At 41.6% G+C, this 249,853-nt stretch overlaps 3 protein-coding genes, 2 long non-coding RNA genes and 1 pseudogene across 11 annotated transcripts; 2 read left to right on the top strand and 4 right to left on the bottom strand.

Annotated features, from left to right (window-relative positions):
• Positions 1-17,022: 17,022 nt before the first annotated feature.
• Positions 17,023-69,104, top strand: B4GALT4 (beta-1,4-galactosyltransferase 4). 3 transcript variants are annotated; one of them, XM_020783835.3, is made up of 8 exons: positions 17,023-26,097; positions 40,181-40,366; positions 43,165-43,631; positions 46,164-46,396; positions 49,563-49,750; positions 51,930-52,052; positions 65,211-65,315; positions 68,359-69,104. In XM_020783835.3, exons 3-8 carry the CDS (start codon positions 43,361-43,363, stop codon positions 68,510-68,512), a joined length of 1,074 nt encoding a protein of 357 aa, XP_020639494.3. In that variant the 5' UTR covers positions 17,023-26,097; positions 40,181-40,366; positions 43,165-43,360; the 3' UTR covers positions 68,513-69,104. The 3 variants fall into 3 exon arrangements, with proteins under 3 accessions (XP_020639494.3, XP_020639495.3, XP_078246101.1); XM_020783836.3 differs by lacking the exon at positions 40,181-40,366; XM_078389975.1 differs by lacking the exons at positions 17,023-26,097; positions 40,181-40,366 and adding an exon at positions 40,620-40,738.
• Positions 55,976-65,211, bottom strand: LOC144588037 (uncharacterized). Its single transcript, XR_013543345.1, has 2 exons — positions 61,957-65,211; positions 55,976-56,073 (listed from the first exon to the last, which is right to left on the bottom strand). It is a non-coding gene; the product is annotated as an uncharacterized LOC144588037 (long non-coding RNA).
• A 1,277-nt stretch (positions 69,105-70,381) lies between the features above and the next one.
• Positions 70,382-89,781, bottom strand: LOC110074017 (beta-1,4-galactosyltransferase 3). Of its 3 annotated transcripts, XM_072993795.2 has the most exons (8): positions 89,610-89,753; positions 89,153-89,320; positions 86,908-87,384; positions 77,518-77,753; positions 75,934-76,124; positions 74,237-74,359; positions 73,058-73,159; positions 70,382-71,895 (listed from the first exon to the last, which is right to left on the bottom strand). In XM_072993795.2, exons 3-8 carry the CDS (start codon positions 87,161-87,163, stop codon positions 71,727-71,729), a joined length of 1,077 nt encoding a protein of 358 aa, XP_072849896.2. In that variant the 5' UTR covers positions 87,164-87,384; positions 89,153-89,320; positions 89,610-89,753; the 3' UTR covers positions 70,382-71,726. The 3 variants fall into 3 exon arrangements, with proteins under 3 accessions (XP_072849896.2, XP_020639489.3, XP_078246100.1); XM_020783830.3 differs by lacking the exon at positions 89,153-89,320 and having other exon boundaries at positions 89,610-89,781; XM_078389974.1 differs by lacking the exon at positions 89,610-89,753 and having other exon boundaries at positions 89,153-89,586.
• Positions 89,782-104,582: 14,801 nt separating this feature from the next.
• On the bottom strand, positions 104,583-167,616 carry LOC110074027 (galactosylgalactosylxylosylprotein 3-beta-glucuronosyltransferase 1). Of its 2 annotated transcripts, none has more exons than XM_020783843.3 (8): positions 167,477-167,616; positions 130,497-130,601; positions 124,860-125,069; positions 119,778-119,929; positions 115,735-116,270; positions 114,080-114,376; positions 112,534-112,637; positions 104,583-107,801 (listed from the first exon to the last, which is right to left on the bottom strand). In XM_020783843.3, exons 4-7 carry the CDS (start codon positions 119,887-119,889, stop codon positions 112,551-112,553), a joined length of 1,032 nt encoding a protein of 343 aa, XP_020639502.3. In that variant the 5' UTR covers positions 119,890-119,929; positions 124,860-125,069; positions 130,497-130,601; positions 167,477-167,616; the 3' UTR covers positions 104,583-107,801; positions 112,534-112,550. The 2 variants fall into 2 exon arrangements, with proteins under 2 accessions (XP_020639502.3, XP_020639504.3); XM_020783845.3 differs by having other exon boundaries at positions 119,778-119,926.
• On the bottom strand, positions 145,581-146,007 carry LOC110074028 (large ribosomal subunit protein eL31 pseudogene; annotated as a pseudogene). The gene has a single exon (XR_013543341.1). The product of XR_013543341.1 is annotated as a large ribosomal subunit protein eL31 pseudogene (transcript).
• A 294-nt stretch (positions 167,617-167,910) lies between the features above and the next one.
• Positions 167,911-188,988, top strand: LOC144588036 (uncharacterized). The gene is made up of 2 exons (XR_013543343.1): positions 167,911-169,244; positions 174,783-188,988. It is a non-coding gene; the product is annotated as an uncharacterized LOC144588036 (long non-coding RNA).
• The last annotated feature ends 60,865 nt before the right edge of the window (positions 188,989-249,853 follow it).

The raw sequence follows: 249,853 nt of genomic DNA, 5'->3' as shown, positions 1-249,853 counted from the left end.
TCTTCTGCTCTCCACAAGCTTGAAAGGCAAGGTAAGCTGAAAAAACACAAGCTGAGTCTAGAACCAGGGCAAGGCAGAGGTTTAGTAAACAGAATCATACTAGAGATCCAGAGGCGAAATCCAAGACAATCCAGATCAGTTGTATCAAAAAGAAAGAAAGAAAAGAGAAAGAAAGAAAGAAAAAGAAAAGAAATAAAAAAGGAGTGTCCAAGAACCATAGTCAAGCAATCCAAAAGCCACAAAGAGTCAGCTTCAGGGTTAGGCCACATAACAGGTAGCATCTGGAACAACAAGAAACATTATGGCTAGCAAAACTCCCAGTCCAAGACTGAGCTACTGGAGCCCCCCCCCCCCACTAGTGTTCAGCTGCAGGCATGTGGCCAGCGGGGAAAGAAACTCAGCTGCAAGATTTGGCCCACTAGTCTCCCTACAAAGATGGCCTTTCCTTCTGTTTTCCAGGAGGCCTCTGCTCCTGAGGAGTCTTTACCACAAGCTGAGCACTTTGCCTGTGGCTTCTGTCTTTATCCTGCAGTATTCTCGTGAGTGGGATGGCAGCTCACCCCTCTCCCTCTGACTCGAGTAATCAAGTTATCTTCTTTTGGGAGTTTAGCCTTCTGGACTGCCACAGGCACAATATCCAGCAGTTCTCCCCTTCTTATTTTACTACGCTTGGGTGGGTGGGTGCTGGCTCATCCTCAGTGGAGAATGCATATGGTAGATCCATGGCACTTAAATGTGAAAGGTGTTTTGAGTTTACTGGGATCTGCATCTCTTTTTTAAAAATACTTTTCTTTGAAAACTTTCACTGTAGGAAATCTTCAAAAAGAAAGAAAGAAATCCACCTCTCTGCTGAGGAATCTCTGTTGGACATTTTTTTCCCTAAAGGGGAATTACTAATCAAAAGCTTCCAAATAAGAGGGTCTCACCATGGACATCTACTGGAAATGAGGAGCACCATAATCCTACATTCTGCTCACAGTACCAAGTAATGCTAAAAATAAACCATACTTTCAGGATTAATAAAGTGGAGTGGAAAGCCACAGCTGTTGTTAGACAATTGGTAGTTTGGAACCATTTTATTTATTTATTTATTTATTTATTTATTTGATTTGATTTGATTTGATTTGATTTGATTTGATTTGATTTGATTTGATTTGATTTGTATACTGTCTTGTTAGTATGAAGCCCTATTCTGGATGGTTTTCAACAAAATAATAAAACAAAAATGAAATTAAAATAAATCCAATACGTAGATAAACCATTGTTAATCTACTACAAACCATCTAGAGGGGTATGCCTACCTTCTGCTCACCCATCTCCAAAATATTTCCAAAAGGATAGCTGTGTTCTATTTTTTTTTTTAAGGAAAAAAAATTATTCAGGCAACTTAACAGAATGACGATTTGTTATGCCACAAACCTTTGTGAAGTAGAGTCCACTTGAAAGGTTTAAATGAAAAGCTGGTATGAAAGATTGTCAACAATAAGAATTGGAGGTACAAGAGTGGTAAGCAGTGAGGACAGAGGGAAATTAAAGGCAAAGAAAGGATAGTTGATGATAATCATTATATTAAAGCTGCAGTTATCTTTAAACACTGTTACAGTGGCTATTATTCACAAAGCAGTACTGATAATAACACAACCATTTTGCAACTGCTGTACATGCCTGTGACCTGAGTTAGCACATTATTATACATACAATTGCCTAGGAGAGAGCAAACTAAAATGTCAAAAGTGTAGTGATTGTCACCTTTACATTTGTCATTATCAAGAGTAGTTGCGTAGTACTGTTTAGATAAGCTAAACAACTCCTGTAGTGAGATAGAAATCTTCACCACAATTCAAGCCACTGGAGATAGATAGGAACCTCTTGATTAATTCTTGCTGAGCTGTTTCCCCTTGGCAACTCTCTTTGAAGTTCTTTTGTACAGGAATGCCATATTGATGTCAAAGACAAAGTATTTCAATTTCTTCTCCCTCCTCACTTATTATTTCTCCCATTTATGGATGGATGGAAGGAACTCCAAGCCTTGGAAACTTTTTTTTTAAAGTTTCCAAGAGCCTTCTTGGTTATTCTTGGAAATCCATGTATCTTTCAAAACTAGGTAAATGAAACTAGTACTGTGCAATTTACAATCTACAGAAAGATGATATTTAAGTGTTTACAGATATCGCACTAAAACAACAGTGGAAAGTATGGGCCTCTAGTTGTTGTGGGACTGCAGAATTATATAAGGTAGCCTTTAAGAAGGTTGTACTGTACTGTATACTCAAATTATGTTAATGTTATTGTTATATATAGTTTTTCTGTAGACTATTGCACTGAAGTTGGTTATAGCACCATTTTGATTATGTGATTATGGAAAAGAAGTGAGTGGCTGTAGGGTTTTGCTTGTTTGTGCACTGCCCAGAGCAGTGTGGATTTATTAATTAGGCAGTATATACATTAAAATAAACAAACAAACTCACTCCCAGCAGCCTTGGTTAAAGAGACTGTCAATATGGAATGCTGGGAGTTGCAATCCAACAACATCCTATGCTGAAACATCTTTGAAGTCAAACACAATTTCTGTGCAAGCTTTAAACGGCTCCCTGTAGCAAACAATACCAATGATGTATATTCTAATTTTTTATTTGCACTTTCAGCATCTTTGTCACTGGTATTTCTTTTTTTGGCAGGGGGCAAGGGGTTAACTAATTACTTTTCCAACATAGCTAAAAGTAGACATTTTGGTAGACCTTTCAAAGTTCTGCAGAATAACTCCTGCCAAAGTAGCATTGGCTCCACCTTTAGTGTTGTGCTGCCTGTTGAATACAAAGGCTTCTCCACATAATCCAGAACCCATGAGTGATAGTACTCACTCTTGGGTATGTCTCACTCTCTTGCCAAATTCTATCCAATTTTGTTTGCAGTATGTCCAACTAGTTATGCAAGTCCTTTTGTAGTATTGTATTAGAGGGAAATGAATGTGGGTGGCCAGGTCTTTGAATCAACAAGTGGTCAATATACAAAAGTTTGTGTCAGGTAAAACGTAATAGAAGTTAAAATGCTACAGATTTCATTGCAAGAGACATTTTAACTAACCTGGAGACTCAGTACCTTATGGCTCAGGAGCCCTACTCCCTCCCTTTGTAGGAAAATTAAGTAAATGGAGAAATATCCTAGTAACCTCTCTTGTTTGAGCATGATCAAAATAAATGAATACTGTATAAGGCCACAGTAGTGCCTCTGCAAGGGTCTGCTTTTTTTAAAAAAAGATGGATATTGCATAGGAGAACTTGGGTTGGGTTTATCTAATTAAACCGGGTAATATATAAAAATGCTGAATCATTATGATTTGTTAATGAAGGAATCAAAAATAATAAGATAATTCACACTAAATTATTCTGAAAATGAACAGAAGTCAATTTATATACTGTAATTAGTCCTTACAGTATTTGCAGATTTTGGTATTGCAGCTTGGTGTTTTGTTAAGTGCTGTTAAATTAAATCCTATGATGATCCTACTAGGGTTTTCAAGGTATGTGACATACTTCAGGAATGGTTTTACCAGTGCCACCCACTACCTCCTTTGAGTTTGAATGGTCGAGCAGTATCTGAACCCAGGCCTATTGAGCCCTAATCCAGTACGTACTGTAACCACTACATCACATTGGCTTTGTGCTGACCTCTTATAAAACATATCTTGCATATACTGAATGAAATGTACATTGTACATGGATCTTTTAAATGTCACCTTATTTATTTTTCCCCAGCAGCTCAGTTCTTACAAGCTTCTCTTGCTTATTTTATGTGCTAACAACACTGTTTAGCTTTTTTTCAACCCTTGCTTCTTGACGAGATGCCAAACAAAACCCAGAGCAAACTGTTAATTTCTAGATAAGATTCAGATGTAATGGGGTACTGACCCTAACTCTGCTAGTTAATGAAACAAAAGAGAATGATTGTCAAGCCTACAAAGTCAACTTTCAGATATCACAAAACCAACCCAACAATACTTCCACACCATCACATTTGGTCCCATATCAGCTTGACAAAGAACTGACAAAAACTGATTTCAGGCTGTGTTCAATCAGTAACCATACTGCAAACTCATGACATTGTGTGCTGATTGGCTGCGAGATTGCTGTTGACCACGTGCAGAAATAAAAAGATGCATTTCCAACTATGCTCAACACAAGGCGTTTCTGTGTTAATGTTGTATTGCGCCTTAATAAGAATGATCTGGATTGACGTTTAGACAACAAGCTCCTATTGATTTAAATCAGCCTTGGGCAACTCTATGTTTAGCCAAAACCATCTAATTTTAGTAGACTATTTGTAATGTCTGTAATAAAGGCTGAAAACTTTAAGAAGACTGCTTTCTAGACAGTGAATGTCCCGATTCATCCATGTATACATTATATAATGTGCAATGGAAGCAGGTATTTGAAGATCTGTTGGTGACAAACAAACCAGTGAGAGAGGAGAGATTTCACTCATTCACAAGAGCCTTCTCATATAAGGCTAAATGGCTGCAGTGCAGATACTATTGCTAGAAACATAATACCTAATTTATATTACAGGCTGTTCCGAAAAACAAGTAAACACACTTCTGTTTCAGCCAGTGTTACTTCACAGCAGACTGTGATGTAATTGATGTAAGACTGATTGCATTGTCTAGTCTTTAATTAGAACAATGATCAGCAGTGAGAGCTGGACTGGGACTTTTAGCTCTTCTAGATGAATAACAAGATGAGGTCCCTTTCCATTCTGTGCAAAAAAAGTTGACTAGCTTAGGGGGTCATAGGAGAAGTCATTTAGCGTCTGCCACTACAGTATTGGCTACCTGGAGTGACAACCCTACTCTGCCTAGTGGGCAAGCTGTCAGTGGTCTCTGTTTACACTCACTGAGTGAAACAGAAAGGTTGCAGGAGTCGCTCTAGGGCCACATTTCTGCAGGGTGCTGAGCCTTTTTACCAAATACTAGTTAATTTATTTGAAACTGAAAAATTGCATCTATGCACAATCTAGTGTTTGCATGTGGGAAAACTGTATTACAGAAATGGCAGAAATTTGACTGGAAAGTAAAATATACCTTTTATCTTCTTTAGTGGAAGAGAACAATCAGCCACATTTTTAAAGCTTTGAATCTAGAACTCTTTTGGTTCCTGAAGCCATATTCAAAATCAAGAGAATAACAGAACACCATCCTGTTCTGTTCTGTTTCCAAATTTGGCTGGTTTAGGGAGTATGGCTGCATAGAACCTGGAGAATGCTACAAAATGAGCACATTTGAAACAGTGAATAATGTATGACTGAGTCTTAAGACATACTTTGCCTAAGCTTGTTCACCTAAGAATAATTCTGGAATCTGGTTCTTAGAAATCGTAGTGTTAAGCAACCTTTTGTCAAATGCAAGTTTAATGTTACCTGTAATAATAATGTCCAGATACAGTGGACCCTTGACTTACAGACGGCTCGACTTACAGACTTTTCGAGTTACAGACTTCTCTGGCCGCAATATTTAGGTTCGACTTGCAGCTGGAGAATCAACTTACAGACCAGAAAAAAAGCCAAAATGGAACAAAAACAGCCGGTTATGGATTAATTGGTTTTCAATGCATTGTAGGTCAATGGAGACTCGACCTACAGACTTTTCGACCTGCAGCCACCATTCCAATACGGATTAATTCCACTGTATCCTGTTTAATCTTGTCCTATTTCCCCCTTAATCATGTCAAGACATAGTAGGGGAATGTGTTGCTCTCCAGATCTTGTTGGACTACAATTTACATTAGAGAAGTGACGCATTGTTTTTAGGCCCATTTGGGGCAAGGAAAGGAAATTTAGAAACATTAGGCCCTTTGTATTTTAAAAAAATCTAATAATAAAATAAACAATATATGGCTGCAACTACATTGTCAAATACTACAGGAGTTGCTGCAGGTGTAAAATGAAATATATTTGGGTTTTTTGTTTTGTTTTTTACTGATCACTTGACACAAAGGCTAGTCCAAATCAATCTGGCCCTTTTTTTTTTTGCTCCCAATGTGGAGTTTGTTTCTCTGCTGCCGGGGGCTTCTACATTTTTCAACTTGGAATGATTCAAACAGACATTTTCCTGTATGATCAGTTCTTTCGCTCTCCAAGAGGACATGAGAGTGGCTGTTGGCAGTATTCTGGTGATGTACTAAACGGGTGTGGTGTTTTGCACAGCAGGAACACCTATCCCCTTCAGTCATTCCCCCTGGTTACCCCAAAGTATTTTGAAAAAATTTTGAAAAACAAATTACTGAGTTTAGCGCTAGATTACCGTATCACTATTTTGATATACTAGTTTTGGTGCTAGATAATCTCTGCGTGAAAAAAGAAAGATAAAAATTGATATGAAAAGAAATAACAAACTACAGCTGACTGCTTTGTTTCATCGATATGTGTGTATGTGTTTGTACATTATGGAGAACTTTGAAGAACTGTACCTTTTCACTCGTGCCATGCAACACTTTAAACAGCCACAGATGTTGACAACCTGGAATGTGTCCAGAGGAGGGAGACCAAAATGGTCAAAGGTCTAGAAACCATGTCTTATGAGGAGCAGCTTGGGGAACTTGGAATGTTTTGCCTTACAAAAAGAAGGTTAAGAGGGGACATGATAACCATGTTTAAATATTTGAAGGGATGTCATGTCAAGGAAGGGACAGGTTTGTTTTCCGTTGCTCCAGACACTATGACAAGGAGCAATGGTTTCAAACTACAGGAAAAGAGATTCCACTTGAATCTCAGGAAGAACTTCCTGACAGTCAGAGCTGGTCAGCAGTGGAATAGGCTGCCTCAGAGTGTGGTGGAGTCTCCTTCTTTGGAGGTTTTTAAGCAGAGGCTGGATGGCCATCTGTCGGGAGTACTTTGATGGTGTTTCTGCATGGCAGGGGGTTGGACTCGATGGCCCTGAGGTGTCTTCCAACTCTGTGATTCACTGATTCTATGATAAGACTTGTTCTTTTGTCTATTGCATTGCTTCCCCATCATGCCTTGGAACAACATATACTGTAGACAAGAGGGCCTTAAAGTTAGCTTTCATCCCAGCTACCAGCCTGCCTCCCGTTCACTCTCACGCCTGCTGTTTGTTTTTAAAATTTCACCTGATGAAGGGTGAAAAGTAAGTGTTCTTGACTGCTTGCGTGTTTTTATATAGTTCTGAATATGTTTTGCATAATGTTGGTTAATCTATAAACCTGAATGTGCAATTTGGAATGTATAAAACATGTTGCTTTGTAATATTCTGTATAAAACACAGATCAGGGGGAAAAACTGGTAAAGGTTATTTTGTAAACTAACAGAACCGGGACCTACATATCTCCCTTTGGGTCCATTACAGAAATAGCCATGTTTCTAGTTCCTGCCAGCATGATGGATCTTGATGGTGGACCTCTACTCTGCATGAGTAGAGGCACTGCTCCACATAACCTGGTTCTGAAATTTAGGTCCGTAAAGATGAGCAGCAACACTTTGAATTGAGCAGGAAAAACATAGGAACAATCCTTGCAAACAATGTGACAACTTTTATAATTAGTGGTGTTTATTGCTGTTTATATTATTTTATATTGTAATCTAGAGCAGCAAGAAGGCAGTGGCCAGATCCAATTGGCAATTTACACTTGCATAAATTGTGGCAGCACATTGGCACTAATTATTTAAGCACTGTTTGCAACCCTGGATTTGTGCCCAATTGCACAATAAGGCACTTGTGGAGGAATGCAACTATGCCTTGTTATTTAGCAATTTGCCACTGTGACACAAACATAAATCAATAAGTGAATTCTGGCCAATATATGCTATGGACAAGTTGGGCTTGTGAAGTGAGTTTCACTGCCTGTTTCTGATCTACTTATACATAAATACAGCAAATATGTTTACTATATGGAAATGTGGAGAAGCCTTTCCTTTTGTGAAGATCTGGTCAAAAGAATGCATGGCAGAAAACAAATTACACTATACTTTTGATAAAACAGATGATTAAATGGCCAAATAATTTTTGTTGTTCTTAAAGCTACTATACATTAAGCTAGTAATCTGAATTGACTCCTGATGTTTAGATTAACAATCAAGGAAGTATAAAAGTATTATGAAAAGGTAAGATTTTATGGTGATGATGCACAGTGAATTTTATTGGATTTCCCTGCCCTTATTAGCATTTTTGGGAGTGAAACTCAGAGCATGTCATTATTGGACTAAATCTAATTATTAGTCTCAACTAGAGCAGACCCAGTGAATCAGTGGAATTAATGAATGCAATGACTGTGGCTGAGACTAACCATTGGATCTAATCTGTTTTTACTATTATTATTACTAGTTTCCTATGTGTAAGCAAGTTTTTCTGAAACATCGGTACAGTTTTTTTAAACATACAAAGAAGAAGAATAATTTCAGATACATTTAACTGTTTGGTTCTTTCAATAAAAATTTCCAAGTAACCCTTAACTATAAGAAATTAGCATACATGGTAAAAGAAACACAGAGAATTGATTTTGACAGTGAAAATGGTTACAGCTTCTGGTGTAGAATGCTCTGGGAACATCCAGCTTAAGTGAATTCTCATTCCTTTTTGAACTGAGAGGCGCTTGAAAAACTGGTATACAATTTTAAAAACCTGATGGATACCTTTCATGCATTTTAGTATTATTTATTTATTTATTTATTTATTTATTTATTTATTTATTTATTTATTTATTTATTTATTTATTGCACTTATATGCTGCCCATCTAGACATTGTCTACTCTGGGCGGCTCACAACAGACAAGCTAAAAAAGTTAATATATAGTAACAGCTTTACAGCATTATACGATGAAAACAATAGTTCAAGATGGGAAGAAGAAAATTAAGTACTGAAGTGCCTGGAGGGTAGACCTGTCTGAATAACCAGGTCTTAAGTTGGTTTTTAAAAATGCCCAGTGAGGGGGCCAAACGGATCTCGGAAAGGAGTTTGTTCCAAAGAGAAGGAGCCACTGCCGAGAAGGCCCAGTGTCTTGTTTTTTCTTTCCAGACCTCCCTCGGCGTTAGGCTCCTCAGTCACCCCTCCTGACTGGATTAAGTGGTACGGGTACATCTAGGTGGGAGGAGGCGTTCCGCCAAGTATCAAGGTCCTAAACCATTTAGGGCTTTGTATGTAATCATTAAAATTTTGAAATCAACGCAGAAGCGTATGGGCAACCAATGCAAGGCGGCCAGGGTGGGAGTGATATGTTGGGATTTCCTCACTCCACTGAAAAGTCTGGCCACTGCATTCTGCCCCATTTGGAGCTTCCGCATTAATTTCAAAGTGTATTTCAAAGTGTAGAGTGTATTACAGTGGTGCCTCACTTAGCGATGTTAATTCATTCTGAAAAAATCGCTGCTAAGCGATAACATCACTAAGCGAAAATAAAAAGCCCATAGAAACGCATTAAAACGTGATTAATGCGTTCCTATGGGCTTAAAACTCACCTTTAAGCGAAGATCCTCCATAGCACTGCCATTTTCGGTGCCTCTAAAGTGAGGAATCCGTGCCTGAAAACAGCGGGTGGCCATTTTGTTTACCTGGTGGCCATTTTGAAACCGCCGATCAGCTGGCCGAAAATGGGGGCTTTGCGATTATCGCTTCCCTGCGATCATCGCAAAGCAAAATTCACCCATAGGGACCATCGCAAAGCGATCGCTCTTGCAATCGCAAAAACAATGTCGCTAAGCAATTTCGGCGTAAAACGGAGCGAATGCTATGCGAGGCACCACTGTACAGTGGTCTAATCTTGAGATTATGATCACGTGGACCAGAGTGGTGAGCGCCCCAACATCAAGATAGGGACGCAGCTGGGCAATCCGCCAAAGATGGAAATATGCAGAACGGACCACTGATGCTACCTGAGTTTCCATGGTGAGTGCTGGGTCCAGATGTATTCCCAAGCTGCGAACCTCACTCTTCGCAGTAAGAGTCACCTCCCCAAAAGAGGGAGTTTCCCAAACCACCGATGGTGGGTATTTGTAATACATCCGATCGTTATTCGTTGGGATTGCTGATCACATGCACCAGCCTTAGTAAGATGAAGAAGGAGGTCATAGCTGAGTGGCAAAACAGATGTTTTATATGCAGAAGTTCTCAAATTTAATTCCTGGCTTCTCTATTGTAAAGGAACAAGATAATAGAGGATGGTAACAATTATTTCGGAGTCTGGAAAAGGGCTTTTAAGATGAATGGAAATAGTGGCATGCTGGAACCATCCATAATGAACAGTAGCATCATCCCGCCACTGCTCACTTATCTATGACTTCAATGTGTTATTATAGTCATTTCTCTTAAAAGTAAAATTTTAGCTCTGTCCTGCATGAGACACAATTTGCAGAGCTTGGGGAAGTTAAATTTCTGGATAGTCGCTCTCAGAATCCTGCGGTCACTAGTTATACTGAGTGCAGCATTCTGGAAGTTGCTGCCCCCCCAAAAAAGTAACTTTTCCAGACCAAACAGATAATATTAGATTAAATGAACAAATATGCTAATCTGTCCTCCCAAATGACTTAATTTTCATTGTTTTTGTGTGTGTGTTTAACTTGTACCTTTCTTTAAAATAAATCAAATTTTAAGATCAGTTCATTTATACTGTGAAAATGTTTCACAACTGTAGCAGCATAGCCAGAAAGAGTCTGCTTCTGCTGGTTTATTTCTTTTCTTTGAAAAGACCATGGGTCCTATGGTTTGATCCTAGAACCTCATTAATTGTAGGTGAAAGAACATCTTTAGATGCTTACAGTCCAAACTATTAGGCTTAAGAAGTCAAAATAAGGACATTGGAGCTGAAATCCTATACACACTATCTGCTAGAAAGACCTACTAAGTTAATGGAACTTACTTTTCAGTAGATACTATACCTGGTGCTTAACTAGTCTCACTGGCTGCAATTAATGGATCAACCAAACTGAAGAAAGGCACCAAAGACCACAATCTATGCATGAAAATTCTGCACCTGGGATTAACCCTAGCAATGGATCTACTCTTTGGAAGCATGTGATCCCATGCATTTGTCCAATTGAGCAGTCCACTGATCCAACCACTGTCAGCATTATATGTTTATGGACGTAATTGCTCTGGATACAGTACACCAAATCTCTTCTGATCTTGGAAACTAAGCAAGATCAGAATGTCTAAAGTATTGAGCATGTTTACTAGGAAATACCAGGGATCTCCAGGTAAACTGTGTGAAAACCTGGATAGCTGCTGCCAATTATAGTTGATGGTACTAACTGGTATTGCATTGGATCAACTGATGATTTGACTGAGAAGACAGAACTGGGAAGACATAGGAAGGCAAATGTCTATGTTCTTATGTTGTGTGGCTAGAACTTCAAAGCTTGGGATGGTGGGGAGTGGGCGGAATATTTGCTTTATAATTTCAATCTGCCTGACTCAGCATGGTAAATGGTAAAGTGTTGTGTGAGTTTCAGTCCAAAATATGGAAGTTGAAAACCTCTCAGTTCATACTTGCAAGGAAAGAGCCGAGAGCCTCAGAGAATATGGTTTCAGTTAGTCTTGAATGGAAACAAATATTTTTTAAAAAATCAAATGCTTCCCTATTTTTGTCACGGGACTTAAAGAAACTGTAATCTACTGAAAAACTCTCTCCCCTAGATAACAGAAACCCTAGGTAAGTATGCACTAATGCAATAGAGAAAGATTTGATTAAAATAAGTACTATAATAACATCTTATCGGAATGCAGAATGAAGACAAATTTGGTTAATGCAGAGACAGGTTTAAAGCACTGGAAATACAGATAATGCTGATGAACTTTTCAGCCTTCAACCACAACCTTTTAGCTGAGTAGAGTTCTTGTTTTGAGGTGGAGAAAGAAATATCCCATTTTCCCATTACTGTTGAAACAGGCAATACTTTAAAAAAAAATCTGGCACCAAAGAGAAAAGCAAGGTTGGGTTCCCTCTAAAAATACTGCCAGAGAAATGTCTCAAAATGTAGTTTATTTTTAAATATTTAGAACACATAAACATTAAATAAATACCTTGCTTAGCAAGGGCATGCGAATGTTGACATGTTGTATGAAAGAAATTAAAACGAGCAAAGGAATAATAAACCACAGAAGTAAAAGCTATGTGAACTGTATACAGAAATATCCATAACAGTGCAAAACACAGTGCCTTAACAATAGGCAAGAAATAAACGGGACACAGCTATTCATAATTTTGCATAATTACTGAATGAATAGATATGTTTAAGTGGGGCCAAACAGCAGAATGCCAACCTATTTCTGCGCTTTCTGATTAAAGAACCTCTTGTCCCAGGCAAAATGCAGCCCTGAGGCCACATATGGCCTCGCCGAGACTGTTCCTGTGGCCAGGTTTTCCCACCAAAAAGGTGAAATGTAGCTGCTAGAAACTGCCAACAGTGGCAATTCATTTTTTGAATAGGGCATAGGCTCTGTGCAGCAGTTAACATCCCAAAGTAACAATTTTTCATAACTGGAAGTAGACACCAGCTTCAGCCTCTGTTTCTGCAGTTTTGATGATCTGTGCATCCCTGGGGGAGAATTAGGATAAACTGTGGGAGAAAATTGGTGCTTGGACTGGTGCAAGTTGCTCTAGTGCTTGTGAAAATGAGGTTTGTGACGCCCCTAATTTCTGTGCAGATAATTTGAATCCTTATATTGTGATCCTGCATTAGTCTACTCAGAATTTGGTAAATGTAAAGGTTCCCCTTAATATTTAATCCAGTCATGTCCGACTCTAGGGGGCGGTGCTCATCCCCGTCTCCAAACCATAGAGTCAGCGTTTTGTCCATAGACAGTTTCCATGGTAACGTGGTCAGCGTGACTAGACACAGAACACTGTTACCTTCGCACCATGGTGGTACCTATTTATCTACTTGCATTTTTACATGCTTTCGAACTGCTAGGTTGGTAGGGGCTAAACTCAAATTTTAGCCCCACAAAATTCAGAGGGATCCGCCACTCAAGAAAGTAAGTGTAAGGATCAAGTATAAATGTCTTTTTACTAGGGCCTATGTTATACAGTGTTTCACAGCAGAGGATTTACAGCCTTGTTCTTTTTATTTGTTTTACTGCAATTAGGAAAAAAACAGGTGTGATCCAACTAACCACTGTATTAGTGCATACGAATGAATGCATATGAATATGAACTGTTAGACATTAGAAAGATCAGACAAAGGCCTCCTTATCACAATCTGTAAAAATTGCTTTGAAAAAGAGTGGGAAATACGAAGCTTTCCTTATGTTGTTGGACTGGAATTCCCATCATCCCTCATCGTTGCCTGGGCTACCTGGGATTGATGGAACTTGTCGTCCAGAAACATCTAGAGACCCACACATTCCCCATCCTCAATTGAGAGTATACCTTTGAATCAAATCTTCATCAGTGTCCTATATGGAGATTTATTAATATGGTACCCTCCAGATGTGTTGGACTATAGCTTCCAACATCCTCACCTACCTTCCTGCACCAGCACTGGCTGTGAGTTTGGATGTTGGGAATTGCTATCTCAACATGTTCTGAAGGCATTAGGTGAGAGAAGATGGCCACCCAAGTGTTGAGGAATGTTCTACCCTTTGAAGCAGTTTCCAACAGAAAAGTGAAGTCCACCTTCACGTTAAGACTTCATAAACATATTGGGGGCATTGAATCAATGCATATGTGTCGACTTTAGTGAACGTCTCCTATTCTGGTTGACATGGATTGCCTCAGCTGCTTATACTTTTATTAATTGATGCCAGGAGGATCTATCTACTATTCTTGGCATGAATGGTCAATTGTATATCATTCAAGTTCTTTTACTAGGTTTACACACTATGCTTTTGTGTTGCTCGGCTCTCCTTTACGTTTATTTGTGCATCAGGGTTATAAGTCATTGACTTGCTCCTGCCTGGTCTACAGAAACATAGCTTCCAAATTTGCTAAAATTTTCTTCAGATGATGATGATGATAAACCATGGTTATCACTCATGGTGAATTAAGCAGAGAAAAATGAGTTCAAGTGACATGAGCTTGTCTAATTCTGTAAGCTTTATTCATCACCATTAATTTTATGCACAGAAGTAGTTATTGTATATAAATATTTTTTTCTGCATAAAATTAGCATATACAATTTTATGCAAGCTAGGGCTTTTGACCTCTTTTTTGGGAGAGGCACATCCTGATGGCCACTTCCAGCAGATATGTTAGAGTGTGACAAGTTGCTGAATAGGAAATTTCTTAGGGAACCTCACTTTTGACAAACTGTGGGAATCTCTCAGCCAGAGCATTCACAGGCTCTGGAAAAAGGTTTAACTGGCATGGACTTTTGGAACTGAATTTTAAATTTAACTGGTAAGATGGACTCTCTCCAGCCGTTTCCAAAAGAGCCTCAAGGAAACCAAAGAAAACTGAGAAAGAGAGTGATCGTCATTCCTTAAAAGGGTAGCCAAAATCAGAGCCAATAGTTGGCATTCAAAGAGTTTAGCTGAAATACTTCAACACATTTGAGATGGCTCCATGTTTGCTAAGTCCACATGGAAATGAGTCACCAAGCATATTATTTTATTACACTTCCTTGGCAAGCACTCTCAAACTTGTGATCCTGTTCTGTAAGATCTCTCTGTGCAACACATTGTCTTGCACTTCCAAAATCCAACATTATGTGAATATAGAAAAGAAGCTAGAGCAGAAATTACTGCTTTATAATTACTACAGTAGCCTAAGGAGGTTCTATACCACATTATTCTAGGACCGGATTTCAGTGCAGAACCACAGTACTCAAAGAATGCTCACCAGTGGTACCTTCCCAGCCTAGAACAAGGTGGTAAGCAGTGTGCAGTAAAAGTCTATCTGGGGCTAGTGTTGTCATTTAACATCTTTATAAATAACTTGAGTGAGGAAATAGAGAAAGGTGCTTATAAATCCAAAGATGTGATGAACCTGTGGTTTTTTTCATCCCCCTTTGCCCATTAGACCCCCATCAAGAATGGGGATGTGGACTGAGTCCCCCCCCAACACTGCAAGAAGAAAGTCTCTGTCTGCAAAGGACATATGTTTACAGCAAAGCCAAACCCGGACCTCAAAACCACAGCCAAGCCAGCCTGATATGCTGATGAGAACACCCAGGGTGGTCCAATATCAGGTGTGATTGTGGACATGACATAAACCTACATTTTCAGAAGTAATCTGAAGGAACTGTGAAATCTACAGAGGATGTGGACAGTCCTGCAGTTGTGAAACCAGCCCGCAGTAATCATGAGAAAATGGAACAAAGAACCACAGACACCTCAACATCTATGATCCCTGAGGATCTGATGGTGGAAGAGCCAGATGAAGGCTATGAGAGTAGTGCAGAGGATGAAAGCTGACTGGTAAGAGCATCTTCTAAAGATACAGTTATGGGGTATGTTTGGGATGGTGCTGTCTAAAAAATCCTTACTAAAGTGTTGCTTAATTCTCACCCCACAGGAGGATGCTCCAGATGATGATGATAACCCCCCCTGCAGGAATATACAGACTGTAAATGCTTCATGCATTTCATGTATTTTGGCCAATCCTGAGGATTAGACTGATGTTTCCCTGCTCCTGGCCCGTTAATAGAGATTATTTATTGCACTATGCTGTGTTCATATTTGTGTTAACCACTAAGATGGCTACACGGGGAAATTCTACATGATATATATTATACACCGGTAGTTTTGGTGGCATAACACCTCTATTTAGGGAGGCCGAAAAGCAGATCAAAACACTGAGGACAGGGGATGTTTCTCAATTCTATTTTTAACAAGATGGTAGAAAACCTGACAAATTACAGATAGGAGTGCTGAATTTCTAAACAAACAAATCCAGTGTTTATACATTCTGAAACTTTTCACGGTGCATTGTCTTATTATTAAATCTTCTAAGATTAGCAGATCTGTTGTCTATGCTTATGTATGAGGGTCACCTGAAACTGGTTAGTTTCCTGTGAAAGAAGTAGTGATAGGAAGGCTATATGACCTCACCCAGCTTTTATGGATATCAGGAAAAGGAATAAACAGATGATGAGCCAAGCTCTCTTATTGTAGGAAACAGCATGGAAAATAATGATGCAAAGAACGATAGCTTTGAGAAAAGGCATTTATTGACCAGAGCCTGTTTTCCCTGCCTATAACATTCAAGTCCCCTGAAGCATCTGTGACAATGATAACACAAAAAGAACCACTTAAAAAATTCATAATTTTACAGTGGGCAGTAAAAGAAATGTAGTGTAAGGTCTGTTATTGATTACCTTTGACACATGTTTTTAAAAGAGTTCATCAGATTTTCTTAGCACTTGTTTCAACAGTCTGTATGCCCTGTGAGATCTGCCTATTTTGGTGATGATTATTAAGGTCTGATCAGTATCTCTCCGTGTCAGAAAAAGTGTATTACAGCTATAACCTCTTAGAATAACAAAGTGAAGCATAAAAACAGATTTTTCCACATGGTGTTTGCAGCATTCTTGAAAGGTTATGTTCATCCCAGGAAAAACTGGTATGTACTTTTTAGCCTGGTGCTTAGCCTGGTGCTTGTATGTGGCAACTCTCACACTCATCTTTCAGATATTCAGCCAGACAGGGCTTCAGGACTCCATAAATGCCAGCCCTCACAATGCAGGAGTGTCGCTTACTTCTAGTTGAAGAATATTGCTTAAAACTCTATACGGTGATTCCTGAAAAATCAAAACGGATTTTAACAAACAAACACAATTATCAAATATAGCATGCCACTGACACCACCCTTTCACAAATAATTACATACCTTTACCATAAAAAAAGCTGACCACCGAAGAATTGATGCTTTTGAATTGTGGTGCTGGAGGAGGCTCTTGAGAGTCCCCTGGACTGCAAAGAGAACAAACCTATCAATTTTGAAAGAAATCAACCCTGAGTGCTCACTGGAAGGACAGGTCCTGAAGCTGAGGCTCCAACACTTTGGCCATTTCATGAGAAGAGAAGACTCCCTGCAAAATACCCTGATGTTGGGAAAGTGTGAAGGCAAGAGGAAAAGGGGACGACAGAGGACAAGATGTTTGGACAGTATCATTGAACCTACCAACATGAATTTGACCAAACTCCGGAAGGCAGTGGAAGACAGGTGGGCCTGGCGTGCTCTGGTCCATGAGGTCACAAAGTGTTGGACACGACTTAACAACTAAACAACAATTTCAGAATTTCCTGCTGAGACAGTCTTCCACAAAATTTATTCCAGTGTCCACCTGTTTTTTGGGACAGATGGATTTTGAGTATCTGTGCTACACATCTCTGTCTCTTGTAACAGCATAAAGTATTCTGTATTGTTTTGTAATCTTTGAAACCATCCCACACACCCACACAAAACCAGCAATATATGGGAAAAGAACAAATCAAAGGCTTTTTTAACCGGTGTTACAGGATTCCTTATATTATGCCACCTTCCAGAGCTTTCAGGCTCTTTCAGAAGTTCTCATGATATTGGTGGAATATTCTCAATGTCAGAATCTGTGCTCATTTCAGCCATCCACACTCTCCCAAAGAGCCACAGGCCTCCCCTGGAGGATGGGTTGTGGGGTGGGCCTTCCACCTGGGATTGGGGTCAAGGTGGTGAGGATGGGGAACAAGGTTGGGTGGGGGTTGAGTTTTGGGGTGGGGGTAAACTTTGGGGGGGTCAAAGTGGGTTGGGGTTCAGGGTAGCTGCTCTACTACTCACTCGTATGTGTTCAGGAAAGTTAAATGCTTCACTTTTCAAATTTGTCTGGCTCAGGAATAGACTTTATTGTACCATGAAAAATATCACAGTATAGTAAGAATCAGGATTGTACCTTATAAGTATTATCTCTCTCACACTAGGAACTGCTTTAAAGATATATAGGACATATGTTTCTAGGAGTGTGGGATAGTTAGCCATGTTACCCTATTGGCACAAAGACAATGAATAATCTTGTAGTGCCTTAAACACTAACAAACTTTATTTGGCATAGGTCTTGTAGATTGCTGTACACTTCCTCGAATGCCGGGGGCTACACTTAAGGAATGCTTTTACCCAATAAATCTTCTTAGTGTTTGAAACGCTAGGAGACTCTTTACAGGTTTTCATGCAAAGAGATTAATATGGCTAACTCCACCCGCCTGGCCATCAGATGTATGTGGCTAACCTTGAAGGCTGTTGCTAATGAAAGAAGAGTGTATAGGAGAACTAGAGAAGCATAGCAATTCCTTGGAACATCAGGTCTGTGACTTGCCTGCTTGTGTGTACATAGAAAAGGGCTGCTGGTCATGAAGAGTCAGACACGACTAAATGACTAAACAACAACAAAAATAACCAAGTATTATAGGTGAGATATTTAATTGCCATTAAACTGAATGCAATTTATGATGACCCTACTAGGTATTAATCTGATTTGATTTAATCATTGTGAGCTGCCTTGGGTCCTCTCACCAGGAGAAAGTCAGCCTAGTAATGAAAGAAACAAACAAAATAAATAGCCCTTCAGAATTTCAGGCCAGGAATTTTAGAGATGCTAAAGATTGGACCTTGGATCGTACTGTGTTTCCTCCCAAAAAAGACAGGGTCTTATATATATTTTTACTCCAAAAATGCATTAGGGCTTTTTTTCAGATTTTTTTTTCATGTACAACAATCTGCATTTATTCAAATACAGTCATGTCATCTTCTGATTGCTGCACAATGGTGCAAAAACAAAAACAATCCTGTTTTTGGGAAAACGGTATATCCAAGAGTTTTCTATCAAGTAGATGTCATCTGTATCATCATTCTTTCTCAGAAACTGATCTGCCAAGTTATCAGACAGCTGTATATGTCATATTATGAAGAACTCCCAAAGAGAAAATACATAACTATCTGAATACTTGGCAGTACATTCCTACACATTCCTTATTAGAAGTCAAACACCATCAAGTTGACTGTGGTTTATTACTCACAGATAAGTGGACGTGGGGTTGCACCAATATCAGATTATGCCTGAAGTCAATGAAATGTAAGAAAGATTCAGATAATGAAGTGGGTAAAACTGGGGTGGGATGGGGTGGGCATAGTAGCTCATAAGCAAGATACATGCTTTGCATACATACCCTGTTTCCCCGAAAACAAGACCTAACCTGAAAATAAGCCCTAGTATGATTTTTCAGGATGCTCGTAATATAAGCCCTACCCCCAAAATAAGCCCCAGTTAAGTGAAACCCCGCCCTCCACCATTGTGCAGCAACCAGAAGAAGATGGCATGAATGTATTTGAATAAATGTAGATTGTTGTACATTAAAAAAATTAGAATATCTCCTGAAAATAAGTGCTAATGCGTTTTTTGGGGAGCAAAAATTAATATAAGACCAGGTCTTATTTTCAGGGAAACAGGGTATTTTCTAATGTTTAAAGTATCATAGACAGTGCTGGCCCTGCCATTGGATGAGGTTGGGTGAGGCAGTCATCAGAGGCAACAGGCTGCTGCAACAGCAAATTTACCACTGCCACCACTACCTATCTTGCCTACCTGCTTATCTAGATGAGAGCTGTGAGCAGCTCCAGAGCTGTCTCTCTTTCTTCAATTAATTCTATGTTTCTTTTATTTATTTTTTTCTTGGGCTGCCTTCTTTTGCTTTGGAAAGACTGCTGCCATCACTTCTATAGCATGTGCAAGGCAGGATTCTTTCTATCCAGCAGAGCATGGGGACTGGCTGTTTTCACACAACAGTAGGGTGGGCACAAGCATAAGAACTGTAGCAAGAGAGTTTGGGCTGCAGAAAGGAAACATAATTTGGTAATGCCAACCTTACCAGAGCATTTGATGGCAAGAAGGGGGGTGGGGGAAGGAGCCTTGAAATGTGTTTGGAAGAATATAAATTCCACATCTGTATAATGTCAACCATTGTCTGCCAAGGCAGTGGTACAACAAATGCCAGGAAAATTATGAAATGGTGTTACATTGTTTACTGTACAAAATAGTCACACACTTCACTAATTCATCTGTTGTTTAAAAATGTCCTACTAAATTTATAGAAGCCCAGAACAATTTACAACACTTACAAAAAGAAAAATACACACATATAATAAAACAACAACTCTTTTAGACAACACTGGGCTACATCCAACATCACAAGAACTGACATCTGTCATGCTATGGATCTCTTGCCCTCCTTCCTCTTGCATTCACCTATTCACCCATGAAGGTATTCTGTGTAGTTTGTCAGTCTCCCATGGAAATTCTGTGTGTGCGTGCTTGCATGTGCATGAATGCATGTTTGCACATGAAACTTGGGGAAGGAATTCGTCAGCAATGTCTGTTTCACACGTGAAGAGACACCTCAGATACCACCACCAATGCCCATCATGTCCATACAATGCGTTATTTGATACCTGCAGGTGCCTTTAGCCAGCCACCTTTTATTTTCCATGGACTTGTATGGTCCCTTCTTTATTTCTTCTTTCTGAACCATGGGCAACTAAAAGTATTAAAGGTACTCCCACATCCCATACCAAAGGACAGAATTTTGTGTGTTTACTGATTCTCAAAGGCATAGAGTGGATTCCATATGGATTCCACTAACTTTCCCTACCCACATTCTTGTTTAACTACTGCTTGAATCTAAGCAGTAGCTAAACAGGAATCAGAAGTCTTTACTTACAAGGCTGGAAAACAATCATAATGTCTAACTAACCTGGTAGCATTTTGTTTTTTGTTACTCTTTTATCTTCTTTAACCTTTCCCTGAACTCTCATCAATATATTCTCTCTACATCACTCTTTCCCCTCAAAAGCTAAGCATCCCCTCCCTAACTCTGTACTCTCTCCATCTGTCTGTCCTCTCCCTTTTTTTAACCCACCTTCATCATCATCATTCAGTCGTGTCTGACTCTTCATGACCCCATGGACCAGAGCATGCCAGGCTCTCCTATCCTCCACTGCCTCCCGGAGTTGGGTCAAATTCATGTTGGTTGCTTCGATGATACTGTCCAACCATCTCATCCTCTGTCGTCCCCTTCTCCTCTTGCCTTCACACTTTCCCAACATCAGGGTGTTTTCCAAGAAGTCTTCTCTTCTCATGAGATGGCTAAAGTATTGGAGCCTCAGCTTCAGGATCTGTCCTTCCAGGGTTGGTTTCCTTAGAATGGATAGGTTTGTTCTCCATGCAGTCCAGGGGACTCTCAAGAACCTCCTCCAGCACCACAGTTCAAAAGCATCAATTCTTCGGTGGTCAGCTTTCTTTATGGTCCAGCTCTCACTTCCATACATCATGACAGGAAAAACCATAGCTTTGACTATGCGGACTTTTGTTGGCAAAGTGATGTCTCTGCTTTTTAAAATGTTGTCAAAGTTTGTCATCACTTTCCTCCCAAGAAGCAGGCATCTTTTAATTTCGGGGCTGCTGTCTCCATCTGCAGTGATCATGGAGCCCAAGAAAGTAAAATCTGTCACTGCCCCCATATCTTCCCCTTCTATTTGCCAGGAGGTGATGGGACTAGTGGCCATGATCTTTGTTTTTTTTTTATGTTGAGCTTCAGACCGTTTTTTGCACTCTCCTCTTTCACTCTCATTACAAGGTTCCTTAAATCCTCTTCACTTTCTGCCATCAGAGTGGTATCATCTGCATATCGGAGGTTGTTGATATTTCTTCCGGCAATCTTAATTCCGGCTTGGGATTCCTCCAGTCCAGCCTTTCGCATGATGTATTCTGCATATAAGTTAAATAAGCAGGGGGACAATATACATCCTTGTCGTACTCCTTTCCCAATTTTGAACCAATCAGTTGTTCCGTATCCAGTTCTAACTGTTGCTTCCTGTCCGACGTATAGGTTTCTCAGGAAATAAATAAGGTGGTGAGGCACTCCCATTTCTTTAAGGACTTGCCATAGTTTGCTGTGGTCCACACAGTCAAAGGCTTTTGCATTGTCAATGAAGCAGAAGTAGATTTTTTTCTGGAACTCTCTGGCTTTCTCTATAATCCAGCGGATGTTAGCAATTTGGTCTCTAGTTCCTCTGCCCCTTTGGAATCCAGCTTGTACTTCTGGGAGTTCTCAGTCCACATACTCCTGAAGCATACCTTGGAGGATTTTGAGCATAACCCACCTTCACAGCATTTCAAAAGCTCTGACAGAGAAAGCTAGAGATAGGGAAGACACTAGTGTGGTTCATCACATTTTATCCTCCTCCCCCTTTAATATCCTAGCTTCAACCTCTTCTCATCATGGAAGTGTTATCACATAAAATCTGTGATGGTCATCCCAATCTGTATTACATGCCAACTGTTGAAGCAGTGATAACTTCCAGCATTTATCATTATTCTTAACGATGACGAAACAAATAAAGGCTTACATGCATTTGAAGCAGTTGAACTTATTTTCAAATATACGGGTGAGCTATAGCATTCAAAAAACTCTTCTTGGATAAGTTCATATCTGACACATACAAGATAACATCTATATAAGAAATGCTATCACATACTTCCTAAAACAAATTTATCAATATGTGAGTTTTGACATGAAATAAAACTGGATTTTTCAGTGGGTATATGTAAATGTGTAAACATCCCCTGAGAAATTTCACTGATGCAGATTTTTTTTGTATTTTCGCTCGTATTTTTTTCTGATTATTTATTTAAGTATATCTATCCATTCTCCTCAAATCACATTTTAGTATATATTAGAAAAATATGTCCATTCCAATACTGCTTTTGCAACTCCAGCCTTCTCTGGGCACTCCCAGATTCATGAAGGGGGGGTGGCTGGATATTTTTTGTTAGTCTTTGTGGCCCCCAAGTAATCTTTGAGGCAGAAAACTGGTCCCCATGACCAGCAAAGCGATCCACCTATTTTAAAGCATCTGTTTTAGAAACTGTAGTTGTATGGAAAATTATTGGATATTGGATAAATCAGTTAGTTAGCACCACCTAGTGTTTGATATTAAACACAATGCCTGTAGCTTTGGAAAAGATCCAAATACTGTAGGTCTAAACTAGAGCATTCTGTGTTGGGGGTCTAAAATATCCTCATATCAACCTGCATGAAATGGTTTTTATATGGAAACAAACGTGTACTTGTATTAAATCACCTTAAAGTGAGGAATACAAAGTATTATTTTTTGGATAGTGAAAAACAGATTCCTCGGTATAAAGCATGGATTAACTGTTTTCAAAGATAGAAAAAGGTAGTTCTTTGGATTACACCTTCCACGACATCCCAGAAAGCATAATTTAGTGGCCATCCTAGTTGGGGTGCTCTGGGACTTGCACTTCAAAAAGTAACTTCCCAACTTTGACTATTTTTGTCAAATGTTTAGACATGACGTTTACTTTAGTATGTGCAATATGTATAAAACAAAACATTAGCTAAGCATTATGTTCAGTTCCCTTCTATTGTTTTTCATTAGTAAATTTCAAATGTAGCAAAACAGACATTAGCTAAAAATTGCATTTGCTAGAAATCAGGAGTAACTCTGTGCTATGTCCTTCTAATTACGTATAAGAACATAGTGGCAGAAACCCTATAGAAAGTAGAGCAGGCCCATTGAAGCCATGGAATTTACAAAGTCACTGACTGAGCAAATCACTAATTCAGTGGGCCTACTCCAATTGTGATTTACTATTGGATTTCAGTCAATATATGTACAAACATTCAAGTGCTCTGGCAACTAGAAAGTCCCAGTGGAAGTAACAAAACTATTCCAGATACTGTTTCATGAAAATCTAGGAAAGTCTACAAATATGACAGCTGCTTTTTGTCACATATCTTGACTTTCAATTCATCACATAAAATTGTTATATAAACGAAAACCAAATTTCTTTTCTCTGGGTAATCTACAACCTGTCTTTTACAGAATCTCACCTTTAATCAGACTTGTAACTAGGACAAAGTGAGGGGAGCTTTACCCAGAGTAGCAAAATGTACTGCTGAAAGGTTGCAAACCTGCTTATTGGTACCCGCTGGTAGAAGGATACAAACCAACTCACCACAAGGATATGTACCACTTCCAGCTATTCTTCCTCAAGCAGAAGAAAAGACAAAAACAGGTAGGCTAAAATAGGAACCAATCTTGCCATTATGCATGGGACTTTTGAATTTTTCACCACAACCCCCAGAATTCACCAGGAAGTCCTCCAGTTGCCCTGTTCCACACCGGAAGAGGAAAATGAAGCCATTTGACTAGGAAAGTCCCAGTCCATGGAAAGGGTAAAGCGAGAACTGTAGCAGACACCCAGACAGGGCAATCCAAGTTCATAACCTAAGAAGCAGTCCGAATAGTCAAAGAAAGTCCAGGTAATCCAGAGCAAGGGATTTAAGTATACAGGAGGAAGGCAGATATACTGTGTCCAGCAAATTAAAGAGATCAATGAAGGCTGTTTTCTAGTTGTGCTTCTGAAGCCTCACATAGCTGCAGGTGTTCAACTGGCAAGGGAAGAACCCACCCACTTTGAACACTTGGAAGGAAGAGCCCACTTGTGAAATGACCACTTACTCACAAGAAGATCTCCCCTACAGCTGAGCACTCCACTTGGGGCCCTCAAACTGGACTTGTACCTTTAGCTTTCCTCACTCCTAAGGGCTGGGAGGTTATTCCATCACACCCTCAGACTCAGCTCCTGAGCTCCCATCATCCATAGACTGAAGCTCATGCCCTAGGTTTTCAAGGGTCAGGAATTGGTGGATTCAGGCTTCTAGTTCCTGGATGTCCCAGGATCTCCAGGGTCAAGTATGTTTTCCAACTCCATCAGGCTTTGGAGTCTGCAGTTCTTGAAGCTCTTCATTGGAAGACTACTCTATTGAGGCCATGACACCAGTTATTAGCAAGAAATCAAAGTCCTCCAAAGTATTTTCAACCACTCACAAATGTCAGCCTTGGAAAGACTCTTTATTGACCTCAGTTTTGGCTGTGAAGAAGGTGGTAGTGGCTAGGAGTTGTTGAAGCTGCAGGGTAACCACTAATAAGTTTTTCTCCCCTGAGATGCACCCTGAACAGAACCTAATCAGCAGAGAAATTACCCACAATGACAAGATTTTCAGCCCCATAATTTGGCAGAAACACTCAAGCCAAATTGTGAGATTGGGAGCCCTCAAATTGGCAGGAGGCAGAGCAGTGCTTTCACTTCCATGCCATTCCAGTGCCACTTTTTCAGACCATTAGAAAAGTGTCCCACCGTGGGAAGTCATGAGGAATCACTGCAACTTGCAGATGTACATGAGGGAACATGTTCCAACAGAGGTGGTCTCCATATTGAGTGCATACAGTAAAAGTGACAGCGCTTTATTTAGTAAATACTGTACAACATAATCCTGCTTTTGTTGTATTTAGTCAATTTGCTTTTGGCAACCGTAATAAGGTTTTTGCAGTATGTGACCTGTTCAAGGGATACTATTGCCACTTGGAGTAAGATTCCATGGCCAAGCAAAGATTTGAAATCAAGTCTTCAGCCTCCAGTGGGGTGTCACGGATAGAGTGATGCAGTAAGACTCAGGAGATCTAAAGTGATGGAGTAAGACTCAGGAGATCTGGATTCAAACCCCTGCTCAGTCGTTAGCTGTCTCTCACACTGCCTGGGCTGTAACACTTGCTGCATGGGAAGAATTTTAGCGAGTAAAGCTTTACTGCCTCTCTCCGCAAGGAAAGGGTATTTATCATGCTACTGTTAAGAATACAAAAACCCTGTAAGAAACAATGGCAACACTACATATTGCTGAAACACTATATGTATGTGTAAAATATGTAAACATTTATAATTTAATGGGTGCTGGAGAGGGGTTCTAATTCAAAGTAGCAGTTTTGAATAAAGAATCAAGGGAAAGAGATGAGAAAACGATTGTGTGCAGGAGGTATAACACGAGCGCTTTCGTGGAAAACTACACGTAACAGACACGTCGAAACCGAAATTAGGTTAGTAAGTAGAACGCCTTTTATCTGTTCCTGGGTCTCGTTACTAGGCAACCGGAGCTAGGCCAAGACTGGTGACGCTCTAGCTGCCGGGAAGAATCTTTATGGTGGTCACAAGCGGCCGCTCCGTCCTTGTCTCTCTGATTGGCGGGGGATTCAGGCTGATTATCGACTCCCGAGCCGAAGGGGAAATAACGGGAAGAGGAACTTGGTTCGGGCAACGCCTATGTGCAGGTAAAAAGCGGAATAATGTGGAAGGGGGTTGGAAAACTGGAGCAGTTAAGCAGCCGCTATGTTTATGTCTCCAAGGAGGAGCGGTGTGGCTTCTTTGGGAACGGGACGATGATGTCCTGGAGCAGTAGCTGCAAATTGTAAATGTTTACTCAAGAGGAAGTCCTTCTGTACCCCCGTGCACGGCACGCTTGCATGAGTCTGAGCCCCACTGAGGACGGAGAGACTTGAGATCCGGACTGACAAACATGGGTGGCATCTCACTGTTGAGACGATTGAGGCTGCAGTCGTTTGCCAGCGTCCCTGGGGCAATACTGTACGTTCCATTGAACTAAATGGGACTTACTTTTGAGTAGACGCGTGCAGGAGTGTCCTGTGAAGCTCTGTTCTGTGCACATACAAGCGGGAATGAAATCTGCCAAGCATGGAAAAAATTACCGGTGGTTATACATGCAAATAAGTGTGTTATATATAAACAATTCTATGCACATTTACCTGAAAGTTCGGTGAGAAAAATGGGGCATGATTTTGAGTAACTAGACACAGTAATTAATAATGTGCCATCAAGTCGTTTGTGAGTTACGGTGATCTGTATAGGTTTTTCTAGGTCAGAAGTAGTCAAAGAGGCTTACCACTTCCTCCTTCTACTGATATTCTGAGACCTTGCAGTTTGCCCAAGACTGCATAGGTGGGAGCGCAGGTAACCCCATCAGTCTCCCTCCCTGGGTGATATTGAGTGGTACCTCTCCTGGGAAGCCTAGTGAAGATTTTAGTGTTTGGTTTGATGTAAATAGTGTGGTCTGATATTTTCAGTTTGAGGTATTTAAATGCATATTGTCCAGTACAGTAGTTCTTAACCTTTTCTTTACCACCGAGCTCCTTTAAATGTCTTTTGTTGATGTGGGCCACCAAGAACTGCCTCAAGATTTAAGATCCTAAAATGCATCAAATATTTATTCAAAGTTTCTCATGAAGCATCTCATTGACAGATATTTCTTGCTCTAGTGGCAACACCTTTTAAGATTATTGGAAGAAGATTCATTTTGCTTTGAACGGGATGCATCCTCATCAACAGAGTCAGTTCTTTCACGTTTAGAATTCAGCCAGTGATCTACTCTGAGGCTCAGCCAATATATATCATTACAAAACTCACTGCAATAATATGGAAAAGTCACTTTACTCGACAATAACCAAATGGTTTTATTAGTAGAAATTGAAGAAAAAAACATGATAATGAAGTCTCTCTAAACACTCACTCACACTGACACTGACTGACTCAGACTCTCTCTTCCTGTGGCTGCTAATTGTCTATACAGTGGCAAGAAATGTCATCTGCTCTCAGCCACTTGGTGTCATTCACATGCATGTTCCCACTGTATTCAGAAATATCAGTTATCTGCTATCAATTATTTTCAGAGCTGATTTTTAATTTTGTTTGTTTTAATGGAGGCGATAGGTTAGAAAAGCCAAATTTTACACAAGCAAGGGAAATTAATATTTTGTTCTGTGCTTCCTTTTCTTTCATGCATGCATGCAGGCATTCTGTTTTAACTGCAAGAGATCATAACATTTCTTCAAGCCTTTGAGGACCACCTGTGAGGACATCATGGCCCCTGGGGGTCCGTGGACTAGAGGTTAAGAACCTATGGTCTAGTATACCAGTGTGACACTAAGTACTGTATTGCCATTCAGAATTATAAAGAGGAACAAGGCAGGGACCCCAATTGCAGAGAGAACATTCTCCCAAGAAAATCTATTGACTGGAGTGGCAGTGAAATTGCTTCTAAAATACCTGGTTAATAAGTGCATATTTCAGGTGTTCAGTCTTGCTGAATGCAAGGTTCCCCAACCATTGTATTACTGTTGTTCCATAAAACGCATTATTCTGCATAGCTTGGTGGCTTAGGCATCTGGCTGTGGAGCCAGAGGTTGGGAATTCAGTTCTCCAGTGTGCCTCCTTGACAGGGGCTGGACTCATTGATCCATAGAGTCCCTTCCAGCTCTCCATTTCTAAGGTGGTTATTGCATAGATTATTTCTGCATCTTCTCTTTTTTCTAGTAAGCCTGATTGACTTAACCCTGATTGACTTAATATTCCAGCACATGATAGTTTGGAGTTTTGTTTTGTTTTTGTAATGAACACGGCTGGTTAAATGTACACGTTTAAGATTAAAGAGAAACTATGAAACAATGATGTTTTGGAACAGTGAAGATTCTTTTGTAAAATGAGTAATCTATAAAAATAAGGAAGTGATTGGCAACTTATGAAGTTAAACACTCTGGTCTTGTTTATATAATATAACACACACACACACACACACACACATTCTGACTAGACAAAACAGTTTTCGATCTGTGGTAGAACACAGTGTGTGCTGTTTTCTTGAGAAAGTTCAGAAAAATAGAATGATCTCATTTGTATGAAGAGTGGCAGACAAAGTCCAGATCTTGCTGAACTGTAATTCTGATTAGTTATAGCCGGTGTAACCAATAGCAAGGCACAAAGGTATGTCAGCATGTGGAAGGTTGCAGTTTCTCCTGCTCGCCCCCATATATGCCTGTTTACTTTGCCTGGGTAGTCATACTTTTGATTATTGTCATTATAGTGTATCCCTATTCTGCGTGCACATCCAAAGAAATGACAGACAGACAGATGGGTTAATCTATACAACTACGTACAGTACTCATTCCCATTTGGCTCCTACCACCTGGATAACCACCTAAACCAGGGATGGGCAACTTCCTAGGCTTGTTACCTCTGCCAAAACATTGCTGTTTTTTCTCACATCAAAATCTCAGCAGCACACGGGGAGCCTGTACTGTTTCCCAGCAGAATCACACTCATAACAACTCTAACAGTACAATGTTTCAGGGAAGCAAAGTCCATGCCTCTCCACATGTTATGATACTTGACAATAGAATAGTAAGATTTAACAGAGGCAAGGATCCAGGGACCATGTGTGGTCTTCTGAAACTTATGGTGCCCATCTAGGCTAAACAAATAAATTATGCTATTTTTAGTACGGGAGGAGGCGAAGTGCAGCCCTACGGTCAGAGGTGCCACCAAGGCCATTTTTGGTGGCTCAGTCTTATTCTGGCAAAAGGAGTTACAGCTCCTGAAACTTGGTGACACACCTTTTAAATTGATTAAAGCAGCTCCCTGTATCATTTAGCATCCCAAAATATCAATGCCAGAGTCATCCACACTTGATTTAGTGTGTCACCCATACCCAGGATCTTTGGCTTGTTGCTGCCAAACAAGCCAGAATTTGTAAACAAAGATCCAGTCCTGGCTTATGGTCCTGGCTTTTAAAGGAGGCAAGAATTAGTTGAAACAGATTTGTTTCAGTACCTGTTAATTTATGTGGAAATGTATGTGATACTTGACCCTAATTCTTACAAAATCTAATGGTTTGTATTAGTAAATGAAAGTTTCTAACTCATGATAGTTTGGAAGTCTCTGTTCTAGAAAAGCAACTTAAATCATTAAAAACAATAAACGGAAATGTTTATTACTGTTTAATTCATAGAAGTAGCTTGCATATTTGTACTGGCTAGTTCTATAGTCGCTAATTCACAGAGCTGCCATAAAAAGTCAGAATTTACTCGCTGGCACATAACAGCAACAAAGTCCTCTATTTTCTCTCTCTCTTTTACATTGTCCTATTGTTTCCTTTCACCATTTGTTTTTATTTCATTTTCAAGCATCGAAATCCTTAGATAAATTTAGAATCCTGACATGGATAGTTAATTTACGGATTGATGTGTTATGGAAGGACCACTGTTCTGGATTTTAGAAGAATACTGCAGCTGAACACTTTACAGTATTTAGTGCCTGAAATGAGGACTTTGAGAAGTATAACACTCGAATAATAAAGAGATAGAAGAATGAAGTTAACTGATGCATTTGTGGGAATGTATTTTTCACAAGTGAAAAAAAAAAGAATTTCAAACAAGCAGTTGCTATTATTATGGTCCTCTTTCAGGAAGCTATCTGGAACTAAGCCCCATCCCTGTCCTTTAGTAATCCCCATAATCAAAGTCACTCACTGATGGGTGGCCAAAAATGGATAGCTTTTAAATGGAAGAGCAGGTGAAACTCTGAGGAGTAACATCTAACTTGTTTTAAAACTGTCGGTGAAGAAGAGTTCACCAACCATTGTGGCAGTTGTTCCATTTTCAAATGGTTCTTACTCTCAAGAAGTTCTTAATGTTCAGACAGAATCTCGTTTCTCATTATTTAAATCTGTTTTCGGGGGTCCTACATTTTAGAGCTACAGAAAGACCAGCTTGTTCTATCTGCCACATAAAGCCATTCAACTATTTGAAGCTGGCTGTTGTATTGCCTTGCAGTCTTCTCTTCTTCAGGCTAAACATAGCCAGATCCCCTCAACTGTTTATTTCTAGATGCTTTACTATCCTGGTTACCCTCCTTTGGACAGCTTGTCAATATAATTCCTAATGATTTCTGACTAAAGCAGAATGGTGCTATTGCTTCACTCTATCTGAACATTATACAAATTCTCCCTTATAGGCCAGTTCTTTACGTTACGTGGAACTGCCCCAGAATGAAGCATTCTCAAATTGGTTTGTCATATCTAATAACAAGACAGACCACTGAGAACTGTTATTTTCTTGAGAAACTGAAATACAGATAATAAAATTAGAGTCTATCGGTTCTTCTTGTAGTAAACTTCTGAAGTGATAGTTGGCCAGAATATTGAGCAAAAAAACCCTTTTCTTAGACGTAAGGGGAAATATTAATAATACTAGATTTTGAATGACAATGGAACTCTTTTACTATAGTGCAGAAGCAGGTGAAACCTTTATTAGACCACTAAAAATCATACAGTCTGCTAGCTTTACTGGATCAAAGTCCAGTTCCTCCAATACGTACCAGTGTCTTGTTGATAATACAGAGAATTTAAGAGCCTGAGACCCCCTGCATTGTATTGTGTGAACACGGCTCTCTTCATTTTTTGGAAGTATTTAATTACACTATATATTAAAGAGAAGAAAGAAAAACAAAGAATCTACCAGCACTTAAAAGGCTAGGGAAAAAAATCCATACCACAGACTTTTGTAAACTACAGTCTATTTAATCTGATGCAAGAAGGCATTATCCCACTTGGTGTTACTACACTTTATTATATATTTGTGGTTGATAAATTGTAATCGGTGGGTTCAGATGGAACTGAAATGTGACAAGTGCAAGCACTGATAATTATTCATTGCTTAACAGAGCATAGTAACAAACATGGGTAGTAACACCAACATCCTTGTATTAATCAGCTGTTTAACATACACAGTGTGATCTTTGTTTCTGTTGAGGGCACAGGACACATAATTGAACTACTTCATGAGTTCTTACTCACCTGTTTCAGCTGTAATTGGTTTTTGAAGTCCGTTGTTGAAGAATGTTGTTGTTATATATTGTTAGTTTGCCTCAGACTTATGCTGACCCGATGAATCTCCAAAATGCCCTGTCCTCAACAGCCCTGCTCAATTCTTGTAAAGCAAAGGTTGCAGCCTCCTTTAGGGAGTCAATGCATCTCATATTTTGTCTTCCGCTTTCTGGTGCCTTCTACCCTTCCCAGCATTATTATCTTTGCCAGCTCTACCTCTTCCTTTTTGGAATCAAGCTTGAACATCAGGTATTTCTCACTTCATATAAGACAAAAGGCTTTCTTGCAACACCTTGGGCATCACTTTGCTTGCATGGGAAATTAGAGAAATTGTCCTATAGTTATTGAATTCCTTGGCATCTCCTTTCTTGGAGATTGGAATGCATATTGAACATTTCCCATCTGTGCGCCTTTGTCTTGTTTTCCATATTTGTTGCCATATTCTTGTTAGTATTTGGATAGATTCAGTCTCTGTGGATTGAAATAGTTCTACAGTATTGATATTCCACCTACTCCTGTTCTCAGTGATTTTACAGTAGCGTTCACTTCACTTCCTATAACTGCAGGTTATTCATCATAGTATTCCTCTTCAAAGGCTACCTTACATTCAAAAAGCTACTAAGAGCCTGGCTATTTAGACAGGCCTTCCCAGAATAAACTACACTCTGATACAATAGTGTCCAATAATATAACTTCAATTATACTGCCATGCTCCATGTTTTTATTTTCTTCAGTGCTTTTAATTTATTGTACAGTGGTGCCTTGCAGAACGAGCGCCCCGTAGAGCGATGAATTCGCTCTACGGTGACGCTTTTGCGATCGCTAATGCGATCGCAGAGTGATGCCCCCAATGGGCGAAAATCGCACAGCGAAGGGCGGTAAGCGGTTCGCTTACCGACCTTCACTTTGTGACCCGCCAATCAGCTGTTCCGCGGCTTCAAAATGGCCACCGGAACAGCCGAAATGGCTGTGCGCAGCGTTTTCGCGCCCTCCCCTCACTTACCAAGGGTGCGAAAACGCTGCAGCTGGCCATTTCGGCTGTTCCGGCGGCCATTTTGGACCCGCCGGACAGCTGATCGCAGCCATTTTCGCGCCCTCGTTCAGCGAGGGGAGGGCGCGAAAATGGCTGCCAGCCATAGGGAAGCATAGCTGAACGGTGAGTATTCGGCCCAATTGGAACGCATTAAACCATGTTTAATGCGTTCCAATGGGTTTTTTCTTAACGCTCAGCGATGTTTCACACAGCGAGGGTTAATCCGGGATGGATTCACCTCGCTGTGCGAGGCACCACTGTATTATAATTTTATCCTCACTTCACTTTATGATTTTTGATTTTTACCCCATGTATTAATGTCACTATTTGCTATTTTGTTACCCTGTTGTTTTTTTGTTACTTGTTGTAAACTGCCCAGAGTGGCTTTGGCTGCCAGATGGGCAGTATATCAATCAGTCAATCAATCAATCAATCAATCAATCAGTCAGTCAGTCAGTCAGTCAATCAGTCAATCAGTGAATCAATCAATCAATCAATCAATCAAACAAACAAACAAACAAACAAACAAACAAATGTTAAAAGTCATAAACAGAATGCTCTGGGAGAATGAAGTTTTTTTCCTCAGTGGCTTTTCAGTTTTGTCATTTCTGATGTCAGGTTTGTGTCCATTTATTCTTTTGTGCAAAGTCTTTCATGTTTGTTCTGTGTTGTAGGCAATTGTACATAAATGGAAATGAGGGCATATATCAGATTAGGAAGATATGAACTCCAGATGCTGTAGATAACACTGGATTATAGTTCATTTGTATATCATAAAATGTTGAAACATTCATGGCAGATGTCTGGAATGTAGTTGAAGTGTGGGCAAATGACTGCACATAACCTCAAAATAAGTAGGATATAGTAGGATGTGAAAATGTTAGTTTCTGGACTGTGAGTTCCACAATGTCTCAGCCAGCATGGCCACTGGAGGTGGCGGCACAGACACACTGGGAGATGTAGTGCAATTGCACTTGTACAAAAATATATGTCCGGGTTTGTACACACTTGTGCATGCACCAAGTTGGATAGGAAAAAGGTACATGTTCGAAATTCTAGTTGTATGCATCCTGTTGTAACCCAGTTGTTCCAATTCAGACTAGATTATACAATCTGTTAAATCTGTTGATTGGTTTTGGTGGAAAACTGTGCCTGTGCCACAGAGTGTTTTTTGTACTGTTTTCTTTTTTTAAAAAAATATTTTTATTTATTTATTTATAACTATAACAAAAAAATCATATACATAAAACATATACACTTACAACACAATAACAGTGTTCCCCACCACCATATACGGGACCTCTTGCCATATTCTTCTTTTTCTTCTTCTTCTCATTCTTCTTCTTCTATTGTCCTCCTCTCCAGAACTGCATAGATTGTAATTTAAAGATGAAGAAAGGAGAGTTGAAAAAGAATAATTTTTATGTAATATGGGGCAAATTTTTGGAATATGTGTTAATAAGGGGAAAAGGGAGAGCTCCAAATCAAGAATCTATGTACTGTTTTCTTTTTAAATGCTTGCAGTTGGAATTCTTTCGGAAATGCTGAAACACTTGAAATACTTTCAATAAGAGAAGTTTAAGAGGGATAACTCTGTTAGACTGTAGCAAAAACAATGAAAAACTTCATGGTGCTTTATAGATTAGTCAGTTTTATTTAGCATAAGCGTTTGTCGACTTCAGATGACTTCTTCAGGTGCAGGTAGTAGATAAGCCTTATCTCTAGATCCTTCTCTGTCACCCGAGAGCCATTATCTTCAACAACATGGAGTTTGTTTTTTGCACATTTATTTCATGATCAAATTTGACCTCGCAAGACTGGTTTGCTTCTATCTTTTGGTCAATTATGTATAATTGTTTGTGATGTTAGTTAAATTAGTTTAATATTAACTGAGAACACTATGTGCAGTACTTTCTTAAGATTACATACCTTTAGTTTTAATGCAATCTGTAATTATAAACATATTGGCTTCTAATCTATTGCTGATCTCACCCTCCTTATTCAGTACGAAGTTGTTCCTTGTTGTGACTTATGTGTTTCCTCAAAAATAAGACAGGGTCTTTATATTAATTTTTGTTCCAAAAACGCATTCGGACTTATTTTCAGGGTATGTTTTATGTTTTTCATGTATAAGAATCTACATTTGTTCAGATACAGTCATGTCATCTTCTTCTGGTGGCTGCACAATGGTTGGAGGGCGGGGTTTCACTTAACTGGGGCTTATTTTTGGGGTAGGGCTTATATTAAGAGCACCCTGAAAAATCATACTAGGGCTTATTTTCAGGTTAGGTGTTATTTTAGGGGAAACAGGCTAATATCCTGTAGAAAGAATACCAGTGTGTCAAGTCAGCTAGCTGGTATGACTCAGGTGCAATATGCAAATGAGCCAAGTATAAAATGTGATATAAATAGAGGGATAATATTGAATGTTGAGGGGATGGATATGTGGAATTGAAAAATGGCACAGATGTGATACTATGTAATTAGTTGGTTTATTTCAGTGTGTGTCTATATACAGTACCAACATATCCATCCAGCCACTGTTATTGTATGCTTATGAAAAACATTTTTAAAAATGAAGGGAAAAAACCTCCAGAGTTAAAGAGAAATAGAGCATAATAACCATCCACATTTTAGACTAAGATGGGCCACATGTGGCTCTCCAGATGTTGAATCCAGCTCCTGCAAATCCCAGCCATCATAGTCAATAATGACGAATACTGGGTGTTGTAATCAATCAGCATCTGGAGGGCTGCAGTTTGCACAACTGGGTTCTGGACATACAAAGTGGAAATTATGCATGTTTTGAATCCTCCAGATTAACACAACTCTGTCAATGGGAACACAACACAGGACTGATGTTTTAGATGAGGCTTTTCTGTAAGAAGAATTCTGGATTGCCATAAAATGTGAGTTAAAGCCTACCAAGTAAAGCTGAAGGTCCATACAATTACTGTATACTGGAAGACCAGATGTATCCAGGACAGTTGGAAGTTGGGTGTGGAAACAATAGCCTGCTTTCTAAATAATCCTGAACTGATGTTCAGTGATATACTGTCTCTGACGGTTCCTTTTAGCTATGATGATTCAGTTACTGATAGATGAATTTGTGGATGATGGGTCTGATCCTCATAGCCATTAAATGTCATCATATTTTGTGGTAACAAATTCCACAATTTAATAATATATATCTCTAAGAAGTTTGTTTACTGGTTTCGCCTCAGTCTATTGCCAGTGAGTTTCAACTGGTGATCCTGATTTCTAGGATTACAGCAGAAGGTTGCTTTTCCCTTTTCCCTTATAATTTTTAAAACCTCTATCATGACATAGTAATTGCCTTTTTCAAAGCTCCAAAGTGCTATAGCTTTTCCTTGTAGAGACTCCAGCTCATTTTGTTTTACAAAATAATGTTATTGCTTTCTGAAATAGTTTTCTGAGGTTTTGTCTGCCACATCTAACAGAAGTGAGGAACTTCTGATGCACTGATTCCTGGTTGCTCATGTTCCTCAGGTCTGTTATGCAAGGGCTTTTAGTTTTTTAGCACCCTCACAAGTTCAACACGTGTCTACAGTTTTTTTAACTTTAGGCACATATTTAAACATACCAGTTTATGTAGACCTTCGCTGAATAGTCCAACCAAATATCTGTTTCATGGGATGCAAAAATATTGTATATTTATGTGTGTATAGTGTATTTGTGTGTTGTGTATACTGCACTGTTATTGTATACTGCTCTGAAATGTTTGAATCGAAGTGGTCTATACATATTCATTAATAAGTCATTGTAGCTCTTCTCGATATTCCCCTAAATCTTGCTTTAGAGGATTAAAATACCTTTTATTTATTATTTCAAATATTTACACAGCCTTTTCTAAGGTTGTAGGGAATCAAGAGGAGGCTAGACTTTGGTTACACAACTTGACTAAGAGTTCCTTCGTCTGTGGCAATAGTGAATTTATTGTTAGTTCCTTTCATCCAAGTTTAATAAACCTTTGTTCTGCAAGAAGCTCTCGTGTCTCTTCTATGGAGTCCGTTATGGAAGAAATATTTCTTTTGGACCCCAGGGGAACAAGAAGAGACCACAGTCTTCCTAGTGCTTTCCTAAATTTCATTCTAGAGAATTAGGGGACCCTTTAGATTACAGTGGGAAGTTCCAGGGCTGCAAGAGGAAGCAAAATCTTTTTATTTATTACAGTATTTCAAATATTTACATTGTGCCTTTTCTGATACTGTTAAGGTGCTAGGATGATATGTAGTGTACAGAACAAGCAAAAATCTGCAGTAGGCCAATTCTATAATGATTGTGTTTTTATCATGTAATACTGTACACTTCTCCCTTCAGCAGTGTGTTAGGGGTGCAACACCCCCATGTAATTCAAAATCTGTGTATAACTCTTATGCCTCCCCCAAATGTAAGTACTGTCCAAGGCATAAACAGATGATTCACACACACACATACATAGAGAAAAATTCTCTCTTTTGGGGTTCTCTTTCATAACATTGACAATCCTTTCCATACAGTAATGAGCATTAAAGAGGTCCTTAAGGCTCCCTGGAGGCTGAATTAGAGATGTTGTGTTTGGGAGAAAGTAGACCACTTCAATACCTTTGGTGTTGAACACATGGGGTTCTGGGTAGCCAGGGGTACAGTGTGTGTGTGTGTGTGTGTGTGTGTGTGTGTGTGTGTGTGTGTGTGTGTGTGTGTGTGTGTGTGTGTGTGTGTGTGTTTGTTTATTTATTTATTTATTTATTTATTTATTTATTTATTTATTTATTTATTTATTTATTTATTTATTTATTTATTTACTAACTATCCCGTCTATCTGGTCAGTTAAGATCACTCTAGGCGGCTTACAGCAAAAAACACACAGAAATATATATATAAAAACAGTTTCTACATAGCAAAACACATTTCACAAAGATGGGAGCAGACAATGGGAAAAGGAAGGAAAGAAAGCATCAGGAATTGACTGAAGGGAAGGCCTGCCGAAACATTCATGTTTTTAATTGATTTTTAAAAATACCCAGTGAGGGAGCCACGTGAATCTCTGGAGGTAGGTTGTTCCAGAGGTGAGGAGCCACTGCTGAGAAGGCCGGATTTCTTGTCTTTTCCTTCCGGGCCTCCCTCGGCGTTAGGCTGCTCAGCCTCACCTCCTGGCTCACACGAGTGACACAGGTAGATCTTGGTGGGAGTAGGCGTTCCGCCAGATATCGAGGCCCTAAGCCGTTTAGGGCTTTGTACGTAAGCATCAACACTTTGAAGTCAATGCGGATCCGAATGGGCAGCCAATGCAGTGTGGCCAGAGTGGGCAAAATGTGTTGGTATTTTTTCACTCCACTAAGTAATCTGGCCACTGCATTCTGCACCACCTGGAGTTTCCGCAACAGCCTCAAAGGCAGCCCCACGTAGAGCGCATTACAGTGGTCTAATCTTGAGATTACGAGCGCATGCACCAAGGTAGTGAGCGTCCCAACATTGAGATAGGACCACAGCTGGGCTATCCGCTGAAGATGAAAAAAGGCGGTACGGACCACCTACGCCACCTGAGTTTCCATAGTGAGCACCAGGTCCAGATGGATCCCCAAGCTGCAGACCCCATCCTTGGTGGGAAGAGTCACCCCCCCCAAAAGAGAGGGAGTTTCCCAAGCCCCCAACTGTGGGGGCACCCACCCTCAGTACCTCCGTCTTGTCCGGGTTCAGCCTCAGCCCGTTCTCCTGCATACATTGCAGTACAGTCCCCAGGCAGCGCTGGAGGGACAGAACAGCATCTTCTGCGGTTGGTGAAAAGGAGATGTAGAGCTGAGTGTCATCAGCGTACTGATGACACAACGCTCCACACCCCCTAATGACCCCACCCAGCGGCCTCATGTAGATGTTAAACAGCATTGGGGAGATGATCGACCCCTGTGGAACCCCGCAATTGGAACTCCATGGGGCCGAAACACTCTCCCCAAGCTGTACTCTCTGGGACCGGTCCTCCAAGAAGGAACAAAGCCAGGCAAGCGCCGAGCCACCAATTCCCAACTCGGAGAGCCTCCCCAGGAGGATACCGTGGTCGACGGTATCAAAGGCCACCGAGATGTTGAGGAGGACCAACAGAGACGTTTTGCCCCTGTCAGCCTCACTCAATAGGTCATCACACAGGGCGACCAATGCCGTTTCTGTACCATGGCGCGGCCTGAAGCCCGACTGAAATGGATCCAGGGCATCTGTTTCTTCCAAGTGCGCCTGGAGCTGGTCGGCAACTACCCTCTCGACCACCTTGCTTAAGAAAGAAACATTGGCGACGGGCCTATAGTTCCCAGTTTCGTCCGCTGCCAAACTGGGTTTCTTCCTAATGGGCCGAATGAGTGTCTCCTTGAGGGCAGATGGAAATCTGCCCTCAAGGAAAGACCCACTAATTATTACAGTGGCCCATTCCGTTGTTGTAGGCCTGGCTGCTTTGATTAGCCAGGCCGGGCAAGGGTCGAGAGAGGAGGTGGTGGCACAGCAGTGATCAAGTGCCTTGGACACAGAGTCAGGCATGACAGGCAGAAAGGAGTCAAAGGTTACCGGGTAAGATGGAGCGCTGGACATCTCTGCCCAACTCACTGTGTTCAAAAAAGGAGAGAGGTACCGGCGGATGGCCTCCACTTTAGATTTAAAAATGCTGCAAATTTGTCTGGTGAAAAACTAGTATGCAATAAGTATTCATTGAATATTTATTTATTGGAATGTTGATTGAAAAAAAACTGTTTATAACTAAAGCCATGCTGCCCACACCTATGCAGTTCAAGGGGAAGTGTAGTTCAACTGCTTCCTTGGCTATTTTTTTGTCTAGGATGTGTTTATAGAAATGTGTATTACTTGGCATGTGTTTCTGGCAAATTCTATTTTTTCTTTTCCTTTCTTTATTTTCAACTAGTTTGCCTTGCCCAAGTTCTGGTCTTTCATCTTCTCATTTTTTTTGTTGAAAGAAAGCCTTACTTGCCTTTTATGACATGTTCCCTGGCTTTTCTCTTTAAGCACACTCGTGTTTGCCTCTTTCCGGATCTGTGACTTGAATTCTGAGCTTTTGCTGCCATGATTTTCAGCAATAAGCATTTACTCAAGAGTCTTGGAGAGATTAGACCTCACCCCGATTCCCATGTTCAGATCCCTTCCCTTTTAGATAATCTCCTCATTTTTAGAACTTTTCATGAAAGTTAAATGCAACAGTTTTGGTCTTGTGGGGAGCTTTTTGCTTACATAGAGGATGAAATTGATAGAACTGTGGTTGTTGAACATTTTTACTTTGGGAAGTAAAGCAGGATGTTGAAGGTCAATTGTGTACCTTTAGAAGAATCCCCACAAAGATGGAAAGCTGAAGGACAAGAAAGAGATGGATATAATGGCCAGAGTATTCTGAGAGTGACAGTCCAAAAAAGTTGTATTTTCTTTATCTGTATATTTGGGTAAGTTTTAGGTTAGGAAATGATTCTGTTGGACAATGTTTGCATATACATCTGTTAAGTATTCCTCTGCTTTAACTGTACAGCTTTGCTTTGTCCATGTGGGTTCTTCCTTACTAGAAAAGAAGGAAGGGGGTAGGGGGAAATGCCATGCATAGAAAGCCGAGAGGGAGTGGCTTTTAATAGGAAAAGGCTGAAAGTGTTGACTTTTCTTTTAGTGGTTCCTGCAGTTCTGAGCAAACTCCTCCTCCTCCTCCTGAATCTCTGAGAGGCAACAGAGGGCTCTTTATGGTGTGGGATTTCACAACTGAAAAGTGTCCCTCCCACCTGGAAGCGGAGCTGTCTTAGCTGTGATAAGAGCAAAATAGCTTTTACTGCAGGAAGGAGAGCCACGGCAGGATCAAGTAAGTCAAATAGATTCACTTTCTCTTGTATTGAAGAGTTCAGAAAACATGAGCAAGTTGCATCTTTAATTTGGGTGCCTCTTCTTTCATAGAGGTGCTTAAAGAAATGTTCAACAGGCAGCAGAAGGATTTTCAGTATAGAGTATAAGGATCACAGTTGAAACTGTACCGTAAATTCTTGAAAAAACGAGAGGAATTGTTTTCAAAGCGTTAATAGAACTGTGATTTTACTTATTGTTTTGTTCCAGGCTTAGACTATTGGTGTTCCATGTTTTCAGCTGACCTGGCTCTACACGGAGCAGCAGGATTGCTGGGAGGAGCTGGGTTGAGAGATGGTTGAGAATCAGTTCAGTCTGATCCTCCTAGTTGCAGGTGTAAATATTTTATTACCGCTAAGAAGCTGCAAATGCTAAACATACTGGGTTTTCTTTCCTGTTTCCTGAGATAACATAGTGACTCATCACTATTTAATGTGGGGTCAGCCCTTAATACTTAACCTGTGCCTGCCCCCATGTCCTGACCTAACAGAAGGAGGGAGGACTCCCATTTAACATTCTGTTTGGAATTCCCAATATGTGGTCCCATTACATACTATTACTGGGGTTAACTGAACAGGAAATGACTGTTTCACTACGTGATAGTAGAGAATTTCTTTCTTTGCTGCACACTCTGTCTTATGTGTTGCTATGGCTTTCCTGCTAGGCATTATTTACTGACTTCTAAATGCTTAACTGTGCCATCATTCAATTGGTCATTAGTTTTCAGTGGAGCAAAACTCAAGCCATTTCTATTAAATGAATCATTATCTGGCCAAGCCAGTAAAGGCACTTGAAGTCTTATGCTGTAAATGTTTTTCAATACGTACATAAATATGAACAATCTGTACAACTGGGAATACATGATTGCTGTTGTAATAATTGCACTCCAGCAGTGAAAGTGTGTGTGTGTGTGTGTGTCTGTGTCTGTGTGTGTAAGCAACACTTCAAAATACCCTATATTTAAATTATAGCCGCTGCTTGCTTTGTGGTCTCATTATTGTAATTGTAACACTGATCTGGCAATATTACAGAACCTTATCACCGTAAGATTGATTTTTCTTGATGTCATGTGTACTATTTCATTATAAGCACTAGAAAGATAACACAGGTTACAGCTGCAAAGCAACTCAGCATTAATACATGCCTCACCCTACTTAATACTGTCATGTTTACAGTACTTTAGTCTTGAACTTTGGATAGCTTGCAGTTTTCCTGTAACACCATGCATTCAAGTGCCTGTCTACACTTGTGCACATTGATCAGTGTGCAAAAATAAATACTGAGTTGGTTCTCATGTAACATGAAACTATGATTTGGCACTAACAAGCTCTTTAGGCTCTTCTTCAGTCTTGCACTCTGCTTGTTTGTTTTGTTATAGACTTACGGAGGACTGCATTTTGCTATTGCAACCAAACTTACAGATATCAAATAACGATTTCCTTTTATAATGATAGCATGACAATGTTGTTTGGCTCTACTGCCTGGTTTGTACGGAACCCCAGGGGGCTGCAGTGTCCTCACAGAGGGTCTGCAAACCTTGAAGAAATTTTGTGAACTTTTGCTGGAAAGAAAGAGAGGGGGGGGGAAGAAAGAATAGGAAATGTAGAGCAAAATCTTAATTTGAAGACTTTTCATGAGAAGCTTTAAATAAATATTTGATGCACTTTAGGATTTTGAATCTTGCATTAAGTCTTGGTGGACCACAGTAACTAAAGATATTTTAAAGGTGGGCTGTGATAAAGTAAAAGTTAAGAACTGCTGCTCTACTGCAACACAGTAACTTAACTAAACAAGTGAAAGGTCTGAGGGGAGGAGGAGGAAACTTTTGTGACACATTATGATCAAAATGTGAGCCTCTATCAAAGCAATAAAGTAATTATTATGTTTTACTGAATGTTTCAAACCCTACTACATATTTGATGATGTATTTTTTTTACTTGTGATGTCTATTTCCACTTTTTCACATGTTTTATTTTTCTTACTTGCTGCTAGATTATATATTCAAGTACACTTTGTTTGGACTCTTTAGATCAGTGGTCTCCACAGTTTGGCCCATGGGCCACATCCAGCCCTACTGGCCTTTTTTATCTGGCCCGTGTGTGCAGGCGGGTGGCCAGCCAGGAGTGCATCTGTGCATGCATGTGTGGGAGTGGGTGGGAGTGTATGTGGGTATAAGCACGTTTGTGCAGGCAGGCGGAAATGCGTGGGAGTGCAGGCGGGCGGGAGTACGCTTGCGTATTCCTTCAGCCCTTGAAAATATCAAGAACATATTATGTGGCCATCCATGTGAAAAGTTTGGAGACCCCTGCTTTAGATCAGTGGTTCTTAACCTTTGTTACTCGGATGCTTTTGAACTGCAACTCCCAGAAACCCCAGTCAGCACAGCTAGTGGTGAAGGCTTCTGGGAGTTGCAGTCCAAACCTCCTGAGTAACTCAAGGTTAAGAACCAGTGCTTTAGATGATCAAAAATGAGGCTTTTAAATGGAGATGCCAGGGATGTAACCCAGGACCCTCTAAGCTATCACTTAGCTGTGGGTCCTCCTAATGTTAGAGAAGCAACTGTGAAATTAAGGTTATTTCTATACAAATCTGAGAGTTTTGTTTCTTTTTTTATGGACCAAAGAGGAGGATCTTTTCCTCCAGCAGTTCATTTTTCTGTCAAATGCACACTCTTTACTCAATACCTGTTCTTAGTGAATATTGTGTGTGGATTGGTTTGAATGGAAGAGAAATGACTTATTTTTGCCTTATTCTGAACAGGTCATCCCTTGTAATGTCTGTCTTTCAACTCTTGCTGAGCTAGAAGGACATGAATTCGGAAGTTGGAGATTCGTCAGAATGCAGCAGCCCAGAACTCTTCCTTTCAGTGTGATGTCCTTGCTCTCCTTGAAGGGTGCTACAACAGGGATACATTGGAGACACTATCGAGGGAAAAACTTATAAACGCGACAGGGCCATGGGCATGGGCTATGCCAGCCTTCATGTCTCCTACAAGCTCAAGCTCTTGATGCTCTTCACCTTGTGTGTCTTATTGGTGGGTTGGGCCACCTCAACTTACTTAGTGGATGCTGTGCATGAAGCCCCCAAAACAAAAAGCATAGTGGAGAGCGTCAGGAAACCAACCACTGCTGCAGAGGAACAAAGGGAAAACCCAAAGAGGAATGCTGTGCCTACTCTGAAGCTGCCTGTTGTGAAGCCTCCATGCCCCTCGCTGTCTCCCTATCTGCGTAAGTCAGTTTAGGCTTTCCAGTTCCTTAAGAAAAATCACGTTCTCAGCAGCTCAAACTGAGAAACTCAAGGAGTAAGAAAAAGGCCTCTTTTAAGTGGAGTTTATTTTCTGCACATGAGTGAGATTTCGTCTATCTTGTGAAAGTCAACCTGCTGCTTCCTTATTCTTTCTCTGCTTGTGGTTTAATGTTCCTGTGTCTGACATAAGTTATTTTGGCTCCATTCATAAATCTGATTCATTTGTTGCAAAGCTGGTGGGAAGAGCTTGTGCTGTTCTTATGAATGGCAATGGTGGCATGAAAAGATCAGATCACTTGGAAAGTTGCCATGTCTGTGTTGCACCCTGTGGGGTAGAAGCCAACAGCATTGGCACAAACCTCCTGGTTTGACGTTTGTGGCTGTCTCCCATCGTTTTGTTAACAGATGTTGCCATAGTTAGATTCAGCCACCAGAAAGTTACTCCAATAGTGATATACAAATATGGGCTGGAATCCTGCTAGCATTCGCATCAGGTTTGGGTAAGTTGCTGTGCCTAATAGCAGAAAATCGACAAGGCACCAGGACATGTCACTTGCACAGTCAGGTGGGGGCGGGGCAAGGGGTCAATGTGTAGCCAGCATGATTAACTTGTAAACTGCCAAGAGAGTGCTTGAAGCACTATCGGGTGGTATATAAGCAGCACACTTTTTTTTAAAGAATGTGAACACCAGTATGATTTTGCCTCTGATTGCAACACATTGTTTTAAACTTCGTATGCTCTCTTTGGTCTTTTGCCTTTGCAGCTGTCAACAGTTATGAGTTTTGGAGTTAGCTTATTTCTTTGTTACACTTGTATCCCACTTTACTTTCAGTCAGCTTGAAGCCCACTGATAACCAAGGAAAATTTACAGATGCATAAGTGAATCTGTTTTAGGTGGTATGTACGTAATGTGGTTTATTAGTAAATGCCAATGTTCATGACTGTCCTCTTTTTTTTCTTGCTGTATCCTCACAACAGACTGATAGATGGTGATTGGCCCAAGGTCCTCAAGTCTTAAGACTAACTGTCTAAGCACTACATACCCCACTAATGTTCATGTTGTTAATCTTAAAACCAGCTTGTAAGTTAAATTTGACTGTGGATCTGGGAGCTACTTTGCACACAGACTAAATAAACAGACAATTCCCAGTTATATAGCTTGCAACCCAAAATAAACTTGCTTAGTAATAACCATGGAAAAAATATACATATGTAAATGCTTCGCTTTTAAATGGTGTCAGGACTTGGGAGTCGTCACATACACAACATGGTTTATTAATAAATTACATACACTGTACAGCATCCAAAATATAATGTGTGCATTATCCAAAAGAATGATACAAAAATATTGAGGGTATATCATGAACAAGATTGTGTTGTGCCCAATGCTACATAGGCTGGCTGTTCTCTGAGGCATGGTGAGGAATTAAACTCTCAATCTGTAGCTCTGCAACCAGATGTTAACTCACTTAGCAGCTACATATTAAGAGTCAGCCCTTTTTATTTTTATTTTTGTGTAAATCATTGTAACTGTAGAGTGGCAGAGCTGCAAGGGACCCTATGGGATCACAAAGCCAGCCCCTGCCAAAGAGGCACAGTGCAGAATTGGAACTTCTAACCTCTGGCTCTGCAGCCAGATAGCTAAGCCACTGAGCTATCCAGCAGTTCTAAGTACTTTACACATAGAAAACCATGAAAAGGATCAACTTGATGGCATGTAATTATATCACAATATTTTTAAACTTAAGAATTATTATTGCTGTTACAGCAACAGTAAGTACATGGCTTTAGGACTATGATTCTTCTCCATCTTACCTATGGCTGGTGAATTATTTTGTATTTACAAAAGGAATGTGTGCTTTTAGGGGAGGATATGATTTAAGTAAAAATTTGGCACCTCAGGAGAATTTCTGAAACAAGATACTTAATCTTGTTGCTGGTATACCTTCACTAGTTTTGTATGTTGTATGTGTATATATATTCCTTGTCATTAATTTATATACGTACTGTTGTATACAGTATTATAGGATGGCTTTGCAAAATACTTATGGATATGTGTATTTCCTGTGACTTTTACTTTCGGTTAGAAACTGTAGAACTGCTCTGTGTTTTCTCAGAGGAGGAAAACAGTGTTGATGGCTGGCTATGCTGGGCTGCAGAAGGAAGACATGGAATTAAGGATACCATGTATCTGGCTGGAGAGCCAGATGTTGGGAGTTTGATTTCCCACTGTGCCTCTCTGGCAGGGGGTGGACTCGATGATCTATAGGGTTCCTTCCAACTCTACAGTTCTAAGATGATGATGATTAATCTGTCATCCCCAACCCTTTGCCATTTGATAATGGCTTGATAGCAAATCGAGTTACAGTATTTACAAGGAAGTTTAATCTGCAGTGCTAAATTTAAATAATGAGCATCAGATGAAATTCATTTTCGCCAGTTATGATCTCCAAGATATTTAAGTAACCTGGCTCTTAAAAGCTTGCAGTGACACCATTCCTTTTTTCCTTAGGAGGCCCCAGCAAGCTTACCTTTAAAGGATCTCTCACCCTGGAAGAGGTAAAGAAAGAGAATCCTCAGATAACGAAGGGACGCTTTCACCCAACAGACTGTTTAACTCAGCAACGTGTGGCAATATTGATTCCCCACCGGAATCGTGAGAAGCACCTGCTATACCTGCTTGAACACCTTCACCCCTTCTTGCAGCGGCAGCAACTGGACTATGGCATTTATGTCATCCACCAGGTGAGTCCACATAGTACAAAGGCTTCTCTTACAATGGATGGATGGGAGCTGAATCCAAATCTTGCTGCTTTGTGGGTGTATCTCCAGGCCTCTCAAGACTGCTGTTGTATTTGTTCATTCAGCTATCAGGCACTGTCACACGTACGTCCCTGATCTCCTCCTCTATCTCTAATAGAAATCTATCTCAGTGGGTTACCAGCAGTTAGGAGCTCCTGTGTGTACCAGTGCTGATGAGTTTCTTATTCCTTTTCACGCAAGAGCTCAGAGCAGATTGAATGAATTAAATAGCTTGGATGGCAGATTACTTCATGCACTGTTGGCGGAGCATTGTTATTTTCACAACTGCCAGGCTTGAAAAATATATCTTGCTCAAATAATTGCCTGTTCAGATCTTGGGGCTTGGCTCATATTTTTTCATCTGACTTCTCTGTTGGGTGAATTTACATCTTTCACTCACTTCTCTGGAGGTGATAGACTTTGTCAAGAATGAAATAAGAGTTTTTCAGCATATATTTTTATCTCAGTAAAAAACAGCATTTAGTCCTTAATTTCTTGTCCCTTTTAAAAACTCATTAACTTTTGTTACTGTGCCAAAACATTGCTTTTTAGTGTTGTCATATTGACTCAACTGACTTGCTTGTTTTGGTTTAGAATTTGTTTGCCTTGTATTCTTATGTTTGTAAAGAGCCTTATAGGGGTTTGGTACATGTGTGGTATATTGAGTGAATTAAAAAGTAAATACTGTAAAAAAATAAGTGAAGTAGAAAAATCAACTTTTTCCAGCCCTGCCCAATGTGTCTAAGCTCAATAGCCTGGGTTGTGATCTGAAATTTCTGAAACATCCACCTTGCTGAACCTGAGTCAGTCAGGATTGATTGGCGGTTGAATAGTTGGGATATGAGAGTCTTGTTTGTGCTGTGTGTTCATTGTATGGCTTTCTGAAAAGCTGTTTCTTGTGATACGGAGTGCAGGAAGTAAATTTCTTGCACTGTGTTCCTGCTATCAAAATTAACCCAGTGGTAAATGCAGTGGCTTCCATTTCTTCCACTTTCATATTCGGCCAGCTGACTTTGACCAAAATTCGGTAGGTGGTTACAACTCTGAAGTGGCATTCATTTGATAGTGTGCATATTTGTATGTTTGGACTACAGTGTCCAGAATTTCTTAGCATGGTGTAGTAGAGAGCAAGCATCAGTCTCTTACAATTCCCAGGTAGGGCTAGGAAAGGCTCCTGCACATAATTAGGTTTCTGTTCTATGTAGTATACAGCTAGATAGACCAGTTCTGCCTATGGCAGATGGCTGTATTCCCAAGACAACATGTGTAATTGCATGAACTTGCCTGAAACCTCAGTCTGTTTTTGAAGTGACAATTCCCCCTCTTATTCACATCTGCTGTTCTGGTTACAGTATATGCACAACGTGCCTAATTTAAAACAAAAGCAAAAACTAGTATGGCATTAATATTAATCTGTTAGTACTTGGCTTATAAAGGTACTTTCATTTTTTAAAAATAATGTAAGCTAATTTTAAAGTCAACTTTTCATCTTTTATTCATTTCCTGTTTGTATGGTAACTGCTGTTCTGGAAGGGGTTTGAATGCTTTTGTGAGCATCTGTGTTCTCTAGAGAAAAAACAACAACTTGTGTTTCTACCAGAGTTATAAGCTGGTAGTTGAGTTTCTCAGAACTGAAAAAAAGAGGAATATAAATATATATATAGTAGCAGAAGAGCAAAAGTGATAAAACAAACTAGTATTAATCATATACCTCTAATGTCTGCATTTAATCATAAAAGTTTCTAATAAGTAACTAATAAACACAGATTGCAAGGTTTTTTTGCAATCCTAATGCTTACTGATAATTAAATCTCACCGAAAACTGTACAATGAAGAAAACTGACAGAAGGAAAAAAACTCATTTGAAATGTTGGGTTGGAAAAAAGCTTTATGAATACCATGGACTATCAGAAAGACAAATAAATGGGTTCTAGAGTAAAAGCTGAAAACTGAAAGCTGAAGTAACTAAACTGACACTGTCATACTTTGGGCACATCATGAACAGACAAGACTTACTAGTAAAGATATTAATGTTGGGAAAAGCTGAAGGTAGCTGGAAGAGGAAAACCAAATATGAGATTGTGGACTCAGTAAAGGAAGCCACATTCTTGTATTTCCAGGACTTTAACATGGTTGTTAATGATAATTTGGAGGTCATTTATTCAGAGGATTGCCACATTGGGATTTACTTCTGGATAAACAGGAATAGTTTGTACTGTTAATTATTATCATTCATGAAAGAGTTCAGTATCTGTATTTTTAAACTTTTAATTCAGGAAATGAATAATATTTAAATTATTATGCTGCATATTATCTCTGCTGTAGTCAGGCATTCATGGGATATAGAGACTTTCCAACTGAGCTGATATTGTAACATTAGGTGGTCATCTCTAAGCTATTAGTACTAAGTGTTATGTCTGTAAAATTATGTTTCATATATGCTCAGGATGTGTGACTTTGGATGTAAGTTAACATCTGATGGACAAGCATCAGAAGTTTAGCTGCCAATTGCCCCATCTGGCAAAGAAGACCTGTGCATACAGTCTGTATCCTGTACATTTGGCTGATATGCAACTGTATGATCATTATAATACAGTACTCGTATGACATCACTGCCTCATCCGGAACCACCACATGGCTATCCATTTTATTTAGTATGTTTTTAAAATAATGGTTTACAATCTAAAGAGACATAGTACAAAATGAAGAGGTGTGTACCTCCAGGCACCATCTCGTTTGTGCTGTTACTTTAATGCTTAGATGGAGTGACTGCTGTTGCAGGCACTCCATCTGAGCATTCCTTCCTAGGAGGGAAGGAAGTGGTGTGTGTGTATGTGTATGTGTTTTAGTACACACACGATTGTGTAAAACAGAATTATTAGTGGTCTGCAAGTGGAGCTGCATTTGGCTTGAAACTGCACAAAACATTAGTGAGCTCTAACATTTTTGTCTTGCCTTTTTTTTTTTACAACCCCATCAGTTTTATTGCTTTTTTGGAGCAATTGCTGTGCTTTAGGAAGGATTATGTAAATGAACTTAATAAGGATAGAATCCTGGAGAGAAAAAATCGCACAGTTCAGTGGATCTGATGTGAATATCTTGTTTACAGGCTGGTAATGCCAAGTTTAACAGAGCAAAACTGCTGAATGTAGGCTACCTGGAAGCCCTGAAGGAAGAGGATTGGAATTGTTTCATATTCCATGATGTGGACCTGGTGCCAGAGAATGATTTCAACATTTACATGTGTGGCAGTCAGCCAAAGCACTTGGTAGTGGGCAGAAACAGCACAGGCTACAGGTAAGGATTAAAAAAAACCTGCTGGGAAAGACACCTAGTATCTTTAGAAACAGAGTTGATCTAGGTGCAGTTTCCAGACCAGTGAATGATATTTTCCTTCCCATTTGGTGATCTTTGATACTGACAGGTGTCTCTACAAAAGCCTGTTGCTGTTTCTCTGATGAGGTCCCATCAGGGTCCTTTTAGTATGGATGGTGCTGACAGTGCAGGCATAGTCCTCCCAAGTCAGTACAGTGGTACCTCGCTAGACGACGACCCCACTGTATGACGAAACTGCATGATGATGACTTTTTGCAATCACTATAGCGATTCGCAAAACAGTCATTCCTATGGGGGAATTCCGCTGGATGTTAATTTTTTATTTGCAAGACGATTTTTTCTGACGATCGTCAGCTTCCTAAAATGGCTGCCCTGTGTTTTCCGGACCCATGCTTCGCAGGGCAGCCATTTTAACAGCTGATCGGGGCTTGCAAAATGGCTTCCCTATGGGCGATCTTTGCTGGACGACCAGGTATTTTCCCCATTGGAACGCATTAAACACAGTTTCAATGCATTCCAGTGGGGAAAGGCTTTTCGCATGATGACGATTTTGCTTAACAGCGATTTTCCCGGAACGGATTATTGTTGTCACGCGGGGCACCCCTGTAATTAAAATGGGTTAAAACAAGATACAAGCATATAAAGTTTAATCTAGCCATTGAAATCACTGAGACGTAAATGAATCATTATGAATGTTGATTTTGATGAGTTAGTTCAAGGTATGGCTGAGTCTGGATTCAACTCGTTGATTGAACCAGTTCCAGTACCTATGTGATCCAGTGCTAAAGTTGATCAGTTTATAAAATAAAATTAAAAACAGAAACAGTTTGGAGAGCAGGCATAATTGCTGATTTACTGATGGGACAGCATCTCTCACCAACCCAAACACATCACTGAGACATTAGCACAGGGAATGCCCTTGCACACAGAATTCAGTGACATGGCCATTCACACAAATTGGGTCAAAGAAACAACAGTGTAGAGTGCTTTACAATAATCTTCCAATGGGTGTTTAAAAAGAAATGATTCCTCAAAGAAAAGTGTGAGTTTCCCCTGCATTCACTGTGTAGTTGGGAAATTTTGAATGGATTTGCGTCATGCTAAACCCAGAGTAATTGAGGCAGTATTTTGCAATGTAGTCATACCCTCAGTGAGATATCCAGCCAGCTCAACCCAATAAGTTCACAAAGACTTAAAACTAAGCAGATAGTTCTATTGCCCCCCCGCCCAATATTAACAGTGAGCGCTACATGGCACACAAAGATAAGGTTGCTTATGTAGGCAAATTGTTCTCCCTGTCAACCATCTGCTTTGATGTTCATGTCCACTGTCTTGCAAGGTGCACCAGCCTGATCCCTGTGTAGGAGAAATGCTTACTGTGACAGGCAACACACCTAATTTTCTGCCCTGCTGGCCGGGGCTCTGCCTCTCTCTCTCTCTCTCTCCCACCTTTGCCCCTTTGTGTGTGTGCAACTCCATCCCCTTGCATGTGGGGTTCCATTGCATCTGGAACCAAGGGTGTATGTGAAAACAATTGCTACACTGAGGAGGAGGAAAGCTGAGTGAAGGGAGGTGCCTTAGGGCAGTGGTCTCCAACCTTGGGCCTCCAGATGTTCTTGAACTGCAACTCCCAAAAGCCTTCAACACCACCTCTGCTGGCCAGGATTTCTGGGAGTTGAAATCCAATAACATCTGGAGGCCCAAGGTTGGGGACCACTGCCTTAGGGAACCTTGGTGACAGGCAACAATGATACAACAGGCATCAGTGGCTTCTTGAAAGATGGGAGAGGCTCAACAAATTTAATTTCTTTCATTTGCTCTTATTTTTGAATGCAGGATAGTGGTGTTAACTTAGTAATAGCTGTAGCAGCCTTTTCCATGGCTGGGGTTGTGGGGGTTGATATATAATGTGCAAAACCCTGGTTGAATATACCATCGTTACTACAGTGGCAACATGCTCTTCAGTTTCAAAGCAAGCATGGAAGAAATACCTGGGATCTTCCACATGTTGACATACACTGTCCTCTCTTGGGCATTCATCCTTCTTGCTTTTGCTAGTGGAGAATTGTTTGAACTTTTTTTTAAAAGAAGTGTAATTTTTCTTCCCTCTAAAAACTTCATCTCTTACGTACATTTCTAGGTTGCGTTACCAAGGTTACTTTGGGGGCGTAACAGCTCTAACAAAGGAGCAATTTGCAAAGGTGAATGGATTTTCTAACAACTACTGGGGCTGGGGAGGAGAGGACGATGACCTCCGGATCAGGTAATTGCATGTCGAAGTCCAGGTGGGTGGTGTTGACTGTGGATGAGAAGGGTTCCTTGGAAGTGAATCATAAGTTACTTAAGAAAAATGCAGGAGTTCTACAGGTGATATGACATGAAGTTTCCAGAGTACAATTAGCTTAAATTGGGATATGAAGTTTTTGCAATTTGTAAACTCTGGGGATACAGTGGCGCCCTGCTAGATGCTTACCCCGCATGACGTTGAAATCGCTTGACGATGACATTTTTGCGATCGCTATTGCGATTGCAAAAGGATGGTTCCAATGGGGGAATCCGCTTTACGTTGATTAGGAGCCTGTTTTTTCCAGCTCTGCAAAATGGCTTCCCTCCCTTCTCAAAATGACTGCTTTCTGGTTCTGCAAAATGGCTTCCCTCCCATCTCAAAATGGCTGCTTTCCAGCTCTGCAAAATGGCTTCCCTCAGCAAAATGGCTTCCCTCCCTTCTCAAAATGGCTGCTTTCCGGTTCCAAAAAATGGCTTGCCTCTGCAAAATGGCTTCCCTCCCTTCTCAAAATGGCTGCTTTCTGGACGGAAACTTCGCATTACAGCGATTTTTAACAGCTGATTGGTGGTTCTCTTCGCTGGACGATGAGGTATTTCCCCTATTGGAATGCATTGACCAGTTTTCAGTGCATTTCACTGGGGATTTTTTTCGCTTGACGACAATTTCGTTGGAATACATTATCGTTGTTAAGCAGGGCACCACTGTATATTAATTGGAAACACTCCACTTAGATGAGAGGGTTATCTTAAAACTATTATTTGTCTCTACAACTATAAGTGGCCTAAGAATATTTTTGGAGTGCTTCCCATGAGGGCAATGCTACTTTCTTGCAGCAAGCATTTGCTTCAGTGCTGGAGTTGATGAACACAAGCCACCAAATAATTTTTTTAATGGGTGAGGATAGAAAAGACTCTAAAATTGATAGGGTTTTTGTATCAGTGCAGTAGATAATTTATGACCCCTTGGTACTAGTATTTCTTGGGACGTGGTGGCGCTGCGGGCTAAACCGCAGAAGCCTGTGCTGCAGGGTCAGAAGACCAAGCAGTCATAAGATCGAATCCACGCGACGGAGTGAGCTCCCGTCGCTTGTCCCAGCTCCCGCCAACCTAGCGGTTCGAAAGCATGCAAATGCAAGTAGATAAATAGGGACCACCTCGGTGGGAAGGTAACAGCGTTCCGTGTCTAAGTAGCACTGGCCATGTGACCACGGAAGATTGTCTTCGGACAAAACGCTGGCTCTATGGCTTGGAAACAGGGATGAGCAACGCCCCCTAGAGTCGAACACGACTGGACAACAATTGTCAAGGGGAACCTTTACCTTTACCTTACTAGTATTATTGCCTTCCATAAAACACAGCACCTACAATGATTAGGGGGAAAGTGCATATTGAGGAACTAGGCATATAATTGCCTTTTTAAAAAAAAAAACAATTGTGTATCTTTAAGAATATTGGAGTTTAGCTGATGTTGAATGGTTGAATGAATGAATTTATTTATTACGGTCAGGTGATCAGCTCATAAAACATATTTATGGATAAAATATACAAAATGCAGTTTGAAAATATACAGTTTATAAAACACATTGTGTGGATGTTGAAAATAACAAATTGGAAAGATACCTGCAAAAGAAAAGTCGTAATGTAAGCTCCAAAATGTTGTCTGATCTTCATAGGCTCAAGTATAGCAAAACAGCCCTTTGTGTTGCTACATATACAGAGACCATTAGATGGTGTGTCACAGAAAGGGCTGCTGAGAAGCAGGAGAACTGCTGATGGATCTCTCAGGCAGGCAAGCACATTTACAGCTATCTCTAGGCAAAGAGGAAGTTTTATTTTCAACACACCATTTTCACCAAGTGCTTTGGCATTTGCAGCAAACTGTATTTGTAGCTTCTTGAATAGTTTTTCAAAGTCTTAATTCCCGTTTGAGTAATTTGCTAATTCTGAAACTTGTAGCTTTGAACTAAACAAGGTGCCAAGTGTTAAGGTGACAATTTTGAAGCACTTGCGTCTCTCTTACTTGTTAGACCACATTCTGCCTATTATTAAAAAACAGTAATTCTGAGCTGTGGAGATGAAGACTATGGAGCTTTGGAGGATAGAAATATCTGAAAAGACTAACCAAGTAAAAAAAGGTTTGGCAACCTGAGAAAGTTTGTATTAAAAATGGTATTTTGTCATTGAAGACTCTTGTATGCCAGGCACATTTTCACTGGCTTTTGTTTACAGGATCTGTTCCTTATTACCTTCCAGACGTTGTGTAGTCATTTTGCCTTTCTCCCTGAAAGTCAACAGAACTGCAGTTTACAAGAAGACAAACATCATCAACTGATAATAAGATAGAATCATTGTTCATTTTTACTGAATGCTGACGAGGGGCAGGCAAACTCTAGAAAGGAGTGGATTGTGAAACCAGAAAGGAACTGTAGCACAGTGGTCAAGTACCTGCTTATTATCATGCAGAACTTCTCAAGGTCAATACTGACATTTCCAAGTAGAGCTGGGGAGAAATCCTGCCTGAATCTCTGAAGAAATGTTGCCGGGCAGTGCCGACAATACTTGTAACAGTGGGCGAAGAACGTACAGTAATCCAGTATAAGGCGTGTTTAGTCGTTTAGTCGTGTCCGACTCTTCGTGACCCCATGGACCAGAGCACACCAGGCCCTCCTGTCTTCTACTGCCTCCCGGAGTTGTGTCAGGTTCATGTTGGTTGCTTCGCAGACACTGTCCAGCCATCTCATCCTCGGTCGTCCCCTTCTCCTCTTGCCATCACACCTTCCTAACATCAAGGTTTTTTCCAAGGACTCTTTTCTTCTCATGAGATGGCCAAAGTACTGGAGCCTCAGCTTCAGGATCTGTCCTTCAAGTGAGCATTCAGGGTTGATTTCCTTTAGAACTGATAGGTTTGTTCTCCTTGCAGTCCAGGGGACTCTCAAGAGTATAAGGCAGTTTCCTATAATTCCTTCACCACTCCATGCAGCATAACTCAGGACTTATTTAATTAGCATGGTGGCGCAACATGCTTCAAGCATCAGATTGATACATAACATTTGTTTCTTAAAGTCAGCTTTAGTTGTTCGAGGAAGTTTATTGTCTGTTGGATCCCAATTAGAAATTGGGGTACTGTAATTTGTATACAAATATGAATACCCCCACACAGCTGGACTTAACAAGAGCCCACTCACATCCTCTGGCGGGGGCCTCGCTCGTCCTTCCAGTCACTTCCAGAGCCCCACTCGGCTAGTGCTCCCCCCCATTTCCAGGAGAGGCTAGCCAAGCGGGGCTCCAGGAATGATTGGACAGAAGAGAGAGGCTGCCCCCCCCCGCTGCCTGACACATGAGTGGACAGAGGGTTGGGCCCTCGTTAAGTCCAGCTGTGCGGGGGTATTCGTATTCAAATACTGTACCCCCATCTCTTCTGTTCTCTGCTTTCCTTACAACACCCCCCCCCACTGCATTAAGGTGTCTTCTTGGATATGTCCAGCTCTTCAACAATTAAAAAACCCAGCTGTTACATTTTCTCTTTATTGCACAGCAATGAAATGTTGGAATCTATCTAGATTTCTATTTTCACTTTCTCCCTCTGCTATTCACTAAATTCTGTTCATTTGCACATGTGAGTTAATGCAGGCACACACACATTTCCAGCATTATCAAGTGTCGTCGTCATCATCTAGCAGATTAAATGGGTTCATGAAATAAAATAAACATTGACTGTAAAACTGATCCTACCACTAGGCAGAGTAGGGCTGTAGATGCAAGCAGCCAATTTGAGTTAGCATTAAGGGATAACAAAGTATTTATTGTTTAATTTTCCTGTTACTGTATTTTTACTCTCACAGAGGGAGAGAAGGACCTGTGTTTTTTTTCCAAGCCACAATATCTTGGCTGCATCTTGAATTTATATATGTTTATATATGAGGATGGTGCTGTTCCACCTTAGACAAAATGTACATTGGGACAGGCCTGAGGATTGCTCTATTCACATTCCTGTATACCTATACCGCTTCATTTCCTTAGGAGGTTTAGGCCTGGATGAAACTCAGGTGCGTTCTCTTTGGATGTCTTGCTGAAGCCTTTTGTTCTGTTGGGGGGGGGGCTGCTTGTTCTCTCTCTTATCACATGGGCCAAGAGGGAGGGCCTACTTTTTTTAACTGGGAAGTTTCTGGACCTTGCCTTCATTTCCTTAGGAGGCTTAGGCCTGGATGAAACTCAGGTGCGTTCTCTTTGGATGTCTTGCTGAAGCCTTTTGTTCTGTTGGGGGGGGCTGCTTGTTCTCTCTCTTATCACATGGGCCAAGAGGGAGGGCCTACTTTTTTTAACTGGGAAGTTTCTGGACCTTGCCTTCATTTCCTTAGGAGGTTTAGGCCTGGATGAAACTCAGGTGCGTTCTCTTTGGATGTCTTGCTGAAGCCTTTTGTTCTGTTGGGGGGGGCTGCTTGTTCTCTCTCTTATAACATGGGCCAAGAGGGAGGGCCTACTTTTTTTAACTGGGAAGTTTCTGGACCTTGCCTTCATTTCCTTAGGAGGTTTAGGCCTGGATGAAACTCAGGTGCGTTCTCTTTGGATGTCTTGCTGAAGCCTTTTGTTCTGTTGGGGGGGGGGCTGCTTGTTCTCTCTCTTATCACATGGGCCAAGAGGGAGGGCCTACTTTTTTTAACTGGGAAGTTTCTGGACCTTGCCTTCATTTCCTTAGGAGGTTTAGGCCTGGATGAAACTCAGGTGCGTTCTCTTTGGATGTCTTGCTGAAGCCTTTTGTTCTGTTGGGGGGGGCTGCTTGTTCTCTCTCTTATCACATGGGCCAAGAGGGAGGGCCTACTTTTTTTAACTGGGAAGTTTCTGGACCTTGCCTTCATTTCCTTAGGAGGTTTAGGCCTGGATGAAACTCAGGTGCGTTCTCTTTGGATGTCTTGCTGAAGCCTTTTGTTCTGTTGGGGGGGGGGGCTGCTTGTTCTCTCTCTTATCACATGGGCCAAGAGGGAGGGCCTACTTTTTTTAACTGGGAAGTTTCTGGACCTTGCCTTCATTTCCTTAGGAGGTTTAGGCCTGGATGAAACTCAGGTGCGTTCTCTTTGGATGTCTTGCTGAAGCCTTTTGTTCTGTTGGGGGGGGGCTGCTTGTTCTCTCTCTTATCACATGGGCCAAGAGGGAGGGCCTACTTTTTTTAACTGGGAAGTTTCTGGACCTTGCCTTCATTTCCTTAGGAGGCTTAGGCCTGGATGAAACTCAGGTGCGTTCTCTTTGGATGTCTTGCTGAAGCCTTTTGTTCTGTTGGGGGGGGGCTGCTTGTTCTCTCTCTTATCACATGGGCCAAGAGGGAGGGCCTACTTTTTTTAACTGGGAAGTTTCTGGACCTTGCCTTCATTTCCTTAGGAGGTTTAGGCCTGGATGAAACTCAGGTGCGTTCTCTTTGGATGTCTTGCTGAAGCCTTTTGTTCTGTTGGGGGGGGGGCTGCTTGTTCTCTCTCTTATCACATGGGCCAAGAGGGAGGGCCTACTTTTTTTAACTGGGAAGTTTCTGGACCTTGCCTTCATTTCCTTAGGAGGTTTAGGCCTGGATGAAACTCAGGTGCGTTCTCTTTGGATGTCTTGCTGAAGCCTTTTGTTCTGTTGGGGGGGGCTGCTTGTTCTCTCTCTTATCACATGGGCCAAGAGGGAGGGCCTACTTTTTTTAACTGGGAAGTTTCTGGACCTTGCCTTCATTTCCTTAGGAGGTTTAGGCCTGGATGAAACTCAGGTGCGTTCTCTTTGGATGTCTTGCTGAAGCCTTTGTTTCCTGGACCGCACGCCGTTAGGCGCGCGAAATTCTCAAATACTCTCTCTATCTCCAATCCTAATATGGTAAATAGAAATCACCTGAGCAAAGGCAGAGTCTCAGCTGTAAAGGAGGATGAGCAGGAGAGTGTGTCTAACGGCATGTGAAACTCTCTAATCCTACTTTTTACCCAAATTTGGTAAATAGGAAAACCAACTAACATCTCGTACACCGGGGGGAGTATACTTTTAAAGGTCAGATCATACTTCCATACTATTAGAGACCAGGCCGGGTAGGTGGGGCTCGTCAGCCCTGGAAGGCAGCCCATCTAGGAGAAGGACCACTCCGAATTTAAACCTCCACTGCCTTGTGGCTATATCCACTTATGGAAAGGGCTTCAGGAGATAACCTCGAGGCAAAATCCGGAGCCGGAGTCCCGGAGGCATTTTCTTTCATTCTGCCAACTCCTGCGACGTTGCTGGAACCAGTTGTATTGGCTCTTGCCTTTCCACTGGACCATTTCAGCGATGTGGAGAGGGGGGATTTGCTGCTTGGGTAACAGCCTATCCTCCATACTATTTTACCCAGGCTTCGTGCACTGGAGAGGACACTCCAGCTTCGCATACAGCGTCGAAACAACACGGGAAGTAGCAGTTACCGGTTATAAGTCTCTGCTCAATTGGCGTAGAGCAGGACGCCAGGGGCTACTTCTGACGGTGGGAGAGGTCATTGCACCTCACTAGGTAGATACCGCCCGCCTTAAGCTGGGCAGCCCCCAGCCAGTAAGGTGCTACCTCGCCACGGTCTGTTAACCTCACGGGGTGCGTGGGGTTTAGGGTGAAACCCGACAAGCAGATCGACAACCGTGCACCATGCAACAATCATAAGAAAACTTCTGCCCTAAAGCTGGGCACCTGGAATGTACGGACAATGACCCCTGGCTTTCCTGACTACGGCTTTCCTAACGACCTGCAAGAAATAGACGATGTGCGCAAGACAGCTGTCATTGACATGGAACTGAGTAGACTGCAGATGGACATTGTTGCCCTGCAAGAGACAAGACTGCCAGACTCGGGATCTGTCAAAGAAAAAAACTTCTCATTCTTCTGGCAGGGAAAACCATCGAATGAGACCAGGGAATATGGTGTTGGCTTTGCAGTCAGAAACACTCTCCTGAGATGCATTGTTCCACCCACTGTGGGGAGTGAAAGAATCCTGTCTCTGCAGCTCCACTCATCAGCAGGACCAGTAACCCTCATTAGTGCATATGCACCAACACTGTCATCCACTCCAGAAGTGAAAGACAAATTCTACGACGACCTGGCAGCTACTATCAAAAAAGTCCCTGAAAGAGAGTCACTGTTCATTCTTGGAGACTTTAATGCTAGAGTTGGTGCTGATCACAATTCTTGGCCCACTTGTCTAGGCCGTTTTGGCATTGGAAAGATGAACGAAAATGGCCAACGCTTACTGGAGTTTTGCTGTTACTATGGTCTCTGTGTCAGCAACACATTCTTTAATACGAAGCTGCAACACAGAGTTTCCTGGAGACATCCAAGATCCAAGCATTGGCATCAGCTCGATCTGATCCTCACTAGACGTTCTAGCCTTGCTAGTGTTACGATCACACGCAGCTACCAGAGTGCTGATTGCGATACTGATCACTCCCTGGTGTGTAGTAGAGTAAAACTGCGAACAAAGAAATTGTATCACATGAAAAAGGAAGGAAGACCACGTATTGACATCAACAAGACTCGCGATCAAAGAAAAGTGAAGGAATTTGCCCAAGCACTCGAGGAAACCCTTCCAGGTCCAGCTAATGTAAATGCACCTGAACGATGGGAACACTTCAAGAACACTGTCTACAACACCGCCTTGTCCACCTTCGGCAAGAAGACCAGAAAGATGGCTGACTGGTTCGAAGCCCACTCGGAGGAGTTAATGCCAGCCATTGAGGATAAGAGAAGAGCTCTAGCAGCATACAAAGCCTGTCCTAGCGAGCACAACCTGCAAGCTCTTCGAGCCGCTCGTAGCCAAGTCCAACAGGCTGCCAGGAGATGCTCCAATGACTACTGGCTTCAGCTTTGCTCTCAGATACAGATAGCAGCGGACACAGGTAACATCAAAGGAATGTATGATGGTATCAAGCAGGCCTTAGGTCCATTACAGAAGAAATCTGCTCCCTTGAAGTCTACTACAGGTGTGATCATCCAGGACCGAGCACAGCAGATGGAACGCTGGGTGCAGCACTACTCCGAGCTATATTCCAGAAAGAATGTAGTAACCGAAGAAGCATTAAATAACATTGAGTGCCTGCCTGTCTTGGAAGAGCTGGACAGCGAACCAACCCTAGCAGAAATAAATGCGGCCTTGGACTCCCTCACCTCTGGCAAGGCACCTGGAAGGGACAACATCCCTGTTGAAGTGCTGAAATGCGGTAAGGAGATCATCATCACCGAACTGTATGAAATCTTTTGTCTCTGCTGGAGGGAAGGTGGAGTACCACAGGACATGAAGGATGCAAACATTGTCACGTTGTACAAGAACAAAGGTGACAGGGGTGACTGCAATAACTACCGTGGTATCTCTCTTCTTAGTGTTGTAGGGAAGCTGCTTGCCCGTGTTGTGCTGAAGAGGCTCCAGGTGCTTGCAGACAGAGTCTATCCGGAATCACAGTGTGGATTTCGAGCAAATAGATCCACCACTGACATGGTATTCTCCCTCCGACAGTTGCAGGAGAAATGCAGGGAACAACAACAGCCACTCTTAGTGGCCTTCATAGACCTTACAAAAGCATTTGACTTGGTTAGCAGGGATGGCCTTTTCAAAATACTTCCCAAGATTGGATGTCCACCTCGTCTCCTTAACATCATCAGGTCCTTCCACGATGGAATGAAAGGCACTGTAGTTTTTGACGGCTCAACATCAGATCCCTTTGACATCCGAAGCGGAGTGAAACAGGGCTGTGTCCTCGCACCAACACTTTTTGGGATCTTTTTTGCTGTCATGCTGAAGCATGCCTTTGGAACTGCAACAGAAGGTGTCTATCTCCGGACTAGATCAGATGGAAAGCTCTTTAATCTCTCTAGATTGAGAGCAAAGACCAAAGTCCAGCTGAAATGCATGAGGGACTTCCTCTTTGCAGACAATGCAGCCATTGTTGCCCACTCTGCTGAAGACCTCCAACAACTCATGAACCGTTTCAGCAAGGCCTGCCAAGACTTTGGACTAACAATCAGCCTGAAGAAAACACAAGTCATGGGCCAGGGTGTGGACTCACCTCCCTCTATTACCATCTCCACAAAAGAATTGAAGGTTGTTCACGACTTTGTGTACCTTGGCTCAACCATCTCTGACACCCTCTCTCTAGATGTCGAGCTGGATAAACGCATTGGGAAAGCAGCCACCATGTTCTCTAGACTCACAAAGAGAGTATGGCTCAATAAGAAACTGACAACACATACCAAGATCCAGGTCTATAGAGCCTGTGTCCTGAGCACACTCCTGTACTGCAGCGAGTCCTGGACCCTTTGTGCCCGGCAGGAGAGGAAGCTGAACACCTTCCATATGCGTTGCCTACGACGGATTTTTGGTATCACCTGGCAGGACAGAGTTCCAAATAGAGTAGTCCTAGAACGAGCTGGAATTTTCAGCATGCATACATTACTGAAACAGCGACGTCTACGCTGGCTTGGGCACGTTGTGAGAATGGCTGATGGTCGGATTCCAAAGGATCTCCTATATGGAGAATTAGTGCAGGGAAATCGCCCCAGAGGGAGACCACAGCTGCGATACAAGGATATCTGCAAGCGGGATCTGAAGGCCTTAGGAATAGACCTCAACAGATGGGAAACTCTGACATCTGATCGTTCAGCCTGGAGGCAGGCAGTGCATCACGGCCTCTCCCAATTTGAAGAGACCCTTGTCCAGCAGGCTGAGGCAAAGAGGAAGTCACAAAGGAAGCAAAACCAGGGAGCTGGACAGGGGACAGATTGGATTTGTCTCCAGTGTGGAAGGGATTGTCACTCTCGAATTGGCCTCCTCAGCCACACTAGACGCTGTTCCAAGTCCTCCATACAGAGCACGATACCATAGTCTTTCGAGACTGAAGGATGCCTACACATACCTATACCCTTCTCAAGAGAGGTACATTAGAGCCTGAGGAAAATTGATTCCAGTTCTGCCAGCTCCACTGAATTAAAAATACAATGTCTTTCCAAGCTCCTAGGTCAACATATATGGTGATATTTAGTGAAACCAAGTTCAGGAGTTACCTATAAACCTGTGTTTGAACAGCGTTATATATTTTGTACTTCACTACGAGCAGAACATTACAAAGTAATATACAGTATGTGCAACAAACTCCAGGTTGCTGTTACATTTTGGGAAAAGTAACAGTTCTTGTTGCTATTCACTCCCCTCCAATGCTCTGGGCTTTGACTGCATTTTTAAAGGATAATACCTCTTTTAGATTTCTGCAAAATGAAGAAGTAGCATTGGGTAGAGAAGTTACAGGGGAAATTGGGGGAAAGAATTCTCTGTCAAATCTTTTGCTCACATAACTTTTTTCCTTAAACACAGCTGCAGCTAGGGACCTGTTACATATATTTGGCTTGCATATCTGTGATCCTTTTCGGCCTCTGTTTCTCCAAATGGGACATCTCGATGCAAAGATGAATCTGCCGTTTCAGTATTTTCTAATAAAACGTCTTTAGTGTTTAACAAGGTTTCGTGGGCTTTTTCAACAATAACATCTGTCTCTGATTTCACCGAAACAGCGCCATATTTATCTTCCTTAAGCAACAATAAGTTCTTCCTATCGAAGGGTGAAGAATTCAAAACCGGTTTATAACTGTCAAACACCAATAACAAGTCCCCTGGAGATACAGCCTTTTGCTTCAGGGTGAGGGGTGAAAGATCCAGCCCACCTGTGGCTCCCAAACCTTGCCTGGCGTAGGTCTCAAATTGGGACAAAATGGACTGGCCCCACGGGGTCTCCCACCTCTCTCTATACTTTGTTTTCTTTCCACTGAGCTTCCCTCTGTATCCATGCTTTATATCTCGTTCTCTCTTCTCTTCCATCTCGCCCCGGTAGGGTGGCTTCCTATATATCTGCCACTCCTTCTCCGCATACTCTTGAGGAACTCTAAATTCCACCCATTCCCCTGTCCAGGGTTCTCCTTCAGTCAAATCCACTAAATCCTCCTCCTCTTCTACCTTCTCCATCCAGCATGCTTCCCCTTCCCCTTCCTCCTCCAACTGACCCCTCTGCCTCCCTACTCCTCTTTTTTCCTCTCTTTTCCCACTGAAATGGCGCCCCCTATTGTTTCTGTCCTTACGCCTAGCCCTTGTAAGTCTTTCATTATGTCTGCCAGCTGTTCCTCGTGGTTTCCTCTTGAAGAGACTGGCAGCAGACCTCTCAGGCCACCTCTGAGGTTGGTCTCAGCCTTACAATATCCAAAGATCCTGCTTTTTTTTGGATCCAGGAGAGGGCAGCAGTTCTCCCTTGACATTCTTTTGGGAAAGCTTGGAAACAATATTGTGAGATTCTGCGAATTTAAAAAAGCCCCAGAAAACAACTATTTCAGGTTGTGCTCTGAACATGATGGCGGAAGTGATGGAAAATTAATAAATTTCATGCCTGATTCTGCTGATACAGCCATTGCCTGTTTCTGTAGCTATGGTGATAGTGCTTTATGCTCCCTCTGCTGCTGTTGCTGCTGACTCTCAGTGCGGTTTTCTTACTCCTTGTTTAGAGCAGTCATGTAGTGGGAAAGCAGGAACAACAGGGAAATCGTTATGACATTCCTTATTACTAGTCACTCCCAAGGAGAATACAAAAATGCAGCCACATCAACAAAGAGCATATCTTTTGTAACTTTAGTAGCTTTTAATTGCTTAGTCATAATCAAACTACTCTGAAACAACTTGCACTAGGAAGAAAACTATATATGTTCTACCTCCTATGACAATTACAGTGATCACACAAGCCTAGCTCTGTTATACTGTTTGGAAGATACAGGGTTCACCAGGGCTGTCCAAAGGCATTTTGCTATCAAGGAACACATAAAGCCAGCCAAATTACTTGGGCCTAAAGGAAGGCAGGAGGGCCTAGTGTGCTCTGGTCCACAGGGTCACAAAAAGTCGGACACGACTAAACGATTAAACAACAACAACAAAAAGGAAGAAAATCCCGTATGTGTTTCTCATGTAGCTCCTGATATAGAGAATACTTAGCCCTTGAGAATACTTCTCCAAAATAGCGGATCCATTCCTGAGTTTTACAACACATGAAGTAAATGGTTGTGAACTGTTCACAGGGTGTAGTTATTCCTGTGCTGGGCACTTCATTTACATCTTTTGCCTTTGTAGTTTTATTAATCGCTTCTAAATACCAGCCATTTTGAGAAGCACACCATATAGTGTGTATTTCATTTCTTCAATAAGCATTCCCTAGGATCCTAATTTAAAAAGAAGTTTCTAAACTTTTATTATTTGTTCTTTCATTGACTCTTTGGTGTTTCTGGAATTTTGTTTTGGCATATTCTTTGTTGGTGTGTTCAAGTTGTATTAACTACATTATACGGTTATGACTATCTTTTATAACAGTATAATAGTTCTTCCTTAACCTCACTACTTTAATAACAGTAAGTGGATCTTCGCATCTTTACTGTAATCATCCAAAAAGCACTATAAGAGAAGTAAAATATGCAGTTCAGGAAACCAAGTGGAATCATACCGTAAGAAAGTGGAGGCTATTTAACAATGACCTTGAAATTATTTCCTTATTTTCCACATATTAGTAACTCCTACTCGACTGAAACATTTGTGTACAGTATTAGATCATCTTTTAAACAGTTCCACAATAGTCATTGTTAAGGTGAATTAAAGTAGAGATGTGCTGCGGTGTTTTCTTATGCATCCTTTCAGTCTATTCTTATAGATGACATGACGGTTACGGCTGAAGCTGGATGTGGTTCTTCATGTCACTGCATGGAACAGTGAATATGCACCAGGAAATCTGAATAGAAAGAAAAAGAAACAGGCAGCTGTTTCTTTTGTTTGTATTAATGTGCTGGGGATGTAGCTGAAATGGTAGTGATAAATTAAAAAGGACCATTGGATAGCAGACACTTTTACAGATGGACCACAAGGTGGCAATTAAGGCCTCCTGTTCAAACCAGCTTGTACAAAAATGCAACGTGTGGTTGCATTTTTCTTGGAAAATTATGGGAAACTGCCCTCTTTCTGTTGGAGGTGCAGGTGAATCTGACACCTGTGTTTCCCATAGTTTAAGCTGGGTGGAGGTTCATAGTTCACACAAACACCTTGGCTTGTTTGCAAATCTTTGTTTTCTAATTTCTGTGTTCTTCTGTTCAGGGTTGAAATACAGAAGATGAAGATCATTAGACCTTCCCCCAGCATAGCCAAATACACAATGATCTTCCACACAAGAGATGAAGGAAATGAGGCAAATGGACAGAGGTGAGTTATGGAAGTGGCTCTCTGACTTGGTGAGAACTGTCAACTGGTAGATGGAAAAGGAATATGGCATAAAGTGGAAGTTAGCCATTCGTAACTTGGTATTCTGTAGGTTTTGGATGATGAACTTGTAGTCCAACATGTCTACGCGGGACCATGTTGACAAAGATTGGATATGAACAGAGCATGTCCACTGCTTTTGTGTATATGACCCAATGTAAAACTGTGAGGCCAAGATTACTAGCATGAAACCATGCACAGAGCTATTCATTGTTTTGACACACATTGTCTCTCTGCTACAATTTAATGCCTATTAACACTTACGATTTCTTTGCTTCAAAAAGGTTAATACTGTTTGTAAGTCTCAAATAGGAACATACCTGATTTTATTTATTTATTTATTTATTTATTTATTTATTTATTTATTTATTTGATTTATATCCTGCCCATCTGGTATATTCTACCACTCTGGGTGGCTACCAACAGACATATACTCATTAAATACAAAGCCATTAACACAATCAATAATAAAAACAGTGCAAAATATAAGAAATGATAGATAGCAAAGGAAAAAGAGTTAAGTGCTGGCAGGAGAGAAGGCCTGGATGTACATCCATGTTTTTAGTTGGGTTTTAAATGTACCCAGTGTAGGGGCCTGGTTGTTCGAAAGTCGAGGAGCCACCGCCGAGAAGGCCCAGTTTCGTGTCTTTTCCTTCCGGGCCTCCCTCAGCGTTAGGCTCCTCAACCTCACCTCCTGGCTCACACGGGTGATCCGGGTAGATCTTGGTGGGAGCAGGCATTCCGGCAGATATTGAGGTCCCAAACCGTTTAGGACCTTATAGGTAAGCATTAAAACTTTGAAGTCAATGCGGAAACGAATGGGCAGCCAGTGGAGCATGGCCAGAATAGGAGAAATGTGGTGGTGTTTTCTCACTCCAGTAAGGAGTCTGGCCGCTGCATTCTGCACCACTTGAAGTTTCCGCATCAACCTCAAAGGCAGCCCCACGTAGAGCATGTTACAGTAGTCTAATCTTGAGATTACGAGCGCATGCACCAAGGTAGTGAGCGCCCTCGTGTCAAGGTAGGGCCGCAGTCGGGCTATCCGCCAAAGGTGGAAAAAGGCGGTGCGGACTACTGACGCCACCTGTGTTTCCATGGTGAGCGTCGGGTCCAAATGCATCCCCAAGCTGTGGACCCCGCTCTTCGCAGCCAGTTTCACCCCCCCAAATGAGTCACCCAGGCCACCAGCCACGGGGGCCCCCACCCTCAGAACATCCGTCTTGTCCGAGTTCAGCCTCAGCCCATTTTCCTGCATCCATTACAGTACGGTCCCCAGGCAGTGTTGAAGGGACAGGACAGCATCAACTGCAGTTGGTGAAAAGGAGATGTAGAGCTGAGTGTCATCCGCATACTGATGACACAATGCTCCACACCCCCTGATGACCCCACCCAGCGGCCTCATGTAGATGTTAAACAGCATTGGGGAGATAATCGACCCCTGTGGAACCCCGCAATTTTAACTCCTTGGGGCCGAAACACTCTCCCCAAGCTGTACTCTCTGGGACCAGTCCTCCAAGAAGGAACAAAGCCAGGCAAGCGCCGAGCCACCAATTTCCAACTCGGAGAGCCTCCCCAGGAGGATACCGTGGTCGACGGTATCAAAGGCCACCGAGATGTTGAGGAGGACCAACAGAGACGTTTTGCCCCTGTCAGCCTCCCTCAACAGGTCATCATACAGGGCGACCAATGCCGTCTCTGTACTGTGGCGCAGCCTGAAGCCCGACTGAAACAGATCTAGGGCATCTGTTTCATCCAAGTGCGCCTGAAGTTGGTCTGCCACCACCCTCTCCACCACTTTGCTCATGAAAGAAACATTGGCGACGGGCCTATAATTGCCAATTTCGTCCACCGCCAAACTAGGTTTCTTTCTGATGGGCCTAATGAATGTCTCCTTGAGGGCAGGTGGAAACCTAATGATGGGCCTAATGAATGTCTCCTTGAGGGCAGGTGGAAACCTAATGATGGGCCTAATGAATGTCTCCCTGAGGGCAGGTGGAAACCTGCCCTGAAGGAAAGACCCATTTATTATTGCTGTGGCCCATTCTGCTGTTTTCAGCCTGGCTGCTTTGATTAGCCAGGCCGGGCAAGGGTCAAGGGAGGAGGTGGTAGCTCGACAGCGATCAAGCACCTTGTTCACAGTGTCGGGCGTGACAGGCTGAAAGGAGTAAAAATTTACCGGGCAAGACGGAGCACTGGACATCTCTGCTCGACTCACTGTATTCAAAAAAGGAGAGCGCTCCCGGCGGATGGCCTCCACTTTAGACTTTAAAAATGCTGCAAGTTGGTCCGGTGAGAAACTAAGGGGAGGCCCATCTCCTGGACCAATTCCGGATAGGTCGCACACTATATGGAATAGCTCCGCCTGCTGGTTGGACGCTTCACTTATCCGGTTAGCCAAGAATGATCGACACACAGCCTTTACCTTATTCAGGTAAAGGTTAGTTGCGACCTTAACAGTTACCCAATTACGATCCGTCGGGTTCTTTCTCCATCTACGCTCTAGCCTTCTCCTTATTCGCTTCATCGCTCGAAGCTCCTGGTTAAACCAGGGCACCGGGCGAGTTCTGTGCTGGAGAGGGCATTTGGGTGCGATCGTGTCTATGGCCCTGGTGGCAGCGGCGGACCAGTTGTCAACCAGAGCGTCGACAGGAGCGCTAGCCAGGTCAGCCGTAACACCTCTCATGGCATTCTGGAATCCAACCGGATCCAGTAGCTTTCAAGGGCGGACCATAGAAATAGGTCCCTGCTCCCTGCGAGGGGGGAGTGCCACTGTGAGGTTAATTTTATTAGGTGGTGATCTGACCATGATAAGGGGACTGACACAAGGTCCGTCACCACCAGATCACTCTCGCTCCAACTGGAGGAAAAAAACAGGTCCAGCGTGTGACCACCCACATGGGTGGGGCCGTTGACATGACATGTTTTATAATTTTGTTGCTGTTGTTCCTTTCTCACCTGAACCCCAATTTTTAAAAATTCCATGCAGGATGAATCTCCTACGTCAGGTATCTCGAGTGTGGAAAACAGATGGCTTAAACTCCTGCTCCTATAAGTTGCTCTCCGTGGAATACAACCCTTTGTACACAAATATCACAGTGGATTTTGGCAGGCCAATGAAGACTTCCTTGCCAACTCTTTAGTACCTAATGAATTGTATCACAATGAGGGGGGAAAAGAGAACTTCCAGCGTCAAGAGCTGCAGCAGTTGAATATCCAGCCTTCTGTCGATGGCTTCCTAGCAGCCAAGTACATGATGAGAATGATAGGGTTGGTGTTTTTTCTTCTCTAGTAGTTTTGCTAGATATTTCTTTGTGGACCAGACAGCACCAGTCATTTGGTGATTGGGGTTTACTTGAGAGAGGCCTCTTTAAACCAGTCTTTTTTGGGGGGGAAATCCCCTTTCTGAGAAGGGATCCAAGTTCCACTGTCCAAAACCTATCAGTTTTGATAGCTTGTGTTGAATCTCCACTCTTCTGAAGTGGAAAGAGGGATATAAGGACAATACTGCCATACTTTTTCAGAGGTGCAAAATCAAGGGCTTTTTCATTCAATGTGTTTTTAAACAGGACAACCATATTTAAAGTAACTGGTTTTTCTCCAGCCAATCAGCCAAGTGCTTTGGCAACATCTACTTCTGAGGGAAAGGTGCATAATACTGTCTTGTAAGAACAGGCACAGAAAGAGTAAGGAAAATGCAAAATTTTTCAATAAAAATTAACATTTCACTGAAAACATTCCCTTGTCTTAGTTTAGCTTTCTAGTCATTGTGTTGGCTTAAGAATGTGTGAGAATCACATTTAATTCTACAACTAGTTTCTAATAATAATTATGGCTTTCATTATATTGATTTAAGGAGGACAGCAGGAGAATGGAAAATGAACCACTATTCAAAGAGGCATTGTAACTGCTATAACCTTGGGTGGTGAGCACGCTGCTCATATGTGGAATGGTCTAGAAATTGTATTGTTAACAGTTCATTGGATAGCTGTTAAAAACAAGAAGTTGAAGCATTTAACCCCTGCACATTAATTCTGGTCTTTATTAAACAAATAACCTAACGTAGTTACTTCTTATCAAGATTTTGGTGGGGATGTTAAAAAGGAAACAATAAAAACTGTGTCAAGAGTAATACTGTTTGTGCCTCACAATAGATGTATATTTCAAACAGTTTAAATACAGGATGAAATATTTTACAAACTGCATATAAAAAGGGTAAGGTAAAGGTTCCCCTTGACATTTAGTCCAGTCGTGTCCGACTGTAGGGCGCGGTGCTCATCTCCTTTTCCAAGCCATAGAGCCAGCGTTTGTCCGAAGAGTTTCCGTGGTCACGTGGCCAGCGTGACTAGACACGGAACGCCGTTACCTTCCCACCGAGGTGGTACCTATTTATCTCCTCGCCTTTTACATGCTTTCGAACTGGGTTGGCAGTGCTGGGAATTTAATATCTGTTTATGTTACAGTAACCAAACGGTGTTTATTATAGTCCTCAGAACCTAAATTATAATGAAGTAAAGAAATCAAGGCTTCTGTTGGGTGCTCTGAAGAGAATATTGCTGTTTCTAATTCTATTTTATTGAGGCCTATCAGAAAAATATGCATGAGTATTTGAATAGGATTTCCAATTCTCATTCCTATCGTGTTTCCCCGAAAATAAGACAGGGTCTTATATGATTTTTTGCTCCAAAAAAACACATTAGGGCTTATTTTCAGTATGTTTTGTTTTTCATGTATTCAAATACAGTCATGTCATCTTCTGATTGCTGCACAATGGTGAAGGGCAGGGTTTCACTTAACTGGGGCTTATTTTTGGGGTAGGGCTTATATTACAAGCATCCTGAAAAATACTAGGGCTTATTTTCAGGTTGGGGCTTATTTTCAGGGAAACGGTAGTAGCCGCTCTTTAAGAAATCCATGTCAAGTTGTCCATACAACATGCTGCTGATTTAACATTTTAATCTCTTGTATTAGTAATTCTGGATGAAGGTGAAATGAACACATTTGCACAAAGATGCAAAAAATAACAGTTTATACGTATATGAGCAAAACAGTAATGATATTTAAAACAAGCAATGCACAATACAGTAGGATTTAATGGTTGGATTCCAGCTTTCCATCCATGAAGGGAAGAGTTCACGTTCTCTGAGTGGGATACAGATATAGAATTACATTTGCTACCAGCTACCTTTACAATAAGGTAGATGCATAAAAATACGGCTACCCTGTTATATCTGGTTTGGCTGTGTTGTATATATTTGTATATCAAAAACATCATCACCAATTAAAGCTTCATAGAAAATAAGTTCCACAAGTATTACCCACTGTTATAGAAAGAGAAGTTTCTTTTAAAAAGATAACCATTCATCTGAACTGTTACACAAGGCAAAAGAGTTTAGTTACGTTCATGGAAAATATACTTTTACAAAAGCAATACCTGTACTTTGAAACATGTAACACTTAACACTGTAATATTAAAGCTTTAATACCACTCAGGATAACTGGATTTCCAATGAAAAATACTCTATAGTGAGATGCCTGAAACAGGTCAAATATCAAAATCTGCTTAGAGAATACAGCAGTGGCAAAATACATCAGTTTAACAAGAAATATCATGAGATAGCTTTCCTCAATCTGGATTCTGATGTTTTCACCAGCACCACTGTTGCTGATGGTTGGCCATTTTGGTAAAACATCTGCTGGGACCAAGACTTGTTTGTAAAGAAATACCAGTGTGGAGAGAATGCAGGATTCAGTAGACATTGCACTTTATGACACTTACAACACAATCCAAGTGGAGCATGGCAGGAGAGAAGCTCTGTGCCAAAACTACTGAAACTTACCAAGCTCTACTAGCTTGTCAAAGCCAATGATAGAAAATTGTGTCAGGCCTGGGTCTGGTTGACATAGCTTGGATATCCTTTCCAGGAATTCACTGGGACAACAAAGAAACTGCAAAACACGATTTCAGCTACCGGTCAGCAGGATAGATACACATATATTAGAGGTGTGCAGTCCAAAAACTCATCACACCTCTAATATATATACTAGTTTCCATGAGTACAGTGGTCACTTGATATTATGCTCCTTCTCTGTGACAAAGTGTCACTTCCTGCAGCCCCCAGCTAGCCCAGTGCTTGCTGGAGGACTGTAACCACTAAGTACGGCCTTTTTTTTTTTAAAGCAGCCTAGCACTAAGGTTTTCATTTTCGGTAGTTTTATTTCTTTTATGGCTTAAATAGCTCACATAAGAAAAATTACATCTTCAAGTAGATGCTCACCTATGTTTTGCCGCCACCCTAGCAATATTTTGTCATCAAATGATACTAGTATGTCAAACGATTCAAATACTGTCAACACTCAAGTTTTGTTCCCTTCTCTTTTATCCTGAGAAGACTGCACTGGTGGAGCCCCAACATCCACAGTAATGTTCATATACAGAGTATGTTTCTCCTTTGCCAAGAGTTTGAAGTCAAGAGAATTCATTCCATCATCTTTCCACGTTTTCCTAGTGTGCACTTCAGCAGGCCTAAAGGAAAGGGATAAGAACGGGGATTAGGAATGGAAGAGATACACAACTGCAACCCAAACACTGGTCAAAATCCTCTTGCTCCTCACAAGCTAGCATGACAAGTCACAGTTAAGAGTAGCCCCAACTGAATCAATGAAACTTGAGGAGTTGACTCACTGAATGAATCTCCACTGTTTCAGTGGGTCTACATCAAGTGCAATTTAATACATCAAGTAACAGGATTCTGGACACAGAATTTGTTTCCCTCTTTCAAAAGGCATGAGACACTTGTAAAAATGAGACTGAGACAAATTTCTGAGTCAGATGAGGTAGCTAGCAAACACCACTGTACTTCATTTTTAGCATCTGTGTAGAGCTAAAAACTATGTTTTTGGAGCTGCTAGGCCTTGATGATTTAATGGTTTTTGCTCAGTTTGGTTATTTAATTAGACACACAATGGGTAAATACCTGCTCATGTAACTTTGCAGCAGCACAGGAAACATTTATTGTATATTAAATAGTTCAGTCGTTTAGATATCTGGCTGTGGAGCCAGAGGTTGAGAGTTCCCATTTCCCACATTGTTTCCTATGAGGAGAGCCAGCCTGTGTGGCCTTGGGCGAGCTATACAGTCCCAGGGCACCTCCAGAAAAAGAGAATGGCAAACCAATTCTCTGTATTTTCTATCTAGAAAGGGTCACTGTAAGTCAGAACTGACTTGATGGCATGCAATTATTATTACTTAAAACCTCCCTATCTCCCTGTTTTAGGTCCTGATCTTCCCTAGGGCTCCCTTCTTCCCTAAAGTGAGCCTTGGGATGGGGTGGTGGCTTTATGTTTTAAAAAATGGCTGACAGCAGTCCTGACCCCAACAGCAGTGATCTGGTGGTGAATTTTTTACTTTTAAAGGCTCCCATCCTCAGGGCAATAGAAAGCCTAAAACCTAAAATAGGGGAATAGGAAGTTTTTAATTAGTATACATTAAATGTTCCCAGTGCAAACTTGCACAACAGGATTTTGCCCATTATTTTAAAGTGCAAAGGATGCAAATTTTGATTCAAAGTTAATTATACTGGATGAATCTTGCACTACTGCCACATGACTGAATTAGTTCAGTCAATAAGGATGAAGAATACACGCAAATTAGCATGCAAACAAGCAATGAAAAATGCTTTCCTTACTTTATATCCTTCCTAGGGCCAGAAACTTGTTTACCATCTGCTGATTTATATCGTCCAAGACTAAAAGGGGTCCTCTGTATTTTCATTCCTGCGATTTGAATTCTTTTGAAATGAAAGATATAATGGAAAAGAAAAGCAAAAGTATAGGGCATTTCAGAACAGAGTATTTAAACAGGAAAACATAGTAAGAAATTTGCAGTGCAGTAAAACAATCAAGAACATCACATTGTAAGGAAGACCATTCAATTGCCTTTCTGTCCCACTGTGATCAAATATTTTCTGCAACACAGTGCCCCTGCAGACTAGCATTTTCAGGTTTGAATTATTTGCTCATTCTGGGTAGTTAATCAGGTCGAGTCATCCATGTACTGTACTTCCTGGTGCTACCATGGGAGACAGCTGAAAATAAAACTTTTCCTTGCCTACTCAAAAGTATTCACAGACTATGTATGAAACCTTAAGTGGTCAATGTTAGTACTGGCTTACATCACTGTAAGAACAATTTGTGCTTCTTAGATTCAGAAAGTATCTGCATCTTGAGTTTCTTCACACCTTTCAGAAGGTGGCCAAGTATGATTATGGTACTTATGATGTTCTTATCTCATAATGACTCCTACCATGTTATATCTGCCCAAAACTGTCAGTGGTTTTATATTATTAATAGTTAACTTTTGGGCTCATTAGGAAATAAAGAGTTGAAATTTTCTTAATTTGAACACAGTGTTTCAAACATTGTTTGTAGCAGGGGTGGGCAAAATGTGGACCTCCAGATGTTGCTGAAATGCAACTCCCATAATTCCTAGCGCATACAGCCAATAGTGAGGAGATTTGGGCCTAGCCCACACAGCCAATAGTGTAAGGAGAGTTGGGCCTAGCCCACACAGTGAGGAATGTTGGGATTTGCAATTCAGGAACATCTGGAGGGCCGCACTTTGCCCAGGTCTGGTAGAGTCTTCCAGTTAAACTTTCATAATTTATCAACAGTGCTGAATGATAAGAACAAAATATGAAGCTTTTATATTCAATGTGTAAGGATTCATAAAATGCTATAGCACAAAAGGTCTATAATAGTTTTTATACTTTTTATTGTGCATGAGTTTGCACAAGCAGAACATAAGAATATTTGTCTTGCTTAGCTTGACAGTTGCATTTGATTTAATCCCATCTGTTCAAGTGTACCTTTCTGCAATGTCATCATCTTCACCATTACGGGCCCAGTAGGTGTTTGGAAACCCATTTATCTTCAAGTAATGTTCTGGGCTAAAAGCAGTTACACCACCAAAAAAAGACCTATAGGGCACACTAGAGATAAAAAATAACAATAGGGTAGATTGTAAACAATCTTGCATTTTATTGATTAAAGCAAAGAACACATGGATTCACTATACAAATGGAATTAGAAGTCTTGTAACACCTTTAAGAATTGGCACATTTGTTTTGTACATGCTCTTGTCGACTGCAGGCTACTTCATCAGTAGGCTGCAGTCTACAAAAGTTTGAGAAATAAAACTTAATAGTCTTAAAGAAGCCAGAAGACTGCTGGTTGGTTTTTTTGGTGGAGTAGACACAACTATCCCCTTAGAAATCATACAAATGCCTATAATTATAACTTGACTGCAATCTTTTTCTTCTGTAGCACAAACAATGGCATTTGCTCTATGCAAATTTGGTGCTTGCTATTGTATTGGGATAGAAACGATTATCATATGCCATAGCAGAAATGATGAGAATACTGGTTACATAAAAGGTAACCTTAAGACTTAAGCGTGCATAAAAACTTACTTTTCAAGTTTCAGTATTGTTCTCTTTTCTATCCCACAGCTAGTGCTATGACCCCAACTACATTTAGTCCTATTCAAATAAACATGAATGATTTCTGAATAATTACTTTAATTTCAAGCTGAAATACTGCAATGCATTGTCCAAATAAATACCTTGCCAGTGGAATATTGTTGTTGCTTCCAACTTACGACAACCCTATGAATTAGTGACTTCCAAAGGCCCTACTGTTCTGCACAGCTCTTGTAATCCTTATACATTAAATGAAGAAACGTTTAATTCTCAGCAACTAAAAGTAATATAAATAGAAATAAAAATATAATACTTAGTGCTTTGTTACTCTACTATTCATCCCTACTTCAACACAGGTGAGTTTGAACACACTGGCTGAAATCCTATTGCTTAGCATAAGAAAATGTATAACTTTCAATCTGTTCATAACTGGCAATAAAAAATCCCTGCCATTATTCTTGGGAGTATACACACACACTCACATCAAGCCAGCATGCATGCCCCTGTGAATCATGCTGAGGACTCCTTATACATCAGCTAGAACACACTGATAGTTAACAATTTTTCTTATGCTAACCAATAGGATTTCAGCCATTACACAGAAGCAGGAAATGGAAATCTAAAAATGATGCTAGGAGTTCCAGATACCAATTAAAATATAAATTGTGTATAAAATAATATGAAGCCCAGTATGATGTGTACTGGATAGAATAATGGACTAGGAGGCCTGGGTTTGAATCCCTACTCAGCTAGGGAACCTTACTGGAGGTGTGGAACTGGTAAGACCACTCCTTAAATAATTCACTTACTCTGAAAGCACTGTTAGGGTCACTATGTTAGTTCTGACCTGATGGCTCATATCAACAACAATCTATAATACAATACCCATTCCTTCCAATTTATAACTACTGATTTAGGGGGGGAAATGAGACAAAAAGCTCTTTGTAGCCAATGTTGGGTCAATTTTTCTCTCCCAAGAAGCACTCGTTCACATGGACAAGTTTCTTTAATGAATCTCAAGAGACTTTTTAAATGAGAATATTTACTCTTCCTTTATTGAAGACAATGTAATCATATGACATTACCTGTAAAGAAACTTGTCAATGGCAGAGGCCATGAGTTTGGGGTATTTTCCATCACAGATGTAGAAATTATAGTCATTCTCTGGAATGAGATTCACATTGTGCAGAAGCAAGCAATCCCAGTCTTCATCTTTCAGAGCCTCACGTACTCCAATATTAAGGAGTTTTGCTCGGTTAAATGGACCATTGCCAGCCTGGAAAGAGAACATGTAATTCAGTCATAAAACAGACTAATGAAGTAATCAGAGGGTAGTGTCTGGCCATAACATCTGCAATGTCATGCTATTGTGACAGAGGTTTCTGACCCAAACTGATAGTGTTGGTACAGTTAAGGACCAAACCAGACAGTTTAGAAACCAGCATCTGTGAGAGAAGAGAAATTATTAATTTGATGGGTTAACAACTTGCACAAGCATGCTGAACACCAGGAAGATCTCCAGAGATTGATTAACAAGGCTGAAGAAAGTGTAGAATAGCTGATCACCAAGCAGCAAGACACTGATGTTAGACAGATAAAGAATGCAATGTGAGGAAAGGTACAAGGGAAACAATCAAGTTCTCAGCCAAGGTTCCAAGTATCTTCAATACTGGTACTACACCAAATTCATTATAGTTCAAAAGTGAAGATTCAGTGGTCAGAATCTGAAATGGGATTACTTACTCTGCAGAAAGTAAAATAACATAAGTGGTAGCCGCATATAGCAGCTAGTTTAAAAGATGGTGGTTGTATATGTGTTGCACTTCGCTGGTACAAATTAACATGCTTTCACTTGCTCCGGGGAGCAAAAACAGAGATTCCGGCCAATGAAATCAGGAATCTAGAGGCACCTTAGTGAAGGGCGTAAGTTCAATATGTAAAATGTAGAAGCCACTATTTCAATATTATGCAGGTGCATGTGTGCACTCACACATAGATGAAATAAAATTTAAAAAAAACTTCCCTGTCTCTAAGTGACTGGTATTGTTATGTGCCATCAAAAATTGTTAATTTATGGCAACCCTATGAATTATGTCCAAAATATCCTATTATTAACAGACCTGCTCAGATCTTATAAATTAAATATATGGCTTCTTTATCAAGTTAATCCATCTCATGTTAGCTCTCTTTTCCTGCTGCCTTTAACTTTTCCTAGAACTATCTTCCTTACTAATGATATTTTCAAAGTACAATAGCTTGTTTAGTCAACAATTCAAACAAACCAACCAACCACACACCAAACAATCATATGAATGGAGCACTAGTTTCATGAAAGGAACCATAAAGCAACAGGCTGAAAAAGGCTTCACTAACAGCATACTCCATGCCTGGCAAGAAGGAATGTCTGACATGGAATTTGGAAAGCTGCATTATCTTTGACATTTCCCTCCACAGAATATTTCAAACAAAACAGCTTTTAATTTTATGATGGACTTTTCAGACAATCAGGTATCACAGAATCATTAAGTTAGAAGGGGCCTAATATAAGGCTATTGAGTTGAACCCCCTGTAATACATTCCTATATTCAGTACTTAGTAGACAGATGTGTTACTGTGACTTACTCCCATCAGTGGGACCTGCTTTGTAATATGCTTTTGGTTTGACCTACCTGATGAATCAAGTAGATACAGTAGTGCAGCTGCTGACGTTGGAGGAAGGGGTGAAGATAATAGAGAAAGTGGCGCAACTGTTTCTCACGATTCCTGTATGGTACGATGACAGCCGTACCATAGCGAGCCACACAGTGTTGAGGGCGATAGCAGCCACCTAGCTGGACATATGGATTTTTGTCAATTATGTTTTTTTCACTGGGTAGCATGTCAAAGGTGATGGTTAAGGGTCCAACTGTATGGGAAAACAAAACAGCAAGTTAAGGAGAGAGCAGACCACTATGAAATACTAGTTTCATAATCGGCGTTTAACTTCATTGGAATAAACCCTTCTGGTAAAATGACTGGTGGCATTTAGGATTGGAAATTAACAAAATGCCTTTTTTTCTGGGGGAGAGTACCTCTCCAAAAATGCATGTAGAAACATTGGCTATGTTGGACATAAACTTTAAAACATAATTTAGCATTACAACTATAAGGTTTTAGCTTATGACTCCCCATTCTTCTCCTCCTTCTGTGATTTACTAAACAGGCCACTTTATACAGTAGTTATGGTTTCTAGGAGACCTGGTCTGCTTAAGGGAAGGATGGTTAAGACAAACCATAGTTTGTCCAGATACAGACATCACAGCAAGTTGCAGTTCGTCTAACTGAGAAACACATGATTTCGAAGCACTTCCTCACAGTTACATCAGAGGAGGAATGGAAAGGAGAAAGGACATAACTCTGAAGCTCCTGTGATTTTTATATCTGAACAAGACCATTATATCAGACTTGGAAAAGTATCAAAAAAAAGCTCATCAATTACTTTCTTGCAAGATCTGTATGAACGTCCAGTTCCATATAGCGATTTCTTCAATATTTATAGAAGAAATGTAATGGTAGAATCAGTTCTTAAGTTGGCTGTCAAACTACAATTTCCATTATGTATACAATGCAGCTTCTCGGGGTCAGTAGAGTCACAGTTTTAATTAACATTTTTAAATTAAGTGTTCTGTTTTCATGATCAATAGAAGCCTTGATACCAGAGGCTGTTACAGAGTTATACACTGACCAACTATTTACTATTCTCATGGGCTGATCTTGCATATGCCAGGGGTATACCAATTGCTATAACAGCACATAGTTGAAGATGACATTGCACCAGCACAGCAAGGACATTACAGATGCAGATGTAAGCTGATTTACAGCCAAGGGGACAGTGTTATAGATGTGCTGTGAACTAGAATATCCCCTGAAGATTAGAGTAGCCCTATGTGAAGCAAACCAGTGGTTCCTGTAGCTCAAGGAAGCTGTTATTGCCATTGTACAAGGAAGAAACAGAAACCAGAAGAACATCTTTCTTGACTTCCTAAATAGCTGGAAGCGAAACCACAATGTGTTGTCACATGTGAGGAATAACACTTGGCTGTATAGTCAAGTGATCTATTTCAGTTTTATACATCAGATAAATATAATGACCTAGGATTAATGATGTTACCAATAAAGGCAAGTTGTAATTGGGGAAAATTAATGGGGAAATATTCAGAATAAAGGAAAAGTGGGGAAAATTCAAAGATCTTTAAGAAATATGAAATTCAAAGAGAATTTGCTAACAATTTCAATTAAGAGTTTCAGGGCTTCAGTATTATTTCAGATAAAAATAATGCCATGGCATGTGCCTAAAAATTGCAAAGTATTTTGGACTTGTGTTCCAATCTCACTCATTTCTATAGAAGGTTCTGTAAGGTATCACTTTATAAACAGACATTTATTTTACAATTCAGCACACAACTTGTATAGAAATGCAATTCTGTTCAAACACTAGACAGCAGCATACCTCAATAACTGGCCAGAGAATCTTTCATTTTCAAAAAAAAGCTAATGTGTAACTTTTTTGTGTATATAGATTTGTATTTTGCTATATTGCTTGAATTTAAACATTATATATTAACCTTTGTGAGCCAACCTTGAAGCCTTTGTGGCCAGACACAGGATAAAAATAAATCAATCTAAGCAGAACAATATAACCTTTAAAAAATCAGGATGATGCCTGACAGTATCTCCGAAGCCAAAATGGGAGAAAAGAAACAAAATTTCCAAAAGCATATAAAAACCCAAACTATATAAAAATTACTATGTTGATTATGAAATGGAAGATGGTATCCTATAAGTTAATTCCATGTGTATACCAGACTTCAAAAAGGATACAAATAGTGTTTCAAACTAGTGGCAAATCAATACATGAACATGCAATGTCAATTCACATGAAATGCCAGACCCTATGGTTGGTCTTCTCAGAAATGGGCCTTGTACTCATGAGCTCCTAGTGACGATTACTTTTTCTTGTCTTCCTTCAATAAATTAATATAATTTGCAGTCAGACTACATTAAGTCCATGTGGCGACTGGTCTTGAGAACAGTTCCAAACTGTAATAACTGAACTTACTTGGTTCTGTACATTTCCTTGAAAAGAAGAGAAAAAGTTAGATGAATGCAGGACAGCTCCTCAAGGCTTCCTGGAATCATGATCATTTTTCATGATTTTAATGTTAAAAAGCACTATGTACAATTGTTGAAATTACAATTACTTCAAGCACCAGGGGCCCTGGGGTATATATACATCTAGGAGTCTGTCCTTGCCATGGCACACTCTTAAATCTAGGAACTTTTTCTCACACATATATACTATTTCATACAGCAACATCAAATGGTACTAGCAGACGTACCGTAGGCTTCTATTTACTGGGATTTCCAAAGGCCAAGAATATGATTTGATACAAACAAATCAATGTGGTAAAAATTCAAGAAATTATTTCTGTAAAAACTCACTAAATGAGTTGATGCTAAAATTCCTCTTAGCATCAGAAAAAAAACCAAGGCACAAAGAGAAAGGTTTAACGATAGATAATGAAAGAGGATGTAGAAGCTTTAATGGATTATACAGTTTATAACTTATGCCCAGGATAAAAATTAGTCAAGCAAACTGGTCAGCAAGTTTCAGTATCTGACCTGAAACTGAATCTGGCTTGCATTTAAACCCTAGAAAAGGGGCAAGATAGCTGGTCAAATTTATCACAAATTACAATCAATTTTCCATTTTGAGAAAAATTCATTAGTGATTATGCTGTTCACCTCTCAGCAGTAGTTTTAGCCTACCCACAGATTTCAGTTGTTCAGTGTAAATAAAATATGGCTGAGAAACAATATCATTTGGAAAATGAAATTCTCACTGGTGAATGAATTGGCAAATGAAATTTAAAGGCTACACAATTCCAGATAGACTGTTGTGAACAGTGTAATCCAATCCTATTACAGCTTGTGTACTGTATATAGCAGGGCAGGATTTGATTTAAATCATGATTTTTAAATGTAAAGACTCATTCTTGCTGTTAATAATAATCTGGTACTGTATTTGCAACCAGATGAAGATTTCACATTTGGGATAATAACCTGTCAGATTAGTAAAATAGCTGTCAGAATTGATGTTAGTTTAATAGGTTAATCACTCATATTTAGAGAATTATTTAAATAGTTTTATTTAACTTAAAATGACATTATATAGCATACATATTCTTGTATTTGCTTAAATATCAAGGTTTTTAAACTGAAGTGGTTAGAGAACATATCTTTTAAAAAACATTCTTCCAACAATATTCAAACATAACATTTAAGGTACAGTAGGAAATCCCCTATCCACGGGATCAGAATCTGCTGATTTGCTTATCCGCTGCCAGAAAATACTAAAAAACTCCCTTCCCCTGAAATACTGTACATATTTATATGTATTTTCAAGGTGTATTTACTAGAACTGGCCACTAGAGGGACCCAGAGACCATGCAATGTACATATAGTGTTCACTACATTCATGGTTTTCGGCATCTGCTGGCAGGTTTGAAACCAATCCCCTGCGGACACCATGGTCCTATGTTCGTGTTTGTACAAAGATTTGCATAACAATGGGATTAAGGTATTTTCCTGAACTTTGTTTATTTTACACAATTTTTACTGTGAAAAGGTGCATGATAGCTTGGATAACTTCGATTAATTGAATTACTTTAACAAAATTATAAATATCGCATGTACAACCTCATGTTACATAGATAAACTCTATTTCATGCTAAATAACTTTGAACTACAAGTATCTTAAATAGAAAAGTATACTTGGATAAGATTTTTCCTCCAAAAGCATTTCATTGAAATAAATCTGATTTAAATAAAACATAATTTAAATTTTAAAAATCCATTTTTAAAAAATCATCAATTTTAATCCATCCTGGTATATAGAAATATCATTATCAACTCTGAAAAGAGAAACAAACTGAAACATTGCTTTCTTTTGGCACTGGTGTATTTATTACCTTGGAGTTCAAATTTCAACAGCTTATATATGTTATGTACATGATGTTATGTTTGGCGCTTCAAATATCAAGAGTGGTGCTAAAATGTGAAAGGTCAAAGCTCTGAAAATGATATGCTACATAGGGAGCAGAGAACAACTGAATTAAAACGGATTAATCAAGGGATAAAAATGTTACATTTTAGATGATGTATATGTTTTTCTATATCATTTGAAACAACTTCACATGAACTTCATTATCAATATTAATTCTGAAAAACTGATGACAAGGGGGAGCCTGTGTTACTCTAAAAACCACACCAACTAGGAGTGGAACCCTTAAAAATAGATCTTACTAATAGTAATTTCCCTTATGAGCACAGAAGAGTTCTAACCACATTTGAATAATCAGTATAAATAGTAAGTACAATAATCTTCTAAAAAGCAGCAGGTAGCATCTTACAGATCTTAACCTTCAATAATATAGAAATTTAAGTTATTTCTTCTCATTAATGAGATGCTCATACATAGAGTGCATACAGAAACAGAATAGAATCTATTCCATGACATGCCGTATTTTTCGCTCCATAAGACGCACCTTTCCATAAGACGCACCAAATTTTTAGGAGAAGAAAACAGGAAAAAAATTATCTGCTTATGGAGAGGTCCATCTTATGGAACACACCCTAGGGTCCTAGGGTGTGTTCCAGGACCCTTTGGAGCCTCCCCCTGCCTCCCTCGGGGGCCAGAGGGGGTGAAATCGCCACCTTCTGGGGCTCTTCTGAAGTTTCCCAAGCCTCAGAAGAGCCCCCAAAGGTGGTGATTTCATCCCCTCTGGCCCCCAGGGGAGGCAGGGCCAGCCTCCAAAGAGTCCTAGGGTGTGTTCCAGGACCCTTTGGAGACTCACCCTGCCTCCCTCGGGGGCCAGAGGGGGCAAAATCACCACCTTCTGGGGCTCTTCTGAGGCTTCCCAAGCCTCAAAAGAGCCCCAGAGGGTGGCGATTTTGCCCCTTCTGGCCCCCGGGGGAGGCAGGGTGAGTCTCCAAAGGGTCCTAGAACACACTCTAGGACCCTTTGGAGACTCACCCTGCCTCCCCCGGGCGACAGAGGGGGCAAAATAGGCAGCTTCCAGTACCTTTTCTGAGCCTTTCCAGGCTCAGAAAAGGTCCTGGAAGCTCCCGATTTTGCCCCCGCTGTCCCCGTGGGTGGGGGTGGGGGGAGCCTGGCAAGGGTCCTGGGAGGCTCCCTTGGACCCTTGCCACGCTCCCCCACCCCCCCATGGGGCCAGGGGGGGTAAAATCGCCAGCTTCTGGGAGTGTTTGGAGGCTCCCCAAGCCTCCAAACACTCCCAGAAGCTGGCGATTTTACCCCCCCTGGCCCCGTGGGGGGGTGGGGGGAGGGTGGCAAGGGTCCAAGGGAGGCTCCCAGGACCCTTGCCACCCTCCCCCACCCCCCACGGAGCCGGGGGGGTAAAATCGCCAGCTTCTGAGAGTGTTTGGAGGCTTATCAAGCTTCCAAACACTCCCAGAACCTGGCGATTTCGCCAGGGCTGGCCCCGTGGGGGGGTGGGGGGAGGGTGGCAAGGGTCATGGGAGGCTCCCTTGGACCCTTGCCACCCTCCCCCCCATGGGGCCGGGGGGGGTAAAATCGCCAGCTTCTGGGAGTGTTTTGAGGCTTGGGAAGCCTCAAAACACTCCCAGAACCTGGCGATTTTGCCAGTGCTGGCCCGTGCGTGGGTGGGAGGAGCGTTGCAAGGATCTGAGTGAGCTTCCAGGACCCTTGCGACGTTTCACCCACGTGGAAGCTGGCGATTTCGTGCTGGCCCCTTGGGGGGGGAGCCTCGCAAGGGTCCTGGAAGGCTCACCCGGACCCTTGCGACGCTCCCCCCCACGGGGCCAGCAGCGACGAAATTGCTGCATTCACACCATTAGACGCACTGACTTCCCCACCCACATTTTGGAGGGGAAAAAGTGCGTCTTATGGTGCAAAAAATACGGTAAATAAATCACCTGGACATATACTTGTTTTCCAAGGACTGAATATTTTTGAACAATGTAAATCTCACTGCAAACTTGACAGCTTAACCAGCATTGAATCAAGACTCAAACGGGCAAAAACTATATATTTCTTGGCTAACACATGCTTGCAGTAGTAGATTAACAACACAACTCCATATCTTTCCCTCCCCACTCTACCTTGGCAATGTGATTGTCTTCAGACACAGGCCCTCTCCCTGGCTTGCACACTTCTACCCTTCTCTTGCCTTCAACAGTCACAAGGAAATCATGCAGTTGTACTTTAGTTTTGGGTTTACTGCAGCTTAGTGTGTTTCTATAATTTCATTACTGCAGGCAACATATGAGTTAATAACCTCTAATATATCCTAGCATTAACAGCTCTGCCCAGATTCTGCAAACCAATAGACCATTTACAAAGTGACCCCAAGTAAGGGAAAATCCCAGAAGCTCCTTTCCCTCCCTCAGTTAACCAACCACATCTCACCCAAACACAATGCAATTGTCATGGCTGTTTTTCAACAAACATGAATGGATTGAGCATAAGAGGATACCATCTTGATGTGTAGACCATCTCAACTACTGTTCCTGGTGTCAACGTTCAGGTTGCCCTTTGAAATGTAGTGCCTGGCATCCTTTTTCTTGCTGGCAATGCAGGCACAATACTTGTGCATCAATATCAGGTCATTTTCTGGCATTTTAAATCATGAATGCAGAAGCACAACATCCCACATTCATAAACCAGAAGTTTTTTTTAAATTGAATGTATAATCTGGGGGGGGGGGAAGAGACAATAATCAATAAAATTTAGCCAAATGAAGAAAAATTATCACCTTCCTCCTCTTTCTTACTCTTTTTTAAAGATAAGAACTATCTTTTTCTGCTTACTAATTTTTATGGAAGCCTACAGATCTATTTCAAACCAAAAACAAAAATGCAGAGTACAGTACAGGTATTCAACCATAACAACTATCCTTATCTTCAGAATACTATGCAGAGCATTATATTGGCTCCCCCCCCCCCTTATATATCCACAACTTTGAAAGCTTTCTTGGTTCTGGCACACACCACTTTAATAAAAATGGAGATGGAAATAAATCTGCTATCATTTTTACAAACCTAGTTGACTCAACTGTGCTGATTTACCATGTAGTAGCAGGGAAATCAACCACTAATGTATCCTACCAGCCATCTCTATGGCAACAAGCCTTTTCTACAGACAGTTCCAGCTGATGGCTAGCAGAGTGATCACAGTTGTTGCCACACTGCTTTGTCTTGGAACACTGTTCAGCTCAGGGGCCCTAGACCACCACCAGCAGTTGCTGCCATTTGTGTTTGGCTCATGAAGTCCAATTCTGGATTTAAAAACCAGACTACCAATGACCCAACTTGTAACCAGCAAAATAGGTGTCTTCAGACCTCCTTCACAGATCTGAAAAATTTATGAAAGAAAGAAAAACAACCAATCCAACCAACAACAACCAACTTACCAGCCAAACTCAGTATGATTCTATACATAAATGACACAAATGAGTAACTTCAGAAAACAGTCAAAATATTAGACTAACATAGAATGAGTCCTAAATGCCTTCCACATAAAGTCTCAAATGCTGATCACATATTGTACCACATTTGACAAACAGAATAAAAACTACAATTAAGCTTTGCTCAGAACGTACGTTTCAGGAGGAAAGGAAAACAAATCTTGTCACCAAACTACATCAGAATATTCTCCGATCACTACAGAAACCACAATGAATTCTTTACAAGGACTGAGTTATGCAGAAACACCCAAGTGTTGCAGTGCATTATGTGGGGGAAATCACATGAGTAAAATTGAATACTTACCTAAACTATGATTCAAATCAAATCCATCCTGATACCTACCTAAATTATGATTTTAATCAAATCCATCCTGTACCCTAGCTGGGTTCTACGACAATAGATTTGGCGCTATATTTTTGTACATAATAGCTGCAAAATGACAAGAGCTAGATTTGCCATTCAAGGGAACAGCTGAAAGTAACCCTGGCATTAGGTTCTGGCACCAAGTCAAGACATATTTATTAGAGCCTTTGGGACTGAGGATCATGGCCTACGCAGATTTTAGGGCAATGTTTTTAGTGCAATGTTCCATGTATGAATTTTTGGAGAAAGAAACTTAAGTCTGAGAATTTCAAGTTTTTTACAGGTTTATCCAATATGAATATGAGTTTTGATAATTTCTATGCTATTCCATTATGGTTGACAATACAAATCTCTATTTACACTATTATCTCTACCTCTATTTACAATATAATCACTTATTACTTCTTCACCTTGAAGCCTTTCAAGTAGCTCAAAACAGCAACTACTGAGTCCCAATGAGACATAATCCTATTTTAATACAACTTTTATGCAATAATGTGTCTTCTGGCACACATCACAATATTTGTACATTAAATTAGTGGGGGGGGATATCTATTCTCTGATCAAAGCCAAAGCAAGTGCGGTTGACAAAGAGGGAAAGAATTTTAATATGAGAAAAGAAAGAGAAATATTGTTCAGTTTTGTTTTAGTAGTATTTTTTGTTTACAATGGCAGTATTGGAAAAGCATCAGAGAATGTATTTTTGTTATTTTTTTAAAAAAGTCTAGAAGCTCTCAATTTCCATATTTTTAAATACTAAATAACTAATATAAAATTAACATTAAAAAGACTGCTTTTGCAAATCTAAATTGACTAAGTAAATCAAATGGTAGGCTTCTAGTAGTGTTTGGATATTATTTCCTCTCCTTTGAATACCTTAATGGCATTCAAAGCCTGCTTTAGAGGGTTTCCCAACTCTACAGATCAGATATTTGGGGTAAATGAGAGTGCAGGAGAAAAGGCAGCTTCTACCAGCAGAGGCACCCTTCGCTGTATGCTGGCTAGAATCCTCACATATAACCTACATGTGTTGATCAAATCATTAAGCTGCAATGACCTAAATCAGGTTATGACAATGAAACAGAGACAGAAAAAGGATTCTTATCAAATAATAATCAAATAATCATGCATCTTTCCCCCATACATACCATTTATCAATGTCTGTGATGTGCAGTCTTGCATAGAGGTGTTATCTGTGCCACGAATGTACAAACTGAGATTCGTATAGACATCCTCTGTTTTTGAATAGTCCAGTGGCCTAGGTATATCTAAATGATCCTGAGGCACAACTGAAGTGCTGCCTCGGTACAATATTAAGATAAATATTGCTTGAAAGATTATCAAGAAAACCAGGAACCAGCGATTTTCAACTTGAGAACGAGTCATTTTCCTTCCAAATACCATGTCAGCGCTGCCAAATATTTAATTCTTCAGGACACACCAAAGTTTTTATTTCATGAATACAGCAACTTAATGCAGAAGTATGCTCTTGTTGCACAGCTCAGTAAGAAAGGCAGCATCTTTGGTAAGTACTTTACATTTTCAGCATGCTATTATGAAACTCACATATTATTCTAAATCTTAACCATCTTCTGTGCATCTTTGTCCATTCTTCCATTCTAAATCTGCAATATGAGAAAAGAAATTATATGTGCTAACAATATACAACCTCATAACAATTGACTCTTCCAATGGAATGCCATGACATTTAAACAATGCCTAGGAATATTATGGTCTAGATGGGTTTACAGTCCCCTATGAAGGATCAGGTTCACAATTTGGGTGTGCTCCTGGACCTGACAGTAGTATATAGTTTTCTTATATGTTTACATTATATTACTGTAAGCCACCCAGAGTCATTAGATGGCTGGGATAAAAATTTTAAAACATAAATAAATGAAAAATGCATCCTTTCCTATAACAAGAGGTGGGCAAAGAGGAATTCTAGGTGTTGTGGCATTAAAACACTCAGCATTCCTCACCAATGGCTATGCTGGCTAGAGCCAGAGTCCGTCCAATAACATCTAAAGATCCTCACTTTGCCTTAAAGGGATTGCTTGACAGCATTTTCATTTCAATTTTTCAAATTTCATATGCAGGTGCACTGACAAGAAGCCTGTCTCATATTTGCCTATACGCTGGAAAGTGATTGAAACATTATTTTTTGCTCAGAATCCTATTACTGATTTATTTCATAAAAAGTGTCATGACACAAATTGCAATGACCCTAATTAATCTCAGTTTATACTCCTTGTTGTGCACTAAGTCATGTAACTGATGCACAATGAGGAAAAAAAGTGGTGACTCGTTAACAACAGTTCATTGCTGCAATTTATACCACTGCACTTGAGCCTGTGTAAATAAGAAAACAGGATTCTGGCCACTGAAAGCAAATATAAAAAAGGAGTGTGGTTACAATATATTACGATAAGAGACCAGCTTCTTGTTTCCACCCACAATGCATAATCCTACAGGTATTTTTTTCAGCAGTAACTGTTATCAATTTTTGTGTCTTAAAGAGATGCCATACTGTAGCATTTTAAAAGATGTCAAAACAGGTGACTCTCTCCTGCCCTTCAACTATACTGTGGAATTAAAGAAAAAGCATTAAAAACTAACAGCTATTCATTGATAGTGTGAATTTACAATGGATGCTAATTTTTTTGTCTTTTCTATACCTTTGGATTTTTGAAATGCATATGAATGAAAATCAGCATGTTCCCCCATCCCCCAGTACAGAAAAAAAGTTTTATTCAAACACCACAATTTTTACAGCTCAAGTTTATCCTGTGTGGAAATCTGAGTCCCTACACGTTTTTTTAAAAAAGGCTCCCTTTGCAAGTCCAGTTCAGTTCATCATTCCTATATACAGTAGATGGAGTAGGGCTAGGATTGTAGGAGTGTAGTTTACAACTGTCTTGCAATGCTGCACAGCATTAGAAAGCCCATTTCGTAAAGTACAAATAATTCTAGAATGAAGCACATTTTTGAGTGTGTGGTATATATAGTTCACTACCCTGGCAATTTCCCCCCTCTATTCCTCAGCAAAACCAGATAACGTGAGGGGTGGAGAATTGCTAAATTACCACCAAAAACAAAAAAACTGGAAGGAAATTTATTTTGTACAGAACAAAATCCTTCCAAAACAAGTTAAACTACAGCAAAACCGCATTTCCCTAACCATGTATTAATTTATTTTTATCGTGTTTTTAATATTCTTTCTTACAATGTTGTTAGCCGCCCAGTGTGGCCTGGTTGCCAGATAGTGCGGGACAGAAATTCAAATAATAAACAAATCGCGTTACAATCCCCACCTCAAATCTTGCATCGAGGAGACTAGTGCTCCTAGGCGTTGCAGCCAAAAGGCCCTGTGTGTATGTGAAACGTGCTTACCTTTTTTAAATTAAAATTTCCACACCATGGCATAAAAACCCGAGGTATTAAGTACTGCTCCTGTTACGCAGGAGGACGAGAGGAATACACACGGTTGCCCAATCCACCCCGGCGCTAAAACCTCTTCTTTAACTGAAAAGTCTCTATGGCTCGCTCGCTCCCTCCCTCCTGCCAAAAAATAAAAATAAAAATGAAGTTTTGCGTGCCTTTCCTGGGAAGTCCAGAGGAACCTCGAACAGGACAGGGCGAGTGGAGCAATTCAAGAGTACGACAGAAAGGTCGAAAAGGTCCACTTTGGGTGCCCAGCCCAGCCCTTCTTGGAAGGGTGAGAAGGGGCTCGCCCTGAACCCAAATTCCCTCTCAGGCGGCCCAACCACCTGCGCGCCCGCCGACCTCTGGCCAGGGACGAACAGGTGTGCCCCGGGAGGGGGGGGCGAGAAAAGGTGGGACCGCTCACCTGAATTCCCGAGGGGGGGCACGCGAACCCCACTTCTGCTCAAGGGCGGCCGCGGAACACGCCCCTTTCCCCCCTTATTAGCGCCGTCGTGTTTTGCATTAAAAGGGTTGCTCGGACTACAATTCCTAGGGTAGCGCAAGATGTCTACAACGCTCCGCCCCGAACATTGCATGCTGGGGGTTGAAGTCCAAGCGGGCGTGCCCTCTTCATTTGGGAGGGGAATGATTGCACAAGCGCGTGTCAGGCACAGCTTTGCTGGCAGAGGAGTACAGTGGTCCTGGAAGTCTCACCTCTTGTATTTTTCTCTAATAGGATATGTTTTATCCTGCTTTTGTTTATTTTACGCTGGTTCTTTAGGTTTGTCCATTAAGAGCGGATGGAATTTTTTTTAAAAAAGAACCCTTTATTCTTTGTCGTCAATTGAGAAATATATAATTTTTTTTTTTTAAATACAGAGGAACAAGCAAAATATCAAAGGAAGGGAGACCCGTATGTTTGGTAACACTTGATAACTATAGCGAAATAGAAGAGAGGCATACAAATGGGATACCAAACTGATTTTTTAAAAAAGAAAATACTAATGCATTTTATTATGACATAAAGCAGCTCTCCTACCTATAAATGCAGTTGTTAGGAAGCTGAAGCTGATTACTAAATCCCAGCTTGCTATACAATATGTGCAGAAGTCCAGAACAGCTGAAGCAATAAGCAGAATTTATTAATTTTTAATGTATATGCTGATTTTCTCCCAGAATGGGGGCTCAAAGTGACTTACAAAATAATTTAAAACAGCAGATTAAAATGCAATTAAACCACAAGCATTATAATATGTATTTATTTTATTTATTTATTTTATTAGCATTATACCCCGCCCATCTAGACTAAAGGTCTACTCTGGGCGGCAATTTAATTGAGTTAAATTCAATTATAGTGCTAAAGTACAATCAAAATTTAAAATCACTTGATTCACAAAGAATGAAGAGGTAATTTTTTAATGTCTCAGAGCTCACAAACTAAGCTTTGGAAACTGTCCCTGCATGATACAAAGTTATAAATGTTACTTTTTGTACTACAGATCCCAGAATCCACAGCCAGAATGGCCACAGTATGTGCTGCTAGGGAATTCTATGAATTGTACAGAAAAGCAGTATTTCCAAGCTCTGTATAAGATAAACAATAACTGATAACTGTTGTTTCTGTACAAAGCAATTAAATGCATGATATAAGGTATTCATAAACTTAGGGTGCAAGTGGAATTACTTTATATAATTTAGGTTCTTATTCAGCTTATTAAATGACTTCTGTTTTGACACACAAATGACGTACTGGAAACTACTAACAAGTATCAGCATATTTGTGTTGCTCTTGTGGTCATTGTCTCGTGAACTTTGGTCTTCCTGATTTAAAAGGTGACAATAGAGCTTTTAAAAATTAACTGTCTCAACTGAAGCGTGCCAAGGTATGTCCCATGCATCATCTGACCTCATCTGCAGCAGCACTGGAGAAAGGGGAGGGAGGAAAAATTCAGCGTTGGGTTGAATTTTAAAGAACCAAGCAGCAGGCTGTTTTCACAGCCAAAATTCTGTCTTTCTCCTTTTTATGTGTCTGCCTCTGAAATTAAACTGATGCGTTTTTATTTTATTTTATTTTTTTAAAATGCAGCTAAGCACAGTCTTCAACAGAGCTTGAAATTAAGTTTGGGCAAAGAATCGTGGATATCTGGAGGAGGTGTTAGCTTCTCTCCCCCATGAGTAACCATGAAATATAATTTCTCTTCGAATCAGCCTTGAACTTGATGAAAGAAAGGACAAAAAGTCATTAGATCACTTGCTGCACAATCCTGCCTCTTCTTATCCATGTCCTCCCACCAGGTTGATAACAAGTTGGTGACTCCATGCCAGACTTGGAACACCTTAGTGGCCTGTCAAGCTGCTGATGGTGACTGCCCCAGAGAGGGGAGGGGGAGAGCTGACGCTGTTGGTTTTCTCTAGGATGGACACTTGCACATTATTCAGAAAGAGGGCGTGTTTCTCAAAGAAAGAAATAATGTATAGTTATAAAATAAGTCACTAATATGCATAATTTTGCATATGGTAATTTATATGTGTATGTGCAAATACATATATCCCAAAATATCAAAAACGATGCTGCTTGGACCTGTGCAATTCAAGGCAGAAATGTCATTGATCTTCCTCCTTTAGTATAAAATCAGATTGGGCAAACCTTCAAATACATGATACCTTCAAAGGAGATTGTAAAAGAGGACATTTAGTCACCCTAGTAGCCAGGAGAAAGGCTCCAAAAGGGCTATTCTAGGGATGGAGAATAGGTGGCTTTGAATCTTCCACGCCAGATAGATCCCGTTCCTCCAGATGAGACCTGATCTGTGTGCTGCTTGGCTGTGCCAGCCCCAAAGCCTGGCAGGTGACAAGAGATCCACTACTCTTGATTCTTTCAGCACGATTTAGGAATGCTTTGCCCAGGGGTGTTGGCTGTGTCATGGGGGAGCAGATGAAAAGCTTTAAAAGATTCACTGGCATCTCTGCCAGGTAACAAGGGCAGACTCGGCTCCTTCATGAATGTAAGTACAAGGGGCATCCACTGCAATAGAATGTTGTGGAGTATGCTCATTCTGTTCTAAAAGTGCTCCTTTGCAAGATGACAGCAAGGCAGCTGTAAGGAATTCTGGCAACCCCTTTTATTCTTCTTTGTCCTGGTTTTCCATTTCAGCGGGCAATCACCATTTCATGGCTAAGCAGCTTCAGTCCACGTTGCTCTGCTTTGGTCAGACCTCACTTGGAGTATTGTGTCCAGTTCTGGGCACCTCAATTCAAAAAGGATGTTGACAACCTGGAATGTGTCCAGAGGAGGGTGACAAAAATGGTTAAAGTTCTGGAAGCCATGTCCTACAAGGAGCAGCTTAGGGAGTTGGGAATGTTTAGCCTTACAAAAAAGAAGGTTGAAAAGGGACATAATAGCCATGTTTAAATATTTGAAAGGATGTCATGTTGAAGAGGGTTTGTTTTCCGGGGCTCCAGAGACTAGGAGAAGGAGCAATGGTTTCAAACTACAGGGAAAGAGATTCCATCTGATCATTAGGAAGAACTTCCTGATGGTCAGAGCTGTCCGGCAGTGGAATAGGCTGCCTTGAAGGGTGGTGGAGTCTCCTCCTTTGGAGGTTTTTAAGCAGAGGCTGGATGGCCATCTGTTGGGAGTACAGTACTTTGATGGATGTTCCCGCATGGCGGGGGGTTAGACTGGATGGCCTCAGTGGTCTCTTCCCTGACTCTAGTTTTGGGTGAGGCTATTCCCAGCTTTTCTATGAAAAAAAAAGGTTTAAACGTTTAGTATTTTGCATACTACACACGTAATAGTACTTGCACTTTTTTTTTCCAATGGCTCTTTTTTGTGGTTTCAGTTTTGATGTTTGTCAGTCATCTGATTTCACTAAGATGAGTATTTGCTTGTTTGTTTCTTTGTTTGCATACTGCCCCACTAGTGCTGAAGCACTATTCTGAGCTGTTAAAACAAACCAGCCAGAGCAATAAACATAAAATATAGCATAAATATCAAAATCAAAGTTTTAAAAACTTAGCAATCAATGTTGTTAAACCAGTCTTCGAAATGAGGCCAAGCTGGAGGAAAGACACTCAGCTGGGGTTGATGTGAAAAGCCTGCCTGCAAGGTAGTGCTTTCTACTACCTCATGAATTAGTACAGGGAATGGGCCTGGCCCAGCTCCTCTGGAAGTTGATTCCACAACCTCTGTGCCACCGTCAGGAAGGCCCTACCTCTAATAGATGACTTTTAGGCCTATCTCAGGGTGGCTACACAGAGGTGCCTGGCCTGAGAAGATGTGGTGGGTCGAACAGATGACATTGGGGAAAGACACGCTGACAGGAAACGTGGTCCCAAATCATGGAGAGCTTTAAATGTCAGTGTCACAACCTTGAACCTGATCTGGGACATAACGATTAACCAGTGAAGGGTGGCCAGCACTGGGGTGATGTGATCAAATTTGCTCACACCAACCAATCAGTCTGGCTGCTCTGTTCTGGACCTGCTGTAGTCTCCGGGACAGTCTCAAGGGAGGCCCCATGTGGTGAGCACCGCAGTAGTTAATCCAGGCGATGACCAGTGCCTGCACCAAAGTTCCAAGGGAGTCCTCATTTAGGCAGGGGTGGAGTTGGGCGATAAACCTAAGCTGTAACGTTTCTATTCTGCCTTTTCTATAGCAGGCTCAAGAAGGAGTATGTTGCTCTCCAGCTCCCCACATTTCCCCACAATAACCCTTTCAGGCAGGTCAAGCTGAGAGGGTGTGATTGGACCAAGGAAGCCCAGTGTTCCTTTAATCATTGAGGAGTAGCACCAGGTCGCCAAAATCCCACTCCACCACTGGAACCACTGTACAGCACTACATTTGCTCTTGAGGATGCTAAGAGTATGTTTCCCTAATCTGTTCTCACAGTGACATTCTCTGTAATGTAGAAAGATCATTTCTATTTATTTGGCTTCTAGATTTCATGATGTAAAACTCCTGTATAAATCTATCCTGGTTGCTTCTTTCATCAAGATCTATTTCCAGCCATCAAAACACACACATTCACAGGGAAATCTGTCCCACCAAGCAAAACATAGGAAACATATTCCATTAAGCAAAGAGCAATGCACCGAAGAGACGCTATGCTCGGGAGGATTTAATTTCTACTTGAATAGGAACTAGCATTGCTGCCTAGGAGGAGCTTTGACAACTCATCCTGGCATAATATATATAATAAATGTTAGCAGTGATAATGTCCCTGATTGTAACGTGTAACGCAAGAACCAAGCTGATTTTCCATCTTCAACATTTCCTGACAATTTGCAAATAAGGGTGTTGAAGTATTGTGAATTATTTGGATATATTGCAGATGTTTAAAACAAACAGAAAGAAAATACTTATGGCCATCAGCAATGTAATCCACATCTTGAGGGGAACAAATCCAATAAAGGATGTATGAACAATGATTTAAAAAGGATCTTATTTTAGCACTTATTAGCATTAGTTGCTGATCAGCGCAGTGATGTAACTAATATCCTGCCCTTATGTAATGTTTCAGCTTAGGGGCATAATATTTTCGCAGTAGAATGAATTCCACAAGGAACAATGCCTTGATAGCTGAATAACATCTGTGCCCAGTGAAACAAACAGCTGGAAAGGCCCTCTGTCTTCCATATAGAAAACAGTGCTTGGGTAAAAATGAGTTCTGTATAAGCAGTATTCACAGCTACCTACATACCCACCTCTTTGCATGATTGACCTAACGTGACAGCTCAATCATGATTGGAAAAAAATGACTGTCTCTCAGCCAACATAGTCAGATTCTCAAGGACACCTGGAATTGTAGTCTAAACCAGTAACTTTACAAACTCTGCAAGGATCAGATGGTGGTGGGGAAAAGGGAGAATGAAAGAACCGTGGGACCTTTGCAGTGTGGGCCATCCCCCTTCAGGCTCAAAATATATAGTAAAGCAAAGCAAAGCAAAGTGTGCTGCTTATACACCGCCCCATAGTGCTTCAAGCACTCTCTGGACGGTTTACAAGTTAATTATGTTATAAAATAAAGCCTATTTTACACAGTTTAGTTATTAGAAGCAAAAATGACAAAATGAAGGTTGTTGCACTTTGGTCATATTGTGAGAAGAGAAGATTTACTGGGAAAAACAATAATGTTAGTAAAAGTTGAAGACAACAAGAAAAGAGAAAACCTAATTATGAGGTGGACAGATTCCATCAAGGAAGGCAGAGCCTTGAGTTTTCAAGAGTTAAGCAGCGCTGTTAATGCCAGGACATTTTTGGGGGGGTCACAGTAATTTATGCTGTACCACCTATACAAAAGAATATCTAGCGTCAAATGGTCGAGATAACACTTTTGAACAGAAGCCTACTTCTATTCAAAAATAGTTGAATTATCTTAGCATTTTAATGCGTTTTAAATTTCACCTCTTTCATACACATCTATAATTTTAATTGTCCAATGCTCTGATACAAGTAAAGAGAGATAGTAATTGGGCATGGGTCATGTACACTGTTACAGATGCTCATTTTATTATTTTTACTTCGAAAACCATGGAAAATAATTGCTTCTTCAACAGAACAGCTTTTTCCTGATTATGATATTATATATGAACTAACTGTAAGTGTGAAATGCACATAATCAATAGTATTTTTTTAGATCAGGATTAGCAGACTTTTTTGTTTCTTTGCTGTCAACATGTCAGGAACATAGCAGCGTTAGTAAAGCATGGAAAGACGTACTGATAGAAGGAAGAGAAATGTGTACACCACTGTTGAAATAATTAGTGTCTAAAGGGAATCCTATTAAGAACATGAAGACTGAACCTTCATGTTCTTACAATGATGTCCAAGATGACTTTGTAAAATATGTTGGGCAGTGGTATCTTTGTTGTTCATTGTGGTTAAGTGCCATCACCGCCTTACTGTATAGCAACCCAATAGGGCTTTCAAGGTACGGTAAGTGGGATATTTAAGTTCCCCTCCCCCAGTAAGTTTCCAGTTCTAAGACCCCAATGAGTTTCTCTTTTTAAAATATGCAGTTCTCTCATCATCAAGCATTCATGGACCCTCAGCTGTAGATGACTTTCCTTCCAAGAGAATGGTCCTTTTGAGAGAAGGTATCCAGAATCCAGGTGGATTTTCCACTTACATCAAAGATGCCTCCACATCTCCGTGCCCTCTTCACTGGTAGCAACTAGGACTCTATGAACACATGAACACTTTGAAATAGTTTTCTTAAACTATCTTTCATCTTTGTGATTATGTGAGAATGTTTGCTGAAATGAGTTTCCTGAAAAAAAATTTCTGGCTCCAGAGGTATCTGCAAACACTGAGTATACAAAGCCATTGTCACCGTAGCGTTGCCTATTTCAGTTTGCATGTTTCAGGGATAAGATGGAGCAAGAATTGAATTGGTTATACATGAATAGACTTTGCATCTAGGAATATGTGCATGATCAGAATTGGATTGCTTTTTTTGCTTTACAAGACAACTGCACATCTATTTTGCAATATGGAAGTTATTTCTTTTTATTTTTCTTTACATTTCTTTATGTTGTATCTCAGCATTTTCAGCCAGGCTCTGACTGTGTTTCTGATTTTGCAGCACCGGGAATCTATTGTTATATCATTCTCATATTTTGTTTTTACGCTTCTTTAGGTGCAGTCACCCTGGGGCCATGTGGTAGGTTGTAAAGACAAAACATTTTAGAAAGAAATGTTAACGACCATGAGTGAATCCAGTGAATCAATCTTCAACTTGAATTTTTCCAAAGAAGGTACAACTTCTGTAAACATTAAACTAGTGAACTGGTCTGTGCAAAAGAGGCTATGTAAGTAACATGGGTATGTGTGAAAGACCATACAGGGAACCATTTTTCTTTTTGTTTTGCCTGGAATATATTCCCTGTTCAGGCACTCACAGCCTTCTTCACATGCACACACATAACATATATTTGATGAAAATGAGAGACTGAAGTGGTTAACATATTTTGTTAATTGTGTGTGCTACTGTAATGTGAAACAAAAAAAAAAACAAGTTTTACAACTGATCATTCAAGCTCTGTATCCAATAAATTCCCAGCTTATACAAGACCTTATTCTGGAGGAGGATTCAGACCTGGCATGCATAACTGAGACCTGGATGGGTGGGGAAAGAGGGGTTACTCTGACCCTTTCCTGTCCCCCGGGTTATGCAGTCCAGCACCAGACTGGAGGGGCGGGGGGGGGAGTTGCCAATGTCTATAGAAAATCTCTAGAGGTTACCAGGCACTCCTCGGTTGTGAAGCCAGGTTTGGAGGCCCTTCATGTGCGGATTGGGGCCAGAGATGGTATTGGGATCTTGCTGGGTTACCGCGCTCCCCGTGACCCAGTCACCTCCCTACTGGAGCTGGCGGACTTCATCTCTGTGGCACTGTTGGAGTCCCCGAGACTTTTGGTCCTGGGTGACTTCAATATCCATGTGGAGGTGGAGGTATCCAGTCCAGCTCTTGAATTCCTGGAAACCATGGCTTCCTTGAATTTATCCCAACATGTCAGCAGTCCCCCACACATGGGCGGCCATATGCTTGACCTGGTTTTTTCCACCGAGTGTAGTGAGCGTGGTCTGATGGTGACTGACCTTGTGTCAGTCCCCTTGTCATGGTCAGACCACCACCTAATAAAATGTAACCTTGCAATGGCGCTTCCTCCCTGCAGGGAGCATGGACCTATTTTGATGGTCCGCCCTCGAAGGTTATTGGATCCAATGAGATTCCAGGATACCATGAGAGAGATTCCAGCGGTATTGTTTGGTGCTTCTGTTGAAGCTCTGGTTGATGGCTGGTTCTCCGCCGCTACTAGGGCCGAAGACATGATCGCTCCCAAATGCCCTCTCAGAAGCAGAGCTTGGCTGGTACAATTAGGCTTCTAGAGCTGGTACAATTAGGATCTACGAGCAATGAAGCGAATAAGGAGATGGCTAGAGTGCGCTTGGAGAAAGAAACCGACGGATTATAATAAGATAGCTGTCAGGATCACAACTAACCATTACCTAGCCAAGGTAAAGGCTGCTAGAAGATCTTACATTGCTGACCGGATAAGCGAAGCTTCCAACCAGCAGGCGGAACTTTTCCGTATAGTTCGCAATCTATCCGGAATTGGTCTGGGTGAAGGGCCTCCCACTAGCATCTCACCTGACCAATTTGCAGCATTTTTAAAATCTAAAGTGGAGGCCATCCACTATGACCTTTCTTCTTCTTTTAAATACAATGGATTGAGCAGAGATGTCCAGCGCTCCGTCCTGCCTGGTAATTCTTGACTCCTTTCAGCCTGTGACACCAGATTTGGTGGACAAGGCACTTGATCGCTGTCGGGCCTCCACCTCTTCTCTTGACCCTTGCCCAGCCTGGCTAATCAAAGCAGCCAGTCCTGTAACAACTGAATGGGCCACCGCAATAATTAATGGGTCTCTTCAGGAGGGCAAGGTTCCCATTGCCCTCAAGGAGACACTCATTAGGCCCATTAGGAAGAAACTAAATTTGCCGGCGAATGACATTGGAAATTATAGGCCCGTCGCCAATATTTCTTTCCTCAGCAAAGTGGTTGAGAGGGTGGTGGCAGATCAGCTTCAGGCGCTTTTGGCTGAAACCAACGCCCTGGAGCCATTCCAGTCGGGCTTCAGGCTGCGCTATGGTATGGAGACGGCACTGGTCGCACTGTTGGACGATCTGTTGAGGGAGGCCGATGGGGGCAATATGTCCTTATTGTTCCTCCTCAATATCTCAGCTGCCTTTGATACCATCGACCACGGTATCCTTCTGGAGCGGCTCTCCGAGTTGGGAATTGGTGGCCTTGCGCTTGCCTGGCTCCGTTCCTTCTTGGAGGACCATCCCCAGAGAGTGCAGCTTGGGGAGAGGGTTTCAGCCCCGTGGAGCCTCAATTGTGGAGTCCCGCAGGGGTCGATAATCTCTCCAATGCTGTTTAACATCTATATGAGTCCCCTGGGTGGGGGTCATCGGGGGGGTGTGGGGCATCGTGTCACCAGTATGCTGATGGGACACAGCTCTACATCTCCTTTTCACCTACCTCAGTGGATGCCATCCTGTCCCTCCAGCGCTGCTTGGAGACTGTACTGGAATGGATGCAGTCGAATGGGTTGAGGCTGAACCTGGACAAGACAGGTCTTGAGGGTGGGTGCCCCTTCCATCAGCGGCATAGGTGACTCCCTGTCTTTTGGGGGGTCGATCCTTGCCGCAAAGAATGAGGTCCGCAGCTTGGGGATACACCTGAACCCAGCGCTTTCTATAGAAACCCAGGTGGCGTCTGTGGTCTGTTCCGCCTACTTCCATCTATGGCGGATTGTCCAGCTGTGACCATATCTTCATGGGGGGGGGCTCACTACTCTAGTCCATGTGCTCGTAATCTCGTGATTAGACCATTGTAATGCACTCTACGTGGGGCTGCCTTTAAGGTTGACGCGGAAACTCCAAGGGGTCCAGAATGCGGCAGCCAGGCTTCTAAATGGGGTGAGAAAATATCAGCATATCTCCCCCACTCTGGCTGCCTTGCACTGGTTGCCCATTCGTTTCCGCGTTGACTTTAAAGTGCTTATGATTACTTATAAAGCCCTAAACGGTTTGGGACCTCAATATTTGGCAGATTGCCTTCTCCCACCTAGATCTACCCGAATCACCCATCATAGCCAGCAGGGATGGGTGAGGGGCCTGACGCCGAGGGAGGCCGGAAGGAAAAAACAAGGAACTGGGCCTTCTCGGTGGTGGCCCCTCAGCTATGGAACACCCTTCCAACCGAAATTCGGCTGGCACCCTCGCTGGGTGTTTTCAAAAGCCAGCTAAAAACTCGGCTATTTAAACAGGCCTTCCCTCCAGTCAATTAAGTGATTTCTATTCCTAACTTCTTTTTTCTTTTTCTTCATGCTATGCCATCTTGGCAACGTCTTGGTCGGAAATCCACTGCTTAAATTGTAAATGTAATTATAATTGTAAATACTGAAAAATGTTATGATTTTATATGTATATATTAATGTCTTTTAATTGTAAGCCGCCCCAAGTAGACATTGTCTAGAGGGGCGGGGTAAAAATTCAAATGAATGAATGAATGAATGAATGAATGAATGAATGAATGAATGAATGAGAGGGAGAAAAATCTCCTGGATGAAAAGCTTTGGAGATTGGTAAAGATGCGTGGCATTGTTAAAGTTGCTATTTCCAAAGTTCACATTGTCATTATGATGCTCGGTCTTCAGTAGGAGAGAAAGAAGAAGAGAGCTCTAAAAATCTGAGGCCAGAAACAGATCTTAAAGATGGATGTAATTAGACTCCAAAGTATATTTTGGTTGTTGTTTTTATACCGTCTAGTCGTCTCTGACTCACGGCAACCCCATGAATGAGCAATCTCTAAAATGTCCTATCCTCAATGAGCCAATCCATCTTGTATTTGGTCTCCCTCTTTTTATTTATTTATTTTATTAGATTTATACCCCGCACATCTAGATGAATAGTCTACTCCTGATAACCGTCCACCTTTCCTAGCAGCATTGTCTTTTCCACAGAATCCTGTTTTCTCACAATGTTCCCGAAGTAGGACAACCTGTTTCAACATTTTTGCCTCCAAAGACAGTACAGACTTGATTTGATCTGGGACCCTCTTGTCCATCTTCCTGGCAGTCCAGGGTATTTGCAAAGCTCTCCTCCAGCACCACATTTCCAATGAATTAATTTCCCCCCCTGTCTTTACTATCCAGTTTTTACACTCATACATGGTGATCAGAAATAGAAGAGTGTGGATGATCTTACACTTGATGATCTTTTCTAATTTCTTCATTGTTGCCTGTTCCTCGTTATGTTATGGTATGGAGAGGTAATTGAAACATTCTTTCACATTTGTGGAATCAGACTCCAAGGGAATCTCATGCTTAAGTCCTGAAGATCAATCACCAAGGAAAGCAGACTAACATGTACTTCCAGAAGTAAGGGAAACACACACTACGACACTCAGATGCTTTCATTAGTTAAGGATTTCCCTTCTCCAATCACGTTATTTCTCATATCTGTTTCTTGCCTAATCCATGTACATTTGCTTAGGATGGGAGAAAATTCTTGATGTGCATAACTCCTTGAAATTTCAGTTATCAATGTTATTACTGGAAAATGGCACATCATATTTTGGCTGGCATGGTTGCCAGAAAGTGGCGTATTTTGTTGTTGGCTCCTTCATAAGGGCTGTTAGTGGAATTTTATGTTGCCTTTCCTGACCTGACACTTTCCAGGTGCATTCAGATCCTACAGTCCAGTTGCTGTCTAGGGACCGTAGGATTTGTAACCCTTCAGCCTGGAAAGTTGCAGGCCCCAGAAGACTATCCTAGAGCATAGCACCTAATGCAACTAAGTTTTTCCACTGGTGTGCAGCATCCCTCCACCCTCACTCACCCCAGCATTATGCGTGCTGTTCATTTGCCGTTTGAAAACCATGGAAGGTTTAATACAGAAACATGAAACATTCCTGACAAAATGCCTTAAACTGCTCTTAAAATAATATATTACATCAAAACAGCCAATGTTGTTTCCACTTACTGCTTTTGAAATGAAACTGTCAAGCTCTTGTTATTAAACAAACTACCAAAAATTCATTGCGTATGACTGGCATATTTACTCTATCTCCAGTCTCTGGGGGGAAAAAATCACAGACCAAAGGCCCTTTTAGATCCGTTTTCACAGCAGCTTGCCAAGTGCTTCTGAATTTTGCAAGTGGGTAAGTATGGTGTGAAAACAATTGACCTCCCTTATTGTTTCATCTTCATTATCTGGAAATAGAGGGGCTACAGAGGATGCAGCCACAGTATCTCTTACAGTCTCTCATTTAAGCTCCCCAGCATCTTCCTCCTGAGACAACGTGTTTCATTCACAACATTAGGAAGTTCAGCAGATAACTGTTTACAAGTGTGCTCTGTTGTCCCCACAACAGCTTTTCAGGTATTTGAAGTTGAACCTATCAAACTCTTTTGAACTTTTCTTGTGCATTTTTTAATTAACCTGTGGATACGTCCCATCCAAGTTTTGGAAGTCGTAGACACTCTATGTTGAGTTTTTACATACGTTGAGACTTTAGCACTCATTATACCAGGAAGGTAGGTTTAAGGAAACTGTGCATTTGAAAAGACTGTTTCAGAACTGGAAAAAGAAGGATGGCCTTTTGAACAATTTTTTCTTAATGCTCCCCATTCCTCCCTTCCCTTTTTTATTTTTTATTTTGAGGGGGTGATTGCTGTACCAGGATAATTCTTTATACTGAATGTCTTGCTCCTGATTTGGAAATGCAGGATCTATCAAAGCCTAAAGAATGCAACACGCCTACAGCTAACTGATAGGGTAAGAGACATAGCTAATGAAATGAACTAGAAATTGGAATTTTGTTAATGGAATTAACAAAGACTGGAGAAATTCTAGAGATGAGACAGAACTAAAAGCATGCACCTAGTGATGTGGCTGGAATTAGAAGTGCAGATAAGTTCAGGCATTGGATCTTTGGGGACCTAATTAGTCTCCGGGCAAATTGCTACACAAATTGTCTATAAGAAATCTTCTGCTCTCCAAAGGTGTTCTTATTTGTTCCCAATATGCTTTGCTTGCAGGAGATATGTTTGTAAAATAAATCATTAATCAATGATTACATGCTGTCAAATTGCTCTAGTCTTTCAGCCTTTTCTAGGTACAAAGAACTAAGAAGTAATTTACTATTTCTTCCCTCTGGTGTTGTTTTGGAACCAAGTAGCTTGGCCAAAGGTCACATAGGGTGGCTCTTCTCCTGGCAGATGCAATGGAGAATAGGATTCACAATCTCTGGTGCTCCAACCCAGCCAACTTGAGATTTCCAGTATACTGTACCACTAAGATTATTCTTCATTTAGAAAAGCAACTACGTTTTTCCCAGAGGAGAGCAGCTGTGCTGTTTTCATACCATGTTTAATAATAGCCAAGAACCCCCCACCATAAATAAACATCAAAAATGCTTCATTGACATTCTGTTGCTCTTATTAACAATGCATATTTTCCCCCTGCCTTACAATACAGAAAGTTAATAGTATTCATGAAATTCAAGGACTGAAGCACTGGCCCCAAGGAGATGTCAGAGAGCTTCTCTGCACAAGTCTTTTGAAGCCACTCCTTTCTCGAACAGGAAACTCCTCTGTCAATTCTTCCGCCATCCTTCCAATGACCTCTGTTACGGTTCTGAGTCTTTCTCCATAGAGGTCAGTTGGCTAATACTTCTCCTGCCCACTGTCTTCAGTCGCACAGTTCATGCGTCTTTCTATTTTGCAGAACAAGAATGCACAGTCTGGGGCTATGGGGATGCATGTTGCTCTCAGTGCCCTCCCCCCCCCAAAAAAATTCAGACATGCTTTCCCAACAGCCCAGCTGGTTAGTAGAAATAAAATCCAAGATCCCATTTGCCTACCACTGGTAGGCAGAAGTGGATAGAGTCTCAGTAGAGATTGCCATGGGTTAAGACTGCACTAAGACCTGTGAGCGTTGTAAGGGAAGGGAAGACTGTGTATGCACTGCCATTGTTCCTCAGGCTATACCAGGTGCAACCCTGCAGGCCACAAAGGTTAGAGTTGAATCTCCCTTCTATTAGAAACTGGATTGTGCATCAGCCAGCATAAAGAAGGAACAGGATGCTCCATCTCCTGACTGGTGTCCCTTCCCAGATTCACAAACCTTGCTTTCTCACAATTCTTCCTGGGAGCATCACCTCTTTTTCTTCATAGACAGTCCTGCTAACATTCTAGACTCTTATTTATTTATTTTATTTATTTATTTATTTGATTTGTATCCCGCCCATCTGGTAGGTCAATACCACTCTGAGCGGCTAACATAAAAATATACAATTATAACAGCATAAATCCAAAAATATCAAATGTCTTGCCTTCCTCAGAGTTTTGCGGAAGTTAGGTTCTTTTTTGCTACAGCTCCCAGAGTTGCCCAGACAAGATGATCACTGTCCAGGGGGTGGGGTGGGCTGCAATATTCTGGGAACTCTAATCCAAAGTGGCAGCTGTCCAAGTTCTGATCTTCGAGTTTTCCATATCTCCAGATAGGGCTAAAAAAAGAAATTGAACCCTATTTGTGGGGACCCTGTGGACTACAAATATCAATGGTGCACTTCTACTTTCTGAAGACTAGTTTCTTAACCAGAGGTCTAAGGAACAGAAACCTTCCAGGGGGGGGGGAACCCAGAGCAGTTGCATGCAACATGTAAGCTCCATCACTAACCTGCAACAGGGCCAGTGATGTCCTGCTAGTTCCTTAAGGCAGCAACAATCCTATCCTTAGTAAAGTGGAAGTAATTGCCATTGAATTACTTCTGAGTAAGCATTTCAGGATCACATTATAAGGCACATGAATATAAGATGCAGAGTTACCAGATTTTAAAGTTTTATTTTGATTTTTCCACGGAATAGCTATCCAATATAGAGAAAGAATGCACATAATACCTTCTCTTGTATCATCTTAAAGTGATAAGGCTCAATTTTTATATGCTGAATTGCTTTTAAAAGCATAGAAGCAGGCTAGTAAGAAAAAAAACCTCACCACTTGACAACTGTGGTGAAAAAACTGCTCACGTAAAGAAAGGCAGCAGGGACATAGCTTGCACCTTTATTGGACTACATTTCCCAGAAGCTCCAGCAAGCCCCGCTTTCCCTCAGCCATATAGAGATCCGTGTCTCTCCAGAGGATACCCATTCTGGTATGTATCATTGTGCTATACAATGGCAGTTTCAGACATTGCTTTAAACATGTCTATGAGAAGTTAAATTTAGCAAATGACTGCAGTTTTGTTACACAATCAATTATGTGCATCTTTAATCACAAGAAACAATTCTGGGCAGGCACCATCAAGGATCTTGTCGCAGTCTCTGGGTACTACCAACTTGCCTTAGCAAGGGAAATCTGCCTGATTACTCCTCCTGCAGATGCTCCTTGTAGCAGAAAAAGTTTACTCCAAACCCTTTACAGCTAAAGCAGTGAGCATGGGTTGAATAAAACATGGACTCAGTCCTCCCAAACTTAACATCAGCCTTGTGTGGGGTGGAGAAGGTACAGCATTTCTATTTCAAGTACTTCTTTTTAGCATCTGATCTTCAATCTATTCACTGGAAAATGATAAAAATGATGCTTATTAACAATGCAGGGTGGACATTGGACTACAATTCCCATCAGCCATATCCAGAAAAGCCAATCTTGAGAGATCCATAATTTCCCAACTGGATATTAGTTGTTACAGAATGGCCTTTATAAACATTTCCTTTAAAAAAAAGTTTGTAGAAAATTTCCAGGTGCTCATCCTATTATGAGGTGACTGTTGTAGTCACAGCTGGTGTAATAACTGAAAACCTTAACAATCCTTGTCTGCCAGTCTCAAGTCCCATACACATTCTTTCTTTTTTAAAATTACATACTTTCCTCATTACTGTGCTTCTAATTATTTTGCTAATTTAAGACACCAGGTCCCCCCCCCCGGTGCACTCTTTAATAGGTAAGGTAAAGGTTCCCCTTGACAATTTTTGTCCAGTCGTGTTCGACTCTAGGGGGCGGTGCTCATCCCCGTTTCCCAGCCATAGAGCCAGCGTTTTGTCCGAAGACAATCTTCCGTGGTCACATGGCCAGTGCGACTTAGACACGGAACGCTGTTACCTTCCCACTGAGGTGGTCCCTATTTATCTACTTGCATTTGCATGCTTTCGAACCACTAGGTTGGCAGGAGCTGGGCTAAGCGACGGGCGCTCACTCCGTCGCGTGGATTCGATCTTACGACTGCTTGGTCTTCTGACCCTGCAGCACAGGCTTCTGCGGTTTAGCCCGCAGCGCCACCACGTCCCTTAATAGAGTGAGCATGAAATATATAGTATGACATTTCAGCTGTGAGTAGAAAATTTGTTATTCCCTACTGAGATTTGGATGAGGATTGGGGGTGGGGTTGATGGATGGGAGTCCTCACAAACATGCCAGATCATCCAGGTTAATACAAAGGAAATAGGCAGAAAAGACCCATGTTATAAATAAGTTACGAAACAAATCAGTGTCCTGTTCACATCGAAGAATCCTTTTCAAGGTTGATTAGAAAAATGTCCCCCTTCAAATTCCTCAATTCTGAGAACTTCCAGCACATACGGAACTCCAGAGGTGTGCTTTTTTTGTTACATGAGCAGAGCCCACTATAGGAACAAAGCAGTTGTGCTGTCTTCAATCCATTAAACCTTTTGACGCCATGGCCTAGTAATCCATTTGTTTTTAATTTTCCTCTGGTCCCAAGGTTTGTGGATGTCCTGACAATAATTCTTCAACTACAAGTGTGACTGTTGGTTTTCAGCAGTTACTTCTGTTTTCCATTTATGGTTTACACTGGATGGCTATTTCTGTTTTGCCAACCAGGATGTGTAGCAGCCATTTCCCTCTACCATTCTCCTAGTTCTGTTCCTGGATAATACTGTTGTCATTGTTTGCCATCATCACCTGTGATATACTTGGTGTTTATGACGCAGCATGGCTCTGCTCACTCCAAACACGTTGTTCATTTGGAGATCATAGCAGTCTAGCCAGGCAGTGAGCTGAAATTGATCATGCAGGTATGGCAGCCATTCCAGAATGCGATCTGCAAGTGATCTGCAATGCTGCAAGAACACAGGAGTACCTCTGCTGGATCAGGCGAAAGATGCCTCAGAATGCCACATCCTCTTTCCAACGATGGTCAGCCATGTGATCCTGCATCTGGAAAGCCATGATATAGCTGTTGCCCGATGTCTCACCCCATCAATTGAGAAAGGTGAAGAAACACTGGACTGGAAGTAGTTGCCTCTGTCTCCCAGGGAAAACAACCTTGCACATGAAGATCTGAGCCTGGTGAGCTGCTGAAACTCTTGAACGGAATGGCCCTTGCTTTCTAGTTCGGTTTGTTATTCACACACAAGAACAGTTGGACCCTTGTACTGCATTTTGGATGTGAAGAAGGGGATGGATGTAGGAAAATGAACTTTGTGTATTTCTGAACAAGAAATGCCCATTATTTTTCTCTCTGTGTGATTAACGAGGGTAGGAGGAATCCTCAGATTGATTGAGGGTTCAAGCTATTCTGAGAGCATCTTTTACTGCAAAGGATGCTAGTGTCGTCCAGTGTTAATGATGCAAGGATGCCCTCCTTTTGAACTGCCAGGCATTGGAACAGCTTTGCAGAAGTTAGTGTCACAGCACTTCACAAAACAGGGCTTCAAATGTTTATTTAGAGATGTGGGGTTAGCAAAAAGAATCCTGTTCTCCATGCAAAGCTGGCTCTTCTTACATTGTCCCAGATGGTTTTGTTACTGGTGGGTTATTTCTTTCCCCAGATAACTGCTTATATTCCTTAAAACATCTTCCAGCAAATAAATGTAAATGCAGAAATGTGTTTTCCTTGTAGTGTAGTGATTGGCAATAGTACAAAGGAAACGGACTTGGGCATGACTTTCATTTTTGTTGGTTTGTTAGTTTCTTTCATGGCTTTAGGGAAGCTGGAAGCTGCTAGATATGAAGATAAGTAGGGTGTTATTCTTGATTGTTGCGTCTGTATGCTGCTGAACAAGTGCAGAGACATGAGAAGCGACTGCAAAAGAAAAAAACACACACAAAGAGATTTTAAAGGAACAAATGTAGGAATGCAATATATGTCGTGAGACTCCATCAGCTAAGCAATAGCAGGGATCCAAAGAAACCTACACAGACTCATACACTGAACTACCAGTTATACAGTGCAATTACTGCATTTTCTCTTTGAACAGTGGAGTGCTCCCAAAACCATATGGCAAACTTCCTTTGAAACCTGCTCTGCTCCAAAAGCTGTTCTCTCACAAACAACAGAAAGCTGCTGTTTAGGAAAGGCAACTTCAAAGCCCCCAAGGAACTGATTTCATGGTGATCATCATCACCGTTTGTATTAATTCTCCCTGCAAAGAGTTCAGGGCTGTATACACTGTTCTCTCCTCCCTATTTTGTAATCATCACAGCTCTGTGAAGCTGACTAGATCCAGTAAGAATGAGAAATCAGAAATTGAGTAAAAATTCAGGGGTAGGAACACGGGTGTCGACAGGGGAGGGTGCTTGCCCCATGGAATTCCAAACTTGGCATTCTTAAAAATGTACATAGGTAAAAACTACCACCAGGTCAACAATCCATAGGTATCATTAAAACACTCTGCCACTTGTGGATGCCCTTGCATGGGAATAATTAGTCTTATACATGGCTTGGCATAGATTCCCACAATCTCTTCCTGGTATCTACGCTGAGTGCAGCTAATGGTAGTCGTAGACCAAAGCATAAGTTTTATACTTGTGGTGCAGTAATTAAACTGGTGTACTGCAGTGATGACTCTGCTCACAACCTAAGTTTGAACCTGAGTTTATTTCCACCCATAAACCTGATGACTAAAAGGGCGATTTGGTCTCTCCGGTTCTCCTCTGACATTCTAATTCTCTTTGGATAATCTTGGTCAGTATCAGCTGAATCATTTAACGAAGAGCCACCCTGTAGTTTACCAATATTTCTTTCTTTCTCAGAATTCAGAAACAATTGTAATATCTTCCCCAGATTTCAAAGATATGGATAACCCAGGTGTATCGTTTCCATTATGTATAATTATAATTCAATTATTGTTTTTTTTTCTAATAATTTGTTCAAGATTTATAGAGTTAGCTCTGGTGATATCTTGTCTTAAAAAACTAACGCTGATTTCATTGGTTACACAGCAGAGCCTTGTGGCACAGTAGTTAAACTGCAGTACTGCAGACATGACTCTGCTCACAAGCTGAGTTCGATCCCAATGGATTCAGGTAGTTGGCTCAAGGTTGACTCAGCCTTCCACCATTCTAAAGTCGGTAAATTGAACATACAGCTCTCGGGGTGGGGGGGGCAATGTGTGGCCTGCATAACTAAATTGTAAACTGCCCCAAAAGTGCTCTAAGCATTATGGGGCAGTATATATAAGCAGCAGACTTTTGCTTTTGCTTCAGAGAAGGATTGCTAAAGCATGGAGGAAAAATGGATTACTTTCTTGGATTTAGGTCCCAGACCACAAAACTGGTCTCAATTCTGTGGGAATATTTATTAAATTGTTACACAGCTCAGAAATTACACCATAAAAAGAATGGGAAACTACCATGTTTCACTCCCACAGTTAAGGATATTTATTTATGCAGTACGTCCAATCAATAAATCCTCCCAGAAGAGAGACAAAAGATATTTATGGGGAACTCAAAGGCAGTTCTCAGATTTGCATGCGCGTGGCAGGCATAAGCAAGCATTTTGCTTCAGTGATGTAGAATGGAGCCAAAACTCTTGCATACAATACGACAAAAGGGTGGAGGTAGAGAGAAGCATTTCTCCCTCCTTTTGGGGGGTGTGTGCTTATTATGTACTCATAAAACAGCAACCCATTTGTCTTTTGATTCTTCTGGAAGGCATTTTGAGGATTGGGGAAGCAAACACAAAAAACCTCTCCACAAATGAATATTTTCAATCCTGTAGTTGAAGAACATCTTGCAAATGGCCCATTTAGCCCCGGGGTTCTCAAAATATGAGACAGATCTCCTTAGAGAGAATGCAGATAGTAGCTAAGCTAAATCAAACTTCTCTATGACACACTGCATTCTGTGTGATGGGGTTGGGTAGCGGTTAGAGAGAACCCAAAAAGGCTTTCTCATGCACCACCACGAGCACCATGTGACTATAAAAAAGTGCAAAATAAAAGCCTTTGACTCGATACAAAACTTCTCTGGAAGTGCTACATCTTGAACCAGAGAGTTTCTGCCTGCGAAGCATGTGTTCTGCCCCTGAGCAACGAGCTTATATCCTGAGCACGGGAAATTTTAATTTCCTTTGTTGGCCCCCATTTCCTTCCCACCATGATCAACAACCAATCATGTGGAGCAAGAGAGGGGTTCAAAATGGAATGTCATGGCACGGACATACAGGAAAGTCCTCCTTCTTATCAGCCTGCCAACACATTAAAGCAAAAGAGGAGACTCTCCTTTTACAGGGCCCCAAGCTCATTTTTGCAGGCCTGGGATGCTCCCACAAGCCCCTTCTACCCCTTCCCAAATGTTTGAATTAATCATACCGCTTTGGCTTCTGTTTTGTTTCATTACTCATAACCTCTACAGGCTACAAGACTGACGGTAACAAATCAGGCAATGTCCAGGCAATAGGTCTTTAGCATTTCAGTTCTCAAAGACAATTTAATTCAATCCCACCCACCCTGCAGCATAAACCATTTATCTTCTTTTCATTTTCTTATTTCTTATTTCTTATTTCTTGTATTATTATTATTATTATTATTATTATTATTATTATTATTATTATTATTATTATTATTATTATTATGGATGACAAAGAACCAGTTATTCTGTACTTGTACACATACTGTAGGTAGTTTCAGATTATTGCCTTTGGGAAAGTTTAACTATTAAAAGGAAATCAAACATTCTCTGCCTTTGTCTTCAGGGTTCCTCTCACTGGATTACTAAATGCTCTCTCTCTGCATCAACTGTGTTTATGTGAGAGAGGCAGCTACAAGAAGCCCTGTGGGTAGCAAGTATGTAAGAAGAGTTTGATTATTATATATTGTCCTGGGAATTGCTCTGACTCTATATACATCCAGCCAAATCTGGTGTGTGTGTGTTTTAGCACTTGCTGTTGAAGACTGACTTCTAATACAGGATTACCTTTAAACAAAGTTGAATCAAGCTGTAAATTGAAATTGAAATCCAAAAGGATACGCTTAAAGGATTATTTAGTTATCTTCAATTTATTCTAGTGAATTCTAAACACAATAATGAAACTGAGAGGTAAATGCATCTAAACTGGTTTTAATGACCACTGCACAAGCACCATAAAGGAGGCCCTATTATATTGGCATAGTTTTTGTTTTTATTTTACATTTCCTGTGCTTTTAATGTAAACTGTTCTGAGGCTTTATTATATCAATGAGTGCATTATTGCTGTTCTTGAGTTAAAATTTAAGTGATACTTTTCTTCCTACTCACTTTATCTTCATAACAAGATAGCTCAGATTGAGAGCATGTCTAGCTCAAAGTCACATACTGCACTTCACCATGGCTCTGGAACCTCTATTTCCCCAAGTCCCAGTTCAACATTCTGAGATTTAACAGCAGACAAATAAATCAACAAATAAAATAATCAAGACTTTCCCTCTAAAAACACCAAAATAATGGAACACCCTTCTGTAGATGTTGAAATTGCTTGACTTCATACGGACACTCTTTAACTGTTCCATCAAGCTTTTAATCTTGTACAGTGTAATTAATCAATTTTAAAATTGGGGGGGGGAGGGAATGGAAAACTTTCCCTCTGTCAGTTCCTTCACGTTAGACAGGATTTTGGGATCTAAACTATAATGGGATTTGATCAGCTAACATTATAGACACATTGCTTCACCATATAGATTGTTCCCATTGAATTGTGAGCTTCCATATCAACATAACACCAAACTGCAGGAGACACTCAGCTTACTGTTAGAAGCTTTTTCACACCAGAGATGTCATCGGGGAATGTCATTGGAGCTTTGTGCTTGACCAATCAGATTACTAAACAAAGGCTTCCAGATGATCAATCATAAAATAAAGCAAGCCAGTCTGCAAGATGCAGAAGTCAGAAAAGCTTGTAGTAGAACAACGACCCCTCTTACAATTTAAGGGAGCTGTACTTAGCATGGTGCTGCCAGATAGAATACATGATACTGGGGCTGGGAAGCAAAGAGTCTGATTTCTTACAAACTATGAAGTACCTTATACCAAAGAGACTTTTACTTTACTTTACTTTTTTACTTTTACTGAATTTATACCCCGCCCCTCTAGACAAAGTCTAATCTTAGTATCATCTACTCTGTGTGTCCACAAAATTATGGATTGATTTTGGGATTTATGTGTGCTAAGCACATACTCTACAGCTGACCTATGGCCTCTTCATTTGGCTTTCTACATCTAGGTAAAGGTCAACACTTTGGGCTTCTTTAATCACTACTATGTTGTTTATCAGTATAACTCAAGATCATCAACACTGTTCCTCAAGCTGACACTCAGGCAGGCAAGTAGTACTAAAGACAGGGGAAAAATTAATATAGGATCAGCAATCTCAATCCTTGTATTACTAAGAAAATTCTAGTGCCAAGAAAAACAAAGCCTTTTATGGTGTGCATCAAAAACAGAGTGATCAGGATACTCAATATTGCAGAACTGAAATGCTGAAAGCTGAATATTTTGCTTGAAAATGTTTGAAGTGTCATTCCTTCAATCACAAAAAGCATCAAGAGAAACATACTTACATCATCAGATGATTTCTTTATACCTCCACCCTTGGATCAGTGAATCCACGCTTGCCTTCATTCACTAGTGTTGGCCTTTCAGTTCTTGTGTGCCAGACCAAGATCTACAAAGGGAATATTCATTTTATTAGAATCACACAACTGAGTCTGAAAACATCTGCAAATGTATTTGATTGCCATCTGAAAAGTCTCTAGAATAGACTAAGTGCTTAAATGAAAGGACCCTTGGATCAGAGCTGAAAAATGTGTGGCACTCTATAACATCTTCTTGACATAAAGCAGGGAATGAACTATGCAGATGATGAGACTGTAATTTTGGGGAGCCCTTTTAGAAACAAAGGCCTGAACTATACATCATAAATAATGTATTATTCTGTCTGAAACCACATATGTGTTCAAGAAATGTGTTTGCAGGAGACTCTGTGGAGTCAGATTTGAAAACAAAGTCCACATTTCCATCCCAATTGCCAATTACAAAACAAATCAAGGTAATCTGCAAATTATGCAAGATGTGAAAAGCTCCCAGCTATAGCACTTTAAGCCTAAGGAATGTTCTCTTCTAATGACACACTTTCCATAGCATAGTTTGACCCTAATTATCTCCTTCTCTGTCCTATTTTGCTTATTTTGCAGAGTCTAATTAAACAAGATGTGATGTGGGTCATTTGAATCAACAGCAGTGTTGCTTTTATATTAAACATTTTACAACCAAGTTCAGTGGTACAATCCAGACCAGTATCACCATGTCCAGAAAGCAAAGGGGGCAATTTCTGGACATGGTGATACTGGTCTCTTGCCCTTATCCATGCTCACCCAACAAATAATAACAGAAAAAGTGCTGGCCACAATGGCTGGTTTTCAGGGAGGATGGATGCTGTAGTTCAACAATGCCTGGAAAAACTGAGTTAGGGATTATTGTTCAGATTACCTGGCAGCTCTCTGTTATTCAGATTTGACATGTGGCTGGACTTTATAAATGAAACAGGAAACAATTTGTTCAAATAAAGTTACATGTCAATTGATTCACTCAAATCATCTGGAGGGGTATGTTTTGCATTTATTTATTTTAAATATTTTACCATACCTTTCTTATTTGTAGATCACCTGCTCTCTTGTTCTATGAACTATATAGTCTAATTATTGAAGGCTTGGTACAAAGGTAATCATCTCCCTTTCTTTGAAAGCTGGATAGGATACATTTTTTTCCTTCTCTTTTTACATTTCTGTTCTGGTAAGTCAAAAATCATCCACAAATATTCCAAAGAGATAAACTGGAGGGAAAAGAAGGGCATTTCTCCTAATCTTCAGGACTTTTTAAACTAGCAGATTTCTTGGCACCCAAAGAGATGACTCATCCAATGGCTGCCCTTGGCTGGTGTATGTGTGTGTGCGCGCATGCGTGTGCATGCATGCTCATGCTCATTATGTAAGAAGAGTAGTGACTGGAAATTAAAAAAAACACACAACAAAAACTATAGAGTATGGAAAAGTTACTTTTTTGGACTACAGTTCCCAGAATCGCCCGGACCACAATGGCCATGCTGACCTTTGTGCAGTTGGCAGCTTTAGGCTCCAGTCCATCCATTGTCACCAGGTCCTTCAATAAACTTGTTTCTTGATAACCTCCTTTCACTCCATCCAGCTTGAAACTGGCCTGGGGCTTCTCTAGGATCAATCTGATGTTGATGGCAAAGCCAGCCATATCAATGGCAAAGGGCCGGTTTGGATCGAATACGGTCTTCCAGCCCACCACTTTGCCTGCCGGGCTCACTTTTGGAGACTCATACCTGAGACCACCAACAAAGGCAACTGGCCATACCGATACCTTCTTTGTGTAGCGCATCTGCTTGTCAGAAAGAAAACACAATGGTGACTGAAGTATTTCTAATCCTGTGGGCCTCCTCTAATGATTTCTCCAACCTTTCCCAACCTTCCATGCACACACAAACTTGTTTTCTCAAGGTCTGGCAGAACTTGGAAAAGCTACCTTTTTTTATTACAACTGCCAAAATGCCCCACCAATGTTACCTCCACACTGGGGATTCTGGGAGTTATAGTCCAAAAAGTAACTTTTCCATGCTCTTAAGATTTAGCTTCTTTTTCCCTCTTGAACATCCTTTTCTTCTCTTCCTCTGTTTCCATTTTCTCTCTTCTGAGTCTACCAAGCCCTGTGTCTTGCTTTTTACTTTACCTTTCCACTCTATCCTATGGGGCCAACCTCTCTGTATATTAATCCATGTGTTGTACCTTTTGGCCCAGTCCAGTTTTTCATTGGCAGAAGCCAAGGAGAAACTCTGAACTAGCTACAAAAATATATGTGACTGGCAAGGAAAGGTTGCACCACTGTTTTGAAACTAGAGCTGTATTCCCAATGAGCACACCATCCCTCTCACATGTCTTTTCTACCATCCAACTTACCTGCAAGGACTGGTACCCTACCCATTTGAGATCTCATTTGTACAGAATTGCACTATAGGGCCAGTATTGCCTAGAGCAGTGGTCCCCAACCTTGGGCCTCCAGGTGTTTTTGGACTTCATCTCCCAGAAATCCTGGCCACCAGAGGTGGTGATGAAGGCTTCTGGGAGTTGTAGTCCAAGAACATCTGGAGGCCCAAGGTTGGAGACCACTGGTCTAGAGCACTGATTCCCAACCTTGGGTCATCCAGGTATTTTTGGATTAAAATTCCCATAATCCTTAATCACTCCGGTGCTGGCTGGGGTTTCTGGGGAGTTGTAGTCCAAGAACACCTGGGCTACCTAAGGTTGGGAATCACTCATCTAGAGCAGGGTAGTCAACTTCAGTTCTAGCAGATGGTGTTAGGCAGCACCTCTTCTCGGCACTAGCCTGAGAAGCCAGTGGTGAAGAATCCTATGTATTGCAATCCAGCAATATCTGGAGGGCCAAATATCAACCAACCCAGTCTACACTGGTTAATAGTAGCTCTCTTGGGTTTCAGGTTTGAGTCTTCCCTAGACCCAGCTGGAACTGCAGAGACTAAACCTATGGTCCTCTAAACACAAAGCACACACCCTGCCATTGACCTATAATCTATTTCATCTATGGCTGGCTCAAATTTCTATCTAATCAATCACAAATCTCAGTGTGCACTAAAACTAGCTATGGACTGAAGCATACAAATGTTGAAGGATCCCGAATCTTGCACCAGAAATAGGATGTCGCCACAACCTTGGTTCTCATACCTCTTCAAACAGCTCCAGGCTATAGGTGTTATCATCATCAGCAAAGTACACTACACCCTCTGGTGGTGGTATGGTGCTGAAGCTTTCTCTCAACCAATGTAATCCAAGATTCCTCTGGAATGTGCCTCTGGGAGTATGAGATGGGATCCAGGACAAGCCCACTTTCAGGCTCTTAGGAGTCTCAATGTTCAAGTGAGTAAAATTTATCCCGGCCTTCTCCAGCAGATTAGACACTAGGTTGGTCCTTCTGGGTGAGTCCTCCACCACTACCCAGTGGAGGTTCTGCACATGGAGGAATGTGTTGGCCAGCCGGGTCAGCTCAGCCTTCTGCACTGGCCGGGTATAGGTGGGCGTGATCACAAATATGGTGGGCAAAGCGTCTGACCAGGGGGGAGGCCTGGAATACACATAACTCCGGATTATTTTTGGAGCAGTCCCAACGGCTGGTTGCCGAGCGCATGATGAGAGCCCATCTTCTCTTGCTAGGGATGTGCTATTGAAGAGGGATTTGGCTGTCACATTTTCATCTGTTTCCTCTAAAGCATAAGGAAGAAAGAGAACAAGGAATCAAAATATCCATCCACTGCAACATCCCTCTGCAATTTTTTATTCAGGATTTTCCCCACTCCACTTTGCATTCTAATTTTTCTTCCTCTGGGCATTTAAAATCTGATAAACTGTTAAAAAAAAACAACCACAAGGAAACAGCATGATAATTAGAACTGAAAATGCCAAGGAGATTGAAGTTATGACTGCATCGAACAAAAACATCATTTGTAAAAGAAAATCCTTCCTAAGAGTTTGCAGATGTCAACTCAGAGAGATGCAAGCCCACCATAGTGGTTTGTATTAATGTATTTGTATTTGCGTATTGGGTATCAGTTTGCCTTTAGTGGGTGCATTGTGTAATCCTTTGAGATTACTTTGCACATGAGAAGGATACTTTGATAGAAGATCCGTTAGGAAAATTTAGTGTTGCCAGGTGGCAACTCAGAGAATATTTTTCCTTTCAACTCTTCTCACTATAAGATGTTGCCAAGTCTGCATCTCCCACCTAGGTTTTTTTGTATTCACGAAGGATTTCATGGCCGGGATCTAATGGTTGTTGTGGGTGTTTCTGGCTCTTTGGCCGTGTTCTAAATACTCCACTCCCAAGCCAACTACACCAGAGCACGGAGTGCTATCCTCTGAAGATGCCGGCTGCAGAGACTGGCGAAACGTTAGGAAAAACAACCTTCAGAACACGGCCAAAGAGCCCGAAAAACCCACAACAACCACTAGCTTTTTTCCTTAGATTCTAGGATTCATCCCACTTCCACCTTTGAATGGCAATAGAGTTTCCATCTTCTCTTACAGCAGGAGTGTGGCTTCCTAGATGTAACTGGACTGTAGTTTCATGTATTCTACACCATTGGCTATATAGGGTAAAACTGATGGGAATTGTACTCTGACAAAGGACTACACTTTGCCCACTTTGTCCTACATTACTGTGCTATGTTTTCTGGGAACAGAATCTAGTTAAAAAAAAACACATGCAAATAAAATTCCTGGGCTTTAGTTCTGGTTACATTTCTGTCTGCAATGTGAATGAAAAGTAAAAGAAAGCTCAGACTTCCGGCTTGACGCCGCAACGAGACAGCAGCAGGAGGACAGAGCTCTGTCCCCTGGGCTGAATTCTGACCTGTTTGGGACACCCCAGGGTGTCGAAACCACCCTGAAGAGGTGGTGAACTGGGGGGGGGAAGCCTGTTGATCACAGGGGGGACGGTGGTCACCCCTGTTTGATCCAGAAAACTCCCTAATCAGCCAACGGGCAGAAACAAGCAGCTTGGGCTTGCTTGCAAGTTGTCGGCAGCCAGCTAAGAGAAGCAAGAATCAGCTATCTGGCATCAGTGTTACTATCGGGTGAGATATATTTTTACAACTAATTGCTTATGATTACCCCTGGAGAAGACAATTCCTATATACAGAAAAAAGAACCTGCTATCAATCTCAGCAATCATAAAGCGGCAGAAAATCTGGAAAGAGGGATAGCTGATGCAAAGAAAATAATTTAAAGATTAATGGGACATTAACTACTCATTCAAATACATTTAAATTATACTTCAAGAATATTATAATTTGGCGTTATAAATCTTAAGAAATTTTCTCATAAATTATACTTGATAAGTCTGGACTTTGTTTTGTCTACCTGAAGTCTTTTGGCATAAAGCCCAGGACAGTGACCTTGAGTACTCTACTGCTGCTTAAAGCTTGGAAACCTGTTTATTTCTTTTTTATTTTTTTATGCCTGGCTGGATAAATTAACTCTAAAGTGGACTTTTAAAAAACTGTGCCTTGGGAATTAGTAAACCTGTGGGAATTAGGCCATCAGGCCACGGATACAACCATTGCATTCTACCCTGGTACTTTGGGGGTTTAAATTTGGTTCAGGCCTATTTAGCCAAAGCGGACTTTTTGAAATGACTCTGGAAACTTGGAATATCTGTTTAGCTGGCATCAATTTGCCAGGGATTAGGAATTAGGACACAGATACAATCATCAATCTGGACTGTGAGACTTGGGGACTTCGAATCTTGGCTTAAGCACTTGGGTAGCTGGAACAGAATGGCACGACAAGGACAATTTTGGGATGAAACAAAATCTACCCTTCAAACAATACTAGAAATAGTGAGATCCCATTACCAAGAGGCAAAATTATTCAATCAACATCTGAAGAACTATAGTCCACAAACGACAGGGAACAACGAAGCAGGAAATGAGAGTGTGTTGGATGATGTATGCCAATCAAAAGAGGAGCTGGAGGAAATTAATGGGGAAAACCTAAGAGAAACAATGTCAATCTTGGATCCGAAGAGAGTATTAAGGGAAGACAAGGGGAGAAAATCAGCAAAATTAACAAAAAAAGCCTGGAAGATCTATTGAAGATAGACCAAGTGAACATAAATAACATCCACAAAATGGTTTCAGAGGGCATGAAAGATGGTAGAATGCTTAGAGACACAGAAACACAAAGTGAAAAAAGAGAAATGAGAGAGGGAATTACTTAGAAAGATGAAAAAGGGGAAAACAAGAAGGGGCCCCTTAATGTTGAAAAACATGTATATATTTAACATCGGAAATTGTAAAGGGGTATATCCTTTATATTAAAAAGAAGAATTAAATTGAAATAAGGGAGCCCTGATCAGGGTAAAGATGTAATATGTCAGGTTTTCATTTTAGGTAAACTAAACTAGATATAAAGCTGGGGCATTGATCTGGAACCACTTTCAATAAGAATGTTATTAGAAGACCTTGAAAATATTGTACACTATGAGAGTAATATTATGATAGTAGTCATATTATATACTAAAATCTGTACATGAATTGTTTGAATGTCTGAAAGATGTCTGGAATTTGGGGGGACAACCGGGAAGACACTGAGATGTAAAAAACAAATAATTGTAAGCAAAGCATGTAACACGATGTTTGGCAAGCACAAACCAATGTAGATAGATTGAAAAACTAATAAAATGTTTTTTTTAAAAAGAAAAGTAAAAGAAAGCTCTGGACTGCAATCTGGTAATATTAAATAGCAGGCAGAGGCAGGAGAGGGGTACCTTCAGGCCTGGGAGTAGATGTTGCATTACTTTCATGTTAAGTGATCGGGCTAGACTAAACCACCCTTCAGCACCTCACTTACAGGAAAAAGAGAGAGACAGCAGTTAGCTGTCAGAAAAAAGAAGAAGACTAAAATGGCAGTGGTTAGTCACCCTCTGGTGGTCTTGTTTTCATTCTCTTCATAGCAACTTTTTAATGCAAATAGTTGCTGTACATCCTTTGGTAAAGCCTGGATTTGACAAAGTTTGGAAAGTTAACTTTAATTAGTGCAATGCTATATTAAAGCCATCCGTAACTGAGCAGTGGTAAGATAATGCTCTGGAAGCAGGAAGATCACTCTACCAGTGCTCGGTTATTAATTGCTCAGTTATGGATGGCTTCAGCATGTCATTATGCTTGTTAGATTAAAACAGAGCTGTTCTAGCCCTGGAGCTGTGTACTTACTTCTCAGAAGGCTGAGGTAGCGGGTGGTTGGGTATTGGTGCCACAAAGTTAGCAGAAGACCCCATGGCAGAGCAATGAGAAGTGTGGTGAGAAGGTTGCGTCTCCTCAGCATGCTGCAGAGAAGTTCCCGTGCCCGGGCATCTCCCTACCTTCTGAAACAAAGTAGAAAGTGAGTAACAGATGTGAAATGGAATGGATGAAGCAGAGTTCCTAATGACTGGTCAAGTAGGATCTAACATGAGATTCACAAATCTAGCTTTAACTCCAATTGCTGGTCTCAACTAGAGTAGGCAATGACTGAAGCAATGGGATTTATATTACTAGTCTTGAGATACTCTTCAGCAATTAATAGAATAGGTCTCGGTTGGGACTGGCAAATGGAATGAGACCTTAGTTGTGTTTGATTCTGCCATGTGATGATTGCTCTTATCTTGATTGAGCACATTACAAGCTCTTCATTCCCCCTGAAGCTCTAAGTGGCTCTTATAGACTGTGTTGACAGAGGTATCTTCACTTTATTCCATTTTTAATTATCAATCATTTCCACTTGACTTTGGCTCATCCTGCTAAGCCTAAGAAGCTTCAGCAAAATGCAACAAAGTATGTTTTGGGGAGAAACTATAGCACAGGGCTTAGAAATGTTACTTTTTCTGTTACAGATTCCCAATTAGCATGATTAGTAACATTTCTAAATTCTGCAAAGATGTATGTTTGCTGCAAAATCAATGCTGAAGTTGCTTCTGTGTTCTACAGGAAATGTGAGACAGCCACTTCTGTAGAGAGACCAACAGTCTCGCTGGACTCCATTCATTTCCTCATGAAATATTTGCAAATTATTTCAAGAGTCAACTATGGCTACAAGTCCTAGGCACACTGGCCTGAGATTCATTCATTCACTCATTCATTCAATTGATTTCTCACCCATCTAGCAAACTGCCACTCTGGGCGGTGTACAACAAATTAAATATGCATTGTACAGTAATATCGGGTTTTTATTAATTGTTTTTATGCTGTCTTTTTAGTGTAATTTGATTTTCTGCATTGTTAAGTTTCTGTGGTTATTATTTAATGTATTATTGTTGTCTATTATGTTGTGAACCACAGAGTGGCCTAGGTAGTCAGATGGGTGGTATATAAATTGAATAAATAATATAATAATCATACAGATAACAGACTATCCCAGACAGAAACCATAAGCTGCACGAAGCCCAAAAGAACCTGAGCAAATGTGGGGCTTGTTTATGAAACATACCCTCATTGGTTTGGTTATAAAAATGAAGTGTATGGCCAGTTGTTTTTAGATTAGGAGCTACTGAGGAGAAGGAAAGAAAAGCCACCTCCACATTTCCCCGTGCTTCAACCTCTGCCCTCATAGGCTTCTCAAAGTTCTGTATTAAAGATACTTAAGGAGTGGTTATACTAGTGCCACACACACACTCACATGGTGAATTTATGTGGCTGAGGAAAGATTTGAACCAGCATCTCCTAGTTCTAGTGGCAACAAGGCTATGGCTGAGCTTGAAAACAATGGAGCAGTATGGAGAGGCTACCAAGTTGGATACTTTTATTAACTCCATGCCCAGAGTGTACCCCGATAAGACGCTATGATCACATTATATGCTGCAGGATGAAGAGATGATTCACTTTCTGGGAGTAAAGAAAGGTGATGCCAGACACTTTTTCTCCCAGCTTGCCATCTTCCAATACTGGACGGAATTGTGAGGGTGAAGGCAAAGAAGCCAATCAGAATGCAGGAAAATTAGAGGTGTGAATGGAACTAAAAGCTATTGCTGGTATAGGGTGCACATTAGAATTTAGTTTATAATAAGCACTATTACTTGTATTTTTTTGTAATTTTTGTTGTTATGTATGTGTTCTTTTGTGTATTTTTTGTATAAAATATATTTTTTAAAAAAGGAACTAAAAGCTATTGCTGAGAGAAGGGACAGACTGAATCTCACTTGCATTCATTGGGCGCACACAGATGCTTTTCAGATCACTTTTTCTCATGAGTTTTTACTTATCCAGGTCTGGGCTTCTCTAGAACTTTTGTGCCTCAGTTTTCCTTAATTCTGAGAGAAGCATCTGTTTTTACAATAGGTGAGATTACTTTTCCTGAGAGAGTATACAGCTGCCTTTCCCTTGTGCTTCTTTTTTTTAACAAAGAGTTGGTTTTCCTGGGCTACATTTGTGGCCCATAGACCACTCTGAGTAAACTCTGATTCATTTCCTTCTTTTATTTATTCCTTCACTATATACACACCAGTGGCTTCATTATTTTATTTTATATAATCTTTTCTGATTATCCTATCTGAATTCTTCTGGACCAATTCCTACAGTCTTCATGAACCTGTTCCTTGGAATAGGTATGTATGTAACTTACTTACCGTACTTCATTTTATCTTTACGTTACATACTGCTTAACAGTTGGGAACATACTGAACTTTAACAAGAGGCCTGGTTTAAATACAGTGGTGCCTCGCATAACGAGCGCACCGTTTAACGACGAATCCACATAGCGATGCATTTTTTGCGATTGCTAGTGCGATCGCTTGCGATGTTTAGATAGGCTAAACATCGCATTGCGATGATTGGTAAGCGTTTCGCTTACTGATCTTCGCATTGCGATGTTTAGAAAACAGCTGATCGGCAGTTCCAAAATGGCCGCCGGATCAGCAAAATGGCCGCCCGCAGCGTTTTCGCGCCGTGCCCTCGCTTAACGGGCAGTGAAAATGGCGGCCTGAAGGGGGAATCTTTGCTTACAGGTGAGTTTTCCCCCCATTAAACAGAGTTTAATGTGTTCCTATGGGGTTTCCCCCCCGCATAGCGACGAATCTGGATAGCGACGTTAATCCTGGAACGGATTAACGTCACTATGCGGGGCACCACTGTACATTGTTTTATAAAGGGCTAAGTAGCTGTGTGGGTTAAACCGCAGAAGCCTCTGGGCTGCAAGGTCAAAAGATCAGCAGTTCGAATCCACACACATTGGAGTGAGCTCCCGTCACTCAGCTCCTCCAACCTAGCAGTTCAAAAGCACATTAAAATGTGAGTAGATAAATAGGTACCACCATGGTGGAAAAATAATGGCATTCCGTGTCTAGTCACACTGAGCACGGAAGATTGTCTATGGACAAAACACTGGCTCTATGGCTTGGAAACGGGCATGAGCACTGCTCCCTAGAGTCAGACACAACTTGACTAATTGGCAAGGGGAATCTTTACCTTTACCTTAACTGTAGCTGATTTTGCATAACTTGAATTTCATCTGATATTCTAACTGAGATTGTTCTGCATTCGTCGTCGTCGTTTAGTTGTGTCTGACTCTTCGTGACCCCATGGACCAGAGCAGGCCAGGCCCTCCTATCTTCCACTGCCTCCCGGAGTTGTGCCAAATTCATGTTGGTTGCTTCGATGACACTGTCCAACCATCTCATCGTCTGTCGTCCCCTTCTCCTCTTGCCTTCACACTTTCCCAACTTCAAGGTCTTTTCCAAGGAGTCTTCTCTTCTCATGAGATGGCCAAAGTATTGGAGCCTCAGCTTCAGGATCTGTCCTTCCAGTGAGCACTCAGGTTTGATTTCCTTTAGAATCGATAGGTTTGTTCTCCTTGCAGTCCAGGGGACTCTCAAGAGACTCCTCAAGCACCACAATTCAAAGGCATCAATTCTTCAGAGTGGTCAGCTTTCTTTATGGTCCAGCTCTCACTTCCATACATCAGTGGTCCAGCAGAAGGGTGCAGTGGTCCAGCAGAGGGGTGCAATGGTGACCATTACTGGTCTGGCCCAATGGGGGATTGGAGGACCAGTATTTCTTTGTTAATACCGCCCATAGAAAAAGAAGAAGCAGCATTTAACCCTTGCAGTGCAGGAGCAGTTGTTTTTTTCTAAACTAAAACCTCATCATTCATAATTGCAGTATTGGCACTTTGAAATAAATAAGTTGATTTTGTGTTGCAGTTTGGGCACTTGGACTCAACAAGGTTAATCATCACTGGTCTAGCCTTAGCTCTGAGCAAGCATACCTAGGATGGCAGTGTTAATTGACTAAATTAATTTTTGAGGGATCCAATATTTGTGATTGATCACAATCTGATTATCCAACCAGTCTCTCACTAATCTGATTACTGTATCTCAGTTTATTTTCATACACTGAGGGGCAGCAGGGTTCTTATTCCACTTTAACTGTCATGGCTTTACCCCAATGGATCCATGGGATTTGTAATCTTGTGAAGTTGTTGTTCAGGGGAGTTATGTAGCAGAGAATTCTCAGGACTTCATGAAATGATACATCCCAGAATTAGTTTGAAGAGTCATCAATCTGCTATAATTGATTCGTGTAGTGTAGCGTTAAATCCTTCTCTAGCAAAAAGATCCACTCTACCATTTTGGCCTGTTCGGGAGATTGTTAGGGTAAAGTTCACCTACACTATGGTATCCCTTGTTACTATGTATAGAAGGGAGAGCTGAAGAAAGCTAACAAAATTCATTTTGGGATGCAGAGTAGCAGTAGAGCTTTGCAGATATCATCGACCACCAAAAAAAGGCAAAAAAGTGGGTACTAGATCAATTCAAGCTTTAATTCTCTCTGGAAGCAAATAAGAATAAACTGAAGCTATTGTACTTTGGGTGCTTCATGAGAGTCAAGACTCCTTGGAAAAGACACTAAGCTGAAGACAGCAGGAAAAGAAGAAGAACAAATAAGGGATGGATTGACCCAAATATGGGAAACTGCAGGCTTCAGTTTGCAAGAGTTGAGCAGGGCTTCTGAGGACAGGACATTTTGGAGATTGGTCATTCATAGGGTCACCTTGGGTCAGAAGTGACTTGAGAGCACATATCAACAGGGAGATTTTGAAATAGAGGTGGGGAACTATGGGCTCTCCAGAGCTTTTGGACTACAGCTTCCACAGTCTCTTACCACTAGGCATACTGACAGGAGTTATTAAGAGTGGCAAAGTACTACCCTAAAAATAAAAAAGGAACTTAGTAGTTCTATTGTTAAAGCAGACCATTTGTGATCAAAGCACCGTTTCCCTTGCTTGTCAAAGAAGCCTCATTAGCCCTGTCGCAAAGGACTCACCAGTTTTCTGTCACAGCCAGGAACATGCCTTGACACCAACAGCAGGGGCTGGCAGGCAGACTTTTAGCCTCCAGGCAGTCCTGGGCTCTGATGGAGACTGGTGTCTCTGAAATTCTCCTCAGATGCTGAGTGCCCACAATTGGCAACTTCTTTGCAGGCCTCCTTCCACATTCCTTTCTGTCAAGCTGTGGCGGTGCTTCCTCTGGAGTCCTAAATTAGGGAGACACATAGCATAAACTCTTGAAAGTAAATCTCAATGCACTGGGTCCCCAGATGTTCTTGAACTACAACTCCCAGAAACCTTTGCCAGTTAGGGGGTGAAGGCTTCTGGGAGTTTTCATCCAAGAACACCTGACGGCCAAAGGTTGGGAACCACTGTCCTAATGCATTCAAGAGCACTTCCTCACAGGTAAATATGTGTAGGATGGTGGCCTTTATTACTTTTGTTACTTTTGATCAGCAACATTAATACACAGGTGGATCACACTTCAATTGGGTAGAGTGGGGCTCAGTCCCAAATGAGGCACACACACCCTTTGCTCAGAAGCCACCAGTATATTTCTATCCCAACACACTTGTAGGAGAATATCCTGTTTCTGATCTAATATTATTTCTCACAGACATCTTTTCGTCTTTCAGTATTCAGTGCATGCAATAATGGGGTTTAGAAATTAGTACATTTTAATTAATTGAAATCTGCCTATGGATCTTTCTATTGTCAATGTTATTATTGTATTTCTAATTCATTTGACTGTTGTGATTATGAATTGAAGGACTTTCTGAAGAAAAAGTTGTTTTTTCTCTTTACCTTTGTAACACTATTCAAAACCCCACCCCACCCATTCTTGTTGTAGTCTTTAAAAAAAATCTGCTACTAAAGTATTTTCTACATCCTTATCCTTCCCTTAGGCTAACCACATACAGGTCCTTCAAACCACTCTTCACATGACAGCTTTCTCTTGAACTCTGAGAGTGCCTCTAGATAGTCAGTTCCTAGTGGTAATAAATCATTGCTCTTCTGCCACGTGCTACCAGTTGGACTGTAATGGACTCTTCACATTATCAAGGGATATTTGTGCTTTCTGCATCATCCCACTATGTCCTGCCCACATTAGTGCCCTTAATATTACTCATTTACCCATTTTCGGGGCTCTGGTATTTATATGGGTTTTGGGATGTAGAATTCAGCACAGCTCAGTAAAACATCCACTAAATCCTTTGCAGTGACTGCCATTTTGATAACACATCCATTTTTCCCGTAATTAGTGCTAAAACATGCTTTTAAGTAAGCCTAACAATACTCCAGCTATATATTTCATTAAAAGTACATTGAGATCTTAGCAAAATACCACTTAAAGTGTGTTATAGCACTATACCCCTATAGTATGAGTACTTATACCCAGCATGGTGTAGTGGATAGAGTAATAGACTAATGCTTAGGAAACCTGTCTTAGAATCCCTGCTGAGCCGTGGAAACTCACTGGTGGTGTGGAACAGGTAAAACCACTCCTTAAATAACTCACTTACCTTAAAAAAATATTAGAATCCCTATAAATCAGTTCTGACTTGACAGCACATAACAACAATAACTGTGGCTTGGTTTTGTCCCCTTAGAATGTGAGTTTTACCTTTTGTTTTGCTTTATTCTTTTTTAATTATGTTTAATTGCCTAAAACTTTTTTCAAGCAGCTGTTACTGTTCATTTCTTTCTGAGATCTCTGGTTATGAGGCAATATATAAATATTATAATATATAACTAACAGAAGAAATCCAGTTTGTTCTTCCCTATCAGTTCCTGTCATTATTTACGATTCCAATCTTCTTTGTCTTCTTACATTTCTGCCGTTAGTTGTTCAACTTTCTGCTTCTCTCTCAACTTCACCATGACATTATTGAAAAAAGTAACTCTTTTCCCTTGGCTTTGCCCTTGCAGTCCTTCAGTAAAGAGCAAGTTCATGGGGCAAACCACCACAGCTCACCTACCTCCTCCCCATAAGCTCTAAGTAATGGTATACAACTCCTCACATTCCTTTAAAAACAGCCACTGCCACCGCATAAACAAGCTAGGAGTGGACGTGCCAGGAGATTTTAGTGGCAAAAATAAGTCTTCTGTGCAATTTAGGGGTTTGGAAGGCAGCAAGACACAATACAAAAGGAGATAAATGGGAAACTATTGATGCAAATGAGATGTTGGAAAATATAGACAATCACTAAAGAACTCAGTACAAGAGGGAAGGATCCACAGCTGTCGGGAGAAAGGCTCTGGCATCTGTGCCTTTTAATGTATCCGGAACAAAAGAATTTCTGAACAATGATCTAATATGTCTAGTTACTGAAAGGAGAGGGCAAAACCGTTAATAACAAAGCAGGAAAAGTAGATGTGTTCTAGATTCATTGTCGGAAAAAGTGGGGATGATGCATTTGTGCTACACAATGATAATGAACTACTTCCTGTTCCAAGTGTTTCGAAGGATTGTTGTTATAGGTAAAGGTAAAGGTTCCCCTTGAAAAATTGTCCAGTCATGTCCGACTCTAGGGGGCAGTGCTCATCCCTGTTTCCAAGCCGTAGAGCCAGTGATTGTCCGTAGACAGTTTCCGTTGTCACGTGGCCAGCGCGACTAGACATGGAACACCGTTACCTTCTCACCATGGTACCTATTTATCTACTTCTAATTATTACATGTGTTCAAACTGCTAAGCTGGCAGGAGCTGGGACAAGTGACGGGAGCACACTCCGTTGCGTGGATTTGAACTGCTGGCCTTTCGACCTTGCAGCCTAGAGGCTTTGCAGTTTAACCCACAGCACCACCACGTCCCTATTACAGTGGTGCCTCGCTAGACGATTGCTTTGCATAATGACAAATTCGCTTTACGATGTTTTCGGAGCCATCTTGCGCTTCGTTTAACAATGTTTCCTATGGGCAATTTTCACTTTACGATGTTAGGGACCTTGCCTTGCAAGACAGTTAAATTTTAGGTCCCTGTTTTCGCTTTACAATGTTTTTGACAGCTTGGTCTTGCTTCGCTATACAAGTCTTTTAATGGTCTCTGTTTCGTTAGACAGCTGTCTTCGTTTGGGAACTGCGTTTCGCTTATCGATGTTTCCTATGGCAATTTTCGCTTTACGATGACAATCCATTCCCATTGGAACGGATTATTAGGTTTTCAATGCATTTCAATGGGAAAACATGTTTCGCAAGACGAGGTTTTCGCTTAACAGCGATTTTCGCGGAATTAACATCGTCTTGCGAGGTACCACTGTACTGTTGTTATATCTAGGGCCAAAGAGATCTAAATGAGCAGGCCCTGAAATGTTCCCAAGCTATTTTCTGTATGGATAGAACTGCTCACAGAAAATAGCAGTATGGGATTGAGTCTTGATTCAGCTTCTAGTCCTCAAGGAGCATGAAACTCACCGACTGACCTTGAGCCAAGCATCCCCTTTCAGCCTAATATACAGTACCTCGCAGGTTTGTTGTGAGAAAAGTGAGAAGGACTATTTCCTCCTACCTTGTGCTCACTGAAGGAAAGGTGAAAGCTGAGGTAGGAAAAGTTATATTTTTAGATTATTGAAGCCTCACCTAGTAGAGCCAATGGCTGAAGAATATGGGGATCAAAATTCATAAAAGTAACTTCTGCAGGCTCTGGTTTGTGGCAGAGGGCATGCCATTGATTGTGAAGAATGGCAGGGATTCTGAAACTTTTAACAGCCAGGACTTACTCTCCTTTCCTGCTGCCTATCATGAATTCCTTTTCTAAGCCTTCATCTCCCCTGTTTGGCTAATACTTGTAAGAACATCCACCAGCTTCATGATGGATGCCTTCAATATGCTGCCTGTAAGATTCCTGAGCTGATTTCCAATTACACACGTCTCTGTATAATTTCAGCCATCCATCTTGTGTTTTCCTTTTATACACAGCTCTCTAAACCAGAACTTCATAATTAAAAGTTTGACTTCAGCCTTACAACGTAACTCTCATTTTAACTTAAACATTCTTGCAGCCATCAAAACTGGGCAATCTTTATGCATGTGAATTACAGATCAAGGCCCCATCACTGGTATTAGCAAATAAGAGAAGCTCCAGTTTTCAACCACTAAAAACCTTCATTCCATTGCAGGCAACACATATCGGCAACCCATTCTCGATTGGGACTGTTGTGGCAGGCACAAGGTTAAAGCAGCGGATGTGAAGAAGTTTCACTAATGTCATGTTGTTTCTGGTTTCAGTCCCTGAAGTACTCCAAGCTTTCTATTTACCACATTATGCACAATAATGTGTCAGTGCAAAACTATTGCCTTTTCATAGAATCACAGAACTGGACGGGCCATCGCCCTCAGTGCCCTGCTGATGAAGGAATGCCCGCTGAAGCATTTCATTTACATTTATATTTATATAACACGAAGTATTGCACATATATGCACATATACACATGTCCATATACCAGAACTACAAAGAGAAAAGATGAATGATCAAAAAGACACAAATAATCCATCGAGTATAACCACATTCGCTAACTCATGCAAAAATATTTACTGCACATTTCAGTTATGACCATATCTTGCTTTATCAGTCTAGCCAGGTATTAAGATGATCAGGGGAGGCCTTTCTCTCAGTCCCACCACCCTCACAGGTGTGCTTGGTGGGGAGACAGGAGAGGGCCTTCTCTGTCCTCGCTCCCGGTCTCTGGAAGTCCCTCCCATGGGAGGCCAGGCTGGCTCCATCTTTGATGTCTGTCTGCAAGCAGATAAAGACCTTTCTCTTCAGGCAGGCTTTTCTTTAAATGACTGGTTGACCAAGGGGATTTCCCCCCTCCCCCGAGAGCACTTTATTCTGGGTTTTATTTGTGTTCTTAGTATTCTTTTTAGTTTGGATTTGAATGTGATATTTGTACCAACCTTTTAAAAAATATCTTAGTAATTTATTATTTGATTTTAACTCAGTTTCTTTTAATACAGTAAGCCGCCCTGGATTCTTTAGGAGAAAGGCAACACATGAATATTTTAAACAAAGAAATAAAATAAATAATGCTCATTGTACAGAAATGCACAAACATCAGTCTTGCAAATATATGAAATCTCCCCCAAACTGCCCCCACCAAATTCTTATCATTATGCAGTGTTTTGTTTTGTTTTGGGTTTTGTTTTTTTTTGCACATCTCCTTTTCCATAGAAAACAAATCAAGTCAGGGTTTGCATTCCTTGATTAAAGGAGCTTGCTGTTCCTTTTATCTGAATCCTAATCTGGACTAATCTCTGGCACCTGCTTTTTACTTACAGACAATGATTAAACTAGTTGATAAATGTGTGACTGCTGTTACATCTAGTACATCTTGTCTGACCCTTAAAAATCATCCCTGCACTGTTCTATCCCACAATATCAATTGACAAACATGTCACCATTTTTTGCATGCTGATAACTAAAAGGATAATGTGATGCTAAGAAAGAGAGACAAACATAAATAACAGAGTGGAAATATTTTTCTCCATCCATTAGCCTCATTGCTGGTATGTACACTTATCCAGGAAGGCTCTCTGTGTGGCAGAGTCCGGGGTGTGTAGAAAATCAAAGTACTCACTTGATGAGACTGACACAAACAACAGATTATGAGCTGTATATAATACATTTTTGGATTACCTTTAATGCAAATAGCTGGGCAGGTACTACAGTCCAGGAATACATTGGCGGGGGGGTTGTCAGGCTTTTTTACATCCCTGTCAAGGGATCAAAATCTTCAACAAGCTGGAGGAAAAAGGGAGAGAGAGAGAGAGAGAGAGAGAGAGAGGGTTTAAAAATACAATTCTTTTTAAATCTCCAATATCAATCTTAGGCCAACCGTTTATCTACACAATTTGTTCTTGGGTGAGGGATGTGTTGCTTTTTATTATACTGCAGAATATTGTTTTTATTGTTTTTCACTTATATACATTTAATCTGTATGTATCCTAGCCTACTATCCTGTTGAGAAGCTGCTGAGTACTGTATAATACTCTTCCCACGGGTCTCCCATTGTAATCTTTGGTTTGTAAGAGTGCAAGCAGAGGTGACCCAATTCAAAGCAATGGGACTTCTGCTTGTACAAAAGGGTAATGAATATTCCCTTGTAGAGGTGGGCTCTTTCATATTTTTGAACTTCAACTCCCAGATTTTCCCACAAACCCAATTTAGCATGCCTGTAGGTTTTGCCCTTCAGCCATAAAGAGCTTTCAAGTGAGTCCACCATCAGCTTCCTCACCCTTCCAGTGTCCTATTGGTTCCTGTTGTTGGTTTGTTAAAAAGAAAGGAAGAAAGAAAATTACAGTGGTAGTTCCTGGGAGTTGTAATTCTTTGGGAGGCACCTTCTATAGAACTTAATACAACGATGACTCACAGGAAGCACGTGGCAGCTTCCTTTAAGAAAGCAAAGCAAAGCAAAGCAACAACAACAGTACACAGTGGGAGAGAGGAAAGACAAGGAAACCAATGCTGGAAAGTTAAATCACTCAAAAGCCCTTCTCTGTGGGAGGAGGGAACCTGCAGGAGTGCTGATCTGGATTTGTGGGCTGCAATTGAATTGAAGTTGAAAACATGAAAGAGCACACCCTTTTCTCTTGTGCAGGCTCTGAAAAAGTCTAACCATTCAGGTAAAAATCTTTTTAAAAAATAAAGTTTTCCCAGAAATATCAACAAAAAATACAAAATACAAGTTTTGTCACTGTCATCAAAGAAAACATCAAATGCAATGCAAACTCCAGTATCAAGTAGTGCCTTGAGAAAATAGACTTGCTCTCTTCCATTAATGGCATGTCTAACTTTGACATCTTGCTATCCTGGATGAGAACAGCTTCCATTCAAGGCAGCAGGCAGAAAGTAGCCTCACGTACGAATGTTTGCATTGCAGAAAGAGCCACATGCAAGGCTGAAAGGATTTTCATACAAGTCTTAAATGTACTGCATCAAATCTGTTTGCAAAAGCAGGGCATTTGTTTACAAATGTCCTGTAGTTTCTTCCTCACATTCATGCTGATCAGATGTTCACACAACAGAACTCAAAGATGACTTCAAGTCTCATGCACAAAAATGTTCTGAGATACTAGAATCCCAAAAGTGTGTTGTCATATACGGTAAGTTTCCTGTTCATGTGGCCTATGCTTGTTTTCACATTCAAAGATGGGGTTAGCAGGTCTTACAGAATGGGCTGAAGTCTCAGGGAATGGCTATGATTTTGTGAGTCTCTTGTAAGAGAGACACATCCCAGAGCAGGTAGTGCAAGAGAATGAAAAGGCTGGAGTTATGTACGTGGGGTGATTTTAAAGTCCAAGCAACCCATCTTCACTTGTTCCCGGACAGCACCAGGGCCGATCTGTATTGTGCTTGTTCCTAGCCCTACTCTTTCCTCTGTGACATTTCAAGGCCCAATTCCCTAGACCCAGATTTTGGCATTCAAATCCCAGGGAATAGGGAGGTGCTGACCTGGTAACTCTTCTCAAACATGCACATCGGTTGAGAAACAAACTATCCATTAAGGAAAATGTGTATCACCTGCTTTTACGGTGTTTGCCTCTAGGCACACAGCCCCTTCAAAGCAAAATTAGACTTGTAAATTAAGCCCTTGTTCACCTTCCAACAACCAATCCTAACACAAAAAAGCTAGCTGCACTGTAATCTATGCTGATGCCTTCTTGCTTATTCTTACTTCATGCAACAATCCAACCTGTCTCACAGATTGCTCCATATGATCATGCATTTACAGTGGTGCCTCACAAGATGAATTTAATTTGTTCCGCTGTTAACGTTGTCTTGCGAAAAATTCATCTTGCGAAACACATTTTCCCATAGGAATGCATTGAAATCTAATTAATGTGTTCCTATGGGCTAAAAAAGTCAGAACAAAGTCAAAATTGGTTTACAAAGGGTTTATTAAGTGCTCTTTAAAGCCATATATATTGTGCAGATGATTTCAAAAATTTCAGTAAAAAAACTTTAACTTTTTAAACATCATAGAAAAACATTTAAAAATCAGCAAACATGAGGCAGAAACAAAAAAATGGAAGACATTCGTCTTGCAAAGCACGGTGACAGGAACATTCGTCTTGCGAATCATCAACCCCATTGCCAAAACCATTCGTCTTGCTAGGTTTTTTTTGTCCTGCAAGTCATTTGTCTTGCAAGGCACCACTGTATTAGGTAAGCTCATTTTCCATTTAGTTGAAAAGAACACCCCCCCAACACACTTCTCCTTCTCTCTGTACAATTCAACAAACCCATAGCACAAGTTGGTGAAATTTGTGCTGCTTTAGCAGGATGGAAGTTTCCCACTATATGAGGTATTACAGGACCAAATAGGGATGCAGTAGCTGATCAAGCACAATGTATCATAGTCCCCAGAAGGGATAGCATGTCTGCTTGAGCTGCAGCAGTGAGATCCGTTACAGGCAAGCCTGTGTGCCTGAGTTTCTGTGCCCGACGGTATCTAATCAGATGTGTGCAAACTAAGCTGGCATTCCGTCAGCACGCCTGGTTACGATACATGCTGGAATCTGCTGCAGTTCGGCTTGCTCAGCAATGGTTCTGCAGCTTCTCTCCAGCGCTTCAGGCACCTTGAAGGAAGTCCATGCAGATTTCATGAGTCGCTGCTGGTGTTGAAGACTTTGGCAGGAGGCAGAGCAGGGAGCCTTCTCTCCATTATTGATGAGGCTGACCTCTCTTTAAACAAGCGATGCATAATTCATGCCAATGCTGGTGGTGTCTGTGGTGTTCATCAGCCACTCTTGCTGCTCCCTGAAATCGGTAAGAACGTCCTGCTGCCTGCACCTCCCCTCGCTTCCTCTCATCCCATTTCTTCAGAACTGCCAACAGACTCTGTGATGTGGTGTCAAGTCCTGGGCTCACTGGCAATGTTCAGCCACCTGTCTTTTTAAAAAGAGTTATAAACCCTCCCTGTTTGAAACACCCAAGTAAAAGAAAAGGTACTTTCTTTGTGCAATATAAGGCACTGACCTTAATAGTTACTAGCAGTTCCTTTCAGTCCAGGTATTTCTTTTGCAGGGCATCACTCCTGCTGTGGAGATACGAGTGTGCTTATTTAAAGCCACATAATCACAGGTCTATCCTTGGTCTCAAGCCAGTCACTGCCTCAGCCACAATTCCCCATATATGCAGTGGAATACATAAATATAGAGATATCCTGCTGTAGTCACTGACTAGCCTTGGAAAAACTGTCCAATCTCTGTTCTTCACCTTAGAATTTAAGGCACTGGAGATAATTTCTTGGGCTCTGAATTGCATGGGATCCAAATATCTAAAATTTCATTTTGTCCAAAGGAGGCCTGTATCTTGCAGTAGTGAATTCCACAACTTAGTTATGTATTTTGTGAAACATTACTTCCTTTTCTCTCTCCCGAAACCCCATCTTTCAGCTCCAGTGTGTACTCGCTTATACTGAACTGTTTTAATGCCCATTTAATTTTAATGTTCATTCTTTTAAGTGTGAAAAGATCCTTTGGGGACTCTTCACAATTTTGCTGGGGATTATGTTTCAGGCTGTTTGCCTTCATTCCAAAACTGACTCAGGAAACCTGCCCTGCTAGTGTATCTTTCTTCACATGAGCAAGAACTCTGATATTCTAAGGAGCTGGTTTGTGTGTAGAGCTTGCACTTAACTAATAACATCTCCTCTGCAGGCTTGCTATTACTCAAGGGTAGAAAGTGGCCATAGTGGGGAAGGGCTAGATGCTACCCTTGAAGTGTGGTCAGCATCTGTGGGTAGGACTTGGATACTCTCAGATGGAGATGAAAGACTGAACTATTGGCGTGCTTTAATTCAAATCTCTAGATGAGTTAACCATTAATCAATGGTTTCATGCAGATGTTAAAATGCATACAGGACCCTGTGGAGCACCAAAGACCATGAGATGAAAGCAAAGTCTTTCAGCATTCCTAAGTAAGTTTACAACACCAGATTAGAACAGAGCCACAGTGACATCATGCTTCCAGCAGAGTTAGGACCACAGACGCCCAGAATCTCTCAGTCAACTTGGCCAGTGAGAGATTCGCGACTGTGCAGTCCAGAAAATGGCCATTCTAACCAGTACCTCCTAACCTCAATCCAGCTTGATGAGGATACGGTAACTAATGCTACGGAAGGAGATCCTGATTGGACTAACATGGAGGTTTCATATAGCCATTGCTAGATTTATACCAAATTAATCCCATGGAAATTAATGGCTATCACCTGACAAAAACATCAGTACATTCTGTAATTCTACGATTAAGTTAGCCCAGCTAGACACAATCTGTTAACTGCAGTTGACAAGAGATGTGAAGTGAATAGGAGGCCACACTTGGAACAGAGTATGACTAACAGGGCTTTTTAGAGTTAAGACAAAGGAGATGCTGGTAGAGCTATTAGGGTCACAGTTTCCATGCTGCATTGCCTGGTCCTCTTCTCTATTAGTGGAATTGCTAACTTGACTTTCTTCCAGTGAACTCAAGATGGTGCATGTGGATTTCCTCTCTTTTCTTTATATTCACAACAACCCTGTGAGGTAGGGTCAGACTGTAAAAGGCTATAATGGCTTTGTAAAGCTACTGGCTATGTTGCCTAGGACAGTGGTCCACAGAATTCCCAGAAGCCTTCACCACCACCTCTGCTGGACAGGATTTCTGGAAGTTGAAGTCCAAGAACATCTGGAGACCCAAGGTTGGGGACCACTGGCCTAGAAGATTCTGGGAACTGCAGTCCATAAAAGTAATTTCACAAACTCTGAATTCAACATATCTGAATAGTAGACAATTATGCTGTAGAAACTAATGCTGCTTTCAGATCCTAATGAATAAATTAAACTCAGAGTACTGTAGTTTATAAATACAAACTTTCTGAAAAGTTCAGGATTGCTGAAATGCAGCAGAGTAAATGACACTAAAAGCATCTATTTTGACACAGGCAGTGGAACAACAGACAAAAAACCAACATAAAAATCTGCAAGATATTTTTCTGTCAACATTCTGCAAGGAGGGAAGTAATGCATGCAAAAATCTTTGCCCTCAGGAATGTAGAGAGGAGATGAGCCACTGTTAACAAGGGGAATCAAACCAGCTACATGAGATTTACCAGAGCAGGTGAACATAATGTTCAGGATTATGATTTATCCCTATCATCCTATTGGCTATGGAAACAGCTCCCAGCTGAAGGAGGCTGCTGCAGGAACTTGCCATCACGCTCATATTACTCTGAGAATCAAAACAGGATTGAACTAGGACAGCCACTAAATAAGAGTTTACAAATCATGGCTTAGCTATTACATTGTTAAGTGAAGTTAATAGGATAACTCTTGATGACAATCTCTCTCTCTCTCTCTCTCTTTCTGACTACCAGTTTTAGCAGTTTACCTTCGGGTGCATTAGAAACAAGTTGAGGCACAGCTCTGCACAGCTACATACTTCATATGTACTGGAACACAGCCCTGCTATACATTATTAGACTGCTGAGAGCTACAACAGAAATGACATATTGGAAATGGGGAAGGGAAGGGAAGCAGTTGTCATAGCCTTGGGAATTCAACAGAATTGGGATGAATGGGATGGCTTGCAAAGCAAAAAAGCAAAAGCAAAGCGTGCTGCTTATAACCCTTGGGCGGTTTACAAGTTAATTATGCAGGCTACGCACTGCCCCCCCTCAGCAAGCTTGGTACTCATTTTACTGACCTCGGAAGGATAGAAGGCTGAGTCAACCTTGAGCCGGCTACCTGGGATTTGAACCCCAGGTCGTGAGCACAGTTTTGGCTGCAGTACAGCGGTTTAACCACTGCGCCATGAGGCTTGGTCACTGAATGCCATGCCAATCCTATTTCTTTATTTTGTTTAATGTAATACATTTATCACTTCTCCAGGGGACCCAAAATGCCTTGCATTCAAAACATTACATGTTGAAATGAAAAACCCACATGCATTAGACATCTCTAGAACAAACAGACAACAGACTATTTATTTTCATTTTCACAGACTTATATACTACCTAAAGTTCTGGCAGTATAATTCAAAATACTATACATGTCCATAAAGGCTTCTTCAAACAGCCTAGTTTTTAGCACCTTCTTAAAGGCAGGGAAAGAAAGAGTCAGGTGCAACTCTACCAGGAACCCATTCCAAAGGGATAGTGCCAGAACAGAGAAGGACTGATTTCTTGTGGATGTCTTCCTGGGCTTTATTGGGCTGGCAACCCATAGGAGCACAGCCTGAATGGACTGGGTGGTGCAGGCTGATGTTCTTATGGAAAGGCACAAAGCTGTTTGTAACAGCTGTGGAGAGAATGTATTCTCCAAAATGACAACAATTATTAGGGTTTTCAAAAAGCTTTCTAAGTAAATAAACCTTAAACCCTGAAAACACCACTCCATGATGAGGAGCCAAGGTTGTAGAAGAACTGACGAAAATGCAGCGTTCTGGTCATTTTCATGTAGGATTCTGCGACTCCATCTTGCACTTAAAAAAACGACAGAAATCACCTAAATCTCACTCATGGGGGTTTGCTTCTGGCAATTAGTTTCTGTATTGTACTCCCCCTCTCTCCTATTGCACATAATTCCAAAGGGCTTTCCTTTGGAAACACAATTGCATATCCTGATACAGTGGCATTAGCCTGCCATCCTTGTACGCGCTGCCCCATATCACTGCAGCTCCACTCCATAGGGAAAACCAGAAGGCAGCCTTCCAGAGTCATCTCAGGTTTATTCTGAACACAACTGTCTTGCTGTCTGGTTTGCAAAATTGGTTTCTGGAGCTTTTTCAGTGAAGAGGCTACATGGAGCTTTCAGAGCAGCAAAAAAGCAATAACCATTGCCATTTCTTGAAACACTTCACTAAGATTTCTTTCCTGGTTTACAGTGTGGCACCTACGGGGCCTCAGTAGCCGACTTTGTGTATTTCTGAGATCTGGGAGAGACAGATTTTCTATCTTTCTTGCTTTCTTTTTTTAAAAGCACATATAGTTCACCAAGTCCCAGTACTGGGCAGTAATATAAAGGTTAGCCATTAATATAAAGACTGTTGCCATGACAACATATAATCCTTCCATATATTCACCCTGGGTTGTGCAGATAGTCTTATCTCTCTCACTTCTATCATCCTTGCCTTAACACTTTTAATCAAGGATCCATTCTCCGATCTTGCTTTCAGTGTCTGCTGGGGCTCCTGCATCATGTGAATACATTCCAGTCCCAAAGAAGGGAGACATCAAAGGGTAGGCGAACTATAGGAGCATTGTGCTAATTTTGCATGCAAGCAAAGTGATACTCAAGATTTTACAGAGCAAGAATTGCTAGACGTACACTATGCATTCAGAAAAGGGAGAGGCATTAGAGATTGCATTCCTACCATAGCATCATCCACTAAAGCATATAAAAGACCCTGGAATAAAATCAATTTGTACTTTATAGATTACAATAAAGGCTTTGATCTCCATGGATCATGAAAGGTATGGATCACTATAAAAGAAATGACTGTGCCTAACATTTGGTTGCCTTGACATGTAATCTCTACATAGACAAGGACCTATTGTTAAAACAGAATACAGTATAGAGAAACAGAATTGGCTAAATGCCAGATATGGATGCATTTTATCTTTCTACCTGTTTCATCCATGCATATCATAAGAAATCCAACATAACATATATGGAAAGCCAGATTAGATTCAGAAGAAGGAGTGAAGATTGGTGGAAGAAATATGTATAATTTAATGTCTACAGATCATACCATATTATTGGCAAAAAAATTAGCAATTACTTGAAATAACTATTGATCAAGGCTAAAGAAGAAATGGTAAAGGCAGGATGGCTATTGAACATTAAGACAAAAATCATGACCACAAATGAATTATATGACTTCAATGTTGACAATGAAGAAATAAAAATTGTTAAAGATTTTCCATGCCTCACCTTTATTATTAATCAAACTGGAGACTTCAATCAGAAGAAGACTGAGGCTTTCAGAGGGTGCTATGAAGGAACTAGAAAATATCATTAAGCATAATGTTGTGATGCTGGAGATCACAGCTGAGATCATCCATACCATGATAGTCTTGGTTATTTGTGAAAGCTGGAGTAAAGAAAGCTGACAGGAAAAATATAGAGCCACTCAAAATGTGCTGTTGTGTGAAAACATTATGGATACCATGGACTGCCAGACAGAAAAATAAGTGGGTGCTAAGCTAAATCAATCCCAAACTCTCTGTTGAAGCTAAAAAGGTCTAATTAAAGGCTACTGTAAATTGGACGTATCATGAGAAGACAAGACTACTGGAAAAGAAGATAACTATAAGAAAAGCTGAAAGCGATAAGAAAAGAGGAAGACTTCATTTCAGATAAACTGGCTCAGTAAGGAACCATGGGTTTTAGTTTCTAAGGCCTGAGCAGGGTTATTAACGATAGAAGATTTTGAAAGTCATCAATTTATAGGGTTAATATAAATCAGAAATGACTTAACAGTACATAACGATAACAATACCCTGATGCTGTAATTCTATTCACACATTTATCCAGGGGAAGGTTGCCTTAATTTCAGTGGGCCTTATTTCCAAATAAATATCCATAGCCTGTTTATGTGGAACACTTCAATCCATGTTCTCTCTCATGCCACTTGGTAACCTCAGGCTGTTTTAGATATAGGTCCGTATAAAATGTAGTCCGAGGCAGCCATCTAGTGGAAAGGCTATCTTTACTTATACTGTGAAAGGTCATTTAGGTTGCATTCAAAATGCCACTGCAAAACAGGTATTGTGTAGTATCATCCTCTTTCACCTCATGGCCTGTAGATACTACAGATTCAAAACAGTTTAAGTTACTCTCACAGCTAGGGCAGGGTGGGACGAACATACCTTTCATTTTCTGTGTGTACTGGACTGAATCTGTTTTCAATTCAAAGCCAGTCATATTGCACAAGGGGGCAACTTATGTATCGCCAAAAAAGGAGTCCATGCATCATTGAAAAGGAAGAGCTGATCTGCTGAAAAATGCTTGTGCTACTTTATATATCCATACAGATCCAAAATCAAGCATGGTTGTTATAATTTTGAACAGAATTACAATGTCAGCAGTGAAAGGTTAAGACTAGATTACCTGTGTGATTGCTGTACTCCGCAGTCTCCTGTGGATGGGCAACATCAAGCCCCTTAATTTATCTCCTTACAGATGAGGACTGAATAGCCCTTCAAATGGAGGACACCTTCACAAGGGCAACTGTTCTGCGGCAGGACTGCAAATGGAGGACTGCGTTACCTAAATGAAGGACTGCCTTCTCTTGAATACCAGTGTGCACCTCAAATATAATCTAACCAAATACTTCATTGGCACAAGAAATCTATTGTTATACCTTGATTGTGGCATGGGTGGCCACTCCTAGAGAGGTCCAAAGGATGTCAGGAATCGTACCTTTTTGGTAGTGACCCCATCAATGTGGAATAAACATCCACTGGAGGTGTGTCAGTTCTTGTCTCTGAGTTTTCAGAAAACTAGCAAAGGCAGAACTCAAGAACATAAGACCATTGGTAGGAATTTAGTAATCTTGTAACACTTTGTACTTCCAATCTTGTTCTTTTTTTTGGTTGTCGCCTTGTGGTTTTTCATTGTTATTGCAGTTATTTTTAATCTTATTGTTGACTTTAATTGGTACGAAGGGAGGGGAGGAAGGAGTTTCATTGTCTTATTATCTACACTGCCTCGAGTAGTGTCCACTAAGCAGCCAGTATAGACATTAAATAAATAAATAAATAAATAAATAAATAAATAAATAAATAAATAAATAAATAAATAAATAAATAAATAAAGTCTCTTTTAAAACCTCTAAGAAAGACAGGCAAAGCAGCTTACTACGGCTGGACGCCTTTTCTAATGCTTCACCAAAATTTCCTCCCCAATTTGAACCTGCTGGCACAGTAGATATCTTTTGGAGCAACAAATTTGTCCTGTCATCTATGCTCAAATCCTACAAATATTTGAAGATGGCTATCATATCACCATCTCTTCTTTATTCTAAAGACATTCAGCTCTCTAAGCCCTTTCTCATGGGACTCTAAAGGGGGTGGAGAACTTATTCAGATAGGACATGATTTACAGAGCTCTAGCAACATACCCTTTTAGTATAAGGATACTGTATTCCCTTGCACCTCTTTCACTTTTGCGTGCCCAGGTAAATATATCCCTTGCTTCACCCTTGTTGCAGTGTTGCTATACAGCACTCTTTGCCAAACGGCTGCTATCTAAAAAATTGGTACTATAAAACCCTCTCCCCTGGTCATGATGGTTAGGGATGATGGGATATGTAGTCCAAAACATGGAGTGCGAAAACCTGCCCATGACTTTTTAAAAGCTTTGTATCTTAACATACAAAACTACAGTACTAGAAATATTTTTGTTTTGATAAAATCCACATGAGCTTAAGAGAAAGCTTGGTAGATTTCTGGTGATTTCATGGGTTAGGACCTCTGAACGTTTGGGAACTGGGTTCACAGAATCCTATTCTGCTCATGGGAATACATAAAAATGGCATGTACTGGAAACTTGATAGATAATATGTTCTGTGTTTTTCTACTTCAAAACAGTGATTTACTAAACTGCTCTGCTGCATCTAAAAGCTCCAACTATTCCACACCAAAGGATAATATAAGATTTGTGGCTTGGGAAACTGAGCAGCATACAGATGGCTGTCCATTGAAAAGGTTCATATTTATTATTTATTCATTTAAAATATTTTTACACCGCCTTTCTCCTTGAAAGAACCTAAGACGGCTCAAATCGTTAAAGGACAATATACAAAAGCCAGACACAGTAAGTGTACAAATATTTTTTTAAAAAATTAAACAAGTAACATACTAAAAATGGTAAATAAAACCAATACTAAAAACACATTTGAAAACAACAGAGCACAAAATCTCTCAGACTGCCAGTCACTAAGGAAAAATCTGTCTGAAGAGAAAGGTCTTTGCCTCCTTGTAGAAAGACAGCAAAGATGGTGCCAGCCTGGCTTCCTGTGGGAGGGAGTTCCAGCGTCTGGGAGCAGCAACAGAGAAGGCCCTCTCCCATATCCCCACCAAATGCACCTGTGAAGGTGGTGGAACTGAGAGAAAGACCTCCCCTGAGGATCTTAGTGCCCAGGCAGGCTCATAGAGGCAGATGTGATCTAAGCTGTTTAGGGCTTTATATGATAAAACCAGCACTTTGAATAGTACCCAGAAACAGACTGGCAGCCAGTGGAGCTGTTGTAGCAGGGATGTTACATGTTCCTTGTAACCAGCTCCAGTTAACAATCTGGCTGAGGAATTTTGGACCCTCTGAAGTTTCTGAACACTTTCCAGAGATAGCCCTACACAGAGTGCATTGCAGTAATCCAACTGACATGTAACAAGGACATGTATCACCATGGCCAAATCAGAGTGCTCTAGGAACAGGTGCAGCTGCCACACTAGTTTTAACTGTGCATAGATGCTCCTGGCCATCACCAAAACCTGGGCATCCAGTCTTAATGACGGATTCAGGACTACACCCAGCCTGTGCACTTGTGTTTCCAGAGGGAATGTAATCCCATCCAGCACAGGCTAAATCCCTATTTCTTGATCTGCTTTTTGACTGACCAGGAGCACCTCTGTCTTCTCTGGATTCAGTTTCAGTTTATTCACCCACATCCAATCTATTACTGACAACAGCTTCCTTGGATTTAGATGGAAAGGAGAGCGAGCGAGCTGAGTGTCATCCGTATATTGGTGACACCAAACTCCAACATTCCAGACAACCTCTTCCAGCATTTTCATTTACAGTGTTTGTTACATAGCATAGGAAACAAACCAGAACCCTGAGAGACACCACAAGCCATTGGGCCAGGGTGTCGAACAGGAGTCCTTGAGCACCACCCTCTGGCTTCTCCCCTCCAGGAAGGACTGGAGTCACTGTAAAACAGTGCCTCCCAGTCCCATCCCAGAGAGACAACCCAGAAGGATACAATGCTTGATATAGTATTGAAAGCCGCTGAGAGGCCCAGCAGGACCAACAGGGGCACACTCCCCCTGTCCAGTTCCCGGTGTAGGTCATTCACCAAGTTGACCAAAGCAGTCTCTGTCCCATAACCAGGCCTGAAACCCTATTGAAAAGGATCTAGATAATCTGTCTTATCCAGGAACCCCTGGAGCTGATTAGCCACAATCCACTCCAGCATCTTGCCCAGGAATGGAATATCAGAGACTGGCCAATAATGATCTCAATCGCAGTTTTCCTTCAATAAAATAGGAATAATAATGTCCTATGTACCTTTCAAAGTTGCTGAGACTGATTTAGTTATGCTCTCCCTCCCAGTACACTTGTTTCAATACCATAACACCAGCACATATGCTTCTATAAATTTCAAAGAAAAAATAAACACAAATTATATTATAATTAGCACAGTGTAGATCTTATTAAAAAGCCCACAATTTTCACTGTTCATCTGTTTTAGGGATTTACACTCCATCCTTCAGCATGTTCCCAGGATAGCTTACAAAAAATTAAAACCACAGTGAAGAAATTAAAACACAACATGATTAAATAATTAAAACAATACCATACAAATACATTTTTAAAACAACAACAACAACAACAACAACACAGCATAAAAATAGTCCACAGGAATTAAAAACAGCTATGGAGGAAGCATAGAAACAATCTGCATGGGCTTAAAGAGATTTTTGGGGAATAAAACAAATCTTTGTCTGGTACTGAAACAACACTGTCAGGTACTGTTATTTTGTTGACAGGACCAGAGATTTAAAATGTCTGTTTATTCATTTGTTTGTCTGTTGGAATACACCCCTGACCCGCCACAACTCCACAACTCAGACTGGTCAGTGGCTAAACAGAGAACAGGATCTCTGAAGCTACAATTCTACCTCAAAGTAAGACCATTTGAAATAAAAAAATACGGCATGTCATAGATAGTAAGTAAAGATTCCCCTGGACATTTAGTCCAGTTGTGTCCGACTCTAGGGTGGGGTGCTCATCCACGTTTCCAAGCCGCAGAGCCAGCGTTTGTCCAAAGACAGTTTCTGTGGTCACGTGGCCAGCGTGACTAGACATGGAACACCGTTACCTTCTCACCGAGGTGGCACCTATTTATCTACTTGCATTTTCACATGCTTTCGAATGGCTAGGTTGGCAGGAGCTGGGACAAGCGACAAGAGCTCACTCCGTTGTGTGGATTCGATCTTACGATGGCTGGTCTTCTGACCTTGCAGCACAGAGGCTTCTGCAGTTTAACCCGCAGCGTCACCACATCCCTATCTCCTCCTAATTAATAATTAATATTAGCATGCTGTCAAGTCAGTTCTGACTTAGGGTGACCCTTTCCATGGCTTTCTATGTAACAAATTCTCCGAAGTGGTTTACAACCCCTTTTTTCTGAGGGTGTTCTGTGGTTGTGCAGCTTGCCCAAGGCTTCACAGGCTGGCCCAGTGGGGAATCAAATTCCCACCACATGGCTCCCCAGCCAGATATCTAAACTACTGAGCTATCCAGTCAGCTCTATGGAAGCAGCATCATTGATATCAAGCATAGAGCATGGAAGCATTACTCTTTTGGACTACAACCTCCAGAAACGTGGGGAATTCTGGGAGGCATAATCCAAAAAGTAACATTTCCCACCTCTGGCGAGAAGATATGAACACATTTCCTTTCTTTCATATAGCTGTGCCTGTTTTCCTTGCATTTAACTGATCTACTGGAATACAGAAAGCCATTCCCTTCCATCAGCTCCAGGTTTTCTTGCTACTATTAGTGGTCCACCTGTAGATTGCCTTGCCTTGATGTACTGTCTGGATGCTAATGAGCAAGAATGAAGGGAGGTCGAAAGAGAGGGGAAGACCTGTTTGAAGAGAAAGATGGAAATGGATGGGAGAAGACTGGTGGAGCAACATGGCAAACCTGTATAAGGGAGACAAAGCAGGAAAGCACGAATGAATAATATCAGAAAGGTGAAATACACGAAAACCAAGTATACTTGGAAGCTTGTCTTCAGATGTGCAGTTTCTCTACTGATGAATTAACTGGATCCAGACTCCCACCCTGCCCCACTTTCCTTCCTTGATCTTGCCTTAAGATTGCAAGAATGCAGCAGCACAACACCAGCTCTCTGATTTATTAATTCTACCCTATCCTGCAGGTTTCACAAACAAAAGCATCTGTGTTTCCTTCTAGAGGAGCATATGAAGGGCCTTATTCATGGCTGAGGTGGGGAGAGCATCAGCAGATACAGGACAGCCATCTGTGTCTCACTCCTCACCCCCCCTTTTTTTGTTACCTTTGTGCAGATCGGAAAGGAGAAGCGAGGGGGGGGGAAGAGATTGCATTTTTAAAATAAAAAGCTGAGAGAGATGAAAGGAAACAAAAACAGAGTGTGATGTAACAGAACAGAAGAAAACAAGATTGACTGGAGCAGTGAAAGTCAATACCAGCTGCTCAGCATCTCAATCTTGTCCTATGTCAAGCCTGCAAGGCTGTGTGTGAGGGAGGCATCTTGGGAAGAAAATATAGGTGGTACCATGGATTATCCTTTAGATCTCAGAGTCATTTTACAGCTCCTTGTAATCTGTTTTAACAACATGTTCCCCTTGTTTGTAGCAATGAAATCCCAGGCCACTGTTTCCTAAACACAGCCATACAGTGAATAAGAAGAACGGGGAATAGACATTCCCAGTGTTACGGAATTTGGAATTATTTTTAAAAAAAATAGTTTCATTATAATTTTTATTGTAATGAAAATTTAGTTTTCATCCAAATTGACAGTCTGTAGACTTTTGAAAGTAGTAACTGGCACTTAAGTAACCAGTATGTACTGTTTATTGGGTGAATCTTCATCTTCATTGCGTTTTCTAGATAAACGCACACAAATACGATAGGGAACATTCCTTATTCCCTTCTCCCAGACTACTTTGTTCAAACACGTGTGAATTTGTACATCAGGCGTCCCCATCTCCTTCATTGCAAACTTGCGTATCTCCTTCAGAGCATGGGACGCCCATTTCTTGAAGCCCACGTCAGGTATCCGCTTGTGAATGTTTATAGTATATTCATGAGTAACCACCTCATTGATTGATGATTGTCCTTTCTTCTTTTCACCACCTTTCTTTGCAGGGACCATCCTGCTCAGGAGGAGACTGAAAAGGAATTTGGAATTTTCATATTATTTCTGGACTACTCACATCCTTGTGGTACCTAGCATGATGAAGGCCTGTACTCCTGAATCAATGTGACATTTTCTGCTCTACTGAACACTGCAGGAAACAGGGAGAGGACTACTGTTTTCCATCCCACATGAGATGACTGCATTGCATTGTAATATGTTACCATATGATAATGAAACTCTAATCAGAGTTTCAAAAAGTTATATTTTGGAGTATATCCAAAATCCGCTAGCTGCAGTACAAAAAAGGAACTTCTCAAAACTCTTGCTAGTTATATTTGGACCACTGCATACATTACATCTTCTGAGTGTATCCAACAGTGGTCCCAAACACACAAGAAACATAAAACTCTGCCCATTTTTTTGTAAACAAAACTGAACATTCATCTCGAGATCTTTCCAAGATGCTAAAATCTTCAAACAAGTCCTCTTGAAAACAGCATCAATTATGTAGGTTTACTTCATGGGCATGCAGAAGAGGGTGCTCCTCTCTATTGTTCCCAAATTGCAGAATGCCCCTCCTTAAGTTGCAAACAGTCCCTGCTCTTGTTGCTTTCAGAACAGATGTATCTTTTCAATTCAACGTTTTAAAATGCTTCAGTTGTGCTGAATGTTAAAATTGTTTTTGATTGTCTGTTAGTCATCCTGAGCAATTGGTTTTTTTCTTGAAATATGGCACCAAAATGTTACAAATTAATGCATAAATAAGACTACGGTCTTTGAAGGGAAATCTGCTTGAGTCTTTCCCCTTGTATTGTCTTCTATTCTTAAAAACAAACAAACAAACAAACAGAAAACACCTCTCAACTACTTTTTCCCTTGGTGGGGAAGAAATCTATTAATTAATTAATTAATTAATTAATCAATCAATCAGTTAATTAATTCAATTTATACCCCGCCTATCTAGTCAATTACGACCACTCTAGGTGGCTATAGTGACCCATACTATTAACTATGGTCTCCTATGGTTAATCTGAAGGAAAGGGTGAGTGATACTGTTATTAAACCACTTAAACTTACAAATCGAAAGCTTTTGACCTTGAATAGGCCTTCATGAAGCAGGCTACCACAAGGCTGTGGACAGTGCAGAAAAAAACATTAAAGCTCCAAAAATCACGACTAGGTATTATTTAAAAGAGTAGGCATGCCAGCCTCCTCTTTTAAAGTGAGTTTCAAAATGGAGGCTGAAAACTCCAATCAGAAGTGCAGCCCTTAAATTCTAGCCCTGCTAGTGTTGATTGAATACTCTCTCCCAATCCTGTGAGACAAAGTGCTGCTGATCATTCAGCATTCCTCCCATCCATTGGGAGAGTAGGAGACAATTCAATCAATGCCACCAGGGGTGGAATTAAAGGGCTGCACTTCTGACTTGGTTTTGAAACAAAATCAACACTACAGACTCAATTTGGAACTAAAAGTACCACCCACTCTTGCTTTTGGATTGTTTACAATAACCACATGGCTTCCCTGCCCCCTTTCCTCTCCTGTAGTTGTTACTGAACCTTCCTAGAAAGAATCAAGAATTGCCTCAATAATTCATCCTTTACCCACATCCACACTGGATTACAATAACTGAATTTGAATGGGGCTGCTTTTGAAGGGTTGTCAGAAATAAATCTGACTGCTGATTTGAAGCAGACCTGGGAACATGCACGGCACCAGTTTTAAAACAACTTCTTTGTCTCACACATATTTCTGGATCTAATTCAAAGTGCTAATGTTGACTTTTAGAGTCTAGGTCTGAGCTACCTAGAGAAAGGCAACAGATGGTGTCTCCAATTTGGGGGGGTGCCATGAATCCATTCTGATCTTTAGATTGCTCTTTTAAAATGAGTTATACATGGTGTTGTATCTTGTCCCACAAATAACTTCAGCACCTTGGACAACTCCTGTAATAGTGCAGACTAAAATGCAGAGTGGATTGAGAGCTGAAACCCATAAATTGCAGTCTAGCTGTCACTGCTTTGGAAATCCAAAATGTAATGCTTTTTAAAAAAAAATCTCTTAGTACAGTATTTATTTTGTAACCTCAGGCAATTTAAATGTACACAAAGATTTATATAAAATAGTTGTACATATGAAGGACTTGCTGCTGGCTATAACTCCGTATTAAGTCTATACTTGATCTTCCAAGTTACCAGAATAAAAGAAATTTTCCTACATTAAACTAGTGACAGGTCTAGACCAAACTGTCTCTTCCTTCACTCCTTCCTTCCTTCCTTCCTTCCTTCCTTCCTTCCTTCCTTCCTTCCTTCCTTCCTTCCTTCCTTCCTTCCTTCCTTCCTTCCTTCCCTCCCTCCCTCCCTCCCTCCCTCCCTCCCTCCCTCCCTCCTTCCTTCCTTCCTTCCTTCCTTCCTTCCTTCCTTCCTTCCTTCCTTCCTTCCTTCCTTCCTTCCTTCCTTCCTTCCTTACTTACTTACTTACTTACTTACTTACTTACTACAAAGATTATTTCTAAAAAATAAAAAATACATAGCAAAGACTTCTAGCAGAACAACAGAAAGTCTGGCCCAAGGCAAAGGGCAAAACAGTGCTTCCCCTTCACTTAGTTCTGCACAGAGAAGTCAATTTGACTGGCAACTGAACCCTCCTTCAACACTAGCAATGGTAGAAGGTGTTCCAGGACACCTGAAGATAACAGACTAGTTTAGGGAGTGTAGGAAGACACAGTAGCACATGCAGCTGTGTCTTCCCAGGGTATAACTAGATAAGATACTTAACATTCACAATTAGGAGATGAAATTATTTCACACCAAAGACACAATCCTTCAAATCTGCCACACTGATACCACCAACTAGCAAATGAAGCCTGTGCTTATCTCCTGATTGCCTTGTTCTGCCTAACAGTGAAGCCGGTCCTGGAGAAGAAGGTCCTGTAAAACTGTGAGGTGCTCCAGGGATGAGTGAGGCTTCTTACATCAAAGAAGCAGAGGATCGAGCATATTCTCAGAAGACTCAACAGTATCCTTCCTTCTGGGTTTTCTTCTGCTTTAAGTGTGCTTCTTCCCCAGTCCCTGTGCAGCCCCCAAACCCATCACACTGCTGCCTTGAAGTCTGTTAGAAACAGGCTACTGATTCTCTGAGTGCCAGACAGAAGGAATTTCCTGGATGATTGATTTCTGGCTTGAAGTAACCAGCCATTGTGAAGTCTCATCCTAGGATGACTGCCAGACTGGGGGAGTCTATAATTGGGATAGCATCCAAAGTGTGGGAGGGTGCAGGAGAGGAGGACATTCAAAGCATCATACCATGAGCTAGAGTTCTTTTTTTTTGCCTTATGCTTTGTAAGAATAAAAATGGAGAAAGCATCTCTAGCAAGAAACTAGTGCCTGCCATTAGAGTAGGGAGAACACTTTGATTTAAGCAGAACATTTTGCTGACTCTTCAGATTTTGCACACTCCTATGGTGACAGGTTCTTGCACATGTTGTGCATTGACCTCAAAATCCTCCACAGAAGATCGGCTATGCAGAGAATATAAAAAAGAATATTGCCTTGAATTTCACCATGGAAAAAAGACAATATATACATTTTTATATTTCAAGGCCAATGTGGTGTAATGATTACAGAGCGTGTTAGACCAGGATTGTGGAGATGTTGGTTCAAGTCCTCACCTAGCCAAGAAACTCCCTGTGTGACTTCTGAGTAGGCACCATCTCAGTCTGAGTTAGCTCACATGGTTGTTGTACCATACGTTTGGAAACAATTACTGCCTTGATTGCATGACAGGAAAGGCAGGACGAAAATATAACTAATACATAAATGACAGTAAATATTTTTAAAAAGGGAATGGGACTGGATTCAAAGCCTATATTTGTAAACATTGTGGAATCATCATCATCATTATCATGTGCCATCAATTCAACTTTCATGGTTTTCCAGGTAAAGAATACTCAGAAGTGGTTCACCTCTCCTTTCTTCTCGGGGCATCCTGGCACTGTGCAGATTGCCCAAGGCTAGACAAGCTGCCTCTACTCACAAGACTCACAGTGGGAAATCAAACTCCCAACCTCTGGCCCTTTGGTCTTTGTCCTTCTGCAAGGTTATAACACAGTGTTAACTGGTCCAGTAAGGCAAATGCAGTATTACCCCAACTTCAGCCATATGCTACCCCTAGCCAGTCCATTCTTGAATACTTCCTTTCAACAAGTAGCATCAGAGATCTGCCTGTATATGATTGTTTGTTTGCCTGCCTCCCTTTTTCGTCTCAATGTATATGAATGCCCAGTTTTGCCCATGCCTGAATCTCATCTCTGATTCCACCCACCATTTTTTGTCCTCCCACCACCTTCAACTGCAATGGACACTTATCTTCACTACATTCACCCTTTCACTTCCATCCTCAAAACTAATGTGAAAACAGAAGTGTCGTAACTAGCCATTTGGGCATCCAGGGCAAGCATCACTGATTCCTATCCACTTTGCCTATGAGGCCTGGGAACAAGTGTCTCATCAAAAGGCAAGAGCAGAATGTGGTGATCTCCCAGAAAAAAGCAGAAAGTTTATGCCTGAAGAAGAAGGAGAAGGAGAAGAAGAAGAAGAAGAAAAGAGTAAATAAAGTAGTAGGTGTTACCATTTTTCTTCCTAATAGTCATCAACAGATTCACCTCTATATTTTGTTGCCTTCCAAATGTTGGTGCCCTGGGGCAAAACCCCAGTTGTAAACTAAGTTACAGCCTTGGAAAAGAAATAGGTTGACTGTTCCTTTCACCCTAGTGGTTTAGGACTGCTGTGGACAACTTCACAGGGTTTGGGGGCTATTCTCCATCACTCCCTTTACCTGTCCCATCCTACATCACATCAGAAATGACCAGTTCTTTCAAAAAAAAAATTTTTTTAAGCTAAAACACAATTCTACTGGGGGGGGCAGTTGGCTAGAAAAACAATCAAACAAATGAACTGGCAATTGGGTTGGGCTCCAGAAGAGGTTCTGGAGGCTATAAAAATGCCTGGAAGGCACATATGTAGCTGGGAGCTGAATGATCTCCATTTCCAGTTTAGGAACACAAGAAGCAGCTTCACACACACCCTTAATCCATCTAGCCCAGTATTGTCAACTCTGATTGGCAGTACCTTTCCAGGTCATCATGCAGGATTCTGCCCTGGCAGCACTTGGAGATGGCAGGGATCAACATGGAACCTTCTGACCGCAAAACCCATGGTTTGTTGCTGAGAGCCAGATATGCACATGACCGTCATTAAGCCACTTTCTATAGTTGCACCATAGTGGGTCCATGCAAATGAAGTTTGCACTAAACTTACAGCACTCGTTCCTTCACATCCAAATTTAAGTCTTTTTTTTTTTGTTTCTGTATGCTCTAATATGTATCTAAGTAGTTCTATACCATTATGATTAGTCTTTCTAGGTATGCAGCAAATGTTTGAATGTTATGTATGCTCCCGCACCCCCCCTTCCATTAAATTCCCTAGCTAATATCATGGGGAGTATTCAAAACATCCATGGAACAAACACCAGCATAATGTTTTCTTTAAAAATTCAGTGCAAAAAATATATATATAGTTGGCATTTGTACTCCAGTGTGCTTTCATGGAACAATGCATCAGTGGGCTTTACATTTGATTGCAGTCTCCTTTCAAACAAGCAATGGAAATCGCACAGTGAATACTGAGGTCCAGCTGAATCAAAACATTTTTGCTCCCAAGCTATAAGAAACCCGTTGTCTCTGCTGGTGTTCAGGACCTAGAGTTTTAATGAACTCTGCTTCCTTTCTGCAAGAAATTGACAAGCAGCCACACAAAATGGTTAAACCTGCGTTATGTTCACGGCTACACTGATTTTTCATTTCCATTCAATGCCACGAGGTAGTTTGCCTTCATGAATAAATTGCATTCAATTGCAAAACACCCGTTTTTGAGATAAATAGCTTAAAATCTCCAGGAGAATGATTTTAAAAAAAAAAAAATCAAAAAACTGTTCAGCTTTGTGAAACATCATTTTCCAACTAACTTCCACTGGTTTTTCACCAATTAAATCAGCAGATCTAATCAATATAACTTATTAGATTGAAAAAGGTATCTTATGAATCATTACAATGGACAGTTTCAGGACTTCATTTGCTTCATTGTATTCCCTGTTCTTACATGCCCCCAATTTAGTGGGACATTGAAGTCAATAGGATTTACTGGTGTGTAGACATCCAGAGGACTGCATTGCTAAGGGAAATCCTTCTCACAACCTGATTTGTGTGCCACATGTATTTTGGAAAAAAAGAGAACTGTTTATAGAACAAGTCCTCAAAGATTCCTGGCCGTTTGTGCAAATACGAAGATAAAATGCAGGACTTGAACATCTATATATTGCAGCCCTGATGCATAAATCTTTTCCTCCTGCCATTTTTCTACTTGCAACTGCATTACAAACAGCTTTTTCTCTTGCTGAACTTCAAAGGTAAGAAATCACTTGTAAATGCACCCTTTGGGCCTTGTAGGAGGAAAGAGACATTGCAAAGGTCAAACTTTGTTGTTATGTGACATTGCTTCCAACTTATGGCAGCTCTACGAATCAGTGACCTCCACTAAATCCTGTCACCAGCAATGTTCTTTGCAAATCTATGGCTGTGGCTTCCTTTACTGAATCAATCCATCTCTTCTTTGGTCTTCCTCTTTTGGTGATGCCTTTAACTTTTCCAAGCATTATTGCCACTTCTAATGAGTCCTGTCTTCTTGTAATCCCTATAAACTATTTGCTTCAGCTCAGTGGGTGGGGAAATGTTAGGAAGGGCTTGTGATTAAAAAGAGAAAGGGATTGCTGGAAAGGGCTGGAGTTGCTGTTCCCCTTAGAGGATGGCTTTAGGCCCTTGTCCCTTTGGTTTAGATAACAGAATGTCATTCTTTGAGCAGGACGGGCACTGAAAAAGCAAATCCCTGTAGTGACATTACTTATATTTATCTGAATGTATATTTTATTTTATGACTTTAAAGAATAAATACCCAGAGCTGTTTTTCTTTGTACTGTATTGCAGATCTTCAGCCTTGGGCAATAACTATACCTAAAACTTTTTTTGTTTGCTTGTTTATTTTCCAAAAAAATGGGTATTTTTAGAGATTCTACATCTCTATTCCTGACCTATTTTTATTTATTTGTTTGTTTGTTTGTTTGTTTGTTTGATTTATATCCCACCCATCTGGTATATTCTACCACTCTGGGCGGCTTGCTTTAAAGAGACAAAATTACACTAGTGCATTTTTCTTTTTACAAGCAACTCCTACTCTGGCACACTAATGGAACTCAAGGGCGCATGTTTTATAGCATCCACATTTGGCTGTGCTTCTACTACCGTTACTGTTATGGTTTGTTATTTGAAAAAAAAAAATGCATTCACATTTTTGTACAGTTCTTCTGCTTCCCACAACAATAATAATTGCATGCCATCAAGTCGATTTCAAGTAATGGTGACCTTTTCCAGAGTTTTCTAGGTAGAGAACACACAGAAGTGGTTTACCATTCCGGTTTTCTGGTGGCATCTCGGGACTGTGCAGCTTGCCCAAGGTCACACAGGTTGGCTTTTCTCCCAGCTGGCATAGTCCAGAATCAAACTCCCAACCTCTGGCTCAGCAGACAAATACCTAAACCACTATGTTATTTAGCCCTAACAGAAGCTGGAGAGTTGTCTCATGATGTGCCCAAAGTAGGGTAACCTCAGCTTATTCATTTCTGCTTCTAGGGAGAGTTCAAGTTTGATTTGATCTAGAGCCCACTCATTTGTCAGCATACACTTAAGAAGAGGGAACATTTCCAATAGAAGAATTTAGACATTTGGAGGAAAAGTGTAATTTAAATTGAGGGAAATAATAATAGGTGAAGGGAAAAGGTTAAGCACTGCACCTGCCTTTCCACTCTCAGCCATCCTCTAGCAAAGCAGTTTTTTTCTTTCAAAAAAAGCTGGAATCAGAAATTTAAGATACTGTACAAACATTTTTGCTAGGTATATGAATATTCTCACTCTTATAAACCAGGCAAACGTCTCTTCACAAAATACACTACAAACAACCCCCATCTCCTATGCATGGAGAGTATGTATCTTCATCTATGAACAAATGAATTGGAGAAAACTGCTTATGTGTATCTTTAGAATTTATAGGGTATTTTTCTCATATAGTGAATGCTGAAGCCCGCATGTTTTTGTATAATGTGGGGATAGCCACTGAGATATGTCCAAGATGAATCCAGAATAAGATTTTAAAATGAGCTGAAATACATAAATATTCTGTCTCAAGGCTGCTTAGGGGGGGGGGGTTCAATGACTGATGAGATGCCCTGATGCAGCATGTCTTATCTTCCAGACTAAGAAAGACACAATTATTTTTGTGGAGTGACACAGTACTGTATTAGGAATGCTGCAGATATGGGTCCGGAACAAACATTTAAGGGAGTTGATGAGAAAAGAGCAGGGCATGTAGTTAATGGCTGTGTTGTATCAGAAGAAAGCTGGAACTATTTTTTATTTTATTTTACAAATGGATAGAGATATTCAGTATAAACCAGTCAACAAACCTGAAAGGAAACCACTTCTCCACATTTGCAAAATGAGACAGGACTTCAGTGAAATTATATCCAGGAGAAAACAAAAATAGCCATTGGGCATAAACATGAGAACACCATGTATATGATGAATCCATTCTATGGAATGTGGTTGTGAATAAGAGTCTGGAAAGACTATCTATCTATCTATCTATCTATCTATCTATCTATCTATCTATCTATCTATCTATCTATCTATCTATCTATCTATCTATCTATCTATCTATCTATCTATCTATCTATCTATGGATAGAAATAGTACAAATGGTAAAAGTGTCAATTAAGACCCCGTCAGGTTGAATAAGCAAGAAAGAAGAAGGGGATGGATTCCATTTTTCCCCCAGTCCTTCCCTCTAATGCACTGAAAGCCTTCTGCTCACCAGTAAATCCTATTGAATTCAATGTCCCACTGAGTGCAGGGCACAGGATATAAGATTGCATCCTAAACAGGGAACACAGTGAATCAAATGAAGTTCTGAAATTGTCCATTGTCATGTTTCATAATACCGTATATATTTTTCATTCTAATAAGTTATATTGATTAGATCTGATGATTTACTTCATTAAAAATCAATAGAAATTAATTGCACTCACTGCCACCAACACCTCCACTCACTATTTTGACTCTTTAAGTAGATAAAAGCTGGTTTGACTCCATCATCCACACCACTGTATTTCTTAAGCACTGCTCTTGTGTGTGTGTGTGTGTGTGTGTGTGTGTGTACACACGTATAGCTAGCTACAGCTACCTGCCTGCCTGCCTGCCTGCCTGCCTGCCTGCCTGCCTACCTACCTACCTACCTACATACATACATACATACACACTCAGAGAGAGAGAGAGAGAGAGAGAGAGAGAGAGAGAGAGAGAGAGAGAGAGAGAGAGAGAGAATTCAATTTAGTTCCATGATCAGTGAATCAGAGATTCTGGGAGATGAGGTTCAAAGCATCTGCAAGGCCAAAGGTTGAAAGACACAGTCATTGCTGGAGCACATTGTTGCACTGAAACCAGTAAAGGTCTAATCAAAATCCTTGCAACTCCATGAAGGTCATTGGATGATCTTGGCCTATTCGCCATCTGTCTAATATACCTCTCAGAGCTGTTTTGAAAATGCAAGCGGGAAACTTAATACACTGCTCTAATTTCCTCGGAAGATTAAAAAAATGAGGTGAATAAATAAACACATAGACAATTGTGGTCATTGCTACTCAGAGAAGAGAACAGGGCCACCATGATGGTGCAAATCAATCCAAATTGACATTCCCTGAATGAGGTTATGCCTAATCTTGCATCAGGTTCTCCTCGAACAGGTGGAGCACTACACACAAGAATAACCTCTTTTCTGTGCACTCTACAAGGACTCTTGGTTCCAATTCACAGTTCCAGTTGTACACAACCAAAAGCCTTACTCTCTCATAGGTTTTAGTGATTCAGCAATCATTTCATTTATTATTATTTTTTACAAAAAATTATTTTAAAAATTAAAAACAGAAAGAAATAAACACCCAATAAACGTCTACACATTGAATAAAGAAATATGGAAATACACAGTATTGCCTCCCTCCATTTGCAAGTAGCCACCTATAATGTATTCTCGAAGGCTTTCACAGCCAGGATCCAATGGTTGTTGTACAATAGGTTTTTCGGGCTGTCTGGCCATATTCTTGAGGTTTTTCTTCCTAACGTTTTGCCAGTCTCTCTGGCCACCATCTTCAGAGGACAGGAGTTAGAACTCTGTCACAGACGGATCACATGGTACCCACCTTCAGTTCACAATAAACAGCTCTTTCTTTACACCCACTCCATATCCATCTGTGACAAGAAAAGAGGGATCTTAAAAATCTGCCCTCTGGAAGTGACCAGCAACCTGAAGAAATTTCTAGGGCTCAAATTGACACAACGTTAATTGCATGAATGCAAAAACTGTGTATGCATTTAGAAATGAAAATATCAACTGCAGCAGGATGTGAACAGCTCTGAGGCTTCAGACGGTATGGAAGAAGAGAATAGCTTGTATCTCCTGTCCCAGCCCCTCCAGCACCTGAATCCTGATGAAAACCACTCACTTGCACGCAGCTATTGGCACAAATGTAGGTTCCCCTCAGAAACCTACAGATTTCCCCCATAAAATGTCTCTCAGGTTCCCCCAGGGCTGTTCTCTGCATTTGCAAAAATATAGTATTATTTTTAAATACTCTTTTTTTTGAAAAAAATATGTTTTTAAAAAAATGCAACTTGCAATTAACATCCCAACGTTTCTGCTCATACTCTTTGCTTAAAACACAGCACCTCCTTTCTATAACATTCCAGAAGCAATACCGTGCAGTCTGAAAGGTTTGGGGCAAAACAAATGAAAATGAAACATATTTGATGTGTTTTTTAAAATAGGGAGCGAAGACATCTACCAGTGAACATATACAAAAGGAACTGGTCTCTGAAATCCTGGGAATGTTTGCTTCCATGTTGAAACAAAAGGAAAATGAACAAAATCAATAATACGTACTGAAAGACTATGCTTTTCCATAAAATCTGTGGTGTAATTGCTGTCATTGTGCCACAGCTGGGTGGAATCCCCTGAGAGAATCTCCCACGCAAACCAAGGGAAACTAAGGCATGTTGGATAAAAGCACAGTGGTGTTCTTGTAATTCCCATTTATTTTAGGGGCAGCTGCATGGGAGACGCACATTGTGGATTGTACCCATTACACATTTCATTCCATCAAGAAAAGGTACAATTTAAAAGGCTGCCTGCAGTGAAGCCGTGCTTACAACTGTGTTTCAGTCATAAATAGTTATGGTGCTTGAATTCAGAACTGAGGCTGTTGCAGTGGCGAACCGAAGGAGTTCATCTCCTGCCTGACACATTACAAGTCAAGTCCAAACTCCCCAAAAGGTTTGAACCCAGCATTGTTAAACCACAGCATTTGTCTCTCAGTTCCCCACTTTCTGGGGAGGTCTCAGAAAAAGCTTTTTTGGGCGGTGGTGGGGTGAGGGTCATATTCCCTAATTTTAATTATTTTATTATATGCTGAATATATAATAATGACAGCTGGGTTAGATTCAAATGAAGCAGTACAGGAGTGATAACTGAGGGGGAAAAAAACATCAATAATTTATCATATCCGGATGACATTGTTATTACTGGCACAAAACAGCAATGGCATGAACATCCAGAAGACAAAAAAATCATGACTACAAATGAATTACATAATTTTAATGTAGACAACGATGAAACTAATATTGTTAAATATTTTCTGTACATTCTATACTTTAGTTCAGTCATCAGTTCAAATGGAGATTGCAGCCAAGAAAATAGAGGAAGTAGAAAGGATTGAGAAAGACCATTAATGAGTAAGGATGTGTCCCTGGAAACCAAGGGCAAGCTCATCCAAGACCATGGTACTCTTGGTTGCTATGTACAGATGTGGAACCTAGATAGTGAAGAAAACTGATGGGGGTAGGGTGGGGTAGGGGGAGAGAGAGAGAGACCGATTTGAAATGTGCTGTCAGACTTAAGTCGCACCAGTGACTCAGCTCGGAATGGACTCAGCCCCCCCCCCCAAAATGACTCAGACTTGACTTGCAACTCAGAACCCATCCACCCTCCCTTTTTTCTGGGGAGAAAAAAAGCTTGTTTTTAATCGGAACTCAGAACTGGGGTTTGGGACTCAGGACTTGGTACTAAAGAGCCAGATTTGGGACATGATACCAAAGACCCAGACTCAGATTTAGGACTCGGACTCAAAGACCAACCAACATCCCTGCTTTCATTCTTTGGACAAATCACGAGAAAACAAGCCTTGCCATAAAAAGGATAATAACTCTATGGAAAGCTGAAGGTAAGAGGGAACATCAAATATGTAACAGATTCACTCAAGAAAGGAAGTCATGGCCTTGAGTCTGTAAGATCTAAGCAGGACTGTTAACAACAGGACCTCCTAGAGGTCACTAATTCATGGGTCACTATAAGTCTGAAGTTATATGATGCACAAAACCGCAAAATATTCCCCTCTGCCTCCCTTGAACAAGTGAAATGTCAGCATTTGAGGTCCAAAACCTGTTTCAATCCCCTTACAAAAGTAGCTTGTCTCAGAGAGGATTAAGCCCAAAATTTCAGGCCGAGACACTCTCTGTGCCTGAACCATGGATAATTTAAGCAAGTACTGTATTTTTCGCACCATAAGACACATTTTTCCCCACAAAACAGGGGGGGTGGAAAGTCTGTGTGTCTTATGGAGCGAAGAAAACAGATTATATTTTCCTGTTTTCTTCTCCTAAAAAATTGGTGCGTCTTATGGAAAGGTGCGTCTTATGGAGCGAAAAATACGGTACTGTATGTAACTAGTATTGGCACTGTGTGCCCTGGAAATGACATGACTAGGGGTCTCTCTTTCTCTCTCTCTCTCTCTTCCCCAGGGAAGCTGTTGCAACAACGGTCTTTTCCAGAGTCTCTAATGCCTAGAGATCATCATGACTGCTTCCACGTTCGGGGTTCAGTAAGAGAGGGACAAAAGGTGGCTTCACATATGAACTCCCAGGGAGGCTTCCCTATTGTTGTCATCACTGCTGCTCTACTAGGTAATCTGGGGCAGAGACTAGGAAAAATTACTTTTCTACACTATAGCTCTGGGAATTCATTACTTTTTTAAAAAGTTCTTTAACTTTTATGAGTTTTTGTTTAAAAAAATTCTTAAAATCTCTCATCTTGAAACCAGAGATGGAAAAATGGCTAGAAAAGGTTCAGAAGCTTAGCCTTGCAGAGGTGTACGGTGCCTGCATGGGCTACAAAAGAAAGAATTTTCCATTTGAAGGGGTGTCTCGTCTGAGTCTCATTTAAGGGAAAGCAGCCAAAAAGAGGGGAGGATCAGGGCCTTGAAGCTGTCCGCCCACAGTTAGCAGCACTTAGCCAGCAAGCGCACCACTCAAGGAAGAGGCAGTATAATTCTGCTTAAATTACAATAAATTACAAATCTAATATTGTATCTATACATCCACACCCACAATTTTAGGCAAATAATTATTTTCTTTTGCCTTCTATATTAGTGATGCACGTCTTCCTTTCAAAGACCCACGAGTGGCCACCCTACAGAGATGCACTTGTAGGGTCATCAGGGGCATCACAGGGTCTAAATTTGAGAATAACAATGACTGCTGGTCTGTGGGAGGAGAAAAGGGGGAAGAATCTGACTTAATGGGACAGAAGGCAATGCACCTGTCACTAATGACAAGATGGAATTTACAGGCCATCAGTGTTTCAAAACAAAATGACAACAACCATAAAAATCAGTATCATTGCATGCTTGCCCTCTTTTAGTGTTGAATATACCCACTCCCTTTGCATTTCTGCTGGTATCCTTTAGTGGCTGCCTTATGACCCATACATGTGCAAACCATGGTGGATAAAGTCATTTTAAAAAATGTTGAATTAAATCATGATTTGAATCACAATTTAAAACAAAAAAAATTAAATCATAACTTAAATGACAATTTAAATTTAAAAAGCATTTTTCTAAATTTTAATAATAAAAAAACCCAATCTTTAAATTTCAATCATAATTTAAATCATGATTTTAATCAATTCCACCCATACTGCATGGGCAGTTCCTTTCCTTCATTACAGAGTCCATTGCACTTGTTTCAGCAGTGCACACTTTCTCTCTCCCTCCCTCCCTCCCTCTCTCTGTGTAAGTGATTTGAAACAAATTCTCAGGGCAAGGATTGCTCAAAAAGTGGAAATGATTCATTAATGGATCTTCAGTTTGCTGGTACTTTTGATTGGCTCTGGCATACAGCACACATTAATTCAACATTAATAGACTTTCAAAATATACAATATTGAGTTTTAATTGCTGCAGGTTTCCCTGTTTCTATTCCCACCAGCCTTTCATGCAGTGCTAAGTTAAGTGCATTGAAAGTGATGCTAAGTGGCGGTGCCTGCTACTGCAAGAAATGGCTGGCAATCACACCCACTGTGCTACTGGCCCCCATTCCACAGGGACTCACAACTTTCAATGCCCAACCAGAATTTAGAAAAGAATGTGCCATTACAGACAGATATAGCTGTATACACATGTGTACATGCTTACATCTAGCAAAGAATAGAATGGGTGGTGATGGTGGATTTCAGCCTTAATTGTATGGAGTTTCAGAAACAAAAAAAATAAAAATAAATTAAATCATCCATTCAGTCTTCCTTGGTACTGCTGTCTGTATTTTGGGTGTAAGGTTATCAAATGTTCTTATACTGATCCTGTGCCTATGTCTGTTACATAAGTAACAGACCCAAAATCTGTGGAATTCTGATGGAACAAACAGCTGGCACCATCAGTTTTGGACATCAAAATGGCCATCTATTTCACACAGCCTTTAACTACAGTATAGTGATTTTAATGAGGAGCCTGCTGTTGGCTATTAGGCCGCTGGATTACTACTAACTTTATTACAGTGTTTGAACCATGTTTTAAAGGACTGTCGATTATAATGGGTCTGCCTGGAAATGTTGATATTTGCAAGCGGTTGGTCTACCTCCTTTTATGTTACTGGAATTCTAATTCTGTGGTGGTTTTACGTCCTGCTAACCATCTTGAGAGGACTTTGTCTCAAAAGGGAGCCCAAAAAGTACCTGAGATAAGCAAATGGATATGTAACAACTGAAGCAGTATAGTAGTGCAATGATCTCATAAAGCTGCACCTGTCATATTTCTGTCTGTTGTGTGGATTTCAAAGAGGTTCAGGAAGCCTATATGAACACTGTGGTGCTGTGAGAAATTCCACAGCTGAGGCTGTTGAGTTAAAACCGATGCCTCTTTTGGCTGTGCTTCTCTTCTTCCAGCGGTTAATGAACTAGGACCTTCTCTCCACCTCAGAGGTTGAGCCACACAATAATTCTCCATCACATCTTCACCTTATATAAGTCCTGCTGGAATGATGGGCAAGGCTGGACCGTTTATATTTCCTTCTGATCCCCCACAACTTGGAGAATTCATGTTTGGACTACAATTCCCAGAGTCCTAAAGCCAGTACGTGGACATCCAGTGGGGAATGTGAGTCAACGGTGTGATGAGGCTACAAAAAAGGCAAATGCTATTTTCAGCTGCATTAACAGAAGTACAGTGTCCAAAGCCCATGAAGTACTAGTTCACCTCTATTCAGCACTGGTTGGGCCTCATCTAGACTTCTGTGTCCAGTTCTTGACACCACACTGTCAGAAGGACTCTGATAATCTGGAACAAGCTCAGAGGAGGGCGACAAGGATGATCAGGGAACTGGAAACCAAGCCCTATGAGGGAAGACTGAAAGTACTGGACATTTTTAGCCTTTAGAAAAGAAGACTGAAGGGAGATATGACAGCCCTTTTCAGACACTTGAAGGGCTGTCATACAGAGGAGGGGCTGAATTTGTTCTCAATCATCCCAGAGTAATAATGGAGTCAAGTTAAGTTATAGGAAGCCATATTTTGGTTGAATATCAGGAAAAACTTCTCAACTGTTAGAAGTACGACAATGGAATGAATTACCTTGAGAAGTGGTGAGTTCTCCAACACTGGAAGCATTCAAGAGAAAGTCTGACAACCACCTGTCAGATCTACTTTGATCTGAATTCCTGCATTGAGCAGGGGATTGGACTTGATGGTCTTATACGCACCTTCAAACTCCATTATTCTATTCTATTCTATTCTATTCTATTCTATTCTATTCTATTCTATTCTATTCTATTCTATTCTATAAGCTGCAATTGGGCTTTGCTTCCTTAGTGAGAGTATCTGGAACATACAGTAGATGTGTTCTCCAACATCCACCCAATACAATCTAAGATTACTGTGAAACCTTCTGAGAGAAAAGGCTGTTCCCTGGATACACTTCTAGAATGAAGAAAGATGCAGAAACAAGAAAATGGACCTTCCATTCCTTCACTCATTAAGAAGGAAGCTTCCCTTGAAGAGACACCATTTTGGGAAACAAAAAATCTGGCCCAAAAGCCAGTCAACTGCTAAGTCTCCTCTAATACTGTACTCCACTGAACCATCCAGAAAAGCTAATACAGGAATGCAACACAAACTCTCAACAAACACAACCCACTAGGCTTCTTTGCCATTCTTGTACTCCAGATAGAATTTGGATATGTTCCTCTTTGGGATTACTCCTCCCAAAACACCCCAATAAGCATAGCCACTGTTGTCTTGAAAAGCAACTTTTCTAAACTGCCCCCGCAGCTTAGAAAAGAAATAAGGAACAACTGCTCTCAAGCTGACTGCATAATCTCTGTCTTTGACTCAAATTGCTCTTCCTCTTCTCCAAGGCCACATGCAATAACATTTTGCAGGCAGCAGTGAGGTTTAAAACCAATCATCAACTATCTGGAGTGTTTTACAAATGGTTACCTTGCTGGTTATATTTCTTGCAAATTTGTGAAGTATGCCACTATAATTCATATATTTTCAAATCAGAAATGTGAATATAAGAGACAGAAACCATCATAGTGAAGGATGAGCTAAATGTGACTTTGAATGTGTTTTTGCATTTATCTTCTCTCTCCCACCCCCCAAAGTACAAATGGCAGCCAGTGGGTACTGTTTACATATGTGTAATACTTATCTGGATCATACTAAGTGGGAAGGAAGGAAGGGGAATTTTAACCCTTCCCTGTTCTGCTGCAATCGTGACAAACATGATTCCTGTGAAGTTGATGTTTGTAATGGAAGGAAACATGCCGCTGGTGGCAATGGAAGATCTCCTGCCAAAGCCAGGTGAAGCTGGCTTTGGCAGGAGATCTTCCATTGCTTCCCCTGGTAGATTTTGTCAAAACTGCAGTGGAAGACAAAAGAGTTAACGTCCTCCATGACAGCAGCTGTATTTCTGCTGTTGTCATACACATGACTATCGTTTGCATTATGAGAACATGCATGTTTGGTGCAAAGATCTGCTTAACATCCTTCCGCTTGAGTCCTTAGAAAAACTGTGAATATGAACTCAATGCCTGTACACTACCAGCTGTGAAGTGGGCACTAGTTCTTGGGTCTTCCTTGGAGGATAGAGCACAGACTTACAAGGCATGGTACACATCCACACACAAACATATTCGGCATGCAGCTGGCTACCAGATCAAATGGTAGCACCCCTCCTGTGACCTCAACTTTCAGCATCCTTTTCTGTTCATGCCCATTTCACGCTTCCTCTGCTCTACCAAGGAGACTGAACTCTGAGCAGCATTGCTTTTTTGCAGTTTAAGCTTATGATTTTTCAGAAAGAGCTTTATTTACATATTCGGTACCTTGATCTCTGCTTATTCTTTCTTCTTCTGTTAGGACCAACTCACATATTACAAGGCAACAACACTGGGTATATAAGCTCAATAAGACAGAATGGTTTCCTATAGGCAAAGGTGTCAGACAAGCATGTACTCTATTTTATTTGCTGATCTGTTCAATATGTACTTAGAACATATCATACGGAAAGCCAGACTAGATTTGGATGAAAGAGGAGTGAAAATTGATGGAAGAAAAATCAATAATTTAAGATACACAGATAATACCCTCTTACTGGCAGAAAGCCTCGATGACTTGAAATAACTTTTAGTGAAGAAAGAAGAAAATGCCAAAGCAGGACTCCAACTGAACATTAAGATCAAAATCATGACTACAGATGAACTACTAAATTTTAACATTGACAATGATGAAACAGAAATAGTTAGAGATTTTCTATACCTTGGTTCAATTATCAATCCAAATGGAGAGTGCAGCCAAAAAAATCAGAAGGCTCATAAGGACAGCAATGAAAGAACTAGAAAAGATAATCAAGTACAACGATGTGTCACTGGAGACTAATACCAAGATCATCCATACTCTTGTATTTCTGATCACCATGTATTACAAGCTGGACAGTAAAGAAAGCTGACAGGGATGAAATAGATTTGTTTGAAATGTGGTGCTGGAGGAGAGCTTTGCAAATACCCTGGACTGCTAGAAATACAAACAAGTGGGTTTTAAATTGAATCAAGCCTGAATGATCTCTGGAGGCAAAAATAACGAAACTGAGGCTGTCATATTTTGGGCATATCATGAGGAGAAGAGATTCTCTGTAAAAAGCAGTGCTGGGAAAGGTAGAAGGCAGCAGGAAAAGAGGAACACCAAATATGAGATAGACCGACTCTAAAAGAGACCACAGACTTCAGTTTGCAAGAGCTGAGCAGAGCTGTTGAGGACAGGACATTTTGGAGATCACTCTTTCACATAAGTCAGAGACATTTGATGGCACATAACAACAAGAAGCTGAACGGAGATCCTCAGCCCAAACCAGCCCTCCAACAATACCAAGGTCCACAAACCCTAACCTGACAACCGGAACAATCATACTGTACTTATATATTTTAGAAAAACTCTAATTCTTCTGAATTCTGGCTGGGTGGGGCAGTCAACAACTGTATTTAGTAGTCACAAAGAATTAGCCTGCCCTAAAAAAAGAGTTAAGTATATTCCTTTTATATCTGCTGATCGGCAAGAGGATTTTACAGAATGAGTGCAAAGGATGTGTTTGTAGAATCTCTTCCCAACCCAGTACAGACAAGCTTCCACTAGAAGTCAGCCTGGTGCCCTCTTGAAAGGGGCTTTCTTTGTGCTCCCTTGTATTGTTGTCAGTTTTTTTTAAATTGTGTTACTTCTCACTATACTGGAGACGTGCCCTGCTATTTGCCTGAACTGAATTTATGGTCGCCACTGATGACCTGGAAGTCATATTTCCGGATCTAAAGAGATCCGCCAGGGCTCTTCTGCTATTACTACATGGTTTCTTCTCCTTAATCCTGATTCATAATCCCAGTGTTGCTGGCTCTTTACATAGCAGCCCACAGTATTTCCCATCTCCCACCACAGACAGACACCTTGTGATCACTTCAAATAAAATGGGCTGGCAACTTCCTGAGTACATACCTCAGCCCTGAATTTCAACAGCCACATCGACACAACCTGAGAGCAAACTGATTCTTTCCCCCAGCCATAGACCATGTAAAAGGCAATATCTCCTCACTCAGGCCTCTTAGTTGGAGGCATTATTAGGGAAAATGGTAGCGCACTAAAGCTGCTTTGGCCAATAGAAACATATCAGAAGCGTAATACATAACAGAGCAATAAAACCCTGAATGCTTACCATATTTTGATCACAAGGAAATAGCCCTTTTCTGCTATAGAGGATAAAAATGAGCTGCAACTGTCACTCATAATCCTTCGCTGGCTCCTTCCCTGGCTCTTCAGGCCAGGCAAGATCCCAGTGATCAGATAACTATGGTCTCCTCTGCTTCTAAAAACCTTTCAAGCAGATACAGCTTCAGATCCATCACTGCAACCCTAGCTGCACCTGCAAAAGTTCATACAGATTTTTCAAGGCACGGAAGAGAACCTTTTGAAGAAAAGGGAAGGAAGACAAGGCACCCTTTATGCTCAGATATTGTTCCTGGGCTATGTACTGGTCTAGAATGCCTGTCATCCAGAAAACATCTGTTAAACTTTCCCCATCCTGGTGCATTAAATTTGTACAGAAGTTAACAATTTTCTGTTTTCACTCTGAACTACATCTCCAGGATGTCGCCTTCTCATGCCACTGCTGAGCCTTGGAGCATACAGATGCCACATCCCGAGAACTTGCCGCGGGTAACTACAACAGGTCCCATGTCGCTCTCTTTTACCAGACATGGACTTCTCAAATCACTGAACAAGGATGTGAGGCAGGACTCTTTCTGTTCTCCCAAATTTGAAATTAAACGGCATCTGCTGGGACTCTCTCCCTTGTCTTATTACCCTTCTCATCGGAGCAGTTTAGAATGCCAAGGCAACTGATGCCATTATTGCCTTCGTCCATTTCACACCCCCAGCAAAACTGCATCCTAGAAAAGCAGAACTATGTGTCTGAAACAGAAGCAAGGAGCATGATCAGGGTGAAGGGCAGGCGAAATCAAGAATTTTCTCTCCCCCCCCCCCCCGTAACATTTTCAAAAGCTCCCCATCTCATGCACAGTTTTGGATAATTGCATCCTGCCAGGCTGTCACAATTAGACAATTCTGTGTGCCTAGCTTGAGACTTGTTCTCTTTTTGCAGGGTAGCACCTCCTTCCCCTCACTTCTAATTTCTTTTGTTTAAGCCAAACAAAAGAGGAAGGTTGAGTCGGGAGCTCAGGCAGGCAAAGGCTCCTTGCTGCTGCTGATGCCTGCCAGCGCTTTTTGCTCTTTATTCCTTAGGTGAGCAGGCAAGAGCCAGAGAGCAAGTGGCTTCCCTGGCACACATCTGTTCTCTCTCCCCCCCCCTCCACCCACTCCCTGCCATTAGTTAAAGACAGGTGATATTTTACATGAAAATGATGGAAGGGTTAAAACAATGGGTTCAACAATATTGTCAGGAATGGTGTCGTGTATGGCAGGGAAAGACAGACTCTCATTACTGCAAAAACATTTCTGAATCTTTCTCTCTCTCTCCCCCCCCCCATCTTCAAATTTGATGGTGAGGGGGACTAATCACTACCTGGTGGAAACGAAAGATAGAGGACTAGGAGCCTCTTTCTAGCAATACTGTACATATAGCTATAGTTATATATATAAATAAACAAAATAAACAAATTTTACTGATTCGATACAAAAGAAAAGGGAAAACCCAGGAAAATACACCAAAACATAAGCCTTTTTGCTTTCGGTTTTTGGTTTCATCGAACAATTTTTAAAGTTTCCAGGACACTGTCCCGTATCTCGTTCCTTAGCTAGACGATAAATAAATAAAGGAAGGAAGAGGGCAGCGTCGCGGATGGCAGATTTAAATCGCCGTGCCTAAGGGACCGAGGGGCAAGGTCGCGCGCTCCCCCCCCCCCCCTTGGCAGACAGGTCGACCACGACGGGTCCAAGCGGGTCTCCCCGTCCGTGCCTTACCCCAGAGGGAAGCAATGCGTCGCTCATCCCGGGCCAGTCACGGGAGGCTCGGGAAGAAGCGCATCCAAGCGAGGGTCGGCGTGCGGGGACGCGACCGGCGGCGAGTCCGGGCAGAGGCGCCCCGCCGTCCCGGCCGGGGAGGAAGGCGCCCGGCCGGCTCCGAGGCTACAGGTCTGCCGGCCGCGAGTGCCCGGCCAGCGGCGGCTGCCGAGGGATCGGGCGGGCTCCAGCTTCGGCGCCTGCAAAGCCGTCGGCTGCCGAGTGGCGCGAAGCCGGCTGCCGGAGCCTCCTTAAAGCGGTGCCGCCGAGCGCCGCTCAAGCAAGCGTGCGGCCCCGGGTGGAAGGCGGCGAGGGGGACTGCGTTTAAGGCCACCCTGGCGGAGGAAAGGCAAGCGGGCGGCCGGCTGAGGAGGAGCCATCCGTCAGCGCCACCTTAAAAGCGGGTGCAGAAGCCAGACCTGACCAGAGAGAGCGAGAGAGCGAGAGAGCGAGAGCTGAGCACGCGTCTTATGGTGCAGAACGTCGGAAAAGGGGAATAGTCCGGCCCTTCTCCTCCCAACACCTTTTACTCTGGATGAGAGCCTTGAGCGATTTTATTCCGCAGGCTGCACACCCATGCACCCCAGTTTCTTTCGCTCTCATGATCGCCGACACGGGTTAGGGCATGGAAAAAACTACACGCACGTCAGAATGCGTTGAACAATGGTGGTGGAGAATGTGCGGGTGGACAGAGAAGAGGAGACACATTTCATTATTAGCTTCGTTTCCTCATCCAGACGGTGACAGGGACTCCCCCCCCTCCCCAAATCCCCCAAGTGCTCGGAGCGCGGTGCGAAGTTTCAGATCTGATTCTCTAAATGGCCGCTTTGAGCCTCTTGAGCGCGTTTGCCGTTACGTGTGAATGTTGCTTAGGCGAGAGAAAATGCAGAAGAATGCTGCGTGTGAAGCTGCCAGTTTGAAGACGCGAGCCCTACGTTGAACACCCGCGTTGCAAGAAAATGTGTTGTCCGTCACAAACGTCATTATGGAAGGATACACTTATCTTTAGAGAGGAGCCGGTTAACCTTGGTCATTCAAAGTCAATAAGACGGTTGTGCCCTGGTATTTTCACGCATATACATTGCCGTTTAATGCTTTATGCATTGGTATAAGAGCAGCTTTGCAGTAGCACTTGTAATTGCAATTAGGCCTGTTCATTAGGTAGATTACTCAAGTCAAGAAGCGTTTTGATGGACTTCAGTCAAGCACCATTAAAAATAAAAACTAGAAACAGGCATCAGGCATCAGGATTTTTAAAAACATTGATGTCATGATTTAATTTTTTTTTCTTTTAAGTACCAAACTGCTTGCTGGTAAGCATCAGATTAAGAAACTTTCCCAAACGGGACAGGATGCCTCTTCATCAGGGTCTGCCCTCTATGTGTGGGGCATCATCTAAAAATCAATGAAACATACCCTGTGCACCAGAAGCATTGCATATTCAATGAAATATATATAATTCATTAAACTAATTGAGTAGGGCTCCCAGTATTATCATGTTGGTATATTTCCACATTTGCTTGCAGTGTTTGGTGAACTGCTTACTTGAGCATTCAAAACTACACTGAGGAACCATTTTCCTGTATGGAGGCACATGGGGATGAGACAAGGCCCCACATTATACTAATCCCCTCTAAGTGATCTTCGGTATGCACCTTGTGTAGCATTTACCTAAATCCCTCTGAAAGGGTGCTGGCAGCCTGGCATGGAGGCCTCTTCCCTATACAAGGTGGGTATATGTAGAGGTAAAATTGCAGAAGCTAAGAATCATACACTTTCCTGCATTGTAAGCATTCAGATGTGTGGTCATCGGTCAAATATCAAACTATGGGGTACTAAGTATTGTTCATTCCTAGTCGAAGTAGACCATAGCTGGGATAAGTTGTGGGTTTTTTGATGACCACGCCTAGAATCTCTAGCCAGCACTGTTCACTTATAAGAGGAAATAGTTGCTCTTTAAAATAAATGCATAAAATGCACTATACAGTATTCAGTTCTCATAATCAATGGGGCCCATGTCAAGCTCTACTGATTTCAATAGGTGTCTGTTCTAAATGGGAATAAGCTTGGAGTTGAATAATAATCATGTGCCTATCAAGTCAATTCTGAGTTATAGTGACCTCTTTTCAAGATTTTCCAGGTGAAGACTACTCAGAAGTGATTTACCATACAGTGGGCCCTCTACTTATGGAATTAATCCGTATTGGAACAGTGGCTGCAGGTTGAAAAGTCTGTAGGTCGAGTCTCCATTGACCTACAATGCATTGAAAACCGATTAATCCCATAACCAGCCGTTTTTGTTCAATTTTTGTTCCATTTTGTTTTTTTTCTGGTCTGTAGGTCGATTCTCCGGCTGCAAGTCGAACCTAAATTTTGCGGCCAGAGAAGTCTGTAACTCAAAAAGTCTGTAAGTCGAGCCATCTGTAAGTCAAGGGTCCACTGTACTCTTCTTCTGGGGGTGTCCTGGGACTGTGCAGCTTGCCCAAGGCCACACAAGCTGGCTCTACTCACAGGACGCACAGTGGGGAATTGAACTCCTGGCTCTGGCTCCACAGCCAGAAATCTAAACCACTGAGCTATCTCCATCTGTTTTGAGAACATTCACAAAACCATTGTTGATTTTAACCTAAGAGCAACGGATTTTCCCAGCACTTAAAAGTGTTTTTGCAACCAGACTCACTAGGTTCTTGACAGAAAAGGCCAGATTGGGCATATTTGTCTATAGCATGGTAGCTATAGTTTAAAAAAAAAGGGGGGGGGGTTGCTAGGAACTATGATGTCTGTACATCAGCCTTTAGTTCATGTTTTGTTTTTAAATTGTGCATTATTAGTATATGACACTACTGTAGTTTTTACATCAGACCCTTTTTTGTGTATCAGCAAGTTGTTTTTTGCTCATTTATAGTTCCTACAACACCATTTTTGCAGAAATGAAAATCAGGACAGAGTAAAAAAAATGGTTTCCTGAAAAAGAAGGAGGAGCAAAGGGTTGCCTTGAATAAATGGCAAGCTTCAGTTAAAACATTAATCTGACTGATTAATCATCCAAATTAAATTATTTATTGAATACAATTTGTACACTGTGCTTCTTTTTTAAAAAAAATCTCAAAGAGGTTAAAAATCATAGTCGTATTAAAGAAAGAGTTGCTAATGCATCTGTTTTGGTTACATCTGTGTTATGCAGAAGTACACCTACAGAGCTGATCTTTTCTAAAGGAATTGTCTTTAAAAAAATAGGCCTAATGCAAAGATGTCTGCCCACAAACACATCTTTCTGTTGGTTTAACTCTCTTCTGCTAGATGGTTCCAGAGGTCATCAGAAGAGCTGATCTGTTATCCTGGCTAAGATCTGTTGGCAGAAGAGCCAAAAAGGGGAAAAAAGGGGGAAAAGGGGGGAAAAAGGAAAAAAGAAGGCAGAAGAGAACAGGGGAGGGGGAGTTACTTCACATACAAAACTCCAAGAATTCAAGGATGTAACCACAACATTGGAAGAAAATTTTGGCTATGGAGGGGGCAGTCCAGCATCTCTAGACTGGAAGGCCTTTGGATTCAGTATAGCTTCAGTGGGTGTCCTGTTGGTTTAGCTACCCTTTGGCTTTATGACCCTAAGATATATTCTGGATTTTGGAGTTAGATAATCAATATGGCTGTGTATTCGCGAAGGCTTTCATGGCCGGGATCTAATAGTTGTTGTGGGTTTTTCGGGCTCTTTGGCCATGTTCTGTAGGTTGTTCTTCCTGACATTTCGCCAGTCTCTGTGGCCGGCATCTTCAGAGGACAGCAACCTGTGCTCTGGTGTAGTTGGCTTGGGAGTGCCAGTATTTATGGCTGTGAGATAGGCTTTTGTCTTTTTCTGTAGATGGGTGATTAGTGTGTATTGTTGTGGGTGTATTGTTGTGCTAAGGGGAAGAGATTATCTGTTCCTGTGGTTGATGGGTGTCATTAGCTGGTCTTTTGTGTGTGGTGATCCCCTGTCCTTGTGGGTGGGTAGAGGTTGTTGACCTTTTGCACGTAGTATGTTTGATAGCTGGGAGCCCAGTTTTGTTGAGCTTCATACTTTCCTCTTTTTTGTTGAAACTGTGCTTGTGCTTGTGGATTTCAATGGCTTCCCTGTGTAGTCTGACGTAATGATTGCTGGTGTTGTCCAGTATTTCAGTATTTTGAAATAGAATTTCATGTCCAGTTTGTTTCAGGGCATGTTCAGCTACTGCAGATTTTTCTGGTTGTTTTAGTCTGCAGTGTCTCTCATGTTCTTTGATTCTGGTGTGGATGCTTCGTTTTGTGATTCCAATATATACCTGGCCGCAACTGCAAGGTATTCGGTATACTCCTGTGGTGGTAAGGGGGTCCCTTCTGTCCTTTGCTGACCATAACATTTGTTGTATTTTTGTGGTGGGCTTGAATACTGTTTGTAGGTTGTGTTTTTTAAAAAGTTTCCCCATGCGGTTTGTGACCCCTTTGATGTATGGCAGAAATACTTTATTTGTGGGTGGCTGTTTTTCTTCTTCAGTTCGGTGTTGTTTTCTAGGTTTGATGGCTCTTGTGATTTCATTTTTGGAGTAGCCATTTGCCTGTAGGGCCCAATTCAGGTGGTTGAGTTCAGTGCTGAGAAACTGAGCTTCACTGTTCCGAATTGCATGGTCTACCAGTGTTTTGATTATGCCTCTTTTTTGTCATGGGTGGTGGTTGGAGTTTTTGTGTAGGTACCGGTCTGTGTGGGTGGGTTTTCTGTAGACCTTGTGTCCCAGTCGGAGGTCAGTTTTGCGTAGGACCATGACATCTAAGGAAGGGAATTGGCCCTCTATTTCTTTTTCCATGGTGAATTGTATATTTGGGTGGATGCTGTTGAGATGGTCGAGAAATTCTTCCAATTTTTCTTCATCCTGACTCCATATTGTAAAGGTGTCATCCACATATCGGAACCAGACTGTGGGTGCGAGGGGTGCCGAAGCCAGGGTAACTTTTTCAAAATGCTCCATGTAGAAATTTGCTATTACCGGGCTGAGGGGGCTACCCATGGCCACTCCATCTGTCTGTTCGTAGAATTCATTATCCCACTGGAAATAGCTGGTTGTTAGGCAGTGTTGGAAGAGGGCCTTGATGTCTTCTGGAACTACCTGCTGGATGAGTGTCAGGGTGTCCTTTACCGGTACCTTAGTGAACAGGGATACTACATCAAAGCTGATCAGTCTGTCCCCAGGGTTGAGTTTTAGGGTGCTGATCTTGCTTATGAAATGTCCCGAGTCTTTGATGTAGGATGAGGTTTGTCCAATGTGGGTCTGTAGGAGGGTTGCTAGGTGTTTGGCTAATTCATATGTTGGGGAGCCGATGGCACTTACAATGGGCCTGAGTGGGATGTAGTCCTTGTGGATTTTGGGGAGTCCGTATAGTCTTGGTGGGAGAGCTTCTGTCTTGCAAATTCGTTGGAGGACATTGGGGTGTGTTTGCATTCTGTAATGATACAGTGATCACCATCTCTTGTGAAATTTGGGGCTTTTAACTCATAAAAAGAGTTCCTTATACCTTTCTAAAATACACCTTGGGATGTTAACTTCACCCCAACCGTACTTAGAATATTGCGATGTTGTCCAAGGTGTCAAACTGGATTTTATAGGCAATATGACTTTTGCAAAGCTATAGTATATAGGAAGTTGGCAAGGTAAAAATCACGAAACTGTGTATCGCTGACCACATATATCCTTCCGTTGTCTCTTCCTGAAAACAGCAACAAACCCAATTTTGCTACTGTGGATCCCACACAGTAAAGGGCCCCAGTAATCCTGGGTCTCTGGCAAATGTGTTTCCATGATGCATCTGTTATAAAATACTTGTACATCACATTCACACTATATATATTTAGACTTTTAAAAAATAAAACTTCTATTAAACATTAAGGCCTTACTCATTTATATAGGGATAAACAACAGAAGGCCAAGAGGGAAAACATGATTTCTAAACATACTTTTCCACAAAGTATTTGAAGTTTTGTTCCACAGCTGGAATTTTGGAAAGGAGTATGGCTCTTTTCACTTACAAATTACACCCCATTTCATTATTTATTAATTACATTTATATTCTACGTTCCCTCCAGTGAACTCAAAAAAGCTATCCTCTGCATTTTGATTCTCACAACAGCCCTGTGAGGCAGGTCAGCCTGAGTGAGAATTACTGACCGAAGGTCATTCAATGTGTTTCATATCTCACGGCCTCACTAAATTAATTGCTGGTTTTGTATCCAGAAACAGTGGCACCTTAGAAGGAAAAGGTTATCTTTATTCTTACAAGAGCTTGCCTCAATCTATACCTAGCAAATTAGCTTGCCTTTGTTTGTAACCGATCTCTTGGAAAACAGCATGGATTTGTTTGTATGTTTGATATCTCAGGCATGTAGCACTGAAAGGTTTGCATGCCTAGAAAGATAACATTATAAGAGTCAGAAATACACACTGGCCTTACTACTTAATCTGAATTTTGGTGGACACTAGGACTTGGATCTACCAAAGCCTTAGCCACTACAGTACATTAACTTTACTGCTTTCTTGTCTAAAAGGAAGCTTATAGTATTTTTACCAGTTCTGCAAATTCTGGTAATGTCTGCTCAGAAAATAATTTACACAACATAAGAACATAAGAAGAGCCCTGCTGGATCAGGCCATGGGCCCATCTAGTCCAGCTTGCTGTATCTCACACTCCCCTCCCCTCTTTCTGGCATTTTGAGGTACCTTCCTTTTAAGCCTGGAGATTATATATCCCCATCATATCTTGTAACCTGTGATGGACTTTTACCTTCAGAAATCTGTCCAATCCCCTTTTAAAGGTAAAGGTATCTAGGCCAATTGCCATCACCACATCCTGTGGCAAAGAGTTCCAGAGACATACTGGGCAGAGAAATATTTTTTTTGTCTGTTCTCACTCTCCCGACACTCAATTGGAGTGGATGTCCCCTGGTTCTGGTATTGTGTGAGAGGGAAAAGAGCTTCCCTCTATCCACTTTATCCATCCCCTGCATAATCATATACATCTCAATCATGTCTCCCGCTCAGGCGCCTTTTCTCTAAAGAGCCCCAAACACTGTAGCCTTTCCTCATGAGGGAGGTGCCCCAGTCCAGTCATCATTTTAGCTGCTCTCATCTGCACCTTTCCCAGTTCCATTTTTTTTGAGGTGCAGCTTCCAGAACTATATGCAATACTCCAGGTGCTGCCTTACCAGCGTTTTGTACAGTGCCATTATAATGTTTGCTGTTTTATTTTAAATTCTCTTTTTAAGGATACCTAGCATAGAATTTCAACATCCAAAAAAACAAGATCATGGCCACTGGTTCCATCACCTCCTGGCAAGTAAAATAGAATAGACGGCAGCCACGAAATTAAAAGATGCCTGCTTCTTGGGAGAAAAGCGATGACAAACCTAGACAGCATCTTAAAAAGCAGAGACATCACCTTGCTGACAAAGGTCCGCACAGTCAAAGCTATGGTTGTTCCGGTAGCAATGTATGGAAGTGAGAGCTGGATGAAGAGGCTGATCGCTGAAGAATTGATGCTTTTGAATTGTGGTGTTGGAGGAGACACCTGAGAGTCCCCTGGACAGCAAGGAGATCAAACCTATCCATTCTGAAGGAAACCAACCCTGAGTGCTCACTGGAAGGACAGATCCTGTAGCTGAGGCTCCAGTACTTCGGCCATCTCATTTGAAGAGAAGACTCCCTGGAAAAGACCCTGATGCTGGGAAAGTGTGAAGGCAAGAGGAGAAGGGGACAACAGAGGAAAAGATGGTTGTACAGTGTCATCGAAGCTACCAACGTGAATTTGACCCAACTCCAGGAGGCAGTGGAAGACAGGAGGTCCTGGTGTGCTCGGTCCATGGGGTCACGAAGAGTTGGACATGACTCAACAATTAAAGAACAACAACAAGCATGGAATTGGCCTTCTTCACTGCCACCACACACTGGGTTGAAACTTCCATCAAGCTGTCCACCAGCACACAAAGATCTCTTTCCTGATCTGTCACTGAGAGCTCAGAACCCATCAGCTGATAAATAAAGCTTTGATTTTTGCCCCAATATGCATTACTTTACATTTTCCTGTATTGAAACACATTTGCCATTTTGCTGTCCATTCTGTCAGTTAGGAGCGATCCTTCTGGAGCTCTTCACAATCCCTTCTGGTCTTTACAACCTGGAAAAGTTTCGTGTTATCTGCAAACCTGGCCACCTCCCTGCTTATCCCTGTCTCCAGGTCATTTATGAACAGGATGAAAAGCACCGGTCCCAGGACAGATCTCTGAGGCGCACTGCTCTTCACCTCTCTCCATTGTGAAAATTGTCCATTAACACCTACTCTCTGTTTCCTGGTTCTCAACCAATTCTCAGTCCATAAGAGGACCTGCCCTCTTATCCCCTGACTGTGGAGTTTTCTCATCAGCCTTTGGTGAGGGACCACGTCAAACACCTTCTGAAAATCAAGATAGATAATATCCACTGGTTCACCTGCATGTACATGCCTTTTGACCTTTTAAAAGAATTCTAAAAGGTTTGTGAGGCAAGACTTACCTTTACAGAAGCCATGCTGATTTTCCCTCAGCATGACATGTTCTTCTATGTGTTTTAAGATTTTATCTTGGATGAGACTTGCCACCATCTTCCCTGGAACAGACGTGAGGCTAACGGGCCTGTACTTTCCTGGTTTCCCCCTCCTTCCCTTTTTAAAGATTGACATGACATGTACTATCTTCCAGTTGTCTGGCACTGTGGCCATTTTAAGGGACAAGTTGTAAATTTTAGTTAAGAGATCAGCAACTTCATTCCTCAGTTCCTTAATAACCTTTGAGTGGATGCCATCTGGGCCACATAATATATTTTTTAAAATTTTCGAGGGTCAAAGGAATGCACACATTGTTGTGTGTGGGTGTACGCAGGTGCACTCCTGCCCGCCCACACACACATACACACATGTATGCACTCCCACCCATCTGCATGCATGCACTCTCGCACTCATGTCTGCACCCCCACCCGCCTGCACAGTCACCAGCACACAGACATGCATTCCCATCCACATGCCCACATGGACATCTCCCTGCATGCACACACACACTCCTGCCCACCCACGCACGAGCCAGATAAAAAGGCCAGGTGGGCTGGATGTGGCCCTCGGGCTGTACTTTGGAGACCCCTGCCCTAATCAGACAGAAGGGTAATTTGCTTGAGCAACCTAATTTTCAAAATAGCTGACCAGATTCTTTCATAAAATTTCTCCCAGAAAGTTGCATTTGGTGGCCTATTGTTTCTCAGAGTCTGGAAGTGACAAGTTACAAGGGATTACCTCTTTCAAAAGTAAAAATGATATAGTGTTATTCCTTTTCCAAACAGTGTGAGGGTTTTTTCTGCAATTAGTAATATTAGCCCATTTTCTTATTTTTAGATGGGTTTCTTTCCTAAAAAGGAATGAAAGAAGTTACAGGTAGCAGAATGAGTGATGAGGAAAATGGAGTAACAAGTAGTGGTATTTAGTATGCATAGGCAGTGAATTGACTAACAAGTAATGGTAACAGTTCATTTTAAAATATATATACTATATATATATATATATATATAGAGAGAGAGAGAGAGAGAGCTCTCTTTTTAAACTTCAAAAGCTTTGAATCGCTTTAAGATGTTAAACAATCAAGCAATCTTCAAGAGTGGCCTAACACTCCTAAGGGCACTGCATAAGCTAAGTGTGCCAGGCATGAAGAAGTGTTTGATTTCATGTGCCCTGAATCTACTGTCAATCAATTTCATCTGGCATGCCTGAGTACTTCTCATACTGTATTATAAGATGAGGAGAAAGCCAATCTCTCTCTCTCTCAATTTCAGGTCAGTAAAAATGTATGATGTCATGATGCCATGATCAGGTTTCCCCATTACAACTTCCTTCCATGCAGTTTGTGGAATCAGCAAAAGACATATAATCGCATGAATATCATACCACACAATTCAGTGTGGAGTGCACCATTTGTCATATTCTATAGTATTTCATTCCCTCTCCCATGTTTCAGGTTTTTCAGGTCCCTCTGTACTCCATGGCCACACAACCTGATCCATCCTCATTTCAGTGTTCTCTGTTCCCTTAATATTTGCTTGTTTGTTTAATGTGTGTCTGCCATTCTGCAACCCCTGAGGTCTTCCTAAGTCTTTGAATAACTCCTTCTTCCACATGGCAGTGGAAACAATGACACTCACTTCGGAACACTGGAAAGAGAGAGACAGTATATTCGCGAAGGCTTTCACGGCCGGGATTTAATGGTTGTTGTGGGTTTTTCAGGCTCTTTGGTCGTGTTCGTTAGGAATAACAACCTTCAGAACACGGCCAAAGAGCCCGAAAAACCCATAACAACAAGAGAGAGAGTATGTTTTTGCTGACCAAATGTTACAGGAAAGAGATTGGGGGCAGAGACGTAAGGCTACTGTTCTCTGAGGCACCTAAAGGATGGTCTTCCCACTATATAAACATGCTGTGAACATACTGGACCTTTTGTGTTTACTATTACTTCCACAGGATATCCCGTTTGGAGCACTCTGTGCCCACACACCCCTGGATTTGATTATGAAAGAAAGGCAGATGTGAAGAATTAAGGGTATTCTTCCCATACTCAGTTGCTGCAAGTAAGCAACAGGCTGAGATAGAATGAGTGGGCTCCAATATATGTGAAATTATGGAAACAGTGCAGCAACTAATTAACAAGGTGTCAGTCACATACCCAGTCATGTGAAAAGCACACAGTTAGGCACGTGACTGGCATTTTGTTAAATTCCTGTCATTTGCAGCTGCTACTTACACAATTTAATTCACTCTGGAGTAAAAATCTAATAGGATTCTGGCCAGTAGATTTCTAACGGATACATCTGGGCCAGAGAACAGCAGGCAGAGGGGACAGCTAAACATGGATTAATATGATCAAGCTGGGTCCCACTGCAGAGAATGCCGTAGCTGCAAAATGCATTCTTACTGCCAGGTTACTGTAGGGAATAAGCGGCAGCCGCCTGCTTATATTCTGTGCATTGTTAATGAAGGGTTGCTGCATATCATATTGCTTTTATTATGAGCTTTAATATGATAGCTGTGCAATGCTTTTTAAATATATTATTTAGCTTTTAACGTTGTTTCTTTTAAATACTGTAAGTTGCCTTGGATTCTTTAAGAGAAAGGTAGCATACGAACGAACAAACAAACAAACAAACAAACACATTGAGTCCAGACTCTTATATTATGCAGCTGCACCATGGTTCTTAAGTATTAGGTAAAGGTGGGAGATTAGCAGCCATGATTTAGATGTATAATCTAAATCTTTAGAGGCATAATCTCCAAGTTTAAAACGAAGGTACCTCAAAATGCCAGATGCAAGGGAGGGGTATCAGGAGACAGGAATCTAATTGTCTCGTGTGCTCCCAGAGGGGAAGGGGTCACTATGAGATACAGGAAGATGGACTAGATGGGCCCTTGGCCTGATCCATCAGGGCTCTTATGTGTACAGTATTTCCTGCTTTGGCAGATTAGTCTCAGAGGCTTTTTGGATACTTTGTAGTTCTGTAGTTCTATAATTCTGTGAAGGTTGTAGTACATTGGACCAGCAATGGGTAGAAGAAACTAGAAAATAGGAAAAGATCCTCAGAAATCTTGGTCTTCTGATGGAGGAGCTTCATGTAGTATATATTGGAATGTCAACAAGTAGCTCATGACTGCAGTGGGATGGGTGAACATCCTCTTGAGCTGCGTATGGGAATGTCTAGAATGTTCTATCACTAGTCAAGAGATACTTTGCAAATCCATAGCAAGAAGCATAACAATATTACGTACCTCTGCACAGATTCAGCCTGCTCTATAAAGGAAATTAGTCAAATAGTTATTGTGCCACTATGTAGTCCTAGGTGTCAGAAGAGAAGGAATGAGAAAGTGATAATTGAAGTTCACTTTAAAATTTTAAGGACTCAAATGAGGAAAATGTTAGCGTAACACCTTCCATGAAGAACTCTCTCATTTTCTGACACCCTCACCTCCACTCCCCAGTTTTGGGAAATACAGTGGGATGTTTTAAAAATGTGGACTTGTACCTGTCTCATATGATGAAATATGCCAAAGGGCATAATAATTAATGTGATCCTCAGATGCGGAAATGGGGCTGCCCTATACCAATATCTGGGGAGGAAGCTTCCTGATCATTCTTCCTGAGCCTCCCTCCTCTTCAGCAGCTGTTACCCTGCAGTGGAGGACTAAAAGATGTCTGCCTCTTCTACACCACTAAACTAGTGTCCTGCCTTAGGCAAACTGGAGGGCGTGGCCCTGCCTCTAGTGGCAAAGGGAGATTTACCTGCTGTCCTGGTGGCCCAAGCACCACTATGAGAGGCAAAGGAGGCTCCAGGAGAAGTAGAGGATCCCACCCAAGTCCCCCTCACTTCATTGTATCAACCATTCTTGAAAGGACTGAGTCTGGGGCCTGGACTCATTCTCCCCTCCCTTTTCTTGGTATCAGGGCCCACATTGAAGTTAACGGGGGGGGTGTCCTCCTGAAGGGACATCACCTGGGGGGTTAATGCAGGGAATTCAACCACCCAAGAGCTTCACACAAGGAGTTAGTAGCCCAGACCCTGTATCTATATGTTTGTCCCAATAAAGATTGTTGGTGGTTATACTAGCAACCTGGAGGCAATACAGTTATTGCCATGAGACCTAGCCACAACTAGTACAACCGGTGGTATGGCCAAGGGTGTTCACAGTTCCCCTTGTAACTTTTTATCTTGGGCATCATTGCGTCTTGGGCTTTCACTGCTTAAAGAAAAACATCTCTCTCTGTGTCTCTCTCTGTCTCTGTCTCTCTGTCTCTGTCTCTGTCTCTGTCTCTCTCTCTCTCTCTCTCTGTGTGTGTGTGTGTGTGTGTGAGAGAGAGAGATGACACTCTGTTTTTTTGTAGCAAGCTACTCATAGCTTGCTTCTCTGTTGAGCTCTCTTTGGATCTGGCCTTTACCACCACAGCATCTGTTTGCTATTCCTCAGGCTTCTCCAAATTATTTTATAGCAGCTTGCACAGCGTCTTTCACTCTTTTATGATGGGGGCAGTCACTGCCAGTCCTAGTTGTCTATTGCCAAGTTCTCATTTTGCCTTGCTGTGAAAGAATCACATTCTCCAGGCAGGGTGTTAGAAAGATTACAGGAGCTGAATGTCATGAAGGAAGGAAGGAAGGAAGGAAGGAAGGAAGGAAGGAAGGAAGGAGGGAGGGAGGGAGGGAGGGAGGGAGGGAGGAAGGAAGGAAGGAAGAAAGGAAGGAAGGAAGGAAGGAAGGAAGGAAGGAAGGAAGGAAGGAAGGAAGGAAGGAAGGAAGGAAGGAAGGAAGGAAGGAAGGAAGGAAGGAGGGAGGGAGGGAGGGAGGGAGGGAGGAAGGAAGGAAGGAAGGAAGGAAGGAAGGAAGGAAAATGTACTTCAGCTATTATTTTATGTTGTTTCATACAAGTCGATCCTGGAAAGTTGATTTTAAGAATTAGTATAAATGAGGTACTGAGGCCATTAAATGAATAGGAGGTCTCAGAGCATCATCTTACTACTGTTCAATTATGGATGGCTTCAACATATAATTATATTCACTTTAAAAGTAACTTTAAAGTCTGCACACAACACTCCCTATTTCAATAAGCCATAGCAACAATTTTGTAAGAGAGGGCATGATGCACTCAACATTTCAGACTTGCCCACCAGGTTAGGGAGCTGTGGTCCAATAGGCTGTGGTCCAATAGTGTGATCCTAATTAAGATATTTCAAAATTCAAATATTAAACATGATATCTTTGGAAATGCGGACATTTTGCTGAGAAGCAGATGCCACTTTCTCAAGGTAGGTCAGCTACTTCTGTATTTTCTTTCTGAGGAAAATAACACATTACTGTAACTTGATGCAAGTTCATAGAACAGTTCAATCCATTACATTTTTATTTAAGTGAAAATACATCTGAAGTAAGTAAATCTGTACAGGACTTTGACTGTACAGTTAACTGGCTCTTCATACTTAAGTGTTTAATTTTTTATTTCCATTTTTAAAGAGAATAAAGGAGTGAGGGTTATAAAACCAAACATAATCACAAAGATGAAATAATGATATATATCCATGTCCAGAGGAGGAAAAACTAAATTTCAAGGGTCAATCAAACTATGTATTTATTCTTCTAGTATCTCACCATTTGATTTTTTTTGTTTACTTGTTTTTTGACTCTTTTTTCAGTTTTAGAGAGATTGTTAATAATTTTTTTATATTTGCCTTTCCAGCCATCCAGAAATAAGTTGCAACAAAGAAAGGTTGTGAAATGCAGTTCTTTCACTTTTAAAAAGAGAAAACAACTCATGTTAATAGTTTGGGTCAAGATCACACAGAATGTCAGAAATGTAAATAGAATCCCAACTCCTATTCTAAATGACTAGATCAGCCTTCCTCAACATGGGACTCTAGATTTTAACTACAACTCCCATCAGCCTAAACCATTTGTTATGCTAATTGGTATAGATAGGAACGGTAGTTCAAATATCAAGAAGGAAGTCTGGACTAAAAATATAATTTTTCTTTCTACTATTCAGTTAAAGAGCAATGAGGATTCAGCTTTCTCTTTGTCTAGGATTTCACTTGTTTGGAGACCCTGAGAAGTGCTTGCTGATTATAAATGCACTTGTCCTCCACTTATCTTGACACTTCATCTGTTTCTCTGAAGTGTTAACCAAATTTACCTGTACAACTTCTAATTTCACATAGCAATTAAATTTGTGGGCTTTTGTAGGCTCCTGTTTACCTGATGTCAACATATTAATTCAATTTTAGTTCATGAAGAAATTAATTTTACTATCCACCAGATCATGGAAAACAGAATAACATTGCCAGAAAGAAACAGAGTAGCTCCTTCCTTCCTTCCTTCCTTCCTTCCTTCCTTCCTTCCTTCCTTCCTTCCTTCCTTCCTTCCTTCCTTCCTTCCTTCCTTCCTTTGACCTTTCCTTGTTTTCACTGATTTACCAGCAGTACGCCTAAGTTTTATCCTTGCATCTTAGGTTCAAGAAGGTCAAGAGGTACTGCTGGCTGCAAGAGGGTGAAAAACCTGCACCAAACCATTACTAACTTTTAAGCTCAAAAAGGCAGCAGAAAAGGATGGAGTACATGTCACAGACTGCAACGCTGGTGAGCCATTCTGGGCCATAGATGGACTAAACACAACAGGTATTTGGAATTGCCTCAGGAGGCCACAAAGAGTCAAGAAGGAAATTGCTGTCAGTTTTCAGGCATATGCAGAACTACTACATACTGTCTTTCAAAGTGGATGGGCTGATCTAAATGAGAGGCCAGGGACTAGCCTAGCCCAGGAAGTTAACCATGGCTATACACAGCCCCAAGGCAGGTTTTTATAGACTCCAAGTCACCCCTGGAAACTGCGCCACTGAATTTTAGCAGCAAACCATTACAATGCCTTTAAAGTTGTTTTCAAAGTTGTAACCCTGTTAGTTTGTAAAAGCAATTCAACAAAAAATACAAAACAAAATAAAAGCCAATTAAAACAAAATTTTATTCCACCTTAAAGACTAACTGGTATATTTTTACATAAGCTTTCATGGCACATGCCCACTCTGTCAAACAAATGTAACCAAACAGCCGCGTCTCTTTATCTTAGAGCCTTTCATGAATATTTAGTCCCTGTATGTCTGATGAAGGCGGCATGTTCTCCAAAAACTTGCATTAAAATATAGCAGATAGTCTATAAGTTGCCACAGCATCTTTTTTTGCTTTTTTATGTTGTGTTCCTATTCAAATACATTTAAAGCAAATGAAACTCTTCATTTAAATGTTTTAAAATCATGCATGTGGCCCCGGGAGAGAGGGGAGGACAGAATTGGCCCCAGACTTGATGAAATTGCCATGGCCAGACTCGGCCACAATCTCAGCTGTCAGTCCTCAGATTTTGCTGGACTACGTTGTTCTTGTTATTGCTGAATCCATTCGCTGAGTATTGGTGATGCTATCTTGGCACAACCTGAGGAACCGAAGTAGGGAACCCCTACAATAGAGACCAGTGGGTATGGGTATGTGAGTGTTTAGTGGGATACCAGCTTAATGCTGTTATATTCCTTTCCATAGTGTCCTAGGGGATATATACTCAATTAAAAATTAAATATCAGATCAAGTCCTATAGGAACCAAACTTTTAAAAATAACCATATGTGAAAAAGGGAGCAATTACATTCCATAGATTTCAGAGCAATGGCACCCCCATCATTTCCTCTGTCAGACTCATTCCTGCTAAATTCTGCAGACCTTTTCAGTTCAGACACATAGCATTACGAGGAGTGATTTTAAAAAACAAAGCAACAGCTGTTCAGTGGAAGTTTCCAAAAGGTTTAGAGGTGCATTTGACGTACTTCCAAATGAGGCAGAAATCTTATACAGAGGCACAATTTCTGCACCTGTCCCCCCCCCTTGCTCTATTCCTGCTAGTCTTACACTTTATAGAAGGACGTCAGCAGCACAACCATATTCCAATTTGCAGCGACAGAGGGGAAGCATTTTCTTTATGAAGATACTCTCCCTGAGTGCTTTCTGTGCTTCTCACCTTGTGCTGAAAAGCTTCTTTGCAGACGTGTTGTTGTAAAAGAGCTACCTTTCACCCCAGTGTGCAAGCTATTATTGTTTGCTAGCTTGATGCTGGTGTTGGCACTTTGAAATGCAGCATCTAGTTAGCTGAGGCTGGAGAAGCTGCTTTCGGCCAGACTTTCCCAGCCGGTATGGTCCCTCATTTCCCTAATATGTGAATTAAAACAAAGAGATTCTTTAGTGTTCTTCACCATCACTAGTTTATTTGTATGCCACCTTTCTATAATACAAACACACTGAGAGCAACTGACAGCACTATCAGAAGTACTGACATAATTAGACCTATTAAATTGTTAGCAAAGCATTCGGACTAACACAGATTGAAGGAAGGAATCTAAACCCATCTCCTCTATTACGGTTTTGCTGCTCCCCTATACATAGGATGAACAGGGAAAGTGTCTACTAACCACAGGGGCTCTCTATTTGAATTAGATCACTAATTTCTCTGGATCCCAACTATGCTGGGTATTCTCACAGGCAACAGAGGCTCTCCAGATTTGTCACTGCCATGTGCAGGAGAGTGATGAAATGAGAAACAGACAGGAACAGGACCACAGTGCTCCCATCCACCGATGATAAGTGTACTAACAATTGAATAGGACTTCAAAATCCAACAAAATCTTTCAGCTCCGGATAATTAAGTAAAAATTACAAATCATTTACAAGTCAAGGTTAACAACAGTGATTGCACCGATAGTCAACCTCTGTCTCCGGGGGCGGGAGAGGTAGTTTTCCATTTCTTTTTCATCGGCAATGCTTTGAAAGGGTTTTTTTTTTTTAAAAAAAGTGCTGTCAGAAACAATTAAAAAGAAATGGGAAACCTCCACTCCCTTCCCCTGTGCAGGTAGGTGAGTGTTGAGGAAGCTTCCCAGTTCTCAAGATCATTAAGTACCTTAGGAAAAGGGGCGAGGAAGAGACAGGAGAGGCCGTTTCTATTTTGGTTTTGTTGTTTTACCTTTAAAGGGAAAGAAGATCAGTCTAGATCATGCTAAACAGGGGTGTTTGAGCTGCAGTGTGGTCGATCCTTGCATGTGGATTCAAGGAGCACCCCAAATTACACACCACACCTCAAAGTAACTTTATAGTAACTGGGATAACTGGGCCCCTTCTAGTTGCAGCCTAAGATTAAATGGAGAGCCAATGTGGTGTAATAGATAGAGTGTCAGATTAGGACTCATATCCACCTGATGTTGAAAACTCTGTCTGTGTGTGTGTGTTTATAGGTGAATAGTAAGCCACTCCTTTATAAAAGGGCTTGTGAGATCTCAAAGACTAATTTTATTTGGCCTAAGCTTTTATAGACTGCAACCCACTTCTTTAGCTCCATGTGGGCTGTAGCCCACAAAAGCTTGTTCTATATTCATCTTTATGAGCCACAAGGCAGTTTGTTGATTTGTTGCAACAAGCTACCATGACCATCTCTCTAAAAATAAGATTAAACAATCTGCTAATAGATTATACTAAAGGATAACAACAGAGGGATATCCCTCAAAGAAAGAAATCCAAGCAGCAGCAAAAAGCAGTGTGTTTTATTCTCCCCTGTAATGATCACTAGGCACTGCTGCCACCACCACCAGAGAGCACAGAATAACCTCTTATGTTTCTGAATGCTGTCTTGCAATTCTCCAATAAAACATGTCCCATATTTACTGTATATTTTAAGAGAATGAACACACAAAGATGTGGATTCTTTAAGAGAAAGGAGGTATATAAATATTTAAAATAAATAAATAAATCCAAAAATGTGTTATAATCTGCAAAACATTTGCAAAAAAATGTAAATGAAATAAAATATGTATATTAAGAGAAATATGGATGAAAATGCATCTCTCTTTTTTGCGATTTTTTTTCCTATCAAGAATCACAACTGCATGTGGAATGAGATAAACTCGGGAAAATGAGAAACGGAGAGTAGTCAAAACTGACAAATTCATCTATGCCTAGTGGAGTCTCATGATAACTGCTGACAGATCAGATCTGGGAAGGCTGCAGTCACAGCAACTATTAAAGGAAATATTAATTTGATATATGCAATTATGAGAACTCAGCTGCTTGCTGTGCATAAATTTGCCTGAACAGATGCCAAATTCTCCTTTCACTCCAGTTCAGAAATTGCCATATCCTTTGTAGAGTTGAGCAAGGGAGCTGAGGAGGGAAAGCATCCGAACAGAGGGTTCTTGTCACCCAGCTACATGGATACTGGAGAAAGTCACCTCTCTTCTCTAGCTCCTCTGCTGGAGAGCTTTCCTCGCAATAGATTTTAAACAAGACTGCCTTTTGTGTGGTGGGAATGAATAGACTGAAGAAGGGTCAAAGGGACAGGCATGCAAAGGCTGAAACTGCCGTTACACAGCACTGTTGTGTACTGGAAACAAAATCCCCATCCATGATTCATATAGATCCAAAGGTCTCTTCTTTTCCCTCTGACCCTGGATCTATGAGGTGGGGCCATTCATAATGGGATCATTGCTGGGGGGAGAACTAACACAAATCTCATTTGTCCATCCTAATTTGATCATTGTTGTTGTTGTTTTGCTTGTTTGGTTCTCCCACAAACATTTTAAACCCCTTGTTCCCCGACAAAAGTCTCTGAAAGCTGCTCACAAACAGCTGAAATGAAACAGGCCTGGCTTATAGATTTGTAGTCTAAAAGTTGCCACATAAAAAGAAAAGAGATCAGGAGGGATGAGGAAGAAAAAGGCATATTCAGTTGGCTCTGTTCATAGTTACGTATTATGTAGCATCTTCCACTCACTTTGTTAGAGAGTACAGTATTTCAGCAGGTTCTAGAGACAGATTTAAACACGCTGGAGGGTGCTGTTTTCCTCTGTTTGGTACTCATAATAGTGCCGTGCTAGCTGATGGGAAGCAGATTAATTTTTAGGACTCTGAATTAGGCCTCCTCTCATTCCCCTTCCTGTTTTTAATTTTTCATATTGTTGCTGCTGCTGCAGCTAGTTTTCATTTTTTTTGTTTTGTTTTGTTTCTGAGTTCTATTCAGATACAGCTTCTCTTCTTATAACTCAGGTTCAGCGCCTTGCAGCATCGGGTCTCGTCTTGCAAGTCACATCTCCCAGATTCATGACTGGCCACCGGCTGAATTTGTGACAGAGCTGTTCTGTTCCTTTGTCTCCAACACATGAACACTCTGTCCCTAAGGTTGCCCGTTTAGCTACCGCTAGAGTTGGCTTCCTCTCTGAACCTTTTCCAAGGTTGCTGCGTAGAGCTGTCTTTAGCAGAAACCAAGGGCTTTCTAAACAATCTTCAGTCAGTAATCTACAGCTGAGGTTGATGCTGCCTATATGTTTGAGCTGTCAAGCGAGCTTGACATTAGTGGGGCTCTTGGCATTGGTGTACAATTCACTTAGAGCAATCTCTCTTTCTCTCTCTTTTTAAAGCACAGCAATGTTTTGTACTACTGGGAACATGTGAATCTTTTCTTAGATGGCACATTTGCTGATATTGCAACTGCTCAGTCGAATCTGATTCTCACTGAATCTCAGCATTGGATTCTCTCTCTCTCTCTCTCTCTCTCTCTCTCATATCATCTGCAGGCTGTCTTTCTTCCAGTGAAGGGGCCTATAGTGTTTCACATTAAAACAGGTTAAAACTAAAAACACAGTAAATTATTGATTTAAAAAGCAATTAAACTACACTTCTAAAGGAGCCTTGTGGCACAGTGGTTAAAACTGTATATTCCAGCCAAAACTGCTCACGACCCGGGTTCAGTCCCAGGTAGCTGGCTCAAGGTTCACTCAGCCTTCCATCATTCGGTAAATTGAACACCCAGCTCTCTGGGTGGTGTGTGGAGGGCAATGTGTAGCTTGCATAATTTAATTGCAAGCTGAACAGACAGTGCTTTAAGCACCTATGAGGCGGTATATAAGCAGCATGCTTTTTTCTAGTTAAACATCTATTAAGTAGTAGTTGTTGTGGGTTTTTCGGGCTCTTTGGCCGTGTTCTGAAGGTTGTTCTTCCTAACGTTTCACCAGTCTCTGAAGATGCCGGCCACAGAGACTGGTGAAACGTCGGGGAAGAACAACCTTCAGAACACGGCCAAAGAGCCCGAAAAACCCACAACAACCATTAGATCCCGGCCGGGAAAGCCTTCGTGAATCTATTAAGTAATTTAAAAACATTTAAAACTATAAAAAACAAACTTTAAAAAGTAGATCAGTATTCAGAAACTCAGTTATAGTTACAGTGCTGCTGCTAGTAGTACTGCTACTAATAGTGTGCCATCAAGTCAATTCTGATTTTGCAACTCTTTTCAGAGTTTTATAGATAGAGAGTATTGAGAAGTGGTTTACAATTTCCTTCCCCTGGGACTGTGCAGGACTACATAGCTTGGCTCTTCTGGGATAAACAGATAGGAATCGAACTCCCAACCACTGGCTCCACAACGAGATACCTAAGTTACGGACATATCCAGACAGCTAGTTATAGTTATTAAAAGTCTGCCTCAAGAGCTAGGTCTTCAACTGTGAGCAGAAAGATAAATGGGAGGGGAGTAACCTAACCTGCTAAGGGAGAGTATTCCACAAACTGGGAGCAGCCACAGAGTAGTATTGGCTAGTGAAGTGATGCCGCTGTCCTCATAATAGGAAGAATCTTAACAGATGAAAGACTAACAATAAAACATTACATAGGGGATCACGCACTGGTGATTGTGAGCCAATAATTCTCTCCTGCCTTGCCCTATCTCACAGGACCCTTGTGAAGTTGGAGTGAAGTGGAGGAGATCCATATATGCTGCCTTGAGATCACAGAAGAACAGGGAGAATATACAGTACATGTAGCTAGAAAATAAAAGTAAAATAATTAAAAAATGCAAATGCTGGAAGACATTACAGGTCTTTACAAATATTATTGATTGCTGTTAATTTGGAGAGCCTTTACTCCCAAGCTCTCATTGAGGCCCTTGAGTCCTTTTAGCTGAATGAAATGGGCATCTCATTGCTCCAGCTTTGTTACCAGAATTAAATGGATTGAATAGTATCCTAATGAATCAACACCCCCCAGCTATTGATTTTCAGAAGTGTACAGCTCATATATTAAGAGGAGAAAGGTCTAAATGATATCCTGAGCTACAGGTCTGCTAGTTTTCACTCAGTTCTCACATAGGATTAGCAAGACCAGTTGCTGTGGCTCGGCTACAGCATTAAATTGTGGAGATAAGATTACACAGAATTTACCCAGTGCAAAAATGCTACTTTCATTAAGCTAGTTGAGTTTAAGAAAAGAGAATAATGACTTTTAGCTAAAGAAACAGAGAGCGCAAATGTTTGTGCTGAAACTTTGTACTTATCCTTCTAGTCAGGGACATAGGGTTGATCAGAGACATTCCCTCCAGGTAAATTGCAGCAGATAAGCAATGGTCTCTACAACTTGCAGTTGCTTAACAAAAGCAAATTCCAGACAGAGTCTGGAAAAGTTGTTGTTTTGACTTAGATACCTCCCCATAGTGTTAGAGCATTCTCTGTAATTAGGCATGGAACAATTTGCCTCCCAGTGAGTTGGGTACTCATTTTCTTAACTTCAGAAGGATGGGAGGCAGAGTCAACCTTGGGCCAGCTACCTGGATATGTAGGGATTGAACGAATGTCATGAACAGACACTTGACTGCAGTACTGCAGTTTAACCACTGCATCATGGGGCTCACTTGTTTGGATGCCATCTCCCAGAACCCAGTGTCCATATTAGCTGGAAGACTCTTTGAATCAAATTATCCAAAACTAACTTTTCTAATCTCTGTGTTTCAACCTAAATGAAATGGTTGGAATTCCTGTAACTTCAATTTGGCTTTGTACTAGTGCACAAAGCTCACCCCAGTATATGGCTCACAGACTGAACATCTCTGTGGTAGCAGTATTAGTAATATTGTAGTTGTTGTTTTAAATCAGTTTCAAGATGCTACTGTTCTTTGTAAATTGCCCCTTGGTTATGGACAGAGTAGTTTCTTAGAAGCAGAAATGCAGTAAGATAAAAGTCCATCAGAAAAACTATAGTGGTTTAGCCCATTCAATTTTTGACAAGAGTTTACAAGTGGTTTCCCCTCTCCCTTGGACCACAACTCCCAAAATTCTCCAGACAGGGGACTTTTGGGATCCGTAGTCTCCAAAAAGTAATATTTCTCATTTCTGGGACCAGCTCTACTGTCCTGCCAGTGAACTCTCTTGGGTATCAAAGAGGCAACTCTGCGTAGGCTGCTGAAACTTGCAATTCAGCTTACGCTGCTTCTTCAGAGGTGGGGATCATTCCCACACAGGTCTTGCAAAAAAAGCTGCTATTGTGCAAGGTCAGGGGCTCTGAAAGAAGGGTGAATATGCTTTGCTGACTCCACACATAATCTCATTTTCCTCTTTCATTTCCTTCCTTTGCTTGGGAGGAGGGTGGGAAGGGGAGGATAGTATTCTAGAAGGGCATTGTCTTGTTAACAGCTGGCTCCCTACCTTTTGAAGCCCAAAATGTGAAAACTCCACCTCCCTCTCAATGCACTAATGAAAGTGGACCTCCATCAGGAAACAACAAGAAATGGGCAATGCAGTATTAACAATCTGTTTGGCAGCTCTTTGCAGGAACACCCTTTAATATGCCCAGGTTCAGACCTGAACAAACCCAATTTAATAATGGGATAAATTTAATAATCAGACCTCCATTTAATAAGTTATGAATGAATGTCACAGGTGTGTATGCACTGGTCCTCTTCTGTGGCAGGTACAAACCAACCTGCAGTGCTTCAGTTTTGTCTGAAATGGACACTGTGGTTACTGGTTTTGGACAAGCTGCATTTCTAGCATTCTGAAGCTCTTGAGGCAAGCCTCCATGGATAGAGGCAGTTCTGCTTGGCTGACAGACCCTTTGCAATTGTAGGTGGGTGAGAATGAGTGGAGGTAGCATATTCCCCCTTTGCCCCCTACTTGCTGGTATTGTGTCAGAGCTAACAAGCAGTACTTTTTAGGGTTACAACCAACAGAATACACCAGCCAGTGTTGACAGTGACTATGATGGTTGAGGGATGTAGTGGCACTGCGGGTTAAACCACAGAAGCCCCTGTGCTGCAAGGTCAGAAGACCAGCAGTGGTAAGATCGAATCCACGCAACGGAGTGAGCTCCTGTCGCTTGTCCCAGCTCCTGCCAACCTAGCAGTTCAAAAGCATGTAAAAATGCAATAAATAGGTACCACAATGATGGGAAGGTAACAGCGTTCTGTGCCTAGTCGCGCTGGCCACGTGACCACGGAAACTGTCTTTGGACAAATGCTGGCTCTATGGCTTGGAAATGGGGATAAGCACCACACCCTAGAGTTGGGCATGATTGGACTAAATGTCAAGGGGAACCTTTATCTTTACCTATGATGGTTGAGGGATTCTGGGATTTTCTGGGAAGGCTCCTGTTTCCTGGTGGCCATGCTAGGTAGGAAAGTCTGGGACGTGTAAGATTTCCAAATTCTTTACACCTTATGCGTGAGGACAATGAATGCATTTGTTCAAGATGACACAAGTAAAAGACAACTGTCAATAGCTTAACTTTTTCATTGGTGTTGCTAGTCTTTAAGACTGCTAAAAATAACAGAAAAATGTATTGGCATGTTACTTCAGTATCCCTCCCTAAAGCACTGCAAAGAAAATTGTGCTGTAGGAGTTTCATGGCACAGTCGTTATCTCAGAATTACTATGAGTGAGAAAGATCTTGGAATTGTTGTAGATCAAAAGTCGAATATGAGCCAACACTGTGATGTGGCTGCAAAAGAACCCAATGCTATTTTAGGATGTATTAGCAGTTGTATAGCTTCCAAATCCTTATTTTATTTTATTTTTTTAAAATTTCCAAAACAAATACAAGAATACAAAATACTTACTAATACAATCTAAAACACAGTGCACCCCATACCCATGGGAACTTTTGGAACAATACTTTTATTACGAACCTCCTTTCCAAAATTGATTGTTGCTTAGAAGCTTTCCCCTTTCCTTTCACTAATATAAATTCAATAAATCTACCCCAAATAGCATTAAAAATATTTAAACTTATTTTCCCTCTTTTCATCTTAAGTTCAGTAGTCAATTTATCATTTAATGCAATGTCCCATACTTCATTATACCAATCTTATAATTTAATATCTTTTTTATCTTTCCAGAATCTAGATATTAATATTCTAGATATTAATATTAATATTCTAGAAATCTATTCCTTGATAGCAAAACAATTTTAGAATTAAGTTCGATATCTTTTCCAAATATATCACATATTTCCTTAAAAATCAATTTCCAAAATTTCTGAATCAATTTACACTCCCACCACATATGATAATGTGTGCCAATTTCTACATCACATTTCCAACAGGCCTTAGAATAGTCTGAATTTATTATGTTCAATTTCACTGGAGTCATGTACCACCTTAAACTAATTTTAATTTTTTTCTTTTATTTTTACCGACATTAATCTTAAAATTCTCTTCCAAATTTTTGTCCAATCCTTTGTTTTAATTTCTGTCTTTAAATCATGTTCCCAAATTGGTTTCAAAAGTTCTGTTTCTGTCTCCTTTTCCTTTTGTTCCAAAATTAGGTTATAAATTCTACTTATTACTCCCTTCCTCAAAGCATCTTTCTGCATGTCTTCATGTGATGATAGAAATTGTTCATACTTAGTACATTCTGTACATCTGCCATTAGTCTTCAACCATTCATTTGTCCAGTTATCTAATTTGATATAATTCTACCATGATAGTTTATTAGTTGGAAGTTTAACTATAATCTGATCCTTCGATCTCATTTTAATCATTTAATCCTTCAGTCTGGCAACTTTTTTATCCTTAAACAAATCAGCTAAACCCTTCAAGTTTGCTGGGAAATTTTCTATTTCAGTCACTAATTTTAGTGGTGAAGTAAAGGGACTGAAGATGCCGGCCACAGAGACTGGTGAAACATTAGAAAGAACAACCTTCAGAACACAGCCAAAGAGCCTGAAAAACCCGCAACAACCAATAAAGGGACATAACTTCTTTTTATATCTGTTCCAGACATTTAACATGTTTCTTAAAAAGGGATTATTCACCTGATTTATTGCATTTCTTTTTACTACATTAAACAAATATTTTTCAATATTCTCATTTATTTCTGAGGATTCCATATCCCACCAAATTAATCTTCTTTTGTTATATATAATATCTCCAATAAATCTTAGTTGATTGGCTATATAACATTTTTTAATATTAGGGATACCTAATCCTCCATTTTTTTGAGCCTTATACCAATATCTTTTATTTATTCTTGATTTTTTTACCTTGATTACAAAATCCATTAATTAATACTAAGTATTAATTCTATTCAGCACTGATTAGGCCTCATCTAGAGTACTGTATCCAGTTCTGGACACCACACTTTAAGAAGGATGCCAACAAACTGGAGTAAGGTCAGAGGACAGCAACAGGGATGATCAGGGGACTGGAAGCCAAGCCTTGTGAGGAAAGACTGAAAAAACTGAAAAGAAGACTGCTTGGGGATATGATAGCACTTTTCAAATACTTGAAAGAGAGGATGTACAGAGGAGAGGCAGGATCTGATCACAATCATCCTATAGTGCTGGACATGCAACAATAGGCTCAAGCTATAGGAAGCCAGATTTAGGTTGAATATCAGGAAAAACTTCCCAGCTATTAGAACAGTACAACAATGGAACCAATAGCCTCTGCAGGTGGTGAGTGCTACAACGCTGGAGACAGTCAAGAGAAAATGTGACAAGCATATATCAAATCTGCTTTGATTTGGATTCCTGCATTGAGCAGGGGGCTGGACTTGATGGCCTTATAGACCCCTTTCAACTAAATTATTCTCAATTACAGTATTCTATGATTCTAACCAAACATCTCCACACTAACTCCCTTTCCCACCTCAATAGGTGCTTTCCTTCTATAGAAGACTTGAGTAAGGCTGAGAAATTGTTTGGGGGTAGAGAGTCATAAAAAGCCAACTTCTGAAATTTTGGGAGCAGTCTGCTTCATTTTGATATTGGAGAACTAGATGGCTCTTGGGGCAGCTTCCATTTCTAGAACACAATGATTCTAACTTTGGTGTGGTGTGTGGGTTTTGTCTGAAGCAGACACTCTCCACCCAAAGCCTTGTAGCAAGGCTGTATGGAGCTGTAGAGGCAGGTTGTATATAGAGATGGGGTTATTCGTTTTTGTATACAAATACCCCCGCACAGGTGGAGATAATGAGGGTCCAGCCCCATGGGGCCGGATGGTGCACTCGCTGATCTGCTAATTCCACGGGGTCCGCGCTCCCGTCCTATCACTCCGGAGATCAAGATCGGTGAGCTGCTCTTCAACCTGGCAGAGAGGCTTGTCATCCCGCCTCCTGCCAGGAATGGCTAGCCAACTGTGATCTCCAGAGCGATGGAACAGGAGTGTGGACCCTGTGGCATGAACGGATTGCTGAGTGGACCATCTAGATACATGTGGCTGGACCCTCATTATCTCCACCTGATCTCTGGTTGTATGATACTCAGATTTGAGAATTATGGGACGATCACTATTCTAAAAGTGAACCTAAAAAGATGCCATGAACATGGAACATGATATAACTCAACATAAAATTAAGAAACAACCAGTGTGACATAGTACTTAGAGTTCAGGCCTGTGAATTGCAAGATCCTGTTCAGGTACCCATTAGGCAGAATTCTGATGATAACTTACACATGTATAAATTAAATTGCACAACTCACTGTGGCAAATTAGCAGTAACTAATGAAACCTATGCCCAGCTGCATAACAGGCATGTGCCCAGACTGGTGCCTTCTAAGTTAGTGGCAAATCACCATAGTGAGTTATGCAATTTAACTTAAGCAGGCATAAATCACCAGCATGGTACTTGTCACTGAGTCATAAAACTCACCGGGTGACCTGGGCTAGACACTGTCTCACCCTGGGTTGTTATGATGATAAACCCTAAGAAGAGGACAGCCATATATGCCACAATGGGTTTTTAGCAGAAGCACAGCAAGTTTTTAAATGTCATGATTACATAGTGTCAAGAAGTTCTGGCATTGTAATGTTAAGGAAAGGTGGAATAAAAATGTAATGAATATGAGAATTTCCATGTACTGATATAAAAAGGTTGGCAGCATGCCTGCTTACCCCCACTCCAAATAAAATAAAATAAAATAAAATAAAATAAAATAAAATAAAACATCTTTTTAGTTTGTAAGCTCTTACTTGGCAGTGTGACTTGCCTGGTTGATTTTAATAACCAGATAGATACCTGGTTATCAGAATAACTGGGTTAATTGAGCCCTATGGGTTGGTCAGCTTCCATATGAGTTATATGAATGGCTCTGAAGGTAGACACTTTTAATTCCAAGACTGGTCGTGAGGTTAGTGGCGGGTCATGCTTTTACTACAGTGATTTTGGCTGGAGCAGTTTTACTGTCTCTCTGACTTTCAGGAGAGAGGCATCCTTCTCTCTTGCTGCCTCTGCTTCATGACATCTCATCACCACACAATCCACAGTAATAACTGCCAGTATGAAAGAAGCCTTTTGTCCACCATTTAATAAAAGGCAGATTCTTTGTGCTGGCTGAAACTCAGTCTTGGGTGAGGGTTTCTTTCAAGTGATCAGGACATGGTGTAGCTGAGCATAGCTTCTCCCAACTGGGTGCTTCCAGATATGCAGGGAGTTCTGGGAGTTGTAGTCCAACACATTTGGAGGTTACGTGGCTAAAGAAACTTTCTGGTGGGTCCATATATCTCTGAAGTGCCTCTATGCCTTTAAGGGGGGGACCAAGACATTTGTGTGTGTGTGTGTGTGTGTGTGTGTGTGTGTGTGTGTGTGTGTGTGTGTGTGTGTGTGTGTGTGTGTGTGTGTGTGTGTGTGTGTGTGTGTGTGTGTGTGTGTGTGTGTGTGTGTGTTTAGAAGCTTGGCACTCCACTCTAGCTGGATACAGGAATGTGCAGCCTGGTGAAGAGCAGCCAAGGATCTCCTGCTCTGCTTCAAATAAAACCACGAAAAGAGTAAAAACACCAATTACCAGCCTTGCAATTAACAATCAGATGGGTATGTCTGAAAGGAGGATGTGTTTGACATGCCAAATTACCAGCTCAGGTCACAGCAAAGATAACTGGGTTGGGAGACAGGAAAACATGAATCGGAAGGGAGAAAGGAGGAACAGGATTGGAAGATGGGGTTTCTAACAAAAAGGTTAGGGTTTAAAGTTGATCAAGAGCAATTCAAGTTTATATCCAGAACACATGAACCAATAATATTCTAAGCATGCATAGGATGCATCAGCAACACACCTCCTCTGGCAAGCAATGGAGCTCATGTTAAACATCATTGCTCTCGGCTCAGAGCAAATTTATAACATGGAGTTTTTAACCCTCCTGTTTGGCTTAAAATGTCAGAGGCTTGCCGGCCTCCACTTTCTTTTGATTCCCTTTGCTTAAGGTCTTTGCATGTCTGGTTACCTGCTTTCTATTAATAGCCAAATCTGAGATGGATTAATGGTTCTTTCTGGATGACTACCGTCAGGGACTGAAGAATTCTGGAAACTGTGGTTCAAAAAAGGTAGTTTCTCTGATCCAGGCAAGGTGTTGATGACAATTCATTATACATATGGATAATTAATATGCATGATATATTCATTCATTGGGTACTAATGTCACTACTTTCACTACTTCCTCTGGAAGCCTTTATCTCACTTTAATATGTTCTGGATCCTGGCTGTGAATCCTGTGAACAGCACTGATTCCCATTGGCCCTGAGATCTCAAGTCACCTTCCATGAAGGATTGTTTCCAAACTACTGTTTGGACAACAGTTCCCAGAATCCTTTAGCATGACCACTGGTGACTGGAGGAATTCTGGAAGATGCAGTCAAAAAAGTAAAATTTCCAAGCTCTACTCTAGATGCGTCATAAGTGTGAATGAAAAACCAGGATCGTATCTCCTGCCCCTGCCCTGATGTTCTGCACCTGGATGTTAATACATTCAGAGTGACATCTGAGAAGGGCCACATATGTACCTATATTTATTTGGCTGTAAACTCTTCATGTCACCAGGAGACAAATTCAAAGACAGGAAAGTCTACATTTGCAAGTGCATAGGCTCTCCTGTACAGCCAGCTACAGCATCTGAGGAGGTAAAGCTCCCAGAAAGACTCTCCTAGCAGGCAACTCTGCCAGTTGCTCAAAACTAGTTCTGTGATAGTACCTGTTTAATTCTGTGACAGTGTCTGCCTGTCCTATTCTATCTCCAAGATTTCTGATCCCCAAATGAATCTGAATCTGTAAACTACACAGTTTCATCAGTATGTACCACTAGAACTATCTTGGCCTCATCTGGCAAAATCCTGAGATTTGTACTTTGGTAAGGTATACTGAATTATCTCCTGCAGTTCAGAGATGCACTAGAACTTTCTAGCAGAGGATTGCGAGTACCTCATCAAACTACAAATTGCAGAATCCCTTAGGATGTATCCTTGACAATTAAAGCAGACTAATATAAGGGTGCAGTGGAGATACTCAACTTGTGAAGAGTCTTCGGCCAGCCAGCACCTCCTGCACTGTCCATGGTGCTAGAAGTACTCTTTCACCAATTACCAGCTTCACCTGATGCCCACTTGCCTGAACCATAATTGTATATTGCAGTGCCATTCAATTGTGGAAAGTACTGTAAACATATTGATCCTACAGATTACTCTTACTCAAAGTTGGTCCTAGGTGTATTATCTACACATAACTTTAGGAACAAGGTGAAACTGCATTCGCTTGTGCTTAAATCCAAAGCCACTATCTGCATATATAAACTGCATGATTCTAGTCTGTAAGTTAGATGGTGGTGCAGTGTTACAGTGTCAAATTAAAATCAAGAAGATCAGGATTCAAATAGTTAGTGGCTAATGGCTGTGGTGGGTTTTTCGGGCTCTTTGGCCGTGTTCTGAAGGTTGTTCTTCCTAACGTTTCACCAGTCTCTGTGGCCGGCATCTTCAGAGGACAGTTAGTGGCTAATTTGGGGTCTGCCACTCCAGAGAGGTCCATCCGAAGTCCCTCTCCTGTTCAAAGAGTGACCCATCCCAGAGGCACCTGGCTTCCAGATTTTTGAGAAAGTAGAAAAACTTGGGTGTGGGTTAGCATAGACACCAACACACACAGGCAGAGCATCCTGACTGGTACTGGAGTCCATTCCTCATGAGGGCTCCTGAGCACATTCTTTTGTAATGTGCCAAACAGGAGGACTACCTCATTTAACAGATGAGAGGCTACCTCATTTAACAGATGAATTTAAAGATCTCTTTTCTTTCTTTCTTTCTTTCTTTCTTTCTTTCTTTCTTTCTTTCTTTCTTTCTTTCTTTCTTTCTTTCTTTCTTTCTTTCTTTCTTTCTTTCTTTCTTTCTTTCTTTCTTTCTTTCTTTCTTTCTTTCTCTCTCTCTCTCTCTTTCTTTCTTTCTTTCTTTCTTTCTTTCTTTCTTTCTTTCTTTCACAAGCCAGTGATTTCCGGGAATAAAAAGGAGTCATGGGGTGGGAACAGCCTAAGTTCTTTCGGTAGAAAGGTGAGATAAAAAAGGTAATAAAACCAATATTCAAGAGAAAAAATATTTCAAGTAAACAGAATCTCACCTCTTCTGTTTGTTTGTGTCTGCATATTATTGTTATTGTTTTAATTTTCCATTGTTTTTCTTACGGGAACTTGAAGTAAATGTGAGGGGATGAGGATGAATAAAATATTAAAATACATTCAAATTATACAGTGCTGAAGCATATATAATGGGTTTCCACCCCAGGTTTCTAAAGAATTATTCTCAGGTCCATAATATTTTGCTGCCGGAGGCAAATATCCCTCAGTTCCATTAATAGAAGGACTGTTGCAATTGAAACTTAACACCTCCAAGGCAATATAGCTTTGAAAAAAGAAGATTGGAGATATGATAGCACTTTTCACATCCTTGAAAGATGGGATGTACAGAGGAGGAGCAGGATCTGTTCTTGATCATCACAGACTGTAGGACACGTAATAATGGGCTCAAGCTACAGGAAGCCAGATGTAGAACGAATATCAGGAAAAACTCCTCTTACTGTTACAGCTGTATTTTATGTATGTATGTATGTATGTATGTATGTATGTATGTATGTATGTATGTATGTATGTATGTATGTATGTATGTATGTATGTATTCATTCATTCATTCATTCATTCATTCATTCATTCATTCATTCATTTATTCATTTATTCATTTATTCATTTATTGTATTTATACCCCGCCTATCTAGTCATTTCGACCACTCTAGGCAGCTTACAACATAAGGATAACAAGTTCTAAAAAAATTTATAACAATTAATTAATTAAATGATTCCATAAGATGGGAAAAATAAAAATAAATCAAATAAAGAGAAAATAAAGGAAAGAGGACAGGAATTAACTGGAAGGGAAGGCCTGCCTAAACATCCATGTTTTTAGTTGGTTCTTAAAAGTACCCAGCGAGGGTGCAGCGCGAATCTCCGGAGGTAGGTTATTCCAGAGAAGAGGAGCCACCGCCGAGAAAGCCCGGTTTCTAGTTCGTTCTTTCCGGGCCTCCCTCAGCATCAGGCTCCTCAGCCTCACCTCCTGGCTTGCGCGGGTGACACGGGTAGAACTAGTTGGGAGTAAGCGTTCCGCCAAGTATCGAGGTCCTAAACCGTTTAGGGTTTTATATGTAAGCATTAACACTTTGAAGTCAATGCGGAACCGGATGAGCAGCCAGTGCAGCATGGCCAGAGTAGGAGAGATATGTTGGTATTTTCTCACTCCAGTAAGGAGTCTGGCCGCCGCATTCTGCACCACTTGAAGTTTCCGCATCAGCTTCAAAGGAAGACCCACGTATGACAATGGTACCAATTTCCTCGGGAGATGGTGAGTGCTCCAGTGCTGGAGGCATTCAAGAGAAAATTGGACAAGCATCTCTTAGATCTGCTTTGATTTGTATTCCTGCACTAAGCAGGGAGTCGGACTAGATAGCCTTACAGGACCCCTTCTAACTTAATTATTCTAAATTGTTCTATGATTTTATGTTTCTAGTCTCCATTTCCTCCAGAAAAAGAGGTGCAGAACAGGCCATATGTTAAACACACTTGTCTTCTAGCAGGAAAATGGTCACAGGACTGAAGAAAATAGCTCCTACTGCTGTCTATCAGGATATGCAATCTGAGGCAGCTGGTTCAGCCTGCCTAGCAGTAACACCTGTGCTAACATTCAAGATCCAAGATGGCGTTCTGATAGTTGGACGGGAGTGTTTCCCCACCACTTCGGTCTGTTTTTAATTTTATTTTGGTTTCTTTTGACTACTTTGTTTTCATTACTCCTTTGAACTGCTCTCCCCCATCTGGTAATTGTCCTAATGGTTGCTGAGGTGTTACAGAAGCTGTTTTGGGGGACAGGGAGGAGAGGCTGCTTAGCGGAACTAACGCTGTGAGGCGGAGCCCGGCGCTGCGAGGCTTGTTTGGAGCTCAGTGTTGTGAGGCTCGGAAGAAACCGGCGCTGTGAGGCTTGGTGAGCCTGGTGCTGGGGGGTTGAGAGATGTAGCCCAACACTGCGTGACTCGGGAAAACTCACCTTGCGAAGCTTGGTGAGCCTGGCACTGAAAGACTGAGAAGCGCCAAGAGGCTTGGTGAAGTCTTGGAGTTGGGAGGCTCGTTGGAGCCCGGTGTTGTGGGGTTCTGCTAGCTGTTCTGTTGGTGGTTCTAAATGGCATTGGCAATGTGGAGGCAGAGTGAGCTGAGGTGGCGGCGGTGTTGTTATTCAATAAGTCTCCGGAATGTTTGCTCTGAGAGTTCTGCAATTCCATCATCGACCATAGCCATAGAAACCACTTTCCCTCACCTCTTCACTTGGTATGCTCAGTGAGGGTTTTTCATCTGACCTCCCGCCATGGAGAATGGCAAACAGCAGCGCCTTTTTTCTATCAACTCTCCTGCTACCTTTCAATGGAATGGCATCCTTCAGTCTCGAGCGACCATGATAATGTGCTCTGTATGGAGGACTTGGAGAGTGTCCTCTCCAGAGCACAAAGCCTGGGTAAAATAATACGGAGGATAGGCTGTTACCCAAGCAGCAAATCCCCCCTCTCCACATTGCTGAAATGGTCCAATGGAAAGGCAAGACATACAACTGGCTCCAGCAACATTGCAGGAGTTGACAGAATGACACAAACTGCCTCCGGGACTCCGGCTCCGGATTTTGCCTCGAGGTTAACTCCTGAAGCCTTTTCCATCAGTGAATATAGCCACAAGGCAGTGGAGGTTTGAAATTAGAGTTTTCCTTCTCCTAGATAGGCTGCCTTCCCAGGCTGATGAGTCCCACCTACCTGGCCTGCTCCCTAATAGTGTGGAGGTAGGGACCAGCTGTCAGTATCATACCAAAGTCTTGGTTACTGGGGTGGATCTTTCCCCAGCACTGAACTGCTGTTGAGTTTCCTATAGTGCTGCTCACAGTGGGAAATGAAGGGTAAACAGATGGGCCATTTCTGGTGATGGTTCCATACATCTTGGAGTGCTCCATTAACAAATCCCAAAACACTGACATTTCAACTAAAATGCTAATGGGCTGAGGATCACAATCAAAATACTCAAGGTTAAAAGAGAACCAAACTTCATTCCCCACCCTAACCCCTTCCATTCCCAGAGTCTCATGCAAAAGCATCAGGGAAGTTGCTGGACAACCATCGTGTGACCTGGAGAAGCTCCCAGTATTGCTCTGGTATATCTGACTGGGAGATGTTGGTCACTAATCTGCTGAACTGGCTTTCTAAGCACAAGCCACTGACAAAGTGCTGGATGAAGCTGCCTTTTATCTTCCATTTCTGATGATGGTGTCATGCCTCCAATTTCATATCTTCTTCAGAGTCGTTGTAACTTGTGGTCACTGGTGATTTCCATGGAGCAGTACAAAAGCAATTGCAACATATGCAATGCAATAGAATTGACTTCCTCATCCTGGTTGTCTTGTTTGAGGAAAGGTCTTCCTGGGCCTTTTCCTCTTTTTTTTTTTTATGTGCTGATGGCAAGCTGTTTTCCTCTCTTGAAGACATGATGACTCTACCTAAAGTCTCAGCTGGACCAGATATTTATAAAGTTGACAAAGTGACATCACAAAGTGTGGTCAAGGTATTGTTACCCGGTGTGGGGGTGCCATTCCCAAGGTTGCTAAGCCACATGGGTGTTGTCAACCTGCACAAACATCAGTCCTGTTCATGGGAGGCAATAGAGCTGCAGCTTTAATGAGAAACTGGGGAACAAACCTTTTCAAGGGACCCATCGGTGTAACTGGGCATCTGATCTTCCAGTTCTATGATCAGATTTTGGCTCCACCTGTCATCCTCGGTTTTCAGGGACGTCCTCAGAAACTATGGAGGACAGAATGACAGAAACGAGACATTTGGATTACAGGGGCCTTGATGTCTGCTCATAAGATGCCATGACCACAGTTTCCCCTGCCAAAATGCCTTTAAAATGCCCTTTGAAAACTATTTCACCTTTTTATCGTTGGACCATGCTTCGCTTGCAATCACTCTCCCATAAACTTAATTCTAACAGCCTCCTTGGAAAAGACAAGATCTACAGCCAACTTGCAACAGGATAGGACCTGGTTGTGGGGGGACATCTTGGTTTTATATATTTTATGTTCTTTATTTTTAAATTTATTTTTACTTTATTTTATTTCATTCTATTTCACTTTACTCTGCTTCTTTTGTCCTCACTCATCTTTCTTAAACTTATACTCTTACACTTAGAGGTAGGGTGGTCAGATGGGCTTTCTTCCTTTCTTTTAACTATACGAACTAGCTTACCCTACCCTAAATTGCAATAATTATTTAAATGGTATTAATGTCTTCCTTATTATTATTGATTCTAATTCAATTAATAATGTGTAATTTATTTTGTTTATGTTAATTCATTACTCTTAATTATTGTGTACTTACTCTTACCTTAATTGAGTTCTCTGCTACTGTTAGACTGTTTTGTGCTAGGAATGGAGAGGAAGGCCTGCCTACCAGCGGTGGCTTCAAGAACCTACAGGTGATTATGGGTAGGGGAAGATATGGTGTTGGTACAGCTCTTAGTTGTTCCAGAAGAACAGTGAACATATGCCTGAAAGTTGTCCATTGTTCTGGCACTGTTACCACCTACCAAGCTTGAGGTAGCCAGCTCCATCACCCTTCCTCTCTAACTTTGGGACTGTTGAATGACAGGTCTGTATCCAATAAAGCCCAGCTAATACAAGATCTTATTCTGGAAAAGGATACAGATCTGGCTTGCATAACTGAGATGTGGATAGGTAGCGAAGGAGGTGTACCCCTGTCTCTGGCCTGTCCCCCCAGTTATGCTGTCCAGCACCAGGGTAGATCAGAGGGTCAGGGTGGGGGAGTTGCCATTGTTTATAAGGATACCCTTGAGGTTGTCAGGCTCTCTGCCGTGGTAATGCCAGGCCTAGAGGCCCACCACATGTCAATTGGGGCCAGGGATGGTATTGGGATCTGGCTGGTATACCATGCTCCCCACGATCCAGCCACCTCCCTACTGGAGCTAACCGATTTTGTCTCCGTGGCTCTGTTGGGATCCCTGAGAGTGATTGTCATGGGCTTTTTCAACATCCATGCGGAGGCAGAGGTTACCGGTTCATCTCTTGAGTTCTTGGAAACCATGGCTTCCTTGGACATGTCCCAACACATTAATGGCCACACACACTTGAGTGGCCACATTTTGGACCTGGTTTTCTCCACTGAGCAGAGAGAGTGTGGCCCAATGGTGACTAACCTTCATTTGGTCTCCTTGTCATGGTCGGACCATCACCTGATAGAGTGCAATCTCACAATGGTCCTCCCTCCCCGCGGGGAGCAGAGACCTATTTTCATGGTCCGCCCTTGCAGACTACTGGATCCTATTGGATTCCAGGATGCCATGTGTGGGATTCTGATTGACCTGGCCGGCACTCCTGTCAAGACCCTGGTGGTCTATAGACCATCAGGGCTATAGACACAATCACTCCTAAACGCCCTCTCCACTGCAGAGCCTGACCAGCACCTTTAACAAGCAGCTGAGGGCTATAAAGCAGAATAGGACAAGGCTAGTTTATTTTTAATATTATATGTAAACTGCCCAGATTAGACCAGTTCTAGATGGGTGGTATATAAATCTAATAAATAAAAATAAATAAATAAACTAGTATGGGATTTTAAGGGGTGCCAGGATTTGTTTCTTTTTGTGTCAGTCCCTTTTCCTTTGGAAGAGCCAGCCTATGTTGCTTTGCTCCAGAAGAAGGGAAAAGTAACCCACTCCTGTGTACTCTTTATCTAGATGACTCTAGGGTTGTTGTAGGTCAGAATCAACTTAGCAGCACATAATTATGATGGGGTTTCCTTTCCTCTTTGGTGTTGTGTTGTTTGGATAGACAAAGAGGGGCTGCCTTGCTTTTCTAGCTCTTATGTAATCTGCTGTGAGAGCCTTTCTGCCTGAGGATACAAAACACTTTAAACAAATTATATTAAGAAATGAATTAATGCTTGGTTGCTACAGACAGTGACTGCTATTAGAGGTTTTAAGACTTGGATCCCACAAAAAGAGCCTGCCAGAACCTTTGTGGCATCTGGGAAAAAGAGGAATCACTGCACTTTTCCAACACCTCATTTATATGAATTGGTTTCATGTCCCCACTCAATGAGGCTTTGCAGTAAATGAACTAAATGCATCAAATGATATTGCCTTTGGGAGAGACAGTCCGTGGTTGAGTTGGCAGCCTTTCCTGTGGTCTGTTGCTTTGGCCAAGGAGGAGCAAGCAGCTTCTGTGAAAAGATGACCTGAAAAGCCATCTTGCTTCATCTGACTTCGGTCCCAGTTTTAGGTGTTCTGATCAGACAATTGATTTTGCTCCAATTGCTTTGTGTTTAAGGAGCATAGATGCCAATTTTGACTGTAAATTGGATTTTGTCTTTTGTAATCAAGGCACAGGTGGGAATTCTTTGCCAGATTCACTTCTGCCTTTGAAGTAGCTCTCTAAAATGTTTTAGTAATGCATCTGGAATACATTTGGACTTTTGACATTTCAATTTCTTACCTATTCAATATTAATATTAACAATGAAAACAACAACCCTTAAGAAAGAAACCGAAGGCTTGATTTTTTAAAATCTGAAAATAAATTAAAATCTGAAAATAAATTAAACTGTTGGAAAAATAAACCACTACATGGACAACACCTGAGAAATATTGATGGAAAGCATGGTTATAATTCAACATAGACATGGCTAAAACTGGGGACCCTTAAGAAAGAAATTGAATGCTTGGTTTTTGCTACACAAGAACAGGTACTCCAAACCAACATGATGAAAGCTAAGATCCAAGGATTTAATGCTAACAAGAAATGTTGACTCTGCCAAGAAAAAGATGTAACTGTGTCACACCTCATCTGCGAATGTCCTAAAGATTGCACAAACAGATTATGAAGTTAGACATGACAGAGTGGCAAAATTAGTGTACTGGTTATTATGAAAAATATAACTTACCCGCCCCAAAAACCCGTAGGAACATCAGGTAGGGAAGGTGTCAAAAATGAGGAAGTCAAGATCTTGTGGGATTTCCAAATCCGAACTGATAGACACCTTGAACATAACATACCAGACATTGTAGTAATAGAAAAAAGAAATGTCTGGATCATTGACATTAGAATTCTGGGGGATGCTAGAGTTGAAAATAAAGAATTGGAAAAACTAAGAAAGTACAGAGACCTGGCAATCAAAACAGCTCACCTCGGGAAGAAACACACTTCAGTGGTCCCCATAGTCATTGGGGCTTTGGGAACAATATCAAGAAACAATATCAAGTACTATAAGCAGTTGCAGATCTCAGAAATCACACAAAAATGGCAGTATTTGGAACAGCATACATACTGCGCCAATATTTAACAGATACTTAGGTTTTTGGTTAAAAATGTATATAATACTCATCAATGCTTTTATAATTTTGACTGTGCCTGGTGTTTTTGACAACAACTATTACTACTACTGCTAATACTAATGTGCAGCCATAAGGAAATTAAAATACTAGCCAGATTATCATTTGTAAAGTTGTGAAAGGTAATGTAAAAACTAAAATAAGCAGAATGATGACGAAATCTCAGAACAACTGATTTTCATTAAAGAAGAAATTTTCTGAACAACAAATATAAAACATAATTCAGGCCTTGAGTACTGTGGTTACCTGTTTAATGAAGTTCTCAGTTCTGCACTCCAATTAACATCCATGACTCTGAAATGAATGGTGCTGTAAACAGGGTTTTTAAAATGTACTATATTGAACGATGGGGTGCTGTAAGCGATTGTTCTATTTTTGTTACAAAATATTTTAATATTTTTTCTTTGTGACTCATGTGTTGCAGTTTAAATTAGCAACTCTTTATGAACATGACAGATGTAACTGCTCTGTCTTGCACCAAAACAGACTCAATGTACGCTGTCAGGAATCAAACTAGATTGTCTAGTTTGTTTTCTGCAACAATTAGAATCCCAAGACAAAAGGTTGGAGCAGGAACTGTGTAGGACTTCCATCCAGACCAATCACGAGAAGATCAGTATGAGGCCTTCATAGAAAAAAAGAAGCAATGACTTGCTAATGTGAAGGAACATGAGACAAGCAGAGTGGGATGAACCATCTGTTGATGCATTCGCGAGCCAGAGTGTGGAATAACCTGTCCAGAGTCATCATGATTCCCTACCTGGTGATTTGCTGTAAGACTTTGGCTCAACTTGTGTGATGCCATAGCACAACCACAATTGTGATGTCACACAGGTGTGGTGGCCATGGATCTTGTCCTCAAACCTGAGCACAGAGTCATTGGCAGAGCATCTCATACAATCAAGTTGTTATTTGACTTTTGCCTGGTCTGAGCAATCTCTGTTCTGCCTGTGAAATTATGTAGTACAATCATCCATTGTAAGGCTGAATTTTCTGCATAGCCATATCAAGCCTTGGAACAGTTATTTTTTTAGAATATAACTCCTAGGTTCTGACTGGAGTGATTCTGGGAGATACAGTTCAAAAAAAGGGAACTTTTTCAATCTCTTGGCAACATTAATCATTGAACAACGGACAACTCAGTGTGCTGCAGCAAATAACTTTATCCTATTATACTCTTCTAAATAATTATAGGCATGGGATTTTTCAGTTATTTCAATCCTGTGATTCTCCCTTTGTGGAGTTCTACCTAACTTATAGACATCTCATAAGGCCTACCTATCAGTCTATTGCCTCCTACAGGTTTATTTAAATTCAGTATTGCTGCACTTACTATTGCAAATGTTTCTTACCTCTGGAAAGGAAAGCATGCATGTTTGCAGCTGTATATACATACAGTGGGGTCTCTACTTAAGAACGTCCCTACTTAAGAACAATCCAACTTAAGAACAGCTCCATTTGCTAAATTTTGCTTCTACTTGAGAACAGAAATCCAAGATAAGAACAGGAAAAAAACCTTTCCTGCTCTTTTTTTAACCTTAGGTCATCTTAGGTTAAAAAAAAATTCTCCCCCTAGTGGTAGAGTATGTATTAACCAGCTTTGCATTAGTTCCTATGGGAACTAATGCTTCAATGTACGAACGCACCTCTACATAACAAAAAAACAGCCAGAACGGATTAATTGGTTTTCAGTCCGTTCCTATGGGAAATTTTGCTTCAACTTAAGAACGTTTCAACTTAAGAACACCATTCGAAAACAGATTAACTTCTTAAGTAGAGGTTCCACTGTAGTTTCTATGGACGGAAAAGAGCAGATACGGATTAAATGGTTTTCAATGCATTCCTATGGGAAATGCAGATTCAACATAAGAACTTTTCAACTTGAGAACCACCTTCCAATACGGATTAAGTTCCTAAGTAGAGACCCCACTATATATACTTTCCTCTCGATTGCTAGTCTTGTGATTCTGGGCAAGTCTGCATAAAGTTACTTTTTTGGACTACAGCTTCCGGAATCCCATAGTCAACATGGCCACAACATGTTTTCAGAGTGCAGGAACCCTTTACAGCCCAAATCAGGGGTGAGGAAACAGTGGTACATTGTCTCTGATCATTGGCCAAGCAGGATGGGGCTCACAGGAGCTTGAGACCAACTATGTATACATGCCAGGCAAGGGTTCCTGGTTCACCACCTCTGACCTCTAAACTCCAGTGGCTCACCATATAGAGAGGCATCAGCAGCTTCACGAGTCTGGGTTTCAAATCAGCCCCAGGAGATCTTGCCACAGCAATGGAAAAGCAAAACATTGTACAGGGGTGCTGTAACTGAAATGGCTAAAAATACTGACGATTATGAATAGTGAGTATGGGTATGATGGTGATGATGATGCAGCCACCTGCTGTACTTCGGATGTGAGGCAAGGGGTATCCTGATGTTCAGTGCTAGGGATTCTGTCTGCGTATGTGTGTGCCTGTTTATGTTTGTGCGCATGTTTGTGTGCATATATAAAAACCATCACTGTGCACCCGACATGTCCTACAATATCATGCTAGTTGACATAATAGGTAGAATGTATACAGAAGCAAATGACAAGCCTCTCCCTTTACATTCACCCTGTTTATCACATCGATGTGCATTTAGCCCATCTACAAGAAAAGGCAGCTACTTAAGTCACAAAGCCTGTGTTAACCACCAGCAGCATTTCATTAAATTGTGGAGCACAGAAGTAAAATTATGTCTTGGAAGGCTATCAGGGAGGTCAGGCTGCCAGTGAGCAGGAGAACATGAAGGCCAGCTGCAATACAATATTTAATGGAGAATTGGTTTCATGGCTTCCCTCTCGATTTCATGCTTCTGATTTCACATACTAAATAATATATCAATTATTAATACAAAATATTTCCTCTTCCTCAGGGACTCACAAGCCATTCTTGGAGTGTTCTCCTGGTTGCCATTAAACAGCTTGTGGCTACAATTCTATTATTTTTCCAGTAAGATATTGCTTTTTCTGTGTCAGAAGAATGCAGTATTGTAGGAAGAAAAAAGAAAGGGGGGAAAACCCCATAGCAATAGGCCTAAGAGACAGCAAAGCTGTTTTTCTGAGGTAAAAACAGAAAGGAATGTACTAGAATAGGGAAAGGAAGAGAGATTAAGGGAAGGCCATGGATTGTAGGAATAACTAAATGAGTCATTAGAGTTCAGAAATAATCTGTTGTGTTGTTTGTTTGGAGTGATAAACCATCAATCATTTTTCCTGCCAGCCCACACAAATTTATTTATTTATTTATTTATTTATTCAATTTATATGCCGCCCAAACTACCCAGAGGTCTCTGGGCGGCTTACAATAATTAAAATTCAATACAGCAAAAGATAAAATAATTAAAATACAATTAAAATACAATTAAAATTGCCATCAGACCCACAGCTAATATTATTTCAGTTAAAAGCCTTCTGGAACAGGAAGGTTTTGACCTGGCACCGAAATGTCATCAGTGTCGGCGCCAGACGAATCTCAGTCGGGAGGGCATTCCATAGTCTGGGGGCAGCTGCCGAAAAGGCCCTTTGTCTACAAGCCGTCCCTCTTACCTCCTTAAGGGACGGCTCTTTCAAAAGGGCCCCCTGGCTAGATCTTAACTGCCGGGTAGGTTCATATGGAAGGAGGCGGTCCTTCAGGTATCCAGGGCCCAAGCCGTTTAGGGCTTTATATGTCAAAACAAGCACTTTGAATTGGGCCCGGGCAGCAACTGGTAGCCAATGTAACTTATACAGAATCGGCTTGATATGTTCCGTGGCAGCTGCACCACTCACCAGCCGCGCAGCTCGATTCTGGACCAGTTGCAATCGCCGGACCGTCTTCAAAGGCAGCCCCACGTAAAGCGCATTGCAGTAATCTATGCGGGATGTTACCAGTGCATGTGTGACTGTCATGAGACTCCGCTCGTCCAGGTAGGGCCGTAGCTGGTATAATTTCCGCAGCTGAAGGAAGGCGCCCCTGGCCACCGAGTCCACCTGGGCTTCCAGTGTTAGACTGGGGTCCAGGAGCACCCCCAAGCTGCGGACCCTGTCCCTTAGGGGGAGTGTAACCCCATTCAGGGCAGGGAAATGGCCCTCCAGCCTGTCCGGCGAAGCACCCACTAACAGCACTTCCGTCTTGTCTGGATTGAGTTTCAATTTATTAACCCTCATCCAGTCCATTATCAGGTCCAGACACGAGTTCAGCACAGAAACTGCCTCACCTGGATTGGTGGAAAACGAGAGGTAGAGCTGAGTATCGTTAGCATATTGCTGACTCCTCAGCCCAAACCTCCTGATGACCTCTCCCAGCGGTTTCATGTAGATGTTGAACAGCATGGGGGACAGTATTGAGCCCTGAGGAACCCCATGACATAAATGCCATGGGGCAGAGCAACTGTCCCCCAGCACCACCCTCTGGACACGGTCAGCCAGGAAGGAGCGGAACCACTGTAAAACAGTGCCCCCAACTCCCAACCCAGCCAGCCTATCCAGAAGGACACCATGGTCGATGGTGTCGAAAGCCGCTGAGAGGTCCAGGAGTATCAACAGGGTCACACTCCCCCTGTCTCTCTCCCGGCAAAGGTCATCGTACAGGGCGACCAAGGCAGTCTCTGTACCAAAACCCGGCCTGAAACCCGATTGAAATGGATCCAGAAAATCCGTTTCATCCAGCAGCGCCTGGAGTTGCCCGGCCACAACCCGCTCCAACACCTTGCCCAAATAAGGGAGGTTCGCCACTGGTCGGTAGTTGACCACCAGCCTTGGGTCCAGGTTAGGCTTTTTAAGGAGTGGTCGAATCACCGCCTCTTTCAAGGCGGTAGGGACCACTCCCTCTCTCAGAGAGGCATTCACGGCCTCCTGGACCCAGGTGCGAACCCCCCTGGCTGATCTTCCAATTAGCCAGGATGGGCAAGGGTCGAGCGGAGTGGTGGTAGAACGGACAGATCCAAGCACCCTGTCCACATCATCAGGTCTCAACAATTGAAACTCATCCATTAATACTGGACCTAAGCACGGCGCACTGGACACATCCTCTGATTCTGCAGTAACTGTGGAGTCCAACCCACTGCGAATCTGAGCGATTTTTCCCTCAAAATGTATGGCAAACTCATCACAGCGAGCTGATGAGCAGTCCGGGACCTCCACCGGATTTCCCGGTTGAAGAAGATCCCGGACCACCCGAAACAGCTCTGCTGGACGACATTCTGAGGAAGCAATACGGCTGGAGAAATATTGCCGTTTCGCCAGCCGTATTGCCACGAAATAGGCCCGATAATGGGCTCTAAGTCGTGTTCGATCGGACTCCCAGCGGGATTTCCTCCACCTGCGCTCCAGCTGTCTCCCCTCTCGCTTCATCGCCCGCAGTTCAGAAGTATACCAAGGAGCTGTCTGGGCTCGGCGAGCAGGGAGAGGACGCTTAGGCGCAATCGTGTCAACCGCCCGGGTCATCTCCCTATTCCATAGGGTGACCTGAGCTTCGACAGGAGCGCCGACCATATCAGACGGATAATCCCCCAGAGCATTCAGGAATCCATCTGGATCCATTAGTCTCCGAGAGCGGATCATCTTAATAGATCCCCCACCCTTGCAGAGGGAAGAAGACGCTAATAGACTGAACTTGACCAGGAAGTGGTCTGACCATGACAATGGGGTCACGACCAGCCCCTCCACATCCAAACCACCATCTTCCAGTCCCGTTGAGAAAACCAGGTCCAAGGTGTGGCCCTTCTCATGCGTCGGGCCAATGACACATTGAGACAGCCCCATGGTTGTCATGGTGGCCATGAAGTCCTGAGCCGCCCCAGTCAAGGCAGCCTCGGCATGGATGTTGAAGTCTCCCAGCACCAACAGCCTGGGAGTCCTCAACATCAGGTCCGAGACTACCTCTGTCAGCTCAGGCAGGGAGACTGTTGGTACGCAGCAGGGTGGGCGGTACACCAACAGAATCCCTAACCTGTCTCGCGAGCCCAACACACAATACAGGCCCTCGAGACCTCCTCTCAAAGGGACAGGAAGCCTGGTCAAGGAGATAGAACTCCTATAGACTATAGCAACTCCCCCTCCCCGACCCTCCGAGCGACCCTGGTGCTGGACTGAGTACCCAGGCGGACATAGCTGGGAGAGGGGAACACCACCCTCCTCTCCCACCCAGGTCTCAGTAATGCACGCCAGGTCAGACCCCTCATCCAGAATTACATCATGGATGAGGGCAGTTTTATTTTGTACTGACCTGGCGTTCATCAACAGCACCGTGTGGCTCGAGGGTTTGCTGATATGGTCGCCTGATACCATCTGGTTGGGGGTAGAACTAGAAGAGGGGATAGATGTAAGATATCTAACCTCTCTTCTCCTACGCGGGCATGTCCTACCCCCACCGCCATTCCTTCCCCTACCCAGCACCACCTCAATGGCTGCCCCCTCCAACACCCTCCCCCCTTCCTGTTCCATTAGATCCACTGTGGGTCTCTTCTTCATTGATGGCAATTAATAACAATTTAAAAACATTTAAAACATATATAAAATAAAACTTTTCTAAAGCCCCTTCTCTCCCTCCCAGCCATGTAGCTCATGTTGAGAGGGGGATGAGGCAGCCAGGAGCAGCAGGGCCTGATCCTGCAGGCACAGGGGAAGGTTGAGCCAGCTCCCTTGAGAAAGGGCTGGCATCCAACAGGGGCCCGACCACAGTTCCACTGCCTCTCACCCAGTGGGCTGTGGCCGGCAGATGGTCTCTTGTTCCCTCTGTCAGCAGGCACGCTCGTCCGGTCAGGTCCCAAAGGAAGCTCCGGTTAAAACCTTTCTCTCCCCCTGGGCCAGGTGGCCGGTGTTGGTAGGGGATGAGGCAGCCGGGAGCAGCAGGGCCTGATCCTGCCAGCACAGGGGAAGGTTGAGCCAGCTCCCTTGAGAAAGAGCTGGCATCCAACAGGGGCCCAACCACAGTTCCACTGCCTCTCACCCAGTGGGCTGTGGCCGGCAGATGGTCTCTTGTTCCCTCTATCAGCAGGCACGCTGATATTATTATTACTTCGCCCATTATTTGGGCTAGGTGAGGCAGGGTTGCTTTTTCTGGGCCAAACTAAATGTTAAGTGAGTTGCATACATCCTGCTGCTATCACGTTTGGACTTCGTCTTGCAGCAGTTGGTTGGGTTGCCAAATCAGCAGAACTGCACACCCTGATATTTCAGGGCCCAAACCACGAAACTAAGAATCCTTATGATATCACAGGGGTGGGTCATTGTGTAGTCATTCCCAGCCTTGGGTGACCTAGGTGTTCTTGCATTGCAACTCCCAGAAACCCCCGCCAACATAGCTAGTGGTGAAGGCTTCTGTGAGCTGCAATCTGAGAACACCAGGGTTACCGAAGGCTAGGAACCACTGTCACAGAGGCCTGGCAGATTAAGGCTGGAAGCAAGCAGGCCCACTGCAGGTGCAAGCACCATTGTGCTGAATCAGTGAACTCTGGAATCAGCTGGGGGTGTATAGAGATAGGTGCCCCGGTTTAAAAGGTATCTCACTGAGCAATCAAACCTTCTCCAGCACCAATTCCCTTAAGATGTACTTAGAGTCCTGGAGAAGCATTTGTTGGAGACATTAACTGATGCCCTGAACAACACTTACAGTAGGATTTTCTCAGAGTTGGGAAATCAGACTTGTGAATTAGATCCATGTTTACCTCCTGAGGACCAATGGGAAAAAACAAAACAAAAAACAAAAGCAAAGCAAGATGCAGAGAAATATCTGTGGTATAACAAACCTTGTCTTCTATCATTTAAGGAAGCACCACTTTCTAATATGAGCCAAGCATATTGTTTAGCTAATAAGAGCCTCTGGTGTCTTCTTCCCTTAAGAAGATGTGATCCCTTGACAGAGTTTTAACCATTAAATAATGATCTTGCACTACAGGGCCCGGCTCCTTCTTTGTATGGTGAGCAAGAGGAGACGACTGCTAAGCTTGGAGATTCCTGGAGGTTTACGAGCAACATTTCCAAGACTGACTCAGTGCTGTGATGATTGGAGGCTTGTGGATGTTTGTCCTGAGAGTGCCACTGAAAAGCCCATGTGTGGAAAGACTTTTTGTGACACAGGCTTTCATAAATAAAAACCTGCTTGATTAGGTAAAGTAAACGAAGGAGGCTGTGGAGATGGCCAGAACAGGGACATGGTAAATGTGTGTATGCATATGAATAATAACAAAAATAATAATGCTTAGCAGCTATTTTCAAAAGAAGGATTTCTGTGCTTGTCCATTGTATTGAAAATAGTAAAAATAAAAATAAAACAAACAGTGGCATTTACAAGCTAAGACATCTGTTCTGGTAGAGTTTAACATGGTGCAAAGTTTGTTTCATCACATAGCATATGCCACAATAAAATGCATTAATCTGCAAGATGCCTTGGGACTCCCCCCCCCCAGTTTTAGCATTTTCTGTTTTAGCATCTATGAAGAGCTTTAGATTAATGCTCAGAGCATTTGAAACATACACTATCTCAGTGATTCTCACCACAATCTTATTTCACAGCCTTGTATATGATGTACACTTCCTCTATGGGTGTACAGAAGATGATACTTAATGCATTTATGTGTATGATGAAAATCATTTGTGAGAGACAGACCATCTTTAGAAAAGGACATTGCTTAATTCTTACAGTAGGAGCTTTTAAAAAGATCTACTATAGTTTGCAAGTTAATGGGAATAATTTTGTAATTGGTCCTCAGGAGAGAAGGCATGGCTTTATTTGCAAATACAATTGTTCAGTGGCAAAGGTTTACCTGACTCATATCTTTGGAACATGAACAGATTTCAGCTTCAAAAGATGAGTTATCCATAAAGTGTAGTTTGATACTGCATTGAAGTTGCAATGAGAGCACCCAGTTCATATTAGACTTCAACATCTCCTTGACCACTACACAAAACTAGGAGTCATGAAAAATGAATTAACCAATAGGAAGGCTAGGGAAGACACCCTGATTATTGAACCACTAATAATGCATGCTATCAAGTGTCAAAGAAAATTGACTTTTTGCAGCATAAGCTTTTTCCTCATCAAAATCCTGAGAAACCCTGTCAGCTTTATTAAGAGTTGCCAGTGCTGAAGTCTCATTTTCCAAATGACCTCTAAAATACTTCTGTTTAAGTTGCATCTTTAAGGTGTGAGACAAAGCTGGAAATCTTCTTATCACTTTATACATTTCTGTGTTTATTGTCAAATATTTGCTCATTTGCCCTTTTAACTTTCAGAGGAGGTCAGCCCACCAAGGTTTACATGGCTAGCTGTATCTTACAAGTCTCACTCCATGAAATGCTTCCAAAAAGGAAGAACTCTGCCTAGGGCCCTCTGCAACGAAAAGGTTTCTCACACGTTTATTTCCCCAAAATCCTGACCATCTGGAATAACCCATTCAGTGAATGCAGGCAAGGAGTGGGGGAAGGAAAGAGAACATTGAAGCAATCAGAAAGTATGGCAGGAAAGCGGAAGAGGCAGGAAGATAAAGGCAGGAAGAAAGAGGGGGCAAATGAAACTGTGTCTCTGATTCATTAGACATAATTCTAAAAGGACGCTCTATGGAAATGCTGAGACACTAAGTTTAATTTATGTTTAGCAGCTGAATGGAAACTTCCCCCCCACCGCCTTTCTCCCCTCAAAATTTTAAGATCAGTATAGTGAACTACAGCAGAATCTATTCATTCTAACCTCAGTGCTGTAGAATTTTTCCTTTCCTTCAGCAGATGGAGGGAGTGCTGGTTATAAACAATGATGCCATTCTCAGGAAGACAATTTGACAAAAATCGCTTCCTTCATTGCAAATGATGCCAGTTGAAATGGTTGCTGACGTTCTGTTGGCATTTATGATAAATGATTTGGTGACTGCAAACCTTGTAAAGTTAGTTTTTTGGACTACAACTCTCAGAATTCCAGAATGCCCATGCTGGTTGGGGGTATCTAGAAGTTGTAGCAAAATAAGATAACTTCTCCCAACCCTTGTAAAAATAAAGGAATACTCAAATTACATTACAACTGTAATTTAAGATCAAAATATACATTCTGGTTTACACTGGTTCTAGTGGAAATCAAATCAACCTTTCAGAGATTTTGCCACAACAGCCTTTTGTGTCTAATAAATCAGTTTTGCAAATGAAACTTGTGTTTACATCCAGAAGAGCAATCACAAAATAGAATAAAATTGATCTAATAACTATAGAAGGTCTCAAAAGCTTCTGTTATGATATTCAGATGTTTCCAGCACATAAGGATTTCTGTCTTCTAATGATATGCTCTCTGTAATGTGCAGTGCAACATTTTATAATAAAACAAAATTTAATAAACCTGCTCCCTTGGTAATATAATGGCAATTTTTAACTTCCTTTTATAGTTAAGGGGTGGAGTAGAGGAGAAAGAATATTGCATGGTTGGGTGTGCAGTGTGCAGTGGCTGCTATGCCTTGTGCTCTGTATGGATGTTGAGGTCACAATAAAGGTAGACTAGAGGAAACTCTTCCTTTTTTCCACAGCTCGACATTTTGTAGTGTTCAGTGTCCGTATCTTCAAAAAGGGCTTAAAAAGAGGAACCTGGGACCTATAGGCCAGTCAGCCTGACATCAATCCCAGGGAACATTGTGGAATGAATTATAAAATGGTCACTATGCAAGCACCTAGAAAACAAGGCAGTAATAACTAGAAGCCAATATGGATTTGTCAAGAACAAAATCTGTCAGATTAATCTGATCTCATTTTTTGATTGGGTAACCTCCCTGATAGGCAGAGCAAATGTGGTAGATGACTTAAAATTGGGTGGAATAGCAAATACCCTGGAAGATAGAAACAAAATTCAAAATCATCTTGATAGGCTGGAGCACTGAGCTGAAAACAAGAGAATGGGATTTAACAGGGATAAGTGCAAAGTACTGCATCTAGGAAAAAGTAACCAAATGCACAGTTACAAGATGGGGGATACCTGACTCAGCAATACTACAAGCAGGAAGGATCTTGGAATTGTCATAGATTACAAGCTTAATATGAGCCGACAAAAATGGCAAATTCTGTTTTAGACTGCATTAGCAGAAGTATAGTCTCCAAATCCCACAAGGTAATAGTTCCCCTCTACTCAGCACTAGTTAGGCCTCACCTTGAGTATTGTGTCCAGTTCTGGACACTGCAAGAAGGATGCTGACAAACTGGAATAAGTTCAGAGGAGGGCAACCAGGATGATCGGGGGGCTGGAAACCAAACCTTATGAGGAAAGGCTGAAAGAATTGGGCATGATTAGCCTTGAGGAAAGAAGACTGAGGGGTGATATGATGGCACTTTTCAAATATTTGCAAGTGTCATACAGAGGAGAGGCAATATCTGTTCTTGATCATCCCAGAGTGCAGGACATGCAACAATGAGCTCAAGTTAAAGGAAGCCAGATTGCTGTTGGATATAAGGAAAAACTTCCTAACTGTTAGAGCAGTACAACAGTGGAACCAGTTACCTCTAGAGATGGTGAAGTGCTCCAACACTGGAGGCATTCAAGAATAACTTAGATAATCACCTGGCCGATATGCTTTGATTGTATTCCTGCATCGAGCAGGGGGTTGGACTTGATGGCCTTGAAGGCCCCTTCCAACTTCACTTTTCTATGATTCTATGAAAACAACAAGCATTTCTATAACCTTGTTTCAAAGGGATATCTTCCATTTCTTACTTTCCTATTTTTTAAAAAATGAACAAGCATTGCCCATCAACTCATAAAATGTATATGTACCTTGCAAATAATTTCTTTGCATCTTCTGATAATATGTTAATTTAACAGGACAATGTTCCAGGTACGTTCCAGGATCAATGTTCCGGAATCAAACCAGTCATATATGGAAAAGGAACTTCTTTCCTTCCAGTTAAGTTGCTAAATCCATCTCCACAACCAGAGGTGGATTTGAGACCACCTTGATACCTGGCTCATTAACATTATTTTCTACGTGGAGCTGGAGGTTGGGAGTTCAGTTGTCCAATGTGCCTCCATGACAGGGGCTGGACTCAATGGTCCATAGCATCCCTTCCAGCTCTGCAGTCCTAAGATAACCCAACAAAATTACTTTAATACAAAATGGTATATTGCTAATCTAATGTATCATTCATAAACTCAGAGTACGCAAAAATAATAATAAAATAAAATTTTAAAAATCATATTTTCAAACAGGATCAAAACACATTGTACATCTTCATGTTGTAAATTACATCTCCAGCATTTAACCAAAAATGGTTTCTTAGTTACAACTGCTATATATAATTTCTCTCAAATGCTTGAAGTGCACCTTTCACTTTACTTTCTCTAATTGCAGGTTCTTGACAAAAGGATTCTTCTCTGAAGGAATCTGTCATCTTTGAATCTCATCTTTATATTTGTTCAGTATTTTGTTTACATCTTGCCTTTATTTTATCATGATCAGATAAGATATGCTACTGCTGATCTAGGTTTATCACTGTTTTTTTTCTCTCATATGAAAAATATCTTCTGTTTTTCTTTCTTTTTTGGTTGTTCACTTCTACTTTTTTGCAATTATTATTGTAAAAGGTCTCTGCATCTCTCTGTGTATGTTGTTAAAAAGTTGCATTTAGGACGTTCTTTCACCTTTTGTTGCTATTATTTTTATTCTCAGTTGTCATTCATTCTTTTGAGAGTTTCATCTTTCCTCTGTTGAGGCTTTTCTCTTTTTTTGACTGCAGGAATCAACTTTCTTCCCTGATAATATGTCCAGTTTCAATTCATAGTTCTTCTGTATCTTGTTGAGCTTAGTAATGCTAGTTTCCTCTTTACATGGTCTTTGAATTCTTCGGAAATACTATTTAAGTTCTAGTTTGATATAATGGTCATTTTATTGTTCTTCAGTTCATACTTTGTATGGAAGTCCATTCATGGCCTTGTTTTGGCAGAGACCATAGAGCTTCTTCATTTTCTATATCCAGTTGAACAATCTATTGGATTTCTATATTAGCCATCCAGTAACGTCTACAATGCGCTGGATTATGGAGAAAGCCAGAGAGTTCCAGAAAAACATCTGCTTCATTGACTACGCAAAAGCCTTTGAGTGTGTCGACCACAACAAACTATGGCAAGTTCTTAAAGAAATGGCAGTGCCTGACAACCTTATCTATCTCCTGAGAAATCCATAGGTGGGACAGGAAGCAACAGTTAGAACTGGATATGGAACAACTGATTCAGAATTGGGAAAGGAGTACGACAAGGCTGTATATTGTCCCCCTGCTTATTTAACTTATATGTAGAATACATCATGCAAAAGGCTGGACTGGATGAATCCCAAGCCAGAATTAAGATTGCCGGAAAAATATCAACAACCTCAGATATGCAGATGATACCACTCTGATGGCAGAAAGTGAGGAGGAATTACAGAACCTCTTAATGAGGGTGAAAGAGGAGAGTCAAAAATGGTCTGAAGCACAACATCAAAAAAACTGAGATCATGGCCACTGGCCCCATCACCTCCTGGCAAATAGAAGGGGAAGATATGGAGGCAGTGACAGATTTTACTTCCTTGCACTCCATGTTCACTGCAGATGGTGACAGCAGCCATGAAATTAAAAGACGCCTGCTTCTTGGGAGGAAAGCGATGACAAATATCAACAGTATCTTAAAAAGCAGAGTCATCACCTTGCTGACAATGGTCCGCATAGTCAAAGCTATGGTTTTTCCAGTAGCGATGTATGGAAGTGAGAGCTAAACCATAAAGAAGACTGACAGCCAAAGAATTGATGCTTTTGAATTATGGTGCTGGAGGAGACTCTTGAGAGTCTCCTGGACTGCAAAGAGAACAAACCTATCTGTTCTGAAGGAAATCAACCCTGAGTGCTCACTGGAAGGACAGATCCTGAAGCTGAGGCTTCAATTCTTTGGCCATTTCATGAGAAGAGAAGACTCCCTGGAAAGGACTCTGATATTGGGAAAGTGTGAAGGCAAGAGGAGAAGGGGACAACAGAGGATGAGATGGTTGGACAGTGTCATCGAAGCTACCCACATGAATTTGACCAAACTCCGGGAGGCAGAGGAAGACAGGCAGGCCTGGTGTGCTCTGGTCCATGGGGTCACAAAGAGTTGGACACGACTTAACGCCTAAACAACAAAAATGTCCACAATTGTTGTTCAGAAGCCTGAACCATGTACTGTATTTGTAATAAACAAATTGTTGGCTCACTTAATCATGTGTCATTCTACTGATTCATTTCTGACTTGTGGGCTAGATTTCGCAACAATGTTTCATTCTGCTTTATTTCCTCCTTTCACACTTCTGCCACCTGTGATTATCACCACCTCTTTCAGTGTGTGGTCAGATACTTTCCAGACACTTGCATAAAAACTTTTGCTTTCATGTCTTCAGCATCTGTAGTTGGAACATAGACTGAAAAGATGACTATCTTGGCAGGTATTCCACAAACTCTGATTGATATTATTCATTAAAATTTGTACTAAGCCCATAACTGTGGTAGATCCCACCTTAATGTTAGAGCCACACTGTTTCTTCTGAGTTTATTGATTTAGAGTGTACCTTGAATCCAGCTTGCTTTGATTTATACTTCTTATCTTGTGCATTCCAGTTGTATGCACCATGCACTTTCCTGTTGCCTCTGTGCATATCAGCAGTGCACAGAAATGCACAGATCCTTCCAGCTTTAACCCAGTTGCTTCAATACTGTCAATATTATTTGTACTTATCTTTTCCTCTCCCTCTGTTGATGACTGAGTACCATCTGACCTGGGAGTCTCATCTTCCAGCACTACATCTTGTTTCATTGTGGGTTGCTCCATCAATAGAGTTTTTGAAGTATAAAATATTCTGAAGTGCTTTACCTTTGCCCTCCACACAGTACTAACAAGAGTTACCTTATGTGTCACTGACGTTCTCTGTGAAAGTTCCTTAGCCAGTGTGCCCTTCCATTACTGCAGCTGCCCAGTAGACCTTTTTCAAGAATTTCTCTACTTCCATCGCCATGGTAACTATCCAATCCCTTTGATATGAGTGCATTTTCTGAAGAGGGTGGATACATCTTCATCTGGTGTCTCAGCTTTGATTACTTATCTTTGCATGAGCATGCTAGAAATCTCTCCTCCTGACAATATTGCTTTTGTCTTCTCTGACACACTGACACCCTCTCACCATGTTAAGATGTGCATCCAATGGGTGGGGTTGGAGGAAGTTAGGTTGTGTTTTATTGTGAATAACCTACTGCTTTGTGGTATCTTAAAGAATAGCATGTTTTAGTACAGTGTGGTGTGATGGATAGAATGATAGACTACAACTCAGGAGGACTGAGTTTGAATTCCCACTTAGCCATGGAAACTCACTGAAGCAGTGGAACTGCAACGCAACTCCTAAAATACCTCACTTACCTTGAAAGCCATATTAGGGTCACTATAAGTCAGTTCTAGCTTGACAGCACACATCGACAACAACAGTAATAGTAATCTGCTGACTTGTGGATGAAAAACAGTTCAGTAATCCCCATATTCATTGGGAACAATGCTGTGGCATTTTATAAAATATTATAATCAGCTCCAGATCTTGAAATAACATTGCCAGAGCTGCAAACCATCACCCTCCAGCAATATTAGGAACAGCATACATATTACAGCAATATTTAACTGATACTTAGGTTTTGGTTTAAAACTTGTATCAAGTTAAAGTCAAAGACTATGTCTTGTATTTTCTTTCTTTCTTTTAAAATGATAAATATTGGTAATATAATAATTAATGCACTTGGTTTATCACTGTGTCGCTCAAAATGCAGGGGCTGCTTGAGTAACAGCTTGAGTGAAAATCATTTAGGGCATAGCTGGTCACCTCTCTGCTGAGTCAAGCACTTAAAACAGAGAGTCTCAAAGGAAGCGAGCCATCCGCTGTTTCCCTGGCGTTTCATACCGATGCCTACTCATTAAGGCACAGTGAGAGCCCGGCTCTATCTGAATGGCATTAATTGCAGCCAGTTTGTCAGCAGCACCAGAAGCAAAATCATTTCACAGAAGCGTGGCCAAGGAGGTGCACGTTCCTAATGAATCTGGGGTAGCTGCTGGAGTGATGCCAACATATGTGTTGCTCTTCCTGGAATGATCCCAGCAGAACAGACAAGGAAGGATTGCTAGGTGGATGGCCAAAATGAGGCATTTACATCACTCTTACCCCACAGGGGCCGGATCTAGTAACATGTGTTAGGCCACCGTACAATTTGTTAAGGAAACATAATGGCAGAAGAATAAGATCTAAATTCAACACAATAAGTCTTTTTCTACATAGATTTTTTTTTGTTTTATTGCTGTATTTTTCACATGTATGGTTTCAAAATACTTTCACAAAAGATAAAAAAAAAAGGTGCCTGGCATCAGCTTAGCCTGAGATATTCTGATCACTCCATGGAGGAAAAATCTGGCAGGACTGGGCAATTACATTTTGAGAACACTGATGTGTTAAATTAGGACAAGTGACAAAGAGGAATCTATCCTTTCTTATTTCTGAATCTCTCTCTCTCTCTCTCTCTCTCTCTCTCTCTCTCTCTCTCTCTCTCTCTCTCTCTCTCTCTCTCTCACACACACACACACACACACACACACACACACACACACACACACACACACACACACACACACACACACACACACACACACACACACACACACACACTTCACCCCAGCATAAGATACTTTCACAAAAGATAAAAAAGGTGCCTGGCACCAGCTTATCCTGAGATATTCTGATTTTTTTTTAAAGAAAAGAAAAGAAGTTGTATACATTTTGATTAGGAAAGCAAGAATTTGCAACATGAAATCTAACTCACAGTAGTAACCAGTGCACTAGAATTCAAGAAAAATAAGGCACTGTTCTGGCAGAATGCAAATAAGCTGTGTTTTCCCTGCCATAAACTACTTGATACCTGATGTTTCATGTTCTTCTTAGCATTTTTCAATCCATAGCAGCCTAGTGAAGGTTCTATAAGGTGAGTGAGTGTACAAACCTCTTCCACTTCAAACTTAGCCTTTCCTCTTTGGATTTTTTTTCCAACAGAGGGGGAAAAACACCTGTTATCTTCTCTGTTCCATGCCTTCCCCAGATGATAAAAGGATGGATGGTTCTGTGCAGGAAAATTATGGAAGAAAAGGACGAGCAACTTCTTCTCACCTGTCCTTCTGCTCATGCACAGTTCAGATGGTTTTAGGCTTGGAAAAAAATAAAAAGAAAGTAGACAAAATAAAGTAGGCATTAATAAAGCATCATTAAAGCAGACATTAAGAAGACAAAAAAATAGTGGCTATAGGAGAATTACATAATTTTAATGCTGACACTGAAGAAATCATATTGTTTCAGATTGTTTTTAATACCTTGGTTCAACCATCTGTCCAGACAGAGTCCTCAAACTTGTCTGAGACTCAGAAGCACAACTATGGAGGAACTAGAAGAGACCCTTAAGTGTAAGGATGTGTCACTAGATACCAAGGCCAATATTGTCCAGACTGTGGTATTCCCAATTACTATTTATGGATGTGGAAGCCAAACAGTGGATAAAATTCTTGGCATCTATAACAACAAGAGAAGAAAAGAAGGTGTGATACTGGCAAGCTGAACTGCTTCAAATCATTTCAATATGGTACTGCTATGATTTGATTTGCAGCCTCCATTATGGTTGAATTCATAGTCAGTGATCACACAGGAGCTACAGATTGATTTGGGAGTTCAGTGCTCACATTCAATGCTATATGATTCACATTTCAGTTCACAGGCCCCCTTCTTTCTTTCCTTCCTCCAGTCCCACCTCTGCCTATCCTTTTATGGTTCGCTGTCAAGCTGCTTGGTTATGGAAGGTGTTTCAGAAAAGGTGACAACATTCCAAAATTCTTCTTAACATGTACAGAAACACCACATGCCACAGGAACATCTTTTGTTTCCTCTGGGTTGTTTCTGTTTTGTGTCCCTCCCCCACTTTTTTTTTCTTTCAAAATTCCTATCCGGAACTTTGAGCTAGGATATCAGTACTTGTGATAAAGTGATCTAGTGCTAATCTCATATATATAATTAATTTAAAAAGAGAAAAATCAGGGTATCAGGGGAAGAACATGGAGGTGGGTGTTCCTGCAGTCCTGAACATCACATCTCAAATGCCCTAAAAGCCTATGTCACCACCAGATACCTCTCCCATGTTTAAAACAACAAAGGAACTGATCACATGGGAAAACATTCATATGAATTGTCCCAGCTTGGAAAAAGTAGATTTTTATTTTTTTTTATTTTATTTGCATATCAACCTATGAATGCAATGTAGTATTTTGGGCAGTTAATAGTATAATAAAATAAAACATCACAATAACATTAAGATTATAAATGAGCTATCAGGGAAAAAACCCGAAGTAACAATAGGTGTATAATCCCCAGTGATAGAGGGGAAAGACATGTTGGGAGCAAAAAGATCCAAACCACTTTAAACTGGCCATTGCATCATGGACTACTGCCTTGTCGTGGTGAAGAGGCTTGAGTAACTCAGAGAAGTTATGAGCTATGCCGTGCAGGGACACCCAAGATGGACAGTTCATACTGGAGAGTTCTGACTAAACGCAATTCACCTGGAGTAGGAATTGGCAAACCGCTCCAGTATCTTTGCCAAGAATACCCCATGAACAAAAACAAAAGGCAAAAAGATATGACACAGAAAGATGGGACCCTCAGATTGGAAGGCATTCAAAATTTTACTGAGGAAGAGCGGAGGACAAGGACAAGTAGGTCCAGAGGTAATGAAGTGGTTGGGCCAAAGCCGAAAGGATGCTCAGCTGTGCACATGCCTGGAAGTGAAAGGAAATTCCAATGCTGCAAAGAAAAATACTGCATAGGAACCTGGAATGTAAAATCTATGAACCTTGGGAAGCTGGATGTGGTCAAACAAGAATAAACATTGACATCCTGGGCGTCAGTGAACTACAGTAAAATGGATAGGAGTGGGCAAATTCAATTCAGATGATTATCATATCTACTGTTGTGGGCAAGAAGCCCATAGAAGGAATGGAGTAGCCCTCATAGTCAACAAAAGAGTGGGAAAAGCTGTAATGGGATATAATCTCAAAAATGATAGAATGATTTCAATATGAATCCAAGGCAGACCTTTCAACATCACAATAATCCAAGTGTATGCACCAGCCACCAATGCTGAGGAGACTGAAACTGAACAATTTCTGAAGACTTACAACACCTTCTAAAACTGACAACAAAGAAAGATGTTCTTCTCATTTATAGGGGATTGGAATGCTAAAGTAGGGAGTCAAGAGATAAAAGGAATAACAGGTAAGTTTGGCTTTGGAGTTCAAAACAAAGCAGGGCAAAGACTAATAGAGTTTTGTCAAGAGAACAAGCTGGTCATTACAAACACTCTTTTCCAACAACACAAGAAGCGACTCTCCACTTAGACACCACCAGATGGGCAATACCGAAATCAGATTGATTATATTCTCTGCAGCCAAAGATGGAGAAGCTCTATACAGTCAGCAAAAACAAGACCTGGAGCTGACTGCGGCTCTGATCATCAGCTTCTCATAGCAAAATTCAAGCTTAAACAGAAGAGAGTAGGAAAAACCACTGGGCTAGTCAGGTATAATCTAAACCAAATCCCTTATGAATACACAGTGGAAGTAAAGAACAGATTTAAGGAACTAGATTTGGTGGACAGAGTGCCTGAAGAACTTTGGATAGAGGCTTGTAACATTGTACAGGAGGCAGCAACAAAAACCATTCCAAAGAAAAGGAAATGCAAGAAAGCAAAGTGGCTGTCCAAGGAGGCTTTACAAATAGCAGAGAGGAGAAGGGAAACAAAATGCAAGGGAGATAGGGAAAATTACAGAAAATGGAATGCAGTCTTCCAAAGAACAGCAAGGAGAGACAAGAGGGCCTTCTTAAATGAAGAATGCAAAGAAATAGAGGAAAATAATAGAAAAGGAAAAACCAGAGATCTGTTCAGAAAATTGGAGCTATTAAAGGAACATTTTGTGCAAAGATGGACATGATAAAGGACAAAAATGGGAGGGACCTAACAGAAGCAGAAGACGTCAAGAAGAGGTGGCAAGAATACACAGAGGAATTATACCAGAAAGATTTGGATATCCCGGACCACCCAGATAATGTGGATGCTGACCTTGAGCCAGACATCCTGGAGAGTGAAGTCAAGTGGGCCTTAGAAAGCATGGCTAACAACAAGGCCGGTGGAGGTGATGGCATTCCAGTTGAATTATTTAAAATCTTAAAAGATGACGCTACTAAGGTGCTACACTCAATATGCCAGCAAGTTTGGAAAACTAAGCAATGGCCAGAGGATTGGAAAATATCAGTCTTCATCCCAATCCCAAAGAAGGGCAGTGCCAAAGAATGCTCCAACAATTGCACTCATTTCACACACTAGCAAGGTTATGCTCAAAATCCTCCAAAGCAGGCTTCAGCAGTATGTGGACCGAGAACTCCCAGAAGTACAAGCTGGATTTCGAAGGGGCAGAGGAACTCGAGACCAAATTGCTAACATGCGCTGGATTATGGAGAAAACCAGAGAGTTCCAGAAAAACATCTACATCATGCGAAAGGCCAGACTGGATGAATCCCAAACCGGAATTAAGATTGCCTGAAGAAATATCAACAACCTCTGATATGCAGATGATACAACTCTAATGGCAGAAAGTGAAGAGGAATTAAAGAACCTCTTATGGTGGTGAAAGAGGAGAGCACCAAAAATGGTCTGAAGCTCAACATAAAAAAAACTAAGATCATGGCCACTGGTCCCATTACCTCCTGGCAAATAAAAGGGGAAGATATGGAGGCAGTGACAGATTTTACTTTCTTGGGCTCCAAAATCACTGCAGATGGTGACAGCAGCCATAAAATTAAAAGACTCCTGCTTCTTGGGAGGAAAGCTATGGTTTTTCCAGTAGTGATGTATGGAAGTGAGAGCTGGACCATAAAGAAAGCTGACCGCCGAAGAACTGATGCCTTTGAATTGTGGTGCTGGAGGAGGCTCTTGAGAGTCCCCTGGACTGCAAGGAGAACAAACCTATCCATTCTGAAGGAAATCAATCCTGAATGCTCACTGGAAGGACAGATCCTGAATAATAATATAATTTATTGTCATTGTAAGTATATACACAGTATACCCATACAACGAAATTCACGAGGATTCAATTCTTTGGCCATCTCATGAGAAGAGAAGACTCCCTGGAAAAGACCCTGATGTTGGGAAAGTGTGAGGGCAAGAGGAGAAGGGGACGACAGAGGATGAGATGGTTGGACAGTGTCATTGAAGCTACCAACATGAATTTGACCCAACTCTGGGAGGCAGTGGAAGACAGGAGGGTCTGGCATGCTCTGGTCCATGGGGTCATGAAGAGTCAGACACAACATAACAACTAAACAAAAATTTAAGCTAGAATGTCTAATATAGGTTTTTTTTTGTTATTTTGAAAAGTATTTTGATATAATTTAGGCTGTTTTATTAGAATTGTTGTCTATTGTCATACTGCCCAGAATGGCTCTTGGCCTGATGGGCGGTACAAAAATAAAATAAAATAAACATTTTAATGGTGCATTTACCAGAACTGACTGCTAGAGGAAGCCAGAGACCATGTTATATATTCTTGTTGGGGACTAACTCCCTGTAATGGCCACTTCTGATAAATACATTATGAAAGTACATATTTCTGATTTTTTCCGCTCTTTACCATGCTCTGTACAGTGGTCCCATCACCTCCTGGAAAATTGAAGGGGAAAATATGGAGGCAGTGACAGATTTTACTTTCTTGGGCTCCATGATCACTGCAGATTGAGACAGCAGCCACGAAATTAAAAGACGCCTGCTTCTTGGGAGGAAAGCAATGACAAACCTTGACAGCATGTTAAAAAGCAGAGACATCACCTTGCCAACAAAAGTCCGAATAGTCAACGCTATGGTTTTTCCTGTCGTGATGTATGGAAGTGAGAGCTGGACCATAAAGAAAGCAGACTGCCGAAGAATTGATGCCTTTGAATTGTGGTGCTGGAGGAGGCTCTTGAGAGTCCCCTGGACTGCAAGGAGAACAAACCTATCAATTCTAAAGGAAATCAACCCTGAGTGCTCACTGGAAGGACAGATACTGAAGCTGAGGCTCCTGTACTTTGGCCATCTCATGAGAAGAGAAGACTCCTTGGAAAAGACCTTGATGTTAGGAAAGTGTGAGGACAAGAGGAGACGGGGATGACAGAGGATGAGATGGCTGGACAGTGTCTGCGAAGCAACCAACATGAACTTGACACAACTACGGACGCAATGGAAGATAGGAGGGCCTGGTGTGCTCTGGTTCATGGGGTCACGAAGAGTCGGACACGACTAAACGACAACGACGTACAATATTCACTGTTATATCTGTGGTTTTCAGTATCCATGGGGGGATTGGAACCAATCCCTTGTGGATACAGAGGTCCTACGGTACTTCAAATCCATCTGTAGTATAGCTGCAACAAATCCTGTAGTGTTTGATTGTTTAGTCACAGCCACACAAGTCTGTGTAATCTAACGTTTGAGTTAGTGAAGCTGTTGATTTCAAGTCCCGACTTTCTGCATTCTGGACCTCTAAGTAATTGTAACCTGTGCCACACACTTTAAACAATTTATCAAGTTTGGCAAGATAAGATCCCAGTGGAGGCAAGAACATAAGTATCCTGGCAAAATTCCTGGAAGCTGTATCCATGTGTTATAAAACAAGGCATGTTTCGAATAGAAGAGATATCACATGGGCTCAGGCATGAAACACAAAACCGAAAGCTTAAGAAGCTGTGCAGCACATAGATTGCCAAAATGAATAAACAGATAAATGAAGGGCATAGTGGTTTCATATGCCAGGAGACATTTTTCTGGGCTTTTAAAAATCCTTTTACACATTTTGAGCAAGGCTTTAAAAAGCTGATTGCCTCAGGAATAAAATATGCTATCATTTGCTTGGTTAAATTTTCAGCTGGCACCAAAAATTATAAAAATCCATAGCTGTATTCATAATAGATTCATAAAAAGATATTTGAAATATTGAATATCAATAAAAATTACATTTCTGTAAAGAGCGGGAAAAGAACCCATATTTTTTTCCTCCAAATATTTTTCCAATTAATTCTCCCAGTATTCGAGACAAAGGCCAGAAGTTGATTAGAATATGTTACTTTCTAAAATTTATTTAGCAAGTAATGAACTTTTCTGCTGCATACAGGAAGGCAAAAGGCAGAATCCATTTCACTCTTTATTGTGTGGAAGGGCTTCTTAATACCCTGCAGTGTAACAAGGGCCTAAGCAATTATCTGATGGAAGGCTTTTATATCTTCCGATCAGAATTTTTCTCAGCAGAACTATGGCAGTTTCAAAAGAGGCTCTATCAGAAGCTCACAAAAGTCTAATTAGAATTGAAACACAAAGACCACTTTAAATAGGGAAGGAACTGACATTTGTCAGAAAATCCCAGGAATGGGAGGCACAATGGATTATCCAGCATACTAGAAATCACCTATGAATCAACTTGCCAGGTGATTATCTAAGTTACTCTTGAATGCCTCCAGTGTTGGAGCACTCACCAACTCCCAAGGTAGCTGGCTCCACTGTCGTACTGCTCTAACAATTAGGATGTTTTTCCTGATATTCAACCGAAATCTGGCTTTCTTTAACTTCAGCCCATTGTTGCATGTCCAGTTCTCTGGAATAATTGAGAACAAATTCTGCCTTTCTTCAATATGATAGCCTTTCAAATATTTGAGAAGTGTTATCATATCACCCCTCTGTCTTCTTTTCTCAAGGCTAAATATGCCCAATTATTTCAGACTTTCCTCATACAGCTTGGTTTCTCACCCCCTGATCATCCTTGTTGCCCTCCTCTGAACTTATTCCAGTTTGTCAGCATCCTTCCTGTAGTGTCCAGAACTGGACACAATACTCAATATGAGGCCTAACTAGTGCTGAATAGAGGGGATCTATTATTTATTTATTTATTTATTTATTTGATTTATACCCCGCCTATCTGGTCCAAACGGACCACTCTAGGCGGCTAACAACCATAAAGATAATATAAACAACGAAGACAGACAATTCTAAAAAGAGAAGGCACTACATTAAATCATATAATATACAAAAGAAAACAAAAAAAAAAAAAAAAGGGGGGGTCAAGAGGAATATGATGGAAAGGCCTGCCGGAACAACCAAGTCTTCAATTGCTTCTTGAAGACACCCAGCGAGGGAGACCTGCGGATCACAGGAGGTAAGTTGTTCCAGAGGCGAGGAGCCACCGCCGAGAAGGCCCGATTTCTTGTCTTCTCCTTCCGGGCCTCCCTCGGCGTTAGGCTCCTCAACCTCACCTCCTGGCTCGCGCGGGTGACACGGGTAGATCTTGGCGGGAGAAGGCGTTCCGCCAAGTATCGAGGCCCTAAACCGTTTAGGGCTTTATACGTGAGCATCAACACTTTGAAGTCGATGCGGAAACGGATGGGCAGCCAATGCAAGGCGGCCAGAGTGGGCGAAATATGTTGGTATTTTTTCACACCACTGATTAATCTGGCCGCCGCATTCTGCACCACCTGTAGTTTCCGCAGCAACCCCAAAGGTAGCCCCACGTAGAGCGCATTACAGTGGTCTAATCTGGAGATTACGAGCGCATGTACCAAGGTAGTGAGCGCCCCCACATCAAGGTAGGGTCGCAGCTGGGCTATCCGCCTAAGGTGAAAAAAGGCGGAACGGACCACTGACGCCACCTGGGACTCCATAGTGAGCGCCGGGTCCAGGTGGATCCCCAAGCTGCGAACCACATCCCTGACGGGCAGGGTCACCCCCCCAAAAGAGAGGGGGTTTCCCAAATCCCGAGCTGCGGGGGCGCCCACCCTCAGCACCTCCGTCTTGTCCGGGTTCAGCCTGAGCCCATTCTCCTGCATCCATTGCAGTACGGTCTCCAGGCAGCGCCGAAGGGACGGAACGGCATCTCCTGTGGTTGGCAAAAAGGAGATATAGAGCTGGGTGTCATCAGCATACTGATGACACTTGACCCCACACCCCCTGATGACCTCTCCCAGCGGCCTCATGTAGATGTTAAACAGCATTGGGGAGATAATCGACCCCTGCGGAACCCCACAATTGAGGATCCACGGGGCCGAGACACTCTCCCCAAGCTGAACTCTCTGAGGACGGTCCTCCAAGAAGGAACGGAGCCAGGACAATGCCAGGCCGCCTATTCCCAACTCGGAGAGCCTCCCCAGGAGGATACCGTGGTCAATGGTATCGAAGGCCGCTGAGATATCAAGGAGGACCAACAGAGACACTTTGCCCCTGTCGGCCTCCCTCAATAGGTCATCACACAGGGCGACCAATGCCGTCTCCGTACCATGGCGCGGCCTGAAGCCCGACTGGAATGGATCCAGGGCATCTGTTTCATCCAGGAGTGCTTGCAGCTGATCGGCCACCACCCTCTCCACCACTTTGCTTAGGAAAGAAACATTGGCGACGGGCCTGTAATTGCCAATTTCGTCCGCCGCCAAACTAGGTTTCTTCCTGATGGGCCTAATGAGTGTATCCTTCAGGGCAGATGGAAATCTGCCCTCAAGGAAAGACCCATTAATTATAGCCGTGGCCCATTCCGTTGTTAAAGGCCTGGCTGATTTGATTAGCCAGGCCGGGCAAGGGTCCAAGGAGGAGGTGGTGGCACGGCAGCGATCAAGCACCCTGGCCACAGTGTCAGGCGTAACAGGCTGAAAGGTATCAAGAATCACCGGGCAAGACGGAGCGCTGGACATCTCTGCTCGACTCACTGTGTTCAAAAAAGGAGAGAGGTCCCGGCGGATGGCCTCCACTTTTGATTTAAAAAATGCTGCAAATTGGTCTGGCGAAAAACTAGAGGGAGGCCCATCGCTCAGACCAACTCCGGATAGGTCGCGTACTATACGGAATAACTCCGCCTGCTGGTTAGAGGCTTCGCTTATCCGGTTAGCGAAGTATGCTCGACTGGCAGCCTTTACCTTAGCCAGGTAAAGGTTAGTAGCGACCTTAACAGCTATCCAATTCAAATCCGTCGGGTCCTTTCTCCATTTGCGCTCTAGCCGTCTCCTGGCCCGCTTCAATGCCCGGAGATCCTGGTTAAACCAAGGTGCCGGGCGATCTCTGCGGCGGAGAGGGCGTTTAGGAGCGATCGTGTCTGCAGCCCTAGCCGCGGCTGAGAACCAGCCGTCAACCAGAGCCTCGACAGGAGCGCCAGCCAGGTCAGTCGTGACACCTCTCATGGCCTCCTGGAATCCAACCGGATCCAGTAGCCTTCGAGGGCGGACCATAACAATAGGTCCCTGCTCCCTGCAGGGGGGAAGAGCCATGTTGAGGGTGCATTTTATTAGGTGGTGATCCGACCATGACAAGGGTACCGACTCAAGGTCAGTCACCATCGGACCACTCTCGCTCCCATTTGTGGAAAAAACCAGGTCAAGTGTGTGGCCACCCACGTGGGTGGGGCCGTTAACATGTTGGGACATGTTCAAGAAGGCCATGGTCTCCAAGAACTCAAGAGCTGGCCCAGAAATCTCTGCCCCCGCATGCACGTTGAAATCCCCCAGAACCAATAGGTTCGGGGAACCCAGCAGTGCCGCGGAGACAAAGTCCACCAGCTCCGGTAGGGAAGTGGCTGGGTCGCGGGGAGCACGGTAACCCAGCAAAATCCCAATACCATCCCTAGCCCCAATCGACACGTGAAGAGCCTCTAGACCCGGTTTTACCACTGAGGAGCGCCTAGCAACCTCTAAGCTGGATTTATAGACAATGGCTACTCCCCCCCCGACCTTCCAGTCTACCCTGGTGTTGGACGGCATAACCGGGCGGACAGATGAATGCTAGGGGGGGACCCCCCTCTCCGCCAATCCAGGTTTCGGTGATGCATGCCAGGTCTGCATCCTGCTCCAAGATAAGATTGTAATTTAATTGGGCCTTGTTGGATACAGACCTGGCATTCAACAACACCAGGCGTAGAGTGGATGGCCGACTGGACTGGCTACCTCGATACTGGGGGTTGGACTCCGTCTCAGAACAATGAACAGCTTTTAGGCATCTGCCCATCGTTCTTCTTACACGAGCAGGGATGGGGCCAACGCCATATCTCCCCCTACCCGTGACTACTGAGATGTTTTGGGACCCCTCGCTGGGAGGGCAGGTCCTCCAATCCATCATCAAAGGGGGGGGAAAGGGGGGGGAATAAAAAAGGAAAGAGAGAAAGAAAAAAAAATTATAACTCAATATGCTGTTTAACATCTACATGAAACCGCTGGGAGAGGTCATCAGGAGGTTTGGGCTGAGGAGTCAGCAATATGCTGACGACACTCAGCTCTACCTCTCGTTTTCCACCAATCCAGGTGAGGCGGTTTCTGTGCTGAACTCGTGTCTGGACCTGATAATGGACTGGATGAGGGTTAATAAATTGAAACTCAATCCAGACAAGACGGAAGTGCTGTTAGTGGGTGCTTCGCCGGACAGGTTGGAGGGCCACTTCCCTGTCCTGAATGGGGTTACACTCCCCCTAAGGGACAGGGTCCGCAGCCTGGGGGTGCTCCTGGACCCCAGTCTAACTTTGGAAGCTCAGGTGGACTCGGTGGCCAGGGGTGCCTTCCTTCAGCTGCGGAAATTATACCAGCTACGGCCCTACCTGGACGAGTGGAGTCTCATGACAGTTACACATGCACTGGTAACATCTCGTATTGATTATTGCAATGCGCTCTACGTGGGGCTGCCTTTGAAGACGGTCCGGCGACTGCAACTGGTTCAGAATCGAGCTGCGCGGCTGGTGAGTGGTGGGGCCGCCAGAGAGCACATCAAGCCGATTCTGTATAATTTACACTGGTTACCAGTTGCTGTCCGGGCCCAATTCAAAGTGCTTGTTTTGACATATAAAGCCCTAAACGGCTTGGGTCCTGGATACTTGAAGGACCGCCTCCTTCCATATGAGCCTACCCGGCTGTTAAGATCTAGCCAGGGGGCCCTTTTGAAAGAGCCATCCCTCAAGGAGGTAAGAGGGATGGCTTGTAGACAAAGGGCCTTCTCGGCAGCTGCCCCCAGACTATGGAACGCCCTCCCAATTGAAATTCGCCTGGCGCCGACACTGATGATATTTCGGCGCCAGGTCAAAACCTTCCTGTTCCAGAAGGCTTTTAATTGAAATAACATTAACTGTGGGTCTTAATGATGGCAATTTTAATTGTATTTTAATTGTATTTTAATTGTATTTTAATCATTTTATTTTATTCCATTGAATTTTAATTGTTGTAAGCCGCCCAGAGACCTTTGGGTAGAGTGGGCGGCATATAAATTAAATAAATAAATAAATAAATAATAAACAAATCAATTAATAATAAAAAACATAATCATATGCAGTGCAACAATAAGAAAATATACATACATAAACCAATACAATATAATCATAACTAAAGAGGAAAAGAAAGAAAAAAAAACCTATAAAAGTATAAAAACTATCCCCCACATGTATCCCAAGGCTGTCTTTCTCCTCCACTGTGCAGCCTAGTCCTTAAAGAAGTTGGAGGCAGCGTTAGTTTACAGTTTTCATATAAGGGATAGTAGGTCTTAATTATTGGCTCAGGGTTCACGCTGATGATCATGAGCAGAAACAAAGGCACAGATAGCCAAGGTGGAAGGAGTTCTGTCTCTGTTCTCGCCCCTTGAGGGTCGGTTAGAAAGGTGTCCTTGTATGCTGGAACCCGGCAAGAAACAGGAAGGGAAGCAGGGGGGGAGAGCTCCAACATGGCGCCGGTGCCCAGGTGTTCCGGCACACCAACCTCGTGGTTCCCTCCGATTCCTGCCCTGGCGCTATGGACTCCCGGTCCTGGCTGGGTCCGATCTTCACTCTCCAGCCACCCGTCTGGAACCTCCACGCCTCCGGGAACCTCCGCGCCTCCAAGGAAACCTCCGGACCTCCAAGGAGCCTCCGCGCCTCCAGGAAGAGCTCTGCTATACACACTGCGGCTCCGTCCTGAGCTCTACCCCCGCTCGGCTCCGTTCTCTCTGCCACAACACTCCGTGTCCGCAGCCCAGGTGCCCAAGGTCTTTTCGGGCTCTTCCACACCAGCGCGTCAGGGCTCGCTCTCCGGGAGGAGGGGGACCGGCACTGGCGCGTTCGCCCTCTTTCCTCGTAGCCACGACACTCCCGACCAGCGCGCACACCCCTCCAGATAGTCACGGAAGGCGCCCCCAGGACCTCCGAGCCCAGCGGGGAAACCGGAGAAGCCTTTCCCAAACTCCTCCTCCAGCTCCGGCCCTCGCTATGAGCTCCCGGTCCGGCGGCGCGGCACAGCGCGGCCGCGGCTTCGCTCCAACGGCCACCAAGGGAGAAAAAGGGGACAAATGGGGGAGAGCCGAAATGAAAAGGAAGAAAAAAGAAAAAAGAAAAAGAAAAAGAAAAAGAAAAAAGAAAAAGAAGAAAGTAAGGTAAAAAGAAAATAAAAAGTAGAAAGTAAAATAAAACCAAGAGGCAAGCCGAGGCAGCGGAGAGCGCGCTAGCCGCCCGCCAACGGCGCCATCTTGGGATTTTGCTAATGCAGTCTAAAACAGAATTTGCCAATTTTGTAGCCACATCACACTGTTGGCTCATATTAAGTTTGTAATCTATGACAATTCCAAGATCCTTCCTGCTTGTAGTATTGCTGAGTCAGGTATCCCCCATCTTGTAACTGTGCATTTGGTTTCTGTTTCCTAGATGCAGTACTTAGCACTTATCCCTGTTAAATTCCATTCTCTTGTTTTCAGCTCAGATCATTTTGAATTTTGTTCCTGTCTTCCAGGGTATTAGTTATTCCACCTAATTTTGTGTCACCTGTAAATTAACTACATTCCCTGCACCCCCTGATCTAGGTTATTAATAAAAATTTTGAAGAGCACAGGGCCCAGGACTGAGCCTTGGAGTACCCCACCTCTTAGCTCTTCCCAGTTAGAGAAGGACCCATTAATCATCACCCTCTGAGTATGATTCTGTAACCAATTGGGTATTCACCTGACATTTGATCTATCCAGCCCACACCTAGTTAGCTTGCCAATCAGGAGATCATGAGGCACTTTGTCAAAACATTTGCTGAAGTCAAGGTATACTATGTCAACAGCATTCCCTCTGTCTATCAGGGATAAAAAATTAGATCTGATTAGTTTGGCGGGATTTGTTCTTGAGAAATCCCTGCTGGCTTCTAGTTATTACTGCTTTGTTCTCTAAGTGCTTGCATAGTAACCATTTATAATCTGTTCCAGAATTTTCACTAGGATTGATGTCAGGCTGATTAGTCTGTAGTTCCCAGTTTCCTCTTTTTTGCCCTTTTTGAAGATAGAGACAACATCAGCCCTCCTCCAGTATCTGGAACCTCAACCATTTTCCATTGTTTGAAGAAAATAATGGATAGTGGTTCCGAGAGCAATTCAGCCAGCTCCTTTAATACTCTTGCACACAGCTCATTCTCAGCTTTTGCCTTCCTAATGCCATCCCTGCAGTTCCTTGCTACTTTTTTTTTGTACTTTTCCTTTGTGGCCTGGCCTCCTTTCCACTTTCTACATGTGTAAAAAAAATGCAGGTCCTCTCTGAGTTTTTTGTGAAGGCACACTGGCCGTTTTGCTACCTTCCACCATTTTTTCTTGTTGGAATTCTTTGTATATGTGCATTTAGAATGTCCCATTTTTATGGACATTCAATACCTCAGTTGCTGCATTCTGATCATGGGAGTCATCCCACCAAGTTTCAGTTACTTATATTAAGTCATATTTGCCCTCCTGAACTAAGATTTCCAGTTCTTGTTTTTTCCCATGCTCTTGGCATTGGTGTATAGACACTGGAGACTGTGTGATATGGTGCCTGCTTTTCTTTGTACGTTTATATTAATATGATTATTAATGCTAATGTTATAATTGAGCCCCATTAGAACTGTTCAGTCCATTCCTCTTAACATGAGGAAGTCTTCATCTTTACCTCTGCCTTTGTGTCTTCCTCCAACTTCCAGTTCTGTTCTGTTTAAAGCCCTCCTGATGAAGTTCTTCATACTGTGTGTGTATGCATAAGTCTACAGGCTATATGTTTCCCACTCCTGATTTAAACAAAAAACAGTTACATCATACTGCCTTTCACATGGAATTGAAGTGAGTTAACTCAGAGTGAGTTAAAGAAGAGTTGGCAAAATATTGTCAACACAAGTAAAACAAGACTCCTCAGCTTCAGAGTCAAGACAATTCAGCAAAAAATCCTGTTCAGAGGGTTATGGAAAACCTTCTGCAAACTCCATTCAGTGCCAGAAATGTGATCTACAATTCCACCAGAAGCAGGAAAGAGGAGATAAAAGAGCAGGTCTACCAATCTAACCATTAATTTGGTGGACTGAGCAGGATTGGGGTTGGAGTTTGTGGATGTTGCTGCAGTTAAGTCCCTTGCATCTGTTGGCAAGTGCATCCCATTAAAACGAAATTTTATTCTGAAGCCTTATTTACCTGAGCATTGGAGTTTATAGCAGAATAGATGACATGTTAAGTGTGTGGCTGCATTTCAGATGTCTGTAGACCCCCATTCCTATGCCCCCTTTTGCCATCTGTGGTGGAAAGGCAGGAGAGGGGTAGGAAAGTTGCTTCTTCCATTACAAGCATCTTTTGCCTGGAATATTTTGGGTTTCAAAAAAAGAGGAAAATTTTGAAGTTCTGGAAAGGTGGAGCTCAATCATGATTAGAATTATGACATAAAGGGAGGACCATCTACTCAATGTCTTTCCATTATCCCGTCACAAACTACCCACTGCCATATGTGATACTTCATGAGCTCTCCAAGGTGCTGAAGTCTCTTCCCCCAGCCCTAGGTGAAGCATCTCAGCTACTTCTTATAAAGCTCAGATTAAAAACCAAGAATGAATTCACCACCCCACTGACACTGGAAACACCAGCCTTCATTTTTGCTGAAAACAGAAGCAACAAGGTATATTAAAAGCAATCTTTAATGCAACTTCTCATTTATCCCTTATCCATTTATTTGGTTGGAAAGACTTTGAAAATGCTGTATATATTGGTGAAGAGCAAAAATCAAAACATGAAGAATGGGGGAAGTTGGAAATAGCTTCTATGATCACTGTGATTTCTGCTTTCATAGCAGTAGCGTGGCGTGCACCCTCATCAGCACCCTTGGGCAACTGCTGTCAGCCTTTTTGTGCTGACGCCAGGATTTTTTTTTCAGCTCACATAAGAACTTGAAACTTAAGTTTTTGACATAACAGGACTTCCAGTCTATCTGACTTGGCATATGCCAGTGCAGATAAGGAGTGTCCACTCATAGGCCGAAGCTGGCTGCCGTAGTCTAAGTGACAGGGGATGCTTTTTTTTTAAATGTAGGCATTGTCCTCAGTAGACATCATGTTTGGAATTGGAAGTAACATTAAACCATAGTTTAGCATAGCAAAGTTTATCAGCTTTGCATGGTCTGGGACCCAATTTCCAACTCAAGGCCAGGAAGTGTAAAAATTTGTCCAAAAGGAGCCACAAAATAAAAAACTGGAAATGTCCAAATGTCCACTCGATTATGATTTTAGAGCCATGGAGAGTTAGTTGATCCTCTTGGCAATCTGTTTTATGTAAAAATCAGCACACCCACAGGCCTCCAGTGAAGAAAACCTATTTCCCCCCAATGTTATATTTTCATTGCTGGAGACCATGGAGGCCCCCCAAAGAGATCTGGAGTCACAAAAACAATATGTAGCCTATGGGTTGCACTTTGATAAGTGCTAGTTTACTACTGCCATAAGAACTCTATCCCTTCTTCCTGGCTCCTGCATTTTCCCCTTCCCCTCTGTGTGACCACAGGCAGAAGATCAGACGTTTTTGTTTCTATTTTAGATTAAATGTAGTTGAACATGTCACCGAAACCCTAAACTATAGTTAATCTTAAACAAGCCAGTCTCATAAACCTCGGTTTCAAACTTGATTGTTTCCATGAGCCATAGACAAATTCACTCACATTTTATCTGGGTACAGACAAGACACGAAATGGGCTAATCAAAACCAGAAACTTCCAAAATCTTGCTCAGATCTAAGAGCGCACAAACCCAAAAGGAGAGCAGGTTTATACTTGTTATGCTAAATTATAAATCGGTCCAAACCAACCCACAGCACAAAGGAAGGAGGGCACATTCTCAGCCCAATTCAGTTTTAAAGGTGTTCTCACTGGTGGGCGGGGCTAAAAACAAAAGTAGAATTGAAAGATACCAGTGTATTTTAAATCAAAGCTCTTCTGCTCTGTAACTAAGGCTTATGAAGGACATTTTGACATTTAAAATTGGGGAAGGGGGAAAGAAAAATTGGAGAAATACCAAACAATGCAGCTAAAGATGTGGCTGTCCAGGGATCTCAGAAGGCTGGATTGGGCTTTCCCAATTGCCAGATTTACCCTAAGTTTCCCCAGTCCTGCTAAAGTAGAAATCCTTTGACATTTGCTATTTTTTGGCATTTAAACATTTGGTACCAAAGAAAGTAATTGCTTTCTGGCAATACACTAACCAGGACACAGTTTTTATTGTGAACAACCTATACCCTCTTATCAAACAATGGCATGGATAGAATGGCAAGTGACCATTCAACATAAAGGCCTGCTAACACATGGGAAAGCTCCTTCCCCGCCCCCCGCTCCCCAGAATGCTGTTGGGTGATTGGCCGCCACCTAGAAGGTAATAATAATCTAATAGTTGGCTAGCAATAGACATGTCACAAGCGCTGGTTGTTGAGATATAATAGTTGCTATTATGATGTGGATAATACAGTGTATAAACTACTCAGGAGCTTGACTTATTGGTACATCTGTGTCACTTGTTCTCAACTCCATTTACTTGCTCTTTTGAAAAACATGGCAGAAAAAAGTCACAGTGGCTGTAAATCCTTCCTAGCATACAAGGATGTTGTCCTTATATGTCATCGTCACCCCTGACTTATGATGATCCTATGAATGAGCAATCTCCAAAATGTCCTGTTATTAACAGCCACGCTCAGCTCCTGCAAACTCAAGTCTATAGGTTCCTTTAAGGAGTCAATTCATCTCATGTTTGGTCTTCCTCTTTTCCTGCTGCTGTTTATCTTTCCTATCATTATTGTCTTTTCCAGAGAATCCTGCCTTCTCATGATGTATTCAAAATAGGGCAGCCTTAGTTACAACATTTTTGCCTCTAAATGAGCTGCCATGAAGTCATTCTCCTCACCCTGCGAGAGACCAGTCAATTTTATGGCATGTTCAACAACTGAGGAAGAAAGAGAAGAATTTTTATGTGCAAATCAAACAAAACTGTACAAAATAACAGATAACACTTTGATACAAATGATGCCAATGGCAAAAAATTACAATGGTTGCTGTTTTGCTGCATGGATGTATAATGATTAGAAGCATCAAAGGCCCTGTGTGTATGTGTGTGTGTGTACGCACACTTTTACTGTGCTTCCTATGAGCATTTCTGTGTGCTGCTTCTCAAAGGAAAAGGGTTCTAGCTTTGTTTGGAGACAATTTGCACAAATGATTGAGACTTTGATGAGCAAAAGGCAAAACAAAAGAGGACTGGTTGTCTTGCTTTTGTTTGGAGGTGAGGAATCTTGTGGGGCCTCAATGTTCCTTGTCTTCTCAAATTGAGGCAGCCTAAACTAACATGGTATGGATACCCAGTGAGGTAGTGGATAGAATGATGGACTAGGACTCAGGAGGCCAGGGTTCAGATCACCAGTCAGTCATTGAAACTCATTGGGGAAGTGGAACTGGTAAAGGTAAAAGTAAAGGTTCCCCTTGACAATTTGTCCAGTCGTGTTCGACTCTAGGGGGTGGTGCTCATCCCCGTTTCTAAGCCATAGAGCCAGTGTTTGTCCAAAGACAGTCTTCCGTGGTCACATGGCCAGTGCGACTTAGACACGGAATGCTGTTACCTTCCCACCGAGGTGGTCCCTATTTATCTAGTTGCATTGGCATGCTTTCAAACCGCTAGGTTGGCGGGAGAGGAACTGGTCAAGCCACTCCTTAAATACCTCACTTACCTTGCAAATCTATTAGGGTCACTATAAGTACATTCAAACTTGACGACGCATGACAACATAAATAATCAAGAATGAAAATATTACCACATATTATTTACACCCCAAACAAACAGCTAAAAATGTTTTTTGATTTTTGCTTCATCTATGATAGGCAGATCTACACATGCATACAATTGTCTCGTATCAAAATTATCAAGTGATAAACATATGCATATGGAGCTTTGCTGCCATAATGGTCTTTGTGTCAGCAACACATTCTTTAATACGAAGCTGCAACACAGAGTATCCTGGAGACCTCCAAGATCCAAGCAATGGCATCAGCTCGATTTGATCCTCACTAGACATTCTAGCCTTCCTAGTGTTACGATCACACGCAGCTACCAGAGTGCTGATTGCGATACTGATCACTCCCTGGTGTGTAGTAAAACTGCGAAAAAAGAAACTGTATCACACGAAAAAGGAAGACCACGTATTGACATCAGCAAAACTTGCGATCAAAGAAAAGTGAAGGAATTTGTCCAGGCACTTGAGGAAACCCTTCCAGGTCCGGCTAATGTAAATGCACCTGAACGATAGGAACACTTCATGACCGCTGTGTATAACACTGCCTTGTCCACCTTTGGCAAGAAGACCAAAAAGATGGCTGACTGGTTCAAAGCCCATTCGGAGGAGTTAATGCCAGCCATTGAGGATAAGAAAAGAGCTCTAACAGCATACAAAACCTGTCCTAGCGAGTACAACCTGCAAGCTCTTCGAGCTGCTCGTAGCCAAGTCCAACAGGCTGCCAGGAGATGCTCCAATGATTATTGGCTTCAGCTCTGCTCTCAGATACAGATAGCAGTGGACACAGGTAACATCAAAGGAATGTATGATGGTATCAAGCAGGCCTTATGTCCATTACAGAAGAAATCTGCTCCCTTGAAGTCTGTTACAGGTGTGATCATCCAGGACTGAGCACAGCAGATGGAACGCTGGGTGCAGCACTACTCCGAGCTATATTCCAGAGAGAATGTAGTAACCGAAGAAGCATTAAATAACATTGAGTGCCTGCCTGTCTTGGAAGAGCTGGACAGCGAACCAACCTTAGCAGAAATAAAAGCGGCCTTGGATTCCCTCACCTCCGGCAAGGCACCTGGAAGGGACAACATCCCTGTTGAACTGCTGAAATGCGGTAAGGAGATCATCACCACCGAACTGTATGAAATCTTTTGTATCTGCTGGAGGGAAGGTGGAGTACCACAGGACATGAAGGATGCAAACATCGTCACATTGTACAAGAACAAAGGAGACAGGGGTGACTGCAATAACTACCGTGCCATCTCTCTTCTTAGCGTTGCAGGGAAGCTGCTTGCCCGTGTGGTGCTGAAGAGGCTCCAGGTGCTTGCAGACAGAGTCCATCCAAAATCACAGTGTGGATTAGCTAATAGATCCACCACTGACATGGTATTCTCCCTCCGACAGTTGCAGGAGAAATGCAGGGAACAACAACAGCCACTCTTAGTGGCCTTCATAGACCTTACAAAAGCATTTGACTTGGTTAGCAGGGATGGCCTTTTTAAAATACTTCCCAAGATTGGATGTCCACCTCATCTCCTTAACATCATCAGATCCTTCCATGAGGGAATGAAAGGCACTGTAGTTTTTGACGGCTCAACATCAGATCCCTTTGACATCCGAAGCGGAGTGAAATAGGGCTGTGTCCTCGCACCAACACTTTTTGGGATCTTTTTTGCTGTCATGCTGAGGCATGCTTTTGGAACTGCAACAGAAGGTGTCTATCTCCGGACTAGATCAGACGGAAAGCTCTTTAATCTCTCCAGATTGAGAGCAAAGACCAAAGTCCAACTGAAATGCATGAGGGACTTCCTCTTCGCAGATGATGCAGCCATTGTTGCCCACTCTGCTGAAGACCTCCAACAACTCACGAATCGTTTCAGCAAGGCCTGCCAAGACTTTGGACTAACAATCAGCCTGAAGAAAACACAAGTCATGGGCCAGGGCGTGGACTCACCTCCTTCTATTACCATCTCTACACAAGAATTGGAGGTTGTTCATGACTTTGTGTACCTTGGCTCAACCATCTCTGACACCCTCTCCCTAGATGTCGAGCTGGATAAACGCATTGGCAAAGCAGCTACCATGTTCTCTAGACTCACAAAGAGAGTATGGCTCAATAAGAAGCTGACGACACATACCAAGATCCAGGTCTATAGAGCCTGTGTCCTGAGCACACTCCTGTACTGCAGTGAGTCCTGGACCCTTTGTGCACGGCAGGAGAGGAAGCTGAACACCTTCCATATGTGTTGCCTCCGACGGATTTTTGGCATCACCTGGCAGGACAAAGTTCCAAACAGAGTAGTCCTAGAACGAGCTGGAATATTCAGCATGTATACATTACTGAAACAGCAACGTCTACGTTGGCTTGGGCACGTCGTGAGAATGGCTGATGGTCGGATTCCAAAGGATCCTCCTGTATGGAGAATTAGTGCAGGGAAATGGCCCAGAGGGAGACCACAGCTGCGATACAAGGATATCTGCAAGCGGGATCTGAAGGCCTTAGGAACAGACCTCAACAGATGGGAAACCTTGACATCTGAGCGTTCAGCCTGGAGGCAGGCAGTGCATCACGGACTCTCCCAATTTGAAGAGACCCTTGTCCAGCAGGCCGAGGCAAAGAGGAAGTCACAAAAGCAGCAAAATCAGGGAGCTGGACAGGGGACAGATTGGATTTGTCTTCAGTGTGGAAGAGATTGTCACTCTCGAATTGGCCTCTTCAGCCACACTAGACGCTGTTCCAAGTCCTCCATACAGAGCACGTCACCATAGTCTTTCGAGACTGAAGGATGCCTTATTAACTAATGGAAGAACTGTATATATTAAAACTTTGCTTATTGTTGTCATTAAAACTGATCTGACCACATATCTTTGCTATAGCAAGAAAGGGACAATACTTTCTCTTTAAATGTGCATTTTACTTAATTGAGTGTATTTAAACAAATAACTTACAGACAAATAACAGAAGTGCCAGACATTCCTGCATTAAATTCCTCAACTATGCCTACAAATGAGACTGTCAAGGAGCTACAGAACAGCTGAATGGAACAATTTCCCTCATCGTCTGTTGAATATTTGGCAGCTATGGTATGCATAACCACTGGCTTATGATTTTTTAAAAATTAATAAACAGATTGTCATAGGACTTCTTAAATGCTGATAAATCTGGACATTTTAATTATTTCTTTTCCTCTCAGCATCTGTTTCTTTCTTATTTGGCTCATTTGAGTCTCTTCTGGTGACACAAATATCATCAGAATCTTTATTTATGCAACTGAAAAGGTTAGTTAGCCACTGCCTTCATGCAACACACTGTATTTATTAAAATTTCACTCATATACTAACTAAAGTATCCTTATATTCATCATTCAATTATTTGCTTGTCTTCCCATCTTCCAACATTTCTTGCCTTTTTATATTTTCAACCAAGGTGAAAGTTGTTGCCCTAAAGTGCATCATCACACCACAACTACTCTGTGGTGGCTTTATAAATGTCAGTATGCCCCCCGATTCCTATGCCCCCCCTTGCCATCTGTGGTGGAAAGGCAGGGCAGGGGTAGGAAAGTTTCTTCTTTTGTCACAAATATCTCCTGCCTGGAAGATTTTGGGAGCCACAAAAAAGGAACTTTTCCAAGTTCTGGAAAGGTGGAGCTCAATCATGAAAAGGATTATGACACACAGGGCGGAGCATGAACTCAATGTCTTGCCATTATCCTGTCACAATCCACCCACTACCAGATGCTATTTTTCATGAGCTCTGCAAGGTGACGCATATCTCTCCCGCTCCTCCATAAATAGGTGCAGCATCTCAGCTACTTCCTATAAAGCTCGGACTAAAAACCAAGAGCAGATTCACCAGCTCAGTGACAGTGGAACAACCTCCACTGGCTGTTACTGAAAACTGAAACAACAAGACACATTAAAAGCAACCACATTTAACACAACCTCTTAGTCACTGGCTGTCTGTGAGGGAGCTTTGAATGGATTCTTATGCTCTGTTGCTTTTAAATGTGTTTGCGGTATTGGATTTAATTACTGTTTTTAATATCATATTGAATTCCTCTTTAATATTTGTATACTTACTGATTTTAGCTTTCTAATGTTTTTAATTATGTAAACTGCCTTGGGTCCTTTTAAGGAGAAAAGTGGGATAATAATATTTTAAATAAATAAACTTCACATGTGTCCCTTACCTGTTTTAATAACAACAGGTTTTTTTTTGATTGGGAAGACTTTGAGAATGCCATAAAGAATGATGATGAGTAAATATTAAAACAACAAAGATGGGGAGGTTGTTAATCTTGAAATAATTTGATTATGATCCTTCCATGGTATTGTACATATGCCACCAATTTGTTGTCTTATAACAGTATATCTTAAGCAGGCTGAGCACTGTAAACAGAAGTAGCCAGGTAATGCCATTCTTTTTAACTTTGTACAATAAACATCCAGGTTTTTGGCCAAACACAGTGTTTCTCGCAGACAAGATGATGCATTTTTAAAAATGTCATTATCACCTTCTTTGCTAAAAGCTTTTTGAAAGCTGTTGAATCCCTCAAGCCGTTATATCTCCTTTTATGTATACTCAAGAAAGTTCTCACTTGGAGGTACAGAAAGAAAAGGATAAGTTTATGTTACATGGTTAATCTTAGTTTAGTATAGGAATTCATAAAAACACATACATTCTGCCTAAATATAGGCACCCTTCCTATGCTTCTCCCATAAATCACAATAACTGAGATTTGGGCTGAATTAGTGATGGCTGAGCTCATATAGGTTTGAAAGCATCAAGTCCAAAGCTTTCCTGAATGTAATTTGGGAGTGGAGAAAAATGTATAAGAAAAATAGAAGAAAACATTTTGAAAAAGTAATAATAGGTGAAGCATATCTCTTCCCATGCAACACATGCATGCATGCGCATGGGCACATGCGCACACACCGGTGATTATGGTGATCAGTGTGCTTTTGTTGTGGGTGTATTGTTGTGATAAGGAGGAGAGATTATCTGTCACTGTGATTGATGGGTGTTGTTAGCTGGTCTTTTATGTGTAGTGATCACCGGTCCTTGTGGCTGGGTAGAGTTCGTTGTATTTTTCAGTGCAAATACACCACAATCACCCATCTCCTGAAAAGGACAAAAGCTGATCCCACAGCTATAAATACTCAACTCCCAAACACACTGCACCAGAGCACAGAGTGCTACTCCTATCCTCTGAAGATGCCGGCCACAGAGACTGGTGAAACGTTAGGAAGAACAACCTTCAGAACACAGCCAAAGAGCCGAAAAACCCACAACAACCATTAGATCCTGGCCATGTAAGCCTTCACGAATACAAAGAGTTAATCGCTTTCCCCCCTCCCCCACATCCTGAGGTTGGCACTGAACACAAAGTGCATGTTTTGTTAATTTTTCAGGATGATGAGATATATTTATATTTATTCTCCTATAATCACTGTGCCTCAAGCAGATATGCAGGTTTCAGTAATTGAAGATGTCAGTTACTGTAGCAAACAAACTTCTTGTTGTTCGGATTACTCCTTTAGAACTTTCCTGATTCCATTTTAGGAAGTTGATTTAGGGAGAATATTCTAACCATATTCATCTCTCCCAGAAATGATAATTTCAAATGTCAAAGCAATGTGTTTCATAGTCTTTAAAAACCAGTGCAAGAAAATTATTTTTGTACAATTCCACAGTAATTTTTTTGCTTAAATACATTCCTAGATATCCCATTAACTACCGTGCTTTTTATGTGATTACAAAAAATTATCTTCAGGTTAATTACTTCTTGTTCTGTCTGCATGAGGAGGGCAGTTTAAAAAATTCTCTCAATTTCAGTGCCTTTGAAATGATAAATATTTTGTAAGGAATAATTTTGGGAAGATATTGCCCCATGTGAAACACACTCTAGGCTGAAAGTGGATGAGAGACACCAGAATGCACAGAGTACTTGTAGGAACCAGCTGTCACTTTGTGTGTGTGTGTGTGTCTTTTAAAGCAGGGGTGGAGAAGGTATGAGCCTCCAGATATTTTGGGGCTTAAATTTTATCTGCCATACCTAGGACAGTGAGGAATGCTTGGCGTTCTAGTCCAGCAGCATCAAGCAGATACACTTTGCCTAAAGGTAAAGGTAAAGATTCTCCTTGACATTCGGTCCAGTCGTGTCCGACTCTAGGGTGCAGTGGTCATCCCCATCTCTAAGCCATGAAGCCAGTGTTTGTCTGAAGACAGTTTCTGTGGTCACATGTCCAACACGACTAGACACGGAACACCGTTACCTTCCCACCATGGTGGTACCTATTTATCTACTCACATTTACATGCTTTCGAACTGCTAGGTTGGCAGGAGCTGGGACAAGTGACGGGAGCTCACTTCATCGTGTAGATTCAATCTTATGACAGCTGGTCTTCTGACTGCAGCACAGAGGCTTCTGCGGTTTAACCCACAGCGCCACCGTGCCCCTTACACCTGCTTAAAAAGATGCCAAGCATCCTGCAGCCCCATAGAGGTATCTCCTGGTAAGGCTAGTCAAGACCCTTGTATGAAGCCAGTTAGAAAAGTATAGAGGCACAAAAGTTGCCCAATACATTTGGCTAACCAAAAAGCCATGATCTTGCCTCCTCACCCTGTTCTATGTACACAAGGCAATCAGACTAACAGTCGTATCTTATTTCAGTAGTGGTACTGACGTGCACCTGAGAGAAGCAGTCTAGGTCAGAGGGTAGAGAACAGGTTACACAGAACAGTCAGCAGCTTTGTACTCTAACATCTTGCCAGTGTCTCTTATCTGGGGGTGCCCACTTCAGTCTGCTAAATCAGTCAGTCAGAATTATACATATTCTAAATTCAGGGTCAAATTGAACAATATGCTCATCATCACATATGTTGTAGCTGTGCTCCCACAAGTAATTAAAAAAATCATTTTGTTAAAGCTCATTATTTTTCTTACCACTACATCATTTTTGTGTATTGCTTTGTGATTGGCCATTGAAAGGTAAATATGGCCTTTGTAAATCTGATCTTTGAGGAAATTCTTTTAGGGAAGGAAAATGAATGCACATTCCTCTTCATGCCTAGTTTGACCCTCAGTATAAGCTAGGGAAGACAATTTCAAAGGCCCAGGAGATGCATCTTTGAACCCTCTAGTGCAGCAGTCCCCAATGTTTTCGGGGCCACGGACTGGCTGGGGGGGGAATGAGCTCCATACATGGGTGGGCAGGGGCACATCACGCTCATGTGATGGTCGTGTTGTGCTCTCAGGGTGTGTGTTGCGTTCGCGCACATGGAAGTGTGACATGCCCCCCCATGCAAGCGTGCAAAGGGGGCTGAGATCTATATTCATGGCCCAGTTGCAGCAAGCTCACGGACTGGCACTGGGCTGCAGACCGGGGGTTGACGACCCCTGCTCTAGTGAGCAGAAGGGCCCCCAGACTTGTTTTGCACCTTGGGAGGGGGGGGACTCTCTCTTACAACCAGAAATGTCCAGAAGGTTTTTCCAGTTTTCCCAGAAAGGCTGACTGAGTGTGAAAACATGGCAAAATTGCCACCATCCCCACTAGAAGTTTCAAGGAGACTTTTCAATTAAAGTGAAATATCCTGGAATGCCAGGGGCTGCTGTGCATGGGTCATGCTTTGCCACTGGTGTAGGGGAACTTCATGAAGTCTTGAAAGTCTGTCTTTGAGCAAGAGCTGACTAGGGGCCACATCTGGAACTTGGTCTTGCTGCTGGCACCCAAATCAGAAGTATTCTGGAGCACCAAGGGGGAAAGGGGGGGGGCACATCACATTCATTTGGTCTCTGTACATGAAGGAAAGCCATGAATTGCCTTTCTTTGTGACATATTTGTTGAAAGCCATGAACATTTGTATGGAAAGTTTTAAAAATGAACAATTTCATTAATAAAACTTACATATTAAGAATTTCTAAAGAAAGAGGGGGGGAAGGGTGCTTGTGTGAACTGTGCATGGAATGATATTAATTCATCCCTGAGGAATTCCAGCCCCTTGACTGCTCCTTTTCTCCATCTTTTCCATTCTATTGTTTCTGTGTTTAAATACAGAATGTAATATTTTTCTTCCCGATCTTAGAGATTTGAGTAAGGGCAACGTATGACAGTAGCAGCTCTGAGTTACGAAATGGCACCTTCTCTTTGTGGGTCCTTCTCTCTCTCTCTCTCTCTCTCTCTCTCTCTTCCCCGCTGCTTTTCTCATTTAAAGGCACAGTTAGCAGCTGATCACCTGCCAGGCTTCACAGGCTTTGTAAACAGCCAGAATTGACCAGGCAGCAGCCACAACTGCCTCACCTCTGCTTGCATGAACTGGAACAAAATCACCTCAGCCTGTGTGTATTTTGGGGTGTATGGACTTTTGCCACACAGAAAATACTGCAGGCTGCAGAACAGTTTCATCTCAAATCCAGAGAATTGACTATGCTCAAGGGCCAGAAACTAATACAGGCAGCACAACCCAGGAGACATTTTGTAAGCATTTTTTCCTCAGACTTTTTAAATAGGAAGAAAACGAAAACGCTGTCACCCCATTGCAAATGCTGAGGTGTTTATTGATTTGTATTATTGGCTTCTAATGGGGCAG

This window comes from Pogona vitticeps, chromosome 3, assembly GCF_051106095.1.
Source record: "Pogona vitticeps strain Pit_001003342236 chromosome 3, PviZW2.1, whole genome shotgun sequence".
Taxonomy (NCBI): domain Eukaryota; kingdom Metazoa; phylum Chordata; class Lepidosauria; order Squamata; family Agamidae; genus Pogona; species Pogona vitticeps.
Note: the sequence above shows the minus strand (reverse complement) of the source record. Positions and strands in the feature narration are given on the sequence as shown.

Coding starts and splice junctions, on each gene's coding strand:
- B4GALT4 (XM_020783836.3), top strand. CDS start 43,361: ATGGGCATGGGCTATGCCAGCCTTCATGTCTCCTACAAGCTCAAGCTC. Junction 43,632..46,163: donor CTCGCTGTCTCCCTATCTGC/GTAAGTCAGTTT, acceptor TTTTTTCCTTAG/GAGGCCCCAGCAAGCTTACC. Junction 52,053..65,210: donor GACGATGACCTCCGGATCAG/GTAATTGCATGT, acceptor TCTTCTGTTCAG/GGTTGAAATACAGAAGATGA.
- LOC110074017 (XM_020783830.3), bottom strand. CDS start 87,163: ATGGTATTTGGAAGGAAAATGACTCGTTCTCAAGTTGAAAATCGCTGG. Junction 76,125..77,517: donor GTATCTACTTGATTCATCAG/GTAGGTCAAACC, acceptor TTCTCTTTCCAG/GCTGGCAATGGTCCATTTAA. Junction 74,360..75,933: donor ATTGACAAGTTTCTTTACAG/GTAATGTCATAT, acceptor TTTTATCTCTAG/TGTGCCCTATAGGTCTTTTT.
- LOC110074027 (XM_020783843.3), bottom strand. CDS start 119,889: ATGCTGAGGAGACGCAACCTTCTCACCACACTTCTCATTGCTCTGCCA. Junction 114,377..115,734: donor GCCTGGAGCTGTTTGAAGAG/GTATGAGAACCA, acceptor TCTGACAAGCAG/ATGCGCTACACAAAGAAGGT. Junction 112,638..114,079: donor AAGCTGCCAACTGCACAAAG/GTCAGCATGGCC, acceptor TTCCCTTTGTAG/ATCTTGGTCTGGCACACAAG.